The sequence below is a fragment of the Aphelocoma coerulescens genome, chromosome 9 (genome assembly GCF_041296385.1).
Source record: "Aphelocoma coerulescens isolate FSJ_1873_10779 chromosome 9, UR_Acoe_1.0, whole genome shotgun sequence".
NCBI classification, from domain to species: domain Eukaryota; kingdom Metazoa; phylum Chordata; class Aves; order Passeriformes; family Corvidae; genus Aphelocoma; species Aphelocoma coerulescens.
In genome coordinates, this window is record NC_091023.1 from 22,046,412 (window position 1) to 22,287,959 (window position 241,548).

The 241,548-nt window shown below is 42.5% G+C and overlaps 3 protein-coding genes across 6 annotated transcripts; 2 read left to right on the top strand and 1 right to left on the bottom strand.

The window, feature by feature from the left end:
* The first annotated feature begins 13,380 nt into the window (after nt 1-13,380).
* Nucleotides 13,381-23,266, top strand: TNFSF10 (TNF superfamily member 10). Its single transcript, XM_069024046.1, has 5 exons — nt 13,381-13,634; nt 17,239-17,391; nt 18,871-18,913; nt 19,605-19,724; nt 20,422-23,266. Exons 1-5 carry the CDS (start codon nt 13,512-13,514, stop codon nt 20,868-20,870), a joined length of 888 nt encoding a protein of 295 aa, XP_068880147.1. The 5' UTR covers nt 13,381-13,511; the 3' UTR covers nt 20,871-23,266.
* A 4,142-nt stretch (nt 23,267-27,408) lies between these two features.
* GHSR (growth hormone secretagogue receptor) lies at nt 27,409-33,575 on the top strand. 3 transcript variants are annotated; one of them, XM_069024240.1, is made up of 2 exons: nt 27,409-28,220; nt 31,509-33,575. In XM_069024240.1, exons 1-2 carry the CDS (start codon nt 27,467-27,469, stop codon nt 31,808-31,810), a joined length of 1,056 nt encoding a protein of 351 aa, XP_068880341.1. In that variant the 5' UTR covers nt 27,409-27,466; the 3' UTR covers nt 31,811-33,575. The 3 variants fall into 3 exon arrangements, with proteins under 3 accessions (XP_068880341.1, XP_068880340.1, XP_068880342.1); XM_069024239.1 differs by having other exon boundaries at nt 31,361-31,750; XM_069024241.1 differs by having other exon boundaries at nt 31,409-31,750.
* An 8,311-nt stretch (nt 33,576-41,886) lies between these two features.
* FNDC3B (fibronectin type III domain containing 3B) lies at nt 41,887-226,936 on the bottom strand. Of its 2 annotated transcripts, none has more exons than XM_069023859.1 (26): nt 226,850-226,936; nt 188,898-189,036; nt 181,170-181,245; nt 134,129-134,205; nt 126,527-126,770; nt 125,318-125,602; nt 107,034-107,092; nt 100,778-100,935; nt 98,554-98,613; nt 95,679-95,817; nt 95,300-95,353; nt 87,589-87,713; nt 85,217-85,391; nt 84,486-84,572; nt 82,635-82,773; nt 82,027-82,098; nt 81,409-81,527; nt 80,533-80,638; nt 78,964-79,136; nt 76,766-76,879; nt 74,319-74,468; nt 70,448-70,728; nt 64,325-64,537; nt 54,535-54,701; nt 52,115-52,242; nt 41,887-45,451 (listed from the first exon to the last, which is right to left on the bottom strand). In XM_069023859.1, exons 2-26 carry the CDS (start codon nt 189,006-189,008, stop codon nt 45,140-45,142), a joined length of 3,624 nt encoding a protein of 1,207 aa, XP_068879960.1. In that variant the 5' UTR covers nt 189,009-189,036; nt 226,850-226,936; the 3' UTR covers nt 41,887-45,139. The 2 variants fall into 2 exon arrangements, with proteins under 2 accessions (XP_068879960.1, XP_068879958.1); XM_069023857.1 differs by lacking the exon at nt 226,850-226,936 and adding an exon at nt 226,453-226,667.
* Nucleotides 226,937-241,548: the final 14,612 nt, after the last annotated feature.

The window sequence follows — 241,548 nt, forward strand, 5'->3', positions numbered from 1 at the left end:
TTCCTGAACATTACTGCTCAGAAGATAAATATCTTGTCTAGGATCACCCAACTCTTACACCCTGCACACTTTCTCCTACCCTTACAAGACCCTTTGCACTCTGCTGTAACAGCTGAGACTCCACCAAAACACAGAAATTAAGTGAGAAACTTTGGAAGCCAGGTTGGATATTATACCTTATACCGACATAAAGCTGAGAAAAGAATGAGGTGAATACAAGATGTTTTACAAGAACTGCAAATCCTCCAGGTTAGTGTAAATACACATTAAACATACATCAAACCTCTGCTCCAGGCTGCCAGAAACGGCAAAGTAACCTGACAAGAATTTTGGAGAGCTACATGCTTACCTAACAGTGAACAGTTGGGTGAAAAATGAACATTCTCCACGTTAAGAAAGTGTAATAGCAGGTATCCTATGGGCAACAGAGATATTTGGCTCAACTACAGCAGTACTCCATCTGGAGATGAATGTCATCCAGAGTGCTTAAAGCAAAATCAAAGTTTTGCTGAGTGCACCAAGCCAGGATTACCGTGCACTGGGAGGACTTACATCTGTAATACAGACATATATTTGAATCTCTGTGTGCAGGTTTAGGTAGGAGTGTGCATTCATCCATAGAATAGACCTCTACATCCATGCAGGTGTGGAGACCTCAGGTCTGGAGCAGCACCATGTTCAAGAATTATCTGATTAGCAGGGTTTTTAAGCAGTCTGTTTCTCATGACATTCCTTCCCCGTGAAAAGAAAGCAGAAGTTTGTCAATGCATCAATAATTCAGCCTTGAAAGTCAATTCCCACAAAGAGCTCTCCAGACACGAATTCTGTGTAATCTGCCTGGGGGGAGGATTGGGTTCTGGGATTTCTTCCACCTGATGGTCTCCTTGAAGACAGGGACACACTGTGGAAGAAAAGCTGAATAATCTGGCTAAAGTCAGAGGAGAAATCTGACAAAGAGCCCAGTGCAGCTCTCAGGGGCTCTGAGCTGGCAGGTGTCCCCTTGGTTCACATCTCCGTCAGCCTGATGCAGTTTGCTGCCCACAGAAACACCACCTCAGAAACAGGTGAATAATCAAGACTAGATTCACAAATGTTTCTTCTTAAAGAAAACAAAAGTAAGTTTCCAGCCCTAGAAACTACAGTAAGAAGTGCAGAGCTCAGAAAAACCCAAAAGAAGGGAAAGGAACACCAGATATTTTCTTTTCAGACCTGTGGGGACCTGTCAGCTTGTTGCCCTGAGGAGGATGCAGCCATCCAGTCTTCAGACAGATACAGCCAAGAAATGATGAGGTCAGAGGGGATTTTTTTTCTCTCTCCATGAACTCTATCATGAGCAGTGACAAGAGCTCTGAGCCTGTGGAGGCTGTTACAACAGGACTAGCTCTAATCAGGGGAATGAAGAGAACCAGTAACTCACAAACTTATTTCTAGTGGGATGCAGGTGAGCACCAGCAGCTGAAGGGTCACACTGAAGACACATTCCCCATTTGCTGCCTGCCTGCGAGTCCTGCCTAAACATAGAGCATCACTGAATGCTTTTTTTCACATGCAAATCTGGAGTTAAAACCACTATGTGACCTCAAGAATCAGACACAGCCTGAGTCAGACCCACAGCAAGCCAGGATTACAAATAAGGAATGCAATTTACCCCTCAGGCCCCTCTTTTGATTTGCAAAAGTGCAAATGAAGAAGAAGTTATTGCTTTTTTCCTACAAATCTTGCCTCTGGAACATTTTTTAAATTTGGGGAATTTCCTGTATTGCATTTTAAGAACCGTACTGTGGAGGCCCTGGCAGTCAGCTGGCTGGCAAAACTGCCTCTCTCTGACTGAAGGAGAGACTTGCAAGAGAAGGAAAGAGGTTATTAAACCTATTTTGATGTGCAACAGGTTCTTTTCCAAGTAAGGCAGTGATGGATCTGTGAATCATTGCCTCTAACCTTCAAAAAGGTTCAGTGTTGGAGAAAATTGACTCACTTTTACCACAAAGAAGCTTAAAATCTAAAGCAGCACCCAGCTGTGTTTGCACCCAGCATTTTTTCCTTGTGGCAGACTCAGCATTAAAATTCCCAGAGGCAACAAAATCAACCTGATTCCTGTAACTCTGGCATTGCTATTTTTCTTTCTGCAATGTTGTTTTTGGTGCTGGGGATCAGAGAACAGCCTCAGGGACATGTTTAGCAGAGATGGAGCATTGCTGACCTATATTCTGACTTGCATCTGGGCTGACAACAGCATTGGTCCTATTTGGATGGGAGCCTGTTCCTTCACAGCACTCAGTGGAGCAGGAAAGCTGGCACTGGTTTGGTGGTGAGAAGGGGATTCCTCTGTGTGCTTAACCAGATGAAGCATCAAAACCCACCTCAGGAGCATCAGTTCTGTAATACTGGGACTTGACTCAGCTCTTTTGAAACAAAAAAGTGCCTCCTCAGCAGGCAGGAAGCAACGCTTGGAAAGGGAGTTTGGACAAACCTCGCGTTCACATCTGCTTTTCTTCATACCAAAAATCTCCTCCTGCCAGCTTCCATCTCCTGCTGCCATAGCCCTCCCCCAGAGCCAGACCCCAGCCCTTGCCCTGGCTAACTCAGATGTGCTGAATCCTTTGTGGGAAGCTTCAGAGGGCTTTAGTGCCTTGTCCTGCTAATGATTTGCAAACATATTATCACAGCAATCTCTGCTAGCCCCATCCAGCTGTTGTGCTCCCTGGAGAATAAATGCCTGTGCAGCTGTGCATGGCAAGCACAAGAAAACAAACAGATTATTATTATAAATATTCAGGACATATCTGATTTGCCATACCTGCACACAATCATTTTCAGGACCGTGTGTAATTCTTTCCAAAAGAATTTGATTCATTCTAAGTGTGGCCATAGGAGGCAAATCTGAGTCTGCAGGAGGCATGGCAGTGTGGGGAGAGCTGCTGTGCATCTTCAGCTACAGCCTCAAGTGACCCTGAGACAGTTTCTGAGCAAGGGAAGAGGAAATGAGCATAATAAATAGGCTATGTATGGGATATTTATAAAATATTTTTAACTTCCTCCCTATTTATATCTTGCAAGGACAATGAAATTGCTCTTTCATAACCAGCTGCAGAACAAGGGCTCTCTAAAGAAGCAGCCCTTGCTTGTGCACAGTTTAACAGTTTTAAGTGATACAAACTAAACAGCACCTCTTCCATGTGACAGAGGGCCAGTGGTGGTAAATGTTTCTTAAGAAGACACATTGAAGAAAAGAAAATAAAGTTATATGCAGAGCTGAGCACCCTTTGGGTATTCACTCCCAACAACTCTCTGGAAATCCTAGTAACCCTTCTGTCTAGATTTGTGACAGCACCTCATTGTCTTCTGCTATCCTGTAATTTAAATAAAATCTGCATACCTATCAGCAATCAGCAGAACAGAAGCACTGGCAAACATGATGAGCTCTATAGTAACCTCACTGCTCAAATTAAAATTGGAATTTCACTCCATTCTCCTCTTTCAGTTGATAACAGTGAGTTCAAAGGTCTCATGTTTTCTACCCTCTCTGTTTAAAATGCACATCTACCTCATGACATTCACAGCCAAGCCAGAGGTGCTTCCCCAGCTCCACTTTCAGCCTCTGTGAAAGGTGTTCTATGGGAGAAGGGTCTGTGTTTCCCTGCATAAGGCAGAGATCCTTTACACAGCTGGCTGCTGGCAGGGAGTGACATCAGCACCTTTTTCACATCTGGGTGGGAAGCTGTGGTGGAAGGAGGTGTGTGAGGGACTGACCCACCTGTGTGAGGGACTGACCCATTTTCCCAGCCTGTTCACTAAAGGGCAGCTCAGGCCACAGCCTGGGATGGAATTTCTCACGCTGCCCTGCACCTCCTCGCCTCTTAAGCAGATTAACAAAACCCTCTGTGTCACCACACCACAAACCTCTCTGGGAAACTGAATTTTTGTTTCGAACACGCTGAAAAGAAGTGGGAGATGTCAATGGATATTGCCAGTGGGATGGCCAAACCACCAACTCAGGAAAGCTGCTGGTGACATCTCTGGAGCTGTATCAGACTGAGGCCTCACCTGGCCCCAGGTGAGACCTCCCACAGGTACAGACTGTCCTGGGAAGAACCTCAAGATGTGGCTGGTAACAGAAACAGAAAGCAGGTTCAGCTGAGGCTCTGTTGGTAACTCTCTTCAGAGACACTTCAAGCTAAACATGGAACTGCTGGTAACAAAGAAAATGAAAACAAAACCAGTGATAATCTCACTGGAGGAAGTAAGCATTGTGTTTGTCATAAAGAGTGTTTTTCTTCCCAAAATGAGTGTTACATAACAGGTAAGATTTTCCCCTCTGATCTCTGACAGAAGAGTTTCAGCAGCCTGAAAGCACTCATTAAAAATTTATGGCAGAGGTGATGAGAAAGCCAGTCACTGAGTCTTTTCCTTTAAACTATCACCTTAAAAGAAGCCAGAGCCTGATGATGAGCCAGATCCAACCTCTGCACTGACAAAAACACTCTGGAGTGGCTAAAGCTGATGGTGGATGGGCAGCTGAGCCCTCCTCATGGCCAGGGAAGAGTCATCCTCACCCTGGCATTAGCTTTGTGTGGAGAGATGGGTATCAGATCCTACCCAATTATCACATCCTGCTGCTGCCACTGACACCAAGGCACCAACAGAGCGGGGGGAAGTTTGTGAAGCCATATCATCATCTGCTGGTGTTTTCCTTTCACAAAACTGCATCTGCAACATTAACTGTCCATTTTTTTTAAATTAAGCCCTTGAGTCACATGCCAGAACAATCTCTGTGCTGGGAATGGCTCTCTGCTGCCAGGATGAGTGATATTTCTTCTCTAAGTGATTAAGGACCTAATTGTCCCTAATATGTTACTGGACAGGAGCCTTAGAGAAGACAAGGAGATCGAGTTCACCTGCCTCCAAAAGTCATAGAGACGGACATATAATTTTAAAGCAAGGCAAATCCCTTGGTAATTGTTTTAATTAAGTCAGTCATGGAGGTAGTTTTACAATGTAACTGTGCTGAAGAACTATTTTAGTGGCTGATTGCAGTCATCAATTATTTTTCAAGTGCCCTTTGGTGATACTTCTTCCTAGTTATAAAGAAATTGCTTTTGCATTCATTCTTTTAATGCAAACATTCTGTTGCAACATTTCCAATTTGTTCTTATCCCAAACCCCACAAATCCTTAACCAGCTTAACCAGTGTACACCCAAACCCCAAAATTATCCAGGAGATTAAAGAAGTGCAAAATCTTACCCAGTCAGGTAATATTGGCATGCAACAGAGACTCCATAGCTACTTATGTCCATGTAGCTTTAATGAGGACCCAAACATCCTCCCAAGCCTTCTCCATGGCAATCTCATGCATTGATTCTGCCAAAACAAGTTTCCAACACTCATCATTAAAAAAGTTTTGAGATGGCTTTACTATTGCAAAATATTTTACAGGCAAGTCTGGATTCCTTTAATATCTGGAGTTATGTTTGAACCCCCAGGACATACTTCTGCTGTATTTCCAGCCTTTCTTCTTTCACAGTAAAACCTGGTTCGTTTTTTTTTTTTTCTTTTCCTTATTACATCTACAAATCTTTATAAACTCTAGGAGCGAGGCCTTAAAAAAGGTCACCTATATCAGGATTATGTCATCATATGGATGTTTTCTTCAGCAGAAAACCCGCCCAACAACCCTAAAAGTCCACCTGGAATCACCATCTGAAATGCCAGGGATTCCTGAATCCTGTGCACTCTGGTCTGAGGAGACACCTGGAACAATGAAGGATGAGACTGATAAGGCTCAAAGCACCTCTATGCAATCTCATTCCTTCCAAGGGTTGGCATCTTACATTTTGTTTTCAGATGGCCTTTATTTGCACTGCCTGAATCACCTTTCTGGTTAATAGATTACTTTAAAACTCTGCTGATATTGTTGTGGTGTTCAGGCAAATAAGAGTAATGACTGAACAAAGTTGAAAACACAAGTTGGGAATGTTTTGCTTGCTAAGATATGAAAAAGTCTCCAGGGTTTGTTTGGTGGAGTACTCCTGTATTAAGTTACATCTCAGGGCTAGCTAAAAATTAATGGAAAAAGATAAGTGCTGTGGGTTACCCAGAACAAGTAAATTGATTGCTGTGTAGCAATCTCTAGCTCTAAACCAGTAGGGTTGTTTAAAAAAATATGTTCTCCACTTTAAGAATTTTTGCATTAGATATTTATTGTCAGGAGCCTTTTCCAACTTCCTTTCCAAGTAAATAAGGAAATCCTGTTTCGAAGAGCCCAGGGAAGCATTTGTTACATGAGTTTTATTCCCAGACACTCAAGTTCTTGTTTTCCAAATCAATGTTAGCTGAAGTTGAAAATTAGTGAGGAAAAGCAAAAATCTTGGTCCAAGAGTAAATATACTGCAGCTCGATGAAGTACCCTGCAGTTTGCTTTTAGTTAAATATTGTTATAGTTATAAATGTCTTTTTTCAGTTAAATATTACACAACTTTTGGAGTAGGAAACTGAAATTTGACCCAGGAGACTGCTTCGCTTTCTATTCTTCCTCAAGCTCTTTCTGTTTACTGAGTTTCAGTGCCTACAAGCCCAAGAAAACATCTTACATCTGGCAAAATTTGCCATCTGCTATCAGCTCCAGATCAATTCAGACTCTCTTCTTGTGGCAAACTGGCCACAGAGCTGTTTCAATGCTCTCTTTGGCAGTAGCTGTGGGGAATTTCTGCTCCCTGCCTGATAATGACCCTTTTCCAGGACACAAGGCAAATGCCTTTGCAGTTAGGTGTCACTGAAAATACCAGCTGGTCACCAAAGATGCAGATACACAGAATTCCAATATAACGTTTGCAGTTGACATTTATGAAGCACCTTTATAACATAAAGCACGTGTATTGTTTATCACCACCGTGATGTGATTGGCATATTCACCAAGGCCAAGGCTCCCTTTCATCTTTGCTCCAACTAACTGATGACCCAGCAATCTGCACAAGTAATTCAAGATCTTCCAGTCTTCCAGGGGTTCCACTGACTCGTGTTTCCTGCTCACAAGTCTCTGGACAGTCTGGCTAACCCTGACTCACCTGGCTAGTCCCTGATCCAGCCCCCCTGAATTCACAGCTGTCAATCTGAAAAGAACCATGTTCGAGGTGGTGCAGGTACCCCCTGAGTGACTCTCATTCTTGCATGAGAGTCACTGCACCCCACTCCCAGAAATTCCTCCCATGTCCCTCACTCAGGGCGAAATAGCTACAATATTCATGGCTGTATTCTCTTCTTGTTATTCCCTGGGCTTTATACTCATCATAGAGCATGGAAGACTGAGCAGAGGAGTATTTTCTAGCTACTGGCATGAAGTAAGTAGTTCAATAGATATAAATGAAACAGTAGGAGAATAATATGCAGACTGAAATACGCAGCACTTCATCAATCATCCGGGAGCCAGACCCACTTGCTACGGATCAGAGCAGTCCACGGTGTTTCCCAGGGTCTGCGCCACTCCTCAGGACAAAGCAGCCACCAGGCAGCCCCAAAGCCTCCACAGCAGTAGGACACAGAGTAAATAAGCCCAGAAAGTGCACACACAGCAATGGGTATCACCTTCTATGTCACAGCGATGCTCTTGCCGCAGATGAGTAGCTGCAGATACAAACAAACCTCTTCCCCACTTCCATTAGTATGGCCTCATGAGGGCTGTGCTGCTACAAATGCAAAACCCAATCCACACATCCTCAACACAGATGAAACATATTGTAGATGAAACCAAACTATGACAGCAGGAAAAGAGATTCTTCTGGACATCACCGAGAATTTAATTCACTCCACGGTTTTTTCAACGGCAAGAGAAGACACAGCCCATCCAATTAATCCATCGTGTCCTGGTTTGCCAGGAAGAGGCTTCATGTAAGTACAAATCATTCCCACCTGCTTCTCCCCTGTTCCTCTGCACCCACAGCATTTTGCTGCCAGCTGGGAGAGCATATCCAAGCAAAACCATGGCCACAATGCTGACAGCACAGAGGACTGTGAATGCCAGGTAGCCCCAGCAAGGAAAAAGAAATCTCCTTCACTTCTCTACCTACAGCCTTGTTACTGATTTTAATCTGTCCCAGGGGGAATCTGTAGCCCAGATGAAGATAGACAGGTGGGTGACAGATGCTTTGCTGAGAAGAAGCTTCAAAAAAAGGTAATTTCTCTGCATACACAACTGGCACCCTAAAGAGAAATATTTGTCTTCCATCTTCAGTGAGTTCAAAAGCACTCACCTATGGTAAAGAAAATCAAATTTCATGCTTCAAGGCTTAAGCTAATTGCATAGCAAATCTTTGCTGTGTGCCAGGGACAATTCTTCCTCTTTCTGAAATGTTGTGGAGGCAGATGGATATGTTATGGATCTCCTCCCAGCTCCCTCCAGAGCTGAGACTACAATCAACCTATTTCAACATTATCACTTTGTTAATGTAACATAGAAAAAGACTTAAGAGCATCTACAAACATTCCCTTTGCTCCCCTAGCCAGGGAGCCTGAGCAGCATCTAGCGCTTCACACAAGACTGGTTGTGCAGTAATGGAACAGCCACATGGCCAGGTCCAGCTTTGGAAACTGCACTTGAAAGGAATTGCTGCTACTTCAGGGATCTCCAGGGAATACAGGAAAGCAGAGCCATGTATCCCTTACAATGGATACATGCATTATTGTAGTGATAAAGGCGTTTCAATTATTCCAAAATGACATATTTAGAAACTTTTCTTTAACCAAAATCTTTCACTCTAAGACAAACAGAAATGTTGAAATGTGAGACATTTCTGTCAAACAGAAACTCCTAGGTGTGGCACTACAAATCATAATGAAAACAATGACATGGAAATGATTTATGTTAAAAAACCCCCACTGTGAGAAGGAATCTTGGATCAGGGCACCTTAGTGAAACCAACTGTACTCATTCAGTGAATAACACGTGAGATGTGCCTCGTGACAATCCCTAGGGCTTGAAAGCTAAAGAAGTACTAGTGTTAGGACAAGGGGCATGGCTTCAAACTGAAAGAGGACAGATTTAGATTGGATATTGGGAAGAAATTCTTCCCTGTGAGGGTGGTGAGGCCCTGGCACAGGTTGCCCAGAGAAGCTGCGGCTGCCCCATCCCTGGCAGTGCCCAAGGCCTGGTTGGACAGGGCTTGGAGCAACCTGGGACAGTGGAAGGTGTCCCTGCCCATGGCACGGGGTGGAACTGGATGAGCTTTACGGTCCCTTCCAACCCAAACCATTCAGTGATTTTATGACACTAAATCTCTCAGAGAGAGATTTCATAACAAGCACTCATAAAGGACAATATACTTTCGGAAGTGCCCCTATATAACTGACAAAAGTTAAGAACAAGCTTAAAATATATACAATATATCAACAGGCAAAAGGTAAAGTATTTTCTTAGCTAAAATGGAGAGATCCAAAGCTAGATCTGCAATAATGCTGTTGCTACAGCACTTTTGGACATGAGCGTGGCATGTCCATGCACAGATATTTCCTGCTCTATTTATCAAATCCACTGCTTGGGGCATTGAAAGAGAGATGTCAGGTCTGAATAATTTAATTCATAGGTGTATTTGGGGCCAGCCAAACCATTGCTGTTGTTTGTGTAACACCACAGGCCAAAAGAGTATTGCACTGATAAATAGATCCTGATCCCCTGACAGTACAAATCACAATGAACTCATGGATTTGAGATGGTTTACAACTAACAGTAAAACATGAGGTTGGAATCTGGCACAGGGACCACAAAGGAATGAACAAATCACGGGAGTCAGATGTGATCTGTCCAGCACATGTGCAGGGCTGAGGACCACACACCGCAAGCTTAACTCTGTGCTGGCTGCAGGCTCCTTGTGCCTGCTTGATTGGGGGGCTTGGCAGGGTGACGCTGTCCCTGACCCGTGCCCTGAAGCTGAGTGTGGCAGTGCCCCAGAGATGAACTCGGAGGCTGCGGAGATGGGCAGGGACTTCCCCTTCCCTTCAGGAAGGAGAGGAGACAGCAATGTCCCACTGCGCTCTCAGAGCCAAACAATCAGCGGCTCCATTGCAGGAACTGATAGCTGGAGCAGCAAAGCCCAAAGCAAGAGCTGCATTCAGGTGTCTGCTGGGGGGGAAGGAGGGACGGCTTCATTCCCTCTCTGCAGCTACATGCTGTGATGAAAAACACGACCCCCTTTGCTGCCCAGCTGAGAAATCAAAGTCAGTACCTGCTCCGTAGCAGAAATCAGCTCTGCTTTGTCCGCCTTGGAAAACGAGCAGAGCCCTGTGGTGCTGGGGCTGGCAGGGAGCGGCAGCAGCGGTGACAGCACGGCTGGGAGCCTCTGTCCTCCTCTGAAAACACCTTCATCACCCCCATCACTGCCATCAGTGAGCAACGGGAACGGAAGGACTTTTTCAAGTCACTCTTCCTTCATTTTTGCCCATTTTCAGAGCCATTATAGATTCCTACCAGTCACACTGCTGGGGGACAAGCGTGGCAGGTCCTCTGCCTGGTGTTTCCTTGACATGCCAAGCGACGCCTCCTAAGTCCACAGGACAGATTAAGGTTTATCTCTAATTAAACAGCTCGCTGAGTAAGCTTTAATAGGATGAAGGAGCCAGGAAGAATCAGAGGTTTTACTGGGGAGCTGCCCTGGTCTAGCACTACACAAACACATGACTTGGATCTGTTTAAAAGAATGCTAACACCATTCCCTTCCCACTGGTGTCACTGCCCCAGCTTTACTGCGGCAAAATTTCATTAAAACACTCATTTTCCACTCTTGGAGCCTTTAAACCAAATTATTTTCTGTATAAACTTACACTTATTAGAGACAAAAATTGATTGCAGGAAAGTGAGCATTGAAAGTAGCAAAGACTTTCAAGTGCATTCAATGCTGGAAATGATTGGAGTATCAATAGGATACTCCAATCCTATTGATGGAGTTTCAATGGGAATATCAATATCATAGGATATTTTGGAATATCCTATGTCAGTGTGTAAACTCATAAACATTGTGTAATGAAATTTGTAATGAAATTTGCAGATCTTAAATCTTCAGAAAGTTACTGAACTCACAATTTTTTGAAGAGATGGATTTGAGTGTGTTTTTCCCATTGCTCTTTTCAAACCACACTTGGTTAATTTTGTCTTGCAAGACTGGCACTAATTAAACAAGTATTAAATCAGAAACATAAGGAATACCTATGGAGGATTTAAAATTATGGGTTGGGGGACACAGGCCATGCCTGGTAGAGGGCAACAAACTGAGTATATGGGTCTTGAAAAAATCTACAAAACCTACAAAATAGTTCTGTTAAAAGTTGTAGGGTGAGGAGAAATCTATGAAGAGGCTGGAAAAACACAGAATTCAAACCAACTCCTAATTGTGAACAAGAGTGCTCTGTAGCGCCCTGGTTCTCTTTCACTTTTGTTTCTATTCTTTTTGAAAGGAAACTCCCTCATATGAGATATGACCTCCCTAAACAACTAGAATGAATAGCCACAAAAACTCCCGTCAGCAGGCAGGAGTCTTCATCCAAGTCAGTTCCCCACCTTTTAACTGATTTGTCACATGACTCTCTCAAATGAAATTTATTTCTTAGGAATTTATGAACCATGGTAAACAAAGCAGAAGGAGCCCAAAATGTCACACTGACTTTCCTGAGAAGTCATAGGAGGGGACCATGAGCTCACTTTTGAGACGATGTTATCCTCCATCTGACATATGTGTTGGAATCACACAGATCTGAACTGTTCTGGCACGCAGATTGAATGTCTCAAAGAGCCAGACAAATAAACTGCCTGCTGCCACGTTGAACAGGGACTCGGGGATTATTTTGCTACATTATGATGGAAGAAAAAACAATTAATTTTCCTCTAAATGGTTGAATACAATGTAGTTATGCCTTCTAAAGATGATCTCAATAGTCAGGAGAGATGAAGAGATCCTGATCTTAATTTTTCCCTGTAATTATACTGAGAACTCCCACCTGCTTCCTGGAACTCAGGTAGCAAATGCTGAGCAGGAGCCAAAATTTCATCCTACCCTGTAGCCAACAGCAGGAAAGTGATCTGACTCAAATGTCTGCACTTAGATTTGAAATCCCAGTTTTCCATGGCTGCATAGTCGGCAGAGGTGCTACCTCTGCTGATTTAAAAGTATCAGCAGATAATTATGGATTGGCTTATAACCCATATGTGTGTGGTGAAGGTGTCAAGACCCCAGGGAAAGTCAACGGACACACCCTAAAGCATGGACATGCCTTTGGAAAACTACCTGGGTGGAACAGCTTGGAGAAAAGCTTGCAAGAAGGAGCCTTAGAGGTTTGAAAACTCACCAAACAAACCCCAAAGTGCCTTCAGATAAAGCAAACTCAAAACGTACCTGACGTCCATGTACTGTGGCAGTAATTATGTCATGACCAGGGAGTAGAAGCACTGGTAGCACTGGGAAGGAGCTCATGGCACAGGTTATGGGCTCACAGGCACCCTTCTGAGGTGTACGAGCTCTACAGGAGAAGCTGCAGAGGATAGGACACAGATAGGACAGACCAGGATGGACATGGACCTACTGGAGTGAATCCAGATGATGCTCAGAGGGCATCAGATGATGCTTCATAGGAGCACCTCCTATGAAGAAAGGCAGAGAGAATTAGGTTTGTTCAACTAGAGAAGACTCCAGGGAGGCAGTAACTCAACCTTTCAGTTCTTGAAGGTGGCTTATAAAAATTATGGGGACAGACTTTTCAGCAGGGCCTGTTTTGATAGAACAAGGGGTAATGGTTTTAAACTGAAGGAGCATCGATTAAGATTAGGCATAAGAAAGAAGTTATTTACAATGAAACGGTTTTTACACTTAGGGTGGTGAAAAACTGGCACAGGTTGCCCTGAAATCTGTGGATGCCCCATCCCAGGGAGTGTCCAAGGCCAGGTTGGACAGCGCTTGGAGCACCCTGGGATAGTGGAAGGTGTCCCTGCCCATGGCAGGGGGTTGGACGAGCTGAACTTTAAGATCCCTTCCAACCCAAACCAATCTGTGATTCTGTAACACAGCTTGAATTCAGGAAACTCCAGGCCTTCTGTGCACATAACCAGAGTCTTAATGTCTTAAGAAAACCAGCTTTCACCATTCTCTCTGGTGGCGACCTCTCAGAGAGTTTGCTTGGAAAAACTCCAGCAGCGCTGAGCTGTGACCGCACATCTCAGCAATGATCCCGCACTTCGGGGAGGCGGAGAAAGCGGCGGCACCCGGGAGAAAAGCCCGGGAAGGGAGAGAAACCAGGGCAGGAAACCAGTGAGGGAACGGAGGGAAACCGGGCAGGGGAGGGAGGCAAGGCAGAGAGAGGAGGGAGGGGAGGGCCCGTCCCACCCCGCCCCGCCCCGCCCGCTCCATCCCCCGGCGGGGCGGGCTGAGCGCGGCGGCTGCCGGGGGCTGCGTTGGCCGGGGGCTGCATTCGCTGCGGGACAGCGGCCGAGAGCCCCCGGAGCCCCCAGGCCGGCCCTGCCGCCCCAGCCAGCCCCACCATGCTGCCGGCGGGCGGCCCCAGCCCCGCGCTGACCTGCGGGGCCGTGCTGGTGGCCGCCGTGCTCCTGCAGTCCGTGTGCGTGGCCGTCACCTTCCTGTACTTCACCAGCGAGCTCAGACAGGTCTGTGCGGGGGCTCGGCGGCGGGGGGGACCCCGCGCTGCCCGTTCGGACGGACCGAGCCGGGGGCCGCGGGCTCGGTGGGCGGGGGCGATGCGAGCAGCACCCGCGGGCCGGGCTGAGCCCCCGCTCCCCGGACAAAGAGCCGCGCTCCCCTTTGTCTGCGGCACGGCCGGGCCCTGGGTGGGCGCGGGGAGCGGAGCTCCGAGCCAGGGCAGCCACCAAGTGTCTGACTCCGCATAAACAAAGTTGAGCGCTTCTGCAGGAAATGTGTTTCCCATCAGAGCGCAGATTCGCCGTCTCATCACTTTGGCGGTGCGGGAGCGCCGGGAGGGCTGGGTGGAACAGGCTCTGTCAGCTGGGCAGTCCAGGCGCCGTGGAGAAGGACTGAGGAAAGCTCAAGTGCCTTTTAGATGCGTCCTGTAGGACAATGCATGGTTTTAAGACTGTGACTAATCCTAAAGGAACTGCACCAGACAGCAAACACTGCTGAATTCCCCAGAATAACTTGTTTAATACTCATTGTATAGTCTAGAAGCTTTGGTCTCCTTGCAGCCACCCTTCAGGCCTGCCAGCTGCTGCTTAACTCTTCCCTCTTCTTGCAAAAGATCATTTACACTCCAAGAAAGTTGCGTTTAAGTGGTAGTCCCATGTGTGTGGCCCTGCTTTTCATGGACTCCTTGTTGCTCAGGGTTTCCCTGAGTGTCTTATCCCAAATTTACTGTCCTGCTGTAAGTTGTGCCTGTATGTTGCTCCTCCTGGCACAAAGGTAAACCTACCTGCAGGTAAGCGTTCTGTACATCTACAACTTCAGAAAGTATTGCATAAATGTAAATTACTGTTGTATATATGCACTCAGCAATGCATAATTAATCACATTATTATTAATAATGTATATATGCATATTGTGCTATATATGCATTTATTCCACGTTGGATTTAATAGGTGAAGTCTTCTGAGATGTCAGAGTTCTCTGTGAGGGAAAGGGTGTGCAGTGTTCTGCAACAGGAGCCAATGCTTGTACTTTCAAAATGTATAAAACAGATTTTCCTGCTGAATTTATAGCTGTGGCAGTCAAATGGGGGAATCACAGAAATGTGCTGACTTTATGAAATCAGGTTACGTGATTGCTAATAAAGAAAAATATATAAAGGCATCCTCATTTCTCCATGCACACAGTTCAGAGTCCCTTGCTAACAAACTTGCCAATCTAAGTGCTTAGTAACCACACTTATCTTTTCCTTCCTTCTATTCAAATATGTACACCTGGGACACAACCACATCTCAGGGACTTGCCCAAAATACAACTCACAGTTTCTGAAGAATAACAAGCCTGCCTTTGGTGTGAAGGGATAAATCTGTCCAAATTTAAGTCATGCTGGGCTACAAATGGAGGTTGCTGGCTCTGGAGGGGGTACATTAACCACATATTCCTGCATGTGCCATTTGGTGCACAACCAACAGGAAAAACCTCATCTAGACACAGCCTGCTACTCCACATCCACATGGTGCATGTGGAATAAATCTCTGTAGATACACCATGATTTTTGTCTGCACGTTTTTCTTCCCTTTGATGTTCCCAATACCTGCATTTCTACGCCTTCACCAAATTACTGTGGACTGCAGGCATTTCTGTCTTTACAAAAAGTATGCTGGTAACCAGCAGGGTTTTTCCACTACAGCTGTAGTAGGACTGATTAGGACCAGGAGTATGACATTTGTTTAACTGTTTTGCTTTAAGAGGAAGTACTGAGACAATAAAATTCTTATGCTTCAGGATACGGGGCTGCAAGGACAACATTCTCAGGCTTCCTTCTCTTTCAAAAACAGTCCAGTAACCACTCCTAACATAAGAGAGAGGCTTTACAAGATAAGATTCCTGCAGGACTTGTGTCCTCAAAGGGTTCAGTGCTTCAGATAAACCTCATTTGAGTAAATCTTACAAGAGAAATTCCAATCCTTCAGTACTGTAATGTGCTGCTGCAAGGTTGCATTCCCTGAGGATCTCAAACTGCATACAAAACATGGTTCCAGTGCCAGGAGAGTAAAGCTGTTTTGGGGAAAAGTGAGCAGGTAAGGTGGAGGCAGAGGCACAGGTGGGAGGGCAAAGCTGGGAGCTGAGCTCTGACAGGTCTGCAAGAGAATAAACAGTAACCTCACAACTTGCCTACGTTTGGCTTTTTTTCTTAAACTCGTCAAACTACTTTGTTATAGAAGCTCATTGTTTAGTTAAATCTGTCAGAGCTGTAGTTTTACCTCAATGAGCACATAATATTAATCACTTTGAGTTCTTGAAACTTGATGTAAAAATATCACTGTACTCCTTGGCAAAGACACAGAAACCCTCACAAACACTCATAATGGGGGCCCCTTTTCCTTCTGCTGCCTACAAAACACAACATAATTTCAAGTACTAGCTGAAGTTCAGTGGAATCTGCTGCTGCAAACTGAAGGCGGGACTTGAAGGAGGTGAAATCTCCTCCCCCTGGAGCAGGAAATCTCTTCCTAGACGCCTTTGTTTTCTAAAAGCCAGGAAATCCATTTCTTGCTTTCAATACACCAGTCTCAAGGACAGCTAAAAACTGGTACTTGTAGAAAAAAATGCATCTGCTTAGCAAATCAAACCAAGCTTCTTTAACACAACAAAAAAGTGAAATTTAAATGCTACTACCAGAATTCCATCTGAATGCTTTGCATGTTTAGTGGAGTTCCCGCAGTGCTTTGCTGGCTCCACAAACCTGACCAGTCTGTAGCTGATGCAGCAGGAGCCCAGCTCAAAGCAAACAGGGGCTGGTCACAGGTTCTCTGCTCCCACATTAACCAACAGCGCCAGCTGGAGTCGCATCCGCAGGGAGCTTGGACAGAGCTTTCCTCTAGGAAAACTCTCCCAGTCAGATTGCCTTGGAGCCAAAAGGAGTTTTGCCAATCTCTTCAAGCTCATTTCTCTTTAGCAGAAAAAAAAAAAAAAAGTGTTTTCTCTATGACTAGAGGATACAGATAGATATTTGATATTTTCATGTCAAAAACATCTAGCATTATAATTTTATTTGGGCTCAAATGTCATTTCAGTTGTCTGGACTATTATGACAAATGCTATTAGGAGAGACTCCAAACTGGATATGGGGAGGATATGGAATGGATATATAACAGCAAAATTCTGGATTACAAATGGAATTGGCTGAAAAGGCAGCATAAAAAATACTTTTAAGTTCTAGTATTTGGTTTCAGTAATTTATTTTAAAAACCCAAACAAACAAAAAAAACCAAACCCTTCTGTAAAAGAAGTGTTTTCAATGCAGAACTAGAGGAACTAAAGAATTTACAACATGAGGGATTTGGGTATTGAATTTTCACAAAACCTATTAAATTGATACCAAATTTATACCCATGGAGACAACGCAAGCATAGTTTTGCATGTGAGGTATGCCCTCATATTGAAATATGTCAGATCAGGATGGATGAAATCTTCATGATGTTCATATAGCCCTACTTGCACCATAGTAGGAAATGCTTTAGAGAAGTGTCCCTTAGCACAGTGAATATAGTGATATACCACAGCTGCAGACACATCATGGGTGAAAAATCCTGGCTTTCCCCTCTCCTGCAGCTCCAGGACTCGTACTCCAAGAGCGGCATCGCTTGTCTCACCGGGGAGGAGATCGGAAATTCCATCCAAAACTTGGATCTCATCGAAAGCGAAGACAGAGAAGCTGATCCCTGCTGGCAAGTAAAGTGGCACCTGGGAAAGTTAATTAAAAAGGTATTTGGGAACAGAGTGCTTGGGGATGTTACAGCTGAAAGAATCCTAATAGCAGAATAAAGGAGGCTCGGATTGTTTTATTGGAAAGCAATTGTCAGGCCACAGCTCCAGCTGCAGAGTGCTTGCACTGAAGCAAAAAAAAAACCAACAAAACAAAACAACAGCCCATAAAAGTGGTTTCACTGCATTCAGGAAATAATAAAACAAAAACAATCAGCTTTTACTAAGCAAATTCCAGTGATGGGTTGGCTTGTCTGAAGTACCTCAGGGTAAAGGGTTTCTACCTGACCGTACAGATCACGGTGCTATCAGAGCTGTCACTGCCTCTTTGGAAATACAGGGACACTGGGAAGAGGAAATGAGATTAAATGTAACACAGGGAGAGGTACAAAGGTGCCTAAGGAATGGTCCAGTCATGAGCTGGGTGATGTAGTGGTGGAGGAAAGAGCAAGTGAGCCCACAGCATCAGGCACAGCACCTTCCAGAGAGCACCTCCTGCGTGACTTACACACAATACACATAGTTTTGGCTACAGAGAACAAAGTCAGTCTGGCTGAAAAATCACAGAGGCTAAAATCTTCTGGAATGGCTTTCAAAACCCCATCTCCAGCACATAAACAAGCTCATCCATAAAAGTTCTCTTCTGGCTGAAATTTCCTGGCAGAAACAGATCTTGCAGTCCAAAACAGATTCTTCATTTGTGTTCAGAGATCTCAGCTCCTTTGGTGGAAGCTCTTCCAGTGAAGCCCCTGAACTTCTGCATAGAGAAAGCATTGTTTTGGTTGGTGGATGTTTACACATCTAATCTATCTACTAGCTCCCTGATTGCGTAGGAGGAGGTAGCCTGGGTGCCAGAGTAAGTTACAATTACAATAATGTAACTAATACTACTCTTGCTAATAGGATAGATGGATAAATAGAAACGTGACAGGACAAAACCCGTCAGTAAATGGCAATTCAGGCCTTACTAGCCAGCCAGGTAAATCATCACCATGCTTGCTGCAGCTGTACCACTGTCCATACCAGACTGGTTTGTTTCAGCAGTCAGCAAACAGTTATGAAGAAGGGGAATGCACAAAGTAAAATATGCTGGTTTAAGAACTTAGGTAGGTAGAGGTATATAAAAAAATTAATTTAATTTCTCAGATCTAAGACCCTGTAGTTCACACTAGCAAGTATTCTGCAAATGGAAGCTGGTGCTTGGACACTTCCCTTATTTGAGAGAAGCATGAAGGTCAGATTTTTCAACAGATTTATGCCTGAGCTCTTGAAAATGTTTTCTCATGTCTTTCATTATCTAAAGGATGTAAACATAGAAATTCTTTATTACAACAAACTAATAGGTGGGGTTTTTTTCTATTTGCTTGTTGATCAAATCCAGAATCCCCTTTATTCATGAGTAAAAAAAGGTGTGTCTTCTTCCTGCACCTGTCAGCCCCAGCTGACAAGCTAATTCATTTTCTCTGTGTTTGTTGGCAGATGATGTCAAGAAGCTATGAGGAAAACATATCTGCAATCAACGGTATTATAATAATTTTATTATCTGTGGTAAAAAGGAGCCGCTAGTGGCACTTGATGTGTAATGACTTGATTTTTTAAAAGTGCAGAAAATTGACTAAGATCTTGTAGTGGCATCAAGGCATCAAAAAATGATTACTTATTACTAGAAGGTGAATTTTCAGGAGGCAGAAATACAGTCAGGTGGTTACAGCAAGGGAATTATGCAAGGTGGATGCAGAGGACTCAGCCTGTAGATCTCAGTCCCGTGTGTTATGGGGGACATTTAAAAAGCCCTCCCAGTATCCCAGCTCCTGGAACATGCAGCACAAAGCTGCAGAGGTGAGTTAAGGAATAGCTCTGCTGAAGCTCACACTAAAGATGCTGGGAAAAAGCATTAGAATCTCCAAGTGGAAATTCACGGGGAAGATTAGGAGTATTTAACCATAAAATTGAGTACTGTGGGTTATTTTGTCTGTTGACAACTTGAAGGCAGAGGGAGGAGAAAAAGGAGAACAAAGAGGCACATAAAGACATCTCAAGAGCAACAGTGAAAGTGGAATTTGAGCCTTATTAGCCAATAATTAGCCATCAGTCCATGATTCGGTCAATTAAAAAATGACATACCTATTCCTTAAAATCAAGTCAGGTGGAACAGATGTGCCTTCTAATGTTCTTCCTTCTGATGTGGGGTTTCTTTTCTCCCCTTCCTTTAGTTGAAAGGACTCTGACACTGCCACACACGGAGGGGCAGACGCCGCGCGGTCCCACCCGCAGGATCGCGGCGCATCTGACGGGCAGCAGCAGCAGCAGGAGGAGTGCCCTGTCCTCACGCAGTAAGGAACACCTCTAACAACAGTTAAAGACCACAGAAATGACTCTCGTTGCTAGCCTCATGCTTACAAACACTTTTTAATACTTATATCGGGTTAGTAGCAGGAAACAAATCATCTTGTCCCACGCATTGGGTTTTTTCCGCTAATTCTCACCAAAAAGAGAGAAAGCCCATTTCCTCTGGGTACCTCCCTAACTCTTCTTTTGGAACCTTCATTAGGGGGAAAAAAGAATGTAAATGTCCTTCTTCCTAGTGTTAAGTTTTCCTCTTTCCTTTCATTTCCTTCTGTCGGTTGTGCGAGTCCCAGCTGCTATGGTGACAGACCTATTAGAAATGTGGGACAGACAGGAGAGACTTCACATTTGGACCATGTTAATGAAGGGCTTGCTTGGGTTTCTGCAGCTTCAGAGGGTATCAGACACTAATGGATATTTTTATTTTGCTACTAAGTAAAAGCACGATTTTTTTTCTCTTACTTGGGAGCACAAATATTAAAAATAAAGGCAGTTCCTGTTAATTCCCACATAAAGCTTACTTATGGACCATCAAATTGTTGTGAGAATGGACCTAAAGAATGGCTGGGAAGAGCAGGTTTCCTTACTGCATTATTAAAAACGAGGCTCCTCAGCTAGCAGATGCCCAGCTTCACCTCGTGGTTTTGAAGTTAACATTTCTCTCTTTTTTTTTTTCTTTTCAAGTAAATCCCTTGCCCAGAAGAGGGATTGGACACAAAATAAACAACTGGGAATCATCAAGAAAAGGCCACTCCTTCCTTTACAATGTGGAGCTGAGAAACGGCGAGTTAGTGATACCCCAGACGGGCTTTTATTACATCTACTCACAAATTTACTTCCGATTCCGTGAAAACGAGAACGAGGACTCAGATTTGTTGGGACAAATCAGGAACCCCAAACAGCTTGTCCAGTATGTTTACAAACTGACTAATTACCCTGAGCCCATTTTGCTGATGAAAAGTGCAAGGACAAGCTGCTGGTCTAAAAAGGCGGAATATGGACTTTATTCCATCTATCAAGGTGGTGTGTTTCAGCTGAAGAGAGAGGACAGAATTTTTGTCTCTGTCAGCAACAGTGACATAGTTGACATGGACAAAGAAGCAAGTTTTTTTGGAGCCTTTATGATTGGTTAGAACATGAAAATCATGATCCCAAATGGCCCAGTTTTTCTAGTCAGGGACAGCCTAAATTCCTATAAAGTAGGGGATAACAAGCAAAAGCTGTATCGATACCAACAAGAGCAGACTCCCCTTTCTCAGCTCACTCACCGCGAGGTCCGACCGTGCCGAGTTCTGTCCCAGCAGCCAGGAAGAGCAGCAGCAGCTGGCTGTGGGTGGCAGTGCTCTGTGCAGGTACAGGCAGCCAGGCTGGGGATGTGTGAGGGATTCACACCCCTCAGGCCATACCTTTGGCCAGAACCCCGGGCAGGTGAGTGCTCACCAGCAGCAGAGATGCTCCAGGCTGGCTCAGCTGTGGCACGAGGGATGGCGAATGCTCCAGGTCTGGTTACTCAAGGCTCAGACTGGATATCAAATTTTATTTGTGGTCTCCATTGGGACCCTCTCTTGAATATGTCAGCTCCTGTGAGGAGCTTTTGTACATCCTGTTCCCCAAGTGCCCGTGGAATTTCTTCAGAAGTTTTTTGAACAGGAGTTTTGCAGAAGCTGCACGTCTTCATCTCGTCTTAACAAAGCACTTAAGCACCTAATTAATTTTAAGCACACGAACAGTCTTGACTACATCAGGGTATCCACATGCTTGAAATTAAGTATGTGCTTAAGCATTCTCCAGGATCTTGAGTAAACACATTTGTCTTGTTTGGGATATTGTACATAAGAACAGCTGCTGGAATGGCACTGAAGAGCTTTTGAAATCAATCTGTGTTTTGATCAACATTTTATAACAGTGCCTATTTACTTAATTACTGTGCTGCAGACATCTCACCAGGCTCCCAATAAGTTCAGTAATGCAGTTGCTGTTACACTTATTGGCAGCAAGAGCTGGATCCAGAAAAAAAAAAAAAGGTGGGTTTCTGTAAATACTGAATTCTGTGAGAAATTTGCAGCAAGTTAGGCATGACAAGATTCTTCCATGTTTATTTGTACTGGTCTGTGTCTGGTAGGATGTAATGTAGAATAACACACCCCAGTGACTAACATTTTAAGGAAAACAGGCACAACTATCTGTACTTATAAAAGTGCTGCTTATTTAGGTAATGCTGTAATTATTTTATTTTATTTTTAGGAATGGGCAGAAAATTGTCATAATTTTTTTTTGCAAAATACTTTTTTTTTTTTAAATGAACAGTATATTTTTTAACTCTATGAAAACAACTATTTTGTATTAAAAGGATTTGAAACTTCAGACTGTATGGGCTCAATGCACAGCAAAAGTCAGGTAGTGTAAATCAGCACATTTGTAGCATTGTCAGTGGAGGAATAGCAAATTGGACCATGAATTCATTTTGCCCAGATTCAGAGAAAACAGTGGGGAAGGTGAAAAAAAAATATTGGAGGGAAAGGAAGAGAGTTCTGCAAGTGTTCCTTTACATCAACAGAGTGATGGCAGGAGAAAGTCTGGCTGTCTATTTTTTTGAATACACTGGGGTTGCCGTGGGAACCCTCCCATTCACCTGCATGTTGTGGTAATTAAATCACTGGGCAGCCCCTGCACATGGGCCTCACCAGTAAACAGGCATCGTTCATCTTCCTGCCAGCCAACAAGAGGGGATTAATAGACACAAGCCCCTCGATTTATCTGGCCATTCAGACAGGCAGGTGTGTTGGCTCACTTAAATCCCTGTGTTGGAGCAGCAAGAGAAGAATTTCAGGAATACCCTTCGTTTGGCAGGTTAGGGCAAAGAAACACACCAGTGTAAGCTGAAAATAATGAGTTTTAACTTCTGCCTGCTGTTTAACAGTGTCACACACTGTTTTCAGTGGCAATCAAATATGTGAAATTCTTCACCATTTACTGGAACACTTTGGTTTTTGCCTCCTTCTGAGATCATCTGTTTTGACAGAGAACAGAAAACATTTCTACAGTTTTCTTTATGATTTCAGTATTTAATTCAGAAATTGTCTCCCTACCAGAAAAGGCTGGAGAACAGAGCCATTCCCTACACACCTGTATGTCTGTTACCTTGGAGAAATGACTTCTGTAGCTTCTCCTTGCAAATGGACCGGGCTTGGTGATTTCAGCGCAGGACTGACCCCTGTTATCAGGTTTGCTCTCTGCATGCAGAGCGTATTGCAACAGGAGTCACACCAAATAGTAATTTTCTTAGTGATCTGAAGGCAAGTTTGCCAGATATTATCTTGGGGGTAGATTATCAAGGGATATCAGACAGGACACTGTTGAAGAAGAATGGAGAAATACAGCAGGTTCTGTTTGTGCTGTGTCCTGACTCACACTTTTCATCTCACTTTATGCTGAATGACATATGTAGCAAATTTTTATAGGTTGCATTAACGTGTGAATATTGTAAATTTTTCTACATGCCTTTTATATAAAACATCTTTACTAAATAGTTATTTAGTCTTGCAGTGATTATTGCTGTCATCCTATGGCTTTCCATAACAACCCTGTCTTAAATCATTTCCCTGACATTCATTGGTATCAGATATAATCCACTAAATGCCAGAAATGGTTGCAATGCAAAGGACAAAATGCAAACCATTGAGCAATGCCATATTGTGTAATCCCATAACTGGCTTCCAGATCCCAGCTGATGAACAGCATCTGGAAGCAGGAGGCTGAAGAAATCCCTGAAAACAATCATGTGACCAGAGGACAAAACTCTGAGCATTTCTCTTGAGGTACTTCTCATGTTTCTGAGCTTTAGCAATTATTTAAGCACCAGGAATTCTTATTTAGAAGCAAAACATCTGATCTTTACCCATTACCAAACTACAGTAGAAGATGTTTGTTCAGCCTGGAGAAGAGAAGGCTCTGGGAGACCTTATAGCATCTTCCAGGACCTAAAGAGGCTGCAAGAGAGCTGGAAAGGGACTTTTCACAAGGGCACAGAATGACAGGACAAAGGGGAATGGACTCACACTGCCAGAGGGAAGGGTTAGATGCGATGTTGGGAAGGAATTCCTCCCTGTGAGGGTGGGGAGGCCCTGGCACAGGTTGCCCAGAGCAGCTGTTGCTGCCCCATCCCTGGAAGCATTCAAGGGCAGGTTGGACGGGGTTTGGAGCAACCTGGGATAGTGGAAGGTGTCCCTGCCCGTGGCAGGGAGGTGCAACCACTACACCAAGGGATCATGTTCCCTCTGAAGTTGGGGAGTGAGTCTGAGGAAGAGGGACATGATGCCCAAGTGTGACCCAGTGACACAGTGAGCTGAAGCACGGCCAAAAGCTGAGTCTAAACTACCTCTGAATTAGTGACCTCAGAGCACGGCTTTGATTAATAAACCAGCAGTGTTTTGAAGTCTACTTGCAGATATTACTACCATATAAACAACTGTAAAGTAATTTGAGCCCATTCTGTGTTTTAGGTTATTAAACTGGATTACTGCTATTCCATCAGCACTCCTCAGTGATGAGAGTTGCTAAACCATAACCTTTGAAAGCATACACCAGGTGCTACGTTCTGCTCTAAACCACATTTGTAACAGCAGTCAAAACACCTTCTGTCCCTGAAAAAAACCCGAATTTGCTTTTCTCTGAGTTGTTGGAGGTACATAATTTTAAAACTAATCTCTACCTTGAAGTCTTTTTTTCCAGTTTCTTCTACTCTGCACAATAAGCACATAATCATTGTAGAATCAAAGCCTTCAGATATTTCCATGACAACAAACAATGATATAAACAAGAATTAGAACTTTACTGGATGAGAAGAAAATGGAAAGAATGGAACATGGGAGAGAGGCATCAAAACTCCAGAAATAGAAACTCTTCTACCTCATCTCCAGTGCTCAGCACAATTTTGAAGCTACTGAAGAGAAACACTAATATTTTAAGAGTTCCATGAAAGGTAGATGTCCAGTATAATGTGTTTTTAAATTCTCTTTTTAATGTTTGGTTTGCTCATACATCTAGCTAGTGGATAAAACTGAATAAAAAGTACTTCAGTCCCTTTCTTTCATTGCAGTAAGACCAATGCCTTCACTCTTGTGTTGTTGGCAACATGAAGCTAATGTTCTTGCAGCTGAGGGCTAGCAGATAACTTTTGGGAGCCTAGAGCCATCTTCTCTCAGAGCTCCTACCTCTTCTATCACCACTATCTGCACCACTGTCCTTTAGCATATGCAAAGCAGAAGCAGGAATCCCTTATCGTGCATTTTTTGTGGGATAACAAATCTTCATATTCCATCTAAAGTTGGCCTGCAGTTGCCAAAAAAATCAGAAAGAATCGGAAAACTAAAGCTGCTTTCCTTCTCTCTCAACTGATATTTTTTTCTGGCTCTGACCCAGCCCCATGCAGGAAAAGCAGCCAGAGGAGCCCTTGACTCATGATACCCTTTTAAGAAGGAGATTGATGTTGCTGGATTTGAAGTACAGCTGTCAGTTCTGATCCAAATAGCTCACAACACATCAAACTCCCAAGGAATCCAGTGTTAAATCACTGCATTGCAAGCAGGTGGTCTGGAGTGTACAGATCTGGAGTGCTAAGTCACTGTTGGGTACTTGATTTTGGTATACACACCATGATTCAGTTACTATCCTAGAAAGGAATAAATTATTTTCCTGGGAGAAAAAAAGAAAAAAAAAAAGAAAAAAAAAGGAAAGGAAAAAGAAAGGAAAAAGAAAGCTTCTGTCTCTCTGGGGAAAGAGAAATGGTCACTTTTGACAAGATACAGCTCAGCAAAAACTGGAAGAATTTCATGAGAATGAAGGATCCTCTCAACATAGAAAGTCACATTTATAGCTTCAGGCCATTTTCTCTGGCAAATGTCAACATCCTGCAGCTAACACCACTGGTCTGAGAATTTATTAGGGAAATTTTTTAAAAGAGTGAAAAAATTCCTTATAATAATGCAAAGTATTTGGCAGCCTAACCACAGAGGCAGTTGCCATCTCCTCCATAATATAAAGCAATATCATGTAAATTAGATTGGGGACACAATTCTAATATGAAATAACTGTATCTTAGGGGCATAAAGCCCGTGATTTTTATTCAGAAACATGTAACACAACTATACAGGCAGCTGGATAGACAAAGTGAGAAGTACATTAGGCTCTTCCTCCTTTTCAACTGCAATTAATGCGCAGCCATCCCTCATAAAATTTAGCAACTCTTGAGTAACTTGCTGCAAAACTGTCTCACAGTTCATGAGCAGGAATGAGAATACTGATTCCAGTGAAACTGCAAAAATATGTCATCCAATTAGGATATGGACAAGGCACTAAGGCTAATGCTTGCATTATTACAGAAGGCACAAATTACAGAAAACAGGCACATTCAGAGTAACTAAGCACTGTGTCACACCACACTTGTGCTCTAGCTACCCTTCAACAAAGCCCTGCAGCCGTGAAATGGGAATGGCAGGGGTGGACTGCACCCAGGGAAACAGCATAAACCTGCTTCCCTGCTGACTTGGATGGAGCTTGGAGCAGCCTGGGCTAGTGAAAGGTGTTCCATGGCAGGGCGTGGGAACGAGATGACCTTTAAGATCCATTCCAGCCCAAACCATTCCATGATTCTATGGTTAAGCTAGATACCAACATGGAATCAGAGCACTGCCTGCCTCCTGAGAGATGGGGTACAAGATCCAGCCCCTCTAGATAGACAGGAATGAAAGAAGATTGTGCTGCAGCACACATACCCTTACAGTTTGTGGGGACAAGCTGGAAAGGTGGGGAAATACACCCTAAACAGACATGTTGGAAGTTACTTTACTGCCCCTGATCTCCCCTTGTTCTGCTTACATCTTATTTCTTCTTGGGTACAGCATTATCCTTTAGTACAATAGGAGTCTGCAGCTGGGGAAGCACGGTTCTGTCGGTGCCTGCAAAGGGCAGAGCAGAGGACAGCGGTAACACGCTGAATGGAAATTTAATTGCAGGTAAATCATGTAGAAGCGGGTGACTGCTGCAGCTTCACTGAACTGGAGCCTGGCCGGGCTCCTGCCAACATCCAAGGGCAGAGCAAAGATACGGAGCGAGGAGGCAGCGATCGCACCCACGGCTGCGGGACCGCTGACAGCGCCGGCCGGGGACGGCACCGGGAGCACGGACAGGCGGCACCGCACCTGCGGAAGGCAGCGGGGCTCCGGGAGCACGGACAGGCGGCACCGCACCTGCGGAAGGGACCGGGGCTCCGGGAGCACGGACAGGCGGCACCGCACCTGGGGAAGAGACCGGGGCTCCAGGAGCACGGACAGGCGGCACCGCACCTGGGGACGGCACCGGGGCTCCGGGAGCACGGACAGGCGGCACCGCACCTGCCCAAGCGGGCGGGCGGCGGGGCAGGAGCCGGGGCGGACCCGGCCCGGGCTGAGAGGTGCCGCGCCGGGGGCTTGGGAAGAAAGTTTGGAGCTGGGGGCAGCGGCCCGCGGGGTCGCGGCGGGGCCGCTCCGTGCCCACGTCTCCTGTGACGCGCGGCAGCGCCCGCCCGCCCCGGGCCGGGGGGAGCGGCGGACGCGGAGAGGCGGAGCGGGGCCGCCCGTCCCTGCCCGTCCCTCCCCGCCCCCGGCCCCGCACCTGCCCGGGCGCACAGCGGGGACCGCGCGGGGCCGGGCCGCGCCGCTCCCGGCGGGGATGCGCAGCCCGCGGCGCCAGGATGCGGGAGGGGAGCGCGGGCGGCCGCGCCTTGGAGAACCGGACGGGCGCTGAGCCCCCGCTGCACCTGTTCCCCGTGCCCGTGCTCACCGGCATCACCGTCGCCTGCGTCCTGCTCTTCGTCATCGGGATCATCGGCAACCTCATGACCATGCTGGTGGTGTCGCGGTTCCGGGACATGAGGACAACCACCAACTTCTACCTGTCCAGCATGGCCTTCTCCGACCTGCTCATCTTCCTCTGCATGCCCCTGGACCTCTTCCGCCTCTGGCAGTACCGGCCCTGGAATTTCGGGGACCTCCTCTGCAAGCTCTTCCAGTTCATCAGCGAGAGCTGCACCTACTCCACCATCCTCAACATCACGGCGCTCAGCGTGGAGCGGTACGTCGCCATCTGCTTCCCCCTGCGAGCTAAAGTCATCATCACCAAGGGGAAGGTCAAGCTGGTCATCCTCTTCCTCTGGGCCATCTCCTTCATCAGCGCCGGCCCCATCTTCATCCTGGTGGGGGTTGAGCACGAGAACGGCACGAACCCCCTGAGCACCAATGAGTGCCGAGCCACAGAGTACGCCATCCGCTCGGGGCTGCTCACCATCATGGTCTGGACCTCCAGCATCTTCTTTTTCCTGCCCGTGTTTTGCCTGACCGTGCTGTACAGCCTCATCGGGAGGAAGCTCTGGAGGAGGAAGAGAAAGAACATCGGTCCAAACACTGTCATCAGGGATAAGAACAACAAGCAAACTGTGAAAATGTTAGGTACGAGTCCTCTTGCTCTGTTTTTCCAAAAGGATGTGTGTGCTCGTGTGTGTGCGTGAGAGAGAGAAAAAGACTGGGAGCTCTCTGATAGTTTACTATAGTTGTTTCCAAAGAAAAGCATTTTTGGAGAATGCTTCATACAAAGGGGTAAACCTCAAGGTATCTGTAGAATAACTCTCCTCCTCCCTTAGATTTATTTCTAATTGGGGACTCCCAAACAGTTAAACAAACATTAATAAGAATCCCTGACAAGGACAAATACTACAGTTATAATTAGCTTGTGCCCTGGAGATTTTTGAGCATTTTTGCTCTTTGGTTGTGGATAGCAATGTTAGTTACAGAAGAACAGTTTATTTGATTTTTAAACAAAACTAAACCCTTCTCAAGCCATGAAGTTGAGCTGCAGACTACCCATGCAGGCAAGGCATGATGTGCACTTAAGATTCATAGGAAAAGAATGTCAAGGTTTTAGCAAATTGGGGTTATTTCCTACCCTGGCTGTGTAAGCTTATGAAAATTAATCTGCATTTTTATATTAGCAAAACAGCAGGAAATGCTGAACCAGGAGCACTGTGTCTCCTTTGAGGTCTGTGATGCTGTAAAATCTCACAGACAGTAAGAAAACAGGATCAGGATTACTGACACTGTCATTCCCAACTTTGTATATTGACACTGCTGAATCCTTTAAACAATGCTTGTGGTTGGTACATGGAAACTCAAGTCTTAACCTACTAAGCCAGTACATGTGGTGGCAGTTTGATACACAAACCCAAAAAGTTGTCCTGCAGTTTAGTGTCTGAAAACTGCAGAATCGTGCTGCTGCTGCTGCATACTTTTATCCAAGCCAAAAGTCCTCTGCAGTGAAAGTCATCCCGTGGATTTTGGGGGAATGAGATGCTCTGCAGGAAGAAGTTTTCACAGGCACCTTTCAGCAGGGTTGAAGTGGTGGGCTAATGAGGCAGACAAGAGGTGGCAGCGAGTCCTAAGTACCTTAATTATCAAATAGGAGCCTATCTGATCTTTTTGTTCATGTCCTGATTTATTACTCTGCAACAGCAGGAAGAATAATAAAACCCACAGCATTCTTTATGCCCTTTCAGCTCCATTTTATGATCAATAGAATTCAGTCTGGTAAGCATGACCTTGGAAGTAATTAATTGTTTACACTTCCAGAGGTTCAAGATTATGAACTTCCACTGACTATAAGTAAATTACATATATTACTACCATGTTTGTATTTCCATATACTTAACCGTAAAGAATTTTGAAATAAAATGTATTTCTGCCCTGAAATATTGGCACAAGCATTGCAATATTTCAGGCACTGTTTTTCCCTTTTACAAGGTCTGAGAACAGCCAGGCAGTGGCAAGACACTCCTTTGACAGAGAGCCAATATTCCTTAAATGATAACAGTCTGATGCCTGATGGAAAGATGGAAAGAAGTTAGTGAGGGTTCAGTGGCAGCAGATGCTCAATGCAGTCTGCTCTCACTGGTGTTAATGTTCTGCTTAAAATTTAGAAGGCACTTTCTGAGGCTTTATCAAGTCATGGAACATCAAGTAAATGGGATTAGCATCAGCAGTTCTTTTAACTGTAAAGACAGGTTATGCCTCTGGGTCCGAAATTAAACACCTAAATGCATAGCCTGACTTGCAAAGGAGCTGTCACACCCCATTCCTATTGAAATCCATGGGATTCTGCAAGCATGAAGATCAAACTGTCAAAAGCCTGACTAGGGATATTGCATGCCTACATGTGCTTAAAATTCTAGTCACAATAGACTGTGCTTAAAACTGTGTTCATTATGACCAATGGTAATATTCATTACATGGATTCAAATCCCCATGTGAGCTAGGAAATCATCTGAATTATGTAGTGAAGCTAGTGAGGGAAAACTGGGAGTGGTTGGCTCAAGAAGATGCAGAGCTGGAAAACCTACTCTGAACCTCAAGCTCTGTGCCTTCCAGTCCACCACAAGTCTTGCATAAGCATCCTTTTAAACTTGGGAATGCTGGTGCAGAATTTTTGGGAAAGATAACTAAAACCATTGCTCTTAGCAATTTGAATTTTATTGTCTTCTGAGACGTGATATGAGGATATGAGGACTGCTAACACAAGAGAACACCAGGGCCAGGTTGGACTGGACTTTGAGTAACCTGGTCTTGTGTAAGGTGTCTCTGCTCTTAGCAGGGGGCCTGGAAAAAGATCTTTAAGTTCCCCTCCAACACAAACCATTCTGTGATTCCATGAACAGATTAACTGTAAAAATTGCTTAAGAATGTCAGAAACCCTTGCTCGAGTTTTCTGGTTTTGCTCTGCAGCATATTAATAGATACACTGAGAGCAATATGAAAAATAGTAAAGGTCAAAGGCATGCAGGAAATGAACAGAAACAGTTTCCCTTTCTCTCAGATGAAAATTCCAATGGGCCAGTTTTCTGAGATACACACATTTCTATTATTCTACAGACATGATGTTTACATGTAAATGCAATCACAGTAGTAAAACATTATCACAGATATTCTGTGTAACTATAATTATGCAGTTATATATTATACATTTAGTTCTACTCTTCTTGGGGGTAACTCATGTTCCAAAAAATGGACAAATTGGAGGGGTGCACCGCTCTCCTCTTCTTACCTTGGCATATGTGCTCGACAAGTCCCCATTCTGTGTTTTATTTTGGGGCCTTTGCCTTAAACAATTTTGCTTTTTGTCTTAAATAATTTTGCTTCCCAGTGATTACATTCTTCATTATAAACCACAGTGTTGAGTCTATCACATATAATTTACTTTTTTTTAAACACTGCAGATGATAGATGCTTATACTTTTTTTGTCACCATTTGGATTCTTTAATGCTCTGTTGATGCAAACATAAGTTTTATAGGTCAGAAGTTTGCTACATCAGATTAGTTGGGCAATATTCAAGCAGCCTGTTTAGATATGATCCAAGTGTATTAAGTATCACTTATTTATACTCTCAGAGAATGTATTGGGACACAACTGAAAGCTATGGGGAGGCATTTTCACACTTTGTGATTAATTTGTTAAAGGAGCAGAGCTGCAAAACAGAATGTTAATCACCTGTATGTTGATACTCACACTTTAACACACTTTCTTCTGCTGTTTTTATTTTAGTCGTGGTGGTATTTGCGTTCATACTCTGCTGGTTGCCTTTTCACGTAGGACGGTACTTATTTTCCAAATCCTTCGAAGCTGGATCCTTGGAGATAGCAGTGATCAGCCAGTACTGCAACCTGGTGTCCTTTGTCCTCTTCTACCTTAGTGCAGCCATCAACCCCATCCTCTACAACATCATGTCGAGGAAGTACCGCGTGGCCGCCTGCCGCCTGTTCGGACTCAAAGCCCTGCCCAGGAAGAGCCTGTCCAGCAGCAAGCAGGGGAGCTCCCGCGGGTGGACAGAGCCCAGCGTCACCACATGACACCAGGAGCCCAGAGCTGCGCTCGCTGAGTCTCCCAGAAAGCCATAACGGGAGGGGGAAGAGGGCAAGGAACGGGAATCAAAACGCTGGAAGCGGTGCTTTGGTCATCACCCGGATGGGCGGAGAGGTGCGATGCAGGCGCTGAAAGATGTGAGGGGAACAATCGAAAGTTTGGGACTGTGAAAGGAGAGACAAGCGGTCACAGAATTTGGCAGTGCTCCAGGTGTTATTTTTGTGCTGCTTTTGCCTGTATGATTTTGTAACGCTGACTTTAGCCCCGATTTAGGCTGTGCCGCTCTGACCAGGCAAACGCGGCCCACTTCACTCGAGAGTTTGTACGACTTCAGCAGCGGCCAATTCCAGCTGAATTTTTCCAGAGTTAGCTTTAGTTTTGCTAAGAATTTTGCTAGCATCTAACCAGACCCTAGAGAGAGAAAATGGAGTTGCCTTTTTGGAGTAGTAAACAGGAAATTTGATACACTTTTCATAATACCAATTTTTAAGTAAGCTCACGTTTTTCTCTGAACGAGGAAAATAATTTCTTAAAAAAAAAAGAAAAAGAGATATAAAATGGATAATTTTTAAACATGCTAAAAATAAATAACCTTCATGTCACATCCAAGTAGAAAGGAAACAAAAAAAATGCTTTCACAGAAGTGGCTTAGAATGTGACTGTACTGAAATATTTTTTTGAAATATATATCAGTGGGACAAGGACAGTGCTGACTTCAGGCCTGCAGTGATGCTATAAAAATGTGGAATGCAATCACCCACCAAAGTCTCTTTTTTTTTTACTAGCTAAATCATCTGTACTTGTTCTGTTCAGTTTGACTGTGAATGACTTGATGTGTTTGAACTTGGAAGCTTTTGATTGTTTCAATATTTGTAATGAGTCTGTGGCTACCTGTCCCTAACTGCACCCCACTGCACCCCAAAGCTTGCTGAGGATGGGCATCCTGCCTGTAAACCCCCCATGTTTCTGTTAAAAGTCTGTTCCCAGTGCCCCATCCCCCCTGTAAAGCCTGGTGTGCTGTTGTGCTCATTTGCTGCAGTATTGAATTGAGAACATTTTGCATTTTTTAACCACTGTGACCTGAGAAAGTAATAGAAAAATCTGCATTAAAGGACATAGGCAGACACATTCTCATGCTTGATTCATAAACCCCTTAAATTAGATTTTTGTACCTCAAGTGTGCCATTTCAAAGCAAACCAGAAAACGTTCCCTTCTCTGTGCTAATGAATATGGCTTTTATTGTCTCACCAGCATGTGGGTTTTGTGGCCCACAGAGCTGACAGAGCTTTGGAGCATGCATGTGTGATAGCAGCTTTCTGTTCACTTGGTTCTAGTGTTCCTCCCCAGCTGGTCCACAGCCCTTCCTCCCTGATGAATTTTAATTCTCCCTAATGAATTTTGTGTTAGCAGAACTCTCCTGCCTTCAACCCCCCACTCACACTGATGGGCCACTATCCCCCTGTTACACCTTCAGCTGCTCAGGTGGAACTCACAAGAGAAATTGGCCTCTTCTGTATATTCAGTGTCTTTTCTCTCACCTTTGCTGGTTGCTGCTTCTTGGTGGCACCTGAGCCTGTCCCCTCTCCACTCCAGGAGAGCAGGATTTATGTGCAAACACCCACTCTGAGGTACTGCAGGACCATCTCCTGCTTCACCTCTACCCACATCCACCTCGCTGTTCTCTCACCCACTGACTGACAAGCAGGTCTGGTGGCACAAGTCATGCAACTCAGGGAAACAAGACATTTGGGAACCACGGGAAGAGGGTGAGATGTGAGCTCACTAACAACCTGTCTGTGTAAACGAGCTGATCACACACACCCGGCATCACATCGGTGTTTCAAATCTCAGCTGTGTCTGTGCTGTTAAATGTGAACAGAAAAAGAAATAAAGTGATGAGACCCTTTATAACCCAGTGGCTCTGTGGTGCTGGATGGGATTCACGCAATCGGATTTAAATTTCTTTAATTTTTTTTTCATATTTGTATTTTAATTCTTTTCCCCAAACCTGTATAACTAACTTGATTAGGCTATTTTGTTTAACCAGAGTAACTGCATTAAACATTAAAGCCCTGTTTAGACACATGTAATTTGTGCATACAAACTACAAACATACTAATAATTTCATCTAGCCTAAACATTCCATCAGGAGAAAATGTAAATTTTAGCTCTACCAACACTGTAAAATTTCCACAACTTCGTGTATAGAATGAAATTTAAAACATTTGATCTGGGGTCATAAAAGTCAGAAAGAAAGGGACTGGTTGCTTCTTGGGAGGGAGGACAGGACTTTTTCCTTCTCAGTGAGGAAATGGACTTGTATTTGCAAAATACACGCATTTTTATTAAAGAAGAGTAGCCACCTTCATATGACTCTTGCACAAGCAGGAGAATATTCACATCTAGCAGAGAACACAACCATCTAACACACTGTAGCTGTCACTACACCAGCCATTAGTTCTGCTTCCCTCAGTACCAAAACTTTTCTCTATGGATTCTCTAAAGCCAGTGGGGTCACACCAGCACGTGCTGACTGCAGATGGTGAATAGGAACTGCTGCTTCAAACTGGTACATAATGAACTGCTTTTATAAGGAAAGCAGGAAATAAAGCCACCTCAAAACCTGGATAGCCCTCGCTTTTGCATCATAATTTCAACTTCTGTCTGATGCCTCCAAAAAGATACACACATCCCCACCTGCACTGATGGATGAATCCAGCACTGCTTGTCTTGAGCGTTAGTCAGAGAATCACAGAACATAAAAGGGACCTTAAAGACCATCTAGTCCCCAACCCTCTGCCGTGGGCAGGATGCCACCCACTAGATCAGATGGCTCAGGGCCCCATCCAACCAGACCGTGGCCAAGTTGTAAAAAATCACTGGAAAAAAGAAGTGTAAGCAAGGTTTGAAGAGAGCTTTTTACCTAAGAACGGTGAAGCCAGTCCAAGGTAGACATCATCCATCTGTCTTGGGTGGTAACAAGGGGCAAGGCTCCTCCTGCCTTGTCTCTGGCAGGATGTACAGGGGCAGAGGATGCTGCAGGTGCAGAGGGCAGTGGCAAACAGCCTGTGCTGGGCAAAGTGATGCTGGCACAGTCTCACTGCCTGCCTCACCCACCGGAGCCGCTCCACGTTCTCAGCCTGGACTGTCCTGGCAAACACTTCCCAGCAGAGACAAAGCCTTTACCCTGTGCTTCCTGGGGCATTTCTGCAGCACATCATGTTCCTGGCAGCTTCTCCCCAAAGCCATCCCATTTTGGGTGTGGACATGGCTTTTGAGATCCATTTTTCATGGGGGGAAGACAAGAGCCCTTGCAGGCACTGGGCTGTTCATTGGCATGGCAGACAGGGCAGCTCTGCAGGAAGAGCTTTTCAGGCTGTTGAACCTTTCAATTTCTGGAAACTCTACCCTGTGGGAACAAACCTTGCCAGTTCTGACTGAAAAATAAACAGTGTAGACACTTGTAGAGTCAAAATTTTGCTGTGTTCTTACTGACTTGAATGAGAGCAGCCCATAGAGAAAATAACTGTAAGTTCATTCATTAAACAGTCCCAATTCTAAAAGCTTTTCTACCTCTACATTTTGTATCACAGCTTCACAAATAAACAAGAACAATTTGGCTGCATTTTCTTTCTTGGCAATGTGCTAAATTGGTGATGAAATAGGTCAAAAGGACTTTACCAGAAAGCTTCACTCATTTTAGAAAAGTACCTTTGATGGAGGCATGCACAGGCAGAAAAATCATGTCCTATTGTATTTCTTGCCAAAAATAAAATACACTGGAAAATCAGCACTTCCTTGTTAAAATTGGAATCGATAGATATTCAGCAGTTATGTAAGTTTGCATCAAATTACATTTGCATAAGCCCTATTAAAATCAGCAGTTTTTAGGTACCTAAACACCCAGGAGAACCCCCTCTCTGTCATGGATCTGTTGGTTCTAGGATGCTGCTGCTCTGAGCCCAGTGGATGTTTCTGGATGGGCTTCCATAGAACTTGGATCTTTTGCAGAAATCCCATGGCCTTGAAGAGAAATAAATTGAGAATAAATTTCTCCCTTGAGAAATAAATTCAAATTTGGAACAAAAAAATGTATTTAACTCATCTCCCAGTGATGCGCCTGCTGTTACTTCTCCACATCCTGAACTGCCCTCCTCACCCCCCAGCTGAAAGCACCATAACTACATTTTACCCTCACAACTCCCAATATAAAATATCAGCCCTGTTTTACAAAAATGAAATCAAAGCCCTTGGCATTTTAACCCCTTGTTCAAACCCTACTGTCCCAGAGTGATGGGGTGTGGATGCCCTTGTACCCTCTGGGTGTCACTCCCAGGTCCTGGGCTGGGTCTGGCAGCTCCCAGCATCAGTTTTCCGTTCCTGAGCTGTGCTGCCAGAGTGCTCAGCACAGCAACCCACAAAAAACTTCATTTGGGAAGCAAGCAACCTCTGGCTGACACTGCAGAGACGCTGTGTACTCCACTTCCACAGCCCCGGCTCTGCATCCCCGCTGTCCATGGTGAACCTACCCCTGCACTGGGGTTTGTATCTGCACAGGAATCCTTACACCGGGTCCCGGGGCTGCACACACACAGGAGCTCCCCAGAAAATCCTCAGGATGAGCCAGCAGATGCAGTTGCAGGAGGTGGATGCCCAGTTTGCACTGTCTGACACCATTTGGTGTCAGGCACAGGCAGCTGGAGTCACACCCCGCCCAGCGTGATGCCAGCAGTACCTGGGGAGCTGGAAGCTCATATGGTGTTAGTGGGAAGCCTCTGCTCGTTTGGGCAAGTCCATTATTCACTTAGGGCAGTGATACACATCCCCCTTCAGCCATCTCCTTCCCCCACACATCCCCACCTGATGGATCACCTGGAATCCTTCCCAGCTCCGCATAAACTTCACCCCTCTGTGTGAGAAGCAAAACAATTTCCTCACACAGACATGCTTGCCAATGGCTTTTCCCTCTGAAATGAGTTCTGCTGAGAGACAGGTAAAACCCACAGGGGTTTGGCAGCATGTCCCACGTCCCTGGCCAAACTTTTGCCCCAAGCAGTTGTTAAATGATGGGGTCCAGCTGTGCCAGCCCTGTTGGATCATGAAACCACGACCCCGCCTGCTGCTGTTCAGGGAAAAACCAGAAAAGCAAATGTTAGATCAGGATTTGCCACTTATCTCTAAATTGTGATTATGCAAGTACAGCAGAGAAAAGGAAAATTTAATCTGCCTAGTATTAACACAGGCTAAGAGGTTTCTGCAGTCACTTGCCATCAAGCCTCAGTCCAGTTGTGATTCCAACACAGTACAGCACATTAGCATTATCCAGTGTAACTAACACACTTTGTGGGTCTTTAAGAGGCTTCCTCAGTGCTTTTTCCAGCAAAAAAGTCTCCATGCCCTTCCAAGTCCAGCGCTTGTGTGTTATGGCCCTTCCCCATCTCAGTTGTGGATGGGTGCATGCCATGACTTTTCCCCTAAGACCAAAATTCAGAGCCTCTCATTAACCCAATAACCTGGATCAAAACGAAAAGCACTGAGGCTTCACCTTGGAGCTGACCTGGTGATGCTGAAGGCTCATTTCTCTGAGCCCTGCAAACACACTGACCCGGTTCTGCTCGTGAGAGGAGGTGGCTCTGCAGCACAGTTTTGGAGGGCAAACACCTCCAAACCCATGATGCACACTGATGAGCAGTGTCACCTGGATCCCACCCCTGACACATTGCCAAGCCCTCACACTGCTGGCCATGGGTGGGACAAGGAGAAAACACCATGTGAGCAGCGTAGAGCCACACAGGTGTTGTGCAGCATCCCAGCAAACCACTCAAAGGGATGGGAGCAACCCCCAGGAGGAGGGGAGGGCTTGACCCCTAAATCAGCATCCAAACCCCTCAGTGCCTGGCTGCCAATCTCAGCTCTCATTTCTGTGCACAAATACATCCTTCAGAGAGCTACAGACTGCTCCTCCAGTTGTACTTGGAGATAAACCACTTTGTGTTCTGCCAAATAAAGGCATTCTATGGCTTTCCACACCTGCTTTGATTCTTTCACTGGGAGGAAAATAATGGTTTGGTGATTTGTGCGAGTCCATAAGGCAATATTGCTCTCAGAAATAAAGTACCCCACTCTCACCTTCAGAGCTTGCTCTGAGGGCTCAGGAGATGTTTTCCCAGCACTTGTCCCCATGTTTAATGCTTCTGGATCAAAAGATCCTTTGCTTTTTTCTCATGTTCTGATTGATTTTCACATGACTGCAGCACTGTCCATGAGAAAGAAAAGGCATGGCTATTTCCAAGCTTCTGTCCACATTGTTCTTCCCTTCACAGCCTCCTTCCACTAATGACCTGGTGCTGCAAATCATGGCTCATTAGGGTGGGCTGGCAGGGAATCTGACACCACGAGCCTGCTCTGCAATGAGCCACAGCATGAAGAGCTCTGAGGAGCAGGGGTTTAAAGAGCTTTAACATGGCAATAGACAGCAAAACCTCATACTGCAAATTCTCACCAACATGAAGCCAAGATTCATGGTCACACCGAGGCACGGATCCTGCCCAGTCGATAGCACCTTGGTATTTTTATCAAGCAGTGACAATGAGATTGATTTTTCCAAAATTTGCTGTGCTATGCTGGGGGCATCAGCACAGGGCTGTGAAAGGTGCAATTCCCTGAGCTAGTTTTGATTGAATGCGGAGTTTTGAACCAACTCAACTATTTTAAGTTTGTGAGGAGGGGAGTGGGCAGCCAGCCCCAGTGTTTCTGTGTGCCTCAGCTGGTACCCTGGCTCTGGGAGAAAAGTGCTGTTGTGGGGCTCATCCCCTGGGTGCCTCAGGCACTGCCTGAGGATCTCTGGTCTAATGCTGGTATGCAGAATCATGGAATGGTTTGGGTTGGAAGGGACCTTAAAGACCATCTAAGTGCCAACACCCTGACATGGGCAGGGACACCTTCCACTAGACCAGGTCGGTCAGAACCCAACCCAGCCTGGCCTTGGTCACTTCCAGGGATGGGGCACCCACAACTTCTCTGGGCAAACTGTGCCAGGGTCTCACCACCCTCACAGGGAAGACACCTCAGACCAGCTGTGGTGTCAAAACCCATAAGAGGTTTGTATTTACCTGATTCCTTTCAGTCTTTACTGTGGGCTCGTGACTGATTTCCCACACTGCAGTGGAATCTGGATTCTGCCTCGCAGCCAGAGCAGTGCCCCTGCCAAAGGCTGTGATCTGTATCCAAAGCCCAGATCTGTATCCAACACCCCTTCCTGTGCTGATGTGGGCCAGAGGAAGGGGCTTGCACGATCACTGCCCAGACAGGGCTCACTCAGAGAATAACCAGAGGTTTGTAAAGCTGTGATGCTTTTGGTTTCAGAACACTGAAGTCAATCACCAACACTTTGAACAAGGATGGGACAGAGCCATAAAGAGCACAAGGAACTCTGAACCCCCACACTGGAGAGAAGGCAGAACAGGAGCAGCAGCAGCTTCAGTGCTGTAACCCAGAGCAATCAGCAACCAAGGGCTACATCCAACACGATACAAACTCCACACAGCAGCATCCAGGGGATATTTGGCCCTGCTGAGTTCAAAGACCCGATTTTCTCAGCAAACCCTGATGTGCTGCAGCCATGCAAGTGCATCCTGCCCAGAGTGCAGCCAGGGAACACCAACACCATCAGTGCTGCACAGCCTCTGAGCCCAGGACACCACCATCAGCTCACAAGCTTTTCATGGAAAGAAAAGGCCTTTGAGCTGTAAATTAACAAAGACAATATTTATATTGGATTAGGGTGAATTTCTCAACTCTGTTCACAAGTTAAGCCTCACAAGACCTCTGCATCCCTACTGTTTGCTCCATTTTATTTGTAGAGAGTAATAGCTTCCATGTGACAGAAAGTGAGAGAGATGGGCTAATAAAATTACTAAGAAATGACATCCACTGAGCACACTGACCCAAGCAGTTATTTACTAACCATGTCAGTAGACCTAAAAATAGCTTTGATTGCATGCAAGACCATCTATGCCACCAATTAGTGCAGTAAATGTAACTACTCAAACTAATAACAGCACATTCACTTAGGTAACAGCAGATCCCAGGCCAATCCACTCTGTTTGAAAGTGCCTTGTGAAACTTTTTATTTCACTGGAATCTGGGCGTTGAGAGCACAATTGTCAAGAGCAGAAATAGATGTAATTGTCCAGAATTTATAAATGTAGTACCAATAAAACAGCCCTTTCAGGGGATCTCTCAGCTGGCTTTTCTGCTCAGCCATAAAAACAATGAAACAAAATGTCCATATCCATCTCTCTACTTAATCCTGGTTCTCATTCTGAGAAAAAGAAAGGTAACATTTGCATCTTTACTCCAGGCTAGGTTAAGGACAGAGAATATAATTCTACACCATTTCGATAAATGACAATACATCATGAACTCTGCACTAATTCTAGCAGAAGATCTGCAGAGGAAATATAATTTATATTTCATATTACCACACAAATTTCTTTTTGTCTTTAACACCTTTGCTTGCAGACAGGTCTAACAGAACCATCCTGTTGCTGTAGATGTCATTTATGCTGGAGAAGAATCTCCCCATGTCCACAGGCCATAAATTCACAGAATGGAATCACAGAATGGTTTGGGTTAGAAGGGACTTTAATGATCATCTGCTTCCATTTTCAAGGGGATTTTAAATACCTCAGCTATGCTTCAAGATGGGAGGGACAGGTAGGAGACCCACCAACACTGGAGCTAAGACCCACCCCCCTTCAGCAAGTGCTTTTCTTTTTATAGCAGGCTGGACTTGAGCATCTCCTAAAATTCAAAGACACAGGTGAGCCTGTGGAAAAGCTGCACAGGAGCTGAGCAACACAGGCTGATGACACTCCAGATCCTGTTTGCTTCCCGACCATCCTGGCAGCGCGTGGCTCCGCTCGTGCTGCACGTGGCTTTGACCCCCAGGTTTCTCAGAGAGACCCCTCTTCCAGTGGGGCTCAGCTCTCCTGCACCACACCAAACGTGCTCTGAGCTGGCAAGAGCAATTGAAACGAGGAGCAAAACAAATCCCAGGCGTTGGTTTCTGAGCAGCTCTGTGATTACCACGAGGAGAGAATCGCTGCTGCCATAGAAACGGCAGCGCCAGCCCGGGGACCACGCGCTGCTGGGGCACACCTGGCACTGCTCACACCGTGACACGTGCCAGGGCCACAGCCCACTGCTGCACCACCCCTAGGGCCACAAAAATATCCGAAATACGAGCCTCTGCTCTCTTCCAGAACTTTTCAAAGCTGATACTTCTTCTCCTGCCAGCAGGCAAAGAGCTGCTGGTAAATACAGCATCGCCCAAGCCGGGTTACAACTTGCAAAACAAAACCCACGGTAAATCTAGTGCTACTTACCCAGCTCTGCACAGTCTGTGTGTGGAAAGGCACCCAGCACCTCTGCACAAACCCGTGGGTGATGACAGCACAGGGTAACATTCAGAACTCCAATAGCAAATGTTTAAATCCTCCTCCACTCCCATGGGCTCTCACTGCCCTCCAGCATCTCTGCAGACACCCCTGGAAATAAACCAGGGACCACTGAAAAGAAAAGATCTCCTCAGATGCCACAGTGCTGATGACTATTCTATAAACATATTTAAAATACTTTGTTAAAGAGATTGTTTTGGCAAGCACTGCTTAAATAAAAAAGCCGAGCAAGCAAATGAAAAAAATAATTGTATTTCCCTAGGAAAACCCCACTCATGTTGTAAACTGCAGTAATTAAAAAAAGCAAACAAATGAATTGCTGTATTTACGCAGTGACTTGAAGAAAAGCATTAAAAAAATTAACATGAATGTGTTTGACAAGAAACACATAATAGATTAATTCATCGTGATGAAGAATTGAATTCATTGCACATAATAAGTTAAAAGCTCTATTATTTCAAGTGTTTAATTACTAAAAGAAAACCAACCTAGGTATATTTTTATAAATATAAATCCTTAATTTTTCATGCAAGCTATTTAAAATAAGTTATTAGAACACCTGACTTTCAGATTATTACTACAAACTTACTCTTCACAAAAACCACTTCAATTACAAACCAGAAACATCCTGAGGTAAACGGAGGACTCCCACCCCTGCTCCAGGCTGCACAACAGCACTGACCTGCCAGAAGGGGCCACACAGACCCAAAGGGCTGTGTTCAATTAAAATAAAGAATTAAAACAGAAAGAATTAAAACATTTATTGGGCATAAATATATTACATATACACTACAGATACAGTTAAGTCTTACATACATAGTGTAGTATTTGCAAAATCTATACATTAAAATTGATATGGCAGTTTTAATATAATGCATATGAAATAGTCTAAAATTTACAATACAAGAAAACTTCTGATTATTTTTTTTAAAGTTGAAAAGCTTGGAATGTATGTTCCCATAGTGAGGTAAAAACATTTTATTTTTCAATTTAAAGAACTGTGCAAGGATAAGGTTCATACACATTCAATTAGGGCACTTCTCAATCGTGACACTGAATACTGAGCTACTGGAGCCAACAAACAGGATTAGAAAACACTTCAAGTTCATAAAGAAAAAGGCAGAACAATATAAAAACATCTCTCTCCTTCCTTAAGGGTATTAAACATTTAGTGTTTCATTCTACCTCTGTTGTTGGTGGTGATTCCTGTGAGAGCAGAGCGCCCTGGGGTTGGATCCAACACCTGCCACTGCTGGATCAGGGGCACGAGGAGGTTTGGGAAGGGCCAAGGCATCAGCAGTGGTGGGTCAGGGACAACGTCCCTCAGAACAGAAGGGTTTGACATCAGTGATCTTTGTCATCGACACACGAGTGACAATCAGACCACTATGGCAGGACACACAGACTCAAAATGTCAAATTCACTGGGCCTGTCCCAGCTCCTCCAGCACAATCTCCCAAAACCTCAGGCTTGGACTGGGTGCTCTGGTTAGTGTGGTTACATAGGGACCAAACAAATCAGCAGTGACAGAGATGCTTTGAGTGTAACTGATTGCTCTCCCCTCCACTTCTGCTCACTGCTTTTAGTATCACTCATATTTCAAACTTTCAAAATTGCTAATCTAGAGCACGTTGGGGTTTTTTCCTTTCTTTATTAAAGCAGGTTTTGTTTTGTTTTGTTTTTTTTTAAAAAAAGCTGTCAAGCTTGGATTTCATAGCAGCAGTGCTCAAACAATATACCAAAAATAAAAAAAGGGAATCTATTCAAATTTCTGTTTTTTTTCCAAACTAGCGGTCTTGTCATCATTTTAAAAAATACACTCTTCTCCCCTCCAATGAAAACAGCTCTATACTCTTTGCTCACAAAATACAGATGCAAGGTCACAGAGTTTCATATCACAAATAAATTTAAATAAGATGTAAATAAATTTGACAAGCCATGACTTTGGCAAGAAACAAAAAAATATATATATTTAGCTCAATGCCATTAGTTTGCAAGGCTAAATCAAACTAATTATAGTCAATAACAAAATACAGAACATTTCTAATATTTGCTACATCTAGAGAGGCACACAGAATAATTCATTGATCTTAGCACTTTCTTTCCAGAGATGATTTCGTTTTTGGATACATGTAAACGTTTGAATCACTGATAATGGGTTTTTTTGGCATTTAATGTACTAGATGCTCCCATCTTCAAAAACACAAGAAAATGCAAGAAGATTAATAATACTAGGAATGCTGCCAGGTAAAAAGTTGACCTAAAGTACAACAGTATAAAACAGACAAAATGTAACATGCTATGGGGAGGGTGGAGAGGGGGATCAGATTAGTACATAAGTACACTTTTTATTTTTTATTTTTTTTACAATAAATAAAAAGATTGCACTGTAATTGGTATTTAAAGTACTGTATGCAGTATATAGTATAAATAAACCTAAAAACAAAAATAATGTTGTTTTTTTCCCCATTACTTTGGTTAAGGGAATATTATGCTAGTACAGGACACTGAATCTTAGACGATGGAGACAGAGCACAAAAAAGCTAGGACAAAAGCAAAACCAAGTAGCAAAAATATACAAAAACAAGAGGCAGGGAAATACACTGTGTCTGTTGCACCCTTTTGGAATCTATTTGCACCTCCAGCTCATTTATGTCCCTGAGGTACTCGCACAATGTTGACTTAATATAAATAACCCCATGACTCGAGAGTTAAAAATCTAGTGTCTCGAAGGATTAAAATGTGTCTGGGAAGGGGCAGGCAGGAGGGGGACACTGCCACCAGAGCAGGGACCATTCCTCTGCAGGACTCTCACCTCAGTTTTGCCAGGTACCAAGTTATTTCAATCAGCCCCGTGGTAAGAACAGCATAGACACCCATTTAAGGTATTTAAAACAAACAGATGTGATTTCTGATACCTCCAAGAAAGTTCCATAAAATGGATACCCCTCCAAAAAATAATAATAATATTAATCATAAAAAAAGATCAACTGACAGTAAAGTTTGCTTCCATTGAGTGTAAATCTCACCTAATTCAGTAGAGGCAGTTAAGCTGTCACCAGCTCGAATCATATAAATCAGGCTGAACATAATAGAATAATATCTAGCATCAGATTAGGAATAGTTATATACAGTGACAAACAGACAAGTTAAAGCAGCTTTTAAATAGCTGAACATGGGAATAACTAACTATTGCACAATGCCCTCTTACTTAAAATTACTGCTAGGAATCAAAATGGTAAAAAAAAAAAAATATCTATAATGCTTCATAATTTATATGCAGTTTGGTTATTTGATTTCTTATACAGGCAGTTTTTATAGTGTTTGTAACGGTAAAAATAACAGATAACTAAAAAGGTTTTTCAACTGCAGGATGCTGTTCCAATTTAAATGCACTAAACAGTTAAACTAACAACTTAGGTTTTATCTTGAAAAATTGGGGCAAATGTAGTGAATAATTCGTAGGCAACATTGCTAATACTGTTCAAGGAAAAACTGGTACTTGACTAACACTGTATTCTAGTCTTACCACTATACACACTTGTGACTAATGTTTAGAAGGAAAAAGAAGAGACAAAAAAAGTGACTCATGATTAAAATTTCCTAAATAGTAAGATAAAATAAGAGACTGCACGAACTTCAGTGAAAAAACCCAAAGCAACATTGAAAAGGCAAATTGGTGACAATTTTGAAATCGTGAAGGAAAAACAAAAAAAATCTTGCTTTTGGTATCTGGTTTGTTTGTTTCTCCAGTTTGACCACTTCCTAGTTCTGAATTTCAAAAAGGTGCATCAAAACACTGATTTATCTTTCTTCAAGCTAGAACTGTAAAAACAAGAGAAGTATATAAAACGCACGGTAGAACAAAGGATTTCCAAAAAAAAAAAAAAAAAAAAAAAAAAACCACAAAAACCAAAAAAGGAGGAATATCTGAATAAATGTGTGGATTATAATGCGTAGCATTAGTTAAATCTGTATCTCAAACTCCCGTTGAATTGCCTACTTCATAAAGAAGTACTGTAATATACAGGCGAAGATGATGGACAGGCTGGCGAAGCCGAGCACGATGAGGGCCGCAAACTGTTCGTCCGTGGGCACCGTGGCCTTGGCCTTGGCGTCATCCGCGCCGCCCGGCTCGCCCGCCAGCACCAGGGCACTGCGCTGCAGCGCGAAGGCCACCGAGGGGCTGAAGGGCCCGCTGAGCTCCTGTGAGGTATCCAAGCACCGGCGGCAGGCGCACACCCGGAACCGATAGTCTGTGTTCACCTGAAGGCCTGAGATGTGGAATGTGGTCTCTTCTCCCTTGTACACCTGCAAAAAAAACAAGCCAGGGAGCCTGGTGAGATGCAACCTCCGCCGGCTTTCATAGCGGCAAACAGCACAACAAGGCGGGATTTTGTGAGGGTTTCAGCCTGGAAGTTCAGGCCAAGTCTCTACGGAAATGCTTCTCGAAGGAAGGAACTCACTGGGTCAATGCAGGTTTTGTAAGAAGAGGCGTGTGGAGGGTGTCTCAACACAGTGCACACAGGGACAGACAAACACATCAGACAGTGCAGCAGTGATAACACACACTAATCGTTTGTGGGCATGAAAATGTCACTAATGTATTTCTGCACTCTGAAAATGTGACTGTATGCCTAAAACATGTCTAAGACATAATCACCCTGTCTAACCCCAAAAGGAAGAAAACCTGTGAGCAAGGTTATTGAGAGTCATTCAATGTGCAGTTGTAAAATTGCTCATAAATGTCATTTTAATGTATTTTCCCCTCACATTTCTCTCAAGAAACAGCAATCTTACCAGAAATTACACTTGCAGAATGGTGGAAATAATAAAATATTACTAAGATGTGAAAAAGCTCCTCTTGATTGCACTGTATTTGGTTGTTTACCAACCCATCACATACTTATGTTAATCAAAGCTAGGTACCACATGACTCAGAGCACAAGTCATGGTAACAGAAAGGAGAGAGAAAACTGAGTACCTGAGACAATTTTGTGACTTAAATGGAAAAAAACCCACTGGAAACATTCACCAACTCTGAAAACAAATAACTTGTATAATGGATGGTTGTTGAAACTGGTATTTTATGAAATAAAGAAAGTGTCAGAGTGCCTGTGTCTGCTGGGAAAAAAACATCCTGAACCTCAGATACTTCTTCCTCTGTTTATTTATCATTTCCCGTCTCCTCAGTGTGGGAGCAGAAGGTTGAGAGCATCTCTGCCCTCCCAGAGGCAAGAACTCGTCTTAGAAAAGAGGAGCAAGTGGGAAATTAGTCCCAAGCCCAGAGAGGAGTTCCTGTGTGTCACCCTGGAGTAAGAAATGAGGAGGAAAGAGAAGAGACCTGCTCAGCTAAAGACCACTTAAAGAGCTCAGCTTCCCTGCTCTGCTTGCCCCTGAGACTCATCCCTTGGTTAAACAGCCAGCTGCTGATTTTTTGAGGTGGCCTGGGACAAAAAGATTAAGGTGCTTCTTTAGTTTTCTCCCTTCCTTTTTCAGCTTTCACACCTTTTCCAAATACAGTTTGAATGACGGTTGAGTCTGGGTTTCCAGACTAAGCATAAGGCCTCAAACTGGCTCATGTTTCTTTGACCCGAGGCACAGATCAAGAAACACACGTTTAAATAAACGCTGCCTTGCTCAAGTATTGCTCAGCATTTGCAGGAAGTTCCCTCTAGGTCCAGTGACAGGAATACAACAAACTCATCCCACAAACCCCTGTGACTGGCCACAGCCATGCACCGCTGCCCTTCTTCTCGTCTTTGTTTCTCTTCCCAATGCCAACGAGCAGTGAGTCACTGGGTTACAGTAATTGCAGGGAAAACAAAACTGGAAGTGCTGTAGCAGCCTACAGAAGTGATGTGAGGGTTGAAATATCCATTTGCAAAGCACTCCTCATCCCAAGAACACCTCTGCCACTCTGTTCTGCAATGGCAATTCCATTTCTAATACCCACCTGTTGTGGGCAACTGTGCTGTTACACAGGACTGAGTCAGGATTCTTCCACATGGAGGATGTACCTAACTCCCATTCCTTTAGATTCTGAGGCAGGGAAACTCAAAGCCCTCACAAAACAACTGTCAGCAAGGTTTGCTTTCTGGTGCTGCTGCAATTATTAATTTCATTTCAAGACATATAGCCAGAAAACCTCTATATGCCTTTGCCACAAATAAACCTTTGCAACCAATATGATCACTTCTGAACCAAAATAAAAAATTCATTAAAATCCAAATAATGTCATTTAATAAAAATTTACAATCTAAACTTCATAGATTACATTTAACAGATACTAGGGATGGGATATATACAACCTGTCTTTGCACTGAAAAAAATCCTGTCCAGTTAATTGGGTTTTTTACTTGTTCTGTTCTGTCAGGGTGGTGAATACCAGTGTAACTGGAGGCCAAGTTTGGCTAAATCAAAGACCCTATATCTTCATTATAGTCTAACAAGTATAGATGGCCAAGTTCACTCAAGCCAGCTACTCAACAGCACTTCTCAGAAAAAGGCCAGACAGTCAAGTAAGAGGAGAGTGTATCTTTAAGGGAAGTTTGAAAAATTATTGGAAGTAGATAGAATATGTGAATTAATATCCACCAATGACAAAGACAAAACACTTCCTGCACTAGTGCTAAGACAGTGATGGAAGTTACCCTGTTTTCAGTGGTTTGATGAGTATGTACCAGCAGTGGTACATACTATGTACCACCGTGTCTCTTCTCAGTAACAATTGTTAAATTGTCACCCGCTCCTGACAGCAGCCTCTGTACCCTCTGCCAGGGGCTGCAGCAGCACCTCACAGCTGTGGCAGGATGTCTCCAGCACAAATACATTTGGTTGTGAACACCCTGTTAAGAGACCTAACGTACACAACAGAAAAAACCCTTGACAACTATAAATCTGCCAAACAAATATGAAATCAAATATAATTCCATAAAGCAGCACAGTATTTTATATGTAGCACATTATGCTTTGGTGGCTAACAAGCCAAAGTGAAGTGCCTATCCAATTTATCACTTTCAGTTCCTAAAAACAGCTTTTTGGTTTGGACACTTGAGAATATAACAAAAATGTGATGAGCTTTTTGCCTGGCTCCCTCAATGAAAATAACATCACAAGTAATAAACTGCTGTTGAAGACTCTTATGGTATTTGATCCTACTGATTGAGCTAGATAGACAGAGAATTCCTGCAGGCAAGGATTTCTCAATTTCACTGATCTCATTAAACAATTCCAAACCTCTCCCCTCCTTTCCAAATAATAACAATAACAGCTATAATTGCCCTATAAGCAACACACTGGAGAGTGCAAGGTAACCTCAACCTGGTTGTGGCACCCCAATGCAATGGCTAATGTCTTTAACAATTAATAAAAGCCTATTTTGTATGGTGATAAAGAGATAAAGAATCATAGAATAGTTTGGGTTGTAAAGGACCTTAAAGATCACCTAATTCCAACCCCCTGCCATGGGCAGGGACACCTTCCACCAGACCAGGTTCCCCCAAGCCCTGTCCAAGCTGGCTTTGAAAACTCCCGGGGATGGGTTTCAATCTATGTCAAAAGCATGCCCATTTCAGAAGTTTAATTTCTTCTAAGTCACTTGACAGATTTATTTTTAAGAAACTGGATTATCATTTCATCCAAACTCAACATCAGCTTCACTCACTCCACTGCTGAGGTGCTCAAAAACCCCCCAGAGTTGTGTGACAGCCTTGGTATGAACAGAGAAACAACTGTCCCTCAGAGCACTTGCCTTGAGGTTGCTTGCACTGAAAAGCCCCAACCAAAGGAAATTATTTGCTCCATCTCATGGCACAAAATTGGCACCAGGAGGCACAGGAAATACTCAATGCAAGTGGCACTACATGCCAGCAGGTACTGTGTAGTTCTGCTGGATCTTGGCATACAACCAGCACAAGTGCCTTTGACTTGTTACTGAAAATAGAGAAGGAAACCCAGTTTTTGGCTGATTAGAGCTTTACAGAAATTATCAGTTCACTAAATCATTTCAGAGATTGTGTGCCTACAGAATTTAATCCAAAGAAAAAACAATAATTAAAGTGAGAGCTTTAATTAGGCCAGCTGGGGTCTCCCAGGCATCTGAGTGCACATCTGAGAACTGCTGGGGGATTTTCACACACCCAGTGTATCCTACCTATACTTTTTCTTCTTTTGGAAAGCATTTGGAGACTTTTTTTTCCCCAGAAGAGATGTGGCAAAAGCTGATGAAACGCTGCTGCCTCCAAATTCTCAGAAATTTCAAAGGCAGTACATTTTGCTTCAGTGGCAAACAATTTAAGGATAAAGAAGCTTTAAAAAGCTCAGTTCTCATTTCCCATGGTCAGCTCTTAGGAAGAGTTGGTTCCTGGGTGATGCCATCCCCAGAACTGCTCAAGTGGGAAACCAAACCTTAGGCTGCTGGGCATTAGAGCTGTTATCCCAAACTGCAGCTCCTGCAAGTGCTGCACAGCCCAGCCCACTCACCTAAATCCACATTAAAACTATGCAAGCACAGAGACATTTTAATCCACTTTGTAGCTAAATTCTGAGTAAGCTTTGCTAGATAAAAGTGCAATAAACAGAAAAACAAATCCAGGCCACTGATTCCTGGAATCTCCTGTGGCTTACATCCTGATTCATAAACAAGGAAGATTTGATTTCCTAAAAAGAATTGTCCCATGCCATTGCTTTTTTTAAAATTATCTGTAAAGATAAAGCACAAAAATACACAAAAAGGAACACACTGTGTGAGAAACAAGGAAAGGAGTAGTTAGCATTTTTTAAAATACACTTTCCAGGGAGCTAAAATGTTATCTGTTTAGCTCCAGCAAATCCAGCTCCTCAGACAATTCTCAGCAGAGAAATATTTACAAAATATTCTCCCAGAGGAGGGCAGGGATGGCTATAGTCCCAGTCTGAAGAAAAGGGCTTTTGAGTACTTTGGTATCACCTCTGATAGATCAAATGGTGGAAAATCAGCAGCTTTGGGTCTGCAAACACTGGTGTACAGGGGAGGGAGACAGCTCAGATGTGACAGTCTAAAGAGAATGTTGGTGGCTGATGCTGCATTCCATGAATAGCCTGAAAATCTACAGTGTATTTCATCTGTGCAACCCTTCAAAACAACTTGCAAAACGTTTCTAGTATAATACACCCCTTTAGATACATATGCAAAAGATGCATGTCACTTGCAGGGATCAAAACATATTTAAAAATAAATTTAGGACTTGAACTTCAAAGGTAATTAACATATCCCTAACATTAATGAACATATTAATGACAGTACTTCTCAGTTAAATCGTAGCAGGTGATCACAGACATGTCAAAGCAGAGGTGAAATGTATTAGCCAGACTACCACTGAAAGGTGTTCCTGTATTTTATCTTCTCTGCACATTACAGGGGCTCAGAGCACACAGCCACTGCAGCTCATGGACAGGGACGTGCCCCAGGGCTGAGGCACCACCCACATTCCTGACAAAGATAAAACACCTTGATGGGCAAAGGTGATTTCTGTGAAACAGTGGAAGTCCCCCTCTTTCCCTCGCTGGTTATCAGCCAGCACATTTACACAAGTCCCAGTGTCACTCGGAGCATCCCAGCCAGGAACTTCTTCCAGGGAGTTACCTGTGATAACTCACACAAAACCCCCTCCTCAGGGTCATGCCCATGAGAAATTAAGACCTTCAACATAAGAAGGCCCTAAAAGTATTTTTTTACTTCCTTTGCTGGTTTTTTTTCACACCACAAGTTCTGAACTGTGCAGATTAAGGCATCACTTATCTCCCAGGAACGTGAAGGTGTGCCCAGCTCTCCCCAAGGACACCAGAACACTTTAAACACTGGGGCTATGTTTACTGAAGCTGCAGCAGGAGGTGACACACCAAAGCTACTTTGTACACCAGGCAACAGCAAAATGGTTCCACTTATCCACTTGCCACTGACGTGAGGCCAACACAGTACACAGGGGTTTCATCACCTACACCAGCACCAAAAATGTTTCCTGACAAAAACAGTAGTAAGGTTTCTGAATCTTTATCACCCCCATGAATTGTCTTGGCATTTTTTGTGTTATTTTTTTGGTAATTCATTAGTTCACAGTAACACTCAAAAACAGACTTGAAGAGGAACAAAGACACAGTTGCAAAGAAAGTACTACCTTATACAAATTTTTAAGAGTTTAATTAGCATAAGGTAAGAGTTTACTAGCATAGTGTAAGAATTTAATTAGCATAGCGTATCTCATTCCCTATTTTGGATTTAATTGGACTCTGCATGACCACGAAAGAAAGCACAGGAAAAAGAGAGCACACAGATGAAGTGCACTGCAAATCACACAGTCAGAGGTGTGACAGATGACATAAAAGATCTAACTGTGAATGAGCTGCTCTGTTTTGGGTGCTCTGGGAAGTGTCCACTTGTGATGTCTGATCAAGACAGACAAGGCAAGAAGGATCAGCTGTACTTCACTGCCTTTGTTTCCACAGTGACAGAAAGGATACACAGCAGTTACACGTGCATCAAAACCTCAGAAAGGAATGAGACAGATGAACAAACCACTTAATGTGTACTTGACTGAAAACCCTGATGGACAGTCTTGGAATTGGCTTAGAGAGAAAGATTCATCTTCTGACTTCATCTCATCTTCAGATAATGGTTAAGAACAGCCAGCTCAGAAGCAAGCATGGGTTGGCCAGAATTGGAACTTTTTAAAGGTTAGTACAGTTAAAAATAGTGATTAACCACAGAAAGAGCACAAATCACTCCAATAAAATAATGATGTTCTACATACTCCCTTAGGGGAGAAAACAGCCCATTACAGCCCTTAATTTTGACTCAGCCTTTACCAAAGTGCACCTGACACATCACCATAGGGTGTAATTCAATACAGTAGAAAGAAACAGCACAGTGGATTTTCAAAACCATTTCCATTATGCCATCAATTTAACAACATTAAATCCAGACCATTTCCCTACCTGCTTGTATTCAGATTCTCTTCCAACCAGTACCTGCAGAACATAACCAACAGGATCTCCCTTCATGGGTGGGACCATTTCCCAGGTAACTTCACAGGAGTTTCCTCCCAGCTGTGTCACTCGAGGGGCTACAATAAAAGGAAATGTGTTAATATTTAATATAAAGACTGCACTGAAATCTTCTTTTATGAGCCCTGTAATATATACCAGACAGGGTAGAGCACCTCTTACCTGTCAGCTCTGTGAGCTGCTAGAAAGGAGGAGTTGATTTAGAGAAAACTTTGAAAACTTAATTGCACTGATCTTTTCAAAGCAGAAGCCAAGGCACAAATTACCCAGGCATTCATAAAAGCAACAATTCTGTGAAGTCCTGAGCAAACATCTGTGGCAGTGGAGATGCCTGTGCATCCCTCCCATGCTACAAGCCATTGAAAGGGAGGAAAAATATCAAACATTTCATTTAGGAAAAATAGGAGAAGGGATGTGAGAAGAGAAACTCAAGAATCTGCTGTATTAGAGATGCAGCCCAGGCTGGGAAGCAAAAGCACAAGAGTAATTTTCAAGACTTGGACTTGTATCTAACTCTGAGCCTGACATCCACTTGATCAGACCTGCTATTTCTAGTCAGACTTAGACTAGTGCTCTCACTAGAACTCCAGAGAAATTCAATTTGTCAGCTGTTACAAGGCTGCTGTCCTTGGCAGAGGCTCCCTCACCAGCTGAAAGCCAAGGGATGCTGTGCCTTGACCCACGGCAAGCTCAGAGGTGAGCCTGCCAAAGCACAGACAGGGGCAGCACATGTAAAACGAACCATTGGCCACGGGAAGGCATGCAAAAAACTGCAACAGCATCCAAGGTCCACCAACCTCTTGATCAGAAAGAGCCAGCAAGAATACAAAAAAAAAGAAAAAAGAATAAAACTGGGAGAAACAAGAGCCCTGAACACTTGTATCAGGTGGTGAACACGTGCACGTGTAAGGACACGAGCTTGTTAAAGGCAATCTAGATCCCCAACCCTACAAAAACAGACAACAGGAGGGTCTGCCACAGTAACAAACGCTGCTGCATACATTACATGAATTTTAGCCTGATTTGTTACTTCCCAAGAGGAAGGCATGAATCATGAAGGCCCAAATGTAATCAATATCCATTTACTTCTCTCCGCACATCTGCTAGTGTTGAGAGACTGATAATAGACGCCTTCATCTTAGCTGACAACAATCTCAATTATTTTTCCTTCTCCTTCCATCCTCACTTCAATACATGTAGATTTTTGTCTGACACTTACAAAACACTGCCATCACCAACAAAGCTATTCTAGGGTTGGGAACGTTAAGAGACTAATTAGGAGACCTTACAGAAGAATAAACACTTTCTTCTGAGAGATGAGAAGCCGAACTAAGCTTATCACACAAATTCCTTTGTATTGCTCCGAGCACAGAAGAGCAGCTAATCTAGCAGGGAAGGACACCCCCAACAGTGTTCTCCCTTCTCTAAATATTTTTTTACAAAAGGTGACAAAATCACCAAAGCCAGATTTTAAACATAGAGAAGCAAAAGAAACCTCTCTGACAAACTGAGAGTTGTTGTTTCTCTCAGTAAATGATAGGGCTTGACAGGGAAGACTTCAGCACCCAGGAAAAAAGGTGCATTTGATTTCAGCTCAGCTGATCTGATAGCTCATACAGCAAACCCACTGCCTTTGTAACAGGCCAAAGAAGGCCTAATTAGACCTAGAACAAAAGCCCTAATTACATCAAGTTTTATCATGAAACACCTTTCACTGTAGTTTTTACTGTTTCTACTTTTGCTCCTTCCTTCCTCCTCCTCCTCCGGATCATAATTACTTAGGACAAAATTTACACTCAGTAAAAGACATTTCATTATAAAAACTTCATTTAATTAGGCCTTTAGTTCTTCTAGTGGAACACATGCTGAGTTCTAAGTCTAATGCTCTGTATGTGAAATATCATGATTAATTTTATACATTAAAGGAAAAAATAAACCCTGAAGGTCTATAACATCACCTATACAACAAAAAATGTTTAAACTTTACTAAAGCCTAAGTTAGTAGGTACACACATACACTACAGCTGTTAGACCTCTTGTATAAATGCTGTAGTAGTCCAGAGCAATCCCCTGGTAAACACTATTGATAGCAGCAGCATTTTAGCAGTCTTTTATTACAACAGTGGCTGACATAACATTTATGTTGCTTGTGTGGTTTTGGTTTTTTTTTTTTTTGGGGTGGTAATTTAGCTTAAGTAACTTCACAACTCAGAGAAGCCTCCAGCCAGCACAAACTGGTTCTTCACACAAGTTATTACACACTTATGGTAACCCTTACAATCTCCCCCCCATACTTACCAATTACATAAATATTTATATGTCACTTACATGTAAAAAAACCTACTACATACCTTTGATTGCAGGTGGGACTGACTTAGTTGTGCAGAAGGTACAGATTTCTGAGAAAGGTCCCTCCCCAGCATCATTGACTGCCTGTATTCTGAACGAGTAACAGGTGGATTCTGTCAGCCTCTGTATCTTGTACGTGTGACTTGGTCCCCTATAAATTGGGATAAACCTGAAATGATAAAAATGAGAGTATGTAGTTACACTGGAGAGGCACTGACATTTCTGGATATTGCATTTATCAGCTCCAAGTATCCATCTTGTGAAAATTGGCACCATGTACCCTGCAGGGCTGCTAAAAGCACATATAAAAATGTCATGTTTATAACACACTAATGATGATGAGGAGGTTGGGGAAAGCAGTAGTTCATTGTCCCTTTTGAAACTACTATTACCTTGCAAAATGATTACATGAATTATCAGGAAGAACATCTGTCAGTGGGATCCCTGCTACCATGGAATCAAAACAGATTCAACCTGTGTCCTGCTGCATTACACCATGTGTGCTGCTGGTTTAAAAATATGATGAAAACACAATTAATATATTGACTCTTTAATGGATTTGGCCTTTATTTGCACATTAAGACACAAAGACCGTGTCTTGCAGTCATCTGTGTCATCTTCCAAAACACTTCCATGGACAAGACTAAACAAGAGCACACACAAACGTGTCCAACATAATGCTGAACAAAACCAATGTCACTTAAAAAGAATAAAGTATACAGTTGCTAAAGAGAATCTAACTTGTATTTTCTATCGCTCTGCTCAGATAAATGCTTTTCACTAACAGTTGTATGTCAGCCTGCAGTTTCTAGCTAAGCCCCTGACCCCCAGGAGCTGAGCACAGTGGGGATGAAAGCAAATAAAGAGGAAGCACCCAGACTGGGCATCCATCCACTCAGCCTCCGCCAGGGAACACCACCTTGCACACAATAGTCCTGCCCTTGGAGAACAGAAAATTTGCTGTGTAGGATCACATATTTTTTATGATTATTTACTACCCTTATTCAAGTATCTTAACCATTTCAGAAGGTTTTAAATCACCAGGAAGCCAAGAGATATTTTTACCTGACCTCCCAATCTAGGTGCTAGCTTTATCCTTTGGCTTTGCATGAGATACACAGTACAAGCAATTTGAGCAATTCAAAGAAACTGGGTCTGTCAATTAGCTCTCCGGGACAGAAATCAATTTGTATTACATTATGATTGCAATCCACGTAAGTACAAACAGAGATCAAGAACCATCTGTAATAAAAGGAAATATTCAGGTAATTCAAACTGCTGGAAATGTACTCTGAGGACTAATGTGACTTACTACCCCCAGTGAGTTTTAGTGAGACCCACACCTTGGTAGGAAACCAAAGATCTGCGCCCACAAGTCTTTAAGGGGATAGTTTAGAGATAATTTCCAAAGAATAACTGTTTCCTTAACCTTATGCTTACCCAGTTTAAGAACTCCCTGCTACCCCACATTTCTGAGGCTCACATAAGCAGCCACAGCATGTTTCAAAAGACTGACACAAACCCGTTCTCATGGAATAAAACTGCTTGAGATTCACTGGGTGATGAGCAAGGAACACATACTTAGGACAGCAATAAGACTTGAGACAAGACAACTCTCCCTCTGCACTTCTTGCTGCTCAATCAGGCAGCTGGCTCAGAAACCACTGTAGTACTCACAGGAGTGTAGAGACTTGTCTCTGACCCTGATCCAAGGGCAACAGAGAGCAAAAAACATCCAATGACCTCTTTGCAATTATCTGTGGAGTTAGGTACGGAAGGGAAGATAAATCTGTCTTCCCAGCTAACAGAGAAGCAAACCCTTACCCCAGGCTGGGCTTAAGGTGCATTTCCCAGACATTCATACAGTCAATGCCAATGACTCAAAAGAGGTTTTCATCTTTTGGATATGACTAAGGTCACTAACACTTCCTAATACTGAGGAAGTGATCTGGAAAAACATTTGAGCTCCTTTTGTCATTTGGGAACCGGACTAATACTCCCAGTTCAGTTAATACCAACACTCCCATCCAGTTCCCATCTCCACTCATTTCTACTTCTCTATCTCAAAAATCATCTGTAAGGAAAGCAGGAACTGTTACAGAGAAGCTTGCTCCACAGGACTGTAATGGAAGCACACTTTAACTTCTGAGATTCGACCATCTTTGAAGAAAGAGGGCTTCCAGTTTTGGAAGAATAAATGCTGATGACCAAACCCATCAAATTTCAATTGCTGTTGGGCTTTATTGTGACACTAATGCTTTGTAATTGTGTTTGAATATGCAGATCATGATGTAAGGCACATAATGAAGATGAAAGACTAACTTCAAAATACTTATGATTTTTGGATAAGGTAGTATTTTCCTCATGCGTAAAGAAGGCACTTCAAAATCCTCCAGGATTATTTCTGTTATTTTAGAAAATACTGTAGTTAATTGTTGTAGATGGCTATAGGTATGGAACAGGCTTTTTTCACTCTCCTGGGCTTTCTGCTGAAGGACCACAATGAACTTAAAGTTGAGTCAATCAGTGTAACTGCTGTTACTGTACTGTGAGGTCTGCATACATTAAAAATCATCTAAAGCAAGATAACTTGTTTATATTATTGCAATTTCATTTTAAAAATCTAAATCTAATTTATAAAGCACATTGGAACATGAGCTCTATATACCCTTGCCTTCTTGGCAAGCCTTTTATTGTTCATTGTGCTTCATCCAGGCCTCATTCCAGACATTGTCTCAAGAACAAGTCAGCTCTGAGCTTGTTTGCAAGGACTTAATCTCTTATCCACTGAAAAGTTGACTTAATCTGCCTGTGGAAACCTTCCAGGTCCTCTATCTCCCTCTCACCTTCTTCAAAACAAGACATTTTCAATTCTCAGAGGTTTGTCCAGTTGAATTCAAAAGACAAGAGGCTACATACCTCAGCTGGCACCCTGCCTTTGAAAACACTCATTTTCAAAGTTACTGGCATTCTCAATACAGCCGTATTTCTTTTTTTTTAAGTTTGCACCATGTGCAATTAAACCTCAATTATTCAAAATTTCCATGCAACAGTGTTGCCTCTCCTCTCCACTAAATTAACTGCAGATACCAAAAAGAAAGCAACTTTCTCCAGGGATGGAGACACCTCCCAGAGGTTACTTCTCCCTCATCTTACTCGAGCGATCCCAATTCTCCCTTCCCAGACATTCTCACATCAGTCACGCATTATTCATTTACCTGCACACAGCAGAGGAGAGAGAACATCATGTCCCACAGTGATTGTTAGGGAGACACCACTGCTGGTAGTTTTTCATCAATACCCCTTTACTCCTGGTGAAGATCTTCTTGGAAGTATTTTGCACATTGCAGCTATTTTGTTTCCTCCACTTCAGCCACTTCCAGTCGAGCAGAAGAATACAAATGTACTTGCCCTGCCTCTGCTCATTAATTCCCAGCACATTTTGAGCAGCAGGTCCCCTTTCAAACTCCTGGGTTTCGTTTATATTTTGGTAACCCATTGGTTCTTACAAGAATTTAATTTGAAAGAAATTCTACCCTAGAGCACTAAAGATGGCAATCTTGGGGAGAGGCACAAAGGCTGGAAGAGCCACCTGAGTGACTCTGTTACTGCCTCTCAAAATAAGTGGTCAGATGCCAGGATTTTGGCTGGAGAGAAATCATTAATGCAGCACCAGTCTGACCCAGCGACCTGAGGCTTCACATCAGCACACAAAGGCACCTGCCTAATTAGAAACTAAAGTACAAGAATTTCACAAACCAACAGGTCTTTTAATATTATTAATGCTACATCACGTTATCTACACATTTACTGCCCCCACCTACTTTCCTAGGCTGTTCCTCTCATTTGGTTTCAGAACATTATCAACACTCACTGATTTATGTGATTTTCTCTCTCCACCAGCAGCTCCCTGGACTGTGGGTGGCGACATGGAAAGGGAAGCTTTGAACCAAAACCATCTAATTCAGAGATGCAGGAGTAAAGCCAACACACGATTCTTTTCATCTCTGCTGTGTTTTAAAACATTCTACTCCAAGAGAAAAGTTTCACATCTGCAGCATCGCCCATCCCCACATCAGTCACTGTTCCTATAACCAGCACTAGGCTGACCCAATCTTTCCAGCTTTGGGACACTTTTCCAAGCCATTCTTTGGGAACGCCTTTTGCAGGCAGGTGCTGAGAGAAAACAAACAGATAACATGAGTTCTCCAAAAGTTTTGTGCTCCCACTACTTCTCCCAACTCTGGCTTTCAGTCCTAAATAAGGTGTGGACCAAACAGATGGGATGCACCAGCCCCTTTGACCTGAAGATCTGTTTTCTGGAAGATTCCTTTTAGAAACTTTTATCTATAATATGTATCATATGTATTATAATGTATGCTCACCACTGTCAGTGTGATTTTTGTTTCTATGAATAATAATAGTAACAACAGGACCTAGTGAATGAGACAACATTTCCTTCCTTACACTTAGGAAAGCAAAACTAAGTGGAGAACAGAAAAAGAAATGACAACAGTCAGATGGGAAGAGTTTGGTTTTCTTTCCTGAATTATCTAGCACATCTGCAATCTAGACAAAGGGTACTTGCTGCCAAAAATCGATTTTTAGCTTGTTTCTACTAGATTATCTTTCATCTGCTGCTGAATTTGAGTTTGTAACCCATATCTACAACAGATAGTCACTTGTCAGACGTCTGGAATTACTGAGAGTTGAAGCATTTCAGCCTACAGAAGCTCTTCCACAGCAAGAAAAATTGCTTTTTTGGAAGGAGCATCTGGGCACATTCAGGAGGAATGGAAGGCAGAGCAGCAAAGTGCCTGACAGATGATTCCTGTGTGCAGCCACATCTGGAGGCAAGAAACAGGCAGGGAGGACAATACTGAGCACAGCTTAAATGGGAAGTAACAGCATTTGAATGGAAGATCTGGGAGAAACTGGGGAGAGCACCCAATGGCCCCTCCAAATTATACAGTCAGGAAGAATTAGATAATGAGGCAGCTGCAACACCTTGTTGATAACCAAGAGTAGATAAAAGTAAGAGTGGACTTAAAGCCAAAAGAGAACAAAAACAGTTCAGAGCAGCAAACTAATATTCTCACAGCCTCAAACGTGTTTGTCTTCCTTGTGCAGCATGAGAGCTCCTTTCCCAGTATGGCAGCAACTAACAGTGTTTATGGGCCTTCAAATGATGCTCACCAAGCACACAGTGTCCAAGCTGCTGCTGTGACAACCCCAGGAACCTGGGCAGAGCTGGAGAAGGAAGCCAAGCTCAGTCTCTACTTCACCAATGTCAGCAAAGTGAAGCTGAAACCTTAAAATGTGCTCTTGGAAAACTGGGAAGCATGGTCCTGCTGCACTAAGCTGAGCCTCCATTGCTACTTCAGAGATTAAATACTAGAGTCATTGCTCTAATCAAGGCATTATTTTTCTTAAAAGGTTGTTACAGATGTGCAGAAAATAGTTTTTATTACAGTGACAGTCTTGGGTCTAGATGCTGCTCTTACTTATGATCAGCTGTCTGGAATATTTCAGTTACCCATGAAGTCTGAAGTACCTGCAGATGTGCACAGATCAAAATAAAGGACAAAATTTTATTTCTTACCAAAGCAGGGATTTTTTGAATATACTTGTGGAGTAGCATCTTACTCTGTGTCTTGCCAGCTTCCTAACAGCTGAAACACCTCATCTCACACATTTAATGTGGTTTTCTCACACTTCACTTTGTCTCAAATAATGACACACATACAGTTAACTTGCACCTACCACAAATGTGGGTTTACTCCTATTTCCAGGAAGAAAGCTGAAATGCATTAACAAGTTAACTGTTTTACACTTGGGAACAGTTCTCCCTCTTCTTTTTCATTTGCAAAGCCCCAAGTGTTTGATCAGAATGCTCCTAATTAATAGAGCATTAATATAAACATCACTATTATTAATAGCAGTATTCACCTACAAAATGCAGCAATATGAACACAGGCTACCTGGGAAACTTTTCTGAACATTAACTTTTTATCTAGCCAGGTTTGCAGTGGAAACTGTAGCATGCCATCTGTCTTGGTGCTCATGCTTAATTCCCTTTTATCACTGTTTTACCCAATATGAAAATGATTCTGTTCCTGCAGGTTTTTGCAAGGATACGTTAACTTAACTGATTTTGTATTTTAATAGAATTTCACAAGCCAGTAGGACTGACAAATAACAGTAATTGCTGTTAAAATGGATGCAAATTGTCTTGATCAAATCAGGAGTGTAAACAATTTTTTAATCAGACTACTTGAAACTTGCAGTAACCAGGGAATGATTATGCAAAAGTCATCAGGCAAGGGCAGCACATTCAGCAACTGATCCCTCTGTGTTTCTATTCTGCCTTCCTTCAACTTAAAGCAGAGCAAGCACCCATGTTGAGGTTCATGTGTTCAACCACCCCCTGCTACCTCCAGCTGAACAGAAGTGTGGGAGAACTGCCAATGATCCTTACATGAAATTTTTAAAGGATATGTTTAGGATGTTTTTTAGTCAATCTTACCAATGACTCTCCCTTAAAATGAAATTATATATGGATATATTTATTGTGTTCTGTACACACACAAAAATCACACTATTTAGCTCAACTGCAACATACAGTGATCTAAAAGAAACACATGCAATTGGATAAATGACCCCCTACTAATTTACTTGCTAATTCTCCCTTTCAGACTGGATATTGTGAGCATTTTAAGACACTAAGAGGTGTAATTAGTTGTAGGAACAACTAAAGATTAATTACCAGTACAACAGAAAAAAAACCAAAACCATTAATTAGGTTTGCTTGTTCTAGAGAAGAAAAATCCATAGTATTCTGAAAAGTAGTGCAATTTGATTAACATAAATTTCTTGACATTACCACAATTGGAAAATGAAGTCACAACTGATGGTTTATTTAAAATGAAAAGGAATTTCACAGTCCTCTTTACATAAAGGTCACTTACTCTCAACTAGCATTTCTGTGTACTGAGCTTTCCAGAAACAGATTTTTCTTCATTTCCACTCAGTGCTACCCCATAACTGAAAGGACAAGTGATGCTAATTTCATCCTCCTAAAATGTCACACCCCGAAGAGCTAATGGGAGCTAACGCAGGTACATCTCTGATGTGCACACCTCTTCAAGCCCTTACACTAATCAGTGCCAGAAGATTTCCAAGTATTTTGCTTCACAGGTCTTGCAATCAATGAAACATCTGGTGTCCAACAACTGGCCTGTTACACCTCATTACAGAAAGGAAAAGTTAAAAACAATCCTTAATGACCTTAAGGACACACTGGAGAGCACTGGCTGACTATCATTACATAAAACCAGAGCTGAGTCTTTACCAAAAAGCACTTAAAGCTGTTGGGTCAGGATGGGACTTACTGATTATTTCCTTATCTTAAAAGAGCTTGCTCATTTTTATATTTCTGCTTGTGAAAATGCTTCAACAGCATTTTAAAGGTAAGTTCTATTTTAAACCAAAGAAGGGACAACTGTAATACTGAATTAAGGGATTTCAATATAAAAGACTGGCTTCCTAGAGGGGTGGTCAGTCCCAGGCCTGTCAGTGATTCAGACATTTGGACAATGCCCCCAACAACACCCTTTAACTTGGTCAGCTCTGAACTAGCCAGGCAGTCACACTGGATGACTGCAGGTTCCTTCCAGCTAAAATACTCTGTTCTATTTCGTTATTCCCTTAGATGTGCACAGTTTACTGCCATTAGCCTGTGCAATTGAAGAGGCCAGTGATGCTCAAAGAGCTGTATTCCAGCATTTTCCACAAGCACACACAGGGGTGAGCAACCCCTCGGTCCCAACAGGGTCTATTTAATAGGAATGATCTCAGAGAGGATTCCCACCTCTGTAACCACCTGCTGCTCCTACAGCTCCTGTGTGGGCTGTCCTTCCCTGCTCATCAGGGATGACAGCTCTCTGGGATGTACAGCTCTGTACCTTGCAGGTGCATCTCACTGTGACCAGTGCACACAATGGAGAGCAAAAAGGGACCAACAGATGGGGAACAAATAAACAGATCTTATTGCCAGGACCTGCCAGCTCCAGCTGCTCTCAAACACAGCAGTGCACCCATCTTGCTCCTCCGCTGTGCCCACGCTGGGATGGATTCACCAGCCCCAGCTCTGGCTCGTTTCAGGAATTATCTGAGCTAGCTGCTCCAAACCCAACCACCAAAGGGAGCCACTTCGTGCAAGTTCAAGCAGGAGGAGACAGCACAATGTAGGAGAGCAGTTTCTCTGCATCTCTGGGATTTCACGTGGACTATAAGCCAAATTCAAAGCTAAGAAGATCCAGCAGAGTATCAAGTTCAAATTGCTCCTAATTAAAAGCTCGTACAAGACCATTTGCAGTAGGAAAATCTCGTGAAAAAGCCAAGGATCATGCTAAAGCTTTGTGTCAAAGCAAAGGAGAAAAAAAGCTTTCCTCGCCTGCTGCAAGGTAACATTTTATTCTTACAAGGAAACTTACTATTTTCTCCAGTATAAAGACAGGTTAAAAACAATTTACAGTTCTTCACCATCCGACCTGCAGTGCTACATGAAAGCAAAGCAAAGCAGCCTGCAGGATGTGTCTTCAGAGCTGACTGAATCCCAGGGTGCTGCAGGTGATGGGCTCCTGCCAAGCATCACTGCACTCTGAGGGAACTGTTTTTACCAGTCAGACTTTCAAATGGGTATTTATATTCATTGGACACCTCTCAGGATTAATACAAGGGAGCGTGTACCCTCTCTGCATCAGTACAGTTGAGATATTGGGAAGTATTAAGGCATTATTCATGGTGGATTTATTACTCAAAATTAGAGCTTCTGGGCCAGATCTTCAGCTGGCATAAACTCAGCACAGCTCTATTTAAATTAAAGGAATTGTGCTAATTTGCATCAAATTATGATCTGTGCTGAAGGTCTCTAAGGATTATCTACTCGATAAGTCACTTACTTTAGCTAAATGAAGTAGTTGAGGGTTTTTCTTAGTAAATTATGAGCCATGTATGATATTTATTCATTGAAGAGCTCAGACTGTTAGGCAATTGCATATTGTCTTTCTTTCCTTCCCTTTTTTAATTGAATATATCTCATCACAACTTTGGAGCTACATTAGCAAATCTTCCCACACAAAGTTCACATGGGAAGATAGTTTTTGCTCAGCACTGACTGTTAAATTTAAACACAGATTTTCTTGTTTCTTGCACACCTTATTTCAAAATTATTGTGGAGCTACCAAGCTGATGCCAAGCTCATATTTTCCAATGCTGTAAAACATTACAGCTGTAAAATCATGACCACCATGTTGCCCAAAAAACATTGTTCTGTTCAGGTTTTGCCTTTCCTAGGCCTCTGATTTGTAACCCTTGGCTTTATTAATACACACAGCAAGCTGGGTGCAGTATCTTTGTTTCATATTTTCCAAAAGGTAAAGCACTGTGGCCATGAAACTTGATATTAAATTTACTGGCAGAGACACGAGGGTTTTGCTGAAATTTCACTGGTACAGGATTGATTTCTGTTAGACCTGGCAGTGTGCGGTTAATGGCTGGACTCAATGATTTAGAGGTTTTTTCCAACCTTAATGATTCTGTATCATTTACAGCTTTGCTGCATAACTTGCTCAGACTACAGGCACAGAATGCCTACTAAAATAGTATTTTTTACATATTTGTAGGCACAAAGCAATCAGGAGAACACCACTTTTTTTTTTATTCCCAACTGCGTTATGATGAACCAGAATTCTTTTTCATTAGCACAAGGAAAAGATTCATCTCTCTTACCTTTTATTTCTGTCCTCTATCTGCAAGATATAGACCATGTCATCAGTAGAGTGAAGCTTGGAGCTGCTGTCTCCCCACTTCAGCTTCAGGCTCTGAGGCCCTGCTGCAGCACACTCCAGCCGTGGAGGTAAGGGTGGTAATGGCCTGGTTTTTGCTTTAATAAAGTGGCTAAAAGGTCCAGCTCCAATCTCATTGACAGCCTGGATCCTGATCCTAAAACGAACAGCAAAGAGATGAATGTTAAATAAAGTGCTTTCAGGAGGTTCTTGATATAAACACATCTCAAGGGACAAAGAGCCTTCTGGGGCCGACTGCTCCATCCCTTCCACAGTGCCCAACCCCAGCTCCCAGTGCTTTTCGTGCCCAACTGGAAGGTTCTGTCAACACAGCAAGGATCATCCTGCTTAGATTCTAAGAGCTGCAGTGAAGATGTTAGAAATGCAGCAAGGCAGAGGGGAAGGTTTGGGTAAGCAACCTCAGGACCTGGTGACAGCCCCTTCAGCCACAGGGACAAGGGACACCAGCACAGGAAAAGCACAGCCTGGAAAACGTGAAGTGCCATGAGTAAACAACAAGCAAAAGTGTGTTGTGGTTGTCTAACAAGGATCATGGACTACTTTAGGTGAAATCATTCAGGGAAAGCACTGGTGTCACTGCCACAAAACCCATCCCCCTGCTGGCAAACACCCTGAAGATCCAAGAGCAGTGTTACCTCAGTGTCTCACAAAGCACACTATTTAAGCACAGGAAACTCTGCTGGGAGGAACTAATGGAGAAGGTTAAATCCAAACTTCCTACACTCTGACACAAACTGCAGAACTGTCAGTGAACTATCTATTAGATCAAATAAAAGTTGGACCCAAGTTGCTCTCACAAGATGCACAAAAGCCCTCGAGCCATTTGAATCACGCTGAGGACACAAGTAGTAAAGCAGATCACCTGCCTGGTCACTGCAGCTAGAAACTGGAAATGTTCTTAAGACTGAGCCAGTCTTCCAAATTCTATTTCTTTCTTAAGCAAATGACTCCTGCCTTCTGCTTTGCTCATTTTCTCTTACCTGCCTGCACCTTAGTTTAATAATTAGAACACTGAGAATCTGAGATGAGTCAGGAGTAGCAGTCTCTGACTATGGTAACATCAGCTACACCATAACAAAAATGGGAAATCGGCACTTACAAACAGTTTTGAGGACTGTGTAAATAAAAACATTGGTACAAATGAGCCTGAAAGGTTTCAAAAGTTTGTTAAATCAATGACAAAATATGAAAAACCAGGATGGAGAAAACTAATTAAGTTCTTTTTGAGATAGTTCAGCCTAGTTTAGTTAGCTGGAGAGATGCCATTTACTTTGAAAATCCTGTGTACAGCAGCCTTGTATTTTCTCATGGGTAAAGACTCTTTACAAGAGCTGAAAACTTGCTGTTCAAAGCAAAGTATTTTTTCATATGCTGTTTGTTTGAACTTGCATCACTTTATGTTCTTCAGTCAAAATAAGTATCTCTGCCAAGCAAGGACAGTTCTTATAAAGAGTCAACAAAGCCTCTCCTGTCCTCAAGCATTGCAACTTCAGCTGGTTTCCAAATGGCAGCCACCACACCTGAAAACAAGCAGTGAGTGAAATAAATCTCTCTCCAATATCAGATTTTTTTAAGGAGAAGCTGATAGATGTGATTTTTAGATACTTGCATGAACATACGCCTGCATTTACTCGTCTTGCTTTTGCCAGGTATTTGCACAACGTAAAAATGTGTCTCTTCACTCATTGTTTTCTTGCTTTCCTCTGCTGCACAGAGTTCTTGCTCCCCCCCTTATGACACACAAATATGCACACACACCCCCCCTTCTGACTCTGGAGCACAGTAAGACTGATGGAAACTCTTAGGCCTTAAAATAGAGACAGGCATCTTTACAAATGAACTATGACACTGGGAAAGCAGGAATTGATTTGTTTGACTCTAACATGGCTGATGTGGCCACTCTTTTCTGCTGATTGCACCACCATAAAGCTCTGTAAATTGCCACTGTCATTCCCAGGGCCTGAGCTTCATCAGACACATATAAACAACTCATTTTGTGTTTCCTGTGCACATGGCAGTGCAACTCAAACCCAGGTGTCACCTCCCTCTGAAGACCAGTAGCATCTGCTCAATGGATATCAGGCCTTGGGAAGCCCAAAGGGAAGGGCAGAAGGAAGAAGGGAAACAGAAAAGGTAGAAAGGACCATGTGGAGAAGGGGGAGAGCAGATGGTGGTGGGAGAGCACCTTGTACTGCACCATCTCTGCTCCAGCTCAGGTGCTTTTGTGTGTCCCTGCCCCAGCCTGTGACACTGAGCTTTTCCAGCTGGGTAGCACAGCCAGGGTGGGCAAGAGAACATCCACAATGAAGTGGAGACCAATTACTGTTTACAGAACTGGTACTGGGAAAAACCAACTCTTTATTTTCATGTAAAAGTATAGCATAGACAAGTAGAAATATTTGCAGTAAAAGCACTTCCTGAATTCCTTGCAACTTTTCCACTAATGGTTTCTAAGTGAAAATACCCCAAACATCCTCTTGGAAAGAAAGATGGTTCAACAATCTGACAATCCCAATTTGACAACAAATTTTTCAAAAAATATAAAGACTGTATTTAGGAATAGTACTTAATTCTGCAGACCCTGGACCAATAATATTTGTATTCATTCTCACATTTTCCCACTACAACGTTTAAACATTTAGAAAGAAAAACCATAAATCAGACTAGTCAAATTTAGAAACCATGAAATGATCTTTAACAGACCATTCTCTCTTATAAGATTCTTGACCCAGGGAAATAAACACACTAAACAGGATGCTATTTTCAGATTGGTCACAAAATCCTTTGTATAGTATTCCAACAAACTGAAAAATCAACTTTTGAATTAATTTTAGAGTCTGACATGAGAAGACTTTGATTCCCTAGTTCCCATAAGAGGAATGCCACCAGTTGCAATACACGTGCCTGTGGAAACCTGTGGGAGTTAAAATGCCAAGGACTTCCAAAGGGGAGGGGAAGCAGCATCCTCCCCCAGCAGCAGCAGCCTGGACATGATGAACACCAATCACACACTGCCCCACAAATCCCCACTCATGACTCACAGAAGAAGATGGAGTTTTACACTACAAATCATATTTTGTTTTATAGCCCACTTAAACCTTGCTAATTTGAGCATCCACATGCACTTTTCTCTCCATCTTGGATGATCTTTTACTTGACACGTTTTAAAAATTCAAAATATTTAGAATTTTTATTCCTAAACCAAATTAAGTGCTGCTATTAAAATTTAGTAACGCTACTATATATTTCTGTACACTGTGTAACTTCAGAGGAGAAGAAGCATTCTTAAAAATTGGAAGTTGTTTTGCAGTGAAGTATCTCAACAGCAGAGCACAATTATCTATGGAATGTGTTAAGTGAAGCTTGGGAACAGAGTGTAATAGAAAATTGGTGTTTCTGTGACTGTTGAATACTTATTTATTGTGGAATATTTATTAACTCACTCCTAGTTACATCAGTTCACAGAAAACCAGGCCAAGTATATTACCCTATAATCTGAGTTTCCAGAGCTTCATGGCTGTGTCAATAAAGCAGAGAGACTGCAGAACTCAGACATATTTCTGCAGCTGCTCACCAGCCAGGATGTTTACACAGTGCTGTGGGGAGGCATCTGCATTCTGCAGACCAGAGCTGAGCTGTGTCTGAGCTGGAATCCTCTTGACTCAGCCCTGTGATGGCCACTCACAGTGTGACAGAGGCATGTTCCAGTTCCTCCTGTCTTAAATGCATTTTGGGATGTTAATCCTCCTCATGGCATGCTGGTTGGATTTGCTGCTAAGACACAAAGCATCCAACTCATCAGCTCTGAGCCCGTCTCTGCAGAGAGCCTGGAGTTTCTCTGTGTGTTCTTGGGCTGCTCCTGTAGGGCCATTCCCACACAGAAGCTGGAAGCAAAGCAATGCCAGACCCAAGATAACAGCTCCAACAGGGTGCACACACGTGGAGAGGGTGTCAGAATCACCCCCTATGCAGAACAATTTAAATTTCTAATTTTGGACTTGCTGGATTCATAATAACCAAGATTTCATTTCAATTTTGGTTTCCCACAAGCAAAAACATTGACCGTGGAATTCCAACTCAACTGAAACATATAAACCCTTTGCTGATTTACTCCAAATTCTGCTGAAACTTTGGCAAGGGAGTTCAGAGCCTCAAACCCAGTAGCACTTGGCTTGTTTAGTCTAGGAAAAATATATTCACTGCTTTTAAACACAGCAGGGAATAAACTCTTGAGAGGGAGAAGAGTAGGTTGTATTAAACAAAATGGACATGAAAAGAAGACTCATCAGTGAAGAAACGGGAGAGAACAGGATCAGTGATGTTCTGAAACATTCTTCTGATTCAGCCAGGGAGGGCAGAAAATGCACCAACATTTAGCACACAGCCCAATAATCCTGTGCCTTAAGGATTTTTCAGGGCAGACACCCCCTGATCAAAGGACAGGTGTCAAGATATGCCTGAAGAAGTATCAATTTAAAAGTTAATGATCAAACCTCTTTGACAAATCTATTTTTGATTAGCAAAATAATACTTCAAACTATTGATGAGGAGCATTTGCAATCCAACTGCAGTCACCTGTCTTCCCTGACAGGAATGAGATTTAAGATATAGGGTTTCTCTCATTTTATGCAAGAAAAGAGCTTTCCTACATTATTACTTCTGATCAGTCATCCACTTGTCTGTGCTCTTCAGTGGGTTTTTTTTGGTAGGAACAATATTTAGCACAGTTAATGCTTGTGGCTTTAGTTGTTTCATTTGGACCAGAGACAGGCATAATCCCTGACTAAAACTTTGTGATTTAATATGGTGCTTTTTACAAAATAATGAAATAAGAATGCAAAAAAAAATATCATCCCAATCTCCATTTCTAGGCCTTGAAAATGACATTTCCCTAAAGGAAGCTGTAGACAACTGAGAACCAGATAAAAAGGAGACCGAAGAAGTAAGACTTTGGTGAAGAATTTAAATGGCACATTCTGTCTTGAGTAAGTTGCTCAAAGTTCCCATTTCAGCTTTTTTAGCTCTGGGTTCAACAAACATTTGAGGAGAAACCAGGGAACACGAGACTGCCCAAAGACAACGCATTTCCACAGCTGGGTGACCAGTCCACAGACAAACTCTTCAACTTTATATGAATGATCTGTGAGCAAGCAATGTGTGCTCCTCACTTTAAATAACTTCTAGTGTATGTGTGTCCTTGCTACCACAAGTTCTCTTTTCTTGGATACAGGAGAAAATTTTAACTTATCACATACAAGACCTGTAGGATTGTGACCTTGAATACAAAGTAAAAAAAAAAGAAAAATGTTACAGCAAGTCTGTGCCATATCTAATTTTAAAACTGTGATCAGATTTCAGTCTTTATTAGAACAGTACTTAAAATAGAATTGCTTTTGTCACATATTGTGTTGTATTGCTGTTCACTGCCTGCATGGAACCATTTTTCTTTCTTAATTAGCAATTAGGGAGAAAGCATATAAGCCTGAACATTAAACTAATAAAATTTTGGCAATGCCACTTAGCAATTTAGACTCTGAAGCAATATAAATTGGTTTTACATTCAGATCATCTTTTCATTAATCTCCATATATCAGAGACAAAAAATAGCTGTAGCTACACAAAAAATAGTTCATTGTGTGAAAATTGCTAACCCTACACAGGGATCAATAATTTAGTAATTTAATCCCTTGGAATAGTACTTCCAAGTAGCTGAAAAAACATGAGATGTAACACTGTAATTTTAATTATTTATTATTTATTTTTAAATTTATTATGAGCAGTGTAACCATAGCTTAGCAGAGCAACTCAAAAAGGGGGAGAGGTCAGAGATAACGCAAGGAGAGGAGAAAAGAGGAAAAAAGGTGGGAGAAAACAGTATTTGAACATGAACTACCACAATTCATTCCATCAAGGAATGAGTGCAGATTCCTGTGTTCCCTAGGCTGGTTGTTTGGGTTGTTGGTTTGCATTTCATTGCTGTGAGCATTTCCTGTGTCCAACTGAGCTGTGTGGTGTCTGCCCCATCCCCAAAGCCGCGCTCACTCACCGGTACGAGGTTTCGGGCAGCAAACCCTCGATGACGTGACTCGTCACGTTCCCCACGGGAATGCTGACGTCCCCCAGGTCGATGTTGTAGGATGTGATCTCAGCCCCATTATTGCTTGGCTCTTCCCAGCTCAGTACAAGACACACAGAGGGTGAGGGCTGGCAGGCACCCACGTGCTCATCCTCCAGCACGGACAGGATGGAGACGGCATCAGGCACGGACGCGGGGATTCTGCAGGTCACCAGCTCGCTGTAGGGTCCAGCTCCAGCCTGGTTAACAGCCTGGGTGTGAAAACAAAAAATATTTACCCATGTTCTCCTTCACATGTGTGTCAGGTTCATAATGATGGACTGTGCAGCCTGGAAGAGCTGCATGAATTCTTCAGAGGATATGCACTGCTGGCTTCCTCTCTAAAGCATGGCTCATACCTCTGCTCTCCTAGGGAGTTGGTATCTTCCTTTGTCACTCAGGAATGTCTCTGAAAAACTGGAAAATATTTCTCTTTTCCCTAACAGATATTTAACTACCTTTCTATCATTGGCAAACTTTGATTAGTAAGGGAAGATGTCACAGTCATGCTGCCAGCGACAGGTCACATAATGTTGGCTCAGCAAACTGGCTACCCAAAATTACTGAGCCACCCAGTACAAAATCCCCAGTATACTGCAGGGTGCCCCATCAGATGCTTTATGCAAGCAAAATATCCCTACAGATAGGGGATATTGGGCTTGTTAAAAACTACCCTGGTTCCTAATTTGGAAAATGGATAACTAATTTCATGCTAAAAAGCTTCTGATATAAGAATATAGGAACTCCTCGGGGCATTAAGCCTATGACTCACATTCCCCCAGAACCACAGAATCAAAGTTGGAAAACTCGTAACTCATTACCAAGCCACAAAGCTCAGTACCTCCCACAAAAGAGGAGAGCAACAATTTATCAAGCTTCCAATCCTAAGGTGAATCCCAGCAGAAACCAAGTTTGAAAACCTGGCCCATTTCTGCTCAATAATTAGAGGCTGTTGTCTTTGCAAGCCCAGCACTGCACAGTTGTATGTACAGGTCTGGGGTTTTATCAGCTGATATTCAGCCAGTGGCAAAAGCTGTACCCGTTGCACTGGAATTGCCTAGGGAATGACTGATGTCACCTCCTCAGGATTACTATAAACTCAATCACAGAACCACACAGGCTGGAAGGGCCTCTGGGATTCATCTAGCCTGACCTGCTACTCCAACCAGACAATGCAGACCAGGTTGCTCAAGCTTTTTTCCCAGCTGGGTCCTGAAAAATTCCAGGTATGTAGATCGCACAGCCCCTCTGGACCACTGTTAGATCTTTAACAGCCTGCACAGCCATTGATCATTCCTATTTCAACCTGGAGCCTGAAGCAACCCTGGATGCAGTATTCCAGGTTCTCAGGAATGGGAATGGCATGTAATGGGCAATACCACCTTCCCTGGACCTGCTGGCTGGGCTCCTCCTGACACAGCCCAGCATCCTGCCAGCACACAAAGTATGGGGAGAGCTTATAGAACATGGTACAGGACAAACTACAAGAGTCCAGAAAGTACAGGCCTCCAGAAACAGCTTTGATACTGCCCAGATTTCCTTTACATTCAGAAAAGTTAGCCCAGAGTCTCCCATCAGATTACAATTAATTCAAAAAACCATGCTGCCAGCAGGACTCTGACGGCAACGATAGGACACCTCAAACAATTGTTTGATTTCTAATCTATGCTTAACTGCAGTGAATAACTAATTTCTGCTCTGCATAATACAACCACAAAGCCATGTTCTGTTTTTCCAGGAGGCGTTTTGTTCAATTGAAGAAAGAGATAATAAAGTTAGATTTGTCAGCCTTTAAAAAGCCCTTCAAAACAAATCCTGCTCCGGGGAAATCTTCTATTTAGTGCAGCGCTCCTGGAGCTGTTAGAAGTGAGCCCTGTTTTGTGCTCTACCAATGATATGATTTGTCTTGCCTCTAAACCACTGTTTGGCAATTTGTACCTTGCTCCAAGCAATTTACTGTCAGTGGTGTTTTTTAACTGCTTTATTGGACAATCTCATCACTGTAACTGATGGGGCTTGGCTGCCTAGCTGCTTTCCCCTGCCACCCCCAAATGACACAATATTTCCCTCTGCAGAAGCCACTATTGTTTTCAGGAATATTCATTACAAGAAAAAAGTTGAGCAACAGTGAAGACACTTGTCTGCCCTGCAGTTAGATATGCCTGATTCCTCAGATCCTTCCTTTATTGAGTTACTGTAGATTTAGATAGCAATACTGTGTGTTTATTAGGAGGCTGAATAAATGTGGTTTGGGGAATCTTTGTTTTTAAAAAGGAAAAGACTCTTCTGTTAAAGCTGGTAACAGATAAAATAAACTAAAATTTCTGACGCTATTTCACTTTCTTTCTTTGTCTATCTACTTTGTGGGGAGGTTTTTGTGTAATTGTTTGAAGATTCCAGTATCTCTTGTAAGAAATTCTTTTCCATATAACACAGAGGATCAGATCAAGAAGATGAAGCTCTCTAGAAAGTAATACCTGAGTCACTCACAGGCTTCAGTAAAATGTCTCACTGCTGTTGTGCCTTTCCTGTAACTGCTGCCTATGGATTAAATTATACTGGCTGTGTTAGAAACTGAGTAGATTTGTGCAACATTTTTGTGGCAGGCAGTTTGAAATAAGCACCCACTGGAAATCAAAGATGGCATACAGCTGGCTGTTTCCATTTTTAACATGAAATTTTCCTTGGGCTCCCCGCAGCAGCGGTCTCACAGTCTCCTCTCTTGCCAGCAGATGCTGAATGCTCTCCCTCTTGCAGAACAAGAGGCACTTTCTGGCTCACACCTCCCAGCCACTCACACATTCCCTCTTCTCCTTCCTCCACAGTGCTAGAGCAAGGTACAGACCAGCTCTGGCCAAGACACAAAATACATTTGAGTGCACTTGGAGCTGTGGGGCCTGAGCTCTTGGGCTGCTGGCCAGCTCCTCAAAACCTTCTTCCCAAAAAATGAAAAAAAATCAATATCCTGTTTAAAAAAAAAATATAAGAAGGAAACACTCGACAGAAGCATGTTGTCCTTGATCAAAGAAATTAGCCTGGGTGGTCCACATGTTACCAGCTGGGTGGGTATTTGGGTTGGATTAGTGGTGGTATTCTGTCTTCACATACAAATATATCTTGTGGAAGAGTATCTTGGGCAAAATATTTTTACTTCACTCCCAGTTGCTTTACCTTCCATTTATTTATCAGTAGATGAAGGATGAAATGTCCTATATTTTTACTTTCATACAGATATACTAAATATACTTTAACAGCTACTTTTTACTGAAAATAGGAGAGAAAGAGATCAAAGAAAAATGAATCATATAGAGATTCTATATGAGATCAAATCTCACAAATCCAGGAGACAAAATGCCAGAGATGAGAACTCACTTTCTGGCAGGTACCATCTCCTATACAGACAGGAATCTACTCAGCTGCTTTGCCTACTTGATAAATGAAACAGATGCTGGAATCCATTATTCAAGCCAGGGAAATCTTCAATATCCAGTTGGGAGGTAGATATTATTTAATCACCTTACCATGAAAAAAATGAATGCTTTTTTAAAAATTTTTAAACCATTACCATTCTGTTTTGGTGTCAGAGGGGAAGGTGGCTGTTACAAGCATTAGCCACTGGAAGTAACAAAACACGAGAGCAATTTTTATGCAACACATCAGTCTGCATTGCTTAAAATGCATGTGCATTCCTCCTGCCTTCAAGAGCACATAACTTCAGAGGGGCTAATGATAAAAATAACAACAGCAGTGGAAGGGAACTCTGTTTGGATCTCAGGGGGCAGTGCACGCAGCCCTGCCGTACCTGTAGCCTGCAGCAGTAATGCGCCGCCGCCGCCAAGTCACCGATTTCAAAGCAGGTTTCTGTGCCACTATATGCAAGCTGTAGAGAGTCCTCCTCTTCTCCCCACTCTAATCTGTATTCAGAGATGTCAGCACCAGAACACTCAGGACTCTGCAATACAAATATTTATGTGGTTCAGTTCAGAAATGAGCACTTCAGATTGCTGTGTTTCACCGGGGAAGGAATAAAGTACATGGGAAAAAAACCCCATCAACCACCCTTATTTCTAAATTAATACACCATTACTGCTGCAAATGGAAATGTTCCGAGTTAATGTTCCCTAAGAGGTTACTGAAACAGGACAATTCTGCACAAAAATTACCTGATTGAAATTCAGAGAAAAGAATGAGCGTACGCAGCTACTCTGCTTTCCATCAGGACACTCAGGAATAAACTGTCTCTCCACTGGCTTGGCAGAAGCTCAACCGTGGAGAACATAAAAAAAGCATCAGTCTAGTGCAGCCTAGTTGAGAGATCAAAACACAGCTCTGGAAGCACTGGCCTTTCAAGCCTGAAGCAGCCACTCATATTAAGAAAGGAACCACCTCAAGGGAGGAGCTGGCCTGAGGTTCTCTGGGAAGTCACCATCAGTCCCAGAACTGGACCTGGGAGCATGGATCCTGGCACATTCACATCCACAGTGAGATTACCATGGGATCACAAAATCATCACATGGTTTGGGTTGAAAGGGACCTTCGAAATCACCTCATTCCACCCCCTGCCATGGGCAGGGACACCTTCATCAGACCAGGCTGCTCTAAGCCCTGTCCAACCTGGCCCTGAACACCTCCATGGATGGGGCAGCCACAGCTTCTCTGGGCAACCTGTTTTGGTGTCTCACCACCTTCACAATACAGAATTTCTGCCCAATATCTAATCTAAACCTGTCCTCTTCCACATATTCCCAGCAATCCCTTTATTTAGGGGAACACAAAATGAATGCCTGAATGCGCTGGAAGATGAGCCAATACAGGCAAAACAGCATGGTTCCCAACCCAAAATATTTAGTGTTTTTAGCAGAACTACCTAGAGCTGTACTGTGTGGCCTGAAGCAGCTCAGGGAAGCACTGCTCTGCCTGCAGAAGTGTGGCCCACAGGGACTTGGTGATTATGACAGGCAAGGTGTAATTTCCAGTGCAAGGATCCAGAGCCCTGCTGCACACCACAGCGACCACCCTGCACAGGGCACAGGGGCTTCTCTGGCTGGCTCAGAGCTTCCAGCTGTTTGAGTAGGAACATTCAGAGCTCCTAAGGCAGATTTTAAAACAATGTGTAAAAAAAAAAAAAAAAAAAAAGCATCACAGTAGGCACCACAGCATGGTCTCTAGCCAGACTCCACAGTGCTTCACTGTTTTTCCTTCTTATTCATATCAGCCAAAAAATGACACTCTTTAAGAAAACATAACCACTGCAAACCACAGCTTCATTTTTAGCTTGAATAAACAAATATAAATCCTCCAAATAAACAGAGAGCCTACCAGAACCACTGCTGCATCCCTTCATGGCTGGGGAGAGAAAATCCCTGACCATTAAAAGGTAACATCTGAAAGTTCAGTGCAATTTCCAGTTGCAAAAATTACTAACACCCCCAAACTGTACCAAGTACACGTGTCTGTTATAAAATTAAATGCAGGTTATGTTTGTATCTAGATATGTTGTTAGCACAATCCATTTATTTGAGCATCTTGTGAATGCCAGTGACTTCTCAACAGGGGCATTGTTTTGGGGAGGAGCCCAATAGAAGCAGGGCAGGAACGGCTGCTAGATTTTAAGTCTGTGGCAGAACTACAGCCCGACTGAACCACACCACAGTGTTATTTATGGCAACATCCTTTCTTTTCTGTCTTAATTACACAACATTTTTTCTTTAATGGCACCAATCATCCCCACAGCACTTCAGCTAGCACTTATCTTGAGCCCAATGCCCAAGATGCTGGAGAACACAGGAGGAATGCACACAAACGGAAATGAAAGTACGTATTTGGGGAAGAGACAAACAATTTTTGAGGGGGAAAAAGCCCTACATCATAAGCATTTATGGGGAGTTAATTTCATATCAGAGACTCCAGTTCCAGCCAAAATCAAATATTTGTCTTCATAATTCCAATTCAGAACATGCTGATGTGCTAAAAGCTTGCAGAGAGCACTTCTATCATTGGATGTCAGTGCAGGAGGTCTTGTGTCTGAATCCTAGTCTGGAAGACTCATGACCAACTGTATGCAATTCTTCAGAGCAAAGTAGAGAAGATGATTTTTCTACAACACAGTAGTTTCTAGAAAGAGTTTCCTTGCTTTAAAAGATAGTTCCAGACCAGTAAACAGCTCTCAAGCTCGCTTTTCAGTTCTGTGGTGACCATATTGGTTTGGAAAAGCAAGGTGGAATTAAACACCTTGGGCACCTGACTCACCTCCCAGCTCACCAGGACTCGTGTGTCAGACAGGAAGGACAGGGAAGGTGCTCTGCACTGGCCTGGTGGCCCTGCTGCTGTGGTGACCTCTGTCGCCTCCGAATACGGCCCGTACTAGAGGGGAACAAGGTATTATTATTATTATTAATATACAGGTGTACATCCATCTCAAAGCCCTCAAGGGCTTTTCAAGAACAGCACATGAACTTTTTTCAGTGCACTGAACTTTCTCCAAGACAGGTTGGGCTTCCAACACTCAGCACCAAACACCAGAGCTCAGGATGACACCACACAAACGACTGCGAGCTGAAGTGTGAGGTGAGCTCAGGAACAAGCAGAGAGCATGTACATCCTTTGTGCATCCTCCTGTGTGGCAGCAAGAGCCCACAAAAGCAGAAACCACCTCCAATCTGCCCAAAAGTGAGAATGAGCACTCAGTAACAGAGGAACAGTTTGTGTCCCTCTGCCTTACCTCAGCACAGTGTGTTCACATGCCATAATCGGCTTCTCATGGATATAAAGAGGAGCACAGCAAGAGCACAGTGCATACTGGAGTCCATATCCAGCTTCTTTTGCATAAAATGCCTGCCCAAGTTCATTGCAGAAGGACAGGACGTGCTGGAGCCCCAGTCTGGTCCAAGGTGCAGGGACATGCTGCACACACGCCGTGGATGCTCTGCTTCACGGGCAGCTCAGCTCAGACAACTCCTGAGCCCGTGGTAGGAGAATAATTTAAATGCATATTAGCAAAAAAAAAAGCCAATTTTCAGGAGTCTGGGAACCTGGCTTCAGCCAGCAGTGTGAGTACAGGAGATAGCACGGAAACAGCCTTTCTGAGGCCTCCTGAGTGGAAGTGTGAAGTTTGCTCAGTACATCCCCGAGTTAATTAGAAATCGTCCTCCAGAACAAAGGAACTTCACTTGGAAGCAATTAAGAGGAATAACACTGATATTTACTTATTTTGTAATGCAGTATTAGTGAGCATGAAAAAAATGAGCCACTACAAAAGGCCAAACAACACAGAAATGATGAACCCCAGAAAACTTCTCAGCAGACATGTCAGTATCTGCCATCAAAGAAACACTGATTGCTTTGTCTTACAAAGAATGCACATGTCAAAAAATCTCATTTATTGACTTCTGCTGTTTTCAAGGAAGAATCTGGCAAAGGATATCCCCTCCCCTATTCTGCACCTGGTTGAAAAACCCAGCCAAACCAGAACCAGCCCCCCCCATTTAACAAAGGGTGGAACCAGAAACTGTTCTGCCAAAAAAAACCAAAAAACAACAAAAAAAAAGAAGAAAACAAAACGGGGAAAAAAAAAAAAAAAGCAAGGCATCATATATTCAAAGCTACCAGGCAGGTAATGTCTTTCATTCCAGCAAGCAAATCTAATCTTTCCATGTGCATTTAATTACTTTTTCACAAAAACAAAACAGTGAGTATAGCGAGTATTTTTATGACAAAAGAGATTAGTAGTCTTGCAGATTTTTTTAATACCCAGGTGAAGTTTTAACAGAACTTCTCCCATAAGCAAATAACTTTAGACCTTTGTGTTATGTTTGTCATCAATATTTCCTGGGAAGCAACATATCAATGCATGCAGCTTTGTTGGGACTTTATATAACACCATTGAAATGACACAAAGGGAAGCATAACCAACCCAAACCTCAGAGAAAAAGATCTTTCAGCAGATCTCCATAGACATCAGACAGAATTTCTGATGTAATTGGGAAGGCACTTCTTTCAAGGAAATAATTTAACAAAAAAGTCTCACAGACTCTATAAGGCATGTATTTTTTTGAAATTAAAACAAGAAAATCATCAGGAATGTGTTTCCCTCAAAACCTAACACCTGGGTGAAATTGCAGTTCTTGTTTTTACACACTTCAGATTTAAAACAAAAAGAAGGAAATGCAACAGAGTGAAGACAAACAGAATCCTCCTTGCAAGCAGCTATGACTTTAAGCAGGGATTTTGCACATCTTGGAGCAGCTGATTCTGGCCAGTCAAATCGCACCAGTACCTGAAGCCCCCTTTTAAAAGAGACCCAGGTCTAAAACTGCAGCTCTTCCTCCAAATTTCCTTTAAAGCATTTATCACCTGGTTTTTCTTTTGCCCATCTGCCCCTGCCCCTCCTGCTCAGCAGCACTGACAGCTCAGCCCCAGCCCCAGCGGTGCCAGGGCAGCACACGTACCCCGCCGTCGTTCAGCGCCCGCACTCGGAACCTGTACGTGGCCCCGGGGAGGAGGCTGCTGACAGTGCACTCCAGATCAGGCCCATGGTACACCTCAGAAACAACTTCTTCAGGGGCTGTCATCTCCACACTGTACTCAGAGACAGGACAGCCGCTTTCTGACGGAGGGACATCTAAAAGAAATCATGCAATTTGTTAATAACATTAGGGAGTGTGCCAGGAAGAGCCATTTTTTTGTTGGGAAATAGAATTATTGGGATCAATAGAAGAACTGTGCAAGCAATAGGCCTGGAAGTTTTAGGCTTGTGTGTGAGAAAACTTTCCATGGGAAAGTCCCTGTGTGAAAGAGAACAAGCAGGCCTGAGGAACAGAGAGGGAGAGAAAACTTGCAGCTGTGCTATCCGGGAGTGAACGAGGGAGATGAGCACTGAATTCTTTTGATCATAACAAGACTGTGGAAACTTGCCAATGTAAGTCCAATTATATAGAAATAGAAATGTGTCTTGATAAGCTTTAAGCCACTTAGGAGCTAACAAGCTGGTATACTATATAAGTGCCTTTGGACTGCTAAAAAATGGAGTTTGCTTTATCAACCATATTGGTTTTGGACTGTTTCTCTCTCCCCCCACTGGGGCCCAGGCTCCTTGTCCCGCTGAGCTTCTAACAATTTTTAACTTCATATACCACAGAAATGTACATAATGTGTGTGTTTGTACAGATACACACACACAGATATATCTCTTTTGTTGTGGGCACCTTTTTTTTACCCATGAAAACAATATATTTGATAATACTTGCATGTTATGTTACAAGCCAGTACCACAGAATCAAACTGCCTGGGGATCAGAAAAACAGTGGCCACCAAAATGCGTCCAGGAAGCACATGGGTGAATTTTTATATGGGTGTTGGAATATATTTGACAGTTAGAAATTTCACTTATCCAGAATTTGGCTTAACAAATGATGCCACAAAAACATTTGGATGCTGCAAGATTACCACTGTAAAGAAAACACTGTGGGAAAGTGGCATGTGCCTCATATTCTGAAAAATATGAATTTTTTGACAATTTAGTGCCACGACTGTAGTCCAACATCTTTGCAAAATAACAGGGGTCCAGTAGATTATGTGTATTATACTGCAGATCAGGATTTAAATGCCACCCAAAACCCTCAATATGTTCTAACTCAAATTTTTGAAAAGTTATGTATTAGAAGTAGCAAAACGCTTCTGCCAAGCCAATATTGCAAAGGAATAAAAAAAAAGAATTTGAATCACCCTGTGTTTTTGAAATAAGGAGATGAACATTCTAATAAAGCTGATAGCCCTGAGAAGGGCAGGTCCTCACTAAAAACAATGGGAGCACAGTTAAAGGACAGCTGAGCTCAGAAATCCAAGACTGAGCCCCCGCAGTCGATGGGAAGCCGCACTTCAGACTTGCTCAGACTCCAGTGGACTTTGCTGTGCACTTCCCAGTGCACAGGACACAAGCAGCAGAAACAAAGGCTGAGGCAAGATGAGCAGCTGACCACCAGGAGCAAAGCATTAGAGCAGCAGGATTGCTGGCTTACCCCACTGCAGCTGCACTTCCCTGTGCCTCGGCTTGCCCAGAACCCTGGGCGGGCGGCAGTGCCCCGGCGCGACGCTCAGCGTACGGACAGGTAAACTCTCAGAGCACTGGGAGAGAACAGAGCCCAGTTACCCCTCTGGCACAGTCACCACCTTCAAAGCAAGCCATGGCTACAGAGAAATTGTTTCCTACACCCACCACTTCAGGGAAATTTATATAAACAACAAAGGAGAGGAGATGCTGTCAAGCATTGTTACTTACAAATAGAAATAATAGAGCTCCTTCATTAGCATTCTCAAAACTGGGCTCTCTATTTTAATTTTCCTTGGTTTTAAAATTATGTCAAGGCCTAAAGTACTCAATCTTAAATGAGGAAAAAAAAATCAAAGCAGGAGGAATAAGAATATAGGTACGGAAGACAATTTAACTCAAAGAAGGGAATTACAGGAATCAGGGGCTGAAAAAAGGAACCCAAACACTTAAATAATTCAGCCATATGAAAGATAATTGTTACAACAAACTACCTCTTTCTGCATCTCCAGTCAATACAGGGTCAAGCACATTAGAGTCTGGCCTTTTTCAAGCAAGTGGCCACACCAGATAAACACTATGGTCTTTCCTAATGTAAATATAAACAACTACAGATTGGTTTTGAGGAAACCAAATCTCACTAAATTGCAGCTTGCTGAAAAGAAAATTAGGTACACATAGAAATCTAAAATTCAGCAGCGTAAGATTAACTGCAATCAGTGTAGTTTTACTGTGCTGCAGGGAAAACATTCCCCTTCTTTAGAAAGCAGAAGTATTTTACAAAAAATAGGAGATAAATCTCTGAAAAATGTAAAACCAACAGCCCTTATTGTTAGATAATACCCACCTGACTGTGTCCACCAGTGCTGATACAGCATGCCCGGAGTTTATACAAAGTGCCTGGTTTCAAGTGAGTACAGGTGTATTCTGTAGCTGAGCCACTATAGGCCACTTCCCACTGATTTGCTAAAAATAAGATATACCCACGTTTAGAGAAGTGGAAATTAACACATTTAAGAGTGCCTAGGAGAAAGGAAAATCCTCAATGTGGTCTTCCACAAGTGATGTATTTCAGGAAAATCATTAGTATTACTACCACTATGAATATTACTTCCCACTTGAAGAAAACACACAGACACATATGTAAATACATATACTTACAAGTATAAATAAATCTTATATATAATGTATAAATGTGCAAATATATGCACACAAATATAAATTAAAATATTTCTAGATTTACCCATAAAATACTATCATTATTGGTAAAAAGAGGATACCTAAAGAATCCACTACAAAACCTTCCCAAAATCCAACCCAAACTCACCCAGGAACCCTGCAAAACATAATGCTGTTTCAATCACTTTATTAGGGGATTAATGATAATAAAAATAACCTAAAGAGTCAGGACTTCCTTACAGCAGCCACAGTGTATTGAAATGGAGACAACTTTTCTCAAGTTTACCTTCTGGACTTCCTTGCGAAATCTCCAGCAGGTACTTTAGGATTTCTGAACCACCATTATCCTGTGGAGGATCTGAAAAAATAAGACAAGAATAGGAGTGAAAGACAACAAAACAATTACCAAACTTGTTTCTGATGCAGCACAAACTCCTCCACATTAATTACACCAAGTTATATGCAGCAGAAGTGGGTGACAGAAGTTAGTTTTTCAGCAGGAATCAGAATAAGGCTGCTGGATATTGATGATCCAAACAAAACATATGGAAAAAGCACTGAAAGAGAAGCTGCATGGAGGTTTGTCCCACTGATAAAGGAAGCAGCTGGAATAAAACTTCAATGGGACATGAAATGGAGAGTGAAAAGCCTGAAGATGCACCCGAGGGCAAGTTTATCAAAAACAAAGCAACATTTTTGCTTCTGAACACACAAGAGCCTCTACACACCTTTTACAGTACTGAAAAAAATTCAGCTGTCACGTTCTCTAAACACATTCAACTTTAGACTGAGAAGCAGCATGGAAAATCTAAGTTCTAACACGTATTTACACGATTTTATTTGACTTTCTTATGACCCCAAAAAGCTCTGCTACAGCAACCTGAACTGGCTTACCCCACTTCACACTAAAGCCATGAGATGTTATTGGCCCCTTGATCACGGGTCTGGTTGGAGGTCCTGGCCTGTCTGGGCTGGTTGTGCAGACCAACACTTCGCTGGGAGAACTCTTCCCTTCCACGTTGGAAGCAAACAGCTGAAACAGAACCACAACGAGTTTGCCCTTGTTCACTGCAACTGCTTTTCTGGCAGCTCTGCATCAGACTGCTTCTAGTAATTGCACAAATGTCACCAAACTGGGAAGTATGCCACATCCCAAAGTGTGTGGGGTTCTAATAACAGATATTAGGTTGTCATGGTGTTTCTTTACAAATCACAGTGATTTCTTCCCCTCTCTCCATCAGCAATACATCATGACATGCTTAAGATAAAAACAGGGCTGGTTTTTCCTTTAAAGAAAAAGTCACTTTTTAAAATAACTGTGTCAACTTGCACTATTTTTCTCTTAAAAGAAAAAAAAAGAGAACTGTAACAATAACTTTGCTATTTTTAATTTGGAGGTATTTCAAATTGCTATTTACAACAAAATAATTCAGAGTATCAGTAATCACACAACTAAAAGTCAGATCAAAGTTGTGCCTGTAGCCAGTGACACCAGGCTACAAATTTGCTCCAATACCAACGCAGTTTTGTAAAATCCATGTTTATTTTGAAAGCAGGGCTGCAAAGAAGCACTAAGGGTTCTCTTCTCTCACCAGCCACAGCAGCCTTTACAACACTAAGCTAAAAGGCTTCATCTGGGAGTGACAACAAAAAACTTCCCAATTCTTTGGGTAGTTCTTCATGCAACTTCACAAGGTTTTCTGTCCCAGAGAGCAGGAAAAAATTGTTCCCTGTGAGGGTGGTGAGGCCCTGGCACAGGTTGTTCAGAGAAGCTGTGAATGCCCCATGGACAGAAGTGTTCAAGGCTAGGTTGGATGGGGCTCAGAGCACCCTGGGATAGTGGAAGGTGTCCCTGCCCACAGCAGGAGGGTTAGAATCAGGCGATCTTCCAACCCAAACCATTCTATGGCTCTATGATTTAAAGGAATTTTTGGGTAAAGTTTTCTTTTCGTTGCTCCTGAATATACTAAAACATAGAGAAACCAGCTGTTGGCTTCACACACAGCCTCTGGCCATCTCCAGAGGGACACCACAGCCCAGGTGGCACATCTTGTGGAGCCACTGCAGTGGACAGTTGGGGATGGATGGATAGCTAATCCTGGATAAACCCCACTGCCTTCTCCTCGACAGCAGCACCCAGCACTGTGCTGTGATCAGAGACCTCAGCATCAGAGAGGAAAATGACTGAACTTCATGTTTGTAGTAGGACTCCAGAGCATCTCTTGGGGGCTCTGTGTTTATGAGCATCCACAGAGTAGAAGACACCAACACTTGCTAAAAATCAGCTCCAGAACCAGCCACATGGACATATGAGACAGAAATGCTTCAATTTCTGTCCCCCAGGGGAAGACAGGCCCCTGTGCTGGGGAGGACAGCTGTGCTGGCTGGGCACCTCACAGTGTTTGCTGCATTCTGTAGAAGTGAGGTGGGATTTGCCACCAGGGACCAGGTTTTTGGGAACAATGCAGCCGACTACAATCACCTCACACCCTGAGGTACACTTTTACAACATCCTCCTAACATGATACTGAGAACTGTGATTGCTCCCTAAAGTCTGAGCAACAGCATCTCCTGTGTGATAAAAGTGAAAATACAGCTAACAGTTTAATGCATTAAGTCACAGTATAAAGCAAATTTGTATTTGATGACTCAGTTTTGGAGGGACCACTAAAGGATCCCTGTAGTGCCTGGAAAAAAACCCAACACAGAAAACACTACACAATGACAAGAGGAAAAAGATTTTACCCTGAATTTATACTGTGTGCTCCTTCTGAGATTCTTCACAGTACAGGCTTGCTCCTCTCCAGTGTACTTTGGGTGAAACACACTATCCTAAAAAAACACAAAAGCAAACAAATTCCTGTAACTGAGGAGTCTGAGAAAAGGTTTCCTGTGTTACAGTCTGTACCTACAACACATCATAGCAAAGGGGTTTTATAGCTGAATGCTATAAAAAAAAAGAACAAACAAGAAAAAAACAAACATATAATACATATATAATAATATTAATTATTATTACTACTACTACTTTCAAGCTGCAAGGCCATAATACTTTTCCTCTAGAAGAAGCATGTTGCAGCTGCCCTGAATAGTATAATTTTGCTGCAAAATAAGCACAAAAACAATCATGGCAGGTTAACCTGCTACAGAAATGGAAGTAACAGATAACAGAACACAAGCCCACCAAGGAGCAGCCAGGAGGACACAGCAGACTGACCTGGCAAAGGACAAGCTGCCTTCTATCTCACAGAATCCAGGGTGGTTTTGTAAGTAATCACAGATGACAGCAGAGATTTTTAGCTAAGGATTCCTAATTCTGCTCTGCAGCAGAGCAAATCACACAGCTCCGCCCTGCCAAGTACCCAGTACTCCTGGAAGGCCCTCCAAAGCAGCAGTCCATGCTCTTCTCAGTGATCTCCAATTAATAAATCAAAACTCAGTCTAAGTCGTGCACTTTATAGCAGCACAGCACTTACATTATCTTCTTCCTGAATTTCCAGGGTGTAGGAAATCACTTCCTCTGGTGTGCACCCTTCCACTTTATTCCACTGCAATGAGATCCACGTAACGCCAGCTCGAACAAGCCGTGGTGCAGAAGGGGTCTGAGGAATATTGCCTGCAGTGTAGCAAACCACCTCCTGGCTGTACCCACTGCTCAGAGACACAGCAGAGAGAGAGGAATATTAAAACCAAACAAACCAACCAACCTCCAACCCCCCCAACCAAAGAAACAAAACAAACAAAAAACAACAGCAAAAAAACACCACCACAAAAACACAAAGCTAAAGAAACCTAAACCTCAATGCATTAGAGAAATATTTCACATTTCCAAAAAATTTGGACGATGTTCAAATTGCTCAGGTGGAAAAGATGAACACCCAGTTAGGAAGTGCCAGAACTAAGAATAGAAAAAAATGCAGGATAGTGTGTCCTCACAGTCATTTTTACAGATCTCAACACAATAACACTGGGAAAAAAGATTTGATTGCCTAAAAATATTAACTTGGTATTAACTGTGAAGTGGAAGAAAATCTCATTTAACAAAGGGGAACTAAAACATAGGAAATAAATCCTCAAGTGTTGAACTTCTAGATGTTGAACCTGAGATGTGCAGAATGCAGCTTCTATAAACTCATATCAAAGCTCTCAATGGAAGGTGAGATTCTTGCAATTTTCAAATCTGTTTCCAAAGTACAAAACGTATTTTGTGCCTTAAAGTCACACCATGAACCTAATTTAACACACAGGAAGAGCCACATCTCCTTATTCCGAATATTCTTTCTCAAAAATAACCTATTTGTTGAAATACACTTATATTTAAATACACCATCTATAACTAAAACCCAAACAACACAAAATCATCACACATGGCAAGTCCACAAGCATTACAACAAACCAAAACCATCTCATGACATGAAGTGTTAGATGACATTATCATGCCATAATTTTGAGTGCTGTCTATAAAAATAAGGCATGTGTTGCTGGTGCTTATCTGACAGATTAGCACAGAGCAGCTGACCATAAATAGTTTTTAGTTCACTCCTTTTTTAATAGCCTGAGGGGAGAGAAAAAGGGAGAAAGAGAACAAAAATAAAAGGGGAGGGGAGGCGGGGAGGAGTGTTGAAACACGCCCTAAGATATTTTAAAAATCTGGAATCTGGCAAAGAAAAGAGATGCCAGAACTGGGAACTCTGCACAAACCCAATTCCCTTCCAGCTACACTCAGCAGCTCCAGCTCAGCCCCCCTCTCTCTCCACATCGAGCATTATTTCAATGAGGAGGGAATCACTCTTGCAAGAAGTTGGGAAAAGGGACTCTGTGCACACATGAGTGGTCTCAGTCCATCTCAGGAAAACACAGGGACATGAATAAAGAAGCTTTATAAAGCTATCAATTGCTGAGAGGCTTGTGTTTTAGAAGAGAGAACAATACAGGAGTCTCCTGCCACAAAACACATTGTTATATATCACTAGTGTTTCTTTTGTGTCCTTGTAATAATGATTAGATCCTGTTTAGCTAAGAAGGACAATAAAGGAGTACACAAGGGCACTGGATGTTTGGCTTCTTCACAGCTAAACCCTTCCTGGCCTGCTTTGCTTGCCTGAGCACAGGAGCACACACAGCCCCTGCAGCACAATGTCTCTCTGGCCACGCTCTGCTCCTCAGCTGCAGAACATTTCATCCCAGTGTTCCCTAGCAGCTCCCACAGGACTGAATTAAGTCTGATTTCTCACCATCTTCATGTGAGTGCATCAGTTCCCATGCAAGGAAAAGCAGAAGCTAAACCCCATCTTTCAGTGCCTTGGATGTGCCTGTACTCTCTCAGTCCTGCCTGTCTCTCCCTTCTTTCCCACCCCATCAGCCAGCCCTGCCAGTCCCAAAGAAGGAAGGGACTGTACTGCTGAAAAGAGACAGAAGGGCTTTGCTTTAAACCAGAAAAATAAATATATCAAGATTCCTTTCAAAATCTGTAACTCAACTTCCCCTTGCTTGTTTTTCTTGGTTCACAGAGGTCCCTAGTGGGAATTTTACATAACAGATGTATTCTTTTTGTATTAGGAATAGACCACAAAACACCGTTTAACACCTCAAAAGGAGTCTATCTGCTTAGGCTGATCTCATCACGCTGAAGGTACACAGCAATTCCCTGGGAGGTGAAGGATATCCCCAGGGAAAGCGTGACTTACCTTGAAGCATTAATAACAGAGCAAATGTCAGATATTTAACTCGAAACCATGAAGAGAAAAGAAACAAAAATCCCTCAGAAATTCCTCTTTATGCTGTCATTGATCAGTAAACTTTGCAACTACCACTTTTTCTCAAGAAATGTGCACCCTGAGGAACTCACCTAGTACCGATGTCGTTCTGGGCCGCCAGTCGGAAGGTGTAACCCAAAGCTGGGCACAGCTTGGTCAGCTTGCAATGCTTCTGGCTCCCAAAGTAACATTCTCTGAAACCACTGTTCCTCTTTCCCTAGAAAGAGATAAACCTGTAATGGGATTGCTATGAAACAAAACCACGCCACGCTCATTTCAAAAGGCGCTGCTCAACGGGATCGGAATTAGATGTTTTCAAAGAGGCACCGTGCAAAGGAAGCTGTGCAAGCACTGACAGCACTGCTGTGCTCTGAAAATCACACAGATCAGCACAGCCAGTCTGCTGTCAGATCCCTCCTCATCTTCTTGTATTTGTGAGACATATCTACAGGTCCAGCATGAAACACAATTTATCCCACTCATGAACAAAAAAAGTGGGAAACTTATGACTGAGATGAATCTCTGAATCTACTCGGTCCCAGGAGCACAGAAAAGGCGCAGCCAACGTTTCTTTGCACACATGCATCCCTCGCTGGGATTGTTTCAGGAATTCTCTATCCCACAAGAGGGCTCTCGCTCCCCACGGTCCAGCACGGCCAGAGCCAGCGGGACAAGCTGGGTGCGACCCGCCCCGTGCTCTCCAGGGCAAAATTTACTCATCACAGAGGAATAGTCAACATGCCAGGTTCTGCACGCACCCCACTGCCCGCAGCACACGGCTTGTGATGAGCGAGCAGGATTTGCTGGGAAGTTTGCAACTCTGTTAAGGAAGTTGTTTGCCAGAGGGATGGTTTATGGGAGCTTCACACCAACATGACCTGGAGCAATGATCCACCCTGGCAAAGACAACAGGAGGCAGCAGCCTAGAAGGTATCGAGACACTTCTCCAGCTCCCAAATATTTCCTCAGGTACCGGTTTGTACCTCAGCACCACTGAGGACAGGGACACTCAGAAGTTCTCTCCCGTACTCCATCACATTTAAAACAAAATGAAACCCTTGTCAATCCACCCCAGTTTGGTACACCCTGGGGGAGAAATAAAGCCAAGCTGTTTGCAGGACAGAGACCCTAAAGTAACAGGGAATATCCGGACTCATTCTATGCCACACAATACAAAACAGCCAGTTTGAAATCTTCCAGGAGAAAGGACATGGATTGCTCAGCTCCTCATAAATAATATCTACCAGAACTGAAGCAGTTGAAAGGAGTTTTAATTGCAATACTCAAATACAAAATTAATGGACAATTACATTATGGAGTACCCAAAAGCACACCAGAGCAGCAGCCTGACAAAGCACATCCATGGGCTCCAATGTGTGCAGGAGACAGGGTTATGCCCATCTCTGCACCTTCTTCTGACCAGAAAGCTCTGCTCAGCCATTTACTAGTTTTGGCACGTGTCTGTACAATTTTTAATTTTTATTTTACTATTTACACAAGGCATCCCTCCCTGAGGCCAACAGCCTCACCTGCTGTGCCTCCTTGGGCTCACTCTGCCCTCCCACACACTGCTCCTCCTCCGTGCTCAGAACATCACCACTAAAGACCTCAAAAATGCCTCAGTGGGACATGCATTTCTCACTGGCACATTCTCCAGCTCCTGCCAACTTCTCCATCTCCCTTGGATTGTGACACAGAAGGAAAAACTCCCTGAAATGTTTGTAGTGAATCTCCAGAATGTGTTTATCAGGCTAGAAGCAACCACGCAGATCTCCAGCACAGCACAACAATGCAGAGGCACTGAAGGGACATTCAGCACGCTGGCAAACAGCCAGAACTTTTCTTTATACAGCAGGAGCCTACACTTGCTCTAGAACTTCTTCACACACAGTCTCCTTCAACTTCACCCACCTGCTCCAGCTGTAGCATTACTGCACAGCTCAAGTAAACTAAGGAGTAGAAATGGAAAAGAATCATGAAACCCAAAGCAAAAACATTCTGTAAATGAGAAAACCTATTCAGATCTAAAATCCCTAGCTATACAGTGATTTGATAGAATTTATTTCGGTCAAAAATAACAGGTGAGCACATTTCTCAGCTCAGCAGTAATAAATTTAAAATGCAGATGATACAAAACCTAATTAGAAATCTTATGTTTCAGTAAAATATCCATTCATCAGTGCAGCACTACTAAAAATAGATTTTTTTTTTCCCCTATGCAAACTCTTATAGGCTGAGTTGCATTAAAGTAGTTTTTCTTCAACTTTTTGATGACTTTACTACTTATAAATAACTGAAAACATTTAATTTCTTTTGGATTTCTGCTTAAGAATGCCTTTTTAAAAAATAATTTTCCTATGCTTTTTTTCCAAGAGAACGAAGTGACCAATTGCTAAGCATGTGGTCAAATAAAACAATGCTGGCTAAAAAGGAAAACCATGGAAAATCTCACCTATAGCACAGTGCCTGAACAGAGAGCAATGGGTCAAGCAAACTCTCATTTGTCAGACTGGTTGGTCAAAACTTTGCCAAGACTGCCAAACATTTAAGGTATCCTTAACTTTATAACAGTACAAACCCTGATATTGTCTATTTCCCTTCTAGAACTGGTATTGTACATTCCCCAGACTCACTCAGAGACCAACTGGTATTCAGATTACTCAGACTGGCTGGTATTTTGGATTCTATTGGCACTAATTGGAGAGGCTGGCCGATATTTCTAATTATCCTGGCATTAATAGCCTGGAAATAGCCTCTCCACTCCTTCTCTCCCAAGATTTATGAAAGCACTAATGCTGGCATAATTATAGACAGGAACAACTGGCAGGCTGGTACTGGCTGCCACCCAAGAGTCTTACAGCTTTCCCAGAATCCTTCTCCTATTCTTTGTACACTCGGCATCCAAGTTTTTAATCCTTCAAATAATGTTTCGTAAGTTGCTTAAAATACACTGTATCATCTCTGCAAGTATTTCTAATCCCCAGATTTCGGAGGGAGAGCGCTGTCGGACTTCCCCAGCCCATGTTCCCTTTTCTTCTCCAGGACAGCCCACCCTGGGATGGACCATCAGTGCCTGTCTGAGGAAACAAGGACAACTCAGCTCCACAATACTCCAACACAGTGCTTAAACACATTTAAGAGCTCTGCCTGCTATTTCAGCAATATTTCAAGCTGCACACTCACTTAACACAGGGTGCTTGATTGTCTCTGGAGAGTGTATTTATTGAAGAAGGGATTTGAGGTTTGAAATGGGTTTTGTTGACTGAGTTCCCTGCAGCAGACCCAGTAAATAAACACAAAAGGAGGAAGGGGCCACTGCAGGCACAGCAATGCAGGAACAGAGCACAGTCCTGCACAAGACCTCACTGCACGTGACTGAAGCCAATCTGTGACCAGGATGCAGGACTGACATCTGCTGTGGCCACACCAGCACTGGCTTCTGTGTTTGGGTCATGTGGGCAATAAAAAGGAATGGACTGAAATTCAATCTGACACAGAGCTGTGGAGCAAACTGTCCACAGTGTAACACACCCCAAGATCTCTCTGCAAAGCATTTACTGGGCCAGTTATGCAAGTAACTGAATTTTCTCTATAGACACTTAGGAAGACAGCAAAGGATCTACAAAACACCCCTAAATTATACACAAACCCCAATTTTACCCAAGACTCTCCTCTTGCTTGTCACACAAGAGCGGCACAGCCACACAACAGACTTGGAGGGCAGGTAAATGAACAAACACAAACATGGAGCTCCCTGTATCCAGTTCTGGTGGAGCACCACTGAGATGCCTGGCTCAGATTATCAGCTGGTATAAACAAGCACATCTCTGCTACCTTGAGGAATTTAAAACTTTTGGCAGAACAAAATTATCCCTATTTATCTCTATGTAAACTTCATTATTAACTATCCATCATCAAATCACTAAATAGTGTGGCATTGTGTTGGTCTTTCTCTCGAGTACATTAAAATGAGCTGCTTACTGGACAAGAATTAAAGCTGCCTTGAGTTATACACAAACCAGGGACATACACCATGTGAGAGGGATGTCCTTGTCTCTGGCTCAGGAGTATTCCTGCCCTTTCCCATAGAGAATGAATAGGATAGTCTTGCTATCCATATACACAAGAGAAACATTTATTTACTACCACTTAATCACACAACAAGCATTTCACATCTAATTAGTAACAAAGTCCTGGTTCTTACAGCAGTGCCAGCAGCATTTTTCAGTGCAGTTACAGTTTACTGATTTTGATGAATGCTGGCATCAGGGAAAGCATCACCTCCTTTACAGTCATGTTTTCTTTTTGGTATATTTTTAATGCTATTTTTTCCCTGATTAGCCTTTTGCTTACCCTGAATAATCAGTCCTGGCACCAAGTCATCAATTGATTAGTTCAAGTTTGTAAGTTCAAAGTTCACAGCAAAAGAGCCAGAAGGTGAAGTTTTCTGTAATTACTGATTTTATTGCCAGACAACTGATGCCAATCCCAGCACCTGTGGGGCAAGCATGTTCCAATCCCAATGAAATCCAGAATACCTGAGACAGGGGTTGACCTTAACTCCTTTGGAGTCAGTGGAAATTTTCCTAGGGTACACCCAGTGTATCTGAGTTATAATTTGTTGGACTGATCTTTTACTCTCCTATTAAAGAATGAAGTGTCCTTCATAGTTCTTAGGGCATTTTAAGAGAACAGTTTATTACCAAGGTATTACAACTCTAATTCAAAGGCTTGGATCAGTAAAGGGAAAGCATTCGTGTTTTTTAACTAAACATGCAGCACCAGTCACATTACAAACCATTTATTCCAAACTGGGATTGAAAAACGTAGGATGGCTGGAATAGCTTTATATATTGACAATCTTTCAGAGTCTGCAGGTCAGGAGAAACCCCAAACCTCAGAACTAAACTGAAGCAGCAGCTGGGTAGGGCTGGCCCAGTAACACAGTAAGCAGTGTAACCTCCTAGAATTTCCCACCTCACCTAATCCTGGGGCTGTAAACACAGCACTTCTGCTGCCACTTTACAGCCACACTTTGTTTTCTGCACATACAGGTGATGCCACCTACACTCCTGGCGGCGTTTTGGATGCTCCAAACTGTGCCTCTGCCTTGAAGAAACAGGAGGAACCAGGTGAGATACTGCTGAGCATCTGACATGCTCTGAGATCTGAACTGCCCCAGAGACAGACAACCCATGACCCCCCGGCCCTGAGCACCAAGGGAGCCCCTTCCTTGGAGGGGTAACTCTGCTCGAGCTAGAGGAACACACTGGTGTGACTGGGACACAACTGGCAGTGTTTACCTGGATGCCTCCACCACTCTCCACATCTCCCATGCCCGATGCCAGCTTTGTTTCCAGAGTCTGAGCTGCAGCCTTTGCACAACAGCCTTCCAGGACCTGTGTGCCATGAGTGTGGCGAGGGCTATCCACACCATTCTTTCCTAGAAAGGGACTCAACTTCCTAGGCAGGCTGCCACTTCTGGCAGTTTTTCCACCTTTATCATCAGACAGATTTCTTGCTCTCTGCTCTTGCAAAGCCCTCTCTGCTTTGCAGCCACGATTTAATTTCCTTGTGATCGCTGATTTTCCCGTGTTTATATTTTATCCTGTGCCTCGCAGCTAATGAATGCTGCTCTAGCTGAGATCTGGCACCATGTTCCCTGTTGCCTGGCAAGCCTTCTCCTGTGCCTTGATGTATGTATTCCTTGATTTCAGCAGGACACAGTGTGGCATTGTGGAGAAGGCAGTGCTTTTGCTTACGTGGAGTTTACACAACCAAGTGTGAGCCTACGGGACACTGCAAGTGAATTCTCTTTTGTACTTTGGTGCCACAATTCCACTTCATGCCAGAGGCACAACCTGCCATGGCACAGGGAAAAGTGAGTGCAGCAGCCTGCCAGCCCACCACTACATGTGACAAGGCTCCTGCAAACCCAGGCACAGCCAGGCTGCATCTTCAGACTTTTCCTTTCTCAAGCTTTAATAGCAGGTTTTAATTTCAGCAGCCTAAAGTTGCATTTCTGTCTCTTATCAGAGGAAAAAAAAAATTTAGAGAAGCTACACCTGTGGCATTAACTGTCTCAGAACTTGACAGCTACATTTCAGCCAGGAGTCTTGTCAGACCACTGGAGATGTACCAAATTAATTTGTGCAGGGCTATTATTCTTTCATCTGTGCTGGCTAGCTATCCAATATAATCTCAGATTTCAGGGTTGTTACTGAGAAAACAAGACAATTAAAATAGGTGGACTAAGGGAATCGGGATGCCTTTATTTTTTCCCATTGGTAGCTGAACTACCCTAAACCAAACTGCTTTTGCTCTGTGAAAAACAGGAGTCATAACCATTCTCTCTGAAGACAAAACTCTTATTAAGGTGTTTAAAGGACAAAAGCATTTTAGAATTGCCTTATATATATCTCCAAAATTATGTCTAAGTTCCACACAGACAAAATTAACATTACAAGTATTTGCACTGTATTAATTATCTGCTGATGGTCCTTCTTCTGACAAGACCTTCTGTTGCTTCCTTTTCCTTTGCAGGCTGGACTAATCCAGGTTTCCACTGCTCTGTGCTGCTCTGTTCCCTCAGCTCCAAGTTAATGGAAGCCTTGGAAGAGATCACCAGTGCACAGTCAAGGTGCCACAGAAGGTCTACAGGATCATCCTGGCCCATCCTTTTGGAGAAATCTCTCTTTAGTGTCCTTTCCCAGACTTCACACTCCCCCTTTTTCCCTTCTTCAGTGACAACCTTTGGCTTTCCATTATGTGCAGAGGGGCAGCAAGTAATTCTGAAGTTAAACAATAACTTTAGTTCAGGTTCTGAGGGTTTCTCATCATGCAGACCCCACTAGCTGTGACAGTGCATACAATAAATGTTTGCACAGTGAGTGGCTCCAAACACCCAACATGTAGCAGAACGAGCAGGGAATGTGTTACTAATGCCTTGGTGCAAAACTATTCATAACAGAATACTCCCTTTAGAATATTTTTAGACTACAAAAGACCTCAAGAGATGTTTCTCAGACTTTACAACCAAACACCCTTTCACACCCTTCATTTGCTGACTCGTGACGTTTCTTTATTTACATGTTGTCCAAGACCTTTCTGTTACTCAATATTTCTTTTTTCCTTCAGAGATAATACTCCCTGAATCATGCTTTCTGCAGAAATATGGCTTGTACAGAGGAAAGGGGGGAGAAATTAGGGGATAGAGGGAGGACTCACAAGAACCCACCTCCAGCAAATCCTCCACATCATCTCTTGGGACACTCTCCCAACAGCCCAGTGCTCACTAACCATGGAAGATATTTAGGAGAGAACTTATTTCCTTTGTGTCTGGAAGGGAACTAATTGCCACTACACAAAGGACACTGTTTTGATCCTGAGTACCTTCTCTGTAGAAAGGTCTGCAAGATCATGGCTCTTGTCCTCTGAGGCAGGAATAAGTGTTTATTCTGCACTCAGCAAAGGAAGAAAGAGATCATGAACGGGACTCTAAGATACATCACAAGTAATTAAATAGTAAATAATGCTAACTAACAAATAAAGTACACCAGATAAGCGACAAAAGATTTCAAGGGTACAGAAACAGAACATTGTCTCTGTGTAAAACACACTGAATTGAAAGTTTTCCCCCCGCTGCCTCTTTCACCTTTCCAACTCTTTACCTAATGCCATCAGGATTTCATTTTCCCATTTCTACTTTCTCCTGTATTTAATTATTTTTCTTTACTCAGCAAAATCCTTGTAAAGTCTGAGTACCATTTATTTGTGTATTTTTTCCAACTAGTTACTACTTACCTCATCCCACTCCAGAAGGTAGCTGGTGATTTTTGAACCATTATCAATGGGTGCCTACAAACAAAAACAAACAAAAGGTGATTTGGGGAATAAAAGAAAACGGTTTCACCTCCCCCAGGCAAATGACTACAGTTTCAAGTGAAACCAAAGCCTTGCACATGGCTTGGCAACCTCTTAACGAATGCCGGGAAGAAGCTGGACATAATGAAACACATACATTTTAAAAGTCAAGTCAGTGCACAGGAGGGGATTTGTCAGAGTACAGCAAGTTCAAGTCCCTTACTGAAAAATAACTGTGTCAGCCTCCAATTATTTCCACCATTTGTGCTCACTGTCAGTTCTTTTTCCCTGCTTTTCACCCGATCCAAGTGTTACCTACCTTCCACTGCAAGGTTAAGGAGCTTTTGGTCCTGTGCGAGGGTTTGGGTGGGAAGGGACACTCTGGTGCTGAGCTGTGAGTAGTGAAGCTTACTGGCTCTGAGCAGGATCCCTTTACTGAGTTGTACATTGCATATACCCTGGAAACAGTATTCAAATAGGTTATAAATGTGCTGGCAGTTACAGTGGCACTGCCTCAGCCACAGTGTTTGGCTACCAAAGCACCCACACCATCCACTCAGGACACACTTATCACAGACCAATGGCTGCCTTCACTTCACTTATACAAGCATGCAAAAAAGATTACAGCAGAAGAGGAACAGTGCTTTGTGCAAATACTCCCATAGACTGAGTTATCTGCATTATCTTTTTGTTCCACCAATATTTCCTTGCCTATTGCCAGGCTTTCACACACTGTGAAAAGATCCTTCTTTAAATCCTTCTTAAAATACAACAGAGAAAAAGTTATCAGCTTTAATGCCTGGTTTACACTTGATCCACATGTACCATGTTGAGTGCTGGTATCTGCTGGTCTCCTTCTGTGGGTACAATCTTCTACATAACTCAGGCATCAACACTTAGTGCACCTCCATGGATTAGAACTAACACAGCTCAGCAACATTGCTCTGATAAACTAAAAATCTTCAAAGCAAATTTGATTTCACACAAATCCTCTGTATGTCAGCATAGAACATGCAATACCAAATAACAGGGGAAAGCAAATAGGATATACTTGAGCACTTCCTCACGAGGTGCTTTTCTCTGGAAAATTAACGACGTTACTTTTTCCCTTCACATTTTCCGTGCAGTGAAAGAAAAGTGCAAATTGGAAGTCTTCTACTCAAAAAAAAGTTCAGGCCATGACCAGACAATGACCTCTGAGTTGGCTGTAGCTATTGTGTGCTTGAATGCAGAGCTAAAGAAAGGGCAATTTCTAAATTTGTTTTCAGTAGATAAGAGTAATTTATGTACAATGGCCACCTACGAAGAACAAGAACTGTGCTGGTGCTGCTTTACACATCACCTGTTAGCAGGCAGGAGCAACAAGAATTGCAAGCAATTAACTGAGTCTGCATCTGGCAAGTGGCACATACATGTGCTGGAATTGAGCATGGCCCAGCATCCAACACACACCACAAGGGAAATAACACTGTGAGAAAATGAGCTCGAGGGGCATCTTCAGCAAGTCACTGAAACACTGAGCACAGCCAGCTCTGAGGGCACCAAAACAGTACTCCTGGAGAAAAGCAGGTGTTGGTTCAGAGCAAACCAGGTTGTCTCAGGGCCCAGCAGGGCAGCAACAAGCACAAGCACCTTGGTCCAGTAGAGTCAAAGCCCTGAGAGATGCTGCCAAGGTCAAGGAGACCCGAGGTGATCTGCCCAGTAACTGCTGGCCCCATAAATTTCTTTACTCAACAGATTTATTTCTTCACAGTCATTAATACATAATGCAGTTTCAGTGAAGAAAAAAAAAAACTATGGTGGAAAGCAAACAGCAGCTGTTCTAGTGTCAGCTTGCTCCACTACAAACAGTGCTGCTGCTTTGCAAGTCTGACTTTTGTATTTAGCCACTCCTTTTTAAACACAAGTTACTGTTAACTGTTCACAAACGACCTACAATTTGGCAAACCTGCAGGAAGGTGGAGGGAACTGTAGGCAGGGAGGAAGAAGTCAGCCAGGACTGGGGCAAATACCCACAATGTCCCTAAAAATGACCAAAACCTCAGCCCAGCTGTGCATGGTGACCTCTCTGGTGTTTGAAGTTGGCTTCAAAAGAGACGTTCAGTGCTTACAGAAGGAAGCTCAACAGTGTTTTACAACCTCCTCCTTGTCACCACCTCTTTGCTGCTAAGGCCAGGACTCCTGCCTGACCCAGGAGCTGCATCTTTTCCTCATTTATGACAAGTTCCTTCTGGTCTTGTGCTTCTACTTGAAAAGCTCATTTTAGGGCTCCACTAGAAACTACCTTTAAAATTAAAAAGAATCTATAGTATCAGAGCTAGATGGACACATTTCGGTGTCAGATTTTTTTTTTTCCAGAACTCAGAAGCAAGGTGTTTGTTCTTTAAAGTTTTACAAACAGGAGCAACCTTGATGTGAAACAGTGTGCCAAACCTAGCCCTTGTCAGGAAAAACAGAAGGGAACAATAGACAGGAGTGAAAGGATTTTTTTTTTAGAAGGATATTGGGGGTAAGTGAACAGGATGTAAATTCAAAGCCTTGGTTCATAAATAAAATCTTTTAAAAAAAGCAACATGAGTAGGTAATGCAGACAGTATTAAAACCATCAGAGAGCAAAACTAGAATGTGTTAATAGTTAATAAATGTGTAAAACACTTTTTCAGAATAAAAGAGAAATATGTTATGAAATTATCATCACAGGTCAGTGTGAATCCTTTTTTTTCCTTGGAATAAATGCTGAAATGACTATGGTCAGATGGATCTGTATTCAGCAGACTTAATTCCCAAAGAGTGGCCTAATTATGAAAAAAGCATGCTGGAGTACTTTCAGTGTTTATGGTACAGGAACTGAAGAAACACCAGTTGCTTGAGTCAAATTTTTAAACAACCTCAGATATCCCACTTTCATACACAAGCACTTCCAGGCCTGTCATCCATACAGAAATACAGATAAAGAAACTTCTTTTTGCCTCTTACTACAATGACAACAACACAACGAAAGATATTGTTCAAAAAGCACTCCTGCAGTGCAAGATAAAATCATAAAATATTTAGAAACCACTGAAAAACACACCTACAGAGGTGACCATGAAATTATTGAACTACACTGCATATTTACTTTAAAAACTGTCACATTTATTCCCATACAATTGAAGAGTTTATACTTAAGTGACGCTCATTTCATGCTAACTCACCTGACATGATAATCTGTTGCTGGCCTAAGGTCCTTCAGGTTATATTCTAATTCTTCTCCACTGTAGGAAAGAAATCAAAACCCAATAAATTAATAAATTATGAAAAGCAGTAAAACACTTAGCACAGCTAGTGATTTTCTAATGATATAACTTGAAAGAATTCCTCCAAAGAGAAACGATAGTAAACCATATACCAACAATTTGTCAACACACTTCACGTTTCTAGAAAACTTCATAAAGCTCCATATGCACAGAAGAAAAGAACTCATCACACCAATTTATTCAGTAAACTAAATATATGGGCTTATTTCAGTGCTATCTTATATTTTGCTGATATTTGTATAAAGCTCATTGTGGTTTTCGACCCTCCCAGAGCTGAAAGGAGTGAAACCCAAACATTATTGTTGCACTTTCTGCATATTCCCTATTCAGAATGCTTCATACAAAGTGACCCATTGAATTTCAGAGGAAGAAGCAGAGTTTCTTGCACAACTGCTTCACTTACTGCTTTCTCCTCCAGAACCACACTCCCTGTGAGGACCACGGCAAGGAGACATTTAATTAACACCCAAACAGCTGGACCCACCTGTCTTTCAATACCAAGAAAACTTAAAGCAAAGTGTTTTAGACATTTTAGGAAAAAAACTATTAATTTCAAAAGCAGCCAACATAGTTAGGGCTATTCTTTTTCCTTCTGGCTTGTTTGCTGGTAAATGAACACTGGGCTCAGTCATGTGTTGCCAAATCTGTGAAGATTAAGGTACGGGTCAGTGCTTAATAAGTAATAGCCATCTCATGTAAGAGCTTGGCTTATTCATGATTTTATTAAAATATGGGAAACAAGAAAGCTCTCAATTTAGCATAAAGAAATATTTCATAGCTAGCTGGACAAATACAGGGAGATGTCTCAAAATCAACAGAACAAAATCCAGCAGAAAGCACATGCCTGCTGGGTTGCCAGAAATCCACCAGAAAGCCTTCTATTTTTTATTTCATATAAGCCAATGCTCTCCAAATCCAGTTTTTCCCCTCTGAAATGACTGCACCTCCTTACAAAGACAATGTATTCAACATATTGCAGACTCTCTTTTGCCTATAGTAATAACAATTACTGCTGCTCCTGATGGAACATACCACATCAAGCTAAAGGCTGCACTCTGGCCAGCAGCAGGAGACACATCACCACCAGCAGCTTTAAAACAGATGCACAACATTTCATAACCAGGAGAAAATGTGCAGCCATCACACCAACAAGCACAAGAAGTACTAGAAAGTGTCCTTCCCGTTTTAAAAGCTCAGCAGAGCACATATTTGACTATGGAGATGCTCGCATTGGCTCACAAACAGCTGGTGTAAATGCCAGAAAAAGAGAAAAATCAGGCAGCCTTTCCCTGGTTAATACACCCTTTTTGTATTATCCAAGACCTGCCTCCAGCATACCGAGAGGAATACCCTAATTCACAGGACATCTTAAGAAAGGAGATGGCCTGGTCTCAAGAGGTAATTCCTTGAATGCTCTATCACCTGGACTTTATTTAATGAGATTTGGGAAGGATTAGCTATTTCACAATAGCCAAGGTCACATCTCCAAATTCTCTTTCCTAGACGTCATTAGTGGGGAAAAAGAAAGGCATAACACCATATGTACTTGATCACAGAATGAGCTCAGAGGATCACTGCAAGGAGACACAGAGAAATCCCTCAGAAATTTTACTGAAGTCTGCTGAGAGCCCAGTATTCAGGTTTTTCTGGGGAGCCTCTGTAACCTACTGACTGCTGTACTCCCTCCTCTGCTCATCCTAAGACATTACAAAGCAGCAAAGCCCTCCAATTTTGCTCATTAGCTGAAATAACAAGATTTTACTGTTCTAAATTCTGCAAGTCCACACAAAATTAGTCCATTAGGAAGGCAGCTCTCCTGCCTGCATGGTGAACATGAAAGGTTTTGACATTTAGCATAAAAGAAAAAGTAACCTTTTCACTGGCAATGGAAGTGACAGCATTGGAGGCAGCATCTGCCACGTGCCAGGGAGGTGGGATGGGGTGGCAATTAGGGACCCTGTGACATGCACTCCACCAGCTCCCTGCAAGCTCCTCTGGTGAGGGAACAGGGTGCTCAAATGTGCCTTTCTTCTGTGACTGATGGGCATGCCAGAATGCACCCTGAAAAGCTCAGAGAATTTACTCCTAATGAAACAAAAAAGTGTAAAAATGATGGTTTTACCTGTAAATGATCTTGTATTTTCCATCCCTCCCTTTATCTGATAAGGCAACCTCGTAGGTACAGGTGTAAGGCAAACCGTTGTTGTGTCTATCTGCATTGAGAAGGCCAGTGGGAGGTGACCACGAAAGCAAAACTGCTCTTGCTTGAATATTTGTAACCTATAAAAGAAGCATCAGTTTATCTGAAATCCAAGGAAAAAACCACTACTTCATTAGTATTTGCTTTTTGTTTGCATCTTCACAATCAATTTCTTGTAAAATGGAAATTTCAGAGCTAGAGTCGAAAAGTAAAGAGTCAGAAATGATGAAGAGCACAAACAAACACAGATTCATGGCATAAAGTAATCTCTGACAGATGAGGAATACAGACAAAGGTTCCCCTACAGTGAAATGCCTCGTCACTGTCGGAGCATCCAGCAAAGGATGACTCTGGAGGCACCTGCTGCTGTGGCCATTCCCAGAAGGGAACTGGAACTAAGTGGAACAAAGACTTTATTCTATAGATTGTTTTGTACACAATTATTTTTCTAAAGTTTTTATTGGGGAGCTTTTTAAATGAAACTCCAATGGCTTTTTCAGCCATCCTGTTCCTTCTTGCCACTTGAAACCATGATAATTCAACAGCAAGTAAGCAGAAAAACCCAATTCAACCTGCAAAGTTATGCTGGCTCAAAAGCACAAGGGAAAATCATAATAAAAGGTCCAACTTGTCAGTTAAAAACTACATTGCAAATCAATCACTTTGTGCTTTGAGAGAAGGACCTGTGTGTGATCTGCAGTCACCACTGAGTGCAACACCTCTGTGGCAGATGGGTGAGGAATCTCTTTTAATAAAACAGGGAAAAAGTACTTCAAACCCCTGTACCAAAACGATTTTACCACCCCACCAGTGCCACTGTATCCTTTTGGAGAGCCAGGTTTACACAGCTTACAGAACTAGCTTGACCCTGCTCACCAGGAGAGCCACTGGCACATCAGCTGCACACAGCAGCAGCTTCCCAGAGAACAGCCTTCTGTTATCAGGCCAAGAAAGAAGAATAAAAAATCCCCCCTGTCACTGTCTCAAAAGAAAAATAATAAAAAGCAATAGCTGCAGTGGTTATCTGGGAAAGGCAGCACATTTTCATACAAGCCTGCTGAAATATCCCAGGGAAGCCTCAAAGCCTCCAGAGCCTCAAATGTTCTGCCACCAACTCTCCACTTTTCATCATTAAAATAATGGTGTTTTCCCTTCTTAAGTGTAGTGAATATATAAAGAATATTTTTTAGTTAGCCTCCAGATGGAGGAATCAAAGACTGATCTTTATTTTTCCTATGCAAAAAATTTCATTGCATCTGTAATTTTGACAGATTTTTGCAACACAAAGAGCAAGACGACGTTATTTCAGAAGGTGTAACATGAATGCTGCAGGTGCTCAGTTACACATTTCCTAACTTTTGTTGAGAAAAGTGAAACCCCTTACCCACAAATCACTTGGGAATGAAGTAGTATTAGCAATCTGCTTTCAGGGACTGCTTGTTTACCAATCCAGCTTCTGGATATCTTTATATAATGGAGAATATTTAACTTCTCGCGTGGAAACACATTGCTTCCAGCTGATGAGCACTGCAACTGTTGTGTCTGATACCCATATATCACGCAGATTCTTTCTGAGCAAGTCATAAATCCATTTTTAACAGCCTGACAAGTAGGTGACACCATGAAATGTCTCATCATAAACACCATGATCTCAAAAGTTAGAGATTTTAATTTATAGCAGCACGTTTAAGTCTTGCCAAAAGAAGAAAACCTTCGTTCAACATAATGTGAAAAATAAGTTTTAAGGCAAGAAGGTTTAAGTAGCATCAAGCTTTCTTTGTAAAAAATATGGACAAGCAAATTCTTGCATGAATTTTCATGGCATTCCTTGCTTTCATGGCATTTTCTTATCGTGTTTTTCTGATGCTATGAAATCAATGTTTACTTTAAAATCTTGGACCAGTTAACCCTGATACTGGATCAGATACCTTATAAGAATCTTGAATGATTCAAGTAAGGCAAATAAGTTAATTTTTTTGAGATATATGCATATATGTATATACACACACATATGTAAATGAAATTGTGGCAAAGATACTTAGAGCTAAAAATCGGCATTTAAAATAATATTTTGATCAGAAAACTGAATAACAAGATCCAAATAGATTTTAGGGTTTTTTTAACAGACATTACTACTATGCCAGCTCAGCCCATCAACATGCAGCTTCTTTTATTATGGAAATATGCTTGCATAATTGTTTTTCATAAATTCAGACAGACTTGGAGCTGGAGGCATGATATCCTGCCAATGTTCTATTGAAATGTTTTTCTCTATGACTACTCCCAAGGACACACGTATATATTCCGCATACGGCAAAGCTCTGGCCCTCCATGAACTTCAGCAATCTGTAAAAAGTTAGGTCTTAGGTTTCTGAAAATAAGGGAAAGTATCTTGTGGGCTAACTGCTAGAAACTGTCAGACTATGATTCTGAAGCCAGCATGCAGAGGATAAAAGTCCAAACCCAGTTGCTAAGCTGCTCCAGTTACACCATTAATTTCAGAGGGAAGGAGCACCCGGAGTGGCTGCTGGCTGCCTTGGAGCTTGTAGGTACACAGCAACTGCTGCTGGAAACTGTTAAATACCAGTCTTAGCTGCACTGAGCACACACAGCAAGTGTAGGAAAGCAAGTGAGGGGTCACTGTCTGGGAGATAAGTCAGAAAAGGCAAATCTATTCCCTCCCTGGGCTGTGCAAGTCAGCTGGGAACAGGTTTATTTGTGTGGCTGGAGATAAACCTATCGCTGCTCCGTGACCAAAAGGCTGGTGCCATATCACAGCTACCTGCCAGTATCTCCTGTCATGGCCAAAGCCACCACTTAGGTTACCAAGGAACTCGTACCTGAAGCAGGAAGCACTAGCTTTGCTGTGAAAAAGGGCAAGTTAAATAAATGGGGTTATGGTATGTTGGGAATAACAAGCAGACACTTGCAAAACAGCTCAGTATCTTTACCTCCAACTTTTCTAGCTTACACAAATACCTTTCCAGACCTGGACCAGCCCTTTCCATGCTGTAAGGAACAGCCCAGCTACCACCATGATGCTGGGCCTAACGGCCCTTCTGAGCTTGCAGACAGAAATACTTCACCATCACTAAAAACCAGCTTATTTGTTCATTAACAGTGCACTAATTCCATCTGACCAAAATATAAGCAGCCAGAGCACCTCTTTTCAGGCTGGGCAGGTAAACCTTTGTGCTGCTCCCGAGTTCCCCCAGCCTGTCTCATCTGTCCCCAAATCACTGTGTTTCCTTTGAAGAGGGCTGGCTTGGCCTTTTAGCTGAGACCTAACAAAAGATTCTCCCACAAGGAGTTCTGTAGGTCTGGTGAAAAGCACAGTTAATTAGTTTCTGAAAACTTCTCGGTTTACACAGTAAATGCCTCCTTTCTGCTCTATCAAAACTCGGTGGTGTAAATAATTATTCCATGAAAGCCCCTGGGAAAGAATCCAGCTCCTGCACCACTTCAATAAGGCTACAACACTGATGGGTATCGGTCCTTCCCGTCTTTCAGGTAATGAAAAATGTTTCTGTACAACTTTCATTATCTTTCAAATTCCGGGTTAGCATTCACAGGCATCGTGTGGTTCGGGGGCTCATTGTATGTGTGAGAACTACACTGCAAGCAACATTCATTTACTCCCTCGAGGGCACGGTTTGAAAGGCTCGGGGGTCAAACGAATTCACGGTTATTACTGGGTCGAGATTCTGCTTTTAAATTATGGCTCTAATCCTGCAATTTTAGGCAAAAACCCCAGTGATTAAATATGAGTTTTGCTGCAGAGCCAGTCAGCGGGAGCAGGCTGCCTTTTGGAAAGCCAGGCTGATGTTTGAGCCGTGGTTTGACAGAGCCACAGTGATTCCCCACGGGGGGGGATGTCCCCCCGAGCCCCTCGGCAGCCGCGCCGTCGGATGCAGCCACTTCGGAAACCCAGAGTCAAGTTTCCCTCCCCTCACTGAGCTACTTGTTTCAGAGAATGCTTACTTTGTCTGTGATAACGTGCACTAAAAACATATTTCAGTTGACACAAACTCACGGGGGAATAAAAGCAAAAGGTGCCTTTTAAAATTCTGGCTGTTAAAGGGACAAAGCTCTGATTAAATTTACAGTTTGGCTGCACATCTCTCCAACAGGTAACAATATCTATTATTGAAAACAGACCTTCTATGAAGTAATGATTTTAAAAGTGTGTGTATTTTGTACTCAGAGGGGTACCTGTACAATCCAGACAACTCCCTGTGATAGCTCTCCTGCAGGAGTTGCTCACAAGGCTAATCCCTTTGGATGGCTTCATCCCTCCAGATGGGGTCCCCGCCATGGATGAAGGGAGCTGCCCACTTGGACAAATCAAATCCATGTGCTGCAGCCACAGCATCACCCACTTGCCACTGACTCACCACTCTGCTCTTTTGCTTTGCATCATTTCTTTCTTTACTGTTGTTTTCCTATACATTGTTTATTTTTCACTTATATATGCATAAGATTTGCCAAGAAACATGACCAAGACAACTACTTATGCATAATATGATATATTTCTATCAGATGTAATACTGACTACACACACAGTCATTCGCAGCAATTCATGATTTGTGAGAGTCCTGTGAGTTTAATTACTCACAAATGTCAAAGTTACAGAGAGAGTAATAGATAATCCCCAACATCACCTCAGTAAATGTCATTATTATTGAAGCAGCATTTGCCATGGTTTAGATTTTCTTTTTTTTAAAATCATATTTTTGATATGATTAAAGGAAAATTATATTTGTCTATTTTTTGGTGTTTGCTTCTTTCTGCTTTAAAGTCTCTGGTTACCATAAGTCTAATTGCACAGATCTTAGAATCCTGAAAATTGCTCTAATACCTTCTCTTCCTGCCTCTAAAGAGAAAAGTATGAAACAACACATTCTTCTTGTCAGCTCTCTGGATCTTTGTAAAAGCACCTGGCTGTGGCTATTGACCGAAGGAGTAACTTTCAGGTGGTCCTTGGTACAGAAATACTGACTCCCTCTGTACAACAAAGCCTAATTCTGTGTAAGTGCACTTTATTCCCTTCTGATCACACTGAAACTCTTCTCTCAAGTCTTCAGCTTAGTATTGTCACTTGTTTCCACACACAATGAGATGACTTCCTCCTTGAGGACAGAACTCAGGCTGGTGTTCATCATCTCTGCAGGTCTGGCTTAGATTGTGGCTGGCTCTGAACCTGCTCCTGCCCATGCCAGGACACCAGGATCCAGTACCTACTGATGGAGCAATTTAAGACCAAACACCTTTTGCATTTATTCAGAACAAAAGCATCCATAAGAAGAGAGGCCAAAAAATAAAACTCAGCCTGTGTTCACCGCTGGCTCTCCCTGAGCTCTGCCACTCCTGCAGCCAAGGCTGCCACTGCAGAATGTCTTTGTATCAGCCTCTATCAGCTGAACCCAATCTTCACATGAGCTTTCCACCACTATTTTTTATTTATCTGCTTATTTGTGCCCTGTCTCTCCAGCTGGACAGAGAAAGGCCTGAGCCCTAGAGAGCAAAGGAGATAGGCTGTGCTTTGGGACTTCTGTCTCCCTCTGCTTCTTCCAGTGCTGGCTTGGACCATCCATTCAGACCCACAGTACTCTTCTGGCTTTCATTTGACACATGAAACTAGAAAACCATGACATTCAAAGGGCTTACAACCAGATTTATTAATAACCTCACCTGACTGCAGTCACACTCAGCATTAGGGTTATTTACAGGGTGATTCAATTCCATTATAATTCACAGGCTTTTATGGCTCAGACAAACACAGACTACACTAATTTGCCATTGAATAATAGAATTAGCTTAATTTAATCATGATTAAAGACAAATTGCTCATGACAAATAAAATTAAACCCAGGGGAGAGGGGGGTAAGAGCTATGTAAGTCACCCCAGTGCATTGAGTTCCCCATCACAGTATGAATACTGGGAATTGTCCTCTGGAAACAGACAGCGGGTGCAATTCCTGGAGTGGGCAGAGCCCTCAAGCACCCATGAGCACAAAAGATCCTTCAGATTTATATCCCAGTAAAATGAGTTAGTGGCAACAACCTACTAAGAGAAAAAATTAGAGGTGCTCCCCTGTGAAATCAGCAGTATGTTTTGACACAATCTACTTACCACATTTGCTATTGTACATTTGCGTGGCAATTTGGGATCACATACCTGGGGTTTCTCCATTCCAGAAAGAATGTCTTGAACCCTTTTTGTTTCTGAATCAAATTCTGTAAAATAAAGAATGTGGAAAGAGGAAGAGAAATAAATTACCACAATTATACAAAAATTTCAGCTACATCAATAAAAATAGGGGCGGGAGAGAGACAGACATCACCTGCATCTGAGCATCAGCTGCCTTGAGGATTTAAGGTATGCAGTTACAAGGACTATCATAACAAAAAATTAGAAGAGAAAAAGGAGAGAATGAAACTTCCACTAATTGCAGATATTCAGCAAGGTGAGACTATTTGTAGAGGTGTCCTTCACAAACAGTGCTGGTAATTGTGATTTGCATTCAGAGAGAAAACCATTCTGCTTCCAGAGCTTGGCCGTGGAAGAGGCCCAGGAGTTTCTCAGTTACTGCTGAGCCTAACCCTGGTTTGTGAACCAAACCCACCCTCGCTCCAGCAGCTGCAGACTGGGTTGTCCATCTGCTCAGCAGGGATCTGGAGAGGACAAGTGTCCTTGTCCCATTCAGGGAAAGCCCAAAGGAGCCACACAGGGGCCTGCCCTGATCCCCAGCACCCACCCTGCAGACACCTGTCCTTAAACTGGGTAATGCCCAAAGCTTTTTTACAGCCACCTTCCAACTGCACAGGCAATAAAGTGATGCCAGGCAAATTCCAAAGTCTGACCAGCAGCAATCCATCCTCCCTGCCCAAGCCTTGTGCCTGGCACAGCAGCTCTTGCAGGGGCTATACAGAGATACCTACAAGCTGTGAAATGCTCCCCCAAAATTAGAGGGATAATTGTGCAGAACGTGCTGCAGAGGCCATCCTCTGAGCAGTGGAATCAGCCTTTCCCCCATCCTCCCCCCCCAAAACAATCTTGAGGTGAAACATCAGCTTAGAGTAATGAGGTGACACAAAGCAGCTTTATTCCTTTTGGACGACAGCACAGAGAGGCCTCACTTTCCACTACAGTATTCTCTAATGGAAAACTGGGAACATATTTTCCTGGTTTTTTTTTATTTTTCTTTTTTTAAATGTTAATGCAAAAAGTTTGCTCACCAAAGCAGAAGAATATATCTCACCTAAAGCAAAATGAGCCAGATGTACTTGGCATAGGAAGGCCAAAAACATTAATAAACAGGTGGGATCAGATCAACAGCTTTCACTAATGATTCCCCCAAAACCTGACCTACTTCTTGTAGCCCAAGAATGTGTCTTTATTTTTGTCTGTGACCTGCTTTAAAAAAGTAGATCTTCTTTTTAAAAATTCCATGTGCTCGACTGCCAAAAAATAGAATTGGCTGAATGCTGATGGCAGAATTCCAGTGTAAATGCCCATCTCTCCCTACAAGAATGCACCTTGGTGTGGAGTGGGAATGACAGATCTCCTGCTGCACACATTCCTGGATTCCTTTTAGCCTCAGCCACTTGGAAAAAAAAGGAGTAGTAATATTTCAGGAGAAGTGGAGGATAGCAAGACTGGTTTTTTTTCCATAGCAGATAACTCTCAGAGTGTATTATAAAGAGCATAAACTGGCAGGATTGAGTCAGAATATGATAATACTGATTTAAAAACTACACAGATGGGCTAAAATGGCCAAGAAAAAGGCTGAGATGCTGATCCAAGTGAAAATATCAAAATTTGGGATGTTTCAGAATTCAGGGTTCCTTTCAGCATCAGTAAAGAAGTTGAACTGTGCCACAAAAGCCTGGAGCCAGATCTGCACAGTGTGGAGATCCTGCAGGCTTATCTCAAAGGGATACTAATCAGAAGCAGCTTCTGCAGCTCAAGAGTGTAACAAGAAAGCTGCTACTATTTTATCGAAAGCTTATGGTTATTATGTCACCCCTAATTACAACCCCCAGAAGCTGAGCGTGAATCACTCTCGACCTTAAATCTCAAACATGTGGACTGAATTTTCCTCCCTCTCTCTGCTTTCTAGCAAGGATGCTCTGTTGCGCTGAGCAGGAGAGGAAAACAAACCCTGAAGCCCAAAGAAATCTCATTTCCCTCTCCCATGAAAGGTGATTGCTCTGTACAGTAACTGAGTCCTCCGACCCTCTGCAGGTCAGGGCTGAGGGTTCAAACTGCTCCAGGCACAGGAACTGACTCCAACACTTAAGGGAGGTGGGTATGCCCAGCAAATAAATAATAATTTAAGTACTTCAAACTTCTCAAAGAAGAGTCCTACTCAGGGAATTTTTTGTATTAGTGTCCCAACTGTGTATCTCGTTCACACAGAGAAGGCTCTGGGCACCAGATACAGAAGACTTGGGTTATTACAGACGTGGACATTTATGTGGTCAATATGGACATTTATGTCACCAAGAGTTTATACAGATAAAATGGAGGCAGAAGAAGACAAGTCTCCTTCAAAAACTTGGGGAGAGGGAGAGAAGGAATGGGATACAGATAATAAATAATGCCCTGTGAAAACACAGCACATATTACATTAAAGGCAGAAAGCAATAAACATCCACAAGTGATGTCTATAATAGCATTAGAGAACAGCTCAGGTTGAAAGGGGACCTCAGGAGTGGTTATCAAGAATTACAGTATTTACAGTATTTCAAAACTTAGTTTCCCATTTCAAGAGCCATAAAAAAAATCTCAGGCTTCTCTGGATGGCTGACTTCCTTTCTGTAATAAACATAATTATTCACAGTCCCCTGAGCTAGACTAAGCTAAGGAGAATGAGACCTGTCCCAAATCTCTCCCTCAGTAGGGAAGTTGCCCTAACCTGCCAATCTCTCTCAAGTATCAAGCTCAACATCTTCCTTCTGAGCCAACAAAGAGCAGAAAGCCTTCCAAAATAGAAGACAATAGAGAAGGAAAGGAATCATCTGATATGGCCTATCTGGTAACACAGAGCTGCTGGAAGGCCTTTCCTCCCTGCTCTCTGTTGTTACTCAGCAGCCATTGAGGACTGTACTCCAGATTAGCTCACTGGAGCATTTAGGGACAAGGAGCATGAGCATCTGCTGGACACCACTGATGCAGTGGTTGAAAAGCAGGCAAGAACAGCAGCAAGAAATGGGCAAGTCTTGATGTAAAACAGGAGATTCAAGTTCAAAAAAACTACCTAGAGCTGCTCAGGAAAGGTGGTGGGTGGATGAGCATGATTCACCCACCTGGGACTAATTGTCCCTGAACAACAGACAGTCGATTTGCATTTCAGTCTCGGTCCCTTCCTCTCCCTCAGCTGACTGAACACTGAGTATCTGACATGAAGACAGAAAATCTCTGTGTGTCAAACCCCCCCAAACGCTGGGGCTTGCAGGGGCAGGCAGCATGAGCTGCTTTCCTCCGTTGCCATCAGGAACAGAAGCTCAGTCACGTCAAGGAAGAGCCCAACTAACACTTCAGGTCATTGTCCCATTATAACTTTTCCTCTCAACATCTGTTCCCCACATCTGTCATGGCAAAACTCTTCCTCCTAGGAGGAAGCTGGGGGTGGGGATGAATTCCTCGTGAATGCTCAATGGGGTCCTCTGAGGGACGGTACAAAAATCTGAGTTACCCTGTTAATCTCACTGTCTGAGGGAGATTATGGCACTCCCAAACTGCAGCATTAGGTTCTAATTCCCAGGCTTTGGGTTCTTTGGATCCAATGTTTCTTTGCAGAAAAGCCAGCTGAAAGACCTGGACTACATTTAAGCTTGTATTTCAGTCCTCTCTTTTTTCAGAGTTTTGAATCATAAACAAAACTCTTTAGATACAACCAGGAGTAAATGCCTCTAAACACCAAACACTTTCTCAGCAGCTGTTTGGTGCTAACAGGGTTTCAGTGTCAAGTCTTGCTGAACTAAAGCCTTTTATTCTGTGCTTCTGTTAGCCTGTGTCTATGTTCCTTTCTGCACGTACAGCACAAATATAATTTTCAGGCCTTTCCAACCATACTTTTAAAGACCAAGCACAGCTTTAAAAAACAGGGAAAAAAATGTCAGTTCAAGGTAAGCTTGAAGCTTCCATCCATAGTTTACATGTTTGCATGAACAGCAGCTGTGTATGTAAATGGTTTGAAATAGCTAAAAGCTCTAAACTAATTAAGATTTTCCCATTGCAAATACACATTTTAGGTTTGTTCTGCATTCTTTCCCTCGAAGAGAGGAAAAGGTCCAGCTCAAGACTTAGCTTCTGGCCACAGAAAGTATTTACTGTTTCAACAGCCTTTCCATTCCAAGGGAATGACATCAGCACTAGCACTTTGCAAACTTTGAGTCTAATTCTCAAGCAGAGCTCCATGCTCACAGATATGCCAGTCATAACATGACATGCTTTCTCAGAATTTGTTCCAGATTTATCAGGGCTGTGACCAGCTTTAATGCTGGGAAAGATCTTTCATCAGTCACGTACAGCACAACCTACAGCCCCCGAGAAAATGAACTCTTCAAAACACAGCCCAGCTCCTTTGTGAGCTGCCTGCCGATGTCAAAGCTGAAGGCACCAAGAAGAACACATGCAGACTTTCAGGGAATTGCAGAAATATAAGTTAATAAACTCCTTGTACAAGAACAGATCTAAAGCTGCAGATGTCACGCAGCAGCTGAGTCACAGGACCAGAGGGGATGTGACAGAGTCACCGAGTCCATCCTCCTACACTGAAACATGATCACCAACACCCAAACCATTTCTCTGAGATGGCTCCCTAGCCCATTTTTTTCCAAATAAACGACAATTAAATAAATTACCTCCTGCCCCATGATCATGGCAATCTCCAAACTTCGAAGCTAGTCGAACTACCACAGCATCTAACTCCTCTCATCACTGGGAAGATCATCTCAACTCTCCCTGCTGAACCTGAAACTTATCCCTTCCTTCCTGCACATCTGCCCCAGGCGAGTTCATCACCCCTTTCTTTGTTGCCACCTTTCACATACTTGAAGGAATTTCTTCCTTTAACAAAGCAAGCTCATTTCTCCATACCTGTCTTTACCAGACCCCACTTGCTGCTGTTCTGTGCCATGTTTTTAAATTGGTCTCCATCCTTCTGAAGATGTGGCACAGCCTTGCCCACCTGAACCAGCTGGGGCCCTGGCAGCACCAAAACTAAGGACCCATTCACTGAGCTTTCTTGGAGGTTTCCTCTTCTCTTTAATTACAGAATAACTTGACTCTTAGGGTTTGTAATCTCCTTTTCCTCCCAGAACTACCACCTAATTAAAAAACCCAGCAGGTCTGAGAACAGCTATCTGCAGTGCACTACATGGCTCTTGATCAAACTTTTTATTTGAAGGCCATCACAGAGCTCTCCTCCTGTCTTGTTCTCCTTCCCTTACCCATCACGCACTCTCAACCCTATCAGAGCCTGATATGGGCTATAATTTAATAACTCTCAATCCTTATTCCATCCTTCAAGTCCTTAATGAAAATATTGAATAAAATTAGACCTAGGACAAATTCCTGCCTAACCCAGTTTGATGCAGCTTTCCAGTCTGTCAGGGAGGCAGCCCAGGACTGGGCAGGGTCACTGATAAACTGCCAGGCTACTGCTGCCTGACAGATGTGATCCTGGGAAGGGCAAACCCAGTGTCATGCTGAACACACAGTACTTAAAAAAACTCTTCCCGGCACTACTTCCACACTGGGAAAAACAAGGAGCCCTTCAGAAAAAAAAAAACCAAAAAACTGTGAAAAAATATATTTATACTCAAAACAGTCAATCACACCATGCTGAACCTATAATACACCAAGGAAGATTAATTAAGCCTACAAATGCCTGGATGAGATTTCTAAATGTTAAATGTTTCCAATTTCTGTTCATTACACAAAAGCTAATAAAAAATATTATTGTGAAAACACAACTATGGCTCCTCAGACAAAGGTAGAGAGATTGATGCTATCCAACTTTAGATACAATTGTTAAAACATGTTCTAATTTTTTAAAAATTGCTGTGCATGAATGTATCACAATTTTTCCATTTCTAAGTGCCTTCCCACTGTTGCTATTTGAATTCTCCTGCTAACATGCCTTAATTAATTTCTAGGAGCTTATTTGTCATTATTTGTCCTTAAAGATCAAACCATATATAGATAGAAAAAGAACAAAACAAAATAACAACAACAACAAGGAGAAAACAAAAAAAAACAAAAACACTCCAAAAAACCCTCAAGTCACTCCCTGAATAACTGAAGGCAAACAGAACAAAACCCCTGTAATAAACTCCAGAAAATCACATTTTCAGATCTGGAATCAGAAAAATCAAATCTCCAGTCATCTTGATTCACTGGGACAACAAAGCAAAGGATAACTGAAGTGCTTTGCCTCTACACCACTGTGATTTAGGCATGAATTTAATCCCATGTTTCAGAGATATCCTGTCCATAATCCATATCTATTGACCTGCTAGTTTCATCTTGACTGCTTCAGTATCCTATTGTCCATAGGACAGGATACTCCAAAGTACCTCGAGTGCAAATTCACAGCTCATCCTTCCTCAACCAAAGGCACTTGCTATCACAGGGATCAGGATCAGATGTGGAAGCACTCAGATGTACATAATGAAGTCACCTGGGCTAAAAAGTGTTTTAAAAATAAATGCAAGGGTGCCCAATCCTACCTGTCCTCCATTATTGTTTGGATCTATGCTTTTCATTGGGGTGAAGGAAGGAAGGAAAATAAGATCAGTAGCAACCTACAAGGGAAATAAAAGGCTGGATGCAAGGGACAAACGGAGGGTAAGTGACATGTTTGGTTTGTTTTTCTCTGCTTCTTCGCTGCTACTGCTGGAAGACAGCAAAAACAACTCCTACTTTACTGGCTGGAGATCTGAGCGAATTCCTACTGTGAACACGCAGTTGGTCCATTAGAAGGCAGAAAAGGGTTTTCTTAGTAAAATACAGCAACCCCCCATCTCCATCACATCCATTTGACATCTTGAGCCAGTGCTTTGTACATCTCCCAAAGCAGATAACAGAGGCAGTGCACTGTGGATGGCTGCAGCTGGCTGGGTTTGAAGGAACACCAAATTAAACAATGACATAACCCACAGAAACAGAGGAAGCCCAAGCCGAATCTGCTGGAACAACAAACCACTTACACACAGGACCTCCTCTTGGAGTGCTCTCTTTTCATCATTTCAACTTGCTTTAGCTTATTTTCTGTGTCAAAATATTTTTTCTTTTTATTTTCAGCAGCTTCCCTTTTGCTGTTCTATTGCAGCAGCCTGCACACTATGTGGGGTTGGGAAGACAGTAAAAGCTTTGCAGATACACAAAGTAGTGTCCACCCCTCCAACTTCTGGTCAAGTATTTGACAAGAAGACTGGAAGTCCCTCCTAAAACTTTCCTGGAGTTCCTGACTCCCACTTTCCAGGTAGAAGGCTGATGTTTTGTTCTCACTACAAACTTTGCCAAAAAACACTAATCTCTTCCTAGGAAAAATGATGTTCTTCACACTTCTCAGAATTTTGTACAATAGTTGGGATGCATGGAATTTCCTTACCCTTAATTCCTTCCACTTATTTGCGTGCTGCTTTGTGCTTTGTCCCTCTTGTTTCTCCTCATTCCCTGTGACTGCCTGTCCAGCCTTTGCCACACTCAAGGGTTGTTCTCCAGGCTGAGGAAGCCAGCTGTCAATCAGGAGGGGATGTAACTTCTGCAGAGCTGCACCTTGCTGTCCCCAGCACCCCAGGTGACACGGCCATAAAAACTCCACAGGTTTCCCCAGCTCAGAGTCAGAGCAGGGGATGATCAGCAGCAGGGCTGAGATAGCCATGTTTGTTAAACTGTGAAACAGTGGCTCAAAAGGATGTCTGACACCAGCTGTGAAATTTACACCACCTGGCATTTACAGAGGGGAGATCTCCTCTCAAAAAGAAAAGGTTCCCTTCAGTCCTGGCATCTGACTCTCACAGCCAGGCAAAGTAGGAGCCTGAGCATCATGACCACAGACAGTGAAAGGAGACTCACAACTCCTCCTTGCACTGACAAAAAGCACAAGTCTGACAGCACCAAGAATCAGTCTTCTCTTCCCAACTGGGTCACTGACAGCTCCACTGCATCCCACCACAGGTGTGGTTTTGTCTCTGTCACTCCTGAGTGTCTCTGCTGGGACAGCCACATCAAGTCCTGCTGGGGCAGAGGTGAGTCCTGAACTCTACAAGAACTGAGGTGGAAAGCACAATCCCTCATGAACACAGAGTGACAAGTCTCCAGTGTGCCCAGTCTGGACTTTAAATTCCTGTGTCTGCTGCCCCATGCCAGTGAGGAAATATTTTCCTCTGAAATACCATCCCCAGTGTTGGGGACAATGGCATCAGTATTGAACACAAAATAAAACTTACTTCTTGGCATTCAAAAATATGACCATAGGCAATTCTGGCCATAAAACCCTTTGCAAATCTGCCTATTACACAATAAGAGCATTTTCCTGATCAAACACAAAACTAGCCAAATAACCTGCAGAACTGCGTATTTGCACAGAAAAACAATCATACAGCACAGCCAAAACAGACTCCATAGGAGTTCCAAACTTGCTGGGGATTAAACAGAGCACCTCAGCCAAAATTAACAACTTCCTTGGCAGTGAACCTTGTAAAGCCACGGAGTTTGCTACAACAATAGGAAGGCAGCAGAGCACTTCCCCAATGCAGAGGCACAGCAGCACCCATCATGAACTGAAAAAATTTTAAGAAAATGACTGCAGGCCAAATTTTGCCCTCAGTCACAACTGAGGGCAGAAAGATGCTAGATTCCTCAGGAAAAAAAAGTGGAGGTTTTTTGTTTGGTTCGTTTTTCTTGTTTTGTTTTTAATACAACCATACCAAATCATGATGCTAGAAAGGCAAAGATTTTTCATGAAGCCTTCACTGGGATTTTTCAATGGCAACCTAGTGAGGGGGCTGCAGTTACAACATTCTTTGAATGAACCCCAACCTAAGCTCTTCTGTTACCAATGTAAATCACTGACCTATTTCTCCAGATGAAAACTATGATACAATGAAATTGCAATGAGTAGTGGAGGAGATCACAGTAATCCCAGAAACCATTTTTCTCTTCAAGAGAAAACAAAAGAGAACATTTTTCTCTTTCCACTCAACCCAGGCACCAGAGCTCAGAGATGAGGGAAGGCAAAGAGCTTCCCCTCCCCTCTTCAAATCAACCCAAACACCTACAGATTGACAGCAGAACAGAAATAAATTCTCTCCCTCATGACAGATGACAATCAACTGACTCAAGCAATCCCAGCCTAAATTGTTTTGCAGTCAAGTCTGAAGGATGAACTATGACTATGTGAGCTAGAAGGATACTGAACAGAACATTTAATAAACACTAGGGCCTAAATTTCTAAAACGCAGAAGTCAAAACGGCTGATGTAGTCTTGTCTGTGCCCTCCCATGTCTGAGATGGGAAGAATGAACTCAAGAATGTTTAAAAAACCTGATCTATAATGTCTGTACCAACTTTCTACCAGTGAGCTGAAGGCAGTGCCATGGGCAATTAGCAGTCCTGTATGGAACGAGGGCAAAATGGGATCTTGGATATTTGCACAACCAGTTTCACCACTAAGAACCCTTCCAAATATTTAAAATATTTCACAGAAATATCCACCTGATTACTGATGGCTGGGAAGGATTCAGCAAAGCTACAGGAATTTAAACTCATTCTGGATTTCATTGCTGAGACAAAATTCAGGCACAAGTCACATGAATTGCAGTAAATCAAAGCAGCTGCTTCTAAGCACAGCTCCTTAGAGGGAATAAAAAACAAAAAACCCAAACTTGAGCTTCAGGACAAAATCTTTTATAATAAACCTTGGAGAAAATTGAAACGGCTGCTTCATTTTAGTCCAGTGTTTGTCCATTCTGTTAACTGCAACACTCAAAACATCACCCTGTGTTAAGAATTTTTCCTCCCCTTAAAAGCAAATACACTGAAAGCCACAAAAACTTTGGAAATCAAATTCCACCCTTCCTCAGAAAAGGAAGAGTAACTGATGGTGTTTGAAGCACAGCCTGAGAGAGTTCAGTAAACAAATCCTATTAACTTCAGGGGGACATGAAATTTCATTTCACCACCTTTGCAAACCCAGCTGGAAATACAGACAGACATTGTTCAGAACATCTGGCTATACAAGTAAGTGGTGTTCATTAAATCATTAGACTTCAACTTATTTTTTACAGTCTGGAGGGAGGAAATGTTCTACCTCTTCCCTATAAATACCCTCTCCCTTTCGGCTCAATGTCCCAGATACTGCCAAATAAGGGAAACACGATTCCCTTCCTTTGTCGGTGGTCCATGTTATCTCCTCCTAACTGCTGAGGATACACTGCTTATCTTGCTCTGAAGCGCTGAGATCTTGGTGTAACTCTTCTCCCCATCACAGGCATTTAATCAGTGAGCATTTAAGCAGGATGAAAATGTACTTTTTATGATTTTTTTTCTTTCTGTTGGGTGGGTATCTAAATTATGTAAACTCCTAGGAAAAAGGTTCAGATTTCAGTCTTCTGGATTTGACTGTCAGTTGCAGCAGAAGCTGCAAATTCTTGAGATAATATGAAGATCCTCTGGGGGAAGAGGTTGTGCCTTACGTCATTTAGCACTGATTTCCTGATAAATGATGGAGTAGACAGCTTATCCAGCTCACCCTGCCAAGGAGATCCTGCTGGCAAAATGAGGCAAGGGAGGGATAAAGCAGATGAGAATAAAAATATGAGAGTCTACAGAAACTGATCAGGATTGGGAAAAACAGCTTTGAGGTAAAACATCAGCCACTGCCAAGAGGGTTTTTAAGCCCCAATAAGATCAAATGCAAGCCCCAGTGGCAGATTTCCCCACTCTTTACTAGATATGCCCTACACATTCCTTGGTGGACTTTGAGCTGTGTTTCCTGTAGTTAGCATGCTCAGGAAAATTAGGACGCTTCTAATGAGGTTTATTTTGTCACAGCTGCTGTGATGAGACTGAAAAGTGTAACCAGAACTGTGGTGACCCATTCTGCCCCATTGATGGCTCAGAGCTGTGGATGCCCAGACCACCAGCTCTCAGAGCACCTCACAACCACGCTGGAGCACATAACTGGAGCACATGGACCCACACCACCCTGGTGTTCTCTTTGCATTTTCAAGTACAAAAAGTCTGAACGAAACCAAGTTTGAGGCATTTCCATCCAACTTTAAAACCAGCTGACACTGAAGATGGGAGAATATTGTGCAATTAAATTAAGAGGAGGTGCTCCCACTTAGCTGATGAAGAGAGTCTCTTATCTACAACTTCTGGTGCCAAAGTTATGAAGCTGGTTCTTTAGTCTTTCAAGATAAGCACATAAAAATAGCGTGAATCTCCTCTCTGCCTGTCTCAGCCCTTCCCAGCTTGTAGAACTCCGTGCTAACAAAGCAATGTGGTGTGAAAGAAGGTGGGACTGCTGTGGCATCCAGGCTTCCCATAAACTTTGGGTTTGTTCCTGCAGTATGGATGCAGCAAGAGAACACCTCCGTGTTCGTGACAGGTCACATGCAGACAAGATTTCACAGGCTTGCAAATTCCTGGGAATTATCTGCACACAGGCAACTTCTGGGAAAGAGTTGGCCAAGATGCACGAGAAGGAAGCACCCACAGGCAGGTCAAAGCAAAACACTGCTGGGTTTAGAAATGGGCAAAGCTATGGCAGGGAGTGCACTGGGCATGGATTTGGTTTTTATCTGTGATATTTAGCTTTCACCTTTCTCCATCAAAGCCTCCATGATATGAGTTAAGTTTCAAGACAGCAAGGGAAACAGATTTGTTTCCCTTCCTCAACACAGCGTATTTCAGTGACATTGGATCAACATTTCAGCCATTCTTTTTGCTGAAGGAAAGTCACAAATTAAGCCTCATCTGGATGCAGGCACACAGACTGACATGAACTTGGGAATGCACTCTACCTGAACCCTGCAATTTGTTTCTAATACAGCCATCAGTCTACATAAAGCTCACTTAAGTGGTTACTTTACGTGACTGTTAGGCAAAGTATTACTTGGTGAGAATCCGTGTGGCCCAGCTAACACAGTTCAGTCTGGTACACAAAGGTGTATCTGACACTCATAACCACTTTGTTTACTGCCTGAAGGAGCAATTCACAGCCTATTATTTCAGAGAAAATACCAAAGATAAAGACTGCTGAAGAAGCAGGCATCTTTCCAAATAGAAACAAACAAAAGCACAAGCTCAGTCACGATGTGGGAGATGAGAGTATCACACTGGAAATTCCAGGTGTCGAAAATGAACAGTGGATTCTCAGGTTCAGACTATGCCCTAATTAATGCACCCTATTTCCTCTCATGCATTAAAACTTAGAGGAAAACAGCAAAAAGCACACAAAATCTATTTCTAGTGAGATATAAGGCTGAAGAATTCAGACAAGTAGTATTAATGCCTACAACTATCAAAAAAAATGCAGCAGAAACAGTAACACCATTTAGGTTTCGTATATGATGCTGATCTGTGCTCACAAGATTCAACACGTGACTGGTTCCACTAAATACTATGTTTCACGTTGCATCACTTGCTATAATACTAAAATTCACTTAACCTGACAGATGTATTTTACTCTTCAGAGTGTTTTTTTCCATGTTATTAATAAAATCACTGTGTCAGTTTTGACAGGTTGTTTTCAGGAGACAATCTTATTGAAACTCCTTATTTTACAGAAGCAAATATATTTAGGGACACCAGAGAAGCTACATTTAACAGAGGTATTTTGTATGGCAGCAGAAAGAACATTTATGACCAGTTTTTTCTGAAGAACATTTCTACATTTGTATAACAAAAGTCTATTAACATGTACCAAATCATCAGTTTCTGGCCAGAAGAACATAAAATTTACATATATTGCCAGTGTTTCTCAGCCTCTTTGCTTACATGGACCAAAAGTGATGAAACTACTCTTTTAAGCTTTTAAATCTATAGGATATACAGGCACAGATAAATGCATGACTCAATAAGCAAAATGGATTCAGGACCAAAATAGAAAAGAATTGACAGGATCTAGAATGAGTAAGAAGAGGAACTTTGCCTGGTTCCTGTCTGCACTGAATCACAGCTCCTTCAATTTCCCTTTAATTCACAGGCTCTGGATTAAAACAACAACAACAACTTGATACAGTTAAACAAAAATAGAAAAAACCCCACGTTTTTCCTAAGTATATTTAAATGTGACACGGAAGATTCAGCAAGAACAGGATGGGGCTGTACCAAGAACACCTCAGCTCTGGTTTTTCATACGTCACCCACTCACCCTCACTTCTCAGCAGCTTGCAGAGTACATCCCACCCCACTCAGGGATACCTGAGGGTACGTCCTCACCTCAGAACTTCTGCTTTGCCAAGTTAAGTACTTACTTTAAAACATTTTCAAATTAAAACCACCGCTGGCAGAAAGTTCTCTTTCCAAGCCCATTTTCCATGCATTCCCAAAGCACTTCTCTCTAAGAAATGAGCATACAGAGCTACCCACATCTCCTGAGAAACTTCCATCAGCAGTGCAGGCAGGAATTTGAAGCCATGGTTTTCACCTTTGGGAGCAGCTGGAGGCTGCTTCAGTGCACAAAAATCAGATTTACAAAACCTCCACAATAGGAAAGCAAGACCTCTGAGGCTTGCTCACATGTGACAATGGTACTACAGGAGTTTATGAACTATCAATGGTCTACAACAACTCTTAGAACTCTAAATTGATTCCTATGTTTTTTCCTCCCTTCTCCACGTGTAAAGCACATCAATGCCACATGCAAGAAAGCAGCTGCTCGGAGCAGTGAAGTGCACACCAAAGTCAGTTTTCCTCACTTGGAAAGCAAATCTGCTTTTCAAAACTGAGTTAGATGAGTTCACAGACAACAGGTCAGTGAGTGGGTACCCAAAGCATCAGACAGGACTCGGCCCTCCCTGGTGCCTGGCAGGTCTGGATGCTGGTGGAGGAGCTGGGAGAGGGGTGTGGGATGTGTGGGATGTGTGCAGGCTTGCAGGCTGCCCCTCAGCATCATCCTGATCACACTGCTGGGCTAGACAGGCCCCTGTTCTGACCCTGTGGAGCCAACTCTTCTCAAATGAGGACAAAACCTTCTTTAAGAACACCTTCCTACAGGCACATGTGACCGGCCCAGAGCCACCTCCCTGCCTGGGCTGGGTCTGTTTGTTCTGGCACCCAGCTCCTGCACAGGATGCACGCCACAATCCATCACCTGCTTCCCACTTTCACCCATTTGAAGTGTTTCAGTCTTGGCTATTTAAGCTCTTAGAACTTCAATGAGGAATTAAAAAAAAAAAAAAGAAAAAAAAAAAAAAAGATTTTTATCTCATTCAAAGGGAGAAAAAAAGGATGTTTTATAAGGAAATAGGCGAAAGAATCGTAAGAATGCTCAAAACTGCTTATGTTCCCACAGCACTTGCAGCCACACACAGAACTTCTCAAACTACCAGATCACTGCATGACCAAGAAGGGAGCCACTGAGTGCATGAGAAGGAAGTGACTCAGACTGAAATTCATAAAGGACAGCGTGAATGGGACAGGATTTCCGCTTGCAGATCTTTTTACATGGCAAGGCTCCTTTATGAAAAAAAAAACAAAGCTCAACCCACAAAAAACCCAACCCCACTCCCTCCTCTTCCATTCAGTTTTTAAAACAGCTCTGCAGAAAACCTTCAGGATGGATTTTTAATCACAATCCCAGTATCATACTTCCAAGCCTTCTGCCTATACAAGACACCATCCATCATCCCACCAGAAACACTCAGAAGAATTGCTAAATTTTCAGTCAATTATAACCCATCAGTTTCTGGGTTTTTTGCCTTAAAACGGCGTATTTCCAACATAACAAAAACTCCTTATTTACAAGTGCACCGTGCAACATAGCACGATGCAGTCAGTGGAAAAGGTCAGAATTGCACTTATTTCCCCAATCTGAAACTGTAAATTCCAAGTAAAAAGAGGATGTTGCTATGTTACAGAACCAGCCTGGGCAGAGACACCTTCCACTATCCCAGACTGCCTCAAGCCCCATCCAACCAGGCCTTGGACACTGCCAGGGATGGGCAGCCACAGCTTCTCTGGGCAACCTGTGCCAGGGCCTCCCCAACCTCAAAGGGAAGAATTTCTTCCCAATATCCCATCTAACCTGTCCCTCTTTCAGTTTAAAGCCATTCCCCTTTGTCCTGTCACTCCATGCCCTTTTCAAAAGCCCCCCTCCAGCTCTCTTGTAACCTCTTTAGGGGCTCTAAGGTCTTCCCCTTTCTCCAGGCTCAACCCTCTCAGTCTGTGTTGATAAGGAAGGTGTTCCAGCTCTCTTATTATTCCTACAACACTGCAATAATCTCAGTCACAGCAGAGTGGGTGTGCTAAGGAAGGAGTAACACACCCCTCAAAGAAATCACTAGCAAGAGACAAGGAGCAGGACAAGCATCACCTTAAACACAGTGGCAGCAGATCCAGGAACAGAAACTCCCACCTTCCCTGTCACAAATGCCCCTGTGAGGATCATATTCCTCTGCTGATTAAAGCAGACATTCCAACTGCCTCTCAGAGCATCAGCTCAGGAGTGGCTGGGACTGCTGGGAGAGGTGCCCCTGGCAAGCTCCCACCCCCCTGCTTCCAGCACTGAGGCAGCTCCCAAACTTTGCTTCAGACAGCCCAATCCCAAAGGACAGCAATCACTGTCAGGCTGTAGCACTGTGTACTGACAAAGGTTGTTCTCTGCAGCAACCAGAGCTGAGGCTGTGCAAGTGCCTGCTCCAGCTGTGTCCGGGGCTCCTAAAGCCCCCTCCCTCGCCAGCAGCTGGATCCCAGGATTGCTCCATCATCCAAACACCCAGAAGCAGCATGCCAGTTCCACTGCAGTAGCACACACACCCCACAGGCAGCTATGAAACGATAGGCTATCAAGCATATCACAAACCCAATTAAAAAATTCATGCAAACAAAGCCCTCAGCTCCAGCTCTCCTTCACCTTATTCCAACTCTTACTGCAAATTCATACATTCCTGCTTGCCTCTTAAGGAGTTTTTTGGTTAAGTGGTCTTCTAAATAAAGACTTCTCCACAAATTTTATACATACATATATACACACATATTTTTATATATTTATGTATCTAAAAATAGGTTTTCCATGCTATTCTGCAATTTTGGAAGCAGCCACACAACACCATCAAGTTTTTAACTATTAGCAGGCTTGAACAGATACACATCCACAAAACCTGTAAGTTTAAATCCCTTTGCTAATTCTTGCTTCTGACACATTCATTTTCTTGGCTATCCTAAACACACAGCAGCAAAAATCAAATTAGCAACAGAGCCCAGATTGCTGTTAACTCTAACCCAAATAATCTGTATGGCCACATTAGCTGGGTAGTCATCAATAAATCCCCAAATAATTAAAGAAGAAACTGAGAAGGTAAATATAAAGCAGCAGATATGATTAGAAGCTTGTAAATACCAAATGGGAAGTTATTTTAGGGAGCTGCTTTGTGAGAGCCTTTAAGAAACCTCTGTGACCTTTCTGCAGGAATTTGCATGTAAGCTTCCATGTATGACTATAATAATACACTTTGATGTCAAAAACATCACATTTGAGCCCACCATATTTTTTTTTTTTCCTTTTAATATGCAACATATTCCTCTCTTCCTGCTTTGGTCATGGATTTACTGCTGAGCAGGTAATGCGACTCCAGGGCTGCCACCTCTGGGTGCTGATGCAGAACCTAATTTTAAAAGGCAGGGGGGTGGGACAAGGGATGCTTATCTGCACAGCCTCCTGTCAGGGACTTTTCCACAGCTGGGGGAGGACTCCATCCCTTGCTGTTCCCAGTCTGAAGGCACTCTCTGGCTGACAAGACTGGACGTGCCGTAGCCTTGACTCCACTGATTTTCCTGGCATTTTAAAAGCGCTCATGGCCCTTCAGCTGCAGCACAGCAGACCAGCCCAAGGCAACAAATTAGACAAACACAAGGGTTGCAGGAAACCCTTAGACAAGATGCTTTTAAATTATTTCTAGATTATTTCAGAAGTGATCAGCCAGGCTGACTCAGAACTCACTAAATCTATATTGCAAGGCTATGCTTTATTCCAGGTCTTTCACACACCTGCTTCAAACACCTCATGTGTTCCACCTCAGATAAACACCTAAACGTAAGTAAGAATACTAAAGTTCACATAAGCTGATTGGCAAGAAATAACTAGAAAGTCTAATGCAGTGATTCATTTTCTTGGATTACAGCATTCCCAAATACAGCTCCTTGCTAATTCTAAAGACCCTGAAAGCACATCCTCAAATCCTCATTCCTTACCATGCCAGCAGCACTTTTTTCCCCCCTCTTTGGTAATTGGTATAGTTAATTTTCATGACTATTTCTTTCGGTTATGCCTCACATGTAAAAAGAACACAGCTATATAAATATACACTATAGACAGATAATGGAAAACCTATGTTATATGCATAAATTAACTCAAGAGATTTCAGAGTGTGCTACATTGCAAATATCCTGGACATGCTGCTTTGGTTAGGACATCAACGTTTGTTCAGGAAGCTGTTGCTGTAGCAGTCAGCAAAGGGACAGGCAGAGAGGAGAAAGGCAGGTAGGTATAAGGGATTATAACAAGTTACTAAACTAAATTTAGGTAGAACTGGCTGTGTGCAGAATGGCTTGTGATAAAGGAGATTCGATTACAGTAAAACATTGGGTTGTTATCTAAAGTTTTACATTTTTAAATGGCAAGTCTCTGAAAATGCTGAAGAAAACTATTTCAAAAGTAGCCAGACTCATTTGACCACTATTTCCAATGGCTAACATTAAGAAAACTTCTCAGTTTTGTTTTCAACTAATCTTACTTTCACTGAACTTCCACATAAAAAAAACCCCTTGGTTTTTCAGCCATCACCTCTAAACCTTCTAATAACTTAACTAGGTTTACCTAGGATATACAAAACAGTGGCTCCTAGTAGTCAGATTTTGGTTATAGCTCAATTGTCTGTGAAGATTTTTGCCAAGTGCCAAGATGCCTGTCCGAAAAGCAAAATAAAACCAAAACCTTGCCCGTAAAAGGCATTTCTGCTCCCAACAGATACAAAAAGAATGATGCTGCATCTACCAAGGGAGCAGTCACGAAAGATGGGGAGGCACCAGGTTCACCTTACAAAACAAACACAGCCCAGCAAGCCCAGTGTTCGTATTTAAGTTCACACTGTATTAACACCGCTTTACGCGTGGGTGGGAGTGTTTCTTGGCAGGGCCGCTGGATCCATACAGAGGAGGTCACAAGCTGGAAAGGTGCAATAAAAAGGAATTAAAAATAAATAAAACCCTCTTTTTACCATGTGGGTCTTGTTCATTTGACTTTGGGCTGCTCCTTGCTCTGCGCTCCGGTTTCTTGAGGGCCGGGGCTCCCCCGCCGCCGCTGCTCGCCCCGTTGTGGCTCTTGGCATAACCATTGTACACCGTCGTGCAGCTGCCTATATGGCTCTTGTAGATGGAGGAGGGAGGGCTGTTCAGGCGGTTCTGGCGGTCAATCTGCCTGTCTTTGAGTTTTTTGTGCTGTGGTTTGCTGTACTGATCTTCCCTGGTGATGTAGCTGGACATCCCATATAGTGGTATGATTTCTGAAACAGAACGGTTCACCCGCGTTAACTCGGAACAACAAAGATAACTGAGGTGGTTTTTTTCATAAGACCAAATTCCTGGACATCTCCAAATGAAGTGACTCCAGATGTTTCTGGAGGTTTTTTAAAGAAAACCCTTTTTTGCAATTATTTTGTATTAACTGTGCTCCTTTGATGATAGAATTTTACTCTGGGTGAGCGTGTAAAATAGAGCAATTAGGTTGAGAGTTTTTCCCCTCCTTTTCAGTCTTTGTGTTTCAGGGACACAGATTTCAAGCAAAAATCCAGACAGAACTGATCTTTTGGAAAAAGCCTTCATAAGTTCAGAGCAATTTAGCATTTTCTTCCTCAGGGCCTGACTGGACAGAACAAGCTGAGATGTGCCGGTTTCAAGCTGCCAACCCTGATTACATGCAATTTAATTTCCCAGTATGAATAGAATTTAAAATCGTGTCAGTTGTGCTGCCTAAGGAGGGAAGTGCAACATGAAGTAGAAGCTTTGGGAATTAAAACTATCTAAAAAAAGTTTGAGAATTATCATAAATATCATGTGTACTCTTCAGATACACTTCATTAAATACAATCCCCACTTCCCCCCTCCAAGGATGACTCTCTCTAACTTAAGGCAGGTCAGTTTGCAGGAATCACAGTATTTCCTGCTTTTTTCCTACAGTTCATTCCTCTTTGTTCATCTTGAGTGTGAACCTTGAACATATCATGCCCAAAACAGTTTTGTCTTTGTTAAAAAATAAAAATGGATACTCTGGATAGCTACAGCCCCCCACTCAGGATATGAAAGGAGGCTCCATCCATGCAACAAAGCCACTCTCTAAGTTCCCCACTTCATTCCTACTCTTGGTTCCCCCAGCCCTTAAAACTTGCTGAACACGGGTGTGAAAGGCCAGTCCCTTCCTCCCAGCTCACCTTGCTCTCCATATATTGTTGGGGGAAGATGATGCTGTGGGAAAAACTGCGGTGGCATGTCCCCAGGTCCAGTGACAGGAGGGTAAAACGCTGTGTGGGAGTTGTGAATGAAATGGGGATGGTGTGTCAGGTAGGGGGGTAAGTGATGGGTTGGCGAGATGGCCGAGGGGTAGCTGGGAGGGAAACACTCCGGAGACTGCGGCGTCACCACCACCCTCCGAACGCCCGTGTTGTCCTCTATCACCTGGAGAGAAAGGGAAAGGAGCACGTTAGGCAGCATCTGAACCAGGCACACCTTGAAAACAGCACTGTTTACAGCTTGTCTTCCCACTGGAAAACAGTTGGTCCTTGGGTTTAGCTTCATGAATAAACACAATTCTAAAATTAATATCAGCAGAAATAACCACGGTGGTGATGTGGCTTTTCCTGGAGACTCAGATATCCACACTAATCACTGGGAGCTGAAGTGCTGCTCGTGATAACTATGTGGGTAAGGGACAGAATAAATAACCTGCATTTAGGGAGGAAAACAATTGGAAAAGGAACACAAAGCACCAAAATAAGTGTACTCATAGGGACTGACCATAAAATTTCTACCATGGATTTTGACAGTGCCCTGCGTATGGAGTTAGTAACACTGGAAAGCAGCTGGTACTGCTATTGCAGGGAGGCTGTGTGTGTGTGCACAGACATGTACTCTGCAGGAACCTGCTGTGCTGGCCCACGTCTGCAAAGGAGCTCCTCTGCTCATAACAGGTATCTGCTCAAGAGAAATCATAGGGCAGAGGGTTTGTTTCTGTTACAGAGCTGGTCTACACATCCACACAAACCAGCTCTGGGATATGCATAACTTGGCCCCTAACGCCACAGTCACAGCATGTAAAAACAGATGTAGGAAGGTGGAAATGTGCTTAGGCTGAAAAATGTTTTTCGGATTATAATTTTTCCAGAGCTGTATTTCTGGAGAACAGTCAACCAGCCAAATTTCAGTCCAGTCTTAGGAGCCAAGCTTTTCTTGAAGCTCATTCAAAAAGCTCCTGCCATTTCTTAAATTAAAAAATACAACCACATAAGAACAATTACTATCCCTTTGATTCAGTATACTGGCATGCATGAGGTAGAAAAGCATGAAGGAAGCATAGTTTAATTTCATACAACAAACAGGTTGTTAAAAACCTCATTTTCTCTAAGCTGACTGATGGCACACAGATGGAGGAGTATCTGTGCTGAATGTTGTATGAGATAAGTGAACGTGCACCAAAGGCACATGCTGCAAGATGCTGCCACTCTCAGCTGATTACCACACCATCAGCTGGAGTTATCCACACCCCCCAGCAGCACCAGCAGAAGAGACCCTGCTGTGGATGCCCACACTCCAGTGGCTCTCATCACATCCCAGTGTCTTTACTCTAAAGCACAAAGAAAACTCTGCAGCCTGAAGCAGAGGAATGGCACAGGCACGTGGCTGTTTCTGCCTGTGCCCTGCCCAGGGGCAACACCCGCAGCCCTGAGCAGAACTGCTCCAGCAAACACCAGCTCCTGCCTCAGGCATCAGCTGAGCAAGGTATCAAAGGGGAAAACTCACCTAGGATTAGCCGACCCAATTCTTCCCCCAGGCCATGTGTGCCTCAGGTTATGTGTATTTACACCTGTTAGCTATGGGATGTGACCATGGACATGACAATTTCTGTGCCTTGGCTGGCCTCCACAGAAGACAACTTTTTTTATAGAAAGTTAATTCCTTCACTTGTAACATTTCACATTAAAAATGCATTGCTTGCTGAGTAACCAAAATAGTAATTGTTTGGCTTAGCATACTTGATTCTACCCTCAAAATTTACTATTTCCACTAGCAATGTGTCAGCTGCCAGCTTTAAATTTCAAAGACTTTACAGAGTCCTCAAAAGACAGATGAACCTCAGAGATTTAAGACTATCACACCCTTTCAACTGCTACGTTTTCAGGCTTCTCATTTCTGCTACTGGTTCTACTCCACAGCATCTCTTATCCTGCTGCCAGGTCTCAAGCCCGCACTCTGAAACCTGGAAAAGAGGGAAATCCTTTTCCTTTTAGCACATATTTGAAAAACAGAACTACTTATCTGGACTGTGCACAGAAATGCTGGATTTAACTCTCAGACTCTGATGTTGCTGTTGCTTAATTGAGAGAGCAAGTTCCTACATCTTGATGTGAAAGGTTTTCATCGTGGCTTTAACTAGTCCAAGCCTCAAAGCCAACCCCAATCTTCCAGGCAGGTACAAGTTCTTATCTCTGCATCTAGACAGGCTACACATGTGTTTAGTGCTCTGGTGAAAGATGAATATATTAAGGAACAGATTTAGACAGAAAGTGTGTACGCTGAGCAGCACATAATGTAAACCATATTTAAAATTATTAGGATTCAGCTTCCTGAAATATAATCTATAAAGCAGGGAGGGAAGCTCTGAGTCCTGTCAAAGACCTTTTTGATGAAATTACCCTGCTAGATGAAGCTATAAAATATCAACAGGACTGAGAGAAGCCAGAGATGAGGGGATAGAATAGAAAATTTCAGTTGGGAGGAACCTACAACCACCAACTAATCCAACTCAGAGGATGAGCCAGCCTTCCAAATTACTTTAGTCAAAAAGCCAAGACACTTGTATCTTTCATTTGTTTCCTCCCAGCCCATGAATGCTGACAGCATTTTTGTTATTCCATGTGCCTACATTACACATGAACACAAAAACACAGGGGACCTTGCAAAACCCACTTAATTTCCCAATCCTACAGGGCATTTTCTCTCTAAACTAGGAATTATTGATATACATTTCTGAAGCTGTACATACTGTCTTTAAATACGCTGTTCTGTCCTTAACAAATCAAAGTTGGTAATCTGATTTATAATGCACTACATGCATTAGGTAGCTATGAAGACTGGAGACATCCCTTGACCTGTAAAACCTGCAGTGAGTAGACTGTAGTAGTGCCATCCTGGGAGACAACACTCACTTCATCAAAGACAGAGAAAGTCAGTTTTGATCCATTAATGAAAATAACACAACTTAGCAGAGAGGTTCGACTTTGCTATTTTAAGAAGAAATCTGCAATTCTTTGTATCTGCTTAAAACCATTTGTCACGAAGATCATAAATTCATCTGGAAACACACTGCTAAACTGTCCCTACTTCAGTGCCAAGAAGCAACAAAATCCTAATCCCTGTTGAGGTCTCTAGATGCAACTGGAATATTAAAAGTAATTGCTATTACTAATTTTAGCACTTTATATTTAGAGAAAACAAATATCTCTGGTCATTTGGCACCTAGAGATAAACTTTCATTATTTTGTGGGTTTTTTTTCAAACAGTTAGTAGGTAAATTGTCTTTTGCTGGTATTTTTTGTGCTTGCTGGTGTAACTGGCATGCCACCTCAATAACAATACTATTATAGCACAGTTCTGTGTGGGTTTTCATCCCATATTTTAGGGAGCTTAATTGCTACATGAGGTAGGTGATGATCTTTCAGGGCAGTCTGGGTTAACATTACTCATGCACAATAAAACTGCCTCCCCCATTGGCTGGCACATTTTGGGAATGCCATTTTAAATGTTACTTGTTTTCCAGTGCAGATATCACTGTAGTAACTAGAGATAATTCACGTATTCAAAGTACATGACAAAGCTCCATGTTGTCTCATTTTTCTCCATTGAAATTTAATATTACACTCTAAGGAAAAAGACATGTTAATTGTGTACAGGTAAACTGTATCTGTATTTTGTGAGATCCAGTTAAAGAAACACAACCACCCTCATTCTGTAACACACATTTACTGTATGAGTTTAATATGGTAATATGCAAGTAATTTCCACTTGCTTTCAAAAAAACCCCCAAACAACCTTTATTTCACTTAAATTTAATGTGCTAGATTCAGCAAGGCCATCTGGAGCATGGCCACTGGGTGGACCACAACCAATACTTCAGGAATTTCATAAACTAATTTGAAACTTCATTCATAAATCAATCTGTACCCAAAAACAGTACAGAATGAGCTCATTCAGGAGGCACTTGGATGTCAACATTTTATTTATTCATTTAATTTCTTAAAGATGCCAATCCGAGTTCACGCCAGTCGTGGCAAGTTTGCATCACTATCTTTAGAATCCATCAGTATTAAATCAAACACCAAATTAAATCTATACCTTCAACGTGGAAAACAGACAGATAAACATCTAGAATGCTGGCAAGCATGTTGGGGTACTTTAAATCTAGAATGATACAGTTCTTCAGGACCAGTGCCCGTGAACTCAAAAGGATCATGGCTGGCACCGTATGAGATCTGCACAACCTTCCTTGTGTTCAAGCTTTAATGAGGATCCTCCTGTTAAAGGATGCCTCAATTGACTGCAGTCTACAAAACACCCAGAGCAGCTCTGTGAGCTGTAAGCCACACAAACGAGCAGTTTGTCACTAAAACCTGATGTTAGTCAAACATGCTTTTGGAGGAGAACAGCCCTCTTAGGGAACAGGATGTACCCAGGACCAAAATCCTGATTTTCAAGGATGGGATAGATTTTCTACCATTTTAAAATGTCATTTAAAGATATTCCTCTTTCCAAAAGTTATGCTTTAGTTCTGTCAAATGTCATGTGTTTGGTGCAGGGATATTGAACTGCAGGATCATGGCTCATACTGAACAGTTCAGACCATACAAACCCCATGGCCAAAGAAGGCTTTTAACACATGATCCAACCAGTAAATTTGCCCTTTAGGCTTAAAATATCTATGGCAGAGATCTCATATTAACAAACCGGTAAATAAAATCAAAAGTGGAGTTTCATGCCAAATTTTTATGTCCAACTACAGACAAGTAACTTCTCAAATTCGAGTGGAATTGCTCCAGATTTATTTGAGAGAGAGCAGTCCTCAGCCAGCAGCACTAAACAAACAAGTGAATGATCCTGCTTTTTGATATTTCCATTTTTCTAGTTCTCTGATTAGAATACTCCAAACCCTCCTTCTCTCCTCCCAGACATACACTGAAAAGCAGGAAAAACAACCCATGATATTGTCCCCAAATTTAACACCTGAGCCTCCAAATCCTTAATCTCACTTAACAGCTGAAGCCAAAATTGTTGACACCACACACATTTAATGCAGATTTCTCTGCCATGTCACCTTCCACAACCAACTTTTACAGCAGAGATATCGTCCACCAAGAGCACAGCAAGGAACTTTTCCTCTTGTCTGTATTTAACTAACCCTTAGCCCAAAGAATTGCAGGGACATGAACTCTGATCTGATTGCTCATATCTGCCAGAGGTACACAGAGGTTTGTCTGCTGGAAAGATAATGCAAAATATACTGGCTCTTTGAAGAGCTGGTCTTTTGAGAGCAAAACCATAGCATGAAAGATTTGAACTGGTGGTGTGTATTTGTTTTCTATTATTTTCCTGGATCATTTCCTGCCCTGGCTAAGCCTCATCATTGGGATGATCTCCTTAACATCAACAAACCCAGCTTCTAGTCACAATTATTAACATGGTCCTTGAAGTCTAGAAACAGAGTCTGTGTTTGTGCTGCTTCCAGTGAGGCCGACCTTGCAGGGCTCGCATCCTCCTGCCAATTTTTCCCGAGAGGTAATGAAGCACCACGTTAATCCAGGGCAGCAATCATTCGATAACTCATGCAATATTCAGGGCTAACACTCACAGCTCACACAGGCTTGGCACAACAAAATGGAAATAAGATTTCATGCCTTTTTTTAACAGGCACTGTTACTTCTCCACAGGGGTACTGCTGTCTGCCTGACTCTTAGATGTACACTTTGGGGACAAATCAAACCAAAATCAAATATATTTTGATTCATATCCCAGAGTGCATTAATTTGCCTTATAGCCTTTCCCTTGACATGTTAAATTTAAGTTGTGTTCTAATTGTTTATCATAAAAGAGTGGGTTAAACTATGAAGCCATAGACAAAAGCAAGAGCAAATAAGGCAGACACATTTATTGCAATAAAGAGCTAATTTCATTACTACAGACTTTCAACTACTATTTAATATGAAGCAGTCTGAAAGGCAAGAGGGGCTCACTCACCACAGAGCAGAACACACATTCCGCTGCACAAAAGCACCAAATACAGAGTTTCCCCCTAAAACTTTACAACATATTTCCAGCTCCCTGGAAAAACTGCTTCGGAAGAGGGTTTTTGGTTGGATTTTTTTCTAGTTAAGAAACTACTTAAGGGCTACTTTAGTGGAATTATTATGGTGCCCCACAAAAAGCTTTACAGAAGAACTGGGCTCAGACAGAGATACAGCTGGAAGACTTTCATCCCTCTGGTTTGGAAAGCATTCCAATTATACCCAACCATTTATCTCAGCACAGAGGCAGAAAGGTATAAACATTTTAATATTAAAAAGGTGTTAGAAGTTATTTCAAAGGAAGAATAAATCTTTAGGAAAACCTCTACATGATATGGGCCAGTTTATTAAATTAGGGGAGCCCATGAGGAGCATTAAGTACCAAATGCTGTCTCAAAACTCCAACCACTCCCCTTGGGAGGACTGAGCAGCAGGAGGACCACCCTGACATCCTGCCCTCTCTCTCCTAGGCTGGCTAACAACTTCCCCCATACTTGAAGCATGTTTTCACTCTGCTCAGAAGTCAAAATACCACAGAGTGATTGCAGTATTTTGTGGGATTTAAGTATGACGCCATCCACAATTTTTCAGAATTACACAAGCTCACACGTTTCCTGGGGAGGGGAAGGGACTCAAGGACATCATCTATTTTCTGCTTGACAAGATGCCAAACTGTATCTATCAAAATGTCTTATGCTATTCATCAAGGATATCTGAAATACTTTGCATACTTTTAAGGAAGCTTTTGGTCCAGGTCTCAAGGAAAACGGTGAAACTATTGGATTTATTGTATTGTTCACAGCTGCTATGCCTCACATCAATCTTTTGGTTTGGTTTTGGTTTTTTTTTTTTTCCTTACCTCAGAAAGAGTCTAAGCTTTGCAGAAGATGGAAGGAACAATCTGGTAATCTGGGGTTATTTACACAGAAGAGCAGTAGCTGTTCAAGAGTTCCAAAACCTAAGAGCTTTGCAAAAGCTTTTCCATTTTTTCCATAAATAGATAGCTAAATCACATTTATTCTTGAAAACACACCAACACCTCCAGTTCTTGGTATGCTGCAGGATTTCTGCTGGGAAGACACTGAGGATCAACAGCATATTTTATAGCTACAGTGGCTCCTTCTCTCTCTTCCATGGCCTCCTACCCCCTCTGTCACACAATAATCTGAGGCATTACCCAACATCAAGGACTTCTCTCCCTCCCACAAACAATACACTTGCACACATAGGCTCAGTCTGTGTGCAGAGCTTTTGCTGCTGCTCAAACCCCAAATCTACTACAAATACCAGTGTGTAAAGGTGCACCTCCCTGGCCACTTGTGCAAATGTGTGTGTAGTATCACAGCAGTAGAGGAGGAGTATGAAATACTTTCATTCAATAATTTCATTAAAACTGCTAAATGAAACTTCAGCCAAGTAGATTTCTCTATGTGGATCAATGCTTTTGCTTTTACATCCATTTTAATTCTTCAAGAAGCATACCTGTGAGATATAACCAGGAGGCACATGAATAGGGGGAATGGATCCATTGGGTGACATCATGGGAACTTCTGCTGGTCCTAATAGAAAGAAAGTAATAAGATATCAGTTTTTTCAGTTGAAAAAATAGTATAATTGCTCAGAAAAGGTTAAAAATAGCTTTATTTTTGAAGCCTGCAATAACAAAATGAGCAGCTCCACTAATTTCTGGTATATGGAAAATGCCTTGTGCCATCATTCTGAGAATAACATCATTGTTCAATGACTTTACCATATATTCTGCTGAAATAATATTTTCATCATAAAACAGCTAGAACATAGACTTTATATTACCCACTGATCAACTCATACAGCATTAAGCAGTAACACAATATGTCCTTTAGCAGCCCACAATTCCTATACTGAACTCAGGTTAAGTTATTCTTGTTGAAGGCATAGGAGCAGGGAACAAAGCAGAAACTGTGCAGCCTGGAATTAGGCAGCTCCCAAGGAAAGCGTCCAATTGTAGCAAAAAAAAAAAAAAGTCACATATGTGAAAAACTATCTATCTATTTAAGAATGCACAAAGACCAAATTCATTATCTCAGCTATTCAGACTAACCTTGGAATGTGGTTATACAAGCAAGAAGCTTATGGTTTCCACTCTGAAATCCAGCCCTGAACATGTAAGTTCCATTTTGAGGCACTCAGTACAAGTACAACAAAGCAAGTGCCATAACCACTGTGCTTCTGGAAATGGAGCCTCACAGCTAAAAGAAAGGGTCTAGATAAAATGGAAATAGTTCTCTCAACTGCTCATTGATTCACCCATTAACTCTGGGAACATCACACGGAGCAGTCAGTAAAACAAACCCCCCAAACACCACACAGATGTTTGCAATCAAGAGTTTACTGCTTGGAAAAGAAAAATTAATGTCATTCTTTCCTTATTACATATTAAAATCTGACACTGAACTGTTAATTGGCCCATTTGCCCCCATGGTCAAACTCTTCAGAGGAGCTCAGCAAGAGACTCTGCTCCTTGTCACTGCAAACTGAATTCCAGCTTTGACTGACAACACAAAAGGTAACTCCATCATCTCCTCTGATGGAGAAGCCATCCAACATCTCCAAACCATATCATATTCTGGGGAAGGAAGCTGAACACTAAAACATATGAAGCACTTCAGGCACAGATGGGATACAATGGCCTGTAGGAGTGACTGCTCCTAAAATTTAGACTAATCTAATGAAATCTCCAACAAACTGAGTCACAGTCTGTTGTCTGATATCAGCAAAACCACTCCACATTAAATTAGCAGTCATTCCCTATCCATCTGCATTTTTATACTCCTCAGGCTTCTTCTGGTACAATCAGCAGAACTTCCCACCTCCCAAAATCCAAGTTACACACAGGAATCCATCTGAGTTATTTTTATCTCCCCTTATCTTGGTTTGTTTTCTCTATCCAGTTATTTACAGTCTAACCAGCACCTACAGATTTTACTGCTCACATCTAGATTTCAAATATGCTAAACCATCATCAAGTGTATAATGGGAAATGGGAACTCTGAAGCTTAAATTTATATATTTTGGATCTGGTTTTGCTGGACTTCATATTTTCCTACACCTAACTATGTGGGGAACTTTACCTACACTACAGGCCCAGTAAGGGGAAAAAAAGCTATTACTTATTATTCAGTTCATATGGACTTCTCTCTTACCCTATGGCCCTCACAACAATATTTATCTCCCCAGACAGCCAACAATTTTAGTGGCAATGGGAAAAATTCAGCTTGAGCAGTAAGTGATTATTGGGAAGGAGCTGCCATCTAAATGGCTTTATTTAAATTCATCAAAAATATGAAGTGACAATTGGTTCAGAAAGAATTTCACAGAAATATTGTTTGAATAAATGTGTTTTCCCTATCAAAAAAATCTCTGCAAACTTCTTCTGAGGAATATAGTTTTTTATTTCTCTCTGAACCCACTCTGGTCTGTATACACTGACAAGTTTTGCTCCACAGTAAGCTGGACAGTATATAAAATGTAAATGCTGATAATGTGAATATGCAGTGATGCTTTTTTGGGGGATTTAATCCACACTGGATTATCAAGAGCTGTTCAGTTCCTCAGGACAGAACATGCTTGAGAATAGGTAAAATGAATAGTTAACAGTTACACAACACATTCCTTGTCAGTGATGTCTCAAACCCAAAAAACTGCAAGAAAAAACGTTGATATAAAATAAAAAAAATCCTGAGTTCACCACTGAAATAGAAAATAATTTAAATATTGCATGTAATTGTTGCTCAATAGAACGAAGCTTTATGCATAATCTTTTTCAGCCCCTCACCAAAACTTCTTTTAGTTGTATTGGCCAGTTGTTCTCAAAAATAGCTGCTCTGACTCGGAAATAAACTTAAAAATGGAACAGTTTTGGAGTTTCTACGTAGAGAGCAGATAGATACAACAAATAAGCAGCACTTTGCTCGGCATGCCTCATATCTGTCCTTCCAAACCTTGTGCCAACTGCTCATATGGAGCAGCGATCTACTTGCAGGAAGAAATCAAACTCCCACACTGATACTGTTGACTGTAACACTTCCACTCCAATAAAAAAAAAAAAGGAATATTGTGTTTTATCATCAAAACGTGCACTGTGCAAGATGAGTCTTAACCTTGCATATGACCCACAAACTGTTAAAGTCATTTGGATAACAGGTTTTAAAAGACTGACAGCCTGGTGATTTGCAGCTAGATTTTGTTTCCAGTGCTTTGATTTCAGGGTTAGCCAAATGACTTTAGCATACATTATTGCATTCCTCTCATCAACGTTATCAAAACAACTTCAAGTGGTAGTAAAATAAAGACCCCCACCTCCACAGCTCAATGAGTCCCAGCAATTATTAAAGATTGTTCTTGTTGTCAAACCATTCCCTAATTAACACTAAAATAAAACCAAACGTTTTGTTTGGCTTGAGTTTTGTTTGGTTGGTTTTGGAGTTGGGTTGTTTTGGGTTTTTTTTTTTTCAGTATTTTTGGTTATTTCAAATAGTTTTGACCTGTTAAAAAGCAGAACTTTAGAAGAGGATGCTCCTCAGCTGCTTCTATTCACAGGAGGGATGTAAGTAATGTGTACTCTTGGGAATCACAACTTTGCAAGTTTTAATTGAAGCTCGTGGTTCAACACAAAGTTTACTTTAAATGAGAAACGTCCCTCCATTCTATCAGAGATGCTGCACGCTGCAGTGAGCTCGCTGGAGTACTTTTCAAACCTCTTAAGAAACAGGGGTTGTCTCCTGAGTTCCTAATGAAACTGAGCCAGCAGAGCTTGGCCACCTCTGCCGACAAAGCCACCGGCCAAATTCCACCCCGAGCTTCTTTCCCGGGAATACAGCACATCTCCTCTGACTCCTGGAGGGCTGCCCTGTCCAAAATGCAGGTGCAAGGAAATTATTCCCCCTCCTCTGAAAGAAGAGGAAGAGCAGGAGGCACCATGCTGGAGGCCCCAATGCCCACCTCAGCAGGCAGGTGCCAGACACCCCAGTTGTCCCCAGCAGACAGAGCACAGTTTCCCTAAACACACTAATAATTAACAGAATAAAACTTTGAGTAAGTAAAAGAAGCAACTCAGCCTCGTATTGTGGCAGAACTAATTAACAGCTTGACACCCCAGTCTGAGCCTTTCCTCCTCTTCCCAGACACCTACTCTCTTGTGCTGCTCTGTCACCCCTCTGATGGCATTAAAGCTGATTATTTTAACCATTTCAGATAACCAACAAGGTTTTGCAAATCTATTGCCTTTTTAAAAAACACCTGCATGCTCAGTCTAATAAAAATGACAACAATCATTCTATTCCTTCTTGTGCTATGTTTTACTGGGTGATTTTATTGCACATCAAAGCAGGACTCCCTTCCACCTCTGTCTCCCACTTGCCCTGGTACGAGGATGTTCCTGTCATGCAGAGATTGACAGTTCTTCTGGTCATTTGTATTCCTTCAGGAAAAATCTCACCATATACTTCAGAAACTTCTGTCCCAAGATTTTCAAGGCTAATTATAGCCTGGATTGCAACCCACGACACTTTCAAATTTCTTGTACAAAACCAGTTTTGGAATAAGTATGCTTTTTTCCTTGTTCCCTAGTGACCTTTAATGCATGCATTAAAGATCACTTTAATCAGTTTTCCTTCCTTAAAAATTGTAGAAGCCAGAATCTGGCATTTCAGTTCCTCCAGCTATAGCAACACTTCTTTCCTATTTCCCTCTTTCCACATAACATTATAGGGCAAAGAAGTCATTTTACCACACCATGTTCCTGAGTGCTTAGAGAGCATTGCTTTTCTCTCTTTTTTATGTCCCCTGTAGAATATTTTTCACATCCAGCTCCAGCACATTGGCATATGTTTTACACAGTGCTTCTAGTGACTGTTTTGCAATTACCAAACTCTATCAGGCTTTGTTATTAAGTTCCCATTCTGACAGCAGTTACTGGAAATGTCCTAAAGTTCAGGAATTTCTCAGCCCTGTTTCCAGCAAACACATACCAATTTACCATTTCACACCACAATACCTGCACTAGCAGAGAAACAATATGAAATTAAGTGGTTTTCAATGTGAGTTTGAAAGTTAAGAATCCTGTACATTTTAATAACAAGAACCTACTGAACTAGCTAAGTAAAAAATTACATCCAGGGAGGTAAATGCATTCTATTTAATAAAGCTTAACTGTTAAAATTAACCCATGAGAAATTATTCTGCCTCCCCCGATCCACAACAAAACTGGCATCACATTTTCACATGTGGTGTTTCTCAAGAAGTAAATCTATGAAGCAAGAGGTGTAACAGAATGAAAAGGAGAGATAATTAAAGGGCAAATTGGTCTGCTTTGCTAAAACAAATGACCCAGGGCTTGCTGACCTTGGCTGGGACCCAAGGGTTTGCATTTTCACATGGATGAGCAGCTGTTCCGGAACAATTTCCTCAATGAAACAAGCACAAACAGGCTCCCTGTCAGGCACACGTGTCTTCTCCCTCCACTTGGTTATTCTCAAAGCAGCTTACGGACTAAACAAGGTGATGACAAGAAAAAAAAAAAACCTGGATCCTTCCATTCATCTTCTTTCCTCTGCAGCAGAGCTGTGGTGAGCGTTTTTCCCAGCCTTTCGGCCACAGTCTAAAATTCTTTGTTAGCACAAGCAAACATGAGCATGTCAGAGCATTCTGTAAAAACCTTTAAAACAGGATGTAAAGAGCTTTCACATAAAATATCACCAGAATTTTGAGGTGCACTCTCGCCTAGACAAGAGCTAATTCAGCCACTAATTTAACTCTGCTCGTGTATGGTACAAGGCACAGTCTTGGTTTCTACCCAAGTTACTAGGACACAGGGGTCTTAAACCTGCTGCTGATCAAGATCTAAATACTTTGTCCTTAGAACAGTGTGAATTTGTAGATTAAAGCAGCTCCACATTAGAGGGAAAAAAAAAAAAGGAGTAGCTTGAATAATATTAAGTGCTTGAAGGGATGACAGCTTTAAAAAATACCTTTGGAGAATTCTGAAATGGCAGAAAGAAGTCCCACTCATGCTGCATTCAACCTGCCAATGGCAGGGTAGGGAAAGGTGCTAAAATAATGTTACCAATAACCCTGTGCTTTGATAAATGTAAGAAACATGTGCAGCACTTGGCCATCCCACAGCACCAGCTCATGCCTGAAACAGGCAGCAGGCAAAGTTTTATCCTGCTTATCCCTACAGATCTGTCAATATTTTTAAGATGACCTCATCTACACACCAAGATGTGAATGAAAGGATGCTTGCCACACGCTCATTCACACTCTGGCACCTCAACTGGTTATTTTCTATTCAGATCACAGTTTAATAGTATGAAGTAATTCCTTTACCTTTGAAGAGTACAAAAACATTACCAAAACCCTCAAGTTTAACAGAAATGGCTCCATGAATTTCAAATTATCTTGGATCCTGCAACAAATGACTATTTAAATGTAAATGGAGCGTCTAAAAGAAAAAATGTATCAGCCTGAGAAATCCTCCAGGCGCATGGCTTAACCACCGAGCACAGTCACCTCTGTACATGCAAACACAGGGTTTGACAGTGGAGACTGAAGCACTTTTGATGTAGGTAACACACACTTCTTCAACTTCTTTGTGACCTTCTGTGACCACTTCGTGTTTTTTCTAAATCCCAGGACTAGATTAGGAGAGGTTACAAATACAACAGTTCTTCACTCACTCTCACAGATTGCCAAGTCGATTTGCCATAAACATAATTAAAAATAAGATGCCAAACCAATGCAAGTTATAAAAAACACATTGGTGTCTTGGAGTTTCAGTGCACAATCATTTTTAACACCAAACTGCAAACCCCAAACGCTCAAGTGACACATTCAAGCCCTTGGACTCTGCAGCCACAGACCCGACAGTACCAGCCACGCTCCAGTCTGGGTTCGACTGATGCTTTCAACATGTGCAGACAAACTCACTCAACCAAACATCCAATCAAACCGCTCCGAAATTCCTGCCAAATGCATCCAGCAGACAGCTTCTGGAGCATTTTCTGGCTTATTTACATGATGGCACCTTTGCTGTTTACACTGGAGCCTCTTGAAAGCCGCCTGCGTTACCGGTGTTTGCTACTTGACCTGCTGCACACAGCGGGAGGCTCAAGCACGTCCAGTCTGGAGTTAAACAACAGCACCCCACGCTTTCATGTCAGAACCACGAGACTCCTACTCAGCAGCGTGCTGGCTTGCAATGTGTGTCTCCCAGATGTTGTATTCTGGTTTGGAGCCTATTCTAGAAATAATGCAGCAACCTGTAAAAACAGGAAATTAACTAAAAACTATCAGCTGCCCTGAACATGCCCTGTCCAAAGCAGCCACGGTACTGCAGCAGTCACACAGCAGCACTACTTCAGCCGAATTCTGAGAGGAAGTCAGGTTAAATGCCCACTTCTGTCCACCACAGAACTATGAATTAACAACTTTTCAAGCATCAAACGTTTGTTGTTTCAAACATGAAGTGGTTTGCATTCGGAGATACTCATCCTGAGAGCACAAGGAGTTGTCCTGCTCCTCACCTGCCATCCTGCACCTTGGTTTCGGGGATCACCACACTGCACTAATTTAACAAGCAGAGAAGAGTCCAGACAAGGTCAAAAGGCTGTCCAGCATCCTGGCACATCTTCCCCTGGTGCATCCACAGCCTCTCCTCCTGCCATGGGGCTGGAAGGGAAGGAGGAAGCACCTGGGGACAAGGATCCAGTCCCAGAGCATATGGCTACCCCACACCAGTGACAAAGCACCAGTAACCACATTCTGCAGTGATAATATTTGTATTTGCACATTATGAGAAACTTGGACCATCTCAAGCTCACTAAAGTCTTTCGAAAAGGTTAGAACAAGTAAACTTGTTCAGCCACAGAGAATGGAGCTGGACAAGGTGGATTCTTCAGCTCCCTTTCTGTTCTTCAACATTCCCAGGTGGGTTTTGTTTCTTTTTTAAACTAGACTCATGTATCTATCACTATAGAGTTTCAATTTACAGGCAACATTTTGGAGTGGAACATTTTTTGTTGTTTTGAACAGAAATTTGAGTATTTTCCTGTCCTAATCTGAACAAACAAGTCAGAGTCTTTTGCTAAAATAAATCCTTTCTGATGGTTGGCTCACCAGTTGCTACTGCAAAAACACTTGCAAAGAGTATGTTGCAATACTTCAAGCATTGAAAATAAGCATATTCCCATGGCAATTCACCAGATGGGCTACAGATTGTAAATCATAAATGTCTAGACTGAAACACAAGAGACAAACATCTGTCTAAAATCAGTTGACTTGAATGGCAAATACTGTTAAATAAATTAGGACTACTTTGGAAACAAAGAGAACAACCAACTACTTGAAAACATCTGAAATTAATCCATTAGCACACAAGCCACAACACAATAACCTGAAACTGGAGAGACATTCATTTCGTGAGGAATATTAGCCCAAGATGACATCCTGACATCTGAGGCAGGAGCACAAAAGCGTTTCTGTGACCCAGCACCATGTTACCCCACAAGGACTCACGAATCCATCCCCAGAACATCTGGCTGGAGCAGGGCTGTTATTCTCCTCGCTTCACAAGTGAAACTGTGGGACAAAGTAATGAAATGCCTGCTGCAGGGTCACACAGGAAGTTTGTGGGAACGCAACTGGACACAAACCCAGAATAGGATTTAGGTCATAAAGCAATACTTAAGCCAGACTAAAACTTCAGACTGCTAAAAAATTGTAGGGTATCACAGAAAAAAATACTCTGTTTTGGAAAAAAAGAAAAACCTTCCTCATATCTACTATCTTCTTTTCCTTTGCATAACCGTTTGTTTCATGACAGAAACATGCCAGAATGTCCATGGATGAAGAGAGAGAACAGCACTACCAAGAAACGTGAGAGAGAAAAGATTTCGCACAGAAAACTTCGGCCCGTCCCTTGCAGGAGGCTACAATAGAGAAAAGGAGACCACAAAGCTGAATTCAGAAATGGGGAAAACCCATCAAGTAACTACTGCCAGCCCACACAAATGATAGGAGATCTCTGTCAGCATCAAAAAATCTCATTTATGAAGTTTTTACACTGCTAAAGCTTTGAACAGCAAAAGGACCCTTAGGTTTAGGACCCTCCAGCTCAGCTTCCCACCAGACCTATACAAGCAGTGCACTAACTTTTGACCTCAGTTTTAAGGGAAACAGATGTCCTGAAATGAGAATTGTTTTATTTTTGCACCAGTTATCAACAGCACTGCCATTTGCATACAGTATGACACTATTCGCCTCAAAGACAAACAACAGGCCATGAGAACATCACTAAAAATGTTATTTTTCCCTTTTCAATTTTGAGACAGCTCTTCAACACATTCTAGTGATGTAAATGGATTTCGGGGAGTGTGTGTGTGCATTGGTCAGCTTTCAGCCACATTTATAAAAGGGCATTCACTTGCAGAAAGTTTTGGTCTCTGCAACAGGTTTATACAAACACTGAAAGCTCAGCTCTGAGCACAACCTCCATCAAAGGCAGCAGTAATTATACAACACCACTTTCCTGCAACCGTAGAAGAAAATGCTCCAATTATTCATAATATAATTATTGCATTCCCATGGCAACACCAGAAGGACTGTACAATTGGCAACAGAGCCAAACCTGGCCAACAGTGAAGTTACACAGAACGTTCTCTTCCACCTGCCCCAAACAAGGCAGCAATTAGGTGACAGCTATTCTTTACCTGTCCACCCACAGGGAGAAATATCAGCCAGCCAGTGAAAACTGAACTAAACCAAACCTCCTACCCCCTCCCTCCCCACCCAGCCCTGCCACAGTGCCACCCATCACCATCGCAGGGCTGATGAGTTTTGTTTGTGACATGTCTGGATCCTGAACTTCAGTGAATCATCTGAAAGTCTCTGTTTGAATGTGCTCATCAAAAACACAGCAATTAGTATCCACCTGTCACAAACAAGCACTCTTTATCGTGTGAGGGTGGGGAGGGAATGAGAATCATGAATACTGGTGGTTCTCAGGTACGTGAGGCTGTGGTGAACTGCCATCTCCCTGGAGTAAAAAGCACATTTCATATATACATATTTTTCATTCATACATATATATTCAGTAAGTATTAAAACCAAATTTCACTATATATTAATATTCTCTGTCCCTCTGTTGCGAGTTTTATTTCAGTACTGCACTTACAGCAGAATTAACGTGGAAAAAAATTCAAGCTAAAATGTAAAGTGCGACATTCAGCACAGGGCTTGGAGATGCTGTTGGTGAGCCCAGGGCTTTCGCAGCTGAGCTTTGCTCAAACCAGCTCCTCCTTCCTTCACAGGGGGTTCATAATTTAATTCTCATTAAGAATTAAAAAATTAAAAGCTGCATCATAAGTGGAGAATTCTCAGCGCATTGTTCTCCTAGATCAGAGAGTGCAGCAGACAAATATTTCCCTGAAAGCAGGAGCTGCTGGAGCACCAGCTCTCCTCACTGATGCTGCTTCTTCAGCATCTCCAGTGACCGAAGCTCCATGAAATCCCCACTGCCTGCCTCTGCATGGGAAACATGTTCAACTTTCACTTCTTTCCTCTAACATTTTTGCTTCTTCACTCTCCACTCGTAACAGAGGAGCCTTCTATTGTTTTCCTTCCAACAACCTTTCCTGAAATCCCTCACTGCTCCATCTCCCTCGAGCCTACCCTTCCATAGACCAAACAAAACCCATTTCCCAAGCTTTTCTCACAACTCATGTTCACAGAGCCCCCCCGCCCCATTCTCTTGGCTGCTGGTCTCTGAACCTCTTGCAGTTGTGCCAAGCCTAAGGAAGGTGCTCAAATCCCACCTGAATCTCAGCGAGGCACAGGAAGCTGGTTATGCTGACTCCGGTTCCTCCTCACGGCTTCCACTCCAGCAGACTCTTCCTCAGCTACACAGTGGCTGTCCCAGAAAGGCACTAACTCAGTTTTTCACATCCTGCTCTCGTTTATAAACACTTAAGGTGAGGAGGAAGGCTGTGAGTCACCAGGTTATGCTTGAAGGACCCTGTCATCCTGCCCTCCTTTTCACTTCATCTCTCATACTTGTGAGCTGAGCCATTGCACGGAGCACGTTAGTTGAGTTGTGTTTAAAACATGCCTCTGGGCTACTAACAACACTGCATCCTTCAAAAAATAAACCATAAATTCTGATTTTCTCATGCTCCCAGACAAAAAAAAATCCTAGCACACAGCACGATATAGCGGGGAGACTGAGACTCTGCCCTTTCTATATAAATTAACTGCTGATGAGAGCCAAATACCATGTAATTAACTAAATTATTCTAATTATTCAAATAACACTTCCAACTGGAATGGTTCTAGGACGGCTTCTCCACAGCACATTTTAAATACTCTGAAGTTTCAGGTGCAATAAAGGGAGTTTCTTGTTGGCTACAGCAACTGCGAAACTAATTTACTACCCAAAATATTCATCGTGCAGCTTGATAGAGATTAAAAGCCCCTTGTCCTCCAGGGAACGAGCATTTCAACTGGCCATCACTCTTCAGAGCTCATTACAGGGTTTTTGAGCATGTGAGTAAAATGCTTTTCTTTCAGCATTCCCAGGTCTTCGGCGTCTCCCTCGCAGCAGAGGAGGAAAAGCCGCGCCTTGCCGGGGGCTGTCTCCGCTCAGGAGGCTCCATGGGTCCAGTTGCGTTGGAATAATCCCATTTCTGGGGCCCTTCCCAGGCTAAAGAGGTTCCCAGAGGGATTACCCACAGGGCAGAGGAGCCCGCCATGACAACTCCACCCACAGGGCCTGGAATTTGCAGAGAGGAGTGGGGCGCGGGGAGAAGGGATTTAGCCACTTCGCAACTATTCAAGGAATGCTCTTGATTTCCTCTTAACAACCTTGGGTTGAAAAACTGTCTTCTGAATTATTTGAATTTCTACTTCAGCTCTATTGTTGGGATCTAACATCTCAGTTAGTAAAGGAAGTGAAGAGTCCAAAGGGAAGGGAGGGGAAGTGGCAGCTAAGAAAATACGGGTAATGACAATTTTCGAAAGGTAAAATTCTAAAACATATCTTTGGTCATTGTGGCTTGCACGTGCAAACAAGTGCAAGGGCTGTGAGTGCCCTGACAGAAGTAGGGAGCACAGCAGCCTCAATTTCATCATAGAATCACAGAATGGTTTGGGATGGAAGGGACCTTTAAAGTTCATCCAGTTCCACCCCCTGCCACGCGCAGGGACACCTTCCCCTAGACCAGGTTGCTCCAAGTCCCATCCACCCTGGCCCTGAACACTTCCACAGTTGGGATAATCTGACTGATTAAAACACAAATCTCACCCACCTTGTTTAATTTATTTTTGAGCAATAAAAAAAGTTTAGAAAGCAAATCCCTCCTTCTAGCATTTCTGTCCCTAAACAACCTTGAGGTAGGTAGAAACCATAAATTCTGCTCAAGTTCCAACTCTCAAGTTTGAATGGTATTTCTATGACCCCAAAACTTCACACAGATACAACTGTGTAACTAGAGCACTGCACCCACAACCAAAGTGCTTCACTCTCAAAAGAGGGAAGATTCCACAGGCATGTTCTTCCTTTTCTTTCTCCTCGCTTCCACTCAAGCAGTGAACAGCATTTATTTATTTCTAAACCATTCCAGTGACCAGGCAGCACTGCCATCAACAGCAGTGCTGATGAAAGGACAGGAATACCTGGAGTCAGAGTTGCTGCACATCTAACAGTATCTAACATGGAGCAAAACAACTCACTGGGTCATACGAGTTTGTGCATTAGCCCTCCCAGCACACAATTAAAAAAACCCAAAATAACAAAAACAATTTGTCCTGGTGACTCAGAGTCTCCACAGCTCGAAGAAAGCCCTGTTTCTGTAACACTGCATCATGCTGGCTTCAGATCTATTCTCATGGGGCTCAGGCTCGTGACTCAACTGTTTTCCCCTGTATTTGCTCATGCAGCTGCCCATCAAGAAGTTACTGAAATGTGCACGCATCATAAGGTCTGGCTAAGAAGCAAATAATGCAGAGAAATTAGTATCACTGGAAAATATAAAAAAAGCCCAATATCACTGTTATTTTCTTTGGAAGTCCAGAAATTAACACTCACCAACCTTTGTGGTTAAAGACTGTGTTGTTTTCCACAAGCCTTTCTGATGTTAAGATTGCAATGACGTGCAGCAACTGAGATGGAAAATACCAGGAAAAAGCATTCCGGAGAAACACACCTCATGCACTTGCTGCCTTATTTGCTGGGCGTGTTTAACAGGTTCATTTCATTATGTTAAACTCAGAGCAGTTTTATTCAACTTCATGTGTTTTCTAAGTCTGCTGTGCTTTTATTTCAGACCTAGAAATGGGTTTCTGGCCAAGAAAGATGATGCATTCAGAAAAAAATACTTCATGCCACGGACATGTATTTCTCTAATAAGCTTCTTGTCTTTATCTGCAGCATCCCTAAAGACCTAATACAGTGATTTTTTCCAAAGCAAAGAGTTCAAGTTTTGACCATGAGCTTCTCATCTCCTTTTCTTTCTGCTCCTTTCTGCTGCACACTCTCTGTATCACACTCCTGATGCTGCATTTCACATCCAGGTCACCCCAGCCTTGGAAGGCAAGTGAGCCTTTGGTTTGTAGGCAACGACACTGTCCACCAGAGAATGTGAAGATGAGGCATTAAATATTTTTATGCTGAACCCCAGACATGAGCTGGCAGAACAGAATCACAGTCACCTCATTTATTTGCCAAGAGAAAGTTGAGCATCAAAAATGACACCTTGCACAGAACAGCATTAAAGAACCTCTAAACCCCATCACACATTACCTTGTAAGCTCTAATATCCCCTTTACAGGAGAGCACAGCAAAGAAGAGAAACTATCAGACAGCAAGAGAAAGAATTAGGAAAAGAAATAAATTGTAGTGATGCTCATCTCCCTAACTACTAAATACCTCTCCCTCAGTATCTAAGACTCAACAGTGAAAGAAAACAACAAAAAGTTCTCTAAAAAATGTGGTTTGTCACTTCACAGTTTGGCCTGCATCTGAATTACATTTATCAATACAGTTGGCATTAGGGAAAATACTTTTCTAAAAACTTTGCTGTGTCAGTGCAATAGAAATATTGTTCCACACCATCTGTTTTAGTGATTTCCCTCCTTTCTTTCTCTAATTTCTATATGTCAGAGCACAGTTATACAGAGTGTCATACATGAAATAATTCTGAAAAAATTAAGAACAGTGAAATTTTAACCCATAAATTTGTGGTCATAGAAGATTTTCATCTATCCCATGTGATATACTCTAGCCACACCTAGGTGAAACCCCAGAGAACACAAAATGCCCCACAATGATCTACTTAGAACAACGTTTACAGCGACTGTATGCACAGCAAAATGTTCACTTTTCCAACACTCATCCAAAACTAAGGATATCTCTTTGCCAAATCAGTAAGCAGCAACTTTCAAGTAAGCTGAAACCATTCCCCAACCAAGCTTTTCCTATAGAAAACGCAAATTTGTCAAAATCAACCTGTATTTCATGGAAAACTTTAGCGCCACTCTGATGAGAGCTGGGCAGGCTTTTCAAGTGACATTCAGCAGCTGCTGTGGAATCTCTCCCCCTATCCACCAGGAATTCAAAAGACCTGACAAGCTAAAGATGCTTTCAGGATCTTCCCGCACCCACTACAGCGAACCTGTGCCCGTCTGGGGGTTAGTCTGGGCTGCACTGCCCCAGATCCTTCTGGTAAAAACACATTATGCATTTATGTGTCAAACAGAGGAACTCATAACTTGGCACAATAGGTGGTACCACAGTCCTTAGAGCTGGTGTCAGGCAAGGCAGCAGCCACAGCTGGAGCCCACCAGCCTGATCCTGTGTTTGCTGATGGCACAACATCTCTGGGGATAATTCCGACACTGTCGTGCTCAGGTTTCAAGTTTAGCCCATTCTTCCTACAAAGGCCAGTTCCAAATGAGGTTCTGGTAAGATGTGGCCAGAACTAAACACTTCCTTATAGGTTACTCTGCTTTAGAATTTGGCTTCTGACCATCAAGACATATATGAGAAAAGATAAGGGAACATCTGGTAAAAATTGCTGTTGCGATTTAACTTTGCCTACTTTAAGATAAATTTCTTACCATCATGCACTCACAGATACTTTACAATGCAGTAACACCACACTGAATCCATTAGCCAGAGCCATTTACAGGTATTCCATAAAAATGTGCACCACATCCGGATATTTTATCAGCATCTCAAAGTACAGCAAACTACACAACCCTCAGAGAGTGAATATCTTCCACATACAATTTATAATACACTGTGAAGAGCTTATAAACACTCCTAGGTGGTTAATTTTTTTTTTTTAATGTTTTCTCGCTATAAATGATTGACTATAGTTTATGTCAATACTGACTGGAGAATGAGCTGTCACTATAGAAACAGTGACAGCAGAGAAGTCCTTCCTCCCTCTCCTGCACACAGAAGTCCCGGAACAAACACATTCTTGTTATTTCTTAGATAATGTGTGCACACTGTCAAGTCCTGAGCAAAACTCAGGATTTTTTCACTTGGCTTTTAAATCCATTTTTTATTTCCCGTCTTCACAACAGCTTTTCCTTCCATGCAAAAAGCTCCCCCACTTTGGAATTGCAAAATTGCTTGTGAAGCATTCTGAAAACAAAAATAGATGAGCACTGCACTTAAAGGAATTATAATCCATGTTTATTTAAGTTAGATATAAATATAGTTTGGGAATGGGAGAATGCTGCTTGGGGGAGGGAAGGGAGCAAGGGCAAAATTTTGCTTGTGCTGCAAAGAGCCTCAAGTTACTACACTACGTATTATAATTTTCAGATAAATTCACCAAAATCGTATCAAGTTATCTACAACCAAATATCACATGCATAGAATTAAGCTTGTATAAAATCCTTTGACTCCACATAAGCTTGCACAGGTAATGGATCAATTAATGCACATGCTGCTGTGGAATCAGGCCCTACTATGGTAATTTTCCAAAACACAAGTGTGTTTACAAACTACAGTGGAAGGCTAAGAAGATGAAATGAATTATTTTACAAGTTCTACATTAGTCTTCTGGAAAAGTGCTGGTATGAACTCGCTGGTGACAGCAAACATTTTTTCAAATAAACAGAGTGGTATGTTAAAAATGTGCATTTACAATTTTTTTTTTTCCCCAAGAAATAGCAGATACAGCAACACTGTAATGTGAAGAAAAGTCTAAATCTAAAAATATAGCAACAAATGGTAAAAATCCCATCCCTTCTTCTTAACTTCCTTCCCTTTCTGAACCCCTGCATGAAGGCAATGCTCTCATACGGTCACTAAAGGTTTTTTTGACATTGCAGAAGGCTGAAAGGAATATTTCTCTCTCTCTCTCTCGCATTCAGAGAGCCTGAGCACAAGAGGAGCTATTCAAGCCGTGATGGAGTGCCTCACAGAGACTGCAATATGTTCCCAGTTGGCAAGCAGAGATCTGTTTGGACAGTGAGCCCAGCCATCCCCTCGGCAAACAGCAGCATTCCTGGGACGCGGCGCAAGGAGCACTGCGGGCCCTTGTCGGGGCTCCCGCAGCCCATCAGGTTCGGGCTCCAGAACAAACACCCCTTTGTGCCCCACTCACAATTCAACGGGCTCTACAAGGAAAAAAAGCTGTCTCCCTCCACTCAGCATTAGGTTAGGATCCAAAAAAATATTCAAAAGCTAGAAAACAGGGAGGAAATACCATGGAATTATAGTTACGTGTATCTTTAGTAGCTTAAACTTTCGGACAATATTACAAATCTGCCTTTGGATACTTATCTGGTTCCTAATGCTATGGCTTTTTGAGTGTTTCTAAAGTAACTGATCACAATCACCAAGTGACAAACAGGCTGCAAGTTAGCAGTGGGTATTAAAACTAAAATACACCCTCGGCCAAGGAACAGCAAACTGCAGCTTTTATCCAGCATCAGCAGCCAGCAGTGGGAGCCTTCCCTAGAAATGCACAGAGATCTTCTGCCTCTCCTGATCACATCCGCCCTTCAGGTGTGCACAGAGAAGTTCACACACCCTTGGCAGCCTCCTGTCACCCATTCTGGCAGGGGTGAGGGCAGGGGAATTGCAGGTTCATGCCTGCATTCCTTCCCCTCTGTCCCACCTCGCTGCATCCCGGCAGGAATGAGCCAGGGCTTCATCCCCATCTGTGGTTATAACATCAGCTCCTGCCTCAGGAAGCTGGGAAGTCTCTGCAATACAAAGAGACTGACATACGGCACCAGGCCTCCAAGCAATCAATGGAAGTAATTAGCTTTTCTCTGCCCGACGTGTGCTCCATCTTAACTATTGCTATTTTGAACTTGTGGAATTCATTAACTCAGCCCTAACGGAGAGACCCACAACTTCTACACACTTAATCAAACGTCCTGATTCAAATAGATTCATGGAGGGGCAGATTCAGAGAAAAAAACCTCAAAACTACAAAAATCCATGAGAACAGCCCTGTTTGAACACACTAATGATACAAAGGGGCATTGCATCACCACAACAATCCCACCTCCTGTTCTGAAGCCGATGCTTGTCCCCAGTACAGTCAGTAGCTGGGCTGGAGGTGGGTTTTTTGGCTTGTCTGTTGTTGGGATTTTAGGAAGGGAGAAGAATAGAGTAAAACCAGGAGCAGTTTTCTACTCTGATACACCCCAGTTCAAGAATAACCTTCCCATGAGCTCCTTGACATGTTCAGTGAAGAGGTGTAAATTCCTTCTCCGAAGCTTCAAAAGGCATCGTGCAAAGGACGAGCAGGAGAAAAAGGGAGGGTAAGTGGGAACCCTGAAACTCATGGGATGTTTTTTCCATTTGCCTCCCAGCTTCCAAGGCTGGCAGCACCATGTCTCTCAGGTACTGCCCTGCAGCCCTCAGCAGAACTCCATAAATGTTAGGAGAGCTTGTGTGTATGGAAAAAGTCTGTATTTACACTGCAATAATACACCACTCACCATAAGCCTAAACATGAATCCCAACCAAAGGGCTTTCCCTAAATGAAGGGGACAGGGATCTCTTTAAACATTAAGTGCAACAAAATTATACCACGGAAACTCTGGGACATTATTCAAATCATCCACATGAATAAAACATCCCACTTTTGCCAAGTTTTGTTCAAGCTGACTTCAGCTTTCTGCTTAAACAAACCTCAGGCAATACTGACATCATTTGTAGCAGAGGCAGCATTTTATTTAAGCTTGAAATCTGAGGGTGTTGGGTAGATTACCAAATAAAGAGTTGATTTTTCATCTAAAGAATCTCAAATGACCTGACTTCAAAGGCTGGATTTAGATTTACTAAGCCAATGGAAAACAAACATCTTTAATCTCCACACTGACATTAAACTCAAACAGAAAATAACTCTGGGAAAAGCCCTTTATCATCAGGCTACAACACAGAAATAGGGGAAGGGTGGGAAAAAAAAAATCCAGATTATTTTACATGAATAGCCTGCCTCACAAGCAAGGTTACCTAGTTCCTCTCTTCCAGCTATCTTTTTCCAGCCCATTTTATTCCCCTCTTCTTCAAATGTTAAATTAGGCCAGGCACTGAGCCTCGATTAACACACCTGAACACTGAGAACTTACTCCAGGGCAAACCCAGGCATTAAGACACATATGCCAACACCTAAATTATCCATCCTCTGCATTTAGATGCTACTGCACTTTAGCTAAGAAATAAGTAACACGTGAAAGAAGGCACATCTGGCAGCACCAAGTGATCATTTCTTGGCCATGGAGATACCAAGTTATTAGACCTGAAGCCTTATTTCAGTATGGGATTCAACTCTGCCTGTTCCTCATCTTTGAGGACTAGAAACCATGTGCCAGACTAAAAAAAGACACACTAAAATCAATCATCTTCTTCCCCATCTCAAAAACAACTGTTTCCAAAAACTGCTCAGAAACCTAAAATATGCAATAATCCCCAAAAGAAGAGGGTAGGGAAGGAACCATCTCCTTTACCACAGGAACATGGCCACCAAATGACGTGCAGCCCAGGTATATAGAGGTGACAATCTGCCACTGAGATGAAACAGGCTCTGGGTTTGAAGGCAGGAGCGGTTCAACAATGAACAATGGAAAACAATATTCAAAGAAGATACCACAAATTGTTTGAAATTACGAGATGAAATCTATTTGGGGGAATTCCAACACAGAACCCAAGGCAGCACGTCTATCTTTATTCAGGCACGAGAAGGTACGTCATCTACTGAAAGCTGTTCCAAGCCTCACGACTCAGACTTACAACAACATATCCACAAGTAATAACATGCCATCGCATTTCTTTTTTAAACAACAGCATTGCCCTTCTTTTGAAAAGGAATATCAAGTTTCCTGCTGAATAAATTGAGGGAGCCTCATTATTTTTAGCACGCTAAGTGAGCCTGTCAATCACTTACATAAATACATACAATTAGTTTGATCCAGCAAGATCCTGAACACATGTAATTCTCAGACTTTAGAAACCTGACCGACCCACAAAGGCACACACAGTATCTCACAAGTATGGAATTACATGTACTGCGTGTAGCTTAAAAATACAGTGGTAGAAATACAGCACTAAATGGAGAAGTCTACACACTCCCTTTGCACAGAGGCACTGAAGCATCCATCCAAGCTTCTTTTGGATTAATTTTATCATTCCAGTGTTGTCAGGTGGCACATGGGGCTGAACTCCACCACATCTTTGAGGTGTAAACAACAAATGAACTCCATTTGGTTAAAAGAAGAGCATGCTCTTGAAAAGCCCATGATCTTTGGTGAAGCTCTGGAAACTTTGCCCCAGTTCACCTGTCAGTTTTAACAACACAGAATACCAGTCTCCATGGGGCAGAACAACACAGAGAACCCATTAATTACCAAATGCAACTGGCACTGTGCAGATGCCCCAGCAGAACACAGCAGGAGCTTCTGCCAGGTCATTACACCCCAATTTAATCTGCAGGCTTGCCGACAGTTCTGGGTAGGTGTCTGAATCTAACTTGCCAAATTAAAAGTTTGAGAACAGAAAACACACAATGCTGCTAACTGGAAAGCAGTTTAAAATATTCTTGAATGGAATTGTTGAATATTTATGGACAGAAGCAGATCAGCTGTAACCAGAATGGAAAATCACCCACATTCCAACCCCCACCTTCAAAACATCAAGCTGGGAATTTGTGATGTATAACTTCAGAAAGGTCTTCAAGGAAATACAGCCCGGGGTTTAACTACCAATTCTGCTTTTGTCCAGATGGAGAAAATAGCTTGTAACTAAAGGAAAACCCATTACTACTGAGGAGAAGGAATAGATGGAGCCAGACTCTCTTCCAAAGTGCATGGCACTACAATGAGAGGCAACAGACAAACTCAAACACATGAAATTGCAATCACATATAATGAGGACTTTTTTTCTATTTCTTTATTCACTCACCATGAGGGTGATCAAATGACAGGTTGCCCAAAGAGGCTGTGGAATCCCCATCCTTGGAGACGTTCGAGACTCGGCTGGAGAAGTCCCTGAACAACCTGCTCAGTTTGGCTTTGTGGATGGCCTTTGGAGATCCACCTAACCTAAACAATTCTATGATTTAATTCTGCAGGAAAAAGCTTTAATGCTGTACAAAGGCCTGGAAAGTGCTATCTGCAAAGGCTTTTTAAAAATACAAGAATTAAAAAACAAAGACATGCAAACAGCATGAAATGTACCATAATAATGAGGAAAGTTTACACAATACAAGGTTTCTACTCATGTCTGTTAAGTGAGTTACGGTCTGTTAATTACTCCATGGCAGCCAGTTCCTTATGAACCTACCAGGCATGAAAAGAATGTGAGCAATATCAGGTACAAAACACCTGGAAATTTCTTCTGCCACAATTTGTTTCAACACTTACTAATACTGTGTGAATAACTTACACAAAAAGACAGGAATGCACCAGAGTACCAAGGACAGTCTAAGAATCTTTGAGACATTTCATTTTTGGAACTTTAATCCTGCTACCTTCTCAGTTTTCCTCTGAGGTAGGGTAAACAGTGTGGACAAAGCAACTTTTCTCCTGAAAGCATTGCTTCTAAATACTCCTGCCATTAGCAAGAGCTCCTAAACCTGGCAGGTCACTGTTGATATGATCAAACAGCCCACAGTTATTTAATGGAGTCCACTGGATTAAAAAATTACCCAGCCTGCATTCATCTTTGAACAGTGAAATTGTTTTTCCTTTATTTAATTTTAAGACTGCCATTAAGAAAGCCTATTAAGAAAGATCTTTTTAAGCTCTCAAAAGTATAGCTGGATACTTTGTACCACTGTTACTCATGATCAGCATTAAAATCATTATAATCAGATAATTTCAGGGCTTTAGGGAACCATGCTCTACCATCTGGGGACGGACCACACTGCAGTAAATCAGGCACAACTCTATAGATGTTGAAGGAATTTGTATTATAAAAATATTGAAATTAATCTTACAGGCCATGTTTTGCTATGTATCAACTTTAGTAACAAATAGAGTCCAAATGATAAACAAAGCTCTTAACAAATAACAGCTGACAGCCAGGAACAGTTTGCAGATGGCAGGAGAACAGCACCAGGAGTGGGACCCATGTGGCACAGGCTGAAAACCTCCATCCAGGAGCCCTGTCCGTGCTGCAGCTATGTCCATCCTCTTCTGCCTGAGCATCACTGGAGCACTCACAGCTCAGGAAACAGGTGGGAGACCATCCTGCAGGACTGGGGAGGAGTGGGCTTTGCTAAGAGTCACTTCTGCAACCACTAAAAGAAGGGGATTTTCTGTCATCTTCACACAAATATTTCTCATTCCCCAGAAATACTTCACTGGTTATTGAGGTCCTCAACAACTGGATGAGCCAAAAAAGTCTGTACTACAGACTTCTGAATGAATGTTGTATGTAAATGTTATGTACTACAGTATACATAAGATTTCACACGATGGAGTAGAGACCAGACTAAGAAGATCCAGAGGGTTTAAGAGTTTGGCACTAAATACATGAGAAACCAACCACCTTTGAACTGATCCTGATAACATTTGTTCAACTACTCCTGTATATAAAGATGCATTTTTCCATACCCAAGTTTCCTAATGCTTGAAAATGATTCCAATACAAGCAGTACAAGTTTGTCCTGGTGGAGTAATGCATTAACAACCATCAACTTAAACTCCTCAAAATTGACTTCCATGATAATTCTGTGAGGTCTCAACTTTAGGAGAGGAGGTGCTCTAAGTGATTGCAGGATCTAAAAAACCAAAAAAACTCCTCCAGACTTAGAAAGTGCTCTGACTGCACCTGAGGCATCTTCTACTCCAAAGGAAATGTTCCCACCCCAGCGGTACAAGGTTCCCCCTGCACACACAAGCTGCACCAGAAGAGGCATCTGCTTCATTTGACTACTGGGAATGTTTACTGGGTCAGTGGGTACTAAATAAACCAGGCATTCAGACTTCCAGTCACTCCAACAAACCAACCCCCTGCTCAAGTGTCACGAGACAAGCGCAGCTCAAACAAATTTGGAAATGAGTCTTTGATCAGCAGTTTCTCCAAGTTCGAGATTATCCTGTCTTGTGTCTCCAACTGGACATGAGATGATGACTTTTAGTTTTGTTAAGCAGAAGTTCCATCAAAGAGCTGTTGTAAAAGGGAACACCTTTTTTTAGTCATAAAATGTATGAAGTTACCAACAGTTGTCTATCCTGGGTTAGCACTAACCAGTGCTATCCATGTGCATCCCTATTCCAGCTGGGAGAGCCCTGTAAAAGACAGTTCCTTTGCTCACCAAGAATACTTAATGCATGTCAAAAATATTCAAGCTCTCACAAAACCCTTCTGTTACGTTTCCTGGTGTTCCTGAGACACGGGACAGAGTGAGTGATTTGTAAAAATCCTGCACGTGCAGCAGCAGGAAGATTTCCAAAGCAACCCAGTAAAGCATTACATGGGAGGACAGGCAAATCCCCAGAGCTGCTGGATGTCAGAGTCATTCCTGTGACAAAGCTGCCTGCAAAGGGCAAAACACCAGGGCTGAAAATCTCCCAGGTGCTGTTTTACAGCGGGGTATGGGACGTCTCCATCCTGCTACAGGCCCCTGGGAAAGGCATCTTTGGAGGGGGAGAAAGGCAAACAAACAATAAAATCACCCAAGGAGATGCCCACAAAAAGTAGGTAGAACTGATGATGTTTTTTTCAAACATTAAAAAAAAACACCTCAAACAACAAAACCAGCTGAATTTTCAGCCCTCTCCTCCTCAGCAGCACTCTTCCTGCAAATGGAACCAAAGAATATATAAATGTGTTTTCATATAGGAAAATAATTTAAAGCTAAATTATTCCCCTAAATTCTTTTTATATTAAATCACTTTTACTTCATAAAAATGGGAATATTTATGCAAATACCTTTTGAAGACGCCCACTTACTTTTGCATATACCCGCCAAGGAGAAAATTATCTACCTATTTTTTTAAAAGAACAAATGGCTTTTCCTCTGGTAAATAAATAATTAATTTTAAAATTAATCTTGTTTATTAATTGTTGCCTTTTGAATGAGCAAAGCTTTTAGTTGTGTCAAAGCTATTAACAGCGGCAGTTGTACATTAAGCAAATTAAATATTCAGCAGCCTCACTTCAGTGCCCTTTTGTAATTGCAGGCTGGTTACCAAACACCTCATCTCTTTGGTAAATAAAAGGGTATTTCTGCATTTATTTTAAAAGCTGATTTTAGAATTCAGTAGAGATTTTATGCAAATTATTATGACAATTATGTAAATATCTAAGGAATTTTTGCTTTTACAGAAAATCACGGCAAGAGTGCACTTCCTAGGAACTGTCCCCACTCCATGTCTAGAATTCCTTGGATGCTTGAGCACTATCATTTCAGCATCAGGGCAAAAGTAACTGCAAGAATAATGGTATGTGGCCGTGTAGATAAAGCATTGTGAAATAAGGATGGTCTGAAAGGTTTTGAAATCAACAGATTCCATTTCGCAGCGAAATAACAAGAGCACATGAAGTGGAAAGGTCTGCTCTATTAATAAAAGCTTGAATGTGCACCAGTTCTCACAACTGCTATTAACTGGGGGAAAAGACTCCATATATCTTGTTTTCCACTGTGACCAGTGACCCAACTGGAAAGAGAAACCAGAAGCAATTTTTGTGCCATTGACTTTCTTGCTGCAGCAGAGCATTATCTCTGATCAGCCACCAGCTGCACCAATTTCACCTATTTTCTTGAATAAAGTTGGCTCAGTCACTACAGAACTGCTCCCAGGAAGAAGGAAGGTGGTACCAGTACCTCTTTCTACAAGTTGCTTGATTGTACCCTTGGGAAGTGAAATATTTCCCCTCCTGTGCCAGGAGGGACCAAGAGCTCCATCACCTCACACCCATGTTGCACACAAAGCCCTCACACCAGGTAAAATCCTTCCTGTCTCTAAATTACACTTAAAAGGTCTGTGAGACACAGAGCAAATTATAAGAGAGAAATCAAGGGAGGGGGTGCTCTGGGCACAAGTGAAGCTCCCATACAGCTACACTATGTTGATAGTCTTGTGGAGAACCAGAAACTGCTGATTTTCATCAATTCTCGCATCAGTTCTGGGTGGAAATTTTAATTTTGGCCTTTTCAGGCACAGCTGGACCTACAGACAACCAGTACAGACCACTGTGCTCTGTATTCCCAGCTGAAGCAGCCAGCAGGTGCCATGTCTGGCTGGAGAGCAATGGAAATAGACTGGTCCCAGTTTGCATTTGGTACGAACTGGCTGCAAGTGTGGTTTACCAAAATAATCCATGTACTCAAGCTGTTCCAAGGCACAATACATTATATTTTGCACTTTATTACTTACACGGAGAGGTGTTTAATGGAAGAGAAAAAACCTGAAGTCTCAGAAACCTGAGTTCAATAGGTGTTCAAGCTCTCTTTTAATTAACGTGACATTATTTTTGTGGCAATCTACATATTCCATACTACATGCAGATTGAAAAAAATTAAAAGCACTGTCCCAAAATCAGAACCGTGAGGAGATAAATGAAAGCTAACCAGACAATGCTACATGCTGGATTACAAAGACAACATGCAAAAGCATCAAGAGTTGGAGATTTTGGAAAGTCTTTCTGGGTCACTCACTGTTACAGCAGCAGCTAAAATTATACTTTAACCTGGCTTGTCTTGCAGTATCTAATACTCAGCTCGGATTTCAGGCAATGTGAACCCGCCTGCTAAGATACCTTTGCAATATGTCATTCCAGATAACACACCCAGTCAAACAGGTGCAGCTAAGGCACAGTTGTATGTTTGATTTCATGAGCCCACAAAAGAGGAGCTACAAGACCAATTTCAAGCAGTCTGCAGCATCTCCTACACTGCCAGGGCACAGACAGCCAAGCAGTCCACTGGCACACAGGCAGGATGTGCTTGTTTTGGAGTCACCCTAAGCAGACACAGAAAGTTTCTAAGAATTCTATAAACAATCTCCCCAGTGATCACACAGATGAACTGATATCCTTAATTTTCACTACTCACCCAAAGAGATTGGAAAGTGAGAACACAATCCCACACAGCGCTGTCGCAAAACTCAACCAACAGCCTGAGCCTGGAAGCAGGTTTGAAGACTAAAAATTCACAGCATTAACACACAAAGGTTGTGGAGAAGAAGCCTTAACACTTTTAGTACTATTTCTAAATTTTTATTATAGAAGGCTGAATAATATTACTGATTATCAAAGAGCTTGCACATGAATCAACTTCTCATTCAAATGAACTGATTGCTGAAGACAGAAGTGGTTAATACACAACTAATGTTTGTAAATCCTTTACTTCTACAAAAAATGGATACAAAAATTTGCTTTCCCCTTCACCAGGAGGGTGAATCCCCACAGGTATCAAAACCACTTGACATGAGTCTAAGCAAACAAGTGGTGTTTTTTAGATGCAGTGATCAGGGTCTATGACACTGAAATCACCGTCAGCATAATACATAACCTGCTAAGGTATATACATGAAATTGTATAATAGAAAGATACTTTTCTCTTGGCTTAGACATTACATAGTACCTTTACTGGGTGGGGAGGCACTACAACAGCCCAGAGAAGCTGTGGCTGCCCCATCCCTGTCCAAGGCCAGGCTGGACAAGGCTTGGAGCAACCTGCTCTAGTGGAAGATTTCCCTGCCCATGGCAGGGGCTGGAACTGGAAGATCTTTAAGGTCCATGCCAACCCAAAACCATTCCATGATCTTAACACAACATCCATTTCCTGTGTTATTAAAGAAAAATGGAGCTCTCACCCCACAATCTCTTGCAAGGCTGTTACACAGACTGGTTCAGTACAATTAAAATATTTTATACATTTTATAGTACATATAGTATGTAACTGACCTTGTGGCATGCTCATCCATCCCCACATGCTGCATGTAAAACATTACAAATGTTGCTACATTCTCTTTTCAGCTTTCCCTCACAAAACACAAGAAATCCTGAACCAACAAGACAAACTGAGCAGCTCTGCCAACAAGTTCCTTTACTACTTCTTTGGTTTAATTATTTAGGTCAGTCTCAAACAAAGTATTTGTTGGCACACAGTTACAAAATTTTTCATTTTTTTAAGGTTATAACAAGCTGCTGAGGGAAAAGGAAAATCAAAGGTGTAAATAAACCCACAAATGTTAAATGAATGTCTGGTATTCTGATGTTGGACTTAACAGATGCATTTTTCCTTCAATGCAAACCACAGTCCTTGATTTTTAATACTTGCATGAATCTATAAGCATGCATTTCAATATTCTACTTTGTATTTTGAACCAATCAGAGTTACAGATCATGATCCATTAGCAGCTTATAGACTCAAGATGATGTGAAGGAATTGTAGAAACCAACCTCACTTTGAAAGAGGAAAGTAGTTTCAGAGGTTTATTTAAGGAACACTACATCCTTAACACAAGAAAACACCAGACAAGTAATAAAAGGAGTTAATTGCTGCAGTCTAACTTCCTTACTTTTAATATCATTGTGTCATTAACAATCTCATTACCAGCTTATGCTCCGAGTCAAGCAACTGTTTGAATTCTTATACTTTAAAGGAAATGCACGTAACATTTGGCAGAATAATAAAGCAAAATATGGATTTTCTGGTTCATGTCTGTATATGTTAAACTTTTTAGGGTTTGTTCTAAAAACATTGTCCTAGAACAGTTAGGATGTCAAATTTAAATAATCTTATTAGAAGACTGAAACAAAACACAGACAGTAGATAAAACCCTAAACAAAGTTTTAAAAAGCATATGCTAGAAACAGCTATGCTTTTAAAGAAAAACAAAGCCTCCAACTCCCGAGGACTCCCATGGATAAAAAGTCAACAGTATGACAACCATAGCTATGCATTTATTTGCATCAGCTGGACATCAGGAGAAAACACTAGAGCATCACAGATGTTGCTTTCCAGCTGCACACACTCTCCCGCTAAAACTTTGTATACATTCAAAATGTTGACAACACTGTGAAGGAAGGAGCTGTAACAGAAATGTGTTAATCCCAGCACCTCAGTGGACACAGGACATCACCTGCAGTAGGGATTTTACCATGACAGCTGGTCCAGCTGACTCACATTCCTTCTTGAAAACAGGTCTCTAAACCAAAACATGAAAGACCACCTACAAGCATTCCCTACTTTCTCTACCTAACTTTAAAATGAATGGGTTGTTTGATATTGTCCTGTTTCAAAACAACATACTTTTGTCTCCCCAGTGGTGTTTATGAAGCCTAGGGTTGGTTAACAAGTTTGAAGGACACATTTTTGCCACATTACTGAAGGAATGTGGTGAGCTATCCTGGCAACCTGAATATTAAAAAAATAATTTACATTACAAAACCTGCAAGCAGGAATAACCAGAAAAATATTTTCACATCATTTTGCATCCAAGTATCAAGTTAGGGATTTTTTTATTAACAAATATTTGCATTATTAAAGCTTTATTAACATCTGCTGAAAAAGCTCAATGTGAGGGAAAAATGACCATGCTGAAAGACAGTTTCTCTCAGCCTCCCTTGTGACAAGGGTTTTTGCATTCTTGTGCCAAGGGCATGTCTGGCTAAGGATAGTGATCTCGGCTGCTTCGATGAAAGCAGGCACCGTGTTTGATCTGCCGAGGGTTCTGCCTGGGTATTGTCCTGCTCCTCTCCCTGAGCCACGGCAGCACCCACTCCTGGCATTCCCCAGCATCCCACCAGCACTGTCCCCATGTGCTGTGTCTGCCTAAAACTGCTGCCTTTGTACACAAATACATGTATTTTGGCAAGAGCTGGGCTGCCCAAAAAGTCCACACTGGAAAGCTCTTTGCACTCTCAAGATTTTACAGGTTACTAAGAGGGGGCTTTCTTTTTATAAAAACCACATGTTACCAAAGGCCCCCAAAATTATCAGCATATGAAAGAAACTTGCTTTACACCTTAACTGTATTGTGTTTAATTGATGGGAGTACAACAAGTACATCTTTACCTCTCTAGAAAATGAAGTGCCTATTTCTAGAGCAGCAGCTGCACCTCTTCTGTCTGTGCTCCCCAGTCTGTGCCAAAGGAGCAAGAACTGAGCATCTCCACCAGCTTCACACAAACCAACTCTTTGTAAAGGCCTTAATCCAGATCCATCCCACCAAATTTTCAGATGCTGAGGTGCCCATGAACACCCTTTGTCATGTCTCTGATTGTCCAATGCACCCCTCGGGATGCCCTTCCCATTATGGAGGGCACCGAGGTGCTGGATCCACCCCCCGCAACTGCCTGGACTTACATGAAACACTGAAAAGTCTCTGATCACACTCATCAGCCTAACAAGCTGTACGTGAAGTAAAACTCTCAGTTATTTCATTTTCGGCTTCCATGGGATTTCTCAGATTCTTTGGATTTCTCACCTTCTGTGCTCTTCATTTCTTTCCAGTGAAACACTTACTGACAACTATTGGTAGGCTAATACAAAAACAGGATTTGGAAATTATTTGCTTCTAAGACATGGAGACCAAATATCTGAGAAATCTCTCCAAAACCCAAAAATCTGAGAAACTGGGCAACTCTCAGCATGTTAGTCAGATGAAAGAAAACATTACTGCAGGGACATGGGAAATGGAATTGTCATCTCTGCTTTGATGCGCAGAGAAAAGTATCCTATCTTCTATAAAAAGTAACTGTGATCACATTCTGCTATTCAATACCTTGCATTTCAACAAGGAGGACTGTCTGATATTTTTAACAAATAACAGAACTAAATCAAAGCTCTATTTCTGAACTGTCTAAAGCCATGAGTCTTCCCCAGCTCCCCACACAGTCCCTGCTGCTCTCCCTCCTCCCTTCCTCTTACTCCAGAGACCAACAACCTCCCAAAGGCAGAAAGCTTTCTGATTCTATTTAGTATGTTTAGGTGGCCCCTATGATATAGTAGCTTAATTATAAACAAGTTACTGTGATCACAGGTGCTTCTACTGAGAACTTAAAACATAGAATAAACAAATTGACTTATATAGGAGGGAAGGAAGGGAAATGGACTCTCGCTGTCTACAACCTCACATTATTTGGCTATAATGTGTATTTTCCCACCTGCAAGCTAAGCAACAGCTCCACTGCTCTCAGGGAGAACCTGAGAGGAGGTGTATAGTGAACTACAAATCCTTTACTGCCTGTATAACAGCTGACAGGAAGGAAAAAAAAAGAAAGACATTCAGATGTGCTTGGCATGTGTCGGGAAGCTACAACACATTTGCATCCACAAAACATTATTATTAAGTAATCAGTAATAACAAGGCAGAAAGATTTTCTTCCAAGTCGTTAAAATTTTCCAGCCGATGGATCCCGATTAGTCACAACATAACTATTCCATCGTAGGGATAAAATAAACGCAGCCACTCTGGCAGGCGCTACGGCCACGCCGCACCTCGGAGCATGACATGACGCACAGATGCTGGCAATCTGGGGAGGGGGTGGCAGCCTGCTCCACACATCTGTTATTGTGGGAAAAAGCCATGTTGGTGTTTTGTCAAATTGCTCTATTAGTAATGAATACAGCTGTTTCACATCGGATAATCTGTGTTGCAACACTTCGCTAAGTGACTCCGTGCAGAACTATGCCCTGCTGTTCATGCTCAGCTGTAATTCTGATTATCGAGGGAGATGCCACTGTGCTTTTAAAATTAAAAAAAAAAAAAAGTTGAGTGCAGCTGTTCGTGCTTCAAGGAACATCAAAATAAATCGTTTCTCCCTGCCATGTATGTATTTTTCACTGGAAATCACAGTGTATTCTGGCGTTAGGGCAACTGCCCACTGGTAACACAGAAATGCACCAAGTGTCTCTTCAGCCCTGGCTGCGAGCAAGGGTAGCACTGACCAAGGTTTTAGCACAAACACGAGAGCCTGACAAGTTTTCACCACCTCAGGCTTTAACTTAAGGCTTAAGTAAAGGAAAATATGATCATCCCCCTCCCCTTGATAAATCCCTGAATGGAAATAAGTAAATGATTATCACTGATCACAGACTACTGGAAGTCAAAGGAACATCCCAGTGCTCGAGGTTACAGTTTTTGCTTACTACACCCCTCTTGTCACATCTGAGACTGATGTTACACAAAACATATTCCCTCTTACAAAGTCATTTCAAACACAAAATACTAAGTCCTCCATCTGCTGAGATAGTAACTATTACAATAATGTCTTAAACCAGGCTACAGGTGCAGCACCTTTGAAACCCCCAGCTCGCAATGCAAACGTGGAATTTGTGTCAGTTTTCCCCACAGAGCTCATCTTTCAGACTTCGTGCAGCTACAGACAAACCTGAGGACAGAGTCCCTTTGTGTGCAAGGCCAGGTGGGGAGCTGGGTCCTGCTGCTGGCAGACACCTCGAAGGAGCCTCTCTTTGTCTGCAGGTAACAAAACCCTCCGCTTCCAGCAGATACAGCACAATGGTTAACAGGACAGGAAAGCATGTGCAATGGTGAAATGAAGCTGATGGTGATATTTTATACTAAGAAAAAACACAAAAAACCCAGCCCAGTTTCAAGAAGACACTTAGAGGCCAACAAGGTTTCCAGTTTTCAGGCAGTAGCAAAAACTTCAAAAAGGAAATGGGGAACAGCCAGGTGGAAAGGAGTATTCATTCCCAGATATGCAAACCTATTTGGGTGCATATTTTTGAGATGCTCTCATTCAAGGACAAATAGTGGACATTGAATAAATTTAATAAAACATCCAGTGGACAAATTTCCACTTTTACAAAGCTCTTGGGTAAAACCCACTACCTGCACAGATAGTACACATGTTTATACTGAAGCACCAATTCAGTTGCTTCTCTGCCTCATACACAGACCAAGAAAAGGCAGATTTATGGTCTCCAGACCCTCAGCTGTGGTCAGCCTGTGAAGCTACAGGGGCATGCTGGGCATGTAGGATGCATCACAGCATCCACCCAAAGGCTTTAGCCCAAGATGTGCCCTCTCAGTTAAAGCTGCCAAAGCTGACTTTTAGTGTGGAAAAATGCTGCAGGTATAGAAGTCCCAAGTGCTTCCTGTTGAATAGATGCACTGGCACAACAAAGTACAAAACATGTAGATCAAGTTGCAAGCAAGGCAGGAAGATGTAGAGCAGGCAAATCGGCATTCCTCATCTGAATTTGAAATAAAATGTGCCAAGCTCTCAAGCCCAAAAGACACTGTGATTCCCCTGGTAACTGGACAGAAGAATGAGAGAAACAACAGGAAGAAAGGCCTCTGTTTCTGAACTGAAGAATTTATATTGATCTGAACATAAAATTTATATTGCTCTGAAACCAGGGAGAGATTCCCTTTCCACACAACATCCTTTAGTGAAAGGGTTCCTGAGCTGAGGACCAGGGAGAAGGAGGGACCTTTGTGCACCCCTCACAATTTACTGATCCCCAACAAGGGTCTGCAATTTTCCTTGAAAAATACATCAAATGGTTCCCAGATAACTCAAAGAAAAGGCACAGTCTGGCCAGCAGATCTCCACAGGACTGAAATGACAACCGACTGCCCAGCACCTCCTCAGCTCAAGTGCCCCTCAGGCATCTGCATTTTCCATTTCTTTCTGGGCAGTTCAGCAGATGATCAGTTCAAGTTCACAGCAGAAAGAAGCCTGAGGTGACCCAAGTGTAATGGATGGTTTCTTTATGGGCTGGGTTTCAAAAGCCCCACAGCAAGAGCATATGCAGAAGAAACAATAAAAAGGGTCTCACAGACGAGAGGGTCCCAGACTCTCTTCTGGGGGGCCCATGTGATGATGGTCCCCACGGGCTCCCAAAGCCTGTGGCACACACACCCAACAATCAGTGCAAAGCAGGCACTTAAAACCATCTGTGAACTGAAAAAATAATTCAGCAAGTGGCTTTCCTTGTATTCAAACCCCTGTAACATGCAGCTCATGTTCCTAACTCGCATTAGTTCATCATTTTCCTACCAGGGTTCATAATTAGTGACTGGATAAATAGGTTTGTGAGCTAATGCTACTAAAGTGGAAGTATCCCTCTCATTTCTTCCTCCTCCTGACCTCCTCCTCTTTTTTTTTGCTCCTGAACTGTGGGAGCTGAGACTAAATGGCAGAAGATCATTTTTTCCTTCCTGACCAGGCTAATGGGTCAGGCAAATGCCAGCATCATGCAAAAGAAATAGTGGGAAATGATGCAAAGGGTGGAGAGGACACCATGAGGTCATGTCTTTCAGCAGCAGCTCTCCATCAGGTCAGGTCATTTGTATCAAACCACAACTTTTTCAAAGTCAAAAACAACCTCCATTTTTACCAGTAAAAACTGTCTTCCACTAACACAAAAATCACAAAGAGGAGAAGCAATTCAGAGCAGTACAACACAGAGCAGACACTTCACTGAGCTGAAAGCTCTACAAGCAGCAACACATCCACAGCAAGACTGAAGAACCATTATCCAGCTCCTGAGATACCAGTAAAAGAAAGGTTTGAATGCAGGTTAGACATACTGGAAGACAGTAATTAGCAGGTAGAATACAGAAGAGAAAGAAATCAGACAGGGGCAGAAAATAAAATATTCTTTTCACTTTACTATTTTCACTTTATCTCTGTCCAGAAAAATAAAATTAAAATTTTGAGCATGAGTCTCTGTATCATCTTTGGAGGATGCTCCTTCGGCCAACACTCTGAGACTTGCAGCATGTCATTTCCCTCTTTTACTCAAAAATACTCTTCAAAAAGACAATGAATCTGAGCATGTAGTTAACTTATGTGCTCTGAAACGCCTTCTGAAGGGAGCAGATTTGCTCCACTGCCTGTTCAGGAATTTGGAGGGTCTCTGGTCCCCCTGAAGGCAGGCAGAGCTCTTACCCCAACTGAGCACACAACTGTTCTGGCCACGTTTCCCAGGCACATCTCATAGGGGAGAAGCATCAGCTGTCTCCAGAGGGTGTCAGAATGTCAGCTCCACACACTTGTACACAAGTCACTTTTTACTGAGGGGGGTGGGAAACCTGTGGAGAGAGCAGCCCCTGCTACAAACTTTTGAAAACAGCAGCAAAACCCATGTGGAAGCATGCAGGGCTTAAAAAGAGCCCCGTGTTCCTTATCAGCAGCACTGCATGCTGCCAGCTTTTAAGGGCTATCTGGCTTGAAAGGCAATTTTTCAGCCTCTAACTGCATTTGTACTTAGAATAGAATCACTGCTGCTTTAATGACTCTCATTACATTTTTAATTATAAAAAGTTCAATTTAAAATTGCCCAGACATTTGCACAAACTGCTTTTAGCAACTCACTAAACGCAGGCAGGTAAGACTAACCACTATGCCTGCCTGGCACATCTATCTTAAAAGCAAAATAAAGCAAGAAAATAATGCTCCAAATTGGATATTCAAAATGTTCTTGCCGTGCAGCTCCTAAAGTGATGAAACAAGGGGTTTAAGAAGTTGCAAGCAGAGGAGAGGTAGTAGTATTGAAGGAATATTGCAACTATACAGTCTGGGCTTAGAAAATAGCTACAGTTCTATTTCTGACATAGCAGTTGGCTCAAATAACTGCCTAATTCACTTAACCCATTTTGTGCATAAGCTTTTCTGGCTGCATAAAGAATGGAAATAACTGTGAAGGAGCAACAGTTGATAAATGCCATTTATCAGCTTGTAGATCTCTGTTTCTTTTGTGTATATGATCAAAGCAAAGCACCCAAATTTGATTTGCTCAAGTATCTGTGTTGGCCTTAAAGCTGAAATTCATTCAATTTGCTGTGCTTGTCAACAACATAATTTCAGCCTTAGATTCACCCTGAGGAAAATATAAGCTTCTGTTATTTGAACATATAAAAGGCCGTAGTTCAAATAAAGACAAGGCATCAATAAATAAATTGGAAAACCTTTGAACACACCCCCACCTTTCTGTAGAGTTCAGCCCCACTTCCAGAGAAGCTGCTGGAGTGAAGAGGAGGAGAAAAACTTGACTACAAGTTCTCATTGCTCACATGTGCATCCAAAGCCACTCACCACTCCAAGACCCAGCAGAGTATGAAATTTTTCCTCACACCCTTCTGGTCATAAACAAAAACACTCCTGATCTGCACAGCACCACCACCCACACACAAACATTCACAGCCCCGTTAGAGAGATTAGTCTGGTGTTTATCTACACAACTGGCTTCAAAATAGGGTGAGGTTGGCTGTTTAGTGTGGTATTTACAACACCACCATGGAGCAGGGACCACAGCTGGACCTGCACTGCCAGAGAAGTGACAAGACAGTTACAACAGCATTGTTTAAACATGATCTTAACTTAGTGTATTGATCAATTCAGCAGTTTAAACCATTTCAAGGAAACATTAAATATCCCTGTATGAAAAAGAGGAAGAAGCCCTTTATGTAGTAATTGCACTGCACCCATAAGCATTTTGTAAACCAAGACTCCTTGGCTGAGAAACTATCAGGAAAACATTCAATTCCTGTGCTAAATAATGTCACTGCTGAACAGGGTCACCAGCTCACCAAGGAGCCTGCTTGCCAGGCTGCACACTGCTCTGGCCTTTTGTAAGGAGCAAATTCCAATCATACTCAAAGTGAGCTGTACCCTGGCTGAGCAGACAGGATCTAAAAATGCAGGTAATAAAGATGCTGAATATCTCTTCTAAGTATTCTGGGGTAGGTGATCTTTTACAAAGACATGAAGACTTTCACACGGTAGGAGGAAGAGCCAGGTAAAATTTTCTGCAGACTCCACGCAATCCAATGGACATGTGATCCATGTGGCACGCAGTGAAATAAAGTGTCTTTTAAAAGACAAATGTACAGAATGAAAATGAATAGAAAAAGAGATCCAAATAATTGGACAGTTTCTTGTTTAGCCCAGAAAAGAGAAATTTCTAGGGAGACCTTACATCTGCATATGCTCAGCCTCACACTATCTAGGGGCAGTCCTCAGCCATCCTCTGCAGCCATCCCAGCCACTTAAAACTGTTAAAGCATTTCACAAAGTACAGGAAAATTTACACAGGCACTTCTGTCCACAAAGGATGGGCATGCAGATGACTCTGGAATAATAACATTAACATGCACATTCATTTTCCCACTGACAAACTCATTACCTCTCTTACCCAGCCTATTCTGACACATTAGTTATCAGAGCAGCTCATAAGAACACAGAATGTCCCAAAAGAGAACTTCAGGAGAAGCTTAATTAAATAACCGATTATTCTTCATGTTTAAAAAATAAATACATGCACATACACTTCCATGTGACAGGGTCCCCAGGGAAAAATTTGTAAAATAAGCATAGAGTGTTTATTTAACTCAGAGAAGCAATTAAACCATTAAGAAGAGCTCAAAGTAGGCATTATACTGATTATCCCTTAATTACATGCATTCACAGCAGTGACAGACAAACTGCAACAATAACAACCATGTTACCATACTCATTTTTTCCTGACCTGGGCACATTCTACAACAAATCCATCAGCAATGTATATTCAAGCTGATTTAAGAGTGATGGTCCATATTGTTACCAGCTTGGAGACATCTGTGATTGCTGCTCTAAGACCAAGGTAAACACACTGAAGTTTACTTCAATCCAAATAGACAAACCTATTTATTTATGTGCTTCTCAGGATATAGCACACAATGCTAACGAGAGTCTAATTGCAATCCCATCTCTTTGTTCCTCTGCCCTAATTGCAGAGGAATTGTCCCCTCCTACACAGGGCACAGGACCTGCAGGGTGCCACAGGATGGAGGCAGAGCTTGCTGTGTGCTGCCAGGGCAGGACTGGCAGAAAACACAATCCAAGGAGCACCTTGGGTGAAATTCCAGCTGGAGGAACCCCACTGAGGATCCCAAACCTTGCACTTCTCTTCGCTTGCAGACGGGGATGCAGCTGCAGCCAGCGCAGACAACAGCCTGCAAAACGACACCGTGCCCGCAGCCGAGCCCAACCGCAGGAGCTGGAGCAGTTTTTGGAGCAGTTTTTGGAGCAGTTTTTGGAGCATCCCCTGTGTCCCACAGCAGGGTAAACAAAGCCATGTCAGAGCTCCCCTGGCAGCGGCGGCAGAAGGAGCCGCCGACAGGAACGCGCTCCGCTCCAGCCCTGGCAGGGCAACGCAGCTGCCAAGGCCTGGAGTCGCCAAGAAAATTACAATATGATAGTCTTAATTACACTAATTGCGTTTCCTGGTATTGAGGCAGGATTAATATAGTGTTTCTTATGCTAGATTTCATAAACACAATTGGTTTCAGCTTAACTCTTCGTAATTGTATTTCACAGTTCTTGCAAACAATTAGCCACCAATTATGTTCATTCCGTTTTGCAGATGACTGATAAACATTCCAAATATCAGAATTTTCCCCTCAAGGGAGGCAAATTACTTCTAACTTAAGTAACCTTAATGAGGCCTCAGTGAAAGTCCTGTGGGCAAATCACCCAATGGCACTTGCTTGCCATTTCCATGCTTGCACGAAGGATTAGAGAAGTTTCCACTCAGAGGAGAGCCATGGGTGGGAATGGCTTTAGAGAGCTGAGTAACCATCTTAAGGTGATAAAATGACCATATATAAATACAAATATATATATATATTTGAATATATGTATGTATCTTTACACAGTTGTACATAGATACCTGTTTCATGTAAAAGTATATGAACATACTTACACAGAGACACTCATACTTGGTTTAGAAATTAAACATTTTGAGCTTGTGTAAGTCTCAAGGCTACAGGTGCTGGGAACTGGACTGGAGGGGCCTAATTAATGTCCTACTCCCACCCTACTCACCACAGTCCCATCATCAAACTGAAGTGCTCATACAATTGAGAATGGCAGGCATTGTGTTTCGGTCCCCTCTGCAGGCACAGCTCCAACACTCAGAACAATCAAGCCAGAAATGCTCAAAAATGTTATGGTGAGATAATATCGTCTGCTGAGACAAGAATAGTCTTTTATCACTTTACACCGAGGTCATCTGGAGTGACCTCGCTGAGATAGCATTTGAAAAGTCTCACCCTTGCAGCAGCAGGCAGGGTAACCAAAACTCCATGAGCTTCTAAGAATTTTAAGCTGGATTTTTATAAATAACACAGCCCCGCTTAACATGTACACCACTTAAAAGGGGAAGCTTGGATAAACGTATACAGATAGTTACAGACCGAATGGTCACTTATAAAACTCTGCTTGAAAGCTGTATGGTCCAACAAAAAAAAAAACCAACCAAATTCCAAGTATTTTGAGAAAAAAAAAAAAAAAATTGCAAGCTCTTGCTTGGCCAGTGCTGGCAATACCAAAGTCTTTCCATAACATAATAATTAGAACATATTTTGCTGACAAAGTCTTACACTAGGGTTTCTGCACAGATTCTTTCTTCCATACCTGCAGGGTCACAAGCCCTTCACACTTGCCAGGAGAAGCAAAAACAAACCTTGCTGATGAGTAATTTGCAATCCTCCCCATACATACCGAGTTAATGTGGTTCTGTGCTACCAAATATTTTTTAAGATCTCCTATATGGGGCATATTGACAGAAAATTAACAGCAACCCAGAGAGGAAGGCACTGCTTGTGACAACCCATCTACACTCAAGTGTTCCCCCATCTCATTCCCAACAGAAGAAAGAGGAATAAACTTAAAAAAACACAGGAGCAAGAAAAAAAAAAAAGACAAAACACTTCATCAAAACTGTTGTTAATAATGTAATCAAGAAAGCAAAAAGTCATAGGCAGTAATCAAATCCAGCTTATAAACAAAGCATGTGCAGAACCCTAAAGCTTGACATTATAACACAGTGTACATTAATAAAAAAAACTAAATTACACAAATTATGACAGAACTTGGTCTTTTATTGAACACTGAAAAAAAGGCCCAACAAAACTCCCACTCATCTCCAGGAGTAGCTTGATTTTTTAAGCAGTATTTGAAGCTCTCTAAACCACAAAGAAAGGAAAAATCAAACTTAAGTCTTGTTGTGTTTAAATGAGTAAATCATAGTGTAGGTTTATTTATTTCTAGGATATTTGTCCTAAATAATTTGGAATATTAAGTCAGATTCTAGATTTACTGTTAAACAACTATTACTGACACAACTGGATGGCAGCCTACACACTTTGAGGCTGTCCACAGTTATGCAATCTCACACTGGTTAATGTGGTTGAGTGGGCTTTTTCCTTTCCTTTTTGTTTTGAAGCCAGCGATGCTTTCATTACAAAGCTGACTCAGCAATTTATTTCTGTTAATATCATCTATTCTTCAAACCTCTGTTAATGAAAATATTCACGAAACAGAAAATGAGCTGTTGTCGTCCCAGGCATAGAACCCACCCCACGCAGTGACCACGAGAAAACACTGGTGCAGAGGGAACAAACAAGACTCTTAAAGATATAATCACACAAATTGTAGCTAAATATAGAAGGGGTTAGAAAGTTACCCAGCCCCAGAAATCTGATAACAGCAGAAGCAGCAGCTGATTCAATACAGCTTTCAACAACCACTACATGATTTTTTTTTTTATTGTGGGAATAAGTACAATTCAAAATTTAGCAAAACCAGCAATCCAATTTACATTCTTTACCATTTAAAGTCAATTCATTATTATCACTTATCCAAGTTGAGATTTGTTTCAAAATTAGAAATAGGAAGCATAATAATAAAAGCCCCGCAAAGATTCTAAGTGAAATGTGCTTCCTTCCCCTTCCCCAATCCACATCTCCTACATGAACAACAAACATGAACCAGAATCACAGACATGAAAGAATCAAAAGCATCGGAAACTAAATATTTGCCTGTGAGGAAGAGTAAAGGAATTTAATAAGGATAATGGAATAATTTCATTATTCTTCTGGTCAACAAATATAATTACTTCCGATTAAGAAAGTTGACTGCAATTGCCTTACTAATTCAGAACCATAGCTGCACTAATACACTGTAAAAAGACTGAAAGCACTGACTAATAGGTCTGCAATGTCTGTACCCTGAGTAAAGAATGTGGATCTTGGACTTTAAAATCCTGCCACCATTGATTGGAATGCACTGGGTCCACACTAGGAGGATTATCTGCATTTGAGCAGGGCTGACACAACTCCAACAGATACCCATACACTCACAGAGCTTCCCTGTGTTTTGGGGAGAGATCCAGAGATACTGGGAAACTTAGAAATTGACAGTATACTGGTAAAAAGACAGCCCTCCCAAGGGCTCTTGGATGTACCACGATTCCTGATTCTGTCAGACATATATATATATATAAAAATATATATACACACACACACACACACAAGTAAAATAAGGACAGAGACAAACCCCAAATACAAGTCCTGCACATTTACAAACCCCAAAAAAGTCTGAAATTATAGCCCAGACCATATGTTCTAACATTTGTCTTTAAAGTCTGCTGCCCTAATTCTAGAGATCAACGCATTTCCCAGCAGCAGATCTTAGGCATTCCGAAAAATATACAAAAATATCTTCATTTTAGCAAAGGACAAGCTTCAAGAAGTGCTTCTCTGCTCATTTGGGTGCTGCTCTGCTGGGAAGCAGGATGATTGATTTTTACATACGTGTAAACGGGATTGGTTCAAGCCTTTATTTCTCACCCTGCTGATGAGTCAGCCCCTGCCCTTCTCCTCCACCAGAGCTCCTGTGCCCGGAGGCCACGTCGGCAGGACACAGGACAGACTGCCAGCTCCCATCCATCCCAGCCTGGCCAGGGCAGTGGCTTCCCCAGGGACCAGGCTGCAAGGTCAGGAGAGGCTGTGGCCATTCCTTCACCATAGGTGGACACAGACCATCAGCAAGAGTCCCAAGAAATCCTTGGAAATTTCATAGAATTTCCAAAATATTTCCAGCCTTGGCTGTATCGTTCTCCCTTTCTCTCGGTGTGTACTACAAAACAGTCACAATTTAGGATTTGGAAAGATTAAGCCGAATTAAAATTTAGTTACGTGCCAAGTTTCTTTTTCCTTTTGTCTTGTGTCAGGGGAGCTATAATAAATAACAGCTACCAACTGTAAAGAAGCAGATATTCCACCAGCAAAGCTACAAGTGCAGGTGCATCTGGTTCAAGATTTAATCACACACATGCAAAATAAATTTCCATAATTATTCTTAGCATTATCGGATTTAAAATGGAGAAGCTAAGATTATTCACACAGTAAACAAAGCATCCCATTGTTTACTCTTGGCTTCTTACATGGCTTCCTATACTTGATTGTGGTGTGTTAAAAAAATAAAACCATGAGACAAACAGAGAATGGTGGTATGATCTCACTGACAATGACATGGGAAAAACTTACTCCAGATTAGCAGTCTTTTGCTCTCTCTTAGATTTCAACACAAGGTTCACAAAGATATGAAAACCTGAAAGGTATTTATTGCACATGAAAGGAATAAAGGATACATCACCCAGACCACCGTTTTCTAAGGTGACCAAACACTAAAAGGGCAAAGAGCCTATCACTGACATACAGAGAGGCACCAAAAACACCAGAAATAACAGAGAGGATAAAAGGTTCCACTACAAATTCTGGTATTTCCTAGTTGGGCAAGAATGTGAAAATAAAATAACAGTATCTGTTATGATTACATGATTAAGTATAACAGCTGGTGGTTTATAGCAAGACCTTTGAAAAACTATGGAGTGCATCACGGATAACATCCCAACAGGAAAGGCACAGCTGAGCCCAGGCCTGGGGACATGACTGTGCTACAGAGCTGAGTTTGCTGAAACACTGAAGTGGCCAAAGCCAGAAGATGGTGACAATGCCTCTAAAGGATGATACTGACTCTGTTTTATATATATATATATATATATATATATATATATATATAAAATATTTTGGCCAATACAACAAAGGCTGGTTAGACACTGACATGGGATTCTTCCCAGTTAGAGCTCTCAACCACAGCTTTGCTCTGGAGGATGCTTATGCAGATAATTTTTCATTTGTCCATTAATAGAAAGAACTTTAATAAATCAAAAACTTACTTGTGTTGATATACCAAGGAGACCAATGGATATTGCAGGCCTGGCTTTTCCATCAAACACGTAATCTAGACACCGAGTACCAGGAGTCAAAGTAAGGCCATGTAAATGTGGAATAAGAGGTACATTTTAAAACTTAATAGGGTGAAAAGGGCCCTTGCTGGTAAACAGAAAGAAACTGAGCAAAAGCTTAATAAACAAAGTGTAAACAAAAGCTATTTAATACCAAGAGCTGTGCTGTAAAACACCACCACAGACTGTTCTGCTCCAAGCCCTAATGACCAAAACAGTCTGAACTGAAAGTGCATTTCCTACAGAGAGTTTTCCATCCCGTGTAACCAGCCTGCCCACCAGCACGTAGGTGGAAAGAGCTGAAACACTTTGCAGAAACAAGGAGAAACAGAATCAGAGCTCACCCTGCATTTCACCCCTCCCTTCCCTGACACAGCCAAGCACGTCCATCCTCTCCTGCTCCCATGCACCCTGGCAGAAGTGCCCACAGAGCCTGTCCCCAGGAGTGTGCCTGACCCCATGCAGTTCCCAACTACCATCAGGCAGCAGACTCAGGTGAGAAAGGACAATGTTTCATCCTGCTTTGCCAAATTTAATGTCCTGATCAATGCAGTGCTTTGCAGCATACTTTGAATACAGTCACTAACTTACTTCTTTAAATGTAACCAAGGGCCAAATTATGATAATTCAGGAGATGCTCTGGACAGCAGCAGGTACTGAACCAAAGTGGCTCCAGCCTCTGGCTCTCACCAGCACACAGGCACTGCCTGCCCTGGAGGGCCCAAAGAACCTTCCACCTGCAGATTTCACCAGTTACTCTTTATTAAAGTGTATTTTCAGCTTTCTGCAAGCGTCTCCAAAGCAACATGATTTCAGGTGCTGCTGTTCTTTCATCTCAGAGTGAAACCACATCAGGTCCATCGATGAGCAACCCAACATCAACCTGGGATAGTGGAAGGTGTCCTTGCCCACAGCAGGGGGGTAGAAATGAGATGATCATTAAGGTCCCTTCCAACCCAAACCACTCTGGGATTCTATGACCCATCTGTTCCCTTGTGTGCACCCTTCACCACTCTCATCCTGGTGCCTCTGTCCCCACCCAGTAACACTCCACAGGTACCACTCGTTTGCTTACATTATGTCCCATCTATTTTCAACTCTTTCCTTCCCTGCAAGAAACTGACTCACTTCCTCATTTCCAACCTCATACCATAGAGGAAAAAAAAATACACACTTTGTTTGGTTTGCTTAGACTACACTAACAGCCTTATTTCACTGACACACACACTCTTCCTATACAAATATACAGCTGTTAAGCCTTTAATATTATCCATTCCTTTGCACTACCCACACCAAACCACACCCACACACCAAATTAAGGGAATAATAATTCCAGGAAATCTTTCATTTGAGAAGCCACAGCTAGGTTTTCAGCATACTTCTGGTCTTTTTCTTGAGTTACTCACTTTTAGAGCCACAGAAAAAGCAGGGCTGAAATTTAATTCTTGCATTCTTTGTTTTACAAGGTAAGAACAAGCAAAGACTTCAAGTTCAGCCTCAGTGGCAAAACACTTGAAAACATCACTTGAAACAAGTATCAGTAAACTGTCTATGTTTTTATCCTGTTTTCATTTCAAAATGTAACCACCCAAAAGCAATTCAGGTCTGCAACACAGATATTTATGTCCCGACACAACTACAACCCCTCCGGGCCATTGCACATCTCCACCTTGTCCTTGAATAAATCACAAAAGCCAGTTTAATGCAGATCCTTGCTTACCCTATGCAAGGGTGAATTCCCCCTGCTTAAGGCCAGAATTGAAACAGAATTTCTATCCTTTAGCATATTTGTTTCCCTTTCAGGCAAATTTTGTTCTTCACTATTCCAAACCTTGTGGTGTCCTAGGAGACAAAGACTAGAGGTGAGTTTCAAGAGAGTATTTCCAGCAGCATGGGTTAGGCAGAATTTACCAGGAATTCCAATTTTTATTCCATGAGCTGCTTTTCTGCTCCCAGTCCTTCTACCTTGCTACAGGCTTTTTGCAGCTTTACATACATACAGAAAATTCAGTTTGGGGGCAGAAAATGAGATCCAGCTTGAGGACCAGTTACATGGAGGGCAACAAAAAGGACATTTAGCAATAATTGGGCAATTCTGCGTGATCAATGGATAGAAGCTTTATGCAGCCTGCATACTCTGTACATAGGTATTTTCAACATGTGGGTGACAAGCAAGGTCAAGTGGCACCAGAATAATCATTCTGTCCATGTTATTCATACCACAGCGGGTGTGACAGCTTGGCATTATTGCCTTCCAGGAGGGAAAAGCTCAGAACAGATTCTCAAGTACAGCTTCACTGCCCCAAACTATGCACAAACCATGAATTTTTAAAGTGTGAATGACAAAACTCCCAGGCAGCAACACAAGCTCCTACCAAAGATCTTAAGATATTGGCTAAAAAACTAGTCTTTAATCAGTCACTGGGGAAAGGTGAGTTTCCTGAACATCAGATTCACATGAAACCTATTTATTCTGAAATTTAGAAAGTGGAATAATTTTTTTTTTAAATCCAGAGGTCTATTTCAATTCCATTCTGTAGTTACCAGATCCAGGTTCTCAGCCTGCTCCATATTTCATGTAGCGTGGTTACCACAAAGCACTAGCTAGAAGTAATCTTTCATACAAAGGAAATACAAGGTCCAGAGTTAACAGCTGAGCAAAGAAATGGCTGAGAGCATGCCTTGCCCTTGTCCTTTCCTTGCAGAGCTAGCAACAGTCAAGTCCTGAGTTTTTGACAAATGGAAATATGTGAGAAGGAAATGAAGTATTTCTAGTATTGACACATTTATGAACTAATTAATATCTGTCAAACTTTATATGAAGAGCAGCTTTTAAAATACTGATGGGTAGAGCACATATACATGTTCCATCTCCCAAAGATACTGGATGAAGATCCTAAATCAGTCCTAAACCAGTTTCCCCTGAACCACCCACAAGAGCAGTTTTGCAGTCAGAACCCCAAGCTCATTCTGGGTGTTTGGCAGCTCAGGGTGAGCAGGGCTCCCCTCGAAGGAAGCACATCAATAATTTGTCATTAACACCCACATGGATTCAAAGGAACAAAGACAGGTCACGTAATCACACGTGAATAAAGGATGTGCTTTATGTTTCCACTCCATCCCACAGGCCAGGTGGCCAGCCCCAACATTCAGCAAGCCCTGTGGTGTTTAACAGCCCAGGTGGGCAGCACCACTGCCCTCCTGCCCACACAGGCAGCCTCAGGTCACAGGCTTCTACTTGATTCAGCTTCTAGCAACTATTAAAAAATTAATCCAAATTAATCCCCAACATCCCCTTGCTTTATTCCTTTATTTGGCTGTTGTTACAAAGGCTACAAAAGTCACATACCACAGCATCTCTTCTATCACATGGGATGGAGAAGGCAAGTCCTGAGGAAGTCAACAACACAGCTCCTGCTGAGAGTCCCTGGAACTGCTCAGATGCTTCCCTAAACAACTCAACGTGTAGACTGTGCACTCAAGGGCTGGATTTCTCCAAAAGACCAGACATATTGTTTTGCTGGTGTTTTTTTAATTTATTTTCTCTTTAAATCTGACTTCTCAAGGAAACCACAGACCCTCTCCATGCCCACTGATCAGCTGAACTTCTCCCAGCCACCATCATTTCCAAGAGCTGCCTAATCCAGGCCTACACCATGATCTACAGGGCTTATAAAGCATTGATGACTTAAACAAGTCATCTCCAGCTATACGCAAAAAGAACACAGGAATGAAGAGAGCACTTGCTGCAACACCTTGCATCCTCAGTTACAAATATTTATTCCAGTTTTATATTATTTAGAGGGTATTTTTATTTTTTAAGTTTTCACTGGTTATCTTACTGATACAACCCCAAGGAACTGGAAAAAGTTTTTGTATTTCAGATTTCTCCACCACTCCAAAACAGCAGAAACATTCAAATGTGCATCTGTTCTTTCTGGCTTAAAACAGTGATTACTCAATTAGTGGCTAATTACACTTCAGAGTGTTAAAAACAGAGGATATTCCACAGAGGTTTTTCTCAAGCAGTGTCTTTCTTCCAACCTTGATAAGACAAATGAAGATTCACTAAGTCATCATCATCTCTGCTGCCTCAGTCCTCTAAAGCACACCATCACCAGATACACCAAAGCTGCGGAGCCAAACACAGCTCTGGACACAAAGTGGGGCTCACAGGATTTCCAGAACAGGCTCCAGAAGCACAACCTGAAGATTTCACACTGCTCAAAAAGTCATACGCAAAAAAGTAATAAAAAAAAAATTCTTCTACATAAGCAAAGTTAGCTGTCCCTGCAGAACAGTCACATGGCAAACGGAAGAGCTTTCGTATATCCTGAAGAATTTAGTGTTACCAAGCCTGACATCTCAAGTTTTTATTAACAGTGTTCACTCCCTGAATTCAGGAGAATTACCCAGTTTGTAATAAAGCAGTCCTTCACACTGCGAATATTCAGCAGCCCATCTTATGTCATAACCCTGAGTACGTGGCAGTAAGGAAAAAGCAAGCATCATCTATTCCACAGGGAGCTACCAGCTGACAGGCACTGCCCAAAAAGACTTTCATGCTGCCTTAACACAGTGCTAAAATTATTCCTTATCCTACTAATCATAGTGCAATGTGGGAGCTTTGGAAAATGCATCATTATTGTCTGAGTGCTGCCCTATGTATAGGGAATACGTTCACCTCTAAACATACCAAATACTGTAACCTTTAAACATACCAAATACTCTATCACAGGTGGAAATAAAAAAAAGACATTAAGTTTTGTGGAGCAAGGAGGTGTGTAATTTCCAAAACCACTGCACACAAAATAAGCCTGTCTTCTATAATAACCTCAGAGCACAAAACCAGAACTGTCACAAATCCAAGTTTTAGTATATTTGCAGGCTGATTACAACAGATCTTCTGCAATAGATCACTATTAACATTAAGTTCCACAACTGCATGGTAAGAGCAGCTTCATCAAAACAAACAAAAAAAAAAAAACACAACAGCAACACAAGCAGGTGCTTTCCTGTGTATGAAACATGTACATAGTTCAGCAATAAAAATATTTTACAATAAAGTAGGATCTGAAGCTTTAGCTTGAAAAAAGTATCAAGATTTTTCAGGCCAAGCTGAAAGGGTGTATACAAATAAACATGAGCTTTGGCAGTCAATACTGCCGCTAAAGCAAATAAAAGGAGACAATCTTATGCTAGAAATTCTAAATCAATTTTATGAAAGACTGTTGATGAGTACCAAACAAGTCCCATTGGCACAAACACGTTAAATTACTGGGAATACAGAACCAAGAGGTTTCAAGTTGCATCCATTTAAATACACTGTCTGAACACCACTTTAAGCATGAACAAAATTATAAATAAATAGGGTCATAATTATATTTGTAATGGAAATCTTTCAAGTACTAAGCCAGAATAAAGCATTCATTTCAAGTAAAAGGAGTAGCCAGCTTTATTCCTCTGTTAATTGCCACATGGACCAATTTCTTACCACACAGCATGTTGGCTATAAATCCCAACAAGCAACTTTAAACTGCTGTTATTATTGCTCATCAAGACCAAATAACCCTGGATGGTGTTCAGGGAAGCTTCTGTAACGTCTATCTCAAACAACTATTAATTCACCATTTCCATGGGGATGGAACTGCAAGCAAGAACCACCCACTCCTCCACTGTTTAAATGGAGGGGGTGTCACAGAAAAGATGAAAAGAGGCTGCAAGATGGGACTGATAAATAACTGAAGAGAGAAATCCTCCTGGACTTCCAAGAAATGCATGACTCATTCTGAGATACTGAACTCCTAGAATACAGAGAGCAGCCACGTCTGCAAGTTCTCACTCCCAAGTGCTTCAGTGCCTTTCCAGAGCTGCATTATCACGGTTCTGAAGAGATGACAGAACAGGTATTCCATAAAGCAAAGCAATGCTCATCCATGTGTTTGTGTATCCTCTTACCTTGGATGCACTGGAGGGTTCCATCCTCAGCCCTTATTGTAAAGGTTTCACCTGGATTAACTTGAACCAAAAAGACCTGCAGAAAGAAAAATAAACGAACATTTGTTTCACTGTGATCTCCAAAAATTAAAATTTCCCCAAAACAGTAACCGTGTTACCCCTTTTCTGGAAGAGGTGTGGAGGCAGGGGGGGAACAGACTGGCATACTACATCTGTGGGTCCCAGGGTCTAGGAGCAGGCAGAGATTTGAAACCCCCCTACTCATCTACACATTAAGAGCTGAAATGAAGATGTAACTGAATTGCATACAGGTGAGAATTATGGCTTTGAGTCCCACAACAGAATCTTGAGGGTGTGTTTAACTTGGCCAAATGCTGGTAGCTAAGGACATAAATCTTCAGACCATTGGCACATGAGAACAGAGAGCACACAAACTCCAGCAGGCAGCACCAACCCATAATGGGATTTCAAGTTCACAGGAATAAAAGTTTGCTGTGCGGAGTTGATCCATTATGTTTTTAAAAATTTATCCTTCAGTCTTGCACATAACAGATCTCAGTTAAGCAAAACCCATAGGCGCACACACAGTTCAGCAGTTGCGCGTCAGTAAGACTATTTATTAACAAATATAATATTTTTATAAATAATAAAAAGATCACTCCAGTCTCCCATTGCTGAATTCTGCAGATGGTGGGAACACACCTGGACCAGGAAGCACCAAAATATGTCCCAGTTCAGGGTATGTTGTATCATAGTTATTAATTTTCAGCTGTCTTAAACAATGGGTTTAAAACTTATGATTTAGAATTCTTTCTTTAATGGACAGTTTCACTCACACTTCTGCTAACCGCGCATTGTCAGAAGTTCAATCAAGGTATAAATTAAATTTTCAATTTGTACCAAGATTAATCTACATTTTTTTGTGAAAGTTCTCTCTAAATTTAGGTCTGGTCTTTATATTCTGGGACATCTGCATGCAGGATTTAATCATTCAATCTAGAAAGAGAGAATTTGAATTCATGGTGTGTTTCTGAATTCCTTAAGCCAAATGCATAAGATAATTATTACCTAGATGACCTTTTGAATTACAGTAATCCTACAGAAACCCATTATTCCACCAACATTTTTAAAGCACAAGCTGGAAATCAGAGAAATGACATATGAAAGCCATTATGTTGTCTGCAACAATCATTTCTCAGGGAGCACTGATCAGGGTGGATCTGATCAAGCATACAGAGCACAATAAATGGTTCAGAAAAGATAAAAGGCACAAAGCCATTCCATCCCTAATCTCTGAACAATCAACATTTAAGTGACAGCATTTAAGTGCTCTTTTGCTATGAATAGGCGTGAATTATCCACCACAGGACATGGGCATCAGGTCAAAAGAAGCGCAGAGCAAAGCAATGTCATCCAGCTCAATAAAAAAAATCCAAAACAACAAGAAACCAGAACACAAAGAAGCCAAGAATCACAGAAATGTTTCATCAGCTCATTTGCATTATATGTCTAAACCAACAGCCCTAAAGCTGGTTATTTACTAACAAATTTGATTAACAAATCAGAAGCCCTTGAATGCTTTTATACCTTTGGAAAACTGGTCCAGCTCCTCAAAACAGAGACCCTAACTAAGCCTGATGCCCCGTGCATGTAAAGCTCCATCCTTGCCCTAGAGCAGGTGAGAGGGATTCCTCTTCCTACACAAGGCACATGCCTACCCCGGGGTTTTCAGAAGATTTACAAATTCCTGTCCCAGGAGTCCATCATCAGCACAAGTGTCCACATTAGCAGGCCTGCAGCTGTCCCTTAAAAATAACTCCTTGGGGTTCTGCATTAAAAAAAGGTGATATCCCCAATCACAGCTGGTGCTTTTGATGGTCAAAATGAAGCAGCATCATCCTTGCCTAATCACATGGGGTTTTAACACAAAAAAATTGTTCCAGTAACAAGTTTGTTTCCTGTAGAGCAGCAGCCACACAGCTTTGTTCCCCCATCACGAGCCTGTGGGCAGAGCCTAGGACTTATCTATAGTAGCTTCTAATAAAATGTTATAGATATGGAAATAACTCCTTATTGACAGATGCCCAAATCAGTCATGAAGAAAACATTTACAGGCTGTTGCTGGGGGAAGGCAGCAATATCAAGAGCAAACAGGAATAGCCAAGGTGTGACTGATGTGGGTCATCACTGGAGCAAGGGCTGGGCACAAAGGGAGGACACGTAACCAAAGTGGCCTCAGACCCAGGAGGAGCAACCAGGCTCCTCAGGAAAGATCCTTCCAGAGGCTGCAACCCAGCCCCAGCCCCTCCTTTCCCAAAACTGGGGTACTGGGGTGTTCCCCACAATCCATCCCACCACCCAATCCCCTCTGCAGTCCCCCCATGCTGCACACAATGCCCCAGAGCTCAGAACTGCACAGCACTGATCAAAGAGATGCAGAGCTGAGGCCAAACCATTAAAGCCAGCACACACCAAGTGTTACATATGGGACACCTTCCAGCCAACACCCCTGACTTGTCCCACTTTCCTGGGACAAAATGTCAAGGCACACTGTGACTTCTTTTGTTTATAGACACTAAGTATATAAAACTAATTCCATGATTTATTTTTCCCCACCTCCTCATAAAACACCAAAATCACATTCTGCAGCCTGAAACACAGCTTCCCTCTTTGCTTTCACACAAGGGATCTTCATGAGAACGCCTCAATTCTAAAGCTTTTAATTAAAAAATCTGAGGAAAGCAATAAAAAAGTGTAAAGATAACGTCTCTATTTTAATGAAAACAAACCCAGACGATCTTTAATTGTGCTATGCCTCTTCCAATATTCATCATCCCGAGTATGCACAGTTATGAGATGGCAACAGAGGAGAGAGAACTTGAAGGGTCACTTGGAGCCCTTGCTGCTGGCTGGCAGCATCTCCAGGGTGCGGTCTCATGTCCGAAGTCACTCCAGCCCACTTTCAGTCCTTGGCCTCCTCCCATCCAAAAAGCTGGAGCGTGTGACAGCTGGGAGCAGTGCATCTGCAGCACAACCCCAAAGGCTTTTTCATTTCCCTAAAAAGTACTCGGATGTTAAATTTAGCAGTTTCATCCACTCGGTGCTGAAGCCCAGCCTTACCTGCTGCATCCTCAGAGAAAGCTTGTTATCTCTATAGTACTCTTTTTGCATTTATTTTGCATTTAAGAATGCCATTCTATTTCATTGAAAGTCGTGTTTGTTGAGTGATGAATGTTACTAAGTTGCATAGCTACTATAAATATTTATAATCCCACAGAGTACATCCAGACTGAGTTTTCATGACAAGCCAAGCACGTGTCACTCGTGCCTCCCTTGTTCCCGCTATCCAACTCTCGTGGCCAGTGGAAACAGGGGAAGAGACTAAAGAAGGGCTCACAAAGCAGGCATAAAGCTGGGGTTCAGGAATAAATAAACAGAATGAGGAAGTTTTGGATTGGGTATTAGGAAAAGTTACTGTGAGGGTGGGGAGGCCCTGGCACAGGTGGCCCAGAGAAGCTGTGGCTGCCCCATCCCTGGGAGTGTTCAAGAACTGGTTGAACAGGACTTGGAGCAGCCTGGTGTGGTGGAAGGTGTCCCTGCCCATGGCAGGGGGTGGAAAGAGATTGATTTGGATTGGAAGGGATGTTAAAGCCTTTCTGTGATATAAAGCTATATATACTGTGGGGAAACACTCTCAAAGGCAGAAATGCCACCTGATAAGGACCAAGGGCAGACACTACAATCTCTTTTGTATGCTACTGGTTTACTTATACAAGAGTTTAAGCCCACAGAAGAAAATTCACACTCCAAGCAGGCCATCATCCTCCAGCTACTCTGTGGCCTCTCACAGCAGTGACCAGGATGATGTTCACCTGCATCCATGTGATGCAACACAGTCCCAGAGCTCACTTAAAGTATTTCCCCTTTTTGAGAACATTTTCTCGCTAAGGTCAAACAGCCGCTTGCAGGGCTTAGGCTTATTAAAACCCCACATTAAACATTTTCCAGTGTAGTGAATTTTCCCTTCCATAAGATCCATCATGCTTCATACAGCTGGGGAGCACAACATCATAGGCACCACCTGGGATCCAGCCACAGGGTCCTCAGAAATGCTTTAAACCATTAAGATTTACTGCATTTACAATTTCTATGGTGCACAGCTTATGGAATGCACTGCTTTTTGGGGGGAAAAAACCCAAAACAATCACTTGTATCCATTCTGTTATCTACTTTAAAAGACTGTGCCCCAGATCCCAGTGAATCTCCAGGTGCATCCTACAGGAAGGACCAGGGAACTCACACACCAGGGAACTGGGTACAACACTCTTCTCAGGAACACATTCCTCGGTCACACAGAGCAGGCAGGCTAAACACTTTCAGCCTCTCTTCAGTAAGAAAAATCAGGGAACATGCTACACCTTAAACAGTAAAGCTGACTTTTTAACATGAATACTTCAATAATAGTGTCTGAACTTTTTTTTTTTTTGACTGGACAGAAAATAGAGGCATTAATAGAGGCATGAAGCAATTCAGTCAGTTTACCATGAGTGGTCTTTACAGCAAAACCCAGCAAACCCCAGTGGCAGATCCTGAAGCTCTTAATTTATCAAACCTTAAAACACACATGCCAAAGCAGTAAAAATAAATTAATAAATTGAGAAACCGAAGTAGTAACTAAATTTTGGTACAAAGTTCACTCACTCAGCTCAGTATAAAACCCAGCTAAGTGCTTTCAGTTGCTTGCAAGGTGCACAGACTTGTTATGCTACGGGAAAGTACCAAATCTCGTTCCTCATTCAGCTGTACTCTTGTTTCCCTCATTTAAAGCCTGTGACCCTAAAAGACAAGAACCAGCACACACAGCACTGTGTGCAATGCCTGAGCTCCAGCCAAATGGTGAAACCACAGGGTTGGTAAACACAGCTTTACAAAGAGCAGGCAAGCAGAAAACCTGCTGTACCTCTGCAGGTGCATTGAGTGAAACAACCTGAAATAAAACTTCCCAAACTAATAAGCCAAACATTCTGTACAAATGTGCTGTAGCACAGCTAGCTGCCCCTCCACTTTATACTCCAAGCTTTTTAGAGCTTGCAGTGGAGTACCTACAGGAAACCATTGAAATTCTTGGACCAAAAGGTTAATTATTGCTCCCTGAATCCCCTAAGGAGTTACAAGTGGATTAGAAGCAGAAACAGCTCTGGAAGCAACATGAAAGCATTAAACACAGTCAGCAGTAGTGGAAATAAAGTGTGGGAAACGAAAAAAAAAAAAAAAACAACCAAAGTCAGTGCTAGAAATGCCATTTTGGGTAGTCTAGAGGAGAGGGATTACTGTCAAGCAGGCAGAGACATTCCTCGCCCTGCCCTGTACAGCTCTGCAGCCCTTCCTCTCAGGAAGATAAAGCAAGTGAACGTTCCCATGCAATTGCCTTACACTGCAGGCCTGTTCACTGGCAGATTTGCCTTTTGCATCACTCTCCAGCTGGCTGCTGGCAAGGCCAAGGTGTTTCACCAGCTCCAGTCTGCTTTATTCTCCATGTATAAGAATGGGTCTTTTGAGGAATGGCTTTTCCCTGGAGCTCAGCATTTCCAGGCACAGATCCTAATGCAGCTCTGTGGTGCTGGCACAGCTGAGGCTTCACAAATCCAGTGACACACAAGGGAGAGCAACAGCCAGTGTGCCCAGAGCAGCCCATCAGAACCTCCATTCTGTCAGCCCCAAAGCACGAGGCACTGACCTGCCTGCTGGCCATGCTGCAGCCAGGAAAACGCCACACACCTCGTCTCCCACCAGCTCTGCCATGATGCTTTCTCACCACCAGCTTCTAATGGAGACTGTAATTATACCCTGTAAAAGCACATGTCGTCCTAAAGCTAGGACCTACTTATGGAGTCATACAAACCATCTTTCTTAAGGAAGTCACTCCTATGTGAATCTATCCTGAAGGCTCTTCCCACCTTACAAGTAACTAAAATAAATCTCTTTCAACAAACACTTAACATTCGTTTCTATGTTACAACAAACCATGTTAAGGGCAATTAACATAGCTCATTTGCAAATTTATTCCAATTTCATTCCATTTTAGAACTGTACTTTTAAAAAGCAAAGACATCACCTAAAGCTTCAGGAATAGGATGAAAATGATAAAGCATAAAGGTAGTTAAGCTTAGCAACAGATGACGGCACATACAGACTAGAGGCCAAAAAAGTCTCATGGAAAACTGGTATTTCAGCTACAAGTACTTCAAGAGATAAGGAGATGAGATCTAAGAGCATCTTCCAGCAAACAGGAGAGACCTGGCCCAGAACTGTTCTACTGAGTCATGGTTGCATAACACAGCAAAAGCAAGAAGCAATGTGCTTCTAGTGCACCTGCAATTCTTTTTAATGCAGAAGATTAGCTGAGAAACTATTTTAAAGGCAATGAAGGCATCTGCCAAGCCAGGCTGATGAATCATTCAAAGATGGGGAAATTGAAAGATTGGGCTCAGAGGGCTCAGAACAATTCACTTATTCTCTCTGTAATACAGAAGGACCCACTGTCAGGACAGTCTGACCTGATAAGTGGTTTCCAGCAAGGAGGAAAGTGTGTACGTAGAGAACAATTATCCTTTCCCGTATGAATAAGATTCTTCCTTCACCTAGGTGTATTAATACTGCACTCAGTAAATACAGCCATTGAAAGCATTCTTTTCCATTTTTTCAAGTCAAAGTACACTTTGCAAAAATGACTTTAAAAAAAAATAACAAATCACAATGACAATTACATCCTAATGAGAATCCAGATAACCACCCAGACTTAGAAGCTCACAAGGAAAGCAGAAATTGTTCTTCCTCTTTAGGTTGGTCTAGCTCAAAACACAGCTTGAAAGGAGGAACAAATGATCCAGGGAACAAGAAGTAACAGAATGACCTTTTATATTGATTCAAGAGGGACAGCTTGCTCTTACCTTCTTTACAGTACTTTGCTGAAATGTCCCACGTGAGCAGAGAATCAAATTGAGCAACACAAAAATATTGCCAGGGTAGATGTTCTCCAAAGAGACACTTTGACTCCAGATGACATATTTGGGAGCCTACCACCCACCAGCTTGAACCTCCAGGCTGTATCCTGACATGAAAGCATCGCTACAGTCTTACAGACATTCTACCAACTTCTGATCAAGCTCATCAGAGACTATCTCCCAGAAAAAGAATAAAAGCAACCATTAATTTTATCTTCATTCAAAAACCCACTCAAAATTCACATCTGCTTCTTACAATGAAGCACAGTGTAGACCACAAGACCTGCTGGGAAAGGTATATTCAGGTAAGCAAAGAATAGCAGACATCACTTCTATTCTCCATTTCTTTCCTACTTCCATTTTTCTATATCCTCAGCATTTCTGAAGTCTTAAAATCTCACCACAAATGCTAGTAAGATGTCTGGACAAGAGTGAGTACAAGTAAACCATAAGACTAACTTTCTGCAAAGCCCTCATATATGCAGCATTTACAGCCACTGTTTCAATTCCACTATTTTTACTTAGATGAACACATATGCAAACAAACACATTCAATTTAATGGTACAATTTAAACACTGTTTTAGTGTCTTTTCAGTGTAAAGACAGATTTCTACATCCCAGGAAATACTCTGCCCACCCTTGTGCTAAGGAAAACCATCCTCCCCATCTTGAAAATCCCTTGTTGGCCCAGAAATAGTTTATTGAAACCAGCCAATTTCTGACCTGCTGTGATCCATCGCCATTCACGATGTGAGGCATCATGGCCACCTCCCCGTTCAGCAACGGCGGCAGCTCCAACGGGATTTGGTCGGTCATCATCATTGTGACGTACATTCATGGAGAATTTTCCTCAACAGACTTCCTGCAAGAGAAACATCAGTTAAAGACCCTGCAAAAACCCTCCTGAAGGTCATTCTGCATTCAGGAACTTAAGCAGGACCCCTGCTTTTGTAACAGGATGCATAAGGGAGCTCAAGGCTGTGAACGGAGGTTTTAACTGTTAGATCGAGAGCATGGAAAGTCAAGTTTCCATGCAAGAATTCCAAAACCAACTAGCCAGATTTCCACTCTTTCCCACGATTATAATACTTAGCCCTCACTGCTGAAATAGGCAGGTTCTGAGACACTTTGAGAGAGCTTTGCTCTTAAATCAGCATCCTGCTTGCTGCCGCAGCTCTTGGAACTATGTCACCTGCACAGTTAAGATGTTACAGCAATCTCACTCAATAGCCACACTTCAAAGCCAAACACCTTTATTTTCTTTCTAGGGCCCTGTAAACAGTGTGAACTACCACTATAACACAAAGAGAAGACACCTGACTCCCACTTAATCATGACCCAAAAGGATTAAGGCTTCTGCTGGAGCAGGAGGGCCAGCACATCCTCAATGTTCTGAGCACCCCATTCTATGAAGGGCAACAGAAAATGATGACATCACTTACAGATTTGTGAAAAGTCACACATCATTTCCAGCACACCCTCCCCCTTCACAGCTAACTGATGTGATCCGTGAGTATCAGTAAAACCATGAGAAGCTGCTTTGTAAAAACAAGTCTTAATTCAGTGTTAAGGGTATCATCATGCTGGTTTATAGGGCAATAACACAGCTCTAGTGAATAAAATGGATGATCTCATCACATAGCTTATCTAGACTTCTGCACAACTCCTAAGCAAAGCAGTGTCCAGGGGTGAGCAGCCTCCTTAGTACCTCTCATGCCAGAGAATCCCGAAGTCTTCCTGAATAATTTCATATACATCCCAAATTCAAGTTAGAAAAAAAATATGATGTGACTTAGGTGGCAGCATAGGTAATCAGCTGGCACAAGATGGTCAGCATACACCAGAGTACAGAAAGCAGAATTTTTGGCAAAGAGCATGGGACACAATTACAGAGCCATAAACCAGGAGTTTAATTCATCTGTTCCAGAGGGGATGGACTGAGCCAGCCTCACCAGGGTTGGAGCATCCCATTCCATGCATGCTGCAAGTCTTACATCCCCTCAGCCCCAAATGCTGCTAGACTTAATTTTTTTTTTTATTTCAACAAACTAAATTATTAGTTTAGTTGATATACACTGTCATCACTTTCATCAACCTCTTTCAGAGCTCATTGCAATCCCATCACCTGCACAGCCTCATGATCAAAAACATCAGCCTGACCAGAAGCTGCTTCTCCAGCTCCTGTGGAGGAGCACTTGTATGATTTAGAAGCGATGGCAGTGCCCACACAGACTGAATCACATCCATCTATTCACTGTCACCAAACAGGCCCCTTCACATCTAAGCAGAACCAGAAGACTGAAAGTACATTTGTTTTTCAGAAGATGTGCAAACCTGGCACTGTGACCTCCAGCCATACAGCTCAAGACCAGCATTTTAATTTAACTCAGTACCAAACTTAGCACAACTCTCACAGCTCTTCCCACTGTTCTCATTTGTGTGAAAACACCACTTCTCTAATCATCACTTCACTGAGATAGAAACAGAGGCGATGTATTTTCATCCACCTTTAAATCAAACCCCTCCTTTTATCCAAGACTCAGTTACAGGACGGAAGTTCTCCAGAAGAAGATACAGTTGTTGTTGTTAGGATGGTACATCCACAGCCAGTTTCAAGTCCTATTTCCTGCCTGCAACAACTGCTTTGTCCCAGAGCTTAAAAGTGTTTCAGTCCTACTGCTGCCACCATCCTGAATAACCTGCCCTGCAGTGCACACACCCCTGAGGTAAGGAATAAGCACCCTGATTACACACCCCTGGAGCTCCCAGGATCAAGCTCTCTGATCCAGCATAGCCCAAAAGCCTCACTGACTTAGTCACCACAACCCAACCATGACACAGGCTACAGAAATACATCCAAGAGACCAGAAACTCTGCCCAGTGCATTTTTCCCCTAAGGTTTTGGAGATTCTTCCTAAAACTTTTGCTTCTCATTACTGCACAGTCTCAGGTTTTGATTTTGAGAAAGATCTGAGTCCAACAACAGTATTCACAGGTATTGGGATTTGGGGCTGGAGAAGGAGTGGGACAGCACGACTTCAGTTTTTGGGGGTTCTGTTTGTTCAACAAAGAAGAAGAGAATATGTGAGGTTTTGTACCATTTCTTAACTGCTTGGGATTAAGAAAAGAGCTGAAAGAGCCCAAAACTGAACACCAGAGAGCACACAAATGAGCAGCTTTCAATGGAAATTGACTGATTTGGTCAATAGCCAGTGCACCTCCAACTACTCTGGCTACACATATAATTATTTATGCATCTATAGTTGTTGTGTGTGCAAATGTATATATTCACATATAAAGTTTATTTCCAAAGAACACAATGTCCATAGAAACCATTTTAAACCCATATAAAACAAAACCCCAATCCCCAAACAAATGACACACTCATCTAGTCTGAATCTGAAAGCTGAGCTTCAACAGAATTTAAGCATCACACTGATGCTATTTTACTGAGGAAAAAATCCCCAGACTGTAGCTTGAAACTACATATTTTCCTGGTAATATTTCCATTCCAGGCACAACAACGAATATGTTGACATTTATTTGCTACGTGTCACTGTTTAAAGTGCTGCAGCTACATTCCTTTTGCTTTATTAATAGTTTGTCACTACAGCCATGTCTACACTTGCCTCACTTGAAAGAAGAAAACAAAAAATTAAGAAAACATAAATAAAAAGGGCTTCCTCCATTTGTCAGGTGTGGTACGACCCCGCCAGAGACGATACCAGCAGCAGTACTGGCTACAAGGCACAGCCACTGGCAGGGTTTTTCTGCAGTATTTCACACAGATGGACTCCAGGCAGAGTTAAGACATCTACAGTGAGACTGGCAGACTTCACTGCAAAGCCAAACCCTTTGGAAACAGGCCTCACGCACTTTTTGAGCTTATTTGTCCATCCATCCTACTTAAAACAGATTTATTAGCCGTGCTTTCACACCCCTCCTAAAGCCTAGTGTTCCTCCTCCCTCATGGGATGCGAAGCTGATTAATAAAAAGAAGGTGAGGTCTGAACACAAGCAGTTTCTTTTTTCCTGCAAATTGGGAACATCGATGGAAGAAAACACCAGACACGACTCAAAGAGCCAGGTCACATTCCAGGATATGAGAATTCTTCCTCAGCTAAAATATGAACTGCCAAATACTAACCCACAGCTTTTTTTTCAGGTACTAACTCAAATTTGGGGTTTTGTCTAGAAAGCTGACTACATTTAAATTTTAAAAAGATATTTCCTGTGCGTCTACATTCCCTAGGTTTGGCTGGGACAGGTCACAACAACGCCAACATGGAGTGAGAGGCTGCATCTCCCTGTCTAGCTTCCTTCAGGAATATGGAAATCACAGCTTTCCACTTTGCTGTAGAGCAAGGATGAAAAAACCATCCAAGTTTGATGTCTCTGTCCCCAAACAAAACTTCCAAATCTTTTGATGTCGGCAAGTTACTGTTGCAAACTTGATTTTCAATTCAGTACTGCAGCCTTCTACTGATCCCTGAGATGACTCTGTTTCCTTAAATTAATTCAATATGTGAATTAGTAATACATAAATTAGTTGCACATGGCACTAGAGAGAAAATTAAAACACACAGAAGAATAAAGCCTAACTATCTAAAACCCAATGTCCATGTATGGTCAAATAACATGACCCAACAGGTTACGTCAGTTTTCCTGAAATTCCAAAAGTAGCATGAACCACATCAAGATACCAAATTCTACTTTTCCTAGAAGGTTTGACCCATGTTATTTATGGGGCTGGAAGCCAAGAACATTTTTCTTCTGTGATTTTCTTCCCACCTTCTGTCTTTTACAAAGGCAAATTTGTCAGCTATGGCAGACAAATGCCGAGAACCTGGCAGAAGCAAGAGGAGTTGTGAATATTGAGTCCTGTGACCGCTCTTTTCAAAGACTTGATTTTTATTTCCCTGCAGCAGACCATTAAAAGCTCCTGAACAAAGTGTTCTGCTTTTTTATCACAATCATCTGGAATTCGAAGTTGTACTACAACACGGACAAAGAGTTTTCAATACTAAGTAGAGCCACATACCCTGCTTTATTTAATTCACAACTAAAATTCAGTGCTAAACACACATTTCACTCCTGCAGTGCATATTTAGGGGTACTCTGCCTGAACAGAAAAGAACACACTGCAAAAAGAGTAAGAAACTGTCCCGCCTTCAGTCCTAGCCTTGACACAGAAAATATTTGAAACGCACACAGTATAAACTTTAAATGGAAGAATTTTCTCTTTCCAGCCTTAAAAAAAAAAACAACCCTTACCATTTCACCATGACAAAGTTCACACATAGCTGGTAACACGCACAGGGTTACAGAGTCTAACAGACTCCTTTCTACCTCTGCTTTAATACTATAGGAGCCCCTCTTCTACCATGCTGTATGGGCTGGGTGAGCTTCTCTTGCACAGAAGCTGATGCACTGGCCAGAGAAATAATCCAACCCAGCAGGAGCTTCCTTAGTACTTTACAACCATGGGCAAAGCCAGTCCAGGTGCTATCAACAGCCAAAGTCTGTTGATAACTGACCTACTGACCAGCAGTCACGAGGTGACCGTTCCTCCCCCCACCAGATGTTTTCCCTGGCAAACCAGGTTCTGCAGTGAAGATGTTCAGAAATTGGCAGTTCTCTGACCCAAAATGGAAAGGATTTGTGATATCTGATCTGCATCCTCCAAACCACATCCTAAGAGCATGGCCAGCCCAAACTCGCCAGAGTCACCTGCACAGCTGATTTGAACACAGGGGGTTTCCCTATCCACCACACTGCACCAACCCTCCAACACTTGTGTCGTTATAACCAGGACAAGAGGAAGAAGGAGCAGCACAAAAGGGCTTTGAGTCAACATGGTTAAAAAAGTATGTATGGAATCACAGGTTCATGTGAGAGAGAGTCCCACCTGACAATACTGATAGGTCAAACACATCTTTAGAAACACAGACCCTGAAAACAGGGAAGACTCAAATATTTCTAGAAGAAAACTCACTTTGGAAAATATATATAGTAAAATACAATGAGAATTTTAAAAAATAATAATTTAGTATTCACAGAAGCCATCACCTGCAGCATATCTTATTCTTCTTCCATAAAGAGAAATAGTCCTGAAATTATTTGTTATTTTTCAGGAGGTTATATGTGCAACTGAAGAACCCTATCAAAGTCTGGCATGTCAAATCATGTTAATGCTGGTTATTATATAGTTGAAGAAATGGGTGGTTTTCCAGAGTAATTTTGAATAATCTTTTGAATAAGAAATAAAAATAACTAGGAAAAAAATTGCTAGTATGTACAAGGAGAATATGCATACACAGTCTTATACACACATTCTCAGACACTAAGAGTTTAAAATCGGTCTACAACCCACTAGGAAGGCTCTGAATGAGGACTGCTCCTTCTGCACCTTCCTGCTGATGCTGGTGTTTATGTGCAAGAGATGAGAGAACTCACACACTGCCCCATTTGCCTACTGTATTTTGTACAGCACACATTGAAATTTAAGATTAATTAAAACATACATAACAATTATATTTCCACTGAAAAGCAGAGTGGTAAATATAGCTTCTTTCCAAAGACTCCTGCCATGGCTTGCCACTCCAATTCAAAGAGGAGTGGTAAAAATTGTTCATGTAGAAAAGCCTCTTGAGACATGAGCAGTACCTGGAGGTATGTGCACAGATGGTTGGTCAAGGCACAAACAGTCTGGAATTTGTCTTGTCTGATGTGCCTTCATTAGTTTAGTTAAATCACATCCGTCTGAAGCGCCACTGAAACCTGAACACATTCTTTCTCTGTTTAATTACAAACACGGTAGATTAATTTGGAAGCATCCAAACAGACAGGCTTCTTCATAACAATTTTGAAGAAATACATGCAATTCTAAAAATCTGTTATGACAAAAGAAAACAGATTAGAGGGAGCACATACACACAAAGCCACTGGCATTTTATGAAGAGGTAGTGAAATGCCTGCTGCTTGCTCTCTGTGCCATTTCACAGACACAAGGCCACAGTAGCTGGATCCTATCTCCAGCAAGCTGAAAAACATAAACATCCTCCCAAAACTTAACCACTGTAATTAATCAGTGGGTTTATTCCCCTCTAGTTTACTTTAAATAACAACACATTTCAATGTGCATGGTACATTCCATCTCTGAGGACAGAATTATCAGCAGCATTTCAATTCTATGCAGGATCAAGGAAAGTTAACATTGTTTTTCCCCCACAATGGTGTTAGATTCCCAAGGCAGCAATCCAGAGGGTAATGACAGGAAGATTTTCAGTAGTTTGCATTTATTTAGACCTAAAATTTGACCTCCAATTTTCCAGGCTTGAAACTCCATTATCTTAAAGAACAACAAATTTGCGCTGTTACCAGCTGCACACCCCTCATAGGAAATGTTTGTCATTCAGGAACAGAAAAAGTATTAAAAATTGGTTCCTAGCTTAACATTAGGGAGAAATGGAATAACCAAGTAACTTCAAACATGGACCAGAAATGAGCATCAGGAATGGGGATATCAGGTCAAACTGCAACATGCAAGAGTGTCTTATTTCACAAGGCAAGTACAACTAATCAGCAGATAATAGCTCTGATGAAATATTGGAATAAAGCAATCTGGCACACAAAGGAGTCTTTTACCAAAGGAAAACTTCAGCCCACTAGGGGGTTTTCCCCTTGGTTTTCCAGGGGGAAATCCTGTGAAAACTTGTGCAGGAAAAGCGAGCTTGCCCTCCTCCCACCACCACCCTCACCTGGGCATGCAGTGCCTGAAGGCCGTCATATTCATGTGCAAACCTAGTGGAACTAGATTTAAGGGAATAAAATACACCAGGGGTGAAACAGACCTTCAAATTTTTTATTAGGCTTATATTAGCTACAGCTGAGCAGAAAGCCATAGGCAGACAACCTAATCCAATGGTTCCACAGCATTCTCACTTCTGCAAATAGTATTAGAGCAGCAAATTCATCTGCTGCTCAAAAATCAATTCCAAAACACGCAAACACACCACGGCTACAGCCTGCACTGCTGGCAGAAGAGCAAGCTGCAGAGACAACTTGTATACAACTCACTCTCACCATTTGGGTTTTTCTGTGCTTTTTCTTCAATCTGAAAATTAAGTTAGTCATTTTTACTATTTATATTCCTTTCCTTCTTTGTTCTCACACCTTTCTTTCCTCACCTTCTTCCATATTAATCACAACGGATAAAGGGACTCACAAGAGATGTAGCTGCAAAAATAGAGAAGTTTTCAAACACACAATTCTCACACTATTTCACAGCAATTCTTCTAAGCAGCTATAGGCTGAGTTTAACTCTTCTTGCACAATAGTGGCCAATTGCTTTTTTTTTCCCCCCCCCCATGATATTTAGTGTGGTTTCTGGCACAACTTGGATTTAAAATAGCAACTACTTCAAACTTGTTTCTTTTTTTCAAGGGAGATTATTTTATGCACTCCCAAACATACAAGCAGCAATTAATACTTCAAACTAATTTGTTCCTGCTTGTCCACCCTCAGAGACATTTGAGTTAAGAGAGTTCTGGGTGCTGTTTAATTGCCAGCTGTACAACACACCCCCCACTGCACTAGCCATCTCTGTGCTTCTCCAGAAAACCACAACTCACTTAAAACAGGATGGGGACAACACAGGAGTAGACTTCGACTACATAATTAGGAAGGGTGTGATACCTGTGAGGGTGGGGAGGTCCTGGCACAGGGTGCCCAGAGAAGCTGTGGCTGCCCCACCCCTGGAAGTGTCAGAGGCAAGGCTGGACAGGGCTTGGAGCAACGTGGGACAGTGGAAGGCGCCCCTGCCCATGGCAGGGGGTGGAATGAGAAAATTTAAGGTTCTTTCCAACCCAAACCACTCTATGGTTCTGTGATGACATCCTCCTCTCCACAGGTCAGCAGGAAAGCACAGAGCTCTTCCAGATGTGGTCCCCCATTGCCAGGGCAAGGAGAGGAGGATGACAGTGGCCCAACAGCCCTCCACCCACAGCACAAATTGGTCCCCAAAGCACAGAGAGCCATTCTATACAACAGAGACAACCCTGCACACTTTCTAGCTAAATGATCACCCTTTTCAGGTTCTATGCACTCTGCATAGCTTCTGACAAAAGCAATTTGCAAGTAAAATTCACTTAAAAGGTCTAACAAGATATTCCGAAAGTTTAAACACAATTGGAGTAACTGCTATTTGCTTGAAGCAATTTGTGTGAGGAGGAACAACTCCCTTCAATCCAGACCTACACCTGCCTACAGATTGGGCCCTGATCCTGCAAACATTTGCACTAGACTGTCTTTATGCACTCTTAATACTTTTATTAAGCACTGAACTCCCCCAGATTAGGGCTGCGAGCCCAAGAACATGCCCAGGGACACAGGCAAAACCTCTATGCAAAGAGAAGTTCTTCCACAAAGGTGAAAGTCAGATAAGGTACAGGTAATGCTTCATCTATTTGCTTTCTTCCTCCATTTAATGGCCAAAGTATTAATCGTGGTTATGGGTTGATAAGCACAGCATTTGTCGATAAATACCCTCCCCTTCAACTCTGCTCTCCCAAATAATCTCTCTGCAATAATACCACAAAGACCTTGGTTATCTCTTCTGGAGTTCCTGTGCAATGGGGAATCTACTGCAATCAATGGGGTGGGGATTTGTTTTTTTTTTTACCCCTAATTAAACTACAAAGTAGAAGAAAAAAAAAAAAAAGGCTATCTATCATCAATCTGCAGCTCCTGAAAAGCCTGCATACCAAATCCCATTTCCAACAAGGTCTCAGCACACCTTTGTGCAACACAAACTTTGCTGCTGTCGCCATTCCCCGCTAACCTGACTCCGGGCTGACGCTGTGCTGACAAAGTGGCTCATTGTGTTTTTGTGGGAAAGCGCTCCGCAGAGATCTCCCATTCAGCCCTGGGATTCAAGAACAGGCATTCACACGGGGCAGCCACTGCAAGGGAGCACCTCTGGATAGCTGCCGGAGAGGGTTCTCATGGAGGAGGAAAGTTGAGCCCAGTATTATCATCGTGCTCACAAGGTCCAAGTGCTTAAACCACATTAGTAACAAGAAAACCAACCCAAAACCCACCACTCAAAGGCCATCACTCCATAACGTTTCGGCATCAGGAGAAAAGGTTAGAGTTTTGTTATATCGTCCCTCCCTTTCACAGAGCATCAAGTACAATTTTCAGAAGTTTTTTTACTTTTCTGAACTGCTTCATGAAAATGAAGACAGTATGCTACCTATGAAGGCTTCTCCTCGCTTGAGATAGACAGGAACTTACATTAAACAAAGACCTGAAACTCACCAGGAAAAAAGAAACCACACACACAAACTCAAGTCATTGTTCCATTTTTGACTGAGTAATTTTGGTATCCAGGACCTTACAGGAAAGAAGCCTCTCCCACTCCAGGTATCTGATTTTTATCTCCAATGATAATAAAGCATCAAGGAATGAAAAATACCAAATCTTTAAATGCAGAGTACTAAGGGGGTTTGTTTTCTTTAGGGTGGGAAGACAAAGGGTCTCTTATCTAGACAGAAAATGCTGTGCTGAATGAGCCACCTGCTGCAGCTATAAAGCTCAAGGTATCTATTAAATGGTTTAAAAGGGATAACCTTTAGGGTTTGCTACCTGTCTATGTGGGGCACAGTCTGTAACACAGACTGAAGGAGAAACAAAGTTCTGGTTACACAGCAAGGACAGTCCAGTGGGGTCACCAGCACTCAGATGGTCTGTATCCAATTTAATTCTGAATCCTCACCCTTCTAAGCTCATTCCCACTCTGTGCCAAATCGTTCAGGCAATGGAAAGATGAAAATTATTCTCAATAAATTGTATTGGTCTTTGATAATAATAAACACAGTGAAGTACATGCTTGTGTTATGAATTGGGAAACCGACAGCACTTAAAACTACACCAGGAGTGTAGCTGGTTGAAAGGCAGGCTCAAGGCATGGTGCCAGCAGAACGGATGCTCTTCCCACCCTGGGTGAAGTTAAAAGGCAGCAGCCCCAGTCCTACCAGTTACAGGAGTTACTCATTACTAAGGTACAAGTCTTTGTTAATTAAAATTTCCTAATATTTCACCTATTGACTTTGATACTACAGCTTTCAGGTACAAGAACTATTATTAAGGGGCTTCAAAGAAAGCTGTGGGAAGTCAAGAGATATATATATATATATATATATATATATATATACACGACAGTAATAAGAACCAGGTTGAGCTAAATAAGGGAAAGTAAATTCCTGCAAACTGAAATATTTTTTTAGAGCAAAGTTTGTATTTAATTAAAAAGGGGACAGTCGTGCTTCTTTATATTTCCCTATTGGTACAAGCACATACAGCTCCAATGAAGCTAATTAAAGCCTTGAAGCTGAAGTGAACTTTCCGCATCCTTTAAATGACAAAATTCCAGTCAAGCAAAAAAACTTAAACAGACAAGCAGTAGAAAGCAAACCAACTTTCAAGCTTCATGTCACATGTACCTGAAGTTTCATTTTCCCTTGTTACACTTGGAGAAATTTATTTCCATAACCACTTACTAACTTTAGAGGTGCAGGAGTCTAGAGTCTATTCAAATACAGGTAAAAAATCCACAGAAATAATCAGAATCGTTCAGGTTGGAAAAGACCATTAAGACCACTGAGTTCCACTGTTAACCCAGCAGTGCCATTTCTACCACTAAGCCATGTCCTTAAGTGCCACCTCTACACATCTTTTCAGTACCTGCAGGGCTGGTGACTCCACCACCTCCCTGGGCAGCCTGCTCCAAGCTGTTCTCTGGAGAGGCTGGTCTTACTGAGCATCAGTGGGGTTTTGATCATGAGGGAAAAAAAGTGTGTGACTTACTAAGACAGGTGCACTTTTACTTCTGCTCTGTGAGATACCAGAGTTCTTCCTTCCCTCTCCCTGGCTCCATAACAGCATTCCCAGTCCCATGGATACACCACACTATTCCAACTTCGTGTCCCAGGTTGGTGTAAACAACCTGTTTGCCACTTATCAACATGGTAGATTCATTGTACAAGCTCAGAGCAGACAAGCACCAATAAAATCATCATTAACAAAGCAGAGCTTATCTTTGAAGCTTTTTATACAAAATCACTTTGACTGTGATAATCTTTAGCAATAACCATTCACAGGATTTCAGCTTTCTGGGAAGAAATTTTTTAAAACCCTACCATGTCCTCTGATAATTTTTTCTTTTATAATTCTAGCTAGAGTTCAAAAACTAAAGTATTTCAGAAAAGCAGAGAAAAAATTAGCTTTGCATCTTAAAATATGTAAACCGGAATTTCAAGAAACAGACTTGGTCAGCATATGGGAGTGGGGGAAATTACCTTAACAGCAAGCAGTTTTGGAGGGTTGTGGAAAAGGTACAAATATACAGGTCATCCACAGAATTTCAATAAACAGGCAAGAACAAAATATACAAGTCCTTCAAATATAAGAAAACCCATCTCATAAGTCAACTGGAAGAAAGCCAAGTGGTAAAAAGATTGAAACTACAAGAAAGGCTAATTCTCTGGAGTTTTTTTTCTACAGCATCTTTCATAAAGCATTTTACCACCACATGCCCTGACAGCCTTCAGGTTTTCCTGGCCATGCATCTCACTTTGCCTACTGCAAGAGAAATTCCTAGAAATCCTGATGGAGCAAAGAATGTTACACTAAGTCTAGGTCAAATATACAAATACAGTATATATGTAATATAAATAAATTTGAAAAATTCAGTGTGGCTTGACAGCAGCTTTCCTTTGACAATGAAGGCAGAAACATCAGAATATCAGCAAATGCAGGAGTTTGCCTGCAGGGTTCTGGCTGCATTAGCACAGGACTTGAGCAAGAAAAAAGCTTTCCCAGTCAAATTTAGTTGTTCTCAATTTCACCTGGCACATGACCCGACAAGATTTGACTCCCAGGGGAGCTCTACCGAGGCACACTCAGTTTGTGTGAGTAAGCTGGAACACCCAGGCACTATCACTGAAACTATGGCACAATCTCCATTCTTTAATATTTACATTCTGACCCAGTTAAGCCACATCTTGGCAGCACAGAGCCCACACAGATACCCACCTTAACAGTACAGTACACAGTTAATCAGTGACAAACACCTATCCATTAACACCAGTTGTTCTCCCAGCTAAAGGCTTCACAAGTCCCAGAGATTCAAGCAGACTGCAATTGTTCCCCAGCTTGTAAGGGGAGGACACTTTGTCATCATCTGACATGTTAATACCTGGTGTAAAAAATAAGTAAAACTGATATTATTTTCTACCTACACTATGGCATATTCCTCTTGGGGCAGGGGAGGAAGATGACATGTCCATGCAACAATTTTTATGAAGACTCCCAGTAGTAACAGACCCATGCAGGAAAAAAAAGCACTCCCACTCTTTCATATGAACATATTCCTCCTCCCATTTCTCTCTCTAGTCCCTAATCACAACTCCAGGTTGGTACAGAAAAACAGCCTGGGTGTTCAGGAGGTTTAACCTGCTGATGAGAACGTGAGCAGAAGTGCATGCACCTCAACACCAAACAGCTGTCCGGCAGCTCATCCTCCTCCCAGTGCTCACTAAGGAAATTCCTTCATCCTTAATGAATTTGGACTATTTTTTTCCCCATCACCCCAGATGAAACTTCAACCATAAGATTTTTCTCTAATACTGCTCTGTGTTCCCAGGTATTGCTGCATCAAGCCCTGCTATGAATAATCTAAATCACAGATTGCCCCTCACCATCCCACAGGTGCCGGAGATCACAACACATCTTAAGTTAGTGCTACAGCTCTACAGAAAGTCATCATCATTGTCCACTGCAGCTTTAAATACTTAGAAGTTATAACCATGATATTCAGCACAACTACAAGCTGCTTTACCCTCAGTGTCCTCTCTGTTCAAGGAAGTGCAGAACAAGATTTATTATTATTTCCATCAGAAGCTCAAGCTGCTACAACTTGTCTTTAAATCTGAAGCTGAAGAGATGCTCTGATTTTCCCCTTTCTCATGCATATACATTAGTGGTACAGAAATCTCAAAAGAGTGCTTGGTCTGAACTAACAGATGAGATATTCATTTTCACCGAAATTGAGCAGATTACAACATGTTTATTATTAAGAACACGTCAAGGTACATTAGTCTTTAAGGGTTTTTTTTAACACTTCTTGAATTGAGAAAATTAAGGAAAGTCACTTTGTTACTAGTAATTTACTTCTTATGACAAACAGTAGTGGATTGAGCCTCCTACCTGTAGAGACAGTACTTGGGCTAGTAATAAACAAAGAAAAAGCAATTGTACAATCCCTGACTGCATTCTGCTTACAGCATTGCTACTGAAGCATCACTGGGTTTTAAAAGGATTAAGAATTCCTGAAGATTAATAGAAAGCTGATAAGAAACATGCAGAAATGTGGAGGTATCTAACATCACAGATACTTAGCTGGTAAGCCAATAGGGTTTTCAGACCAGCTAACAGACTGGAAACTCAGTCTCAAGTCACCATTCCCTCTAGGAAGAATCACTATAGGGAAAAAAATGTAGTGCAGTAAAACATTATACACCAGCTGTCAGACCTGTAACAGATACTGTAACAGGGATCTACATTTGTCATCAAGTTACTCAGTCACTGGCAAACTGGTAATGTAGAACTACAGCAAGTGAGCTCCCCATCCCAAACATAAATAGCTATGCCAGACATCAGGATAAAGTCTTTGTTCTAGACGCTTTTGTTAAATTCAGTATAACACATAGTCAAACACAAGGTAGAGGTCACAAAGATTTTTTTTTTTTAAAAACATGAATTCAAGAAACCTAATCAGTGGCAAGAAGGTATGAACACGCAGAACATGTGCATAGAACTGACTGCTGGTTCCAAACTGCAGTATCTCAAGGCATGCCAGTGGCTCCCCAACCAAAACAAGGCGGGTTCTGCTCAGTACAACAGTGTCAGGCCACTCTCCATCAATACAATAAATCTGGTAACTACTTTTGCAGCTTCCCTCAGCAATTTTATCTCCTGTGGGCTTCATTCAGGGTCCTACTCTTCCCACATCTAATCACAGAGGTTTGCTATCACCACACAAGTCATGAGGTATGTACATATACCCACATATATACACATCATCTACATAGTATAAATACCTTCATTTATCTTAAGACCCTTGGAATGCTTAAGCCGCGTTCAGAAATAAGCAAGTCCAAAGAACTATTAAAGTGGTCAAGAGAAAAATCTCAAGTTCTCCCTCTCTTTTTTCCTGGATTTAACCTGCTACCAAACCCTGTGAGGGCTGACAGTGCGTCCTTGAGCCCTGATTCCCAGCACGCCTGCATGCCAGAGCCTTCCACGCGCTCGCTCAAGAGAGCGGAGTTCCGGGGAGCGCAGCTCCTGCCACTGGCACATACCAAAGATTCCAGATCATTTTTGCATCACGACTAAAACATTCTCATCAACTTGGATTTCTGTTATAACACGTTACTCCAGCCTCAAAAAGTGCAATCTCAGCATGGTAAGTTCAGTCTTCTTTCACTGAATCTTCTCTTGGGTGCTGGGGATGCAGGGAAAATGGGTTAAATTTAACTATAATCTTCATGTTTCCAAAACCAAATTCCAGCTGTAAACCTTAAGAATGCCACACACCTACCAAATTCTTTTCTCTTTTTATAAGCACAAGGAAGATAGAAACAGGGTACTTCACTAATGCCTCACTTCACCTCTTCTTTACACCGCCTTCCTCCCACAAATTTTACTGAATTGCCAAATACATGTTGCTAAGTTTGAGAAACTCACAGGAAAATGAATCCTTTATGAAAATACTTGTTGCTAGAAACACACACACAAACAGGAAAATAAATGGTAAACAATAAATTCTCATTGTATTTAATAGCCGAAGGTCTTTGTTCACAACAGCTACCCCAGAACACGCAGCCACATTCATGGCATGGAGTGAATTCTATCTGAAGTTTACAGAAGGAAGCATATACAAACAGCCTCACAAAGGTATTTTCCTAGCAGGAAGCTACAAGCACTTCTCTGCTGCTCCGGCGGCGGCAGCCCCGCCGTCAATGGGGGAGCAGCAGCAGCACTGCTAAGCACACTTTACTTTCACTGTGGGATTAACCAGATCACAAATCACCAATTAAATCCTGCTTTATGATTTAGGCTTTAATTCATTAACGAACGCAAAGGCAAAACATGCAACAGAGCCTGGTGGAAGTCAGTCAGGAGAGCTTTGCTCTGGCTACCCCTGTCCCGAGGCTCAGCCCTCTTTGGAATTAAATGCCATTTTAATCACAGTGTTCAAAAGTCTCATTTTTATAACAAACTAGTGGTTAATTGCTGTACACTGATGACAGCAATAAATAAAAATCATTGAATATTTGACGTGCAACTAGGCATGCTGGTGGTTTACCACAACATAAGGGGTGTGTATTTTTCTGTTCTCCAAAGCTTATCTCTTCACTTAAGATGGGAAAATTAGGAACCTATCTCATGCAATGTACAAGTTTCCCTCCCCCGCTTCCATTTTGTGGATTTTCTGCCAATAATATTGTTGAAAAATAAGTTCTTGAGGACAGGAAATATCCTGAGCAAAGGATATCCAGCTTTATGATACTTAAAATGTTGCGCATTCCTCCCGATCTGTCACTGCACGGCCAGCTGCCGGCATGGGAGACCGTGTGCAATGCCTTCGGGTGGCCAGGAAGGGCCTCCCCCTGCATATCCCCCTGGGATTGTGGCCTCACAGCTCTGGATAAACCAGCTCCTTCAGATTTCTTCAAGATTTCCCTTTTCTGTGTACTCAACCCCAGCCATCTCCACAGTCCAAAGAGCCGTGACGCAACTCAGCTTTCCAAGCACCGCTGGCTATCAGGAGCACATCCTCCCCAACTTCTCCTGATAAGGTGCTTTAAAGTATGCCCATAACCCTCATCTTAATGGCCTAATCTGATGTAGGTGGCTTGCCCTTTCAGAGATCCCTTCGTTTAATTTCCTCAACGACTGCACTCCACAAAAGCAAACATCCTGTCCCACTTCCAGAGCCAGATCCCAGTTGGGGCAGGCAGCTGCCAGCAGCACAGGCAGGAGGGGAGTGGGGACGAGAGGCACGGATCCAGTTCATGCTGGGGAGCTCCACCAGCTGTCCCATTACGGAGCCAGTTCACCCACTGGAATGGGCCAGAAGTTATGGTAATGGGCAGCTTGTTGTAAAAGAGTTTGACAGGTTTTCAAGCAGCTCCTGTGCCCATCCCACCACTAAAATGGGCTCCCCATGAGACCAGCTAGGAGCCAAACAAAGACATGGTTAATTAGACTTCTGCAAGTAACAGCAACTGTACAGAAATCTCAAGCTTTTAATGAAGTCACCTAAATTTTACAATGTAGATATAGGAGATAGTCCCACCATCACCCACTGTGCAACTCTTCCCTGCTTGACCAGCTTCAAGCCCCATGAAACAATATCAGAGCTGACCATTCACATCTAACTCTTTTGCAGTAGTCAGTAGCTTACACTTCTTAACCAAAGGCAGACAAATCTTAACAATCACTCCTATTAAAATCAGAATTCAATCCCTTTAAGGCACTCTGACACTTCAGTAGCTTGCTGTCTCTTCCTATGAGGAGAACAGGCAACATCCAAATCTAAATGTAAAGGAGCAGTTGAGGAAGAGCCAAGGCTGCCACCTCTGGAATGAGGGCATCTGTTCCACATGAAAAAAAAAAGAAAGCATTTCAAGAAAGAAAAGCACTAACTCTGACAGCACAAAACTGCAGCCATGACATTTGGACCTTTTTAAAACATTTCTCTAAAGGTTTTTAAGTGCCACTTATTCTTTTAACAGGCACCCAAATCCAGCCTCAGTAATAAAAAGATGCTTACACTTTACATCTTCACTAGTCTCTATTTGAATACCTTTTCTTTACAAGAACATGGAATCACTGTGGTTTTACTGGAGACAACAAGGGGCTAATGCTCCTGTAGAAGACCTCAAAATTAAACCAGCTGCCATTTTTAGTGTGCCAAAAATGATGGCACTTCTTGGAGTGCTCTAATACAGCCTCAGCCGAAGGATATTCTCATTCCAATTAATTACACTTGCAACATCTGACAAGTTCATGGGTACAGGAGACCCATTCCAAGGTAAGGTCCCTGTGCACTGGCCCTTGTGTCAGCACATGAACATGGAAGTACTCTCCCACTCTTAGTGCAATGCTCAGCTCCACACCCAATGACCACCACAACATCCAGCAACACTGCCCACTAAGTACCTTGACACCAACAGACAGGTATAAGCACATTCAAGGGGATTTGATTAACTGAGACCAAATATAAACACACAGTTCAAGTTTTAAATGGCTACATGGGGTAGAAGAGAGAAATCATGACTTTCACACCACCTGCACATCCTCTTGTGGCAGAGCGTACCTAAAGATATGTACTCCACCATGGCCATGGACCCAGTTTTCCTAAGAAAAGCAGTTCCACCGAGAGAAGTATGTATCTTGTCTGAACACCACATGCTTGGACACACTCAGGCTTCAGTCAGCACTGCAGCAACAAAAGTATAATTGTAGTGTTTCTCATTTCTGTTGGCTTCCCCTTGTTAGCTGGCACAGGTTAGAGTCTACTCGGTGCCTCACATCAATAACTGATGTTCAAAGTAAAATGCAAAAAAAGGACGTCTTGATCTGCTCACAAGCACAGAGCAAGCACTTTATTATAAAGTCATGTTTACTCTGGAACACTCAATGCCTGGGGGAAACTTGCTTCTAGAAATATTGTGCTCAAATATTTTATAGTCCCAGAAATGCCCACAATCAAAATTTACTCCAGCCAGCAGACAGCATCAGAACTGCCCATCCACGTCATGACAGCTCCCAGGTGAAACTTGCTGGTTTCTCCAGGCATAATACACAACACCTTTGGGATCTCTGATATGCGACTGCCTTTCTGTCCCACCACCAACACTCCAAATTCATCAAACTTCAACAAACTAGTGGGTCTGAACACTCAAAAGCCGAAATCAAGACATTTCCAAGGGCAAGTACCTACAGTAGACACTGCCAACAAGCTCTGACTAGACTGCAGGAGCAAGGAAGGGAATTTGGAGAGCAGCATCTGCTCTGACACATCTGCCCACAGGGCACGAAGAGAATAGAGCCAGCAATGTAAGCAGAGAAATCTTTGTCCTTAGGTGACACTGAGGCAATCTACACACGCCAAAATTGTTGTGCAATTAGTATGTTCTTAATTCTGCACCCTTAGAGAAGTGTACTTAATCAACTGAAAACAACGTCATGCAAAATAAAGCAACCCGAGTAACTAATTAGCTAAAAGATGTCAAATGGAAGCAAAATGAAGTGTCTAATTATGTATCATCAGTTCAAGTGTACAACACTACAGACCTATAAAAAAAACATACCACTTGCTAATTTAATCCCAACAATCCAACTAAACATATACAAAATAAAAATAAAACTGAGAAGAAAAAGTTCAGAAACTAACAAAATGGTTAGTCTTTCTAGTGAGTTTCACTGAGATCTTGTCAGTCCATTGCAGTTAAATGACAAATTTAAACCGAATTCACACGATTCAAAGCCTCCTTCAAGACAATTTTATGCAACACAATTCATTTAAAGACATTATATCAAGAAAAGGAGGCTTTTTGAGGTTTTCTCCAATATCTGTAAAATATCCCCTGTATACTCAGCACTTATTCTCACAGCAGCATCTCAATCTGCAAAATCATTAAGCCTCTTGAGAAACTGGACAGGTAATAATTCCTCAGGGGATAATTTCTTTCAAAAACATTCATCCCCATTATTGCATTTCTTTGCCATTCAAACACTCTCCAACACTGACAGTATCAGTCATGAATGTACAATCTAAACACAAGCCATCGAAGCTGATCAGATCACTGACAATTTTAACAGCTTAAAAACTTAAGTGTTTTAGGGATAAATATCTTGAAAACAATGAAGCTCTGCTGATATGCATCAGAGAAAAGGCCACCTACATGCTTGTCAAATTCCCATTTTTGTTCTAACCTGAACAACCACTACAGAAAACAAGCCTGTGTAGGAAGGTGAGGGAAACAAAAAAGGTAATGGAGCATTTCAGAGGATATTAAGTCCCCTCAGACATTTTTCCAAATACAGTTTCATAGACACTAAGTGCCAAATATAACGAACATTTCTGAAGTTTATTTCTGATAAGCTGACTTCAGTTGTTTTCTTTTTAATTCTACATCACCATCACTACTTCAGTAACAACACCCAGCATCCCAAATCCTTCCAGGTGTCCTGGAAATAGCACCGGCACATTCTGCAGAGAAATGCTGTAGCATTTGAAAATACAATGAAAATATGTCTTTCCCTGTAAAATCAAAGCAATTGTTATAAAAAATAAGGCATTTTCAGTACAGTATACTAAGTCCAGTAAAATTCAGTCCTTGAGTAGGAATGCATGAATTTAATTGAGTCAGATGGGCTCAGGGCTCTTTTTCACTGGGAGTAAAATAGATTAAATGTCAGAGTATTTGCCAAGGTATTATCAATAGTTTCATGAACATAATAAAGGTAAAAAGATTAGGCTTTTTTGAGTTGTCTTATGTACAGTAATTGTCAATTCAAAGAGATTTTAAGGAAGACTTTAGAAAACCATTTTTGGAAATACTCAAGAAGCCTTAAGCTGCACTCAACATGCAAGTTCCCATCAAGCCACATTAACAGTCCTCTAAAAAACAGAATTAACCAAAAAGATGCTTGGAATTCCTTCTGCATTACACAGACCTTCCCATCTGCAGTCTGGCATCCCAGCTCTCTCTCATGCCTACACTGAAATCCTTCAGCCAGCCTTGGGCAGACAAAGCCCACTGCCAACTCTCCCGGGACGTGAGTGAGGAACAACAGTGAGGGCAAAGCAGCCTGGTGTAGGTGACCCCGTGTACCCCAGCTGAACTCAATTCAAGCCCACTGCTGTAAGGGCAGCCCTCTATATACACACACACACAGGGAAACATGACCCCAGGGCTACATTTTCGGGTGGAAAAACCAGACAGATCTCATTAATTATTGCTCCATATCCCAGCACGCCTTTTTCTTTTTTTTTTGATGCATCCTAGTAGCTGAGATTTCCAACCAGCATACGAAATAATAACCTTGTAGTTGTTTACACCACCTGGAATCCAACACACACCTCTACCTCTAAGGTACCTGTTACCTTTCTGTTATTCATTCATACCTTGGTATTTCAGCATCAGAGTTGTGCCTGCACTTCAAAGCTCGCTATCCCTTCCTCCACAAGGACAGGAGTAAAAGATCCACGGACAAGCACTTCAAGTCAACACACCCTCTGCTATTTCAGGCTCTAACATAAGCAGATTACAGCTCAGCTGTGTTCTGTCTGAACTTTTGTTTCCCTCTTGCCAATGCTGCAGTAATTATCCCTGAGAAAAGACAGACTTTAATTAACAAGCAATGACCAACTTTTATCTATAAACTCTTTCTTCCCATCCAAGTTCTCCCTCTAAGTAGCTATTAAACACCAAGTTTTAGCAGTGAGTAATTAGGAGATATTCTTACCACACAGAGTAAATGCAGAATTCAAACAACGCAGGAGACGCAGGTCATGGGGGCTGCCAGGGATGCCCTCTGTCCATGGGAGAAGCCAAGATGGACCCCTGCCCATGGCAGAGCCTTTTTACAGACCCAGGGTCCATGTGCTCTTGCTGCACACGCTGTTACAGCAAGGCTGGGTGGCTGCTACTCAGTGCAACCTGCTTTGCAGTGAGTAAATATAAAGAAAGACAGATCTCTGCCTCAAGCTGTTCAGAGGAAAAAGGGAAGATCTTTCTTGATGCCCTTTCATACAGGGAATGTGCAAGCCCATCTCTTCAAACATGAGAAACGAGAGCACAGACAGCTTCAAAGGTGGAAAAATTAGTTATTGGGACAGGTAGCCAAAATGAACACTGAAGGAGAACATGTAATTTAAATGAAAACCAGGTAGTTGAGCTGGTTCTTTCAACTGGCACATCACCTGCTAAGGAGTACTACACAACTCTGAGAAAGCTGCCCCACACACACAGCAGAGCACTGAGGAGGCCACGAGTAGCACTTTTGCACTTCTCTTAACCCTTCTCCTTCAGTGTGGGAGATGGTGCTCAGGGAACGAGACTGGCAGTCAGGGAGAACAACCACTGACACTGATTTCAAACACCACAAGTACTAAAAGACTAAAGGCAAAGCACAATACACTTTCTGCCCATTTAACAAGGATGGTTCCCCTCTGCAGTCCACCCCAACAGGAATGTCCCTGCCTGCTGGGGAGCACGCTGGGGCAGCAGGCACAGGAGGTGCCCCAGGACATGCTGTGCCCCACTCAGGTACAGGAGGAACCTCAATGGACCCTCACTGCCTGCGCTAGGATGGCCCTCACCCAGCAGCAAGGGGAGACATATTCAAGGCTGGCTTTCATAGGAGCCCAGGGAGTTTGACTCACTGAGCCAAAACAAGAATGGAGGGAGTGGGAGGCAGGACTGACCTTTCAGCAGCAGCACCAACTTAGGGCTATGTCAGCAGGCCACGAACTCACACTCTGATGTACATCAGTGGTACTTTATGTAGTGATATGATGGAGTCAGAACTCGGCAGCTCCTTTTTTAATATCATTATGTTTAACTACTTGAATTACTCTGCCAAGTTCTGTATGGCAAACACTTGTGAAACCATTTCCTTCCCTCACTGACAACTTATTTGACTTACACCACAAAGGGAATTCAAACATAGCTCAAGAGCAAACAAAACTTCCTGCACCATACACACACAACCTATATAAGATGTGTGAAAAAACCTCTGTTTTATTATCCTTGTGACTCTTGTGCACTCAATACCCAACAGCTGCAAGTTTCATCTTCACAGAGCCAGTCAAAATCATCCCATGAGAACTTTCGAATCACCACAGCAATCAAATGTTATTAGAGGGAGATTAACTGGAGTCAGGACACGCAGTTTAGGTTTAGAACAACAAATGCTAATTTCCCAAAACTGATGAGAATTGACGGGAAAAACAGACGTGAAAAAACTTACCTACAATTGTAAGCTCCTTTGTTTTTCCAGAAAAGACAACTTGAAAAAATATGATTCCCTTGCTTGAGAAAGAAGGAAACTTAAATTAAAATCCTATCCTGATGCCTATCCTGATGGTAAAAAGACAATAAAAATATAAGGCAGCATAAAAAGGAGTAAAAGAGGGAAGCTAAGAATAGATAGTAAAAGTAGTACAGAAATTTGGTAAGTGAAACCAAGGCTAAAGTCAAGGCAAGTCAAAGAAAAATAACCATGACTTGCAAGAAAACAGAAAATGAGCTGCGTGCTAAAACAAACTAAGGATAATAAGTGGCAATAACCCCACTGCTAAACAGAAGTGAAAATAGGGCTAATGATTAAGGGAAAAGAATTTAACAAATTCTTCTATTTGGTATTTGGAAGAGCCACAAAATGTACTTGCATCACACTGTTGACTTACCCCAGTGGGCAAGTCAGCCCCAAAAACTTTTAATTAAGTTTTGATTCAAGCCTTTAAAGAAATGCCTGAACATGCTGGACAACAGGACACACTGATGCAGAGGGATAGAGCAGAGAGACTGTGCTAACCCAGCACCAACAGCTGAGAGGGAAGCAGGTTGCCCAGTGCAGTCACATCCCATTAGTAAGACACAGCTTTCAGATAAAACAATCAAAAGTCAATGAAGGATTCCAGTGATAAAGAATTCAAAGATAGAAACATAATCAGCATTGCCATTCTATATAAAACAGGCCCTGTCAAACAACTCCAAGTGCGCTCTGGGCCGAGATTACACCTTTGGTTGGAGAGATAGCTGTGTTAGCATGTGTGTGTTCTTTAGCCAGTGTTTGACTTGGTACCACGCAACACTGATAAGAGTTCACACTGCACAATCAAAATGAAATATCTCCAATGTATTAAGAGCTGGCCAGCGAACTGACCACAGGTTAATCTGTGAGCTGATAACACCGTGTGTGAATCAGCCCTCTCAAAGGGCTGGTATTTTTATAATGGTCCCACAGCCAACGAGGATTGGATGTTAAAGAACAGTAAGAAGCAGCAAGTAGAAGCAGGAGCCAGGCAAATCAGAGTTGGGCACAACATTAGAAATGAAAATCCAAAGATTAGCTACTGAAGTAGATGGAATCAGCCAGGGGAAGTAAGCAGTATTTCCTCCTCTTATGGAAATATGAAATATGCGCTCACCAGAATATAAATTACAAGTAAGCCAGGATAACTTTACCCTTCCTAAAAAAGAACTATAACCTAACTAAATCAGGTGTATGCTGTACTGCCTACTGACAATTTTATTAGTTTGCAAAGACCTAGCTGGCATTTGTAAGAGAACTGTTCTTGCCCCCCCTTACCAACAGCAAGTCAGCCTTGCACAAAGGCTTCCTACACATACAATATAATATGCTGAGCAGAAGGCAAGTAGTTATTGCCCTCTTGCCAAGGAAACCTCCTCTGGGAGCGGCTTTCAGAGGTAGGAACTGCACACAGGCACTTGTCAAGAGCTGTGTTGGGGAGAGAAACCCCCAGGCATGTGCAGACCACCAATAAGACTTCTAGTCCAGCCTCAACTGAAACAAGCCCCAAACAAAGTATCTCCAGTATTTTCACCTCTGTGTCTTGTTTTCTCAGCTGCAAAATGGGGATAATGAAACACATCACCTCTGTTAGTGCTCTGGTCTCTTCCAAGGGAAGAAGAACCAGCATACTGGTTATTCACCAGTGTTTATTTAATGATTTCCTACTAAAATTGACAGCCTGCCCTGACCAGTAACACTAATTATCACTTCACGGGATCTGTTTGACTGTCCACATTAAAAACTACAGCTTTACACTGCAAGCTTTTTCATATTGACCTTCCTAAATCAGGATATGCTTAGCAGTTTGTGGGTGAGACTGAAACTAAACCATACTACCCAGCCAGCATTAAATAAAGCCCCACTGATCACTTCTACTGTGCTCCTGGCTCCGCCAACCTCCTCAGGGATGCTCCCTCTGCCCCATTCCCAGCCAGGTTCTTCCAGCCAGCTCCTGGCCTCCCACCAGCACTTTCCCCCGTGGAAGCTGAGTTAGTTCTTGTTGCCTACGTTAACTTTTCCCTTGCCACAGTAGGCTGAAATCCCATCAGAACGATAAAAATCGACTCCAACACACTTTGCACCAACTCAGCCACGACTGAGCAAGTGGCCACAATGCGAGATGCTGCTCCCAGTTGTTTCATTAACTCCCCGGTCACAGCAGTTTTAAATTAAAAAAAAAAGCCAACAAAACCCACTTTTAAGTGCACTGGCTTATTGTGATTTTTAATTAGCGACAGGATTTCAGATAGTGCACACCCATGGCCGCAGAAGGGGGGTGAGGGGAGTACGTGTATGCGCTTGTGAAACCATTGTTCCTCCGTCAAGTACAGCTCATCCTCCAGTCCATCCCAGCTGCCCAGTCACACAACTTTAAAAGTTCAACAGCTGGGTGTTTTATAACCCTGGAGAACTCCCAAGCCAATCCTTACGTCGCTGGCGAGGAGCCCTGGCCAAAGGCTGAGGACCCCGCAGGGACTGCTCCTGCCCCAGCACACGGCTGCACCTTCCTCCTCCTCCTGCTGCTGCTGACAAAGGCAAAGTCCACCGGGAAGGCAAAGTCCACACTCACACACCCAGCACAGTGTTTTGTAAGCAGCAAATGACAGAGGCAGGCAGACTGAGCAGCATCGGGCAGTGGCTGGGATCCAGGATCTGCAACCATCTGCAAGTTTGCTTGGCTTTTGTTTCAGTTTCCAGCGCTGATGGATGGAAACAAGCTCCCAGTTCTTCTACATTAGCATAAAGACAATTAAAACAACTTCCCCCTCCAAGCAGCTCAGGAAAAAGCACATCACAAGCTTAAATGAGAGTGTTGATAATATATTTAAGTAAAACCTGACTCTTACAGAACAAAAAAAAAAGCCCCACCCCAAAACAAAACCTCAGTTGTATCACAGAAAACAGCTTTGTCAACAAGTTCCTGTGACTTCTGTTGCGGAGGAAAATGCTCAGATGAAAGTCTGCAGGAGTCACTGCATCCTCCTCTCTCCAAAGAGACATTAATTTCTGCCTGACACAAAAGCATTTCTGCTGGGAAAGGGAACACCACAGGTCAGTATTAAAGCAATTTCAGCGTAGCTACCAAGCAATTAAGTGGATAATACCTTCTCTACATGCTGATTTTTCCTTTTCCAGAGTCGTGGTGCAAGCAGAACAAGCAATTTGCTGGTTTTACAGCCACTTCTGAAGTTGCAGATGACCAAATTTGGATTTTCCTTTACTTACCACTGAAAGTACATCTACTTTGGCACTGCACATTTATTCACTGACTTCAGTTTCTTAGAAGACTCTTACCTTTTATTTTGGTATAGCTTCCATCTTCTATCAGCAAACAAATTCAGACATTTTGATTTTTAAGTATTTAAATTCACATTTGTATAACCCTGACATTTTTACTTTTTTTTTTCCTCCAAAGACAAAGTGCAAACAAAAGTTTATCTTGCATTCTGATTTTGCTTTGAAGCCTGTGATTATCTAAGGAATTAACATACTCTTTCATAGAGAGCATCATTGGTAAAGTTTTGGATACAAACCTCTCCATTTTGATAAGTGATCCACTGCTTTGGGAAATCACCTTTATTGTTTGACCTGATGTTCAAAGCTCTTTGAAAGCTGCCCATCTCCTTTCCTGGAACTATGTTACATCAGGACCTTCTACCAATAAAAGTAACAGGACACAAAGTGAAATTCCACCAGGATTCCAGCCATATTGAAGTTGCACCACCAGTATTGTACAGCTCTGCACATATATAACTTCGGGTGCAAGCAGATTTGAAAAAAAGTATTTCTTTTATTATGCCAGTTCATTAAAAAAGTAAGGATTAGATTTATAAATTTTGCAGCTGTAATGAATGCCCACAGTACTTTAATCACACTATATTCCAAGTTCTCTGTTCTCCCACTTCCTTGAAACCAGTCTGCCACTTGTACACTCTTTAGTCATATGTGGGAATACCACAGCCACATATTCTTTTAATAGCCTTGCATTAAGCCCTGTACATTAAAATTACTTAAGTAATTCCTGCTTGCCGTAAGTTGGCTCCTGTTTAGATAGCTGGGCGGGGTTTGGACTAAGCTGTTTGATCAAATTCTAAATAAGTTTTTATTTACTGACATCTTGCATCCACACGTTCATCTGCCAACACCAGCTTTTGGTTTAAACAGTCCTGTATGCCTTCAGTGTTTACCTCTGATGGATTTAGAGATAGTAAAGTTCATTGGAACTTCTTTCCTGTTAAACATTTCTCCATCTCATCTTACGAGAAAGGCTTTCTACACTTCCAGTCATGCCTGCAACCCTTGCCCGTAACTCTACCACTTCAAATTTACCTACCTTTCACTAACATAGGTGATCAGAACGCATACACTTTCCAAAACAACTCCCAGAAGGACTTGCAAAATAGTGTTAATCTCCCTTCCTATCTCTATTAAAAGCAAAGTAAGATTCCCCCCTTGGGTGGGTACCTTTCTTCATGGCTGTATAACCACTACCACAGCACGTTCACACTCTGGCTGAACAGTTGCACAACAAAGTCTCCTATCTGCTTTAAGAAACTTCAGTGCTAATATTGATCACAAAGGTCAGGAAGAGCTGATGTTGGCAGAAAAACAAAGAAAACCTTTGTCTAATATACCAGAATAGATAAAAATGGTATTTTTCTGTTTCTTCCTTCCAACTGTGTATTTGTGTATGATGAGAGAAGAGTTGTTGCTTCCCTTTTCCATCTGCCAAATCCTTTCATAAATGCACAAGTTGAATATTGCAAAACATTTTCTGAGAAAAGCAGGGATATGCAAAAATACTAAATCAGTGATACTTTATACAGTATGTAGCCAACATAAAATACTCACTAAAGAACCAGTCAAATCTTCGAAATTTTTAAGGGGAAGTTTTCTTCATTTGAATCACATCAACTTGCATACAGCTCCCTCAAATTGCCTTGCACTTGTCAGGCAGTAGGACCAGGAGGAGGAACAGCCCTGGCAGGGAGCACAGGCAAGACCTCACTGCACCCCTGCCTGAGCGGAGAGAAATCTCCTGCCCAGCCAGTCATCCTGGGTCTTTCAGGGAACCAGCAGACCACAGCTACAACTCACTTGCTCTACAGAGCCAGGACACTTTAAAAAAAAAAAAAAAAATTAAGTATCTATAATTAATGGAAAATAACTCTTCCGAGGACAGAAGAGGAGGGAAGTTGGCAGATCTAATCTGCCATCCCCATATACTTTCTAACTCAAATACAAATCCTCTGCTTGCCATGTGAGGTTAGTCCAGGCACCAGGCCAAGGCTTTGCTTTTCCCTCCCGAAGTGAAAGGACAGATCTCCCGCTGCCACGTCGCTAACACGGAGCCAGAAAGCAGCACCTCGTCCCTACCCAGCACTGCCCACAGCTCCACAGCTGCAGCAGAACGTCACTGCTGGTAACCAGACAGGATCAAATTTGCTCAAAGGTGGTGTTATCAATGTCCAAGCGAACCCAATCACGTAAGAGTGTGTTATTGTATTTGCTTATACTTTCATTGAGAGAACGTCACGGAACCTTAAATTACAGCAGGGCCAATAATAATAATACACTTGGTCTACTGGCAAACTAATCCAGTCAATACTATTTTCCATGTCTTCGTGTATCCGTATTTTCTCCGTCCCAATTCCCACATTTCACTGCCTTTCATCCCCTCGCACTAACCCAACAACTGAGGACACGCTGAAATCAATACACAGTAGTCTAGAAAAATCTAACACAGAAAAAAGGAAAGAGAGAAATAAGGATTCACTGAGACAGACCTGAAGGGACTCAGGTGCTAGAAAGGGCAGGACTGGAATAGTCTAGAAGGTCTGAGAAACTGAAAAAACTTTTCACAGTAACATTTTAGAGCATAATATCATCCTGTTTGACTGCATGATCCCAAAATGCCAAAAGGAAGTGAAACCGTTGATGTCTAACTTCAGAGTTTTAGATCTACAAATATTGCCTTTCCAGTGACATAGCAGCTCACACATCCACTGAAGCAACCTATTCAGACACATACAAAATTCAAGTGTAGCTGCCTTGTTCGTTACACAGATTGTGGTTACAGAAGTATCTGAATGACTTGACTCTTGTGTTTTATCCAGAAGCAGCTGCTGTGGAAGAGATCAGAGACCCTTTTGGTTGCACACGGCAGAATTGCCTAATTTCCACCACATCACCATTTCCTGCCCACTGAACAAGGCAGCTGGAACAGCTGGACAAGCACGTCCAGCCCTGTTAACCAAGAGGGGAAAGGGTAAAGATAAAACACCACACACACAAGAGCTTGCAGAGAGAAGACACTTAAATTAGGTAACAAGACAATTCCTTTCTGTTCCACATATCCTCACAGTCACGGGCATACAGTGTCCTGACTGCTCCTTTCAGTGCTCACTGACCCAAGGAACAGCCTTCAAATCAACAAAAAGTTTGCACTGTATGTCTAACGAAGTCACAGAGGATGTTTATGTTTTGTGCAGTCACTAAAAGCACCGCTGAACTTAACAAGCAATAATAAAGATCTGTTAGAGCAGCATATGGAGTTGCAAAAATAAACATGTGTGGAGCAGAATTAAACAAGTTAATTTTGCCGCCAGCTGACACACAAGAAACAAAGATTAAGGCTCAGATCATAGACTCATAAAATGGTTTGGGTTGAAAGGTACCATAAAGATCATGTAGTTCCAACCCCCCTGCCATGGGCAGTAACACCTTCCACTATCCCAGGCTGCTCCAAGCCCCATCCAACCTGGCCTTGGACACTTCCAGGAATGGGGCAGTCACAGCCTCTCTGGGCAACCAGTGTCAGTCTCACCACCCTCACAGTAAAAAATTTCTTCCTAATATCTAATCTAAATCTATCCTTTTGGTCACTTTTCTTCATGTCAAACTCTGCAGAACTTCTGCTTTGTTGAAAAACCTCAGCATTCCTCTTTAGCCATAAGATTTCTCATGCATTGGTTATGGTCAGCTATGAATAATGTAACCTGCATGTTCAGTGCCAAGTGTGTAAGAGTGACCTTCATGATGCAAAACTGGTGCTATGATCTAGTACTAAAATTCTCAATGAACCTTATGCTGCTTCCTATTTATGGCATTTCAACTTCCTGGCATGGTAGGAACAGCTTAATGCCACCAAGTACACCACAAAAATCATCCAGTAAGACACTACCTGGGTCTCTGGTGAAATCTACAGGATACTTCTTACTTCTGAACATGACATTATTACCTCACCAAGTTAACCACAATGTGAAATACCAAGTCATTTTGGTTTGGCCTTTTAAGGTTTCTGTTTGTTGACTTCTGTTGCTGTTTTGAGGTCCTGCTGAACTAAAATGTAATTTAGTTTTACAACAGATAAACGAAAAGGACAACATACAAATAGACAGTTACATAAGGAGACACCATGGGAATGAACTACCTGCTTGCATGTAAGCAAAACACAGAATCATCAGAAAATCAGGCTTCACTTCTGCATATTCTGAGTGTTTGATAATCAGAGACCAGGAAAGAATCTGCAACAGTCTAAGTAACAAATTTCTGATTAGAGAACAGTGAGAAAATGACTGTCAAACAAGTTGACTTATGAACATATCAGCACATACCTTGAATTGCCATAAAATTAACCCTTTATCCTCAAAACATCCAACATACATTTCCTACAAGTACAAAAGGAGGTTGAACTCTTTAGAGCAGCGCTGATAGCCTGCAGGGTCACCGAGCACAAAGAGAGCAGGGGTCAGTCTTTTGGCTATCGAGTCATTTTGCACTGATCCAGAATCTTAAGTGTTTAACTCCACAATTTCTACAGGGGATTATTTGTGACACTGTGGCATTTTCTCTGCTCCTCCAAGCCACGTAAGGTCACTCATTTAAGAGGAGACAACATGTTCAGACATCAACACAGACATAGTGAAGCACCAATTAACTATGATTTACACTGAATTTAGATTTAATTTTTGCCATCCCTTTCTCTTTTCTGTAACACCACCAATCTTCTGCAGCTCATCCTGCTTCTGGGTTACTCTCCAGACCTAAGTTCTCCACAGACCATGCACAGTTTAACTCTTCCTAACGCTGCCACCTCTTGCACATGACAGCCAAACCACGAGGCCACCTCACTATATACTGCCAACCTCTCATTTCCTTCCTTATAGGAACATCCTTGCCAACCAAGGCAGAAAACTTCTGACCTGTTCCTCAGAAGCAGCTTTTGAAGATGGATTTTCCCTCCTTGTATAGCTGGCTGGGACCCATACCATCAACAATGCCTCAACCTATGACTCAAGAAGCAGCACCTGTGGTCCTGTCAGATCAGGCCACTTCAACTCTTCTGAAGCACGTGGGGACCACACACCACAGCCTTCCCGGGTCATTTGTACCCACCTCAGAGCCAAGACACAGCCACCTGGGCTGCAGTGCTGGGCACACCTCACTGCACATGTGGATGGACACGTTCCTCCCAGCCAGCAGCCCCATGACCACATACCTGCACTTTTAGTCATGCAGAGGCCACACGTCACAACCAGTGCATGGACAAGAGCATGAAGTCAAAGGGAAGAGGACAGAAGGGAAGGCAGCGTTCCACAAACACAGATCTGCTGCCCCTCCCTTGCCCACATCTGAAGCATTCAAGAAAAGCCAGCAAAGAGCAAACATCGTGCCAAATTAAGTATTGTGTCTCTAGTTGCTCGGCTCCCCAGACACACGGATTGTCAGATGGGTTGCTCAGGAGGCACACTGCTCCTGTGACCAAATGCTGCACCCCAGGCCCCCCAGCATGGAGCATGAGAGCAGAAGAAACCTCACTGCATGGCTGAGGATCACCTTTAACAGCTGTGCAACCAACAGAACATAAATCATACAGAGAGAATTTAAAGGAAAACCCTATCGTACTATCAGAAATCACACGTGGCTAAAGAATAAGTGCATTAAAGAAAGGATGGGCAAGTGGGACACTGAGAAAAGCAGAAGACCTCAGAGTTAAAAAAAAAAAAACAAACAAAAAACCTCACTAAAGCAGAAGCCAATTCCATAAAAATGCAGAGTAAGAAACAGTTGTTTTCTTTCATTTGCTTTTCTTTGAGCCACCACAGCTTCTAACACTTTCAGCATTCAAAAATAAAGACTTGTTGCTCTCTTCTCCCCAAGGCAGGCTTTGAAAACAAATTTCCTAGTTAACCTGCCAAAGCAAAAGATGTGATAGCAGCTGAATGTCCCTCTGCCCTGCTCGGGCGATGACTCAGTGGAAATCAGCCCTCAAGAAACGTGTTGTCATCCTTCAGACAGTGCAACCAAATAGGAACAAATTCCTCACCTTAAAAGCCATGGCTTCCAAGGTAGCCACAGTTCAATACAGGAATGTATAACAGAGGAACAACAATAACAATGTTTTGGGGAAAAACTACAGCTTATTTTTAACCCCTTTTTTCAATTTTTAATACAGTTAATAAAAATATATCTCCTAACAAGACTATAAAATCATTTCCTCAGAGCTTCAGAGGGGTACAAAAGAACAGGATATTAATATGTGCTAAGCAAAGTGAAGTAAGAACTGGGGAGAACAAGACCAACATTTTAACTGTTCAAGCCAAACACACTCCTCAAAGCCAAACACCAATTACCATCTGCTACAAGAACAGAACACACACATGCAGGCACGTATGCAACTGGGTCCCAAACTTGCATCCAGTTCAAATACATCTAGAACAATCATGTACATGGTATATCCCAATTTGCCTTATCTTGTCACAAAAGGAGGAATTTTTCCTACTTCAACCTAAGCCATTATTCCTGATACTTTTAACACTGCATGAAAGAAAAAATACTGAGTCCCCCAGCAAAGCAACATCCTTCCTGGAGTCAGTCAAGCCAAAGCTGTGCCTTTGCTTCTCAAACTCACCACTTCTACCAGTACTTACAGACAAAAAACCCAACTATTTGGGCATTATAGACCTAAAATAATCCACAAGCTCTGCAGTTCCAACTTAGTCTCTTGTGCTCTGTTAATTTATTCTAATGAAGTGATGCTTCTGGTTGCCATTTGCTAGTAACGAGACACTGAAAGCAATTTTTTCCTCTTCTATGAGTTGGCATCACGTGAGCCCACAAAAAATAGAGGCTGACCAGAAGGAAACCCACTCAGTGCTCTCATTATCCACAAATGCTGTCATCGTTTTTTTCGTCTGCAGCATTATTCCCCATCAATAAATAAACAAGGAGCAGAGCAATGCGTAACACTGAGTAACACACCCGGATCAGCTCAAGTGTCTGCAAGCATAAGGTCACTTATGTCACATGAACTGCCACTGAGTAGGGACATACTTCTACAACAAAGGCAAGTTAAAAAGTAGAATGAATTCCTTCAGCTAACTAACTATACACTAAAGGAAAATGGTAAGGTCATCCTGAAACAAATCGGGACAACTCTCTACTCCCATGCTATTTCTGCTATCAAGGTCCAAAATAATCACACCATCTTACTTCACTACAGCACTGGGCTTGACTAAAGAATTGTGTGGAAATATTTGGGGCAAAAGATAACACTGGGATTTACGTTATAAACATTGGCATTTTATTAGTGGGTGAGTGGAGAACAGGGAGCAACCGTGTAAAATTGACACAGCTGCACAGAGGCCCAGAGAATCCACAAACTAAGCAGAACACATTGATTTTGCTAGTTTAGATTAAAAGCATGGGGAAATCTGCCCACATCATCCCAAGCATCTCTGAGGGTGGCAAGGGTCATCTAAAATTGTTGTTTATTGAAGTTTTTATTAACCTCCTGAAAGTAATTTCTTTCTCTCTTTTCAAAGCATTCTTTTCAAAACATTCCTGAAAACATGAAGTGTATGTTTAAATACATGTATACACACATTCTATTATTAGAGTCCTTTGCAAGGACCTAATAATAGGAATGTCCATAATTATGACTAAAGTAATGATAAGAGACCAGGATGTAAAGCATGTTTTAAGGTATTTGCATTGCTGCCACAGAATTGCCATACACTAAGTCAACACAGAAAAATCAGACAGGCTTATCACCTTCGTCTCCAGAGAATTCAAGTGCTTGCTTTCAGTTATTCTAAATCTAACAAATAACAAGATAAACCAAAACACAACAGCAGAAACTTCTCTCCTGAATCCATCTTGTCAATGCACTGAGTACCTTCTAGAACAAGGAGCAGATGCCAGAATAAGCAAACGCCACATATCAGTAACAGCTGCAGTTTTGTCCTCTTCAAAAAAAATTATAAATTACAAATTTAATTACTTAGGAATTGTTTGTTGCTTCATATTACAAAACTAACACTATACATAGCTGCAGTTTACTAAGCAGAGTATCCACATGGCAATTTTCAGTATATCACCATTATAAACTGTCACCACTAGAAAAACAAATAGAGAATGTTTCTTATGCAGCTGGCTTTTTGTCTGTTATCTGCTAACAAACACCACAATTTACTTGTAAACAAAGAATTCCTCAGATCAAACGCAGAGAGCATGTCACTGGAGAAGCCCTACATTTTAACCTCTAAGCTCAAGGAAACCCATCCTTTTCCCAATTAAAAGCACCACAAAGATTTACTCAAAGCTGAACTACCTGGGACCTCCAGGGAATATTCCTGTTCAAGAACAGACTTTAACAGAGATGACATTTTTCTTATGTACTTGCTCAACAGCACCATCATTTTTCATCCAGAGCAGAGCACAGATTTAACATCCACAGCACCATTTCTGAAAGGCAACTCATCTCTCCAACACTGTTGCAAATTCCACAATAAATCACGTTTAATTAGTTTGTGCTTTTTTTATTTTTTCCTAGCTGTCTGGAATCCAACAGCGAGCAGGCTTCCAACTTTAATTTTGCAAAGAGGTGCTTAGAATAAACTGATAAAAACGCCAACGACCACATCCCCACTGGAAGCTATTTGGAGTTATCTGCTCGCTGACACACCAGCATTCCTGCCTGTAGATGGCCTGCATATCCAGCGGCTCCTATTTCCACTGCCTTGTTTGAAGAACTTCCCTCTTCCTACATACCTTCCATCTCCAGGGACGGATCACACAGGGACACTAAACCTTGGCCGTAGACAACATGAGTTTTGATACTGCTGTTTCTAAAGGATCCTCCACCACACAGCAGTGCAGAGACAATCACTGAGGCACAAATCCTCTTTGGGCAACACCTGAGGAACTCTTTGCCTCGCTGGTATTTTGCACAGCTGGGATTTACACAGGGCTCTGCTGGCTTCTTCTGCTATTTATTTTATTTGCTGGACACTAAAGGCTACTGCAAACAAATGGAACTTCGATAACTTGTGGCATGTTGCTCAAAATAATGCCAGTGCACTGGGACACTATTTCCAGACTTTAACACTCATTAGCCACATCCTTGGTGGAATGATGGGATGCTCTCCCAGTGTGTCCCAAACCGCCACTCCAGGAGCTCCAAAGAGATCACTCCATCTCCCCTCATGTCTTTTCTCTGGAGGGAAGTGGCAGACTACAGTGAAGAGAAAAGCACCGTAGAGAGTCATTTGTTTTACTCAGGTGTGTTTGGGCTCTGGGCCTTTTATTTAATTATAGGTATTTAGTAGGAATTAAGAGCCTCATGCTACAAACATTTACTCATACTGCAAATGTTGGTTCTGACAACCTACATTTTTGAGGGAAAAAGTCAATTATAGTTATTAGAAAGTTCATGAATACAACCACACATGCAGAAGTTTGCTGCATGGTCTGTGTATATTGCACAGATTTATGAACTGCGTAAATTTGACTGCCCTCAACTGCTTCTCTTTCTCAGAAAACATAAAGGACACTATAAAGTGAGGAGAAAAAAAAACAAATTCTCTGCTAAGAAAGAGGTATAATGGAGAAATTTTCTTTCAGTTCCCTGAATACTACATGTAGGAAAAAAAAGTGCCAGGATAAACAGATTTCAGATTGGAAGTTACAAACTCTTCTGACACTAAAGATAAAATACTTGCAGTATGGAGTTACAGCTCTGAGCTTCTTGGCTATAGCAGAATATCAGCTTATTTTGGCTGCCAACTACCTTCATTTCTTATCCTTTGGCCAACTATAGGCTAACAGTATGAAAAAAACCTCTCACTGCTGTCCCAGAAGTGACCTCAAACCCAAACCAAATGAGTCCCAAAGGCTCAAAATTAAAAAAAAAAAAAAAAAAAAGTTAAAATATATCACCTTCCACACAGACTCATCTCTGAGCTACATTATAAGCATAGTAGCTAATAGCTAAAAGATACTGAACTGGGAAGAACAATACACGATACTTCTGGGGCAGCAGACGTTTCTGCCACAGCAGGGTCCCAATACAACCACAAATCACAACAGCTTTGAAACTAACAAGAGGGAACCACAAGAGTGCTGAAGATTAAGAGAAAAGCACTAACAGACCGCTTCTGTTCGAGACCCGAAATGACCCCGGGAACCCGGCCAAGAATCATTTTCTTACTGGTAGCACCGGCAGCGTATTCTCTGGCTGCTGAGAAAGACACACGGGCCGTAGGTGGGCCAGACCGGCGCTGGACGCGGCGAGACGAGCAAGATGCTTCCACTCAGGAGGCAGCCCGTGGCCCATTCCTGAGGTTTATGGAAGCAATGCCTTTATCTGGATTTCCAGCCAAGCACACATTGTGTCATCCGTGTCCAGACCAGCCGCTCCCCATCAGAACAAAGCGCAGACCCAGACCAGTTACAGGCACTGAGGCACTGCCAGGCCTGGCACTCTCAACCTTTTTTAAGCAAGCTCTGCTGCAAAAAAAAAAAAAAAAAAGGCTGAGAAATAGTGTTCTACACTTAAAAACCTGTGGAAGTTTGAAACCCCATTACCTAGCACATTATTAAACTCGAGTTAGACTGGTTTGGCACCTTTCAGGAACATACTGGCTGAGCCCTGTGTTCTGCAGGGTAAGCGGTTAAGGGATAGAGCAGCTGTGGTTAGGGCACAGGGAACTGGGATACGTGAATCCTGTTCTCACCGATCCAGCACAGAGTCCAAATAACAAATTTTTTAAAAATCCAAAATAAAAAAAGAAGACCAACAAGAAACTGCAATCTCTCCCTATCGCAGTTCCCCCCTCCGTGATGGGGTAACTACCCCTTTAAGGCCAGTACTTTTAGATACTCAAAGGACACAAAGAAATGCAAATGAAATACAAAATTACTAATATGGAGAGAGACAGGCTTGCCCCGCGCCTTCTATTCTACAAATATAGATGGGATAAATGGTTCGTTACATTTAACTCCAAGCCGCACTACCTCCGCCAAAACCTTATTTAAATAGAACATTTCTGAGAACCGGGGAAGGGGGGGATGCAGCTGTGGTCTTAACCTAAGAGAGGTTAAGCTTTTAAAAAGAGTTGTTCTTTTTTCACTCCGTCTGCTGGTCGCATGCCATTTTAAAAAGGTGTCTGGCAAGCAAAAATAAAAAGTTTCCAGGGCTTTCCTTCCCCAAGCCGCCTCTGCCAGGAGCGGGGCGGGGAGGACGGGGCCGAGAGAAGACGGTCGCGCCTTTCTCCAGCGTTTTCTCCAACATGCCCTCTGGATCCCGACGTTCTGGAGGCGGAGGAGCCCCCGGTTCCTCCACCTGCCCGCACCCTCGGCCGGGCAGCGGGGCTGCGGAGCGGGGCGCGGCTCGGAGGGCGCCGCGGGCAGGCGCCCCGCACACACCCGCGGTGCCCACGGCCCCCGCCAGCCCCGACCGCTCCCGCACTTCTCCGCCGGGAGCCGCAGCGGGCGGGGAGGGCGGCGGCGATGACAGCGGCCGGGCCGGCCGCCCCCAGGGACAGCCGGGCGGTGCTGGAGCGCCTGTCCCGCCGCCAGCCCCGAGCGCGGCCGCTCCCGCCCGCCCGCCGGGCGCTCCCCGCGGCGGGGGGAGCCGACGGGGCGGGGAGAGAAACTTTCCGCCGAGTGCGGCCGCGTCCCGCCGCCGAACAAAAGAGCCGGGACCGGGAGCGGCGCCGCGGGGCGGGGGACGCGGCTCCCCGGCGCTCGGAGCGGAGCGGAGCCGCGGGGCTCCCCACCCGGCACCCGCTTCCCCGCAGCGCCGCCGCGTCCTTACCTGCGGGAGGGCGGTGCGGGGCGGCGAGTCCCGGTTAGCTGGAGCGAGTGCCGGGAGGACTCGGCGGGGATTCCGCCATGTCAGTGATGTCGGCACCACATGGGGCCCCGGCCGGCCCACGCTACCGCGCACTCTGGAGTAGCGGCTCCCGCCGAAAAGGCAGCCGAGGCGGGCGTGGGACGCCGGCCAGCCCCGCTCCGGCCCCGCCTCCGCGCCGCCGGGGCGGGGGCTCGGGAGGGGCGGGCACGGGGCGGACACGGCGGCCGGCCCCGCGCCCTCGCCCCGCTTCTGTTTCGCCTCGCCCCGCTCTCGTTTTGCGTCTTCCGCTGCTCGTGTCCACCCCGATGCGCTCATCGTTACTTAGAATGGTAGAATAATAGATTTAGAGAATCATCACCTTCAAGATGATCCAGGCCAGCCGCCCACCCAGAAGCACCGCTGTAACCCCTAAACCACATCACCCAGCGCCAGGTACAGGCGCCTCCTGAACACCTCCAGGGATGGTGACTCCACCACCATCCGTTCCGATGCCAGACCACCCTCAAAGTAAAACATTTGTTTCTAATGTTTAATCTGAACCTCCCCTATCTCAGCTTAAGGCTATTTTCCTCTAGTCCTCTCACTCCAGGTGCGGTGGAAAAGACCATCCCACAGCCGGCTACAATCTCCTTTCAGGGACTTGTAGAGAGGGGTGAGGTCTCACCTGAGCCTCCTCTTCTCCAGATCAAACAAACCCGCACCTGTTCCTCATAAGATGTGCTTTGTAGACCCTTCACTTATGCCAAATACCACCCCTGGAGCACACATCACCCACCGAGCCTCCCTTTGTCCATCCAGCCCTAGCAGGGGTGTGTGGTTGTGATGGTTGTTGGAACGTTGTCACCAAAATGCGATTTCTGACAGGGAAGCCCTTTGCCCAAGCAGTTCTAGGCTGAGGTCAGTGCATGTCCCCACACATGTCCTCCCCTTGGTGTCTGCTGCAGGTTGCTGCAAAGGCGAGGCCTGTGCTCCCATCAGTGTGGTCATTCCTACGTTACCATCAGTTGGGAGCGAGGAGGAAAAGCTCTAGGCAGTATTGTTCAAGGCTAAAGAAATGCTCTGACTTAGTAAACTGTGCAGCCCTGAAGAAGATAAGTTTATCCCCTGGCTCTGGGAGAGAGCCCCAGGGAGCCATGGTGGTCATTCACCTCTCAGCACTGCATCCAAGCCACAGGGGAATCCTGACTGGAGCTTTAATCTGGTTACAGGAAAAGCTTAAAATAGGACTTGGCCTTACCCCCACCACAGATCGTAGCCGTGCTATGAAGGGTCTTTTGATTTAGCCTTGGTCCTTGGGGAAGCCAACCATCCTCTGCAGGAGCTCCTCGCCCACACGTCCTGTGCTCTGCCTTCTCTCCATCACTATATTCTTCAGTGTTACTTTTCCCAACAGCTTTTATCAATGATTGATCCACTTTATGCACCAGAGCAAGGTTTCCTTTCAAGAACTGGAAAACCCTCTGGAGTCTGAGGCAGCCCAAGTGTATTTTCTTCAGCTTCCATTAAAATATCAACACAAACACTTTTCCTGTAGGACTCCTTGATGTTCTGCTTCTTGCTGAAACACACACTAAAGAAAAATCAGTTTGGCATCACAGCTGAGTAAAAGCATCATGCCCAAACAGGCTGGGTTTGGGGCTTTTTTCTACATGACTAAAACCCAGAAAAATGAAAATAAAGTTATCTGAAATAGATAATTCCTACGAAAATAACAAATAGGCATTTTTCCCATGGGAAAGATTTTCCAATGTGGAATGGTCAGCCAGCACTAAGTATTGTTCGTTGTTAATTGCAAAAACTTTTGTAATGCATAAAATCTAAAAGTAGAAAAATGTTTTGTTTTATTATTGACCCAAAACATGCAGACTTTTTGATGGTCCTGGATAGAGTTACAGACCAGATGAGATTAATTACTCACTAGGGTGGTAAAGACTTTACTTCATCTCATAGACTGTTCTGGGAACAAAAAAAGAAAAAAAGAGAAGGGATAGTGAAGACATTGGTTTAGAAGGGAAAAAATCACTGACACAAGTTGGAAAATGAAGAAAAAAAGATAAAATTTAAATTAAAGAGTAAGTAAAATAAAACTTGGAGAAAACAAATGAAGAGAAATCAAGAAGAGGAAAGAAATGGAATCACAGGACTGATTTGTAGCTTTTCTATCTGATGGGCCAAAAGTCAGGTCCTCATCCAGAGAGTCGGAACAGGAGCCCCAGGCACGAGGACATTTCTAGTCTCACCTGGAACTGCAGAACAGCAGACTCACAAAATCTAGAGCAAGGTCAGCCTGGACCTGGAGCAAATGCTGCCTTCTCCTTGGAGCTTCTCCTATTCATCCCCATGGCCCTGATAAACTGGAAGAGCAGACGGTTAACAGCAACAGTAAACTGATTCAATGGAGCCTGGGCATGGCTCAGGAACCAGGGGACAGGGCAGGGGAGAGTGAAGCAAGGATTGCTTTCCATCAGAGAGTTCCTACATAAATAACAGATAAAACTGTTTCTTTTATGGCCTACTCCCTGAACCAGCTCATCTAGGAAGAGCATTACTCAGACCAAGAGGAAATGTCTTTTTCTCTGAAAAAGGAAAAGGATTAGTGATGACACAGCAGGGACAGACAAGTCACACTGGAGAAAATGACTGACCTAAACTATCATGCAAATAAATACAGACCAAAGCTATGAACTGATTTTTCTGTTTTGATGAGTCTGGGGTGTTTTTTTTTTTTCAATAACATGCATATTTATCTTTTATCACAGTGAGATCTTTCTGTTTATTCAGGAAGCGAGCGACGTCAGAAACACGATAGCATCTCTTCCATCTCCCTTCCCACATGTGCTGCTGCAGAGGAGCAGGATGAAGGGGTGTACTCTATCCTTCTTTGGTCTTTCTGCTGGATCCCTGTCCCCATGACAGTCACTCTGGGCTGCAGATACAGAAGCCCCAACTGCTTTCAAGCAGGAATTGTTTAGCTATCACACAGTAACAATTTTGGCACTGTTGACTGAGACTGGATCCAAACCAGTTCTAAATCCTCTATTCTGCCATCATCTCCATCAGCCATCCCCTCCTATTCGGTGGCAAAACCCAGAGAGGGGCCCATGTCTCTGTACAATCGGGATGTGGCCTTGGAGGTCAGACATCATTGCCAAGGCTGTGAACACAGTCTTTATTCTCTCAGCATACTTTGCCTCACATTTCTGATGGGATTTGAGTTAAACTGTTACTATTCCCACAAGCTGCATCTTCTGTATTCTGGAGGGCAGGCAGGCAGAGCTCTTGGCATCGGTGCTGTTTGACAGCATACAGAGCATGCTTTGATTGATTTATTTGCTGAATACCGTGTTGGTTTTTACCTGGGATATACCCCCCTCAGTCAGCTTTAACCCTGCATTGCACCAGCACAGAGGGTGGATGGTTCCACTCAAACACTGGATGGACTGTGGCCACAGGAGTTTTCTATGTACATTATCACATCTCTGAGCAGCTGTGGGGTGAGGACTCAGGACTCAGTGTCCTAACAGTTTACATTCATCCATAGCAAGAGCTCCAGGTTCAGACTTTTTTTTAATGCTGATGCCATGATGATTTTTTTTTGCCTTTTCTTTTATACCCCTGTTACACCTTTTTACAACTTCTGTATTCTTAGTGCTTTTTGCCTACATTCTTGGACTTGTTTGTTCATCTGGGAGACTAAACATTTTAGAAGCTTCGTAGAGAGGGGTTAGTATGCCCCAGACCCCAAGGTCCTCTCCAGAACACATTCTGTAAACTAAGATAGAACCATCCAGGGGAAGGTTCCTTGGGGAGGGGGGCTCACTCGAGCCTCTCGTTGGGGAATTTTTGATAGATCTGCTAATTAGTAACACCTATAATGTTGTACCAGATCTTTTGGGGTGTGCATTGCTGTGTGCATTGAGGTGCATTCAACCTGGACGTGTGCACCTAAGGATCCTTAAAATAAATACCAAAGTAAAATCCCTTTTCCCCTTATAACTGTGCCTGACTCTTGATTTTAAGACCAGGAAAGGGCATCAATGCCAGCAGCAACTTGGATGGAGAAAGACAGAAGTACTCAGCAAAATTGCCAGGCTGAGGGCATGGCCCTGAAGCATCCCTTTCTTGGACCTCACCCTGCCACTTGAGAGGTGGGACTGGCAGGATGCTCAAAGCAAAGGTGGAAGATCTCCTTACAAAAATATCCACAACAAAATGATGTAGCACCTCTCCTCTCTTCCCTTCCTTGTGATGACATATCTTACTCCTTCCAAGGAATAAGGAGAAGGCCATACAATATGTTCTTTTCTTGTTATTAAATGCTTTTTTGTCATTATGTCTCACAAACCAATAAAGTTAGTGCAACTTAAACAATTGAGTACTCAAAATCACACAGTACCATCTGGTCATGGTAGTCTTCCCTCACTCTTATGTGACAAGAAAAAAGAAAGCTAAAGTCAAATTAGATTGTACAGATTAAAACACAATCATTTCCTTCAATCCTTAAAATGCTTTATTTTCAAGATAGTGCCTGTGGAGACTGGCACATGCAAGAAAATCTGGATAAGTGTATATAGTTTATAATGGTCACTTTTACTGCAGGGAATCCAAAATTCTGTAGGACACTCTTTCTAAATAAGTAGGGCATGTAAACATTAGCACAAACCAGGACTTCTGTCTGTACCTCTCTATTTAAAGGAAATGAATGCTGGTTATTCACTCAGCATATATTCACAGGTTTGCATTCATAAACTGACTGAGTTTGTACTCATGGTATTAATTAGCAGATTTTTCCCTTTTTAGGATAACACAGGTCAGGGTTTCTCATGCTCAATAACATGTGAAGAAATTAGGGCCCAAAAATCTTATTGTTGGGATAAAATCAAAGGAATAACCTCTGTATGACTCTGAAATAAAAATTCTCTGCCTCTTCTGTTAGTGCAGTGCATGATAACTCTGCATTGCACATCAGTGTGGTAAAACCAGTTACTTACTGGACATCATTTTGCTACATTTAATGAGCAAGTCTTTAATTTGGCCTTTGAATCTCACAGAGATTCTACCAAGCAATAAATAGAGATACTACTAAGCAACAAATATGTCCAGTCAAACTGTACTAGAAGTCACAAAAGACCAGAGAATTTCACCAGCAGCTAGAAGAGGCCCTCTAAAGACCCGTGCCATTACTGTAAAGGTGTGATTTCTGACACCCCAGAAGTTTTTGTTTGTCAGGGATATTATTCTATTAGCTGTTTCTTAACCTTTACAAAGGCATAATGGAAAGAAAAGGTTCCTGCTGCCCTCTCTTCCATGAGAAGCACCATTGTCTTCACAATTTGTCTGTTTGCAAGCTGAGGCCTTACACAGGGCATTTTTCACATTTTTTCGTCTACGTTGGTTTTATAAGTTTAAATAAGTTCCTGTCTGCTGAGAGCTTCCAAAGACCATTGGCACTTCACCAATTCAAGAAGCTTGCCATGAAGATTACACACCAGTGGTGCTTATTCAAAACAATAACTTCTGACCACTGCACCAGAAGAAAATACTCTCATTTATTGTCTTGTAATCATGCATCTCTGCAATGTTAGTTCCAGTTTTGCCAACAAGAAGGACGTTCCTTTTTGATATTTTACAAATATTTCAGCTAAATCTCCTTAACACTGTGCAGCTCTTTGGCTTGTTAGGCTTGCTTGGGGTTTGTTTTGTTGAAAGCTCTTGTTTCAGTTCAGGCTCTAAAGAAAACAAAGCAGTATTGCTCGCATTGTTAAAGCCAAAAGTAGGGCCATGGAAAAAAAATGTTCTTCTTGGAAAAGTTTGGAGATTGGCATTCATGAAACAGCTGGAGATGAAACATACAGCACTAATCCTGTCCAGTTGCTCCTGGTCATGTTGCACATTCAGGAAATTCATAATTAGGTGGTTATATCCCCAGTGTTTCCCCTGCAGCACTCTTTACAACCAGCAGTTTATCTTCTTGTCATTGAAAAAAACCCAACAACAACAAAACCCACAACTACAAAGAAAGAAGAGGGGGAGAAAATACAAGCAGGAATGACTTAAAATATGCTGAATAGTGTCTTCTCCCTGCAAAAAAAAAAAAAAATCAGATGTTGTCATTTCTGTGCATACCAGCAAACTTCTGCTGATCCATTGCCCTTGTCTATCATGGAAGTTTTCCTCTGTGCTGTCTCTCCTTCCTCTTCATAGTATTTATTTTTCCAGTTTATTTTTTTCTTTTCCCTTGCCTGTCATGCAGCTGCTTTCCTGCATGGAAACAGCAGGACAGGGCAGCCACACCTGACAATTTAGAAATAAACGCTTTAATAAGCAAACATTTCTTTTCCTTGCCGAGTGGAAGCGCAAGACATGGGGGCTTTATTCCTAGCTCCCACCAAGGTTTCTAGTGAATTCCTAAGTAGTTTCTGCTCTTTATTTTGATTCCTCTGGTGGTATCATGAAAGCCTTTTCCCACACACTGGGAATCTTCATACTGCGTGCTACAAACGGTGTTTTGTCAAAAATTCATCTTCATTTTAAATCAGTCAAGGTACAACTTGAAGGATTTTTCTTCTTTTCATAGCTGAAGAGGTTTTCCCAAGGCCATACCAAAACATTTATATTCTAGACACAATAATGTATCTTTTAAATCCAACAGCCTTATCTACTGTTAACTACACACCTATGCAATATGGAGATTTTTGTGTATGGGGAAATCCATGAGAAATGTTGCCAACTTTGGAACTAAACTGCTACCAGTGGCCCAGCAGGTTTGCTCTGCAATAGCAAAGCATTCAATATAAGCTTTTTAAACGATCATGATTACTGATTTTTCCCCCAAAGTAACTTCAAAGAAGACTACTCAGATAACACTTCTAGTTAAAGTTCAGGAGTTTCCATGCCTGTGATTAGGAAGCTATGCTGGTGGCTCAGAAGTCTGGCTCTTCAGAGATAAAAAAACCCACAGCAATTTCATAATGCCTACAGTGAATGCACAAATAACTTTAGAACAACAAGAGTCATAAGCCCCTCTGGTGCTGGCAGTTCCAGCCCCTAGATCACGAGATGACCATAAATCCCAGTGAGAGGAGAGGGAAGAGCCAGCCCAGCCTTGCTCCCAACACTTCTTATCCAGGGGAGCCTTGGCCATGTTGTGTGCACTTGTGGTTTCCTCCTCCTTTCAGAATTTTTCTAAGTGTGTTTTTAGTCATAAAAGCAGCAAAAATAAACCTAACAATGCCTTTTTTCCTGTCTAGCTATCAGGGAGCATCTCCAAGTCCCTGGCTGACAGTGTGGAAGCAGAAGGCTCACTGCTTTTGAATGGAGATGCCCAGTCATGCCCATCTACAAGTCTTCTTCCAAAACATTATGGAAGTGAGACAGATTCCTCAAAAGCTCTATATATCTGCAATAAATTGAGAATCTTTATACCAGATGTAAAGCCCCTATGAAAAAAATATCACCAGCTTCCAGTGTATTACCTAAAAAAAACCAAGCACTGAACGATTTAAGAGTTTCACATCAGATTTTTCTCCATCAATAATTTTTCCAAGAGCTTCCCCAAAGTTGCATGGAAATACATCAAGTGCTACTTTGAAAAGCAGTCACGTTTTAAAAATTATTTACCAAGCTGCTAACTTTTCCAGACTTCACAGGTGATGCCTGAGATTGTTTATCATCATGAAATAGATACATTATTGAGTCTGGAATATAAATGTTTTTTTGGAAAAACCTCTTCAGCTAACCCCGCCTCAGGCTAGAATGATTTAAAAAATAATGCATATTTTACAATTCTATTGCCTTTTTTATCTACGACAAGTAGCCAGGCTTACCCTCTCCATCATGCCCTGTTACACACACTATCACACCTAAATTCTACACACACTTTTAACATTTTTTTTCCTCTCCCCCCACATCAGCTTTAAAAATTGAGTCACAAAATAAGGAGCAAGGTCACACTCTTCACCACAGAGCATGCAGTTCTCTTTCCCTGATTTAAACTCTATGTAAGATTTGCAGAGCTGATTCCCAGTGCACACAGCCAGTCTACATTTGGAGCAGGGCACAGCAGTCCCCCTCTCATCCCTGACCCCCAGCCCAGAGCTGTCACGCCCCAGCCAAGCTCTGGTCCTTGATGCAGCCAGGCAGCACTACAACACCTGGGTTTCAGACTTTGGGAATGCCTTCAGCAATCCATTTGCTGCTCACTGGCTCCATTTTTATTCCCAACGCTGTTTTACTGTCCCAAATCCACAAATATCCTCAGGGTCTCACAGTCTGCCCATAATGTTTGTAGCTTCCTGGTCTCTCTCAGCTCTGTTTGCCAGGATGAGGATGGGAAAGGGCACAGATGTCCAAGGAGCCGTGGTCGCCCTGAGCAGACCACAACTCTTCTCAGTCCAAGTCGTAAGGCTGTGGTTACATGAGCAAAAAAACTGGATCTGTGTACTTCCAGATTTCTTCCCAGCACATTTATCCAAGAGCAGGCACGTCTCTTGAACTTGTCAGAGTGCACAGTGCCGTTCGTGTCAACGCGACACCTTTGTGCTCACCCCACATCTGCTCTGGGAGTCAACGTGTGGCTGGGATGGAAGTGAGGGACAGTGCCTGATCTGGCATAAAGCCTGGCTGTTCAGAGTTAATCCATCAGAATTTTTAAAATAAACTGGAACTGGCAGAGAGTTTAGACCACGTAAATACTTGATCTCATATGGCAGCACTTTTTAATCCTGTCCCGTTCAAAAAATAAATGTATTCTGTTGTCACACCTCTCCCTTAGTCCTTTGGGGTTTTGGTTCTTCTGTAGCTATAAAACAGGGATCCCAGCATTTCTATAACGGGATTCATATAAATTCCTCATGAAGGCATGCACCTACTTGGAAGCAACACTGCATTGATATTGAACATTTCTTCTGAATGGTACTAAAATCCTCAGAGATTAAACTGAAAATGCATCAATCGTTCAGAGTGCTGGGGGCATGTATTTATATTTAACTTAATCCTGAGATTAACATATTCAAAATAGACTTGGCAGTTCATTATGAGAGAGCTATAAAAGTACTCTGAAGTATTCAGAATAATCAAGTGAGCACATGCAGTATCAGGAGCCAAGATGGAGTTATTTGGAAAAAGCGTAGTTCTGTCTGGCACAAAGAACATCCAATGATGACCAGAATTCTAATTTCAACAAATGCTCAAGAGATGCACATATCTTACTTTGCATTTCTTGTATAATGCTACATATGGAAAGAGAGAAAGAGAGCTATGATTCTATTCTTGTTGGGGAAAGATTTGAGCTTCAGAGAATTTTTTAAGTTTTAGTAACTCATTTCCTTTTACAAGCTTGAACTTGATCCTGGAAACTGCTCATTTCCATTCTTCAATTGACTTTGTGACTCCATCTTAGTAATAAAAAAAATTACACCTGAGTACTTTAAACATCATTTACTGAATCTAAAAAGAGTAAACCCTTGCAATCTGTAAATTATGCAACCAACACTTAAACTTAGATGTGTTAATCAGGGAATGGAGGAAACACAGTTAAAGTGAGCTGATACAAGTGCTACACTTTCAGTAGCCAAAAGATATTGCTAAAGAGGGGCAAAACAATAACCTTTGTTTTTGTTTGGCGATAGGTCAATCCAGTGAGCAGGTGTCTTTTCACTTAGGACACAGGTTATGAGAATGGAAGCTAAGAAAGTGAGAGCAGAAGAAATTTTAGACCGGTAAACTTTTGTATAAGTCTGCTAACACCTGGTTGCTTTTGAATACTAACAGATAGTATCAGTGGGATTTCTTTAAAGGGGCTGTATTGCAATCACCTACAGCTAAAAATAAGAGACCATATGATACCCAGAACACACAGCATGTGGGAAAACCTTGACAGGCCACGGAAGAGCAGACAAATGGGGTTTGAAATCTGGGATGAAACGAAGTGATCTTTTGCCATCTCCTGATTAATTACCTTGGCAGAAACAAGCTGCTCAATAAGGCTTCTTTGGGTGTAAGATGCAAACCTCAATTCATGCTGCTTAATTCAAAGGCAAAGGCAAGAGCTGGATTAAACCTCTGGTATCCCTGCATTGTCCAGAACAGAGACTGGATTAGGCTGAGCTTTGCTCCCCAAACTGTGGCTCCAGCTCCAGGGTCATGATGAAAAGTCTTTGGTAGGAATTTAGGCTTGAGCTATTGCTGCCCCTCGCTGCTGGCTGGTACCTCTGTGCTCTGCCCTCTGGGTTCTTCTGGCCCTCCTGGGGTTTGCATCAGGGCTGCCAATCAGGTCAGGATATTGACCTGGCTGTGAGCCAGCATTCCTAAAAAGGTTTGGGTTTATTTTTGCTCCCCAAACCAGGTATCTCCATGGCTGGTTTCCAGTGGCATCAAAGGCAGGGGTGTGGGCTGCAGTACAGAGGTAGGCATGGATGTAAGAGGAGGACAGATATTTATTAAGCCAGCATTACTGCCAAGCACATGCAGCAACATGACTTCGAAGCACATCTCGTCCAGGCACGTCACATACCGAATTCCACCAACGGGAGACAATTCCCCTTCAGTTCATGTGGAAGGGACGTATGGTTTAGCATAGGAAAAGCTCTATTATTTCCTCTCTTGCCAAACATTTCTGAGCAGCTACAGTGTTCACCCCATTGACAGGTGTGAAAGTCTACCTGGTCACTAATCCCTTACCTGCTCCCATGCATAATTAACTGCTGAGCATAAATGTAGCCTGCAGCATTTTCTGTTGGGAGGAAGCCCAGCTGCTGCAGAATGAAGATGCAAACTTGCTGCAATACCAGGGTTGTATTGCCAATCTCCACACACCCTAAGTCATGTGGCTGCTGCCTCAGTTCCTCCTTTTTTGCTTCCCTGATGAGCACATGCATGCACTCACATGCACATATGCACAAACTACACGCTGTGGGGTTCAGGAAGGATTCCTGCATCCAGAATTATGCAGCCCAAATTACACCTAAAGGAGTTTTCTAGGGCTTAAGTGCTTCTGGATGCTTAATAAAACACTGAGCTGAGGATCTCAGTGAAGTCTATGGTGATGTAGAAGGGAAGATGCAAATTCCATTGCTGTCAGCCAGCCAGTTGTCATCTCCTGCTCTGGAAGTTTAGCACTTCTGTCTCTTGCTATTGAGCTTTTGCTATCATGATCCTTATAACAAGGTCTTTTTAGGGTAGGTAAAAAAATATTTTCTTTCCACGGCTGTTTCAGGAACATTCATTTGCATTTGCTTGCTTTTTCTGCACGCTGACATGCAAATATCCAGAACACCTGAACAGATCTCCATTCAGAATTGCTCATGTTACTGTCTAAGAAGCAGCCGAGCCCCTGTCACTTTGTGTACAGTTCTCTTTCTTCAAAAAACCTGGAGTTAATGCCTTATCAGGATAAATCCTCTGCAGCTGAAGAATTTCAGAACTCAAAACATCTGAAAAAAATTAATACAGCAGCTTCCCTGTATATCCCAAAATCTTCAGAAACACTGAAGGTGAAGAAAACCCGCTGAGAATGGACAACGACATTGAAGGGAAGCCTGTGTGGAACAGTGGAAGTGTTTGGAAGGGAGACTTCCCCAGGGTGAAATGTTACTTAGCTGCAGGACAGTTTGAAATGACCTGTCTGTGCTTAAACTCCAGATTCAGCTCACCCAGACATGTTTGTAGCCAACATCAGTCAGAGCCAGCATACTAGCTTCTCAGGAATCATTATTCTTTTCTTGCCTTTTGCTTTTGGAACTACTTCAGAATTAGCTGTGTACTCAGACCTAAAGTTATAAATGATACCAGCAAAAGGGACATGCCTTATTTCGCCAATGCACACACTGGTTGGAGCTATTTCCCTCTGGGAATTGCCCTCATGTGAGTTTTCCTTAATGTCCAATACCAGGTTACTTGTTTGTGAGTTTCAGTACTTTCAGGAGGGTAGAATCTGGCTACATTATTTTTCTGTACTTTGGAAGAAAGCACAGAAAGAAAAAGGTTTTAATTTTCCTCAGATGGTATTGGTGCTAGGTGCAGTTCATGTTTTATTTCTTCTTTGGGACCTGTGGATTTTCTTTGACTTCCTCATTGCACACCTAAACTCCTTCCTGGTGCACATGGGTTTTCTGAGGACATCAGTTATCCCACCTGGAGGATGAATTGTGATAGGTAATATTTTGAAAGGACAATTCAAGGCATCCCTTGGGGCTGCCAGGACACATTGTGCTCACCATCTCTACTGGGATTTGCAGTAGACAAACCAGTAGTGAAGCCAGGACAGCAACACTGTGATGAAGAGGATGGGATCACTTTGTAGAGTTCTCAAACAATGGATGTGTTATCAACCAGACAAGGAACTCCTTAGGTGGGCAAGAGTTGGTAAGGCTAGTTTGAAGGTAAAGAGATGGGGTAAAACTGAGTGTCTCCTTTGGTTTTATTTTGTGGAATGAGAGGCAGAAACATTGCTGGAAACTGGAGTTTTTCTCACTGCTCCGAAGGGTGGTTTGACAGACATTTCCTACAGAACAGAGACATCCTCCATACACCTCCCTTCTCTGCCCATTTGCAGCTTTTCTGACCCCTGAGGGTTTCTCACAGCTCAAGAACCAAAGAGAAAGAAAAAAAAAGGGGGACATAAAGCCTAGGTTTTTAACACTTCCTTCCAAACTCTTCTAGCTGGGTTAATTTTGCTGCCGTTCAGTTTATTGTGGTATTTTCTTTCAAGTTTTATGGACACTAGAGGCCTCTTCACCTGTGATATTACTGAGACTCTTTCTTCTCAGGATTGTGTCTATCCAGCTCAGACGTCTTTGATTGTATTTTACCTACTACAAGAAGCAACACACCCAAATCACTGGTGGTGCTCAGACTCCCACTGACTTGTTTGGGTGTCCCAATTCAAGGAAAATGTGCAAAAGCGAAGACAGCATTAGCTTAGTTCCTCTTGACCTTCCCTTATCTGTAGACAGAGACATGGGTCCATAAACTCAGTGTTTAGTTAAAACATAACTGCTGGAACTGTGAAGTTGGTAATGAGGAAAATGAAGCAGAGATCAAAAGATTCGCTTTTTTGTGGATTTAATTTTCTTCCTCATCTTTGCACTTTGGTCGTAAACACTGCCATTCCCCCTCTGCCCTCCTGTTCCACACACTGAAGATTAAGTTGGGAAATATTTTTAGAAAAGACATGAGTATACAGAAGGGAGTATTAGACTGTGACCTTATAGCTGCTTTTGAAGTTTTTGAAAGCTACATGGCAAACGTTCCCAGCATTTCCAGATTCTCAGAAAAAGGAGATTCGTAGACTGCTCTTCATTAATTTAAGTGTACTAACTAATTGGCCACATGTATGTTTATTCCCTTTCTCTCATGCATGCACACACAGAGCAAAGCCAACACACATATTCCAAGATGCCTGAAACAAATAATGGATCCACAGTATTGCCTCAATCGCTACTGGCATGGGAAGAAAAGTAAACAGCAAAACAGGAAAAGGAAGGCTAAAACTAGATTAAACAGATTGCTGCATTCAAGAGTGTGCAGTCAGCTGGGAACTTAGTGGGAAAAAAAAAAGAGTTGAAAGGAAAAGTTAAATAACATACAGTCCTCTCTTGTATTTGTGAAAATCCCTCACCAGCTGTGTGGTAAAATGCCCTTAAACTAGCATGCAGTATAAATCTTGGATGTACAGAATTAACCTTTCATTCATGAAGGTAAGCAAAATATCAGGTTATTCCTCATAGCTGGAATTCAAATTAGGCCCAGATTGTTCGACAGGAGCTGGAAGATGACAGGGATTGAGAAAAGGCGCTTCTTTGTCTCAGTTACAGGAGAAGAAAAAAAGTAATTTCTCAAGATAAAGACATGTTACCAATGGAAATTCATGCTGCATATATGTAACACAATATGGTTTCAATTATCTGTAAGAGGAGGTGTGCAAAAATCAAGGTGATTTAAAAACCTGACCTATCACAAAAGCCAGCAAGATCCCTCACTGTTTCTATCATTTGAAGCCAAAATCTCCTGCTGAATACTCTAGTCTTTTTTAATCCTGGTTTGGATTTGAACTTGAACCCTAGGTCCTAGAATAAATCAAACCCACATCTTAACATGCTCTTTCCAGACTGTTTCTGATGATAACACAACCTCTATTAAAATAACCTGGCTTTGCTTCTGCAATGATTTCCAAGAGCTACAACCAGGAATTTTGCTACTTTCCTGACTGACTGCACAGATATACCTTTCCAGGTTAGCTGGCTGAGCCAAAAAAGAAACCCTAGCCTCCTTCACCACTGTTTTAGATTTTTACATTTGGAAATATGAAACTATTTTAGAATAAAGACTCTGTTGGGACAGCCTATCATGTCAGTTAGGGAATGCTTTTCCCTCCTGTCTGATCTTCAAGAGCAGTTAAACAACTTGTGTGCAGTATTTCTGAGTTCTGCTGTAGCCTCATGAATGGAAAGAATTTTTTGGAGTGAAACATGTTGCTGCCCATTGGTCAGAAGGCACAGAAAGAGACTTTTCAAGTAAGTTAAGGAGAAATGCATCTGTTGTTGCCCTGAGAAGAACACCTGTAAGTAACCCTAGAGACTCTTTTCACCACAGTCTAAACCCAGGATGTTCTCCTGTTGTGCTACAGGGGTATTATGTTTGGGCAAGTGCTGTCTTTCTGATAGAATGTGTAGCACAGGACACTTCTTCCTTGATCACAAAGTTGTCTCCCCCAGGTCAGGAAAGACCTTTCCATTAGATTAGCCCAGTCTGGGCTAGTGAATCCCACAGGTTCACCTTCAAGCAGTTATGACTGAAGTTGTTTGAGAGCCAGATGTCTTTCATGGACTCAAACCTGGGCAGATAAACCTCCACTTCCAGTGATGTTTCTCATAGGACATTACTTTTTGTTTCTTAACCAATGTCCTGCAGCAGCACTTGGGTAACTTGTTTCTGAAATATGCTGCATTTCAGTTTCCAAGTGATGGAGATATAGATAAAACTGTGTGGTCTCCAGTGCTTCTGGACTCCTAAGGACAACTTACAGTGACTTATATTAGCCCAGATTCCATTGGATTG

Coding starts and splice junctions, on each gene's coding strand:
- TNFSF10 (XM_069024046.1), top strand. CDS start 13,512: ATGCTGCCGGCGGGCGGCCCCAGCCCCGCGCTGACCTGCGGGGCCGTG. Junction 13,635..17,238: donor TCACCAGCGAGCTCAGACAG/GTCTGTGCGGGG, acceptor CCTCTCCTGCAG/CTCCAGGACTCGTACTCCAA. Junction 18,914..19,604: donor AAACATATCTGCAATCAACG/GTATTATAATAA, acceptor CCCTTCCTTTAG/TTGAAAGGACTCTGACACTG.
- GHSR (XM_069024239.1), top strand. CDS start 27,467: ATGCGGGAGGGGAGCGCGGGCGGCCGCGCCTTGGAGAACCGGACGGGC. Junction 28,221..31,360: donor GCAAACTGTGAAAATGTTAG/GTACGAGTCCTC, acceptor TTTTTATTTTAG/TCGTGGTGGTATTTGCGTTC.
- FNDC3B (XM_069023859.1), bottom strand. CDS start 189,008: ATGTACGTCACAATGATGATGACCGACCAAATCCCGTTGGAGCTGCCG. Junction 181,246..188,897: donor ATGGCGATGGATCACAGCAG/GTCAGAAATTGG, acceptor TTCTTTCTGCAG/GTCTTTTTGGTTCAAGTTAA. Junction 95,354..95,678: donor CCTTAACCTTGCAGTGGAAG/GTAGGTAACACT, acceptor TTTTGTTTGTAG/GCACCCATTGATAATGGTTC.